Source organism: Mustela putorius, unplaced genomic scaffold (genome assembly GCF_011764305.1).
Source record: "Mustela putorius furo isolate JIRA1106 unplaced genomic scaffold, ASM1176430v1.1 tig00003836_pilon_pilon_pilon, whole genome shotgun sequence".
In the NCBI taxonomy this organism is placed as follows: Eukaryota; Metazoa; Chordata; class Mammalia; order Carnivora; family Mustelidae; genus Mustela; species Mustela putorius.
Window position 1 is genome coordinate 1,449,074 of NW_025421989.1, and position 288,358 is coordinate 1,737,431.

General features: G+C 45.0%; 6 protein-coding genes and 2 long non-coding RNA genes across 24 annotated transcripts; 5 read left to right on the forward strand and 3 right to left on the reverse strand.

Annotated features, from left to right (window-relative positions):
* Nucleotides 1–1,472: 1,472 nt before the first annotated feature.
* On the forward strand, nt 1,473–34,113 carry XG (Xg glycoprotein (Xg blood group)). 2 transcript variants are annotated; one of them, XM_045089260.1, is made up of 12 exons: nt 1,481–1,809; nt 10,826–10,867; nt 12,409–12,432; nt 14,450–14,512; nt 18,759–18,821; nt 19,395–19,457; nt 22,573–22,635; nt 24,787–24,837; nt 27,509–27,550; nt 28,634–28,669; nt 30,336–30,452; nt 32,588–34,113. In XM_045089260.1, exons 1-12 carry the CDS (start codon nt 1,749–1,751, stop codon nt 32,602–32,604), a joined length of 642 nt encoding a protein of 213 aa, XP_044945195.1. In that variant the 5' UTR covers nt 1,481–1,748; the 3' UTR covers nt 32,605–34,113. The 2 variants fall into 2 exon arrangements, with proteins under 2 accessions (XP_044945196.1, XP_044945195.1); XM_045089261.1 differs by lacking the exon at nt 27,509–27,550 and having other exon boundaries at nt 1,473–1,809.
* Nucleotides 34,114–34,555: 442 nt separating this feature from the next.
* On the reverse strand, nt 34,556–42,164 carry LOC106007377. The gene is made up of 4 exons (XR_001182082.2): nt 40,721–42,164; nt 39,320–39,673; nt 35,668–35,973; nt 34,556–34,598 (listed from the first exon to the last, which is right to left on the reverse strand). It is a non-coding gene; the product is annotated as an uncharacterized LOC106007377 (long non-coding RNA).
* A 4,500-nt stretch (nt 42,165–46,664) lies between these two features.
* On the forward strand, nt 46,665–83,262 carry GYG2 (glycogenin 2). 8 transcript variants are annotated; one of them, XM_004768303.3, is made up of 11 exons: nt 46,665–46,794; nt 47,889–48,018; nt 52,971–53,112; nt 61,094–61,268; nt 62,519–62,681; nt 63,567–63,693; nt 64,945–65,167; nt 66,407–66,538; nt 77,549–77,653; nt 78,775–78,882; nt 81,405–83,262. In XM_004768303.3, the coding sequence occupies exons 2-11, from the start codon at nt 48,012–48,014 to the stop codon at nt 81,564–81,566; spliced, it is 1,344 nt and encodes a 447-aa protein (XP_004768360.2). In that variant the 5' UTR covers nt 46,665–46,794; nt 47,889–48,011; the 3' UTR covers nt 81,567–83,262. The 8 variants fall into 8 exon arrangements, with proteins under 8 accessions (XP_004768360.2, XP_004768365.2, XP_012919904.2 ...); XM_004768308.3 differs by having other exon boundaries at nt 78,778–78,882; XM_045089259.1 differs by lacking the exon at nt 46,665–46,794 and adding an exon at nt 46,972–47,071.
* A 4,169-nt stretch (nt 83,263–87,431) lies between these two features.
* ARSD (arylsulfatase D) lies at nt 87,432–106,836 on the reverse strand. Of its 3 annotated transcripts, none has more exons than XM_004768299.3 (10): nt 106,754–106,836; nt 105,040–105,189; nt 99,496–99,617; nt 96,763–96,885; nt 93,738–94,161; nt 93,463–93,599; nt 92,098–92,232; nt 90,957–91,119; nt 89,552–89,673; nt 87,432–88,268 (listed from the first exon to the last, which is right to left on the reverse strand). In XM_004768299.3, exons 1-10 carry the CDS (start codon nt 106,795–106,797, stop codon nt 87,910–87,912), a joined length of 1,779 nt encoding a protein of 592 aa, XP_004768356.2. In that variant the 5' UTR covers nt 106,798–106,836; the 3' UTR covers nt 87,432–87,909. The 3 variants fall into 3 exon arrangements, with proteins under 3 accessions (XP_004768356.2, XP_044945199.1, XP_004768357.2); XM_045089264.1 differs by lacking the exon at nt 106,754–106,836 and adding an exon at nt 105,314–105,449; XM_004768300.3 differs by lacking the exons at nt 99,496–99,617; nt 106,754–106,836 and having other exon boundaries at nt 105,040–105,188.
* LOC106007376 lies at nt 105,361–129,036 on the forward strand. 7 transcript variants are annotated; one of them, XR_006609444.1, is made up of 9 exons: nt 105,361–105,447; nt 115,539–115,620; nt 116,708–116,827; nt 118,426–118,485; nt 118,597–118,708; nt 118,804–118,973; nt 123,023–123,129; nt 124,565–124,705; nt 128,907–129,036. It is a non-coding gene; the product is annotated as an uncharacterized LOC106007376 (long non-coding RNA). The 7 variants fall into 7 exon arrangements; XR_006609443.1 differs by lacking the exon at nt 105,361–105,447 and adding an exon at nt 108,571–109,279; XR_006609442.1 differs by lacking the exon at nt 105,361–105,447 and having other exon boundaries at nt 114,949–115,620; nt 124,565–124,742.
* On the reverse strand, nt 108,147–129,149 carry ARSL (arylsulfatase L). Its single transcript, XM_045089263.1, has 11 exons — nt 129,031–129,149; nt 125,735–125,779; nt 124,544–124,693; nt 123,053–123,174; nt 121,428–121,550; nt 118,505–118,928; nt 117,256–117,392; nt 114,849–114,983; nt 113,974–114,136; nt 111,834–111,955; nt 108,147–108,589 (listed from the first exon to the last, which is right to left on the reverse strand). Exons 2-11 carry the CDS (start codon nt 125,755–125,757, stop codon nt 108,207–108,209), a joined length of 1,782 nt encoding a protein of 593 aa, XP_044945198.1. The 5' UTR covers nt 125,758–125,779; nt 129,031–129,149; the 3' UTR covers nt 108,147–108,206.
* A 10,650-nt stretch (nt 129,150–139,799) lies between these two features.
* On the forward strand, nt 139,800–155,629 carry ARSH (arylsulfatase family member H). The gene is made up of 9 exons (XM_013064399.2): nt 139,800–139,960; nt 141,839–141,960; nt 143,901–144,026; nt 144,624–145,047; nt 146,249–146,385; nt 150,219–150,353; nt 153,034–153,196; nt 153,455–153,576; nt 155,262–155,629. Exons 1-9 carry the CDS (start codon nt 139,800–139,802, stop codon nt 155,627–155,629), a joined length of 1,758 nt encoding a protein of 585 aa, XP_012919853.2.
* A 39,437-nt stretch (nt 155,630–195,066) lies between these two features.
* Nucleotides 195,067–218,802, forward strand: ARSF (arylsulfatase F). Its single transcript, XM_004768298.2, has 11 exons — nt 195,067–195,222; nt 196,100–196,160; nt 197,499–197,648; nt 198,955–199,076; nt 201,572–201,694; nt 204,304–204,727; nt 207,736–207,872; nt 212,897–213,031; nt 214,730–214,892; nt 217,625–217,746; nt 218,108–218,802. Exons 2-11 carry the CDS (start codon nt 196,150–196,152, stop codon nt 218,473–218,475), a joined length of 1,755 nt encoding a protein of 584 aa, XP_004768355.2. The 5' UTR covers nt 195,067–195,222; nt 196,100–196,149; the 3' UTR covers nt 218,476–218,802.
* Nucleotides 218,803–288,358: the final 69,556 nt, after the last annotated feature.

Here is a 288,358-nt window from a genome sequence, read left to right on the forward strand (position 1 = left end):
ACATGGTCATTAGCTGCGTTTTCTACAGGACAAAAGGAGGCACAAAATACAATGGACCTTGGGCCTCTTTCAACGTTGGCTGTGATACATTTCAATTTGAAATATGGACTATCTGTAAACGTAGAGTCAGACAAAGTCCATAAATATCAGGGCAAAGTCTCTATTCTCTGTTCTGATGGCCCACAAAGCAATGAATGGGCCCCAGTATCAACGGTGCAACCCCACTGACCTCCACAGGCCTCACCCCCATCCCTACAGGACAAGGAATGGTTTAGCAGACAAATTATCCCCCCCAGATGTACAGAATATCATGGGTGCTCTATCAGATGCTGTCACATGACATGAGCTAAGTCACACTCTACGTCGAAGAGGAACGAGGCAAATTATGGCTACTCTTCGCCTCGGGGGCACTTGTCCTACTTGGCACAGTTGTCCATTTGGACTGGTATGACAAGATCCCAAGAACTGGGCGGCTCAAACAATAGACACTTATTTCTCACTGTCCTGGAGGCTGAGAGTCTGAGATCCAGGCGGGGCTCAAGCTGGGAGTCTGAGATCCAGGCGGGGCCAAGGCTGGTTCCTCCTGAGGCTGCTCTCCGTGGGACATAGAACCCAAGTCTTCCCGTGTCCTCATGTGGTGAACTGAGAGGTCTCTGGTGCCTCTTCTTCTTCTCATCAGGACACAATCTCATCATGGTGCCCAGCTTCAGGACCTAATCTCAGTGTAGTCATTTCCAAGGGGGCTATGTCCAATGCCATCCCATTGCACGATGGGGCTGCGATATATGAATCTTGGGGGGACGCAGACCTCCAGTCGATAACCATTGGCGGTGGGCATGGCGCCCCCTAGAGTTGTCCCACATGGCGGCCCTGGGCTTCTTGTTTTGTACTGAGGGCTTCAGCCTACAACTTCTTGGCCCAAACGCTCTGTCCGTCCCATCTTGTGTCCTTCCTTCTCAGCTTTTACAGTCCTTTTGAGGCCACTGCCCTCCCCAGAAGAGTTTTCCGACACCCAGCAGAGTCCAGCACCTGCCAGTCCTCCCCACCCCGCCCCCAAGGCCTCGATGTGTGTCCCTGCCTGATGCAATGCCCCCCGGCCACCATCGGGCTGAACCTTCGATGTCTCCTCCTCTTTGTCCACAACGATGCCTTCCTCACCGCCGCAAACCCGGTACCCAATGTGGGCCTGGCTCAGAAGATGTTTGTGTCCCCCGTGTTTGTGGGAGGAATGCATGAGCTCGTCCTGAAATCCCCCTGTGGGGAAGCGGGGAGCTTGGAATGCACAGATCTGTGGACAGGGAGCGTCCTCGCCAGGCTCGGGGATGGCAACGCTTTGATCTCAGGGGCGCCTCCCACGCAGGCAGGGAGCAGAGCTGCCGAGCAGGTGTGCCGGCTTCCCCAAGCGAGGAAGGCCGCTTGCTGTCGGGTGGTGCCTGTTTCCCTGCCGTGCAGAGCCTCGGCCAGCCAGCCCTGCTCTGGGGAGGCCCAGGGCGACCTCCGGCGTGCACACACGGGCCTCACCCGCCCAGGCTGTAGGGTTTTTCATCTGAGCACGGGCCCCATTAGCTTTTGGCAAAGGGATTGCAAGTGGGTTCAGACTTTCCGCTTGGAACTTGCCCTCCCTTCCTTCCAAGCTGGGAGACAGGAAGTCAACACACACACGGAGGGTGGGGTTCGGAGGCCGGATCTCACGCGCGCCGCCGCTGGGCTGCGGCCGTCCAGGAGGCTCCTTCCTGCTGCCGCCAAGGATGGAGAGCCGCTGGGGCCTCCTCTGGGTCTCGGTGCTGGGCTTCCTGGCGCACGTGCAAGGTAAGAGCCGACTCGGCCCCGAGGGAGAGCGGCCGTGGGTGCTGTCTGGTTCCTTCTCAAAACTCCTTCCTGAGCTGCTTCTGCTGAAAAACCGGGAGAAGCTGCCAGACGCGATTAGAGGATACGGGACTGGTGGATTTTGAGAGAGCCGAGGGGACAGCGGGTCACTCTGGAGTCAGGAACCCGGACCCAGAACAGCAGAACACGGGCCCACAGTGCTGGGAAGCAAGCGGCGCTCTCGGCCGTTCCGCTCTGCCTTTCCAACACGGCCCCCTCCTCCTCCGTGATTTGAGCTCAATGCGGGGGGCAAAGGGTCTTTTCAAGTCCTGGGTCCCGATGGAAAAGATCAGTTCAGCCGATTTTCATCGGGTAAACCCAGAGCTGGCACGCGGGTTTGGATTCTGCGGCTTCTTGGAAAAAGGAGAGCTTTCTTGGTTGCAAAAGAAAAGCCGTGGGAGTTGTTTACGCCCGGAGCTGCCACTGGAGATCGCGGCTGCTGCGTCCCAGATGCAGGGAGGGGTGGGGAGGGGGTGTTTGTTTGTAGGAGGGTGTGGCAGGAGGCTCTTTGGGAACGGTTGGGAACCCAGGAGCTACGGGACTGAAACAGCCCCTCTGGTCATTTTCGTGGTGTCCTTGCAAGCAAAGGGACGGGGGACGAGGGTGGGTTGGCACATGCTGTAGGTTAGGAAGGCAGAATGATGTTCCCACGTCCCCGTCGTGGTGCGTCCTGTTTTTCCTGTTCGGGGTGTGTTCAGGGACGGGGGCGTAGGTTGTCTGGGGGCCGGTGGGAAGGTGAGGGTCAGCTGGCGATCTCCGCCGGGATGCGACACATTCCGGAGCTCCTGGGTGCAGGGACAGGCCCCCCACATTCATCCTAGCAGGGGCTGGAGGGCAGATGCTGGTTTTAACACGGAGCTGCCCAGCGGCAGACCCAGCCTGACCTCCAGGAAAGCACGTCCCAGGGTTGATGTCGTCACCGTGCGGGGACAGCGGGAGGCTCAGCAAACCCCTTGGGACAGTGAGACCTGCACGGTGCCGTGCATCTGATACTTCAGGGACGAGAGGGCCAAATTCCTTCAGGAGCCACTCAGTTCCTCAGGCATTGGTGGGAACGTTCGCTGGGTTAGGCTGTGGCCCATGAGCACCAAATTCCTTCCGTGACGGCCTCGTGTCCTGTACCCCAGGCACGCATCAGCCTCCCAGCCCCATGATGGGGCCCTGCTTGCCGCCGCCTTAGAGACGGCTACACTGAGGCACGGGGTGGGGTTCGACCACGGGCCCGAGGTTCTGCCGTCGGGAAGCAGAAGCAGAAATGAAACTTGCCAAGGCCAGCTTGCGGTTTGTTTCTCTTCTGTCGAGAAAGAAGGAAGGTCCTATCTTTATGCATGTTTCCCCCCTGAACGTACCGTGTCTTGTACATATGTTACTATAACGTCTTATTATCTTACGGTGCTGCATCCAGCTCTGTGGGGCGTTGTGGTTGGCTGATACGTGGAGAGTGGGATCCGTGCCCGAGGCAACAGGCCAGGCCACGCTGGGCTACGGGACTGTAGCCCACGCTGACCGCACCCCAGAACCAACCAACCAAGAGTCTCCCTTAATTCTGTCTCGTTCCTCGTGGACCCTCAATGACATGTGATCTAGCTGATCTCTGGGTGTGAAGGCCAAGCCCTAGATGAGGTGTTTAAGCCTGTCTCCTTTCAGCCAAACCTGCCCAGCTATGTAGGGCAGTGGTTCTCCGCCGTGTTGTGCAGAGTCATCTGGGAGGGAGCTGGATTAAAGATGCCATGTAAGGTGCTGCCCCCTTGATAGGCTTCTTTGGTATGTGGGTGGGGCTTGGGACCTGTAGGTTCAGAAGCACCCAGAGTCATGCTGTGCAGAGTCAGGGCTCCCTGGGACGGATGATGAGTAAGCACCAGGCTATCTGGTTTACCCTTGGGTGGAGACCCATGGATCCGTGGCACAAGGGGCCAGCTGCTCTGGGGTTCCCCGTTCAACCGTGCATCCACAGCCAGCAAAGCCAGGCCGGAAGGGACATCCCCCAGGCAGACACGCTGCAGCCCGCCATTCTCAATGGGGGCTGCTTTGTCCCCAGGGGACACTGGATAATATCTAGAGTCGTGTTTGGTGGTCACACCTGTGAGTGGGTCAGGTGGTGTCCTCAAACGGGTGGAAGCCAAGGAGGCCACCCCATGTCTGCTGCATATGTCAGAAAGGGATCCAGCCCCAAATGTTGCTGGAGCCCAGGTTGGGAAATCTTATGTTAGCAGGAGAGTCTCCATCAGCCTGAGTCTGACCTATGGATCTAGGTATTATCCACCTGATGTCTGTCCACCAATACATATGTACATCTATCTGTCCATCCATCCATCCATCCATGATTTATGTATCCATCCATCCATTGACCTATCCATCCATCCATCATTTATGTTTCTATCCATCCGTCCATCCATCCATCCATCATCCATCATCCATCCATCCAATCATCATCCATCCATCCATAGTCCATCCATTCATCCATCCATCCATCATCCATCCATCTATCCAACCATCCATCCATCCATCCATCTACCCATTGCACCATTTATCTAACTATCCATCCATCCACCTATCTATCTACGATCATTGTCCTTATCATCATCATAAATCTATAGACTCCAATCTATTTTAAGGAATTGCCTCACAGGACTGTGGAGCTGGCAAGTACAAAACCTTCAGGGCAGTCTAGCAACTCAGCTAGGATATAACACTGCCGTGTGGAGTTTGACTCCCTTCTTCTCCAGGAAACCTCAATCATTGCATTTAAGGCCTTCAACAGATGGAGGAGACCCACACATTACCGACGGTGATGGGCTTTCCCAGTATGTGCTTGCAGATGTCAGTCCTATTGACATCATACCAGTGCAGTGACATCTACACTAGTGTTTGACCCAATATCCGGGCACTGAAGCCTGTCCACATTGACACAAAATATGAAACTCTGGGATGTTTTCATGTTTCTACTTCCACTGCTTGAGACACCAAGTCTGCAGGTTTTCTGGAGGGTTCCAATGTGGCTGTCCTCAGCCCCCTGGGTCTTCTGCAGCTCTGTCGTCAGAAGTAACTCCTGTGTTTGTTTCTGGTGCTAGAGTGGAGCGGAGCCAGGTCTGTTAAATCTTGTAGCATCCCCACTTTCCCTATGACCTTGAGCTACACCCTTGAAGAAAGTGTCCCTCTGGTGAGGACAGCTGCTGTAGAAATTGCTACATTCTTGAGAATGGAGGTGGCAAAGCTCGCAAAGCCTTGTGCCTTCTGCTGTGAGTGTTTCGGACGGGTTTCCCAGGCGACCCTGGAGCAAACCATTCTCAAGAGTTCTCCCAAAACTTTTTCTACTGGTAGTTGGTTTTTATCCTTGTGGATCCCAATAAAATATGGTTTGGACAGATGGTGATCCCCAGCGGAGGTAGTTGGAGAACTTTGCTTGGTGGTGGTCATCAGAATTGGAGGGGGTAGGGTCAAGACGCAGTCTCCCACCGCACCATCCATTCCTGGAGCCCCACTCTGGATGCATTCCTGGATTTGTAGGTGGTCTTCCTGTGTCGGGAATTCAGTGAGCTCCTGCCGCTTACCCAGGTCACGAGGAAAGCATCTAGTGTCCCCACCCCGATGACGTCTCTTGTTTTCAAGGCTCCCAAAGCTAACTTCCCTCCTACTCATGGGAAGAAACAGCCTAGGGCTCTTCTTTGGCTCTTCTTTTCTTGAAGAGGGTGACAATCTCTCAGATCCTGGGAGAGTCCGTGACCTGGACAGAGCTGAGAGGAAGGATGTCTGCAGAGTAGGGTCCCCAGGGCCAACAGCTCCAACACCCCCTGGGACCTAATGAGAAAGATAGTCTCAGCCTCACCCAGACCTGCTGAACCAGAATCTGTTCCTAAGAGGATTATGGGCTGATATGCATGCCCTTGAGGGGCTGAAAGGCGTGGAGACTGAAGTTCTGAGGCTGAGGAATGTACGTGGCCTGTCCTTGTGCAGCTCCGCTGAAAATCTCCTTTCTTTCCCTGCTAGGACTGGGGCCACGTGAGGGCCTCCCGTCCATCCTAGCAGAATGTCTGTGGTGATTCCATGGTTTAAGTCTGTTACAGGCTGAACTGTGTCCCCTCAAAATTCATAGGATGCAGCCTTAAGCCCAAGATCTCAGAATGGGGTTGTATTTGAAGGTGGGGGTTTTGAGAGATGGAATTACAGTAAAATGAGATCACTAGGGTGGCCCCCATCCCATAGGACTGGGGTCCCTCTAAGAAGAGGGGATGCAGACAGGCGCAGAGGGGTGGCCATGTGAGCACACAGGGTCTACACGCCCAGGAGGGAGGCCTCAGGAGGCATCAGCCTCCACCCGCCAGGACTGGGTGGGAAGCCCACAGCCCGCAGCCTCAGTCTCTCCGAGAAGCTGGAGAGAAATGCCTTTCTCAGGCACACCCAGAGCTGTGGTAGCACAGGCTGTGTGTTACCCACGTCCTCGGAGGTCTTTGTGCACATGTCCCTCTGGGAAGGTCTAGGACACAGCCTCCGATATTGCCTTGTCGGACAGTCTGCATTTCACGACGTATGTCTTGCCTTTCATCACCAATGACCATCCCTTAGTCTCTTGTGACCAAGTACTTTCCCTTCCTGGGACCGTGCATGTTGTTAGAGTGGTGGGGTTTCATCCAGAGGGCACCTGGGGATGTTAGGAACCAGGACAACTGGTTGACCTTGCACGAGATGTTCCACTGCCCTGAGCTGCAGGATCAGGAGGGTGGCATGGGGCTCCAGGGACCACCATCTCATCTCCATAGAGGGTCTTCACTGGTGTCCCTGGACAGAGAGTCCCTCCTGGTGTCCCTGCACGGGCACGCAGCTGTGCAGCCTGAGAACCAGCCCTCTTGCGTAACCCTTGCTGCTGCAAGAAAACAGAAACCTTGGAAGCACCCCAAAACTCTTACAGATTTAGGCACAGCTGTTCCAGAGGAAGCGGAGCCCGGAGCGGCGATGCACCCCCCACCCACCTGCGGACCGCACCCCGGGCTCCTTATCACTGTCCGTGCAAACCTAATACACGCGCTGTTAATTTTCCCTATCCTGGAGAAGAGCTCCGAAAATAAGCGTTCTGTACATTTATATATATATTTTTAAGAACAATGGAGCCGATTGAAAGGATTGACCCCGAAGTTTGCTTTTAGTTAGCCCCGCAACTCGGGGAAATCAGTCAAACCCTACGTGAAGAAGCAACGCATACATTCCCGGACCGGATGTGGATACAGTAGAGAGTCAGGATTTCCGTGGTTGCAGGGGGAGCTCGGGTGTGGGCTTGGGTGTGGCTCCTGGCTCCCGGGGAGGTCCGTCGTGGCCCGTGGGCAAGGGGGCATCGGGGTGCCATGATGATTCTTGCAAGTGCGGTCCTGCTGTTTGAGGATTCCGTGGGTTATATGGCCTCAAGGGTCCATGTCATAGCTGAGAAATTCAGGGCATGCAGACAGCACTAGGGAACAGCGGGAGTCTCAGGGTCGACGGGGGTTGGCGTTTCAACTTTGGTTCCTGGGTCCTGGAGACAACCATTCTTCTCCAATAGCTACTCAAAGACCCCAAATAGCTTTTTTTTTTTTTTTGGTGGAGGGAGGGGGCTGCTGCGTATAACGCTGACCATCAGCCTCCCGACCAGCGTGAGCCACCGTAAGCCCACATCCCCGGGATCCCAGCGGGATCGCCAGCATCACAACCCCAGGACACATGATGCTGCTCCCCCCCAACCCCAGCTCCCGGATCCAGCACATGTGGGTTTGATTAAAAGTCCCCGAGCTCGCTCAGCAAAAGGAGAAAACAGATGAGAAACAGGTCTTGGGACATGAGCCGCGTCATGTGCTCCGAGTGGAAAATAATGCCGACGGCCTCGTGAGCACCGTCCCTCCCTCCCTGGGTGTCTCCCCAGGAGTGGCCTCGTCAGCCCGAGTGAGCTCCCAGCCCAGCTAGGATCTGAACTGCATGGGGACCCTTGCCACGCCTTGGCCACAGCCCCTCCGGAGAGCGCTGGGTGCCTGGCCAGTTCCCCCTGCCTCGCAGGAGTGGACGGTCCCTCCATGGGCGCCTGATGCTGGCCAGAGTCCACAGCTGATGCAAGAGGTCCCTGGGGACCCTCCCCTGCATGCATGCATGAGTTCTGTTTTCACATCAGCCTTGGCAGGGCAATGCCCACATTTGCAGATGTAGCTGCCTCATGCCCCTTTCCACCCGCCAGAGCTCGGGATGCACATGCATCTGGGCCAAGGCGTTGCTAAGAAGGGAGGAGGCACAGAGCTGGGGAGGTTTGCAAAGGCATCGAGGGGGCTCGCTGGCCATTAATGCATGCAGAGGTGGCTGTCAGGGATCCTACATCCCACGCATGGGGTTCCCACCCTCTGGGCTCAGGCATTCAGAGAGGCGGGTCCGCGGTTGGGCTGGGCAATCCGGGCAGATAACACAGAGGCCTTTGCTTATCTGGGACAACAGGCGTGGTCGAGGCCTTGGGAGCAGCTTGCTGGGTGTGCGGTCATGGTGGGGGTGCCTGAAACTTTGGGGACGAGGCCCCGGTACAGCAGCGCCATGGTCGTTCCTGAACAGCAGTGCCTGCCCCAGGGATTTGCGCACGGGAGCCGCACGGAAGGGGGTGTACGTCCCCAGCCGCCCTGCAAAGGGGTTGATGCGCAGCCCTGTGCGTCCACCCTGGATGAAGGCGGCCAGAGCGAGCCCCGGAGGCAGCAGACAGGGCCAGGCTGTTCCTGCGCGAGCAACAGGCAGCGACTGCTGCGAAGCGGACCCTGGTCAGGAGGACGAAAGCGTGGAGGCACCTGCACCTCCCACAGTGGGAAGCGGCTCCGTGCGATTGGCTCTGCCAGGGGGGCGGGGCACGTCCCCCCCCCCCGGGCCTCCTGTGTGGACCCCGGGGGCCTGCTGCTGGGTGCACCCCGGCCTGCAGGCCCCTCAGAGGCATATGCTTGGCCAGCAAAGCTTGCTGCACAGGGAGGCCACCCAGCGTGCAGGGGTCACCCTGTCCCCGATGCCTGGTCTCCTTTGTGGAGCACGCGGCTGCGGCGGAGGCTGCCCGAGGGTCCAGCGTGATTCCGATCTACCCATTAGGCCCCTGGAAACCAGCTCCTGGTCTGTGGTCACCCGGGGTCTGGGGACGGGGCTGCAGAGCGGCTGCCGGTGGGTCTCCTGTGCAGACAGTGCAATGTTCTGGACCTGGAGGCAGGTGGTCACTCCTTCCCCGCACCCTGGAGGAACGCGCTCTGTGCCGCCCAAGTGTGCGCGTTTAATGGGCAAATTCTCTCCCTGTAGCTGTTTGCTTGCCAAAAAAAAAAAAAAAAAAAAAAAAAAAAAATCGTTGCCCAAAAAGGGGACTCAAATGGGCCCCAAGTGGGAACATCCTCTGATCACCTTCTTATAATTTTGGGAGCAGCAAAAGGGGCAAAGCCAAGCGAGAAGGAGAGTCTCCGTGAGCAGGAGAGGAGTTTGGGGCAGCCTGGGGGCCACCCTCTGTGGATTTGAAAGATCTGGGGTTTTCTTTAGAGAAAATGCACATGGATAAGGGTCGCCGGGTGAAGGAACACACACGGTGAATTCCAGAGAGTTTTGCCTGACGTGGTGCCCAGCACCAGTACTCCTCCCGCAGGGACCTAGTAAGTCCCCACACCTGGAGACCCCACACTCCCTGCCTGTCCTGTGCACAATGATGCACCCAGAGCGTCTCCAAGGTGAACCAGCGAAAAAGCAGAAATAGGGTCTTAGCTCCTGCCCAGATCCCAGATTTCCTTCCCCGTTTCCCCCGCAAACCAGAAAGCCTCAGAACTGTCTGAGCTCCAGGAGGAGGAGGGCCCGGTTCAGAGAGCTTTGCAAAGGGAAGGTCCTGGAGAGCGAGGGGTTGCTTTGTGGCCGGGCCGGGTGTGCACACCCGTGTGTCGGAGCACAGAAAGGAAAAGACCCCAGAAATCTGCCCATGCGTGTCCCGGGAACCCAGAAATGGGGCTCGGGACCAGCTCCTGGGGACGGTGTCTCGCCAAATGCCGGCAGCGCCTCCCGGCAGAGGTCAGGGAAGGCTTTGTTGTCAGGCCCGGTTTGCAAAGTGAAAGTAACACCCGAGCTGTCTCGCTCGGCAGGGGGAGGCTTGAGCTCGGGGTTCAATAGCAGAAAACAGCTGGTTTTTGTGTCCCTTTCACAGTTGGAGGCAGGGACGTGTCCCAAACGGTGGCTTCGGGAGCAGAGGGACGAGCACGGTGAAGCTGGCTAGTCCCGGTGGCGGCCGTTTTGGGCTGTTGTAAAGCTCTTTGTGCGGCTCTGACGGCCTTGTGTGGGGGCTGGGCTAACTGCTTTTGTTCTCTGCCTGGAGGGGAGGTTACTTAACTTTGCCTCATATGTGCTGCTGTCTGACTACGGGGGTGTTTCATTCTCCTACGGCTCCTACGTCAACGGCACCTTTGAAACAGCTCCCCCACCCCCTCCTCCGGGAAGACCTCCAGGTATGCTCACCTAAGAAGTGCATGGCCCGCTGCCTCTCTTTTTCTCCCTTTCAGGGTGCTCACGCACCTTGTCCTCCTGAAACAGCGGGGAGGCAGGGCTGATCGGGTTCACTGGCGCCTGCCCAGCGCCCAGCGGTGTTTGCAGAGTGCACGGGAGCTCGGCGTGTTGGAAACACTCCCGAGGTCCACTCGGGAGCTGGAAGGAATTGAGATCCTGGGACGATGCTGTCCTCCTTAAAGACAGAGACAGCGTCAGGGTCTCCCAGAAGATGCATCTTGGGTGAAGGGCCTCGGCTGCTGGGAAAGACAAGATACTCCTTGGACAACCCCACGGGGAGGTGGAGACGCTCCGACCGTCCGCTGAGCTCTCGCCGTGGGCTGACCTCTGCGCCGAGGCTCCTGTCTGATTAGCGTGGACGCACGGGGCAAAGGGACCCGCCAGCAGCCAGGAGCCCGGGCCCCTGCCGCCTCCCGTCTGTGCCACTCAACGCCCTCTGTGTCCCCCACAGGTCAGCGTGACTTCGATTTGGCCGATGCTCTCGACGACCCTGGTGAGTGACCATAGTTCTTGGGGGCTTTACTTCTGCAGCAGCTTGGCGGTTGCTTGGGGGTCTGGGGGTCGTTCCCCAGCAGGTTTTGCATCTGCCTCCATCGTTGGGGCTGCTTGCTTTCCCCGGAAAGGGGGCATGGGGTTGCAGAGACCCCCACGCCCTGTCTTCACCACCTTTGAGCCCACCTGCCCGTTCTTGCTGCCAGAAAGCTGACTATTTGGCTCCTGGACCATGTAGGAGGGTCTGGATTCGGGTGTAGCTGGGCAGCAGGGGTGTGCCAAGGTGGGGACTCTGTTTCCCCCATGAGGCTGCACTGGGGTCCTCAGGCTTTAGTGCCTCCGGTCTGCACTGCTGGGAGGTCAGGGTAGCCCTCAGGGTGGATGGTTGCCGCCCCCGGTGAGGGCATCGGGTGGCATCTTCCAAAGGTCAGCCTGAGCGGCAGATACGAGGGGAAGGAAAACTCGGAGAAGGGGCACGTGGCTGTGGGAAGGGGCCAGGCTGCGGGTCACTGGAAGCAGCGCTGGCAGAGGACCCTGCCATTCTCGTCCTGGGGAGATGCTTATGACAGGGACACGCAGGGACTCAAATGTCCACACGTGCGTGCTCGTGGACAGCCGTGCACGGGGGCAGCAGAGCCATTCACAGTGGCTGGAAGGTGTGCGACCACGGTCCGTGCACGGAGGGAGTCTGGTGCAGCCCTGGCAAGGGAGGACCGCTGGCTCCTGCCTGCTGGTGGGTGGACCGTGAGGACATGGGATGCAAACTGCAGGGGGCAGTTCGAGCACGTGGCCTCGTCTGCTTGAAAGCAGCCCGGCCACTGTGCACCGCAGCGGTCCCTCCGTGCTTGCTCAGCCCTGTCCTGCCTCCTCTGAGCTCCTGTCCCCGCCGTCTGCACATGCAGACCTCACACCCCCAGTCTGCTCACCCAGGCTGTGCTTTGCACCGCTGAGCACTGCTCGCCCGATGTCCAGGTCCCCAAAGGCTGGCCTCGAGGTCATGCAATCGCCTGGGGGAGCTGTACGCATCCCCGTTCCACTCTCCCGGACACGTGGGCACTCGGCGTTTGTTGAATGAATAAACACGCACGTGAAAGGAAGAGACAGAAGCAGGGTTGTGGGAGCAGAAGGCGTCTCCGTCTGCCTGTCTTTGCATCCCCTGCCTCTGCCCACCATAGACGTGGCCACGTTCCTGGTGGAAGGCGGCCACGGGCCCTGGAGGCTCTCGGCTCAGTCGGCCTTTGTGCAAAGCGTCTGTCCCTCACCTCCGGAAAGGCTTTGCTCTAAGTTGTGTGCTTAAGAGCCGAGCGGACCCCCTTAGATTTCCTCCCACGATGCCAGCCTGGCACAGCCCCCGGGGAAGACGGGGAGGTACGGACCCTGAGCGGCATTCTGTCTGTACCCCCTTCCCCTAATGCACGTGTTCCAACACGTCCTGTTCCCTGCCTTCCAGTTTTCACCTCTTGGGAGGGTGTGCACGGTTCCTTGTGGGGACTCGGGCCCATCCTCCGGGCTCACCGGTTTGCTTCCCCTCTGTGTCCGCAGAGCCCACCAAGAAGCCGAACTCAGGTGAGTCGGAACCCACGGCGTCCAGGTGTCTCCGACGAGGCGGGCCGGCCAGCAGGAGCAGCGCGGCTCATCGTGCCGACCCGCGTGTCCGATGGCTGCTGGGGCGCCGGTCTGGAACGTTCTCCCCAGAAGAAAGAAAGAACGTCTGGTAGCCGGGACCTTGGGGGTTGGGGGCTAACTAGATTCCGACGTGGGCACAGGGACCCGGTCGGGTGTGTCGATTATGCCTCCGTAATACACACGGATGTGTTTCAGAACATTTTAATAATGTGATATATAATTAGATAGCACATAAGGAGGTCACGTGCGATATCCGTTCTTAAATTATATATAAGATAAATAATGTGAAATAAATAATAATAAATTATATATAACATAAATGATATAAAAATGGTATAAGATAAATAATGATAAATTCTATATAAAATAAGTGATATATAAAAATGATATAAAATAATGATAAATTATACATAAAATAAATGATATATATAAATGATACAAAATAAATAATGATAAATTATATATAAAATAAATAATATATATAAATGATACAAAATAAATAATGATAAATTATAATAAATAAATAATAATAATGATAAATATAATAAATAATAATGATAAATAAATAATGATAAATTATACATAAATGATATGAAATAATGATAAATTATACATAAAATAAATGATATATATAAATGATACAAAATAAATAATGATAAATTATATATAAAATAAGTGATATATATAATATATATAAAATGATAAATGGTATATGAAATAAGTGATAAATGCTATATAAAATAAATGATACATCATATAGTAAAATAAAATACAGAATTATAACTAGTCTGTAGCACACGTACCATAAATGATAGATAGCACATAGATTATGAAATTATATATGATGGGCTCCTGGGAGCCTGAGTCGGTTAACCTTCGACTCTTTGTTTCGGCTCAGGTCATGATCTCAAGGTCATGGGGTCGAGCCCCACATTGGGCTGGATGCTCAGGGTGGAGACTGCTTCAGATTCTTTTCTGTCCCCCGTCTTCACCCTCCCCTGCCCCCTCTGTCTCTCTCTCTCTAAGATAAATAAAGTGCTTTAAAACACAAATAAATAAATTGTACATAAAATAACTAATATGTTTATGTACCATATAATGAAATATAATAAATAATTATGCATATTATGTAGCACGTAATGCAGCATATATGACATACATGCAAATTAACGTATTTATATAATATATATGTAATTATACATAATATATGGTTATATATCATATAGCATATATCCTATATGTAAAGCAAACAGTATATTTAAATTTATATAGCATGTGATTGTATATTATATACTATATATACGACACACAATATATATGTATCATATACACTATTAAATCATGCATAGAGTAAGTAATATATTTAGTATATTTATATAACAAAAATTTAACATACATCTGTATATAATATAGCACATATTATAATTTCATATTTATTACCTATAAGTAATTACTATAGTTAAAATTAAAGAAAAATAGAGAGAGATAACCAACAACCAGGAGAAGACCATGTTTAATAAGAAGCATTGACATCAATTTAAAAATAAGGAGAATTTCTCTGCCTTTTTTTGGCTTTTTTTTTTTGCTGCACACTGATCCTTACCATTAAGCCTGCACCTGTCGGCAACCTAGAACTCTGGTACCATCTTCACCATGGAAGCTAGCTTCTAGGAACAGCGTGTGTCCGTGCGCGTGCATGTGTGTGTGTGTGTGTGCACGTGTGTGTGTGTGTGTGTGTACACGCACCCTCGTGTGGTTTTCCCTTTAAGTTGCAGTTTTCAGATTTTACGTCTGTCGACTCAGTCATGTCCAGGGGTCCGTGGCCATCTGTGACACCGTGAGCCGCAAACGTGAATAAGACAGAAAATCGGGACTTGCACGACGTCCGTGTTGTATAGGCCGCTGGTGACAGGAGGCTGTTTCTCTGCGCTGAAAATGCAATGTCGTTTCCCCGCAGATCTCTACCCAAAGCCGAAACCGCCGTATCACCCACAGCCTGGGATGCCGGACGACAGTGGAAGTAAGTGTTCTCAGCCCTCAGGCTCCCTTGCAGCCTGCTTCCGTGACGCCTGCCTTGTCTTAACGGCGACGGGGGTCATCAGGCTGGTTTTGGAATAAGGAGCAGCTCAGTTTGCAGAAAACGGAGTTGAATTCCTAATCGGGAGGGGGCCGGAAGGTTAAATAATTTTATTTCCCCTTGCTCTGAGCTCTGGAAAATACCGCATGCTCAGATGGTCTTGTATGTTCTCAGGATGCATTTTTTTGATGCTGAGGACAAGTTCCTTTCCCACGTGTTTGCGGGGCTGCAAATTATGTCCTGTTCAACCCCCCCCCCCCCGAGTGTGTCGTGCATCACAAGTCATTTTTACCCTCCCTGTCTCCTTGGCTTTCAAAACCTGACAGACCCAGTTCCTGCAGATTTCCTAAAAATAAATAAGTAGATAAAATTAAGGGAAACATTGTCAGTAAAGTCCTTAATAATTGCGTAATGCCAAAAACCTAAAACCTGCCCAGAGTTTGAAAGAATTGTGATCCTTCTTTTATGTCCCTTTGTCGTCTTTGTCTGAGGAGAGCCTTGTTGTATTTTAAGTAATTTCATGATGAATTCAAGAGCTCGGACTTGGCAATAAGCTCTCTCTACCTGTGAGCTCCCTTCGTCTCTCCCCATCTCCCCATCAGAGCTAAACATAATACTGAATTTTATATAGAGTATTTCCTTCACTTTGCATCATTTTGGTTTCTGCCGGATGTGTACACCTAAACGACCTATTTTGGGGGGATGATTTCCCTTTGATCACCTTCAGACATTCTGGCCTCCCTGACTTCCCATCTCTGCAGCGACCAGTCTGTTTTCTGTGTCTACGACCTTCTCATTGCTTTGTTTTTCTTTGTGTTTAAATTCCACATATAGTGAGATGTATGGTCTTTGTCTTGCTCTGTCTGACTTAGGTCACTCAGCATAATGCGCTCAGGTTCTAGCCATATGGTCACAGGTGGCAGGCTTTCCTTCTTTTCATGGCCAAGTAATATTTCATTATATCCATATCTGTTGTGATACATACATTACTTTGTGAAATATATATTACATACGGATACCGTAGTTCTGTATCTGTATATATTACAATATATATTACATTGCAATGTACGTATTACATATAGATACAATATATCTCTATCTGTATATATGGTAATAGATACATTACATTGCAATATACATATTACACATAGATACAATATATCTCTATTTGTATATGTGGTAATAGATACATTATATTGTAGTAGGCATATTACATATAGATACAATGTATCTCTATCTGTATATGTGATAATATATACATTACATTGTACTATTCATATTACACATAGATATAATGTATGTTTATCTGTATATATAGTAATAGATACATTACATTGGAATATCTATATTACATATGGATACAATGTATCTCTATCTATATATGGTAATATACATATTACATTGCAATATGCACATTACATATAGATACAATGTATCTCTATATATGGTAATAGATATGTTACATTGCAATATACATAGTACAAATAGACACAATATATCTCTATCTGTATATGTGGTAATGATACATCACATTGCAATATACATGTTACATATAGATACAATATATCTCTGTATATGTGGTGACAGATACATTACATTGCAATATACATGTTACATTGTTTGCAACATATAAAAATTCTCTTTCAAACATACTACATATAGATACAATATATCTCTCTGTATATATTACATTGTAACATATACTACATTCTCTTTATCTGCTCGTCTATCAGTGGACATTGGAGGGTGCTTCCTTCTGTTGACTGTTGTGAATAATGCTTCAGGGAACATGGGGGTGCAGATATCTTTTCAACACAGTAATTGTTTCCTGTAGATAAACAATCAGTACTGGAATTACTGGATCTCGGGGTATTTCTACTTTTAATATTTCGGAGGAACCTCCGTGCCGTTTTCCAGAGTGGCTGTACCAGCTTGCATTCCCACCATCAGTGCAGGAGGGTTCCCCTTTCTCCACGTCCTCGCCAACAGCTGTCGTTTCTTGTTTTTTGCATAGTAGCCAACAGGTGTTATATAATCTCCAGTTTTTATTACGTTTGCACAGTCTGGATCAGAAGTAGACACTTGCATAGCACGGGATGATTTAGGAAAAAGGGCTGTCTGTGACTGCTGCAGGGATGGGCACATTTTTGACCAGGGGTCTGGACAAGAAACCCCAGACACAGACCCCGGGGAGGGTGGGAAGCTGAGGTTTGACCAGGGTTAGGTTGGAGCTCAGGGACCAAATTATGTCTCAGTACCTGAGAGAGGTCAGAGCCAGAGAACAGAGGGAAGGGAGCACACCACACAAGCAGGCCCGGGCGACCGGCTGTTCTCCTGGATAATAGCTAGTTCACTCTCAGCGTCCTGCAGTATTTATAAAAATAAGGTCCAAGTGTGCAAAGAAACACTTTACAAGTGTTGGGAAAATAGATGGATGTGGCTTATGAGCTCAGGGTGCAAAGGATCCTTAGTTGAGCTACAAAACAACACCTACGCGTCCATCAGTGACATGGTGTGGGAGGCGGACCACGGAGCCCAGCGTCTCAACGCACAGCGTCCACGTGCATCACCATGAAGATGGCTCGCCAACGTGAGCAGAGTGGTGAAAAATGCTGAAGTGCATGTTGGAAGGTTGCTCAGATTGTAGATCCGAGATGTTCTCCCCACAAGAAAAAAGGTTCTGTAGCTGGTGTCTGTGGTGATGGGTGTTAACCAGATTCTGAAATGCGGAGAAATACCCGTCGTCATGTTGTTCCCCTGAAACTGGTATAGTCTTGTACGTCGATTAAACCTCAGTAATACAAGTATGATTTATAGGACATATGTGTTATAATATAATATAATATAATATAATATAATATAATATATAATTATAGAGCATATAGGTAGCTCACATGCAATATACATTCTTAAATTATATGAAATCAGTAACATATTTATATACCATATAACAAAAGACAATGTATATTATATACATTGGAGAGCATATATAATATGGCATATGTAATAAACATGTAAAGTAAATAATATATAATTTATATATTTATATATAAGATATATAATCTATATATAATATAACTATTTATATATATTTATATAATACAATTTATATAAGATATAGTATATATAATTTATATTCATAATTTTATATAAATAATGTATATAATGTTTATATAATGTATATGTTATAATGCATATGTATATATACATATATACATGAATATGTATATATAATGTATAACATATAATGTATATGTTTATATAATGTATATGTTATATATAAAAATTTATATATTATATAATAGGCAATTATATATAATATTAATATAATATAATTACTAACAAATATAATATACATAATTATAATATAATGGAAATATATAATAGCATATAATATATTATGTAGCATAGATGCTACCTATAAAATAAATGATACATGCTGTATATTTATATATCATAGTACATATATAACACATAATATATATTATATGTATCATATACATTACTAAATTATATATAAAATAAATGTTATATTACATAATAAAATTTAGTACATGTTATTCAATAACACATATGTATTGTATTATATGGTATTTTATATATTATTTGATATGTCATATATATGAGATGTATATGTGATATGATATATATGATGCACGATATGTGATATATAAATAAATATTATAGTTAAAATTAAAGAAAAAGAGAGAGAGATAACCAACAACCAGGAGAGGACTGTATTTAGTAAGAAAGCATTGAGGTCAATTTAAAAATAAACCAGGAGAATTTCTCTGCCTTTTTTGACTTTTTTTTTTTTGGCTGCACACTGATTCTTACCATAAAGCCAGCCCCTCTCGGCAACCTGGAGCTCTGGCACCGTCTTTGCCATGGAAGCTAGCTTCTAGGAACAGCGTGTGTGTGTGTGTGTGTGTGTGTGCACGTGTGTGTGTGTGTGTGTATGTGTGTGTGTACACGCACCCTTGTGTGGTTTTCCCTTTAAGTTGCAGTTTTCAGATTTTACGTCTGTCGACTCAGTCATGTCCAGCGGGTCCATGGCCATCTGTGACACCGTGAGCCGCAAACATGAATAAGACAGAAAATCGGGACTTGCACGACATCCGTGTTGTATAGGCCGCTGGTGACAGGAGGCTGTTTCTCTGTGCTGAAATGCAATGTCGTTTCCCCGCAGATCTCTACCCAAGGCCCAAACCGCCGTATCACCCGCAGCCCGGGATGCCGGACGACAGTGGAAGTAAGTGTTCTCAGCCCTCGGGCTCCCTTCCAGTCTGGTTCCGTGACACCTGCCTTGTCTTTACGGGGATGGGGGTCATCAGGCTGCTTTCGGAATAATGAGCAGCTCAGTCTGCAGGAAACAGAGTCGCACTCCTTAGCGGGAGGGGGCCGAAAGGTCGAACCGACATCACTCATTTTATTTCCCCTTGCTCTGAGCTCTGGAAAATACCGTGTGCTCAGTCTTGTACGTTCTCATGATGGTTTTTAGTGATGCTGAGGACGGGTTCCTTTTCCGCTCGTTTGCAGGGCTCCAAATTATCTCCTGCTCATAAATGCCCCCTGTGTGCACCGTGCATTACAACTCATTGACTCTCTGTGTCTCCTTGGCCTCAAAAACCTGGTAGACCCAGTTCCCATAGATTTCCTAAAAATAAATAAGCAGATAAAATAGAAGGAAACATTGTCAGTAAAGTCCAGGGGTGATCCAATAGCACCCAAAACCTAAAACCCAACCACGTAGAACCACGTGAGCCTGGGCTACGTCAAGGGCTTCCAGAAGCGTTCCTCACGTCCCCGTGCTTCTTTCCGACAGATATCTACCCAAGGCCGAGGCCACACCCTCGCCCCCAGCCCGGCGGTTCTGATGGTGGCGGAGGTAAGTGTATTAATCCTGAATTCAGAAACGTTGGGAATGGATACACTTGAAATTCTGTCCACGATGAAGTGACAATGGTTTTCGAATGCCCAGCAGCTGCCTTACTAGCAGCCCGCTCCCATGTTGGGGACAGAAGACCCAGCCCCCTAAATCTCCCCATCAGAGTGCACATGCTCAACTCTGTTGGCTGGAGTGGTCTACGCAGTCCCCCGTACCCTCCCCAAATCCCTGGCCATGGCATTCTGTCTCCTCCATGATGTTCATGAGGGGTCATGGTGGACACTGGTCTCAGCTCATGGATGTTTCTGGAGATGCCCACTGGAAGCAAAATTAATAGGAAATCATGAGCTCTCCAGAGCCTCATGACAGCCTCTTAAAGATGCCGCCATGTCTTTGGTGGCTGGCCCTTATTGGATGGCAGGACAGGTTTCTGGAAGCTTCTTTCCCGGCGGTCCCCACAGCTCTGGGCAGGTGTCCCTGATGGAGCAACTCTTGTTGAGAGAAATTGGACAATTTTATCCAACCCCAGGATGGACAGCCGGGCTTCTCTATGGGAGTTTCTAAGAGACAAGACAGAGACCAACTATGGTCTCATTAATACAGGGAAGGAGAAAGAGATACAGGGTGACTACAGATGGTTTCCCAAACCCTGAGTAGATCCCCTTGGAGGTCATCTGGGCTCCAAGTAGCTCAGTCCAGTATGCACGCCTTGGGAGGGCAGGGGGCATTGGAACTCTGTTGGGGAGAGAAGGTTGTTTGGAGAGATGGGGGGGTTCGTGCAGACAGATTTTGCTAAAGGATGCTTAGGGCATCCCAAACCCCTTTAGGTGCATCTCAGGGGCCATGTCTTGGCTCTTGGGGACAAAACATGCAGGATTCAGCCACTTGGGTGCAGTGAACAGGCGTACGCCTTCTGTGAGGGTTTCCAAGCAGGCGAACGCCTTCTGTAGGGTTCTCCAAGCAGGTAGATGCCTTCCGTGCTGTTTTCCAAGCAGGTGGATGCCTTCTGTAGAGTTTTTCAAGAAGGTGGATGCCTTCTTTTGGGCTTTCCAAGCAGGCAGATGCCTTCTGTGGGGTTTGCCAAGCAGGCAGACTCCTGTAGGGCTTTCCAAGCAGGTAGATGCCTTCTGTTGGGTTTTCCAAGCAGATAGATGCCTTCTGTTGGGTTTTCCAATCAGGTGGATTCCTTCTGTGGGGTTTTCCAAGCAGGTGGATGCCTTCTGTAGAGTTTTCCAAGTAGGTGGATGCCTTCTGTTGAGTTTTCCGAGCAGGTGGACACCTTCTGTGGGGTTTTCTGAGCAGATGAACTCCTTCTTTAGGGTTTTCCAAGCAGGTAGATGCCTTCTGTGTTGTTTTTCAAGAAGGTGGATGCCTTCTGTAGGGTTTTCCAAGCAGGCGGACACTTTCTGTAGGATTTTCCAGCATTGAACTTAGCAGTGCATGTTTTCATGGCATTAGCAACTGGCCAGCTCAGATGTGAGGTCTGGGGTCTCCACTGGGACCTGCGTCCCTGTGGGTGCACAGGAGGCAGCTGGAAGGTGGGCAGGCTGTGGCTTGTGGCCAGAGCCGTTAGACAAGATACACAGTTTCCTATCTGGATGGTGATCACTGGCCATGGGAACTGCTGCTGCCTCCTGACACCCCCTTAGCACCGCGCCACCCTAGGGCAACCCCTATCCTGCAGGTGGGCTCTGCAGATAGGTTGGCCCCCATCTCTCAGGGCCCTGAGGTTTCTTCTGATCGCAAACACAGACGTCCCCGCAATGGCCCCAGTGGACAGGTCAGGCCCCCTCACCAGCCTTTATGTATCAGCATCCCCAGAAAAGGGTCGGGACTTTTGGTGCCTGGAAAATGTTAACAAAGGGAATCACTGAACACAAGAGGGACCTTTGGAGACCCCAGTGCACATTAAATTTCTTTCTATTTTGACCAAAAAATTCCTTAAAAATGCTGGCTCTGGATATAAACAAGTTTATTCAGAAGAGGGCAGGGAAATTCTGGGGAGCACACATCACCATGCTCCTGTTTCCCCAAAATAGCACCATATCCCACAGGGTAAGGACTCAGTCCAAGGACACTGTCCCCAGTTGAGACGATGCTTGGCAAATGCAGGTTGAGCTTCTGAACATCTGGCTGTAGATGGAGGTTCCCAGGACCCTCTCTCTGGGTTCCGTTAATTTGCTAGAGCGGTTTAGACAGGTGTTGGCTTACCTTATGGGATTTGATGAAAGATATGCACAAGCTTTTGGGTTAACAGGTTCATGGAGTGAGGTCTGGAGGGGTCCAGACAGGAGTTTGTGTCCCCATGGAGTGACGGTGCATTCCTCACTTCAGCACGACCTCGACTCCCACTGAACCCAGTCCTTTTGGGTGTTAGGCAGGCTTCAATCACGTGAGCACGATTGATGATGGATTAAATCATGGGTCATTGGGATTAACTCATCCTGTGGTGTCTTTCCCATCCCCATCAAGCCACGTGTGACCCGCTCATCATGGGGGCACTTGGTTCCCCTGGCAACCAGCACCCATCTTTAGGGGATTTTCAGAAACACCTTCATTGACGTCAGCTCAGGTGTGTTTGGAAATTCCAAGTTTTTCAGTAGCTTCCGCTTGCAAGGAGGAGTTCCATAGTGTTTACGTGAGCACATGCCGTGTGCGGAGGCTGGTTCTGCAGCAGTCACCCAGCAGCACGGTGGAGGGGCAGGAATGAATGGATGGGACCGTGTGGAAGCTCCGGGGTACCAGCCAGGGTCAAGGTGGTCTTAGCACGGGGGCTGAGACTGGAACGGAAACCTAAATTCAACACAGAGGGCATGTGCAAAGGCCCTGGGGTCACGGTCTTCCTCTGCATTCTGCACCTCCCTTCGGCTCTCAGATCATAAGGGGCCCATCCATGCACTTACCCTCCCCAGGCTGCTGGACCACCCATACGCTGTTCCCACAGGAAGGATGTCATCCCACCTGGATGGCACTGGGGACACCTGTACTTTGGTCCCAGTGTCCTGGCTTCATGGAAGGGGATGGCCACGCTCTCCATAAGCTGCCGGTGGGCTGGGGTTGACTGAGCGCGCTGTCTGCACGGGGTCTGAGGGTTGGTCTGTGTTCCACTCCACAGGTTACTTCGGCAACACCGACCGGGATGATGGCCGCTACCCGCCCAGACCCAAGCCGCCCGCAGGTATGCCCATGACTTCTCTCACTAGACTGGGGCATGGCACAGAGGCCTGGGGGCAGAGCTGGCCCCGAGCGGAGGACAGGGTGCACGGGGCGTCCACATCCCGTGCCTTATTGGATGGCGTGCTCCGTGCACCTGTCCCTTCTGGAGGTTGGTGCTGTGGGCGACACTGGCCGCGGGGCCGATTGCACTTCCAAGTGGTGGTCGTATCTGTGTACACCTGTGTGCGTGCGTACGTCTGTGTGTACCCACGTGTGCATTCCTTTATAGTCTGCACACACCTGTGCACGTGCCTTTCTGCCGACACGTCTGTCCATATGGGTACCCTGCAAGGCGTAGGGGTTTACAGACACGTAGCTTTGTAAGGATCTCCACATTCACGCACGATCTCTTTATAGACATTTACAAGTGCATCTGTCTGTATGCATGTCTCTGTGCAAATTTACTTATGTTGTATCTTTTATATACATTTATAGAAACATCTTTGCATGTGTATGGCTCTGTATATCTTCACTTAGGTATATATCCCTTATATGTGCGTGCACATATCTACGTCTCTCCCTATTCGCGTACGATACCCTTATCAACATTTGCACATGCACTTGTCTATATACAGGTCTCTCTCTAGATTTACTTACCCACGTATCCATTATATACACGTACAGAAACATCTCTGCATACAATGTTTCTGTATATCTTATATACAGATGCCTCTATATACAATTATATAAAGACGTTTGTATACATACGTCTGTATATATCCGAATGCACATATCCGTTGTATATGCGAGTGCGTATTTATGTCTTTAGATTCATGTACAGATCCCTTTATAGACATTTCCAAATCGCCTGTCTGTACATGTCTCTGCACATCGTGGCTTATGCACGTATCCCTTAGTCACATGCATAGAAACATCTTTGTATGCACCTGTCTCTCTCTGTCTTGTCGTAGGAATATATCCCTTATATATGCATGTACATATTCATGTACAGATTGCTTTATAGACATTACACATGGTCCTTTATATACGCATATCTCTATATATCTTTTTAAAAAGATTTTATTTATTTATTTGATAGAGAGAGATCACAAGCAGGCAGAGAGGCAGGCAGAGAGAGAGGGGGAAGCAGGCTCCCTGCAGAGCAGAGAGCCCGATGCGGGGCTCGATCCCAGGACCCTGAGATCATGACCTGAGCCGAAGGCAGAGGTTTAACCCACGGAGCCACCCAGGTGCGCCTGTTCTCCTTCTGCATCTGTATGCGGGTATATACATCTTCATGTGTATTCATATACTTGGATAGGCACGTGTGTATATTTTTATGAGTGTTTCTATGATTATTGCTGTACTTTTATGTACTTAAATACACATTCATGGTGCACATGTGTGTATAGAGTCACGTTTCCAGCTTTATGCTGATGCACACGTTCACAGGTGTATGTAAAGGTTTAGTGGGGCGGATGTTCTCTCTATCACGGGACTGGGAATGCCTGCAGAGAATTTTTCATACGTAAACCAAAGCGCAGATAGTCAGGACGGAGCCCTCTGCAGGCCTAGGCTCCAGGCTGGACTGCGTGAGGCTCTGTGTCAGGTACACGGGGTTTCTCCTCTGTTCTGTCACGCGTGACGTGTTTCAGAAGAGGTGAGGACTTGGCCCCGATACTTGGCCAAGGGGCACCCATGTGGTCTGGACATGCGGGGTATGTGTTCCCCTTCTCTCTGCCATGTTCAGCACTGGGAACAAACAGCTTTGCCTTCGAGGTTGTGACCAGCCAACGGTAAAAATGTCTGGTTCCTAAGAAAGGACGTATGTAATAGGGTTTGCCTGCCCAGTGTGCCCGTGTCATACACGTACTTCTGTGTCAAGTTGACTGGTCCTGCTTGGATCTCTGTGCAGGAGAAGGACACACCTGCATTCCCATAAGGCTCTCAGCGTTCACGTGTGCCCTCACCGAGCTTGCCATACGGGTCTGTCTTGGCATGCATTGTCCTTCCAGAAAGCTGTGACTTGAGGGAGGCAGCCTTGGTGGCACCCACTCTTTGCCACCCTGTGGGGCTCTCTTTGGGCTGAGTCGTGGGCATGGCTTTGGGGCCATCACCAGGAACCCCGTGGTTCCCAGCAGAGTGTCCCTGACGCGAACCTTCTCTCCTGCAGGAGGCGGTGGGAGCTACTACCCCAGCAACGACGGGTCCGGAAACACGCACGGTACGCCCGGCCCCCAGCCCCCCGGTGCATGGTGGGGTGGGGGTCGTCTCTGCAGGGCTCCCCCTTCCATAACCATCTCAGCCTCTTCCTGGGGTCTCAGGCATTGGCGCTCTGTCTGCTGGCGTCCACCTCTCCGAGCTGACCCTCTGACTTGGCCGCGTCCTGCTGTCCAGGGGCACCAGCGTCCGGGTAGTGGGAAACAGAGTGACAGGCAGCGGCAGTCGCTGGGGGAACAACATTCAACACATCAGGGACTTTTTGTAGGCGGCTGACTTAACCCACAACGGGAAACACTTCACGAGGGCCGACTGTGCCCAAAAGGAAAAGCCTACAGGAGTGATTCTTGGGTTTTTACTGCATTGAGTTCTTTGCCATCATAACGGCAAATCTCGAAGCCCTCGGACGCTCCCTGCTTCCGTCAGGGACGACTGAGAACCAAACGTCATCGCTGGGAAAATGAAAAGCCATGGATTGATTTCTTTTTTAATTGAGATACAACAGACAGGAAACATTGTATCCAAGTCTAGGTGTACACCGTAGCGATTCAACATTAATTCTATGCCACGGCTCTAAGTCTGGGGAGCCTCTGTCTGCACACATAGTTACAAGTTTTATGTTTTGTGTCTATCGCTACACATGGTTACAAATTTTATTATTTGTGGGTCCGTGGGCACACACAGTTACAAATTTTATTGTTGTTTAATTTTTAACATATTTATTTATTTGAGAGAAAACAAGAGAGCACAAGCAGGGGAAGCAGCAGAGGGGGAAGCAGGCTCCCGGCTGAGCAAGGAGCCCGATGCGGGACTCGATCCCGGGACCCCGAGATCATGACCTGAGCTGAAGGCAAAGGCTTCACCCGCTGAGCCGGCCAGGTGCTCTGCACATTTTATTTTTTTACTGTAAAAGGAGAATCTTAAAGATTGACTCCCTTAGCAACTTCTAAATACAGGATACGGGATGGTTAACCCATAACCGAGGTCCCCAGGCTCTCCGTGATGTCCCAGACGTCATTCATCCTAAAACCACACATTCATCCTCTAACACTCCTCTTGGCCCAACAGTCAATTTATGGATTAATTTCAAAGCATGAGGTTTTTTTTTTCTGTTTGGCATCAGCTAAGGGTTTTGAGAATCGTATGTGAATGGAGTGATTTTATCTTTTCCATTGATACTAATATCTGTATGGGACATTGGCCTTTGGAGATGTGGTCCCATGAACCTTCCTAATTTCTGAAGGACACGTATCTATGTGACATCCTATGTTCCAGAGTGAAGGTGAAGCACGTTGCTCCAACAGTCTGCTTTAAGGGGCAGATCCCTGTCACCCTATGGATGGCCCCATCCCCATAAGGCTGTCCCTACAATGTGCACACGCTTGTATGGGACAGGGGATGTGTGAAGGGTCCTAGTTGCATGGGGTCAAGAGGTGTCTGTTTTAAACTCAGTGTGCCAACGTGATGCCCCCATCATCCTCTTTCCATGCAAATGCTGGGACTAAAGCTTATCCAGTATTTTGATAAGCAGGCATGGGGAACACTGTAGGGTCAGAGGATGCCCCACATCCCTCCAGGGCAGGGAGGTGTCCTGATCCGGGAATGTGTTTACCCCATGCACGCATCTCTGGAGTTTCTCCCTCCTGGAGGGTCCTTTCTAGAGCCTGCTGTTTTGTTCTTTGCTGGATTCATAAGCAGGAAACCTAGGACTTGTCTAGCAGTGTTCCTGGGAGCCCTAAGGATACGTACATTTCCCCCCTAGGAAATGAGTCAGGACTCTGATCCCATGTCAGTATTTCTTGGGGAACTATCTCTCCCCAAGTGCAGAAAAACCATGCAGCCCTGTCTGTGCCTGGACCCCTGTCCTGGGGGCGCTGAGATGCACCAGGCTGAGTCAGCTCTCAGATGAGTACCGAGGACTAGGTTCATGGAGCAGGTGACCACGTCCACCAGCGTCTCCCTGGAGGTGGCGGAATGCACTGGGCACACCCCTTTCTCTTGCACAAAGGAAACCAAGGCTAACAGACTCGTGACCTCATCCTAGTGACCTCGTTTTACCTTAAAGACCCCACCTCCAAGCACAGTCCCCCCCTGAGGTCCCGGAGAGCTAGGCGTTCAACATATGAATTTTGGGGAGGGAGACACGGCTTAACCTGTTACCCGTATCATCCATTCGGAAGAGGCAGTCCCTCGGCACCTGCAAAAACACTCCCGCTTCCAAGTTAACAAAATTGGCATCATGCATTTCGTTTGTCCTCTGATACCTTGGTTGAGAAATGGGTCTCCAGACGTGAGAAGAAGGTGCTAGAAATCTTTCTGTTTCAGTGGCCGGATGGCTATGGTCTGTCCCCACGGCACGCCCCGGGCTGGCCTCCTGGAAAGCGTGTTTGCACGGGAGCTCAGGCCAGCCCCCGGTCGTGGGGCGCGAGCATGGTGTGTGCCCTTGGCCACAGGCTCCAGAGGGTGTCCGGGGAAGCCATGGCGTCCCGCAGGTCTTGTAGGCTGACCTCAGCTCCTGCTCCCTGGGTGTCAGTGGCCACCTCGTGGTGACTGCGCTCCTTCCCTCTGCACGGGGAGGCTGGCCTGGAAGTTCCGCTTGTGCTGGTTTTCTGAGCCGTGTCGCCCAATGTTCTGGAGGGTTCTCTTCTGTTTCACGTGCTCTTTCTGTCCTGCAGGAGGAGGGCGCTCTAGACCCAAATCTTACGGAAATAATTATGGTAAAGGAATTATTTCTTATGAGCTGTGTGCGGAGAAACTGTCCTTGGGGAGAACTAACACCCCGTCTGGGCGCTGGCAGGAAGCTTCTGCTATTGTCTCCGGCGTGGAAACGAACGGCCCCGCAGGGTCTGATTCGCGTCCACACCTTTGCATGCCGTGACACCTTACTTTCTTGCCAGGAAGTAAGTAAACCCTGCTTGCAACTGAAATATGTGTGTGTGTGCACGCGTGCATTCGTGCTCCCCTGTGCGCAAACGTGTGTGCCAATGTGTGTGTGTGCGTGCAAATAGGTGCGTGCCAGGCAGGGCAGACGTTCATGGACGAATGTGTGCATACATCTGTCCATGCGTGTGTGTACCTTCCTGTGCATGTGGCTGCGCACACGTGTCTACTTGCTAATGCACACGGGCATGTGTCCTCGTGTGCACATGTGTGCGTCTGTGTGCGTCTGTGCATAAGGATTTGCACGTAGATGTTTGTGTGTCTCTCTGTGTGCACCGTGTGTGTGCGTGCAGGTGGATGTGCGCATGTGTGTATATGTGGGGCTTGGATGTGCCTGCAGGTGTGTTCGCATGTGATCTGCCTGCGTGGAGGTGTGCACGCCCCCGGGGGTGGAGGTGTCCATGCGGGTAGTGCCGTGTGCATGAGTGATGGTGTGCGTACACGTGATTCCATGTGTGCACAAGCATGAATGCTCATGCGTGCTCGTGCGCGTGGGTGGAGGGGCGCGCATGGATGTACCCGTTCGCAACGTGCACGAGCATGAGTGTGGCTGCGCGCACGTGCGCCCGCAAACGTGTGCGCAGATCCAGTGCCCCCACCAGGAGTGAAAAATGCATTGCCTCGTCCCTCCCTTGCCCCCTGGCACTGCTCACCATGTATGTAGCCCCTCGGACAACCCTTCCTGTGGCTGTGTCCGCCCCCTCCTCCGGGAGAAGGTAAGCTCCCCGCAGGCACTCGGAGATCCGCGTCCGTCCGCGGCGCTTCCCGCTGCTTCTAGCTGCCTGCCCAGCGTCCCCGCGGCTCCTGGCGGTGGAAACGCTGCTGGGCAAACCCATGACCGTGTGCCTTCCCCTTTACAGGCGGAGACGGATACTCGACCTACGGGAACCCACAGGGTAATGGCTCCGTGCAGTCCCGTCTTTAATAAAAACATGCTTTGGGCGGGCCCGCGAGGGTTTTCATGGACCAGTGGCTCTTCGGTTGGGAAGTCCTGAGCAACGCGGTCTGCCTCTCTGGGCGGCTCAGTTCCCTGGGGGCTTGGAGCAGGAGCGAGGAGGGAGGGTTCCGGGCTGGAGGATGCCTCAAGGTTCTGAGCGCAGCGTGGAATTCGTGGACCTTGTCCAAGTGCTACCCAGGGCTTCCTGGACTTTGAGAAAGCGCACAGGCAGGAAGCCAAGAAGGGGAATGGGCCGTTGGTGTGGACATTCCGACCTCAGGAAGCGCCCTAGAAATGCACCGCCCGCCCCAGAGCAGGTCAGACAAGGCACGGGTGGAGGCCAGAAGGCCCACGCTGGTCACCCCTTGCTTGCAGAATGTAGCCTCTGAGCCATCCAGTGTTCCCGTTGAAGCTGAATGCGCTTCCCCCTGCCCCACGCGGGGATTCTGTGCGTCACGGATCCTCGGGGAGAAGTACGCGTGGACGCGCTTTCCAGCCCCCAAGCCCCGGTGCGCGTGCACGGCCTCGGGGTAGCTTCTTGCTGCCTGGCTGTGTTGGTGTTGGGAGGACATCCCGCCCTTCTGTTCTCCTCTGGCACCCAAGCTGGGGCTCTGGAGGGACAGATCCCAAGACAGAAATCAAGGCGGCGCACAGACTGTTGCATGGAACGTGTAGGGTCCTGCGTCCAGACAGACGGACCGATGCCAGCCTGGGGTGGGGAGGGGGCAAGCTGTCCCTCCTGCAGGCGGCAGTGTCCAAGCCGAGGTCCGATGGCGGCCCCATATGCAGCCCAACAGCACACCCGCTGCTTGACCCACTCTGATACACAACACAGGTCACTCTCGCCAAGGGAAGCCGTGATTTCCTCTTTCTCAGAAGCGTGGGCTTTTGTCAGGCCAGGTCCCGGGGCAGAAACAGCAAAGTGTAGGCTGTAAGCCTGTCTCAGGGGTGTCAGGTTTGGTGCGTGCCTCTGTGGAGAGCTTGGAAGGCCCCTCTATCAGGCCACGTGTGTGTTGAATATTTATTTTTTTATTTTTTATTTTATTTTTTTTGCAAAAATATAAGCATTGTACTTCCAAAAAGGTTCAACTGCACCCCATTCAACAAATCCACAAAAAAAGCAATCGCATGACTCTTAGTTCCAATGCTCTGGCTTGAACGTCCGGAAGGGGTAAAAGACGCCGTCCATAATCTCCACATGGGGTAAAAGCAGATTCCTTTCCTCGGGACTTCTTGTTCCTTTTTGTCTTTATTTTTATTTTTTATTATTTTTTTAAGATTTTACTTTTCTATTTGACAGACAGAGATCACACGTAGGCAGAGAGGCAGGCAGAGACAGAGGAGGAAGCAGGCTCCCCGCTGAGCAGAGAGCCCGATGCGGGACTCGATCCCAGGACCCTGAGATCATGACCTGAGCCAAAGGCGTAGGCTTTAACTCCCTGAGCCACCCAAGTACCCCTCTTTTTCTTTATTTTTATACTTATATTCCCCTCTCCCTACCCCCCACTCCGTGCATTTAAGGTTGGGAAGTCCCCGAGCGGAGATGGTGGGATAATTTGCAACACTCGCCGCCCTCGCGGGCCGTGCTGTTTCCTGAGCCCCTCTTTGGTGTCTCCATCCCGCAGGTAACACGGTAGCGAAGATTGTGTCTCCGGTCGTGTCCGTGCTGGTGGTCACGCTGGTGGGTGCCGCGGCCGGCTACTGCCAACGCAACCGCATGAGGAACTGTTTGAGGACGAACGGCAAGTTGGGGGCTCTGTGCAGACACCTCCTGGAGCCTGTCGCTGGGCTGGGTTCTTTCTGGGTTCGCCCCATAGAGGAGCGTCGCCTCAGGATGTGGTGTTAAGTTGGGTCTTCAAGGGGGGAATGCTTTTTCTTTTATTATTATTTAAGCAGCTTTGGGATCGGCAAGAGTGGGTGTTTCTGCCAGTCAGTCACGTAGACTGAAATGCTATTGGGGTTGCCATCAGGTGGGCTGACACCGTTTCTGTGGATCCTAAGGGACTTGGGAACTGGTTCGGTGGAACCTGCCGTGTTTGTTTTTCTCTCCAAAAACAAAAGTAAGGACGGACAGACTTGGAAGGTTTTCTGTTGAATTCCTGCAAATTTTCCCCCCTGGGAAATGGGTGGCAGACCACTGTGGCTTCCTAGTTCAGGATTTTTTTTTTTAGGGGTGGGGAATCCAGGATCCTAGGTTTGGAGAATCACACCTCCTTAGGGGGCGAAGGTGGCAGGTGTTGGGCTGAGGACGTGTTTGCAGGGAGGGTCCAGGGACAGAGAGGGCTGTAGGGGACAGAGGTGAGCTGAGGGAGTGTTGACATGTGGTCCCGACAGCAGACAGCCTGGAAGGACTCCATCTGGGGTGTGTGGGGTGCACTCACCCGGTCTCCTTTGTGTCCCTACGGAAGGGTGTTTCAGGGAGGCTTGCAAAAATCCCAAAACCTGCCCGGGGCCTCCCTCTGCTGGCGGACGGGCAGTACTGACCAAATCCAGACCCTGGGGAGCTCGGGTCTACACCACACCCGCCCCTCCTACTCCTCACCCTACTCCCAACCCCCCAAAAAGCCTGGGGGGAAACTGAGCCTCTGGAAAACCCCTCAGATGTCTGGGCATTCGTGGATCATCACAGACACATGGCGTGACTTTGGGTTCCTCCTTCCACATGGATACGCGGGCGTTTCGGAACCCATCAGTGTAGACCTGAATTGGGTTTTTATCGTTTTTGTTTTTAGTTTTTTATTTTTTTTTTTTTTTTTACAGCTAAAGGGTTTTTTGTTTTGTTTTTGTTTTGTTTTGTTTTCATTTTTTTGTTTGTTTGTTTGGTTTGCTTTGCGTTGTTTTTCAGTATGGATCACGGTCTCCCTGTGTATCGGAGATGGTGGCCTTTTTTGTTTGATTTTTCTTGTTGTTTTGTTTCTTCCCATCTGGACGCTCTCTTTGCTTCTTTGGAGACTAGAGAAACATCCCGACTAGTTTTTCAGTGACTCTTTTATTTATTTATTTATTTTAAGAGTTTACTTATTTATTTGAGAGAGGACAAGAGAGGGCCAGCAGGAGCCGGGGGACGTGCAGGGGGAGAGGGAGAAGCAGTTTCCCCGCCGAGCAAGGAGCCCTGTGCGATGTGGGACTCAGTCCCCGGACCTTGAGACAGTGGCCTGAGGGTTCACCGACTGAGCCCTCAGACGTCCCCTCCACTACCTCTTCTTCAGGGATGACGTCCCTGGGTCCCATGGACACCATGTTTGTCTGCCCGTCTATAAAACTAGGGTCCTGAGACCCCAGTCAGGCACACCTCCTGTCACGGGACGAGGAGACCCTCTGAAGATGGGCAGGACTCATGTAGGGGCAACCTGGTCTTGCTGGCTGCCAAACTTGCAAACCGTCTAGCACGTATGACCACGGTGGTTCCATCTAGGCTTTCGTCCGAGACGTGGCTGTGGGGGAGGGTCTCAGCATTACAGAGAGCTTGGCTCCAACCCCTCACAGCGACTTTGCCCAGCTGTAAGGTTGGGTCCGGGAGGTCCCCGGTCGGCAGAAGGACTTGTGACATTCTGTCTTGGCAAGTTGGAGGGGGATGTGTTGCAGTGCACAACCTGTGGAACTGGACGTGTGCAACAGCCCCCCCTTTGAAGTTGCCACACCTTCTGGGGACACACTTCTGGGGCCACATACAGGACAGCAGGTGGACTGTTTGAGCGTGACGCTTTGGCTTTATTTGATCGACTGCAAGTAATAAAAGCTCCCGTTTCTGAGGTTCTGAAGGTTAATGGAGCCACATCCATAAAGGGGGTTGTGCCAAAATTAGCTGTGACCCCAAAAGACATAGTGGGTCAGTTCACCCTCGGTGTGACATGCTGTTCCCTGTCTTCCCTTCCAGAACCAGCACACGTGTGAGGGTTGGGAGATCCAGCGGTCGCTTGGGGAGACGCTCGGTGTAGACGGGAATGCCGTTGGCCGCTCCTGGGACGCTTCCTTTCATCGTCGACGTCACCCGCCGCCCTGACGTGGCTTCAGTTTGGCCCAGAAAGCATCCCCAGTCCGCGGGACACAGTGCATTCCTGAGCTTGACTGGGTTCCTCTTCGGGTTGAACAACGATTCTTCCTTCCTCTGATGGTTCGATCGCGCACGTGGACAGATGCCGACTCTGGATTGGGTTCCCAGCGCTACCTCGGCCTGCAGGATGTGCATGTGGGTGACCCCTGCGTGTCCCCCCAAAGCACAGTGCAGGGTCCCAGGACATGGGTGCTGTCTTCTTCAGGGGTATCGGGAACACCACTGGGGGTGGGGGATGGTTTCCAGGAAGCTCTGGGGGGAAGTTTGGTGCAGGATGAATCTCCATCCAAGGGCCAGTGCCCTCCAGTGCCCGCTGGTTTGGCTCTTGTGGGATGCGGGATTGTTACCCCTGGGGACGGCTTGGATCAGCCCTCTCTGCCCTGCCCGTGACCTGCACGTGCCGAGGCTGGCTTTCGGGATTGTACATGCACAGTTGCTCGAGTGCAAGCCATCTCGGGGGCGGGAGGCGGGGGGCAGGGGTGGGGGAAGCGGCCTTAGGATGCTTTTCCTTTTCCTGTGAAATCTTAAGGTTTCGGGATTTCTGGGAAAACAGGGGACAGCGATCGCGATGTGTGTCTCTTGACGGTCCTCTCGTATCAGTTTCCATGTGATGCCCTGTAGGTGTCTGTCCTTTGTGCGAGGCCATCATTTTTCTTAGTGTATGCTTTTTTTTTTTTTTTAAGACCCGTAATAGGAAACCTTAAATGTCCAAGCATCTGAAATGCAGACTATCTGTTTGTTTCTATTTTACTAACATTTGGGGGGAAAGGAAAAAGGCCAGGTGGGGCTTATGGGTATAGGTTCCTTCGACTTAGGTACATGCTTAGAGCACTTTTGGGCTTTGCCCTAAATATCAGAATAAAAACAATTAATGCCCTCTGCATCTCGTGGAGAGGACCCAGAAAAATCCCAAATATGCAGGCTTACAGACCTAGTCCACAGGAGGGGTGCCGATTGCAGAAAGCCCTAAAGAGAGCGTTCCAGAAACCCAAAGGGATTTGCAGCCCAGAATCTCGATGTGGGGTCTCGCGTCCGGGATGCATGGGTGACTAGAGTCGTTTCAAGACGGCCGCCCGACATTCCTCCCAGGACGGGAATGTCCTCGCGCGCGAGGTTTCCTGGATGTGAGTTTCGGTGCTGGGTTTCTCGTGACGGGGGTTGAAGGCGTGTGTGAATGCGTGTGGGCGTGCACGGACACACGCGTTTGCACCTTTGCAATCAGACCGACATGCTATGGACGCATTTATAAGGACGTACATCCATCTAGTTTGTATTTTTTTCCTGTACCTCTCATACATAAATTTTCATCACTCTAAATAAACGTAAAAGAAAAAAAGAAAAAAAAAAAACCCGGTTGGCTTGCCGTGTCCTTGCTCTCTGTAACCCCCAGCACAGGGGACAGCACAGGGCAGGTCCAGACTCACAAAGCTGTCTACGCAGCTTAGCAGGCATCGCATCAGTGGGATCCTGAGCGGGGTTGGGTGTCCGTTATGGGGTGTGTTTGCGTCCGCTGCGGTGTCTGCTCTGTTCCGAGGGTCACGGCAGGTGTTTGGGCCCCTGTGGCCTTCCCGAGGAGGACGCGCTGTCGTCAGCGCCATTTGGAATAGGACGGATGGTAGACACGTGAATGTAGTTACGGGTTTGGGGGATGAAAATCACCCAGGTGTAGGGCATCTGGGTGGCTCCGTGGGTGAAGCGTCTGCCTTGGGCTCGGGTCATGTTCCCAGGGTCCCGGAATGGAGTCCGTGCTCAGTGGGAAGCCTGCTGCTTTGTCTCCCACAGCCTGCTTCTCCCCTTGCTTCTGCTCTCTCGGTCTCCAATAAACAAATGAAATCTTTAAAGAAAGAAAAGAAAATCACCCAAGTGAGAAGCGGAAATGGGTTAATGTTCAACCCAGTTAGAATAAGCATGTTGGAATCATCCGCCCTTGGAGGCCTGTCTTTTGCAGGGGGAAGGGTAGGTCTGATAGAGCAGAAGCATTTGATGGATGGACTGATTGATGACTGAGGTATGACTGACCCAGAGTGTCAGATTAGTTCCAAGCGGGGAGCATATGCCCTTAAGGAACCCCCCAGGCCACCAGGAAGGCATGCTTCCCTGCTAGAAAGAAGAGACAAATGACCCTACGGTCCAGTCTACGTGCCTGTGAAGCGTGGAACAGATAGTCCGGACCCTGTTTTAACAAGCAACACGCCCCTGCTCCTCCTGGGCACTCGAGTGTGCCTCGGGGGGCCAGGCTGGAACGGAGCAAAGCCTGGAATCAGATTTCAGGCAGGGCAAGAGGACGGTGACCACTACGGGATGTGTGCTTTTATTTCCATGTTCCGGCAAGCACTTAGAAAGCACTTCTGCTCCCTCCTCCCCAGCCGAGTATCCGTGACCCCATGCACGGCTTTCCAGGGGCGGAGGGGGGGAGGCGTGGTCCCAGCCGCTGCTATGTGGCCTGTAAAGCGGGAAGACCAAATCACACACACACACATGTATGCACGTCCGAGTTAACATGTTGGAGTGGTAGCCTGCAGCGGCTCAGAATGCGACCTTATTTGGAAGGAGAGTCTGCAGAAATCACCAGCTGAGGTCGTCTCGGACGACGGTGGGCCCTCGCCCTGTGGGGCTGGTGTGTCTGAAGGGAGATTTGGACGCAGACATGCACGCGGGGAGAATATGCTGCAGAGCTCACAGCGGAGCTGCCACCAGCCGATGACCGGCCGGAAGCTGGGCAGGGGACTGGAGGAGACCATCCCCTACCATCTTCTGCCGGAGTGCATCCCTGCTCTGCCCGCACCCCGGGCTTCTTGTCTCCAGGACTGAGAGACAGAGAGACTCCGAGTCTGTGGTCACCGCCACTGCGTTTGCAGAACTTGTCACAGCCGCCCAAAGACATTCGTGAGCCCGTGACTTACATGCCGGGTACGTGGGTCCCCAGTTTACAGGAAAGGGACGGGGGACTCGTGGAGCTTCCCAAGGGACGTAGCCTTGAGACGGGTCGGCATTGGTTTCCGGACGCTGAGGCTCCGTTCACCAGTTCACAGGCTGCCGCCTGCATTCCGAGCTGTGCAACCTGAAGCAGGTTCCACGACCTCTCTGGGCGTCCAGTTGCGCCACCTGGAGAACGGGCATCCTGGTGGGCTCCGCGTCCCCCAAGCGGTGCAGGTCCGTGAGCTGATGCGTGACAAGCATTCCCGGTCGGGCCTGGTGCATAGTGAGGGCTGCAGGGGCCATGAGAGGGAAAAGATACAAATAAGCCTTTTTGGTTAATATTAGTACAATCAGGCTTATTGCAACATTTAGGATCTCTCTTAGACTCAGGTGAAAAGTTGACATCAGGAAGTCAAAACTGCCGATACTACCTCAAAACACAGAGTATTCGAGAATGCAGGTTCCCCCCCAAAAATACCCTGTTCTGTTTTCAGAATCCACAGGGCTGTAGCTACGCACAAGCCTTCCCAGATGAACTACATTTCCCAACAACCTTTGCAAGCCCTCATGGTCATGTGTCAGCTCTGGGCCAGTGGCGTCTCCCCTCGGTTTCTGGGGCAGCAGGACCGTCCTGTGTCCCCAAGCTCAGTATTAGTTAGCAGGACCAGCATCAGGAGGGGATGTGGGTTTGGGGAAGGAGCTGCTGCGTCACCACCGGGTTGTCCTGATGGAGGGACCCTTCTCTGGAGGGTCCTCATACCCTACCCATAAAAGGGCACCAGCTTCCAGGATGAAGGCCACAGGGTCCTTGAGAACCAGCGTGGTGCGTTAGTTCCCTGGTCTGCACCATGCTGGCCAAGGTCCCCGAAACACGGCACCTTCACTGTCCTCGCCATCAGGAAAGAAAGAGTTAACTGTGTGCAGGGGAGGGAGGTGTTCGCTACCGTGATGGTGGACCTCTAGCTGCAATGTCAGCCTGTCACATCGTCATAGTGCACACCTGACCCTCCCATCACGGTGCACACCTGGCCCTTAACAGAAGGCTCTACGTCGTTGAGGCTCTGAAACCCTCAAGCTGGAAAACAAAAACAAAGAAACCAAAAAATCCATTTTCTGATTTCCCTGCAAGCATTTTGCTTGGAGCGTGGGGGCATCTCGTGCACAGACGATGTTGGCGTTGTCTTTGCAAGGACGCTCCTGTTTCTTTCCGTGATGCATTCACTAAAAGTGCAACATCCTGCGATAATTCATTACAAGTAAGAATTACATATACGCAGTATACAATATATATACAATGTATCTCTATACAGACACATGAAATACTGTAGGAATAAAAAGACAGAAAACCCCTCTACAAACACAGGCACATTATCTATAATTGTATATACATATGGATGTGGTTTGCTGATGGCTTTACGTGCGCCCTGAGCTTTTGAGATGCGTGATAGTGATATGGAATCTGACGTTCAAATCGCGTTTTTTTTTTTTTGTTTTTTTTTTTTTTTTTTCCTGATTGCAGTGAAGCTGGTCCGTTTTGGAGACCTCTTAACAGGGGACGTCTGGGCAGCATGATTGTGTTTTCTATCTGATAATGCAGTGTAGATCGGGTGGCTTGTTGTTCCCGAGAATCCAAGCGTGTATGTGACCACATTCATCATTTTCTTGAATTTCTTCCTTGTGAGTCGTCACCGGGTCTCATGCATTGGTCCCCAGTTTCAAGGACTCAGCGTCCGTAGCCGCGGGACGTCTATCTGGAGCAGGGATTTACAGACATTGTGTTTGCTTATCGAATTTACTCATTTCTTATTGGCATCTGTGGGGTTCTTAAAAAAGCAGCTTTAGGAACCATTGAAGATGGGAATTTTCACTCACACCATTAATTTTCTGGTACATGTGAATCTCCGCTCAGTTGGGCCTTGATTTTTTGTTGTTGTTGTTGTTTGTTTGTATAAATCCTAGTCAGGTACTCAGAATCATAGCAAATAATAATAATAATAATAATAATAATAATAAACTTTTAAAAATACCCAGAAACATCATCAAACAAATCATTGGAAGGGATTAATAACCTGTGAAAATTGGGGGCTTTAGTATTATTAAAAAAAAATTCAGTTCTTTTTGCTTAGGAGCTAGCAGTGGCACCCTAGTTTTGGAAAGGTTTAGGAAAAACATACATCTATATTCTGACCCCGGTTCCTCCTGTGACATTTTCAAGGACAGGAGTGCAGACCCAAGGCGAACTTTTCACGGGAGACCTGCTTTCTCTGTTAAACACAGTTTTTCCGGAGTGTCTGGGCTTCGGGGCACACTCTCTTATACACAACGCTTCCACACCCCATAGCCTTCCCCTTGGCACCGAATGTAGGTGGTTCTTTGAAAATACCTGAATCCCTTTGGTGGGTTTCGCGGCCGCGATCCCCAGCATCTTCCAATCCCAATGCATGATTTTCCATGTCCTTTCTGCTCTTTTATAGGGGGCCAAGGGCAGGTCACCCCAACATGCACCACTTTGACATATAGATTATTTATCTTTCTAAATTTCTTTTTTCTTAATTCCAGCACAATGACCATACAGGCTTGCATTTGTTTCAGGTGTACAATATAGTGAGCTGACAATTCCATACATCATCCAATGTTCCGCACAACAGGTGTTCTCCTTAAGGCCTATCTCCGGTTTCATTCACCCCCTCCCCACGGTAACCGTAGCTGTGTTCTGAGATTTAAGCGGGTTCCTGTGTTTGTATGTTTTTCTCGTTGTTCATAGATAAAGAAGATGTGAGGGGACACCTGGGTGGCTCAGTGGGTTAAAGCCTCTGCTTTTGGCTCAGGTCATGATCCCAGGGTCCTGGAATCGAGCCCCGCATTGGGCTCTCTGCTCAGCGGGGAGCCTGCTTCCCCCTCTATCTCTGCCTGCCTCTCTGCCTACTTGTGATCTCTCTCTGTCAAATAAACATGAAATATATTTAAAAAAATAAAGAAGATGTGATGTATATATTTAAAACACATTATTTAAATAGAAGTTACTAAAGACACAGCCAAGACAAGGACACTCAGACCCTCCTCTGTGCCCTTGAGAACAGGAAATAGATCTCCCGTATACAGAATACCCTCCCTGTACTAAGACGTAAAAAGACATCCTGATCACCAGAAACTGAGGTTTTAAAGATGAGAAAGTTGTGCAAATAAATAATTTTTTTTCTCCTCTGCCTCAGCCCAAATTCTGCTCAGAATTCCTGACTCCTTCCAGCTCCCAAAAGCTTGTTTTGTTTTCATGCTGTCCACATATTGTCTCTTCATGGAAAATGCAGAAAAACTGCCTCCCTTGGTCTCAAATTTCAATGTTGGGCCTCTGTGCACACATAATAATGCTCTGTGGGATTTTTGGTTGTTGCTCTCTTGCGAATCTGTCTCATGTTGATTTAATTCCTAAGCCAGCTGGAGGACCCTGAGAGGTAGAGGAAGAATTTTCTCCTCCCGACCCCGTGAAGGACTTTTCTTTGGGGATTGTGACGGGGACCAGGGACCGTCCTTGAATGCAAGTGTGTTGATGCTGACGCTGAAGACCCCCCATGTGTGGGTTCTGTCTCAGGGTGTGCCCGACATACACCTATCAAGAACACTGTGCAAACGTGATACCTGTCCCATGTCCTCGGCCTCACTGGTACAAAGCATAGTGTGGACAGCTTCTCTGCGGACGGCGAAGTGAGAGATTCGACAGCTGTGTGAGGCATTTGGGTGCAGGTGGTCATTGGTTTTCCGTCCCCAGCCTGCTCGGAGGGTGGTGTATTAATTACGCTGCTCCCTCAGACTCGTGAAAGAGTGCGGAGCTCTGTCATGGGTGGAAGGCATATGGCGGGTTGCAGGGCCGCGCACTTCATGTCTGGCTTGTACTTCCCTTGCACACGCGACCTTGGGGCTGAGGGCAGAAGTTGGGGTGCAGAATTTCAAATGGACATCGGGCAGGTTAGCTGACGACGGCTGCTGTGTTGTCTTGTGAGTGGAATGCATTTGGGTAAAGGGAAAAAGACATACATTGTGTATCAAGATGATTATAAACGTCTTATAAGTTACCTATTTTCATTTAATAATTAATATTAAATAAATATAATAATATTCATTAAATATCATTTAATAATATATGAAAATAAAATTAAAATAAATAATAAATTAAATATACAATTAATTATATATTTTATACATATTATATACTTTTTATATGTTATATATAAATATATATAATACCTGTAAATATATAAATATATATATTTATAGAAATATATTTATAAATAAAAATATATAAATATACCTACATTTTACATATTTATCTATTTGTGTATATATCTTATTTACAAATTTTATTTACAAATTATATGTACAATTGTATATGTACATTTGTATAATTATATTAATTATAAATTATATTTGTAAATGTATATTATCTATATATTTATATATAAATACAATAAAATATATATCTGTATTACGATAGATACCTATATATTTATAGAGATTTTACATAGATAAATATATTGACTTATATTGATCTACATGTTGATTTATATAGAAATATATATAGATATTGATTTATATAGATATCTATATATTTATATATGTTAAAAGATTCATATAGATACATTTATAGGCCATAAACTGATATTTATATATGTTACATCTATGTATTTAGTTTTGTATCTATGTATCTATGTATCTAGTTTAGTATCTATGTATTTATAATAAGTTTGTATTATATATTTATATATACATATATTATTTATTTACTATATAATAATATCACTGTGATATGTATTTACATACATATAGTCTACATAAATTATACATTTATATGTAACTATATATTATAAATAAATAACATCTACTGTTTAAAAATCAATTAATATGATATACAGGATATGTAATATGTAGACAACAATATATTATGCAATATATTATTATATACTGTTATATTATGTAATGTATTGTTATTATATTATATAGATAAATACAGAATGCATATAATACATGAACCCCAGTACTTACATGATAATAGCAGCAGTAACATGCATATACATGTTCTATTTTACTTGGATCTGTGTGAAAAATAAACTGTTAAATTAGATTTTGCACAAGTGCACACGATAGTGGGTGTCCTTGGTAGCAAATGGGCAGTAGCGATCTGATGAAGAGGGGCGGGGGACGGGGAAGGTGTGCGGTCTTACAGAACCCACCACACGCCCTGTGGGGTTCATGTGCCAAGCCCAGAATTCGGCAGGTGTGTTTAAAGGTGTATTAAAGTGCTTGGTTATCCGCTGAGCCTCGTGAGTTTGTGGGTGGCTTGAACGTTCGGGGTCCACATGTGCCAGCCTCCACAGCCCGTCGAAGAGCACAGCCCCCGTGCCCCACCCAACGTGCGAGGCATCCCCTGGGAATCTCGGAATTATTTGGATAAGCACCATTGCCTTTTTTAAACACAAAAGTTAGTTTTGGTGTCTCTTCTCCGTGATGTCCTTCCCTACGCCCTGCTCAGGCGTTGTGCACAAAACACACAGACAAGAGCCTGTGTTTGTTGATGGACCTGTTGTGAGATCTTGTGATGAAGACCCAGAAGATGCCTGGGGTTGAGGGGGGGATTGAGAGAGGGGAGTCCGTCCTCTTGCATGAACACTCATCTGAAGGTCAGACACAGAAGGATGGATTTGCTTGACCTGCTTGTCCCGTGTCACATGGGCTGCTATTCTGGTTCCTAAGGTTAACGCTCTTGGGGGGGGGGTCCGAGTTGACTTCCCCCATCCCTGTCCACACCATGGACCTTGACCCAAATCCATATGCATCAGAGTCCTGCTCTATGGATAGCTCAGGATGCAGAAAGAGTCCACCGAAGGACAGACGGTGTCTGGACATTCCTTCGACTGAAAGCACCCGACAAAGCACGAGACATTTACCCACAGAGGGCAGTGAAATGGGCTGGTCGGGGGCTGCAGGCAAAACCCAGCACTGTCACCTTTAACTGGAGAGCAAAGAGGAAGCAGGGATGGGACCATTGCAATCCCAGCCACTTCCTCCAGCGTGGGCACACCGTCTCCCTCGCTCCGGCTCAAACCTTGGGTTGACAGCTCATATCCACATCCAGCATGCTGAGAAGATGCTTTTACCCTGTCTTGTCTGGCTTTCCCCCCATAGTGGAAGGTAAAGCCTGCAAAGATAAGGGGTGTGTCCCCAGTGCTTGCAACAGTGACACATACGAGGAAGTCAGTAGGTATTTCTTAGTTGCACACATGCTAAAATGAATGAATGTATGTGTTTGGTTCTGCCCAAACTGCCTGCCCACACCCTAGCAGGGGGCATGGGCTTAAACACATAAACAGTTGTAGGTTTTTAAAAATATCCATGATAGGGATGCTTAAGTAGCTCCGTCAGTTAGGCGTCTGCCTTCAACTCCGGTCATGATCTCAGGGTTCTGGGATCGAGTCCCGCGTTGGGCTCCCTGCACAGTGGAGAGTCTGCTTCTCCCTCTCCATCTGCTGTTCCCCCGCCTGTGCTCTCTCTCACTCTGTCAAATAAATGCATAAAATCTTTTTTAAAAAATTAAGAATATACATGATATACTGAAATATTAGAAATTGTAATGTGCCCATATTTGGAAGACCTTGGTGCAACAACGTGTAAGCAAAAACGAGAAAGCCATCTTCTTAATTTAGGAAGCCAGGTATTGTAGAGTTATGCAAATGTGGAAAATAAGGCCATTCTTCCCCGCCCCCCAATTTTTGTTCAGGAACATATATTTATTTCCACTAAAAATGTGCGATTTGGGTAAAGCATAATGGGCTTTTTGTAATTATCTTCAACGTATTATTAAGTAAAGAAACATCTAAAAATTTTCAGTTACTATTTCTAAGATGGAAAATACAGACGTCGATAACCCATGTAAACAAATGTCTTGGGGTTCCTCGATCATTTTTAGGAGTCTTGAGGAGTCTTATGGCCAGAACGTTTGAGAACTTCTCCTAGGTTGTATGAGTCAGGATGTTGAAGTCACTGAAAGCCCATCTCAAAATGGGTCAGTCCATAAAGAAAAGATCACCTAACAAGACCGACTGAGGTTTGAGCCTCTGTGGTGTAGTGATTAGAGAGTTCCATAATTTCCTCCAAGTGTCCGGCTTCGCTGGTTTTGGACCTCACTGTTGCAAAGCATTAGCTAGTTTTACTCCTGGCCACAGATGGCTGCTGTAGCACCAGCCATCACAGCCTTGTCCATTAATATTCAGGGCCCTAATTAAGAGCATTTCCTTTCGCTTCCTTCTTTTAAGGATAGAGATTTCCTTGCAGAAGCCACCAGCCAACTTCTGAGTCCTGAGAGACCCACGATGTTCCACAGCATCCCTCACCCAAATCGATCAGATCAGCTTGCGTGAATTCTGGAGGAGAATCCCAGCTCTGTCTCTCCCAGTTATCACAATGCTACAAAGAAAAAAAAAAATGCACGGCTTCATCTTAGGTATTTAGCTCATTCTAAGTAATTTCCGCACCTAGCGTGAGACTCGAACTCCCCACCCTGAGATTAAGAGCCATGAGCTCCCCCAGCTGAGCCAGCCAGGTGTCCCTCCACGGGTTCATCTTCAACTTCAGCAGGTCTTTCTTCCATGTATGATGTTGAGTCGCGGCAAAGGAGGGACTGGAAGTAAACCAGTAGCCTAAGGGACAAACATTTTGTCTATGTCTTGTATCAAGTGGTTTGCAACTGTAGCTCTTCATACATCACGTTTACAAGTGGGTACAATGTGGATACATTGTTGCAATCAGGATATCCTGTTTATAATGGCAAATACTCTCTCTCCATCTCCTGCTTGTCCTTTTCAGATGAATTCATCAGGCTTTGATCACACACACACACAAAAAATTGTGTTGCGCAATCAAATCAGTTGGTGTCTTTTTTGTAGGTTCTGGGTTTGAAATCTATCCCAACAGATGGCTATTATCGTTTAAAAAAAAAAAAAAGAAAAGAAAAGAAAAGAAAGTTGTATCCTGGACCAAGGCTGTGGCCGGGGACTGGGAAGGCTTGCCTGCGGCTTACTGCCTTCTGCCCTGGTTTCGGAGCACAAATTCTGAGTAGTAAGGGTCCCACGGGGCAGGCGGGTGTGTGGGGCAGGGGTGGGGTCACGATGGAAGTGTGTGTTGGGACACAAGGCAGCCTGAAACCTCCTGTTTGAACATCTCTGCAGTTTCCCCGATTCCCTCCGGCTGCTATGCATCTTTCTCCACCTTCTCCTGCCACACCCCTACCTCGTCCGTCAATCAGAACAAAGTGTGCTGCTTGAGCGTGCATCACGGAGCCCCAGCCCTCGCCGCGCACCCCCCGCCCCCGCCCGCCACACCGGTCTCCAGACTCCGTTTTCTGATCCCAGGGTGCCCATAGGGAAGCCAGAGGATGTGTGTCCCTCAGAGTTTCCCCAGAGGGCTGCTAATATTGCCTGCTCGGGGCTGACCCAGGTCTGGTGAGTGGGTGGGAGGCTCGGAGGCTGAGTCCTGGGCAATGTTTCCTTCTGTCAACTCCACCATGCACCTGCCATTGTTTCCTGTTCTGCCGAGAGCTGCTAGAACCTACGCCTTCTGGAGACCATACGGGGGTAACAGGATACAGAGGGTTGTTGGAGGGACAGTAGAGCCATGGGGTTTCTTCCCCAAGCCAGCAGGGAAGAGCCATTCACCCCAACCTTCCTATGCTCTCATGGAAAGGGCATCCACTTCTGCTCTCAGGTCCTGTCTTTGTTTTTGGAGGCTGGGGAGGAAGTGCTCCCAGCAGCTGGGGGTGGAGACCAGGGAAGCAGTCTGGACCCTATGGTGAACAGGATGGCCCACCCCAGCTAGGCTGAGAGGCAGAGCCCTGCAGGGAGCTGGGGTAACCTGACTTTTGCTCCTGATAATTCGCCCAGATGCCCAGGATGTGAATGTGTCCAAGAGCCGGAGCCTTGTGCTCTACTTGGAGAGAGATGTGCCCACTCCGTGGAGAGGAGGGAGGCTGCCCTCTGCACAGTCCATCAGCTAGCAGGAACTCCCATCGGCATGCAGACCCCAGATGGTGCCCCCTGCCTTTTGTCTTGATTGTCCCACACAGACCCCCGAGACATATGTCAAGGAACCTGTGGGGGAGACCAGGGAAGGGAAAACACCCCCATTTCTTCCCTCAGGGCAGAGGGTTCTGCTTGGCTCAACCCCCAGCTGGCTTCCACCCAGAAGGTTCTCTTGCTAAAGGACAGAGTTTCTCAATGAGGCTCAATGTCAGGAAACATTTTCAGTTGTTACAAGTGGGGGTTTCGGTGTTCCCGGCACTTGAATGTGGAGACCAGGGGTGATGCTCAGAATCCTACAAGATGCACAGGACGTCCCACCTCAAAGAATGGTGCAACCTCAGATGCCAGTCCTGCTGATGCCAAGAAACAATGCTTTAAAACAAGGGACTCTATCCAGTCACCCAACCATCCATCCATCCATCTGTCCATCCAACCACACATCTGTCCATCCATTCATCCATCTACACATCCATCCATCCAACCATCCATCTGTCCATCCAACCACACATCTGTCCATCCATCCATCGGTCCATCCATCCAACCACACACCCGTCAATCTGTCCATCCATCCATCCATCCATCCATCCATCCGAGTGGTTAGCACCCCAGGGATGATTCTGCTTCTCAGGGGATCATTGACAATGTCTGGAGTTGTTTCTGGGTGTCACAACTGATGGGGGAAACAGCATGCTTCTGGCACCTGGTGGGTGGAAATCAGGGACACTGCTCCATACCCTACAGTGCATGGGATGCCCCACATCATAAAGTGACCTACACCACATATCACTAGACCTACACCACTAGTCACTAGGTGGAAGTCCTGCTGCTGGGTAACTTCTAAGCCGTAAAAAGGGAACAGTTTGGGAATCCACGTAGTAAAGGAGTCAGGAGCTGCCTGGGACATTTGGAAACAGATCTCTGATTGTTGGAGGTCTGTCCAGGAGCCATTCCTCACCAGAGGGCCTTTGCACACAGTACTCCACAGTTTGCTCACTTGAGGCCAGAATGAGCCATGCCATGGATGTCGGGGGACACTTGGCAAATATTGGAGCCAACAGCGAGACCAGCACAGAGCCCAGGAAACCTCCACCTTCCCCTGGAAGCAAGAGGCCTGTTGGGGGCTGAGCAGGACTCATGTGGGACCTGACTCTTCCCCTGTATGTCCAGCTTCATGAGAATGTTTCTCCTCTTCCAGCCTGGTGGGTCAGGGATAGACAACAGGGGTACTGACACCAGCGGGGGCTTGCCCCAGATATTTCTCAGTTCCCGATCCTCCCACCGACCATCCAGGGGCTGCAGGGAGTTCGAGGAACCTTCTAGAGGCTCCATAGCCCTGCAGATACCTGTCCAGACCCCAGAAGGAATGAAGCATGCGCACACAGCCCATGGTGGGGACAGAGAGCTCCATGCGTCTTCTCCGTTTGGACAGACCAGCAATACCTTAATGGTACAGCAGATGTGCATCCCGGAGTCCCCTAGGGTAGAAATGGTCAGCGTGATGAGGTGAGTCCTACACTCTTGGTTTCCAGGTGGCTCTACCCAGTGCTTGACCTGCTTTCAATTTCTTAACAGCTCTGGTCCTATCTGTGATGTGCGGTGAAACCCCCGACCCGTGCCTATCCCCTGAGGCTGGCGGTTATAGATCGAGATGCCGTCTTTATGGACGGTGGCTTCTAGAACTAGGGGACCTTCCTTTCTCTGTCTCTGCCCCTTCTTTTCCGAGGCCAGGGAACCTCCTTGACTTTGGAGCATGCCAAGTTCCTGGTCCCTGTGGGGTCGCGAGTGGGTGCGCACGGACGCATCCACCCGCTCGCGGCGACCTGCGGGCCCGCACAGCCGCCCTCCTGCACGCGCACGCGCGCCCTTGCTCACGCACACACTCACTGGAGCCTCCGCCCATGCGCGCACGGATTCAACTGCTGAGGCGCCAAGGCTTCATTTATCTTGCGATCCTCTCCCGCGTCCGGGCGTGCGCCGCCGGTGCCTGACTCTTTCCTTCGCCCACCCCGGGAGGCTGTACGATCCAGTGCGCCGCGGTCCCTGCGGGTAGGTTTCCCAGCGTGGCCTCTCCAGCGCAGCCGGCTGGCCTTGGGCCCAGACTACGGGGCCACTGCAAACATTTACTCTGGAACGGGCTGGGTAAAGGTTAAATGTCCCAACCTCGACACCTCGGGCTCTCGGATTCCGCGGGGAGGGGGCCGCGGGGGGCAGGGGCGGGGCGCGGGATCGGAAGGCGGCCGCGGGCCCAGTACGGCTCTCTCCCGGCCGCGGGACCCGCGGCAGGCGGCGCGCGGGGGAGGCCGGCTGGGGCTGCGGCTCCTCGGTGGGGGACCCGCGCCCGGGAGACTGAGCGGGGGTGGGGCCGGGCTTCCGGCGAGCGGCCAATCGCGGGGCGCGGGCCGCGGAGCCCTCCCAGCGCCGACCGGGCCAGAGGCCGCGGGAGCGCGCAGGAGGTGTGGGGGGCGAGGGGTTGCGGGGGGCTCGGGAGCAATTTGGGGAGGGCGCCCCGGGAGGTGCGGGAGCGCTAGGGAGGCGCGGGACGGTGGGCGTGGCGAGGGCGGGGGCTGCGGGAGCGCGCAGGGGGTGCGGGGGCGTGGAGGCCTCTTGGTGGTGCTGGGGGCCCCGGGGGCGCAGGGCTGCCCGAGCGCCCACGGCCGAGGTGTGCTGGGTGGGGAGCGCACTGGGGTCCTCGCGAGAAAGGAGGTGACGGGGCCGCGGGGCCGGGGGAGCTCGGGACCCCAGGAGCGCGGAGGAGGGGCGGGTCGCAGGTGACTCCGTAGCAGTCGGGAAGTCGAGGCTCGCGGAGCTGGAGCCCAGGACGAACCAGAGCCGGGAGAAAGTCGGGGGCGCAGCGGGGACGCTTCTGAAACCCGGGCAGGCAAGGGCCTGAGGGTGTCCCAGGGCAGAGAGGACAAGCGGGGCGCAGACGGTTGCAGGGGACTCTGGGGCAAGGACCGGGCGTCGCGGGGAGCCTGGCTGTAAGGCAGAGGCTGCCCAGGAGCACGGAGGGCGAGGTGCAGGGCGTGGGGGTCGTGGCTGTGGCTTCCGTTCAGTGGCGCACAGCTGACCCGGGGCGGATAAGGGGGCTGTGGGTTGGGGTACAGCTATGGGTGTCTGGAATGCTGAGCTGTCGCCTGCAGGCCTGGAAATCTGCGAGGGTCCCCTGGAGACCACGCCTCCGCTGGGCCCTGCCTCAGGCGGCAGAGTTCACCCACCACGCCCAAGAGAGCCCAGGCGCACGGCGGCCCCACTGTGCCTAAACCATGCCGGGTGAGTCTGCAAACGCCTTCTGTCCAGCCTCCCTGTTCCGACTGGTCCCTGTGAGATACATCTGCTCTGGGGAGAACCCCCCCCCCCCCCCCGCCGCCTTTGCCTGCACAATCACCCCCAAGCCCCTCGTCTCCCCAGGGCCTCCCCAGCGTGTCCCTGGGTTTGCAGAGACTGGCCCTGCCAGGCGCAGATGGAGAAGGGCTGAGTCTCACCCGCCTGGAGGGGTCCATTTATAGCCTGGTCGGGGGGGGGCCTCCAGATTCCTGAATTTCCCTTCTGTAAAACGCAGCCCTAGGACTTTAAATGGGCTTGTTTCTGGAGCACAAAATTTCACTGAGTGCTTTTCTGACCTACTGGTAGACAGATAGGAAGCTCATGTCCCTAAAAGTTTAGGAACACAGTGCCTTTGGGGTTTCCCAAGTTCAGACCACAGGCACACTTCGTTATTCCAGTAAAATGGAGATAACTCCTCTCACCCCACCCCGCCAGCAGGGCAGCGGGCTAGGGCTGGCCACACGGCTGGGGCTTACGGCAAGGGCAGGCCCCCACCAAGGATCAGATTTACTCCTACGTACCTGCCTTTCCAGGGGGCTTGTGGACATCCGATGTGGACAGTTCAGAGGGTTAGAAATTACATAATGGGATTGTGGCCTTAACCCGTAAGAGAGAGACATCTTCTGTTTTTATCAAGACCTCCACCTTGCCCCAGACCACACATGACCATCCATGAGCCCCCTCACACACACACTTTTTTCTTAAACAACAGGTAACTTTGTCTCAGAGGAGCAATCTGGTAAAATCACAGAGCAGTTTCCAGACTGCCCTCTCCCTGTCTGGCCTCAGAGAGGAAAATGGTTGTGGCGGGCCCCGAGGCATGGTTTCCTGTGGTTCCCGCTGTAGGAATCTAGCCGGAGGAGAAGCAGAACGGGTTTCTCTGTTCCCGGGAGCCGTTTGCAGGTCCCCAGAACGAAAACCACTTTCCCCCCCCCAAACCCGCGAGGGTCTGTATAATGGCAGCATTCAATGAGCAACCTTTGGACGCATCTCCATCAGCCTTGGAATGTGCTCGAAGACCTGACGTGGGTATTTGGGGAACAAAAACCACCTTTGAGTAAAAGGTCAGGGACGGAGGGGGAAGCTGGCCGTGTTATTTTGGGGAGGGGGGAGGGTGGATAGAAAATGGAGCGAGTGGAAGATGCACAAGGACCAGAAATGGATAAAAATGAACCTTTCTCCCAGATTTGTTTGAAACTCTCAGTCACCACATTCTTTGGGTGGAACTTCATGTTGAGAGAATATTAATTTTTTTTTTTCTTAAATCATTGCTTGGCGTACAGCCACTCGTGTTTTGTGTTTCCCCGAGTCCCCACCCTGGCGCCATGTTGGGGGACAGCGGACTCTAATTACGTCTTGGGACAGTCACGGAGGTTCTTTGATGCCACCATGAGACTTGGTCATTGGTAACTTCTTAAAAGCAAGACCGTGTGGCCCCTGGAGACCTGTTAATGAATTTCCATCCTGTTACCTTAAAATCCACTGGTCTGTCTTTGTGCCTCTAATGGTGGCTCTTCTCCTTGAGGGATCTCACAACATCAGGCGTGGGGCCCTGGTGGCCAGCCTTCAGATGGGCACGTCTTCCTTGCAGAGCGTGATTTTGTGTGTTGGGGTCGCTGAAGAGAGGGGGTCTGCTCTCCCAGGGTGCTCTGGTGTCACCCTGTTGACAGGACCATGAATCCTTCTATCCTAAGGACAGAGTTTATGCCTTCTGTAGACCCAGCACTATCTCTGTCCATCCTGCAAATCACGGGGCCCACAGGAGATATGTCTGAAGGATTCTCATTGAATCAGGAAGCTGCAGGACAAATACCAGTCCTCCGTGTGTCACTTGGGGTCCCCAAAGCCCTCCCAGATGATGTGCTCCCCTCCATGAACCATGGAGCAGCTCTGCTCCCAGGACCTCCCAGCTTCCCCCTGCCTCACACGTGACTCTTTCTCATGTGGAAGCAGCTGATGTGTTCAAACAAAGTAGGTCTGAAACTTGAGATGGTTGGAAATCTAATTGTTCTGGTGTCTGGTTTGATAACTCTCCCGGGAAGGAGGCCCATATTTATCAACCATGGTTGAGTCAAAACAGACCCCGACAATTGGATTGCGGTTTCCTTAGTGATCCTTGAGAGGATTAAGGAGGAGGAATAATCTAGTTGGGTACTTTTCATGTCTTCCTATTACCTTCCATTCAGAAGGACCTCGATGTTCTCTTTAGAAATATCCAACCAAGATGGGTTGTGAATTTTATTTTTCTTTGAGGAGGATCCAGTTTGAATTGCTGACATAAGAAATATGTAGCAAGTTACAGTGATAGAAATGGAGCCCGAGAGGGTAACCAGGTGATTGCTCTGCTATTTTCTCTAGTGTGGGTGTGGCATTACCGGGTCTGCTTCCCGAGTTTAATGCCCCAATTTATTAGGGTCTTAGGGCTGCCGTAACAAATCCCCCAGATAGGATGCCTTAAAGAGTATATATTTTTTTCCTCCCAGTCCTAGAAGCTGGGAATCTGAGATCCATGTGGGGCTGAGGTTGGGAGTCCTAGATCCAGGTGGGGCTGAGGCGGGTTCCCCCTGAGGTCTTTCTGCTTCGTGTGTAGAAACCACGTTCTCCCCATGTCCTCACGTGGTCATCCCTTTGTGTGTATGTCTGTGTTCCTAAGGACCCCAATCTTGGCAGATCAGGACTCACGCCAGTGACCTCAGTTTACCTCTTTCAAGACCCCATCTCCAAATATACCCATATTTCTGATTACAGCAGTTACATTTATGTCCTTACCAAAATGCAGCAAAACCAGTGTATGCATTAACCAATTTTGGTGACTTTGCTCTTTGTGTTATATTTTGTCTAGTACTTTCCCTTGAGCTAGTGCAGCTGCACCTTCCTCTTGTCTGGTCAATCATCCCGACATAGCGTGGTCTGTTCTGGACATGGGACTCTGTTGTCACCCTGAGGTCTCTAGAGGACCCCAGTCTTTGTTCCCATGTCTCAGATATGTCCATAGGGGGTGTCTCCTGCCCCTCGAACATCTCATCGATACAGGTGGATAGATATATGATAGATAAGATGGATAGATGGATGGATGGATGGATAGATAGCTGTGATAGATGGATAGATTGATGACAGATAGATATGATGAACGGATGGGTAGATAGATGGATGGATGTATAGATGGATAGATAGACATATGGATGGATGGATGGATAGATGGATGATGGATGGATAGATGGAAAGATGGATGGATGGATGGATGGTTGGATGGATGGGTGGTTGGATGGATGGTTGGATGGACGGATGGTTGGATGGACGGATGGTTGGATGATAGATACATAGACAGACATAGGAATGGATGGATAGATGGATGGATACTTGGATAGATAGACATGATGGATGGATGGATGGTTGGATGGATGGATGGATGGATGGATAGATGGATAGATATATGGATGATGGATAGATAGACACAGGGATGGATGGATAGATGGGAAGATGGATGGATGGATGGATGGATGATAGATACATAGAAGGACACAGGGATGGATGGATGGATGGATGGATGGATGGATACGTGGATGGATAGATAGACATGATGGATGGATAGATGGATGATAAATTGTAGATAGATGAATGGATGGATGGACTGATGGATGGATGAATGGTAAATAGGCAGACATAAGAATGGATAGATGGATGGATAAATGGTTGGATAGATAATAGATATGATGGGTGGATAGATGGGTAGACAGGCAGATACATATATACATACATACTCTGGGGAGCTGCAAAGTTGAGTTTGGAACTTTACTCTCTGAGAATAACCCACAACTCACGGTGGAGAGGCCAGGAGTTCACAGACCCTTCTTAATTTGGGAAAGCAGCAGCAGCAGGAGCAGCAAGAACAGGGAGACAGGAGCCTGTTGTAACAGGCACATTTTGGGATTTACCCCCGTGGAATGTAGAAGGTCAAGGAGGTGGCCCCCCCATTCTGGAAAGGGGGCCTCAGAAGTTTGCATTTGTCACGTTATATTTAGTGAGAACGCCAGTCCTCTGGGCCCCGCTTGGGGAGCTGCTGGCCCGGAGAGGGGAGTACTCTCTGCTCTTTGAGAAGTGAGGTCTGTGTGTTCTCACCCCGCGGTGCGTGCTGCGAATTTTAATTTCTGCACACAGCACGGGAGCCTGCACCGGATTTCTTTAAACTGCTGTCTCTCTCCCGGCAACACGCTCCCGGAGGAGCAGGAATTAAGCCGGTTGGAAGTCCCCATGAAAGCTACCACCACCGCAAGGATGCGCTTAGACTGGAAATTGCGGTCAATTGGATCCTCTGTTTGCATTTTGTCCCCTCTGAGTGAGACCCTGTGAAACTGGGCATCGTTTTGTGTTGCTGTTTCGTTTTGTTCTGAGTTGGGCAGGCGTCTGGATCCTACTTCAGATACTTGGGCAGTTGCTTACAGGTTTTGATTTGTTTGTGTCTCAGATGCAGGTGTTTGGGGTGAGTTTTTTTTTTTTTTTTTTTTTTTTTTTTTTTTTACACTCGAATGCAGAGAAAAATAAGGCATCACTCGCAGGCTCCTTACGCCGTCGGTGTGTTTCTGTGTGTGTTTGTGTGTTTTCAAAGTGAAAGATGTGGGGGGTGCCTGGGTGGCTCAGAGTCTTGATCTCAGAGTCATGAGTTCAAGCCCTATGTTGGGCAGAGAGATTACTAAAAATGGAAGGAAGAAAGGAAGGGAAGAAGGGAGGGAGAGGGACAGGGGGGTAGGGAGGGGGCAGGAAGGACATCAGTAAAGTGTTCCCAGAAACACTGGTAAACTATAGAGCAGTTACTTGATTCAGCTGGTGAAGCTTCAGAACCTGCCACCTCCCGATTTCCACCAGGCTCGTGACTGTGGTGTCTTTGTCCACATCTGCAGTGTCTGACCAGGCGTTCGTGACTCTGGCCACCAATGACGTCTACTCCCAGGGCGCGCTGGTCCTGGGACAGTCCCTGAGGAACCAGCGTGCGACCAGGAAACTGGTGGTGCTCATCACCCCACAGGTGTCCAGTCTGCTCAGGTAAGTCGGGGAGATGCTCCGGTGCCTGACTGGTTCCTGTGGCTCTCGGAGGTCCCCAGAAGCGTCGGTGGGTCTGGAATTCCCGCTGACTCAGTGGGCATTTGATGCTAAGTCCACTCAGTTCATCACCAAAGGAAGCAAGTGTTGTAGAGGAGGTGAGAGTTTTAAGGTTGAAAGTTGGAGCAGGTCACGTGGGGTTCTGCAGAATCTTGCATGTGCAGAATGGGTTTCTGTGTCCTTGTGCATCTCCGTCCCCGTGTGCAGTGTTCCCTGGGAAGATGAGTGGATGTTCCTGCACGGGGCTGTGCCATGTGCAAAGCTGTTCTGTGGTGGGGAGCACATGCCCTGAGTTTCTCACAATGGCTGAATGCCATGTCTTGAGATGGCCATGCAGGGCTTGAGATGGGAGGTCACGGATGAGTCCACGGTTAGGTTGACAGGGTGGATGCCTATAGGTCCTTGAGCGCGTGCTTGCAAGTGTGGACACCTGATCCTGTTGGCACCCTAGTTCTGTAGAGTGGGTTGTGCATTCCAGCCCGAGTGTGGGTTTGTTCCCATCTGTAGACACATGGATGGTGGTGTCCCCACAGTATCCTAAGTGGCACTACTTCACTAGGGAGACCATTTGTTCCTTCTGGATGCTCCTAGGTGACGGACATCATCTGGATGGAGCATGTGCATGGAGACTTCTTTTGAAGGGAGCTGCTGTAGGAACAGAGTTTCATGAATTTGGGGCATGGTCCGGATGCCTGCAATATGGAAGAACTTGCTCTTGGCCAAGGGCAAACGTAAAGAATGATGAAAGTGTTTAGTGATAGACGCGTGGGCATGAGGTTCTTCCAGTTTGTCTTGGCTGTGGGCGGTGTGCACAGGGCCGCGGTTTTCATGGGTGGGGTGAGTCTTGAAGGCAGGAGAGGAAGGTTAGAGGACACCTTCGTGAAGTTGGGTTGGCAGATGAGTCAGGCTCTGCATGAGCAGCATTTGAGGGCATGGGGAGGCCCAGAGTTTGCAGAAGCCTGGAAAAGTGTGCATGGGCTCATCTCTGGTATGAGCTCATCGCTGGCATGGCCCGCTCTGGGAAGGGGTTGTCCCACTTAGCAGGGGACACCAGGAAAGGGAGCTGGGGCCGGTGCTGGAATTCAGTCTGGTTGTAGTAGTCACAGAGGATTCATTCCTCAGTGCAAGGACATGGGCCGTGGAGGGGTTTCCTGCTCTGTCCCTCCCTACATCATTAAATAAGTGATGTCAGGTTTGCTTGTCCAGCACTCAGGGCTGAGATCTGAAAGGCCAGTTCTGATTCGGATTAGGTAGTCTGAAGCAATGAGAACCCACCCGCTCCTTGACGAAGCATCAGCCCACTTTTTGTCAAGGTGAAGGCGGAGAAGAATTTAAATCAAGGCCGAGCAGACAAAATGTTTCTCCAGGTGAAGGCGGGGACATCATACTCCAGTTAACAGCAAATAAAAATTGCTAAAAATCTAGACTTTTTAGAGACCCCATTCCATGCCACCTTCCCTGCAGACTGTGAGAGTCATTGATTTGGAAAATGTCAGAGGCTTCCCACTATTTGAGCAGAAGTGTGTAGAGTAGGAAGCCTTAAAACAGAGGGGAGTCTGCTCCCAAGCTGAGAGCAAATGAAACTGGCTTGGAAACAAGGACCTATATGAAAAAAATTCCCCATGGTGAAGAAACACCAGAAAAAAAAATGGGTATCACCAGAGGGGAACAAAGCAAATAAAGACCGTAAATGTAGATGTGTGTGTACTGACGACTTTCTAAGGTTGCGGTGATAAGGATTTCTGGATACATCCAATAAGCCATCTGGGCAAGTTTATCTGTTATTAGCAGTTGATCAGAAGTGATTCTCAAGCATGTAGGTGTTTACGGATTTTGCTACTAAAAGAAAAAAAAAATTGTCGTCTGCTGGGTGAACATTGTATCCAAAACCACAACTTAATGAGAAAGATCTTTCTGAAAGGACAGGAGGCGAGTAAGAAAACCTGGTATTGAGGGTAAATAATCATCCTAAATATATTTACTAAACTATGCACATTTAACAAGGACCCATGTTATCTGATGTATGTATTTTCGATCAAGTTTTTTTTATATTTCTTTTAAATTTATTTATTTGACAGAGATCACAAGTAGGCAGAGAGGCAGGCAGAGAGAGCGGAGGAAGCAGGCTCCCTGCTGAACAGAGACCTCAATGCGGGCCTCGATCCCAGGACCCTGAGATCATGACCTGAGCCGAAGGCAGAGGCTTAACCCACTGAGTCACCCAGGCACCCCTTAAGTTTTGATTTAAATTCCAGTTAGTTAACTTACAGTCCAATATTGGTTTCAAGCGCACAATATAGTGATTCAGGATTTCGAAACATCACCCGGTGTTCATCATGACAAGTGACCCACCCCCACCTTATCCTCATCACTTCCTTAACCCATCCCCCACCCATGGCCTCTATCTGGTATAGTTCTCCAATAAACGATGGACAGAGTTATCAGGTCACACGTAGAAGAAAGGAAAAGCAGAAACAGTCATACAGTTTTCTAAGCGTAACAACCCAGACAAGGAACCCTACATAATAAAGAGTAGAATTCACATTTCGGATACACTGCTCAAGATCCTTGGTGCGCCGACAATCATCAAATAAAGCATATTTAAAAATGCTATTTGATAACAAGCAAACACAAAGAACGGAAGAGGGAGAGTATTTTTATAGTTTTCCTAGTGTTTAACTCACAAATGAGGCAGACACGTGAGTAAATTGATCTAATGAATAATGCATGAGGTATCTCTTAAATATTATGCATTATGTAAGTGGTAATCTTTGTTCTCACCAGCATGGACCACTTAGAAAAATTGATTTTCTACTCTCAGTACGAGGAGGCATTTAATGTGTCACTTGGAGGAGGGATTGAATGTTATAGTCTTTGACTTTACTGTAATAAAACTAGACATTAATGGCAAGCTGAATTTAAAACCAGCATTACCGTTGGACATTTTAAATCAGAAATTGCTAACACTTCATAAGTGAACAAATCAAACCTTGAATTCTATGGTGCTTTAAAAAAAAAAAAAATTCGCAATATGAATGCTACCTCTAGAAACCAAAGGGGAAAACTAGAAGCATTCCAGAGAGAAACTTTAAAATCAGTGAAGAAATAAATTATCGAGGTCAAAAAAATCTTACACTAAAACAAACAAAAAATACAGAAGGCAAACAATACAAAAATTAAAATCAGTAAAGAAATTATCCAGTCGGAAAAAAAATTAAATTAAACAAAAAATACGTAAGTCAAGAGAGAAGAGATTCATAAAAACTGAAAACGGGGAACAGGAAACAAGTCCAAATGTTGGATTATCTAAGAGTAAATTAAGATGACAGAAACACAAGTATCCAGAGTTAAAGTGGAAAAGTAGTAATTTGCAAGCAACTTCGATTTTAAAAGCAAATAGGACACAGAGCACTTTGCTGGTGAGATTGATGAAATACTCGATTCTTGTAGGGAAACTCAGATGACCCTGCATTGATACTAGAAGGCATAGAAAAGACTGCTCACCAGTACCCCAGGGTAGAAAGCAGAGAATGCTATCAAAGGCTTATCTAGTAGAAGGTTCTGAGCCGGGGCAAGTTATAAAGAACGTTCTGTTACATTGGGTCCAATGAATGGATTTCCATGAGATAGGAGCTATCTCAGAGCCAAGGGGGGGGGGGGAGAATGTGTTCATTTATTTTAAGAAACCATCCTAATCTTGATACCCAAACTTGATTTACAGGTTTGGTTGTGTTTTACATGTAGATGAGAAAAGCCTTGACATACATAAGAGTAGGACGACCATGCGAAGTATATCATAGAAAAATAAATGGTGCCCGAAGGAAGACAGTTCATGACCTCTGTATAATTCAGCACATCCATGTGTACCAAGATGAATTCAGGTAGATGATGAGCGTAAAGGTAAAAATTTTTTAAGGATAGAAAAATCTTAGAAGTCAGTAAATCAGGGTGAATCAGCCTGGGCAGTATTGACATGTGGGTTTGGATGGCTCTCTGAGTTGGGACATCCTGGGCACTGGAGGGTGTGGAGGAGTGTCCCTGGTCTCCACCCATCTTATATTGGTAGGATCACCATCCACAACCAGTGTCTCCAGACCTTGCCATAGATGGGTCATTCATCTCAATGATGGATTCATTCATCTGAATGTGGGGAAACTGTCTTAAATGAAAGCAGAAGAGGCCACCAGGACCTCTATAGGTCAGAAATACTATGTGTAAAAGTAAAAGATCAAACAAATCAACTAAGGGACACATTTACAAAATCTATCATGGGGAGGAGGCTTGTTCGTCTATGTAATAGCCAAAGAAGTCTTAAAACCAAGTGTCACAAATGGACGATGGATCTCACAATGGTGGAGGGTATGAACCTCTATGGGGGATATGTATGACCAGCTAGGTTGTCAGCTGTCTTTGTAAATGTTGGTGTTTTGGAGGACAGACCTTTGTCTTTGACATCGAATGACTTCATTAGACTAGAGGCAAATTGGCTAAAACCCATTCTCTCCAAAGTGTTTCAACTTAATCAATCTGTACAGTATATTTCCTCTTGCCAAAGATGAGCTCTTTGGTCCCTAGAGAGAAACGCATCCCTTTGTCCAGATGCCTGACCTTCAGAATCAGACCGGAGGCTCCAGCAGACGCAGAGCAGGGGATGCTGTCCTGAGGGACCAAGATGGGAAACACGGGGTCTTTCTTGGTTGCCTGCTGGCCCGTCAGTCCCCCTGGTGATTGGAAGAAGTCATACTTTTTTCATAGAACGGTCCTGATAAAACCAAAAGGACTCCAGAAGAACACACGACTGTCCTCCATTCCTGTCTCCTCAGGGTCCATGAAAGCTCTCCACACCGACTTTCTTCAGTCTCCTGGTCCACTCAAGATGAACTGTAAAATATTCAGAAACACCCAGGAATCTTGGGAAGGTTCAGGATTACAGAACGAGTTAGCATTTATAGGACCCATTACATACTTTGTAATCACTGGGAGAGCTGAGGAACAGTGCTCTATGGTCCAGTGACAAATAGCGACTGGTGACCGAAAGTGACCAAGGGTGTGGGTATGAGGACCACCACTCTGCTTTTCCAGGCTGTGTGGCCCAAGGGCAGAGTGGGGTAATCTTTCTGAAAAAAGCTTCAAATTATAGTCTTGAGATTTCATTCCCAGCCCAGGCACTTATTTTGAGAAAATGGGCAGAGCTGAACAAAGGGATTTGGGGACATACATCACAGTCTATTTGTAGCAACATGGAGTGATATTTTTTTGCCTTCCACCCTCCCCGCCCCTGCTCCAGGATCTTTATACAACCCTAAGGATGCCATAAATTCCATAAATAACTGGGTTAAAAGCAAGGGAACCTTGGCGATGAGATAGTGCTTTCTCAGAGATGTAGGTACTTTTAATAGCATTTGATGAAAAAGCATCAAAAAAAATATAAGATACAAGCTGGTACAGGATATAACAGATAGATCCCGGAAGCACCAACATCTGCTTCCTAATGGAAGTTTCAAAAGGAGTGAAAGAGAGAGAACAAATTGTAGGAATTAACTCCTCTCCTATTTCGGCTCTGAGAATGCTGTCCCTTGAGTGTCGAGCAGAATGAGTGGACACACATGTCGATACCCAGAGGTGGTGTTAACAGAGCACCAAGAGCAGAGGAAAGTGCTAAAAGCATTTCAGCGTTGGTCAGGTTGAGAGAGTGGATGTCTCGCATTTTCTGGGCAAAGGAATTTCATGTGTCTGTCTACAGAAGTATAGTTGATGTAGCGTAGTACATTAGTTTCCAGTGTGTGGCACAGTGATTTGATGTTCTGTGCATTATAGAATGCTCACCAAAATAAGTAGGGTCACTGTACAGAATTTTGACGGTATTATTTCTACATCCCCTGGGCTGTACTCTTCACCTCTGTGACTTACTCCCTTTACACTGGGAAGTTTGTACCTCTTAATCCCTCTCACCTGTTTTACACCCCCCCCCACCCTCCCAGGCGGCAAAATAATTTTGCAATGAGTTTTCCATATCTAGCCAAATCTGTGCAATTCAAAAGCAAATTAAATATGTTCCACATACATAAAAGCTTGATTTTACCCCTGGATGTTGTTTGGGAGCAGAATTACTTGAGGATATCCTCAAGCACACTGAATTGTAAATCGAAGGAAGAAAAACTTACAATAAAGACCTAACACTAAGCCAATCATATGAGTCAAACTCAAAGTTAATTCTAACTGTGTTGAGGCACAGTTATGAAAATAATCTGGAATTTGCTCTCCATGCAGAGGTGAATGAGGGGGGCCGAGGGGCAGACGTGAACATAGGCTGATGTTCCTGTCTCATCTGGAATGAGGATAGAGATGCTTTCTTGGCATTCAGTAGAGAATATAAGCTCTAAATAATGTGTGTCGAAATACGAGGGTGGTAACCATTAGAAGACTAGAAAGGATATGTACAACTTCCCAAGCATTCATGGAAAATGCATGGAATGTGGGAAAAAATGTTATCCCTGCAGTGGATGGTGGGAAAGGATTAGAAAGAAGAAGAGACTCTGATACACATTTAAAAAAAAAGGAGGGGACTCCGCTCGAATATATCAATGATCATACTAAAGGTAAACGGGTTTAAAACCCCATTTAAAGGAGAGAGAAGTAGACATAAAATCCAGTCGTATCCTAGACATGTACAGGAGGCAACTTCAATCACAACACAAAATGTTGAAAATAAAGGATGCCTTTGAGAGTATATGATTCTGTTCCTAACCAGGACTTAGTTAGTATACCTGCCCTTGTGATTTTCCATCTATGACTTTTTCTCCTTCTTTCCTCATGTGTCACGACCTTGACATTTTCAAGGAGTACTAGTCATTTGTTTTACAGAATTTGGGGGGCTTGCATTTGTCCATTATTTTTTCAGTAGTACACTGAGGTTATGGGATGTTTTTGTGTTCTGTTACTGGCGATTTAAACCTTGATCATAGCATTAAGGTATTATCGGTGGGGTTATGATTTTTGTCTTCATAATGGATGGACACCTTGGAGGAGATACTTTCAACATATGAAAATATGCTGTTTCTTTCAAAACCTTTAGCCATTCATTTTAGCATCCATTGGTGAACCTTGTCAGCAATCATTATTACGGTGGTGTTAGCCTCATGGTGATTTTCTGTTTCCCTCATTTCTAATTCATTTTGTATTTGGAATTTTTCTTTAAAAAATTGCTGCTCCTTCTTTTCCATTTACTTATTAATTCAATTATGTTATTATTATGGACCCATGAATATCCATTTTATATTATGTTTGTTTGTTTTTTGTTTTGTTATTCAAATTCCCGATTGACTCCCTGTATCCTTTTGACATGCCCTCATCTTTTTTTGGCTCCTTCTTAATTTTTCGGCATCACAAGACATTCCAATCTATAATGAAGTAGAATTTAAGTCAAAAAAAAAAAAAGAGAGAGAGAGAAAGGAAAAAGGAATAGAGGAAAGTTTCATTTTGATAAAAAGTACAGTCTTTCAAAAAACTTGAGTCTTGAACTTGTATGCAACTAACAATGTAGGTTTTAAATACATAAAGTAAAAACTGGTGGAGATTGTAGTGGCCATCTGTCAGTTTCTGCCTGCTCAGCATTCATTCCCATGTCCCATGCCGTTTTCAAAGAGAATTATCTTCCTAAGGGATGACTGGAGTCAGTCTACCTAAGACAGTTGGGTACAGTTGTCAAGATGTTCAAGTGTGCGTAACGTTTAAGTATGAGTGAAAAGTATGCAAACTCCATGGGAAAAATAAAGCCTGAACGTGAAGACTGCGGTGATTTTGATGGGGTTTGGGATCCATGCTTCATGTGTGTGAGTATCAAAGGGATGTCATCTTGAAGGGATAGGATGTCCTGTGTTGAATGCTCCCTTGCTCTCCTAGTACCTAGTGTGTGTCTTTCCAGGGTTATCCTCTCGAAGGTGTTTGATGAGGTAATTGAGGTGAACCTGATCGACAGTGCAGACTACATCCACCTGGCCTTTCTGAAGAGGCCTGAGCTTGGGGTCACCCTCACCAAGCTTCACTGTTGGACCCTCACCCATTATAGCAAGTGTGTCTTCCTGGATGCAGATACTCTGGTGAGTACATGGGTATGATGAGGACGAGATGCTCCACTTGATAAGAAACCCCTCAGAGATAATGCCTTTTCCTTTTTAAGGAGGCTGTTAGTGTTTACGTGTGGATTCCCAGCAAATAACATGCACTGGTGTCACCAGCCTTGACATTCAGTGCATCAAAATCAGCTATAACGCAATGCTAGCCCGGCTCTGACCCTGCCCAGGACACCAACGGATTTGAAGGCATGCTCCTTCCCTAGGAGGGCTTTATAATCCCATGGTCTTATCTACACAAAATAGAACAATTAGAAAAAATATTTGGCCTTGATTGCATCTTGACTTACATAGTTTGGATTGGACTGGGACACCGGGCTTCTGAGGCTGAGGTATCCTCCTCTAGTCGGTTGGGGTAGTGGCCTGCAGTGTAGGAGCTTGGGATGGCTGCTTTCCAAAACAGCCATTGGAACGTTGAAATGTAACATGGAGTCAGGGTGTTGGCATGCATTCTGGTTGGGTTTGGTTGTGCCAAAGGAGCTCTGTAGGAAGATGGACAGGTGCAGAGGAAAATATGACCAGTAACACAATTGGAGTCATGTTTCCTTTTTTCCAAACAGCACAGTTTGGAAAGTCAGTGGGTGCTGGAGGGGTCTGTAATCAGTAGGCAAGTTCTAGAAGGCAGCCGATGTATTACATTGACTTGCGAACCTCTCCCTTCATGTGTTTTCCGAGCTTCGTTGGTCACATTTGGTAGACTAAAGAGCATACGCAGTCAGGCGAGTTCCGTGGAGAATTTTAAGAACCTTGAGAAAATAATTTACTTTCAGAAGTTGTGTTCCATCAATCACTTGAAATAAGCCAGAGAGCCGTCTTACACACCCTTCTCTTTCGAATGTAAGCGGAAAAGGAGAGTCAGTCCAAAAACTGGGGCACCTGGGTAGCACAGTCTGTTAAGCATCTGCTTTTGGCTCACGTCGTGATCTCAGGGTCCTGGGATCAAGGCCCACATTGGGATCCTTGCTCAGCGGGGAGCCTGCTTCTCCCTCTCCCACTCCTCTCTGTCAAATAAATACATAAAATTGAAAAACAGAAAGAAAGAAAGAGAGAAAGAGAGAAAGAAAGAAAGAAAGAAAAAAAGAAAGAAAGAAAGAAAAGTGGGCACAGGTTTCCAATCACTAGACGTTGACCATCCTCAAGTTTCTGCTGCATTTGTTACCTGCATCCTGGAGGTAAGAGAAGGGTGCTACAGGTTCCTCCATGCTCTGCTTTGCCAGGTGCTAGCCAATATCGATGAGCTGTTTGATAGGACAGAGTTCTCTGCAGCCCCCGATCCCGGATGGCCGGACTGCTTCAACAGTGGTGTTTTTGTCTTCCAACCGTCTCTGGAGACGCATGGCCTCTTGCTGCAACATGCCACAGACCACGGCAGCTTTGATGGTGAGTGATGGGAAGCTGGAAATGGGTGGAAGAGGATGGGGCTGTTTCTGGTCCCATACCCCTTTCCTACCCTCACTTCCCCCAGATACAACAGCATAAGTCAGTCAAGGGTATGGTTGAAAAATGTGGCCAGACAGGGTAACAGGAATAAGTGAAGTTAGTGAGCAAATACACAGCAGAGGAAAACCACAGAAGAAAATATCTTCAGTGAGTAGGAAGCACGGTTCCCCAATCCTGATCAAACAGAAAAGGGTAGGCAAACCTCTCTCTGAAGACCAGATAATAGATTTTTTTTTTCCCCAGCATCATGGATCCTCTGAAATCTGCTGCAAATATTTAACCGTGCAGGTGTAGAGTGAAAGTGGCCATTGACAATACGTACATGAGCATGGCTGTGTTCCAATAAAACTTTATTTACAAAAGTGGATGCAAGGCTCAGTTGGGCAGAGCCCTGGTAGAGAATAAAGGTAACAACTCTGGGAAGCAAAGATAGATGGGGACAATGCTAGGATTGTCGTCCCGTAGAAGAAAATAGAGGACTGATGAAGAATTATCTGTGGGCAAGGACCAGGATTTGCCCATACAGCACTGTGGCCCCTGGATAGAATTCATTGCGAGAGTTGAGAATTCGAGGGACACTACGAGGGTTCATTATCCATGGCTTGGGTTATGGGTGGAAAGTTTTGGAGAGAATATGCATGTTAAAATGAATGGTTTGGGTGATCCATCCTTTTTGAGAAAAACGGTCATATTGTAGCAGACAGAGAGAAGAAATAAAATGGGACCCCACGTGCAGGTGGGTTAAGCCCTTCAAACACATCTTGAATTCTTTGAAGCGCTCTACCATCTGTGATGGGCCTCCTTGGGTGTGTGTTCGCCATTTAGGGGCAGATCAAGGCTTACTGAACAGCTTCTTCAGTAGCTGGTCAACGGCAGACATCAACAAGCACTTGCCGTTCATCTATAACTTGAGCAGTAACACGGCGTACACCTACAGCCCTGCTTTCAAACGGTAAGTTCTCCACTTTCTATAACCGTCCAGGCCTGCTGCCTTCAAGCAGCCCTGTCTCTAGACTCTTTACAAGTGTTTGGAATTGGGGTTGGAAAATACTAGATCATCCCTCTGCTTGCTTATTGCTTTAAATTGTAGGTAGTCAAGACCGTAAATCTTAATGGGAGTGGTTCCCAAAGGGTGGTCTCAGGAACCTCCATGGTTCTTTCGAATCTCTGCCATCAAAATGACTTAAAAAATAAGTCTTCTAAGATGTTATGTTTTCTTCCCTCTTTTTTAAAATAAGCGTACAGCAGGATTTTACAGAAACTCCATGATATGACTAAACAAGGCGCTAAAAAAAAATAAAATGAAACAATGCACTGAATGGAGACCCAGAGAGGAGAAAGCAGCTGTCTCCTCTCAAGATGGTCAAACTCATTCTTTTGACAACTGTATTTTAAAAATACAGTTATTTATCATGAAAAAGTGTCACAAGAACATCTGCATCTCATGGGTCGATTGATTGCTAATGAATTGATTAAATCGGTTTTCAGATTTCTCAGTTTTGTTGTCCATTGTGGTAAATACAGACAGGTAGGATGCATATGGACAAAGTGAAAGTCTTGGTCCTCTGTGTGTTTTAAGACCATCAAGGTGTCCCAGGACCAAAATGTTTGAGATTCGCTGCTGTAAGAATGATGTTGTTGTAAACAAAAGTGAAAAATCTGAGCACAATATAGGAAAAGATAATTGGAGAGCACTTATACATACAGAACATGGATATTTGGTGTGAATGTAGTGTTAAAATTTCATGGGAAGATGATTATACGGAAAAATATTTAGGAAGGTTGAGAGGAGAAAATTCAGAATCTTGTAAGAGAAGTCAGTTTTCTTGTTTGCAGCTTGGGTCATCTACTATAAAAGTGATTTTTTTTGGGGGGGGGTCCCTATTGTTTTAAGGAGATGAGGTTTTGGGCTATCTACCATATTGTCCATCTTTATAAGACTCTTGGTTTATTCTTCTAGTGTGAGGGAATTCCCCACTGGGTGATGATTATGTGTCTCTGTAGGTAGAAAACGAAATACTTGCAGTGTTGATTGTTTAAAAAAAAATTATCTCTAAGCAAAAAAGTGCAGGTCTACATAGTAGGGTTGAGAAAAGCATTCATGGGCTGCTGTCTTTGACATGCTTTGGGGTTTGGGGGCAATTTCCGTGTGTGTAGAATCACTTCCAAGTGGAAAGTAGAATGTTTTGTGTTTCTTCCTTAGATTTGGTTCAAGCGTGAAGGTAGTCCACTTTTTGGGGCCCACAAAGCCATGGAACTACAAGTATAACCCCCAGACGGGGTCGGTGTTGGAGGAGGGCTCCGGGTTGGCCAACCAGCACCAGACGTCCTTCCTTAACCTCTGGTGGAAAATCTACCAGCACAGCATCCTGCCTCTTTACGGAAGCTTCCGGGTTGAGGAAGAACATGCATCTCCAGGACACTCCGTAAGTGGGTGACACCCTCTAAAAGCCGCGGTTGAGAAAGGGCATACACTCTGCATGATCAAATCGATACCTGGTGTACTTTCTTGAAGTGCTCCCTCCTGTTTCTACGTGCTGTATTTCATAAAGGATGACAAATACCCTGGTTTGTTGTTTTTCTGGCTCAAAATCATGAATGTTTAATGAGCCAAAATGTGGCTGTGATTGAGAGGGTTGGTGCATAAATAGATTATTTCAGTTAGCCGCCTTCATCAGGGAAAGAGCCACTTGTAGCTAAGTGCCTGCGGATGATTGATTACTATGTTGTTCGAGGAGACACTTGCCAATGTTCATCATCAATTCAAGTAGCTGTTGGAGGGCATTGCTGAAGAGGATTTTGGAAACTCTTGATTGATACCAATTTGATTTTTTAAGAAATGAAATGGTAACCCTTCCTGCCCTACATAGGCGTGTTTGTGTAGCTAGTATACTGTGGATAAACCTGTCGTGCAAAAGACCTCTTGAAGTTTGTTTCTAGGAAACTTTATTACCTAATCATTGCTATGATCAGGATGTGTATTAGTACCACACAGTTAACCACCCGCCATCGCACTGATGGGAAAAGGAAGAGAATCCATACTTCAGTCCTGTTTTTGTTGGGTGGAACTAGGTGCTGCTTCTCTTTGGAAGGACTCTGTTTCTTCCAACGTTTCATGCAAGGGAATAGGAGTTTATCTGTGTTTGTGTTGCCTCTTATTTTCTGCTGGGTGGTTTGCTCGACATCAGGTTGTATGGACAGGAAATTAAGACGTGGAGTCAGGCAGTTCTGGGAAATATGGCCAGTTGAGAACAGTTCTAGGAGCTGTGTGCTGTGTGGTTGTTCTCGCCAGGACAGTGGCAGCTTCCTGAAGGAGCACCTGTCACCTGTTTTATCACAGCCCACCTTGTGAGTTGTCACATGGCTGGGAACCCCATGGGCTTGGGGGATCTCTGTGTCCACCCAGGGGTGTGCGAGCGCTTGCTTTTGCTTCCAGAGAATTAGGCTCTGTGCATGGCCCGCTCAGAACATGGATAGGTTGTTTATATGCCCAGCTTCCTAAGTCTGTGTCCATTCCTTGGGCAAGCTTATGTTTACTGACTGCAGATGATTAGGTAGGAGAGCACTGGCCACAAAGAGGATGGGACAGGTCTTAGGGTCCCCAGGGCAGCCCAAGAGTTAAAAGATGTAAGGAGAACTTACCAAGTGCATCCCTCTTTGTCTAGGCTGGCATCAGGGAGCTGTGTACAAAACCAGCAGCAGGGTCCAGCCAGCCTTGGCCTGCTGAGGGTCCTTCAGAACAGACTGTGGTCACGGATGACACCCCACCCTCACCCAAGGGATGCCATTCAGAAGACGTAAGTAAACCCAACCTCCACACAGGTGTGCCTGGAGAATCAGAGAATCAGATGCTGGCTCCCCAAGGAGACAGAGCTGAGAGCCTGCTCCTGGGGCTCCCAGGGAGGGAGGGAACATGGCCCCATCTGCAGACTGCTCTAGATTTGAGGGGCTCCTGTGTTCGTGTAGATTATTGCACCGTGACCCGGGGGGTACATTGAATAATGCTCCCCCATGGACATGTGCGCGTCCTAATCTTGGGAACTTAAACATGCTACTTATCAGGAAGAGGGTCTTGGCAGGTGTGGTCCGGTTGAGGACCTCCAGAGAATGATTCTGGGTTTTCCAGGTGGGCCCTGTATCATCATGAGGGTCCTCATACAGGGAGGCAGAGGGAGATTCACAGATAGAACATGTTATAGAAGAAGCAGAGGCCATAGAGAAATGAGAAGACACTTTTCTGCTGGCATTAGGGGAACACAGCCTGCAGGGCTGCAGGGGCCTTGAGGAATGGGAAAAAGCCAGGAGATGGGCAGTCTGCAGGAGCCACCAGAAGGATCTCACTTTGGCCCACACGTTGACATCAGCCCTGTGACACCCATGTTAGACTTCTGAGCTCCAGAACTGCAAGGTGGTCAGTCTGCATTGCTTTATGCCTCCCAAATAGGCAACAAATGTGGACATTTTGTTACAGGAGCCACAGGAAGCTAATACGCACCCTGGCGATAGGTGTTGGGTCTCATCCCGATATTGTGGGGTCCCCAAGTTTTCAGGTTCGAAAGGCACTGCTTGTATCTCCCTTGAACCCAGCTGCCAGGCCACATGGTTCTACATCTGGAGAGCTTTTACCAAACCACCAATGCAAATATGGAGATTAATGTTGACCTATGTGCTCATTTCTACTGTGGCTGGGTTTGCTGAATGCCTGTCCTCGGATGGATCTGGGGCATGATGTCAAGGGACATCATATTTTTCTATGCGCTTCACGTAGGTTTGGGAAAACTGTGTCTCATTGATTTGGAATAATCACTATATAAATTTTAGCAAATGTGTCTGTAGATGTCACTCTATTCTTGATTATAAAATGGAACAAATTGCATTGTCAAGTTGTTGATAGCCTTTGAGTTTGGATTTTACATCAACCCAGACAAATTGAGAAGACCCTCAGCTTTGTACAGTAAAGAGAGAAATAGGAGAAAAGGAGTGTTTTCTGGTTTCTCATTCCTCCTGATGGTACAGGAAGCCCCCTCACAGTCCAGATGTGGCCCCAGGATGTGTCACATGTGAGTTCAAGACAAGGCGTCTGCTTGTTGTAGGAATGTGAAGAATCGATCTGTTAAGCTCTTATAGTATGTGTACAACTCCTTGTTCTGTAATGGGATCAATAAGAAAATTCAGCATTCCCACGAAATGTTTAGTGGACATGTGGACTCAATTAAGTATTGCTCAGAAAACCCTTTTGCACCTTGATGGTTGATTTTATCCATCAGCTTCACTGGGCTAAGGGACGCCTAGATGGATGGTAGCATGTCATTTCTGGGGGTTTCCTTGAGGGTGTTTCTGGAAGACATGAGCTATTGAATGCGTACGTGGAATAAAGAAGACCACCCCACACCAACTCTCAAGGTGGTTGGACCTCATCCCAACCCACGGAGGGCTTGAATCGAACAAAAAGCAGAGGAAGGGCAGACTTGCTATGTGGCAGCTGGGATTTGCATGTTCTCCTGCCCTCAAGCATTAGTGCTCCCGATTTTTGGGTCTTTGGACCCAACGGAGTATCACCACTGGCTTTCCTCAGCTTCCATCTTACAGAAGGCAGATTGGGACCCTGCCAGCCTCCATCACTGTATGAGCCAGTCTCTCAGAATACCTCCCTGTAAATCTGTAAGTCTTATCACTTCTGTTTCTCTAGAGACCACTGACTCATTCATCAACCCTCTTTCTAATTCCCAATGATCCCGTTTTCATCACGTTCTATCATTTGGTCTTATGTATTAGCTGTTTTCTAACTTTGTCTAGAAGCTTTGTCTGAATAAGAATCACTTGAAACAATGATCTCTACGTGATTGATAAAACCTGTTCTTGATCACATGGATGCCACCCCAATTCCTAAGGACCGCCACCCTGTTTCAGAAGCAAGAGTGGGTTCTGGATCTTTTGGCCGCTTGTGGGACCCCGTGGGTTGTCACCAGTCCTGAAAATCAAGGAAGCCCAGTGTAGACAGAGATTTTGCAGAAACTCTAGGAGACTTGAATCCCATGGCCCATGCTGTACCCATCTCAGAAGAACCAGAAACATACTCACAGTGCGAACAGACCTTTGGTTCCACTAAAACCGCCTTCTCCACATTTGGTTCTTTAAGTTTGATTTCCTTGATTGCTGTGGCTTTTCTTGGTGTTTGCTTCATACCTTAATTCTGGCTTCATAATTGTTGGTGAACCTTTGACGTCCACAACAGATGTCCTTGTGTCTGTGTGTTTACAAGCAGCATTTCGACCCAAGCCGGCTGATCCAGGCCAAGGAGAGATTTTCCTGCAAAAGGGAACAGGGCTTCAGGGCAAAGTCAACAGAAAGAATCTCCATCTCAGCACGGGGTTCCCTCTATGCTTGCTGAGCTGGACCGTGGCAATCCAAGCACACAAGTCCACCACAGCTGCCCAGACATGGGGTCAGCTGATTCTATCCATAGCAGAAGATTGCAGTGCCCCTTGGACAAGTTTGCTGTGGTCCTGAACCCAACCCCATCCTTACGGAGGGTGATGAGAAAAGATCCTAAGAAGTGAAGAAAAGTGGGTTCAGAACAATCCTCATACAAGAGAACGAATGGCATTGAAAATGAAAACCCTTCTGTGTCTCTGCAGGAAGTGGGGTCTGTAGATGGGACCTGGGGCTGCCATCCTGCTCTGCTCAGGGCAGTCTGAGCCCAAGGCCAGCGGTGGGTACAGGAGAGATGACGCCCTGGGTGGGTTGAGTGTGCTCAGTTCAGGATAATCAACTAGTCTTCACAGGTAACTGTGGAACTCCAGTCTCTCGTCTTGGCAGCCCTAGTGGACTGGCCCTGCTGCAGCTCAGGAGCTCCACTCCCACACCCCAGGCCTTGCAAACATTTCCAGACAGCAGGCCCCTGCAGTGAAGGACCTGTGTCTGCAGATTGCAGCGGAAGCAGCCGGAGGAAGGAGTATAGGATGACCCACCTGGATGCGTAACTTTGATTTGTATTAAAGAGCTCAGAGGAAGAAGCGATCCTCCAAGCATGAAGAGGCAGAAGAGGAAGGCATTCTTGTCTGTTGAAATGTGTAATTATGACCAGAGGGGTGCTGTCTTTGATGATCCAAGGGTAAAAAGGCGGTTGTGGGGGCAGGTACTCAGGTGTCTGAGACTCTGTCAAGTTCACTTCTCCATGTCCTGGACACTCAGAGGGGAAGAGGCTCTGGGCAGAGTACTCTGAGCACCCCTCATGTGAGTCCTATTTCCCAGGGAGGAGGACACAGATCCAGAAAAGAGCTCAGGAATGGGCAGCTGCTGGAGAAAGGGCTGGAGATGGAAACAAAACCACTTGGATATGTAAATACAGACTCAACCCTAAACAGCTGTGGGGGTTACGCTGGCCGTCCACAGCACATTGCACACTTTGCTGGAATAAAAGGAATATACACAGGAAGAGTGTTTCGGGGTATCTGGTTCATCCTTCGATCTCCTATTCCTGCACCATCTGTTTCCGCCTTTCGTTCCTACCACCTGTGAATGATGCGTTGTGGTGATGGACTCTTGAAGACATCCCAGGGCTTGACTGATGAGAAGCATGTGTCTCTAAAAGCAATAAAGGGCTCACGCTTTTAAAAGGAAGGGATGGGGCACCTGGGTGGCTCAATGAATTAAGCCTCTGCCTTCAGCTCAGGTCATGATGTCAGGGTCCTGGGATCGAGCCCCGCATCGGGCTCTCTGCTCAGCAAGGAGCCTGCTTCCCTCCCTTTCTCTGCCTGTCTCTCTGCCTCCTTGTGATCTCTCTCTGTCAAATAAATAAATAAAATCTTTAGAAAAAAATAAATAAGTCAAAGGAAGGGATGCGGCCCTAAATTCAACTCCAGAAACCGATATTACACTATATGTTAACTAACTAGAATTTAAATTAAAACTTCAAACAAAAAAGAAAAAACAAATATAAATAAAAAGGAAGGGATGCTTTCACAGTCTCTGGGGTGAGTACCCCTGGGCAGAGGGCCTTATTTGGTATTAATTATGAAACGTCACTGCCACCTACCGGTCTTATTGATTATTGACTAATTGATTCTGGATCTTTAATTTGGAGACCTGGAACCCAGTCTAAAAAAAAAAAAAAAAAAGATTATTTTCATAAATGCCTATCAATATACAGAGCTAGGTCCTGAATTGGGGATCCTTATTGAAGACAGCAGCCTTCGAATCATGGCAACAGCGTTGACAAGATAGTCTCGGTTTTTAAAATGAAAGCTGAATGTCTAATTTCCTTCCCATATATAAATGAATGTATCAGAGAAAAAAATATTTGCCATTTACTGTCTTCATAGTCAAGTGTTATGTGCTCCAGTCTCGTGAGTGAGGAAATGAAGTTAATGAAAACGCCCTTTAGTTTTTTGAAGTTTGAAAGGAATTTAAAAGTTAATTAAAAGTTTTTGAAGTTTTAAAGGAACTTTAAAACTTTTTTTGTTTTTTGAAGTTCTCGGTTGTTTTTACTGTGGATTCTTAGAACATCTTTGTGTTTTCATAAAACTTTTTGTTGAGGGATGACATACATGAAAGAAAGGGGGTGCCTGTGATACGTGATAAGTATACATCTTGATGCATTTTAGGAGTGAAAAAAAAAAATCCTAAATCCTAATCCAGATCCAGAAACTCACCCCCCAAAGACCTCTCATACCCGCCCAGTCACTAGGAAAGGCTATCCTGACCTTGACCCACACCACTCACTTGTGAGGGCTTTTGAGGTCCTTATGAACGGGATCCAACACTATGTACTTTTAGGTCTGGTGTCTTTGACTTGACATCTTTAGGAGATCCATTCATCTTATTGAGGGATTTGACAGTTCATTGATTCCATAGGCTGCATATTATCAAAGTGTAGGAAGGTATAATGTATTGTTTAATTCTAGAGGACACATTGCCATATTGGGTAACACGGATAGCCCTGCTAGGAAGCCCTTATACATGCATCTTGTTGCGCTTGCTAAGCATTTTTGGAGAGGTTCTCCTTAATGGTGGGGTTGTTCGATCAGAGGGCACGCATGTGTATGCTTTTGCATTAATAGATTCAGCCAACGATTTTGCAAATGGTTGCTCCCCTAGTGGAGTCGGGGAGTCCTGATGGCTTGAGGTCTTCAGCTCTCTTCCAAAGTGCCAATGAGCACATGGGGCATCTCCTCATGGTTTTACTTGGCATGTATGAGATGGCGTTGAGTTGACTTAAGCCAATTCTTAGGTAGGTGCTTATCAAGATTTGACTCTTTGGGAAATGCTTGTTCAAATATTTTGAACGTTGTCTTTCTGCGGCGTTTCCTTTTTTTTTTTTTTTTAAGTTTGTCTTCACAATTTATATATATTTCAGATACAAGCTCTTCTCAGTAGTACAGTATAAATACGTTCTCCTACTCTGTTCCCTTCGGAATCCTCACACGGCATCCTTCAATGAATAGAAGTTCATAGTTTAGCCAGGATTTCATATTTCCTTGATGAGGACTATGTATTGTTTCCTCTTTAGGAAATCTGTCCCTAAACGAAGGTCCTGGAGATAATCACTTTGGTTGTCTCACAGAATTTTTATTGTTTCTCTCTTTTATAGGTAAGTGTATAATCCGTGGGAATGGATGTTAGGGAGTGAATGAGTTCGGGGTCAACATTCACAACTGTTACGTGGGGGTCTGTCATTAACAGATTACCCCATTAACAGCATGGGGTAATCAGCAACACCATTATTCCTCCGACACCCCTGCTTTGTCATGTTTCCTTTTCCATATGTGGATGGATCCATTTCCAGATTTTCGATTCTTTCATTTTTGTTCCCTTTCTTGCACCAGTCACATACTGCCACAATTACCGAGGCTTTAAAGTCTCACTATATCATACAAGCCCTTCAACGTTTTTCTTTTTTCCCTACGTCTTCTACATTTCCTTTAAATTTCTGTACGAATATTAGGATCAGCTTTGCAGTGTCTTGGAAAACAAACAATCTTCTGGAATTTCGACTGGGATTGCGTTGAATCTATAGATGGGTTTTAGAAAGACTAATATCACTAAAGTTTTTAAGTTTTACACTCAGTGGACTTCATGTATTTCTACTTTTGGATAATTATTAATTTCTCCCAATATGTTAATTTTTTAAGTAAAGTCCTTTGGTGCATTTTGCTAGACTTATTCCTGGTTTTTGGTGGGCTGTGAGGCTATGATATGATATGTTATGATCTGTCATTGTGAACACTAAGCTTCCATCTGGATTCTTCTGGTGATTCTATACATACCATTAGATCAACTGCAAGTCAGACACTGCCCAGTAATTTCTTAAAATGTTCATCACGCATGTAGTGTGTGATCTGGCCATTCCACGCCTACGTATTTTCTCAAGAGAAGTGAACGCTGATGTTCATATGAAAATAGCAGATTGATTTGCTTTTGGTTTTGTTTTTAAAGATTTTATTTATTTGAGAGAAAGAAAGCACGCACAAGCAGGGTGAGTGGCAGGCAGAGGGAGAAGCAGGCTCCCGCACTGAGGAGGGAGCCTAACCCAGGGCTCGATCGTGGGACCCTGGGATCACAACCTGAGCCGAAGGCAGATGCTCAACTCACTGATCCCCCCAGGTGCCCTACAGATTGATTGATCTGTAATAGCTCAAAATGGGACATAACTCAACTGTCCATCCAGAGGTCAAAGTATGAACAAAGTGTGGTCCATCCATACACTGGAAAACTACTCAGTAATGAAGATGAAAGAGCTTTTTAAAAAATTTTTTAAATTACTTTTCAGTGTACTAGAATTCATTGTTTATGCAGCACACCCAGTGCTCCATGCAATATGTGCCTTCCATAATAGCCACCACCAGGCTCACCCAACCTCCCACCCCCCCACCCCTTCAAAACCCTCAGATTGTTTTTCAGAGTCCACAGTCTCTCATGGTTCATCTCCCCTTCCAATTTCCCCCAACTCCCTTCTCTCTATCTCCCCATGTCCTCCATGCTATTTGTTATGCTCCACAAGTAAGTGAAACCATGTGATAATGGACTCTCTCTGCTTGACTTAGTTCACTCAGCATCATCTCTTCCAGTCCCGTCCATGTTGCTACAAAAGTTGGGGATTCATCCTTTCTGATGGAGGCATCATACTCCATAGTGTATATGGACCACATCTTCCTTATCCATTCGTCCGTTGAAGGGCATCTTGGTTCTTTCCACAGTTTGGCGATCGTGGCCATTGCTGCTATAAACACTGGAGTACAGACGGCCTTTCTTTTCACGACATCTGTATCCTTGGGGTAAATACCCAGGAGTGCAATGGCAGGGTCATAGGGAAGCTCTATTTTTAATTTCTTGAGGAATCTCCACATTGTTCTCCAAAGTGGCTGCACCAACTTGCATTCCCACCAACAGTGTAAGAGGGTTCCCCCTTCTCCACATCCCCTCCAACACACGTTGTTTCCTGTCTTGCTAATTTTGGCCATTCTAACTGGTGTAAGGTGGTATCTCAGTGTGGTTTTAATTTGAATCTTCCTGACGGCTAGTGATGACGAACATTTTCTCATGTGTCTGATAGCCATTTGTATGTCTTCATTGGAGATGTGTCTGTTCATGTCTTCTGCCCATTTTTTGATATGATTATGTGTTTTGTGTGTGTTGAGTTTGAGAAGTTCTTTATAGATCCTGGATATCAGCCTTTGGTCTGTCCTGTCATTTGCAAATATCTTCTCCCATTTGGTGGGTTGACTCTTTGATAAAAGAACTTTTGATCCAGGCAGCAAAGTTGCAAAGGATAACTATACCGAGTTGAAGAAGCCAGACAAAAGATAAAACATACCATGTGGTTCCATTCTGTAAAATTCTAAAAAATGTAAAATAATGTACAGGGACCATTCTCTGGGGATGGTGGAGGAAGGAGAGAGAGATTATTGTGGAAACTTTTGGGGATGATAGGTGTTTACTCTCTTTGATTGTGTCAAAAATTTGCCAACAGGTACAGGTTAGTCCAATTGATAGTGTGGGAATGACACTGCAAAAAAGCTGTGAACAAAGCAAAACATTTAAAGTTACTATATATTCTTGGCCTCTCTTCCTGTTGTTATGAGATATTTCTACGTAAATTTATTGACTTAAAGCTTTGTTTTGGTTACTACTGACATGGTATGTCTTCTGCATGTTTCCCGCCCCCCTTTCTGTGTTCTTATGTTTAAAATGTAACTCTTCAAGATGTTCAGAATGAGGTTTTTGTCTTCTTTTTATCTGAATACTTTTTTGCCTTTTACCTGGGGGTAGTTTGTTGACATTTAATGTAATTACTAGTACATTTCTGTTTAAATCTGTTCCTTGGTTTGCTTTTCATGATCACCAATTTGAAAGATATTTCTCTTGCTTTTTAATCTTTCTTTGGATTGGTTAGTGTGTATTTACTTTTCCATTGTAACCTCTATTTCCATGTCAGTTTTGCATTATTTTGATTATTTTTTAAGTGATTACTTGGAGATTTCAAATTTCATTCCTAACTTGGACATAATGTAATATACTTAGGACTTTTCTGCTTTGGGGAATAGAAGAACCCCAGAAGGCTTTCAAACTGTCCATTTCCCTCCACATTTTGTTCTCTTGTTGTCTATTTTCATTGTATACCTATTTTATAAAGTTCAAGTTCCCTTAGCTATATCATTTTATTTTCATTCCCTATTTCATTCTATCAGTAATCACTGTCTTCTCCCCAAAGAACTTCCTTTATCATTTATTTTAACTCAAGTTTCCTGCTGAAAATCTCCCTCCTCCATTTGTATATCCAACAATTCCTTTATTTAACCTTCATGTGGGGCCATATTTTCCTGGAGGTAGAATTCTCACTTGGTAGTACTTTTTAAGAGGGCACTCGGATGATGTTTCTTAATCTTCTGACTGCCATTATTGCTCTGCAAATTAATCTTCCAGGCTCATGTGAATGTGTTTGAGGGTCATTTGTCTCTTTTCTCTGGCTGCTCTTAAGATTTCTGTCTTGGGCTTTGGTCATCTGTTTTATAATTATGGCTCTGGGTTTTTGATTCTTTATATTCTTTCTACGGGGAGTTTGTAGCTTGACCCTGTTTTCCTTCTGCCTGTTCTCTCTCTCTCTCTCTCTCTCTCTCCCTCTTTCTCTCCTTCCCTCTCCACACTCTCCTACCCTCTGTAATCCCAATTACATCTTCAGTATGACTTGTTACCACGTTTGCTCTATCCATGACTCCCTTCTCTATAGTCTCCTCCTACCTGTCTTTCCATGCTTCTTTCTACTGGCCTACTTTCCAGTTAACCGACCTTCTCTTTAATGGCGTTTAATCAGTTGTTAAACACACATCCTGAACACTTAATTTCATTTATTGAGTTTTTGACCCCAATAAACATCAAATACTTAATAGGGCAGTTTCCATACTTCATTGAAATTCTCCAACTTGTCCCTTTAAAGTGTTTCTTGTACTTGGTGATAGTCCATGTCTGATCAATCTTATATCTGGATTTCATGTGGATCTGTTCTTATGGTTTGATTTTGTTTTTCCTCGATCTTCATTCATTTGGTCTCGTGTGGCTCTGTGCTAGTTGATTTTTAATACCACACAACACACTGCATATGGAAAAATTACAGAGATCACGGGGAGTTCTGTCATATTACCATCATCATCCAGAAAGCATTGCTTTTTTCCCCTGTTTTCTTTTTTCTTTTCTTCCCACTCCTCCCGGCAGGAAGTTTTCATAGAGGTGGTTTGCCCACACCCGGTCAGAAGTTGAGCTGGTGTGAAATTGGGCTTCTGTGTCTGTAAGAGCTGCACTATTTCCAGTCTTCCTTTTTAAGTGCATTCCGTCCTGAAAGCCTGTGGTGTTCCGAGGGTCCCTCCTGAATCCCTCATCATTTATGGGTTCCTCAGCTTCATTGTGTGGCTAAACTGTCTGCTCATAATCTTCCTACAGCTTCTTGGTTGCCTCAAAGAGGACTGGGCTGCCAGATGCATTTACTATTTTCCTATCACACGTGCAACCCACCCCGCCCACATGATTTTGCAGTGTGTTTGCAGGGACAGCTGGGAAGTGTCTCAGTATTTTCTAGCCTCTGTGACAGACAGTCTTGCAGAAGCCTTTGGACCATTTATGGCCCCCAGCTGTGGGCACAAACTTGCTTCCTGACCATGAATTGCTTAGGCTTGCTGTATAACAAATAGCCGCAAATAGGTAAAAGTCTATGTCTGGGTCCCAATAAGCTGTGGTGCCAAAGGCATGTTGGGCTCCAGGCAGTCACCAGGGGGTCCAGGATCCTCCTGGAGTTCTGGTCCAGCTTCTTCTAGGGAATTCCTTGTCCACTGTGGCTCCCTGAAAGAAAGTTAGGCCTTCCTGCTGAAGCCAGTCATTGCACACCATGCATTATATTGTCTCCTTTGCTCCTGGCATGATCTTAGCTGTGGACCATCCTTAGAGGCACTGGGAAAACAGTCAGTCGAGTTGCTTTCTGGAAGGGTTTGTTTTCTTGTGGAAGCCCAGTTGAAAGAGGTTGGATGGAACTTGTTCTTCACCTGACCTGTGAGTAAAGAAGGTAATAAAAGTATCCTGCGTCAGTGGACGTGACTCACATGGCATCCCAGTGGTGTGGGTGAGAAGTCATCGTGTGGCTCCACTTTGGTACAAGGAAGATGGGGACAGAAGAGCAGACGCAGGAATTGGTGAACCTGGCATCACTGGTTCCTTGTCACGCTGCTTTGTATCGCGGAGGCAAACAAAATAGATTGGGTGTTTTCAGATATTTGCAAGACGTTTGTCCTAATTTCCTTTTCTTTCTTTCTTTATGACAGACGATAGGGTGGCCTGAACTTGAGACATCCGCTGGAGTGAGGTGTGACCCATTGTCGCCACCCTCCCCCCAATGTGCAGACTCCTCAGAGACCCAGACCTCCTCGGTACACCTCATTTACACTCCTTACACACATCTGTGTCTCCTCCTGTTGTTCTCTTGGTGTGTCTTTGTCCATCGAATACCAAAGAAGACACACCATGTTTTTTCTTCTTCATCCTTGATCTTTCTGAATGGTTTTCTGAACCTTAAACACATTTTGTGATTAATCAGTCTATATAGGACCTGGGTATCTGTTTCAATTTCTGTTGGTCATTTGGTTAGTCCATTTTCCTTTAGGAAGAGTTAGAAATGACAAAGGTGTAACATCACCAGGACATATATTCTTCCTTAAAAATAATTTTTTTTTTTTGGTAGGATTTTGGACCCATGTTTAATAGTAGTGTTGAAGGATTATGAGTCCTACCCCTGTTTTTGCTAAATTTTCCCTCAGGATTCTGGACTTTTCTTACTGTGCCTCATAAGAAGATTGAACTCAGACTCTGCTGTGCTCATTGAGACACGAGCTTAGTAAAATGCTTCCATGGACCTTTGGTATAAATGATATAGTTTATAACCCTTGAGCAACACAGGGTTGAACTGCATGGGTCCACTTATACACCCATTTTTTTCAATAAATACAGTACGGTCCTATAAATGTGTTTTCACATCTTATGATTGACTCGATCACATTTTCTTTTCTCTAGCTTACGTTATTATAAGAATACAGGCTATAATATATAGATTATGAAAATATATAGAATATGCAAAATATCTGTTGACTGACTTTTTAATGTTATTGGTAAGGCTTTTGGTCAACACTAGGCTATTTATGGTTTAGTTTCGGGAGAGTCAACAATTATATGTGGATTTTCGACCGTGTGTGGGTCAATACACTTAACCCCACATTATTCAGGGGTGAATTGCCATTGAATCCTTGGCTGAAAAATTACCTTTGGTGCATCCCATAAAAACTTCCAGCCTCTCATCTTGTGTGAGAAATGGTGGGTGTGAGGGGAGAAGGTGGGAGGGGGGAGCTCCCCTTTCTAGTCTTTGTGGAAAGGGCCATTCGACAAGACACGTTCCTTTGATCTCATTTCTCCCCTGTGGAATTCTCAGTCCTTGTGGTTAAAACTGTAGTCGCCTGAAGCCGTCTGCAGACTAACGAAGGAATGGTTATGTTTCTAGCAGCCCGTGGATAAAGCAGAAGGTGGCCCATCTGTGGAAATCTTGGAACCAAGCCAGGAGCCCCCTGTGGATGTCACCGGGGACCCCATTCCTCAGGATTCTTTGGAGGTGGTACCCTAATTATCTTGCCAGGCCCTCCTGCTGGATGCTGCCCACCATCACTGGGGCCGGCAGTCCTCACGCACCAACTGCTACCTCAAGGCCCAGCCTGACGTTGTCGAACTAAGCCTGCCTGCTTCTCTCATTGCCTCTGATTCATCTGTTTCTCCTTTCCAGCATTTGCCTGGGGTGCTTGGTCACTTTCTTTGCCGTCCTGAATCATCACGGCCTTTGTCTCTTTAAACACTGTTCTGCAACAGTTAATTGACGGTCTGGGGCTTTGCTGTTCTTCCGTATGGTGGGCGAGCATTGGAATGATTGCTTAGTGAGCCAATGTCTCAAATGAAGAGGATAATGATGAAAAATCTGAGGGCGAACATTTGGACTCAAATGGTGCATGCCATGCTTTCCCACCTCTTACAGATGTCCCCGTCTTAAGTTTTCTTCTTTCCATGCATACATTGAATGAAAGCAATTGAAAAAAAACAAATCCTTTTCGAACAGTGATTGAATGACACCTTTTGGTCTTTACGCAATAGTTAATATGGCTCTAGAGCTGGGCATTGGGTTCTGATGAAAGCTAGTATTGAACATGGGTCTGTTTGAGTGGCTATTAGCTGACTACTATAGCCTGAGGTGTTTATGCTCATGGTACATTTATGTCTCACAGTTCTGGGGGCCTGAAGTCCAAGGTCAAGCTGAGACCTGCTTCGTGGTTCACAGACCTCCATCTTGTTGCTGTGTCCTCACACAGAGCAAGGGTCGAGGGAGCTCTCTGGGGTCCCTTTTATAAGGACACTAATCCCATTCATGGGGTCTCTACCCTACCCTCATGACCCAAAGGCTCCTCTCCTCATACCATCTTGTTGGGGATCGGTATGAATTTTGGGGGGATACAGATATTTAGTTTATAGCAATATTTGCAAGATGGCCCACTATATAATACATATTTTAGTTTGCACGACACCTTGACTAGAAGGTACTGCCGGAGAAAAGCAGTACTTCTGGTATTGCTAGAAAGTGGAGAAAATACTTTGTCTCCCTTTTCTTTTGTCCATGTAGTAAAGGCCAAATGCAGTATTTTGAACTTATCTCAGAGGTGTCCATGATAGGGTTTCCTCTGAAATGCTGCTGGTGGCATGGTGAACATATCCAGCTCCTACGGTAGGACTTTGAGACTCTGTGGTTAGAGGGTAACATGGTATGGATGTGCTACTGGGCAGATGTCATTTAACAGCTCAGCCATGTGGTGTGGTGGCTTTGGGATGGTTGGTGAGCTCATTACCTTCCCTAATCCATGAGGTGGAGATGGGGATGCCTACCTGGGAAGGCAGGAAGTGAGGGTAGGGTTAGACCCAGCACTGGTTTGGAAGAATCCATGATTGTGCCTGGCTTGTATAGGTTAGTGCCAGCCCTACTGTCAGGGCGTCTCCCAGCAAAATGGCACCGGTAACACTCCCACCTTCTGGGGTGATGAGTCTGCAGGGGATGCCTCCTGGTGAGGGGACCTTGTAAGCACCCAGGAGGCTGGCACTCCGTGACTTGTACATGTAACGGGGGCGAGTTGATGTTTCCTCTGTTGCGTGTCTCCACTCTACCGTGGATGACCCTCGCTATTTTGTATAATATCGTGTGTCAAAACATCAAAGGAGTTTATGGGTCCTGTTGATTCCAGAAAGTTTTAGTTCCTAGACGTACCCTGAGCCTGAATCCAAGGGCTCTTAAAGGAAAGAAGGACTAAGGTCTAATGGAAGACATTTTTTTTAAACTCTTTTCTTTTAAACTCAATGTTTTTTAAACATTTTTTTTTTTAACTCTAATTTTTTTTTTTTAAACTCTTGCTATTTCCTTGGCCAATGGGACGGCTGTGTTTGAACACAACGTAATGGGAACAAGGGTAGAAAATTACTCGTACAGACTCTTCAAACACACTGTTGCAAATAATCAGAGTAGAAAGTCCCATATTCCCAGTGGCATCGAAATTCCGATGTAACCATCAGGCACGTGGTATCATCCCACCAACACACACAGCATCTGGGGAACACCGAGAGTGTCACCTGTAGCATCTGTGTGTGTGTGTGTGTGTGTATTTGCACATGTGTGTGTTTATATATGCTCTCATATTTTGGCTTTAAGAAGATTAAAATCTCTGCCATTCATAACCAGAAAACCACGGGTTATTATTTAAATGGCTTGGGCAGGCTGTCCAAACTACTGTAGGTTTTATTCTTATATGGCGAACGTTTTCCTGATGTCATGTAATTTGATTGTATATGGTGATACAGAACATTGAGATTTCAGGCATGTCAAAGCATTAAATGGGTACAGGTGTGTGTGTAAAATGGATACACTGGTATTTTATAAGATTTCACAAAACGTGGCCGGGGAAAGCATCTTCTAAGAGTATGAATCTCAGTATGTATTGTGTTCCAAAGAACTGGGATTCCTTTGTAGAACCGCTTGCTAAGCCGGATGTTCTGTTATCCTGTGATGGCCCCAGAAACCATCTTCTGTCTGCTTGTCCTCCCTAGGTTGACCTGGCCATGTCTGTTTTCGAGATTTCCATCGAAGAGAAGGTCAAGGAGCTGAGTCCCGAGGAAGAAAGGAGAAAATGGGAGGAGGGACGCATCGATTACATGGGGAAGGATGCGTTCGCCCGCATCCAGGAGAAGTTGGACCGGTTTCTGCAGTAACTCCAGGGGTCATGTTGTGCTGTGTGTGGTTAGGCAGTGTTCTGTTGCATGGTCCCGCGAGCACAGACACCTCCAGGCCCTTTGGAGGGAACAGGTGTTCAACCATGTGCCTCTATTTATGGCTGACCAACTTGAGTGCCTCACAAAATAATGTAGACCATAAAAATCCCAGCTTAAAGCCCCCCCTACCCTCCTGCTCTGCTGATCCAAGCTATCCATGCCTTCTTGGCTTCCCTGAGATGTCATTCCTTCTCTGAAAATGGGATAAACTTCTGGTAGACCCTTATTCATGCTCTCTGGTCTTGCTTCAAGGAGTTCCAAGATGGTGCCTTGGGCAGTGCTACCATCTCTATCCCACATAAGGTTGGACATCCCTGCAGATTCTCTTCTGCCCCTCAGCTAGTGACACCAGTATATGTATTCAGGACCTCAGGAAGCCTTGATGATGGAAAGTCCTTTCCCTGGGGACTAGGTAGACATTCAGACATCTTGAGGGTGACTCTCGTGTAGACTTTGTGGAGCATGTCTGAGCAACACACAGCTGTTGTTTCTCTTCTGCAAAACCTGGTGTGACTGCCAAGTGCTGTTAGCGGATGCCCAACTTGAGAAATGCTGGTTGGAACATGGAAGGGAGATTCTGGCCACCATGGCAGATGGGATGCCTTCTTGGTTGGAGAGAACCAATGGCTTACTCTGGGTGGTTCCAATGACCCCTCACTCACATGACCAGGATCTGGAGAGGGTATTTGTGTAGAGGCGGATCTGTTTGCCGTCCATCACAATTGACTGTGCTCTGCTGGATATCACTACCTCAGTCCTAAATAACGAGTCAAGTCACCGTGTTCCTCAGACCATTTCAACGCTGCTGTTTGGGAGAGAATTCTCAGTTTTATGAGACTGGATGCTTTATTCTACAGGAAATCCTCATCTTCAGAAGTATCCTAATTTTGTGAATTTATGCAGTATGTTGGAACAGTTCTCAGTGTCACAGCTCGTGGCCACCTCCTAAAAGTGGGAACCACCATGCTGAAGAAAGGGAAATGTGATTTTTGTTTTTTCAAGTTAGAATGGTTTGTCTATCATGCACATACTGTGGAACATCAAAGGGTTTCCTACAGACAGGTTGGGACCACCTTGTGGTGGCTATGCTCTAACGTGGTGGGTGTGTTTGACTACTTTGACATCATGTCAAGCAGGTGAGCCCTTGGGTAGGGGAATCTGGAGGAGTGCATGATGGTAGTTGTGGTGTGAGCTTTTTTGTAAGACGGGAGTTACAGAGGGGTTGTTTCCTTTATGTCTGGGTGGCTAATGGTCTGCTGTCATGGTTGGGATCACACATATGATACTTCTGGGGCTAAGTGAAGATACAGCCTTTATAGGGATTGAGTTGGGATAGTAGTCAACCATTAGAGTAACACTATGAACTTGTTCTGGGGAAAGACCAGGGGTGCTGGGTGCTGTGGTGTTGGGTTACGAAAAGCGGGAGCCCGAGTCTGACATACTTGAGGAGGAGGAGTCCAGGTAATGAATATTTGAGTCTGGTTCAGCTTCTGTGGGGGAAGAGAACTCCTGTTTCTGGACAGTAGTTCAAAGGCTTAAGGTGTCTGTTCAACACAGACTTCTGTTATGCATTCTGGTCTATATCTTCTGATTTCAATGGATGCTAATGCACTTCAATTAAAATTATAAAACAGCAGCATGGTGTCCCTTCTGGTGTGTGTTTGCATGCATTCTGAGCCATCAGAATAATATTTTATATGTAGCAGAGGAAAGGGACATGGGTGTTTGTCCTATGGTAAATTAAAATCACCAGCCCTTTTTTCAGAATTGCTAGTAGCTGTAAAATATGTAGAACTGTTTACTTCTCACTGTGTGAAATTCTCTAAGGTCTCTCCAGGGAAGCTACCCATTTCCTAGTATTGTTTTACAATGCTTCATATTCATTCATTCCATCCATCCGTCCATCCATCAGCCCATCCTTTCATCCAAGCACTCACCCACCCATCCTTCATCCACTTCTTCACCTATCATACCACTTTTCATCCATCTATCCAGCTGTCCACTCTTACATCCATCCATCCATCCATCATCCACACATCCATCCATCTGTCCATCTACACATCTATCCATCCATCCTCCATCCATCCATATATCCATCCATCCACACATCCATCCATCCATCCATCCATCCATCCATCCACACATCCATCCGTCCATCCGTCCATCTGTCCATCCATCCATCCATCCATCTGTCCATCCATCCACACATCCATCCATCCTCCATCCATCCATATATCCATCTGTCTATCCATCTGTCCATACACACATCCATCCATCCGTCCATCCATCCATCCACACATCTGTCCATCCATCCATCCATCCATCCATCCATCCGTCCATCCATCCACACATCCATCCATCTGTCCATCTACACGTCTATCCATCCATCCTCCATCCATCCATATATCCATCCATCTGTCCATCCACATATCCATCCATCCATCCATCTGTCCATACACACATCCATCCATCCGCCCATCCATCCTTCCATCCACACATCTGTCCATCTACACGTCTATCCATCCATCCTCCATCCATCCATATATCCATCTATCTGTCCCTCCACACATCCATCCATCCATCCATCCATCCATCCATCTATCCCACAGTATTGAGTTCTCTGTAGGGCAGGCCCTGTGACATGTCCTTATGCAATGAGAGTTAAAACATTCTGCGAGTTTCTAAGTAACATCTGCCTAAGAGTAATAATAAGATGTTGTTCCCTAAACAGAGGCCAGTGCCAGAAACTGTGCTATGTAAGATCAGGACTACACAGTTGTATAACTTGAGACCCCAAGAGATGTGATTTGAGGTGTACTATCACTAATATTTTGGTACATAAAAGGTGGTGTGTGTGTGTGTGTGTTTACATTTTATTGCTCTGGAAATATTTACCAATTATTTTGGGGCAGGAGGAAAGAAGCACCTGTAGAAGTAGTGACTGTTCTGAGTGGGTGCCGTGTGTAGATGCAGAGGGACGCAGTATAGTAGTATCACTTGATCCTAACTTGCTGAGGCCATTGTGCAGTATGGATGCACTTGAACAGCGGGGTGCTGATAAGCTTTCCGTGGGATTGCAAACAAGTTGAAGCAGAACCGGGCTCCTTCCCCAGGGCCACTCCTGAGTAAAGAAACGCAGACCAATTATCCTTATACGCGCTTATTAGTGGTTCATATCTGCTTTAGTAAAATGACTGTACATCTTTTGCGCACTTCTTAGATGGCTTCTCTCCTTATTATGGAGTGGTAGTCATTTGGAAATACTTTTCTCCAGATCTGTGGCTTCTCTTTTCCTTTTCTTTAAGGTCCTCTTTGAAGCACACAAGTTTTGCATTTTGATAAACTCTCACTTACCGAGTTTCATAAAGTAGGTCAGGCTTTGACTGTCTTATCTTTAAAAATGTCTTCCTAACCCAAGAGGACAAAGATTTGGCAGAGTTGGTTTTTTTTTGTTGTTGTTGTTTTACATTTTACTTTTCTTTCTCTTCTTTTCTTTTTTGCTTTTCTTTTCTTTCTTTTTTAACATTTACATCTCTGGTGGATGTGGCATTCCATTTAAGTCCTGGTCGATTTAGCATTCATTCTTTAGCATGGTGTGAGAGGTTAAGGGTCTCACTGTGTGCTTTTCCTGTGAACAGCCCACTGTGCCCATGAATGCCCCGTCCGATCCCGTCCGATGTTCAACTGGCTGATCTATGGGGCCAGCCAAAGCTGACCGTTTTCTTCAAAAATTTCCCTAGTTTGGATATTCAGGCGGACCTCTACGCCCCTCAAAGCCTGGTCACGCTCACGCAGAGCATGCAGTAAAGACATAGGAGAGGACGGCAGCCAGACACGGGAGCTGGCAGGCAGCCCTGGGGGTTCCGCGGTTGCCCCAAGCTCCCCATTTGGTGTGTCTGCCCACCCAGCACCAACCTCTTGTGGGAGGAAACTCCTGTTTCCAGCTGGCTTGGAGCAGACACTGAAGGGGAGAGGTCTGTCTTGCCTCCGGGCACTTAGTTAAGCTACGGTGGGTCTAACTGGTTAGACCAGTTGTCAAGGTTTCACACAAGTAAAGACAAAGAGCCCTGGAGATTAAGTAAGACTTGTTCAGTCTGGTTGTAAATCAGCCGGGCCATGCCCCAACCCCTGGAATGCATTCCGTTTATCATCGTCCTGGGGCTCTGTGCAGCTGCCTCCCACAGTGTTATCTGCAGGCAGCACCCACGCTGGCCCGGCGTCTCCCCACTCCCTGCTGCAGGTCTGATTTTCTGACTCAGTTTTGCATTGAAATGTGTATATGTAGAGTCGCATGTTTGCAGTGTCTTGTGAGCTGGGAAAAAAAAGTTTCACTCAAAAAGACTCTGACTCGGAGAAGCAGACAAGAGAGTCATAATGGATGAAAGAACAAAGAGGAAGAAAGTTAAAAAAAAAAAAGAAAAGAAAAGAAAAAAAAGCGCCCAAGAGGTTTCTTGCAGAAATTCCAGAGCCTTATAAGCCAGCTGGAACCTTTCCGTTTGCTAAAGAAGCAATTTAGTTTGGCAATGGTGTATCATTTAATTTGGCAACAATGTATCATTTAATTTGGCAATGATGTATCCTTTAATTTGGAAATTATGTATCATTTAATTTGGCAATGATGGTTCATTTAATTTGGAAATGATGTATCAAAAACCTTAGACAAGTCATTATAAAGGCCCGTCTCACCTTTAGGGTAATGGGACCAACCCTGCCCCCTGAGGTGTATGCTCACTTCAAAGAGTCCATTTCTCCATTCCCAGGTGTTTCTATGGATGGAAACAGGAGTCCTGAGGTAAGGACATCTGCAGAATCCCCTTAATAGGGGCTGACTCAGCTGGGAAGAAGGCCCTTCTTCCCACAGCCTGGAGCTGCTGCAGCCATCCTGAGGCCATGAGGCAAAGGACGGTAGAACTTGGAGTTGCTAGGAGGCTGCCAGCCTAGGGTCCCTCCGACAGAGAACACCCCCTTCCCCTGTTTATGGGATTAATTCCCAATGTCTGCTACTGGAAGCCCAAAGTAATTTCCAAGTAACAAGATGAGGACACAGGAACAGTGAATGTCATGTGTGGGGTTGAATTAGCCACTTGGGATCAGTGAATGCTCAAGACCAGCACAGAAATGTTTATCCCCATATGTCTGTCTGCCCTTTTGTAAGGCTGTTCACAGACCCAGTGAAACCCCAAGTAGGCTTCGAGATGAATGGGTACAAAAACTGGACCTTGGCACTGTGATAACCCCGAGCTTTAGAAGATCAGGACCGTGGGCATTATTGGGTGTCCATTGGGATGGTCTTATGTTATGGATGAGAAAGTTGAGACGCACTCCCCGCCCAGGACATGCTTCTGGAGAAAGGGAAACACAACCTTACCTTCTCCGTGTGCTCGCTCTCCTGGGTACCCCATCGTAGTCCCGGCATTTGGGGGAGCTGTGCCTCTCCCCCTTAAAGATCCATTTCCCAGCTTTGTGGGGGTATAATAGACAAATACAATTGTATGTATTTATGGTTTACAGCGTGATGATTTGATGTAGATACACATCATGAAACGACCACCCCAGTGAAGTGAACTAACACGCCCATCACCTTCGGTAGCGATCGGTTTTGGTGTGCACCGTGAAAACACCTAACATCTACTCTCTCCACAGATGTGAAGGGTATGAGACAGTATTAGGAACTAGAATACTAGAATCACCGAGCTGAGACGTGTCCACAACACAGTCCTCTCCTAACCGGAAGCTCATGCCCTCTGGGCACCCTCTCCCCATCTCCCCCAACGCCACGGTACCCACTCTTCCAAACTCTGCTGGTACCAGTTTTAATTTTTTTATTGTTAAGATTCCACGAATCGGTGAGATCGTGCGGTCTTTTTCAATCTATGTCTGGCTGATTGCTCTTGGCATAACGTCCTCCAGGTCTGTCTGCGTTGTCACAAGGGGAAGGATCTCCTTGCTCCTCATGGCCAAGTCATGTTGCATTGTGTGGATGGGTCACCTGTTCTTTCTCCCTCCGTCCATCGATGGGCGCCTGGGCTGTTTGCATGTCTTGGCCGCTGAAACAACTGCTGCTATGAACATCGTGTGGAGGTTTCTTTGAGATCCTGTGTTCATTTGCTGTGGGAAAACACCCAGGAGTGGAATCCCTAGGTCCTAGGGTAGGTCTGTTTTTCATTTTTTTGAGGAGCCTGCCTACGGTTTTCCAGAGTGCTACGACAGTGCAAGAGGGTTCCCCTTTCTCCACATCCTTGTCAACGTGTTTCACCCCACCTGCCCCGTGTGAGGTCCCATCTCACTGGGGATCTCTGTCCTGCCCGCACATGCACAGGGGGAAGGTTCCACAGCACGGCTGCAGCCACGGCTTCCAGATGATGTTGCTCAGGGAAAACTGGGGAGGCACCGGACTCAGGGTTCTCCTGTGCTGCTCCACGGCCTCACCCACCCGTGCGACCACTGCGTGGTACCGGGGTTCGGAGCTGGGGGCCAGGGGCCATGCCTCGGAAGGGTCCCTGGAGAGGTCGAAGAGCAGAGGTGGGCTGTGCTGGGTCACGCCGTCCCCGGAGCAGGGGCACACACCTTGGCCGTAGCAGGCCCCCGTCCCCTTGGGGTGGAACTGTGGCGTCATGTAGTGGACCTTCCAGAGTCTTCCACCTGAAGACAAACAGAGTGGTGAACACCTGACCTAAGTACCAGCCCTGGGGAAAATCATCAACATCCCATCCAAATAAAGAGAGAGGAGAGGAGAAAACCAGGTGGTTCTTGCCAAGTGTGTCTATATGGTGTGCTCCAGGCACGCAGAGGCAAAGGGACTCGTCCCAAAGTGCTCAGTGAGGCTGCCTGCAGGGATGATGGCCACAAGTGCCGTGCTTTCTTCATTCTTACCCTTCCTGCTATTTTGCAATTGTTCCACATCCCCGTCCTAGTTTGGGTAACAGAAGCAAATAGGACCCACCAACACGGTGATTGGCAAAGAGCTTGCTGTGTACTCAGGGGGTGCATTTGGGTACAGGCCAGATAAAAAAGCCAGTCAGAGGGGGACATGGGCTGCAGCCTTCAGATTCCCTTCCCCTGGACATGTGCCCACCACCAGCTATCATTCTCCATGAGATATGGATTCTTCTCAACTTCTCAGAAAGAGATTTGCTCTGTGATGCTGCATTTCATTCATAATCACGGCCAGACTATGGTGCCAGATGCTCAGTTGAAGACTCATCTGCATGTCGCCATGGCAGGTTTTTTTCCCCCCCAGTGAAATCAACATTTACATGAGTAGACTGCCCTCCATACCATGGGTGGGCCTTACCCAATCAGTTGAAGATGTAAGAGAGCACAGAATGAGGTCCTCTCAAGAGGAAGGAATTCTGCTTGCAGAGCACAACCCGTGTGTTCTGCCTGACTTTCTACCCTTCGGACTCCAGATGGCAGCATCCACTCCTGCATGACTGTGGGCCAGCCCTGAAGATTTCAGACGTGACCGTCCCCACAGCCACACACGACACAATTCTTGAAAATCGCTCTCTCTGTTTCTGTCCACCCGTTTGTCTACATCTGTCTTTACCTTCCATCTCTATTATCCATTATCTGCCAAGCGACCTCTCTGTCAACTCTGTCATCATCTCTTAATCAGCCTATTCTATGATCCATCCATCCATCCTTGATCTGTCATCTGTTTATCCATACGTCCATCTATCCATCCATCTCTCCATCCATCCATCCATCCATCCATCCATATCCCCACTCATCCATCCATCCATCCATCCATCATCTATCCATCCATCTGTCCATCCATCCATCAATGCATCCATCCATATCTCCACTCATCCATCCATCCATCCATCCATCCATCCATCCATCATCTATCCAGCCATTCCACTCGTGGTTCTGTTTCTTGGGGGCGACCCGTCCCCCCGCAACAGGAAAAGACATGTACTCACTGTCCTTCTCGTGCCAGCGTGCTGCGTGGAGGTACTTCCCACAGTAATGAAAGAGGAACTCGTGTGCTGAGTGCTCAGCAGTCCCTTGAAGCAAGGGCACCAGGCTATGGCCATCGATCACCCTGATTCGGTGAAGAGACAGAAGGATGAGTCAGACCAAGGCCACTCAGCCTACTGGCACCTGAAAGTGAAACTCCAAGCTCATAAGGGTCTTGCTCATAAGGGCCTTGCTCGTAAGGGCCTTCATAAGGGCAAGAGGAACAGAGATGAGTTGTCTCCCCAACTCTGTCCAGACTGCAAGTTGCTAAGCAAGAGACATGTCGCTCTTTCTAAAGAAAAAGTCACTAAGTTGTGGGGTCATTTGTTACACAGAATGGCATACACAGTGTGCACACAGACATACACACACCATTCCAGCCTTGCCCGTCATGGCCACAGGACCATATTTTTAAAAAGTCCTCAATCTGAACTTAATGTACGAAAGTTACACTTTTCCTTACACTTGTAAAGCACTTCTATTTTAATTATACCCTAATTATGACGGTTCCATATCCTGTGTCTACTTGGCTGGGTCACGGGTGCTCAGGGATGTGGTGAAACGCCAGACTGAGGATTGCTATGAAGGCATTTTTTAGACACAGTTAACATCCACGGTCAGTGGACTCTGAGCAAAGCAGCGCACCCTTCACAAGGAAGGTGGGCCTCGCAGAATCAGTTGATGGCTGCCAGAGCAAAGACTGAGGTTTCCCAGAGAAGACAGAATTCTGCCTCAAGAGCATAACAGGGAAATTCTGCCTGAGTTTGCAGCCTGCTGGCCTGGCATAAGGATTTCAACTTCTTAGCCTCCACAATCAGGAGCCAATGCCTTAAATGCCTTATTTTATAAACACACAGACACCCGAACATACACTGTTGGTTTTGTCTCTCTCATACAGGACTATTTATTTGTCCCCTTAAGTGGAGGAATATCAGACGATTATCAAAATACTTACTGCTTTGTTTTATCTTGGATTAGGAATAGTCTTTGGTCCTGCCCTAATATCGAAGTGATAAGTCATTTTTAAAGCATGCTGTGATAGCCCCATCAACCCATGGGCAAGAGTGCACCTTGGGAAATCAGGGGAAGGTGTTTCAACGGAACGACTTCTAATGCTTTCATCCCGCCATTGTTGTGCTGAGTTATAAAATCTTACCAAAACGGCAAAATGGGTAGATGGACCCGATACTTCCTTTAATCATGTTTTACTGAGCATGATTAGTTTGCAGTAGGCTGTCCCTTCCCTTTGAGAATGTGAGAACTTTCTAAATGTCCCCATATCATGGTAGGATTTCTCCCCTACGTGTGAAATAGTCAAAGGACAACTTTCAGCAACTGGGGAGGGAGGGAGTCTCATGACACGTGTACCTGTCCTGGGGCACATGGCCGCCCCCCAGCTGGACCACGGTGGGGAAGACATCCATCAGGCTGGTGGGCTCGTGGATCACTCGGCCGGCCGGCAGCACCCCAGGCCACCGGAAGATCCCCGGCACGCGGATGCCGCCTTCCCAGCCCCCCATCCCTTTGCCTCCTGTAAGGAAGTGTCGTTAGAATTCTCCAGGAGATGGTCCCATCCACATGCACACCTGGGCACACCTGTCTGTCTCTGTACGTGCCTGGTTACCCCACACATAAACAGACACGATGGCAGCCTGCATTTCCCAAAAATGTTTGCAACAATAAATTCCAGAACCTCGTCACTGCCCTATGGGCAGGTGGAGTCTACATGCTCTTCTTTTAAGATCTGGCAGGTCTCTGTGACCACGGGAACACACAGGGTGTGCAATGCATGGCTTCAGAATTATAATGGGGGCTTAAATTTTACACCATGTACGGCTGGTGGCTCCTGTCTTCCTCCATCCTTTTTCCTTCTGGAAGAACCAGGAATTGGTCTGGCAGCCCATGAAAAGGACCCATATCTATGTCTGAGAGATGAAATGTAGGCACAGGGTTACCGCACCCAACCATGGTTGAGAACATGCATGGCGGGCGACTGATATTCTTATTGCTGTTCAAACGAGTGCAAAGGCATCACAAGTATTGATTTTGGGGTTGCAGATAAATTTTAGCAAGTAGCTGACATCATAAATATGGAATCCATGAATCATGGAGAAAATGACTGTATCAGACTTTTAAAAATACGGCAATATAAAGGTGCCATGCCCTAAATCTCACAAGATAGAGTGGAATACAGAGACACATGTAACTAAGGTTATAGTTACAGTGCGATGTTTGATTTACGATGGCATTTCTTTTAATTTTATCTCGATTATTTATTTGCAGATCTCCCTCTCCTACTAAAATATAAGCCCTTTAAGGGAAGGGCATGTGTCTTTTTTTTTCTCTCTTGGCACGCGTATAGGATTTGGTGTAGAGCGGTTGTTCAAGAAATCCCCCTTTGAACGTGCACACTCTTTCCCCCTTCTGCTTGCTCTCCAGGCTGTAACACTGAGAATCATTTGGTGGTTCCCGCATCTGCCTCTTAACCGCCAATATCCAATGGTCTCACCTCGGAATATCCCATTCCATCCCCCCAGCTGGCTGTGTCCGTCTCTTGCCTCCAAATGTCCTCCGTGATCAGAGGTGAAATACGTGAATGTCATGTTTTTCAAACCGTGGACTTCGAGTGCTTTAAGGATCTCACCTATAAGAGAAACAGAACAATTCAGGGCAGAGTGAATGAATCACCACCAGCAAATTCAACTCAAATTTGCCCTTTCTTGCTAGAAAGTCCCATAAGGGGACTGTGTAGTCACCGTCATTACGAATGTGGTCACACAGTGTGAACCCTTTCTGATGTTCCCAATTCCACAGGATTCAGAATCTTGTTTACAAAGGTATCACTAATACTGAAAACAAAATAAATGGCTTAAAGCCAATATGTTGTTGGCATATGTGTCCATAATGACTGCATGGGGTTGGAGTGTGGTAAGAAAGAGTCCTGATGGGAAAATCCCATCAAGATAGGAGGAAGCCAGAGCTGTGAGCCTCCATCTGCATGTGGAGGGGGGCAAGGCTCAGGAGAGCAGCACGGTCTACCAGCCATGCACTCGCTTTATCCATGGAGACCAAGTGCACACATCTACAGCCCTGAAGGAAAGGTTTTACACCACATGGGGACTGTGCAGCACTGGAAATGCATGTTTCTAGAGCACGATGTAATCCACTCTCCCGTTTTGGGGTTGTCTGCCTCTTTACTTGATGCATCGTAGCACTACAGCTTTTCCAGGATAAGCCCTTGCACCCTGCAAGGATTTAGATGTCTGCATTCTCTTAACAATCTCTATACACTTGAAGGGAAGGTAACAGTGTATCAACTATGCGTCAAAGTAAAAACAAACAGAATGTACCATCTCATCGGCTCTCTCTGGGCTTTCTCAAGGCCACGGGAGGAATGCATTGTTGGTCTGTTGCCCTGAATGATAGAGCATCCTTGCTTCACATTCTGTAATATCTCACGATGGCTTTATTATTTTTTTTTTTAAGATTTCATGTATTTATTTGAGAAAGAGCATAAAGATGGCGGAGAAGTAGACAGAGAGGGAGAAGCGGACTCCCCGCTGAGCAGGGAGCTCTGACATAGGGCTTGATCCCAGGACCTAGGGACCATGACCTCAACTGAAGGTAGACACTTAGCCTACTGAGGCACCCAGGTGCTCCTCATGATGGCTTTAAATAATGCGCTTTGTAAAAGGATGATTTTGTGCAGAAGTAGGTTGAAGGAGCACGTGAATGATATGGGGAACTTTCTCCCAATTCTTTGCCTTTTCTCTTCTTCTTTATTGCAACTTGGTTCATACTGAGGTGGCCCATCTGTTACCAGAGTGGAGCGGTGAGGCCAAGCCGAATGATGCATGGCCGTGCCTTGACTCACCTACAAGCCAGTCCATCTCCTCCACATTGTCGCCATATAAGCCGTGCTGGCTTTTCCCGAGAAAGCGTTTTGTGGTCACCAGGGGAATGTGAACATGTAGCAAAGACACGAAGAGGAGGAATGGCCGGTGCTTATTCCTGAAAGAAGAAAAACATGCTTCAGACACGATGGCACCTGTTTCAACACTATCTGAGCCACCTGGGTCCCTGAAACCCATCTCCCCATCAGGACTCAGGTACTATGAGAACTCATCTCCTCTTTAAAAACGGGATTACCTTTCAATATAGGAAACGGCTTCGCGCAGCATGTGACCTGCCATACTTTCCAAAACCATGGGCTGCTCTATGACGTCATGGTCTCTCATCAGGATACAGTTCCAACGACGCACAAACCCAAAGCTGGCATACCAGGAGACGAAGAAGAGGAAGACGAGGCTGGCTGCCCCCAGGACTCCCTTCCAGGACACAGAGATGAACCCGCAAGTCTTGCCAACCGCAATGGTCAGGACCCCTAGAGCCGCCATCTGGGTGTACTGCCACAGTCTGGATCTAGTCATGGCGTCCACTTCTGGGGGCCTGCCTGGCTGACAGTCATTCACAAGCGTGAAAGGCATGCCGTAAAAATAGTCAAATCCGTGGTTCAGTGGATGGTGGCAGTGGTCATTGCGGGATTCACAATTGACACCCTGGTGCCATTTTCCTGAAGATAAGAGCAAGAAGTTAGACAAGAACACACATGGAGCTGCTCTGTTTGACCCCAGTCATCTTCTCAAAAATTTGGATTATATAGTTACCCTGCCGTTTGCAAATACCGAACAAACGTATGGCGGTCATGAGATTAAAGGTTCAAGATATTCTGGGCTGTTAGGAATTAAAATTTGCAACCCTAGACTGCTATTAAATAACTATTAAAAATTTGCAATTTTTAATTAAAATTATTAAATTATTAATTATATAGTATATATAGTATATATACTATATATATAGTATATATAAAATACTATATATAGTATTTTAAATATTAATAAGTTATTTTAAAATTATTTAAAATATTAAATTATTTTAAAATTTAATAAATTAAATAACTACTAAAAATTTGCAATTTAAATAACTATTAAAAATTTGCAACCCTAGACTGCTATTAAATAACTATTCTGCTATTAAATAACTCAGAAAATATCATTTATGGATATTTCTTACTTAAAAGACAGCCCCTTGATAAAAGGAGTTGGTTCTAGCATAATCTTACCACAGAGTAGAAGTAACCAAGTAAGCAAGAAATGCTTCTAAGAGATTTTTTTCCCAAAGGCTGTAATTTTATAATACCATTGAGATGGAACATGAGAAAGCCCATATATCAGATTCTAGAAGGATACACAAGAATTGGGTTCTCTCCAGATCCTTAGCCAGCTTACATTTAGCTACAAAATAGGACAGAAAAGGGTCCAATGTACCAGTCACCATAATTTCCAAGTACAGAGGTTAAACGCGGTCCCCACCCTGTTCTTCCCTCCCATGGTTCACACAGGGTCTTCAGAACCTGTAGGATCGGTTCTAGTTCCAAGCCTGGAGACCTCCCTTTCTATCCCTGCTTACATTTAAGGAGGTGAGAAGGTCGGGATGGGGTGGAACAGGTGGAGAAGGAATGTATACAGGATGGTCTCCATCTTGTCCACTGTCTACCACTTGGAAGGTGGAGAACACCCTTGTCTAAGTCCAGATGGGGTGTGTGCACCAGAAGAATAAAGATTCACAGAAGGAACCGAAACGCAGGTCTGCAAGTCCAGTAAACACAAAATGAATCCACTTACCTAGTTTTAAACATAATTCCCCACCCCCAAAGAGTATGAGATACCTGGTGGCAGTGGGCTCAAGGACATTGGGTCGTTGACCCAACGGTGGTGAGTTGGTAATGGAAAGTTCCAGTCAATTTGGGTGAGTAAGAAACTTTACTCTACTTCTCAGGATTGAGAAGAGAAATACAGGTGACAGAGCAGATGCATACAAAGTCCTTGAAAATGCCCTTGAAAATGGGTTATGCGATATGCTGAGTATCTGTGTCTCCCTAAAATTCCTATGTTGAGACCTGACCATAAGGGTGATGGTATTTGGAGTTGGGACCTTGGATAGGAAATTAGGTCCTCAGGATGGAGCCCCCATGAATGGGATTAGTGCCCCCAAAGAGACCTTCATGCCTTCTTACATGTGAGGGCACGGAGAGAAGACGGTCATCTCTGAAGCAGGGTGAGGTCCTCACCAGACGTGGAGTCTGGATCTTGGATGTCTCAGCCTCCAGAACTCTGCTAAAGTAGCAGGACATTTTAAAAGGGAGGGTGGAAGAGGTGACTACCCCATGTCCAACCCAATCACCACGTTGAACTCAACAGTGACTCTGAGTGTGGAAGAGCTGGTGAGGAATTGAATGGGACCCCCTGCATGCAGACTGGATTGAATCTTCCCTTGATCCCCCTGCACACAGAGCTGATCGAGTCTTCCCTTGACCAAGGGTTTGGGGAAGACGACCTCATCATCTGGCCTCGGAGATTCCTGTTAAGACACTACTTCTAGGAGCGCTTGGGTGGCTCATGGGTTAAGCCGCTGCCTTCGGCTCAGGTCATGATCTCAGGGTCCTGGGATCGAGTCCCGTGTCGGGCTCTCTGCTCAGCAGGGAGCCGGCTTCCTCCTCTCTCTCTCTGCCTGCCTCTCTGCCTACTTGTGATCTCTCTCTGTCAAATAAATAAATAAAATCTTTTTTTTTTTAAAAAAAAGACACTACTTCTAAACACACAGGCTGAGCAAGGAATGAAAGTGTTCCCAAGCATCTGGTCCATGACAGGTGGGTGCCCATCTGTAAGGAAGCCACCTAGCAGGTGTCGGAGTGCCGTTCTCAGACAGGGGGTCTTATGAGGTTGGCCCTGCCTAACGATGTGCGAGCAATAGGCTCTCCAGAGGATTTCCATCATTCCCTAAATAATAAGTGTGGCTCTGTGTCTAAAATGTTTGCAAGACGTGGTTTTGCTGAACGTCTGCTTTCCTTCTGGAGGCTGGGGTTTTGGGGCGGGTGCCAGGCAGCAGGTGTCTAGGAGACCAGCCCCTAATACAAAGCCTGGGAATGGAAAGAAAGAGGCAAATCCCCCAAGAGGTTGAATTCAAACGGCTTGTCAATGACAGAAGTTCCAATGGTGTGACCGATCCAAGAGAGGTCATATAGGGCCAGCACCCAGTTTTGGTTCTGACATGTAACTTTTTCCCCTGGTAGGGAAACAGGCTGATCCTCCTGCTCCCTGAATGCTATGAGTACCTATAAGGCCGGTTGCATAACCTTGCTGCTGCAGGACTCTTGCAAACGTGGTTTCGTTCGTGGGGAGTCCGCCCGATCCCGCGTTCCACTGGAGGGCACGGTACCCATCATCGGCTTCCATGCCTGCGGAGCAGAGCAGAGAGCAAGGACTCACTCTCCCTTGACTACAGCAAGGGTTCCTGCCTGGGGAGGAAGCTGACCCTTCAACCTGTCTGGCATTGGTCTGGGTTTCACAATTGCAGGAGGGGCGCTGCTGGCCTCAGCTGGGGGAAACACCCTACAGTGCCCAGGTTGCCCCCACCATAGAGACTCATCCAGCCCAAATGTCAGCAGTGCTGAGGGTGAGAAACCCTGCCTTGGCATGAGAGAGTCTGTCTGTTTCTCTCTATCATCTAACTCTATCCATCCATCCATCATCTCTTCACCCATCTATTCATGTATCATCTATCAATCGTCAACTGCTTACCTACTTACCTATTCATCCATCCCTATCTTTCTCTCTCTCTATCATCTATCTGTCTATCGTCTAACTCTATCCATCCATCCATATATCCACCCACCCATCCACTCACCCGCCCATCTAGCCATCTATTCACCTACCCATCCATCAATCTACTAATTATCACCTATCAATCTATTATCTATCTATCATCTAACTCTATTCGTCCATCTATCAATCTACTCATCATCTATCTATCTATCATCTAACTCTATCCATCCATCCATATATCCACTCACCCATCCACTCATACACCCATCTAGTCATCTATGCACCTATCCATCCATCAATCTGTTACGTACCTATTATCTATAATCTATCTATCTATCTAATCTATCTATCTATCATCTAACTCTATCCATCCATCCATCATCTCTTCACCCATTTATTCATGTATCATCTATCAATCATCAACTGCTTACCTACTTACCTATTCATCCATCCCTATCTCTCTCTCTCTATCATCTATCTGTCTATCGTCTAACTCTATCCATCCATCCATATATCCACCCACCCATCCACTCACCCGCCCATCTAGCCATCTATTCACCTACCCATCCATCAATCTACTAATTATCACCTATCAATCTATTATCTATCTATCATCTAACTCTGTTCGTCCATCTATCAATCTACTCATCTATCATCTATCATCTATCATCTAACTCTATCCATCCATCCATATATCCACTCACCCATCCACTCATACAGCCATCTGGTCATCTATGCACCTAGCCATCCATCAATCTGTTATGTACCTATTATCTATAATCTATCTATCTAATCTATCATCTATCTATCTATCATCTATCTATCATCTAACTCTATCCATCCATCCATATATCCACTCACCCATCCACTCATACACCCATCTAGTCATCTATGCACCTAGCCATCCATCAATCTGTTATGTACCTATTATCTATAATCTATCTATCTATCTAATCTAGCTATCATCTATTTATCTATCATCTATCTATCTCTATCTTCTATCTCTGTATCTTCTGTACATTATCTATCTATGGCAATGGTTCCCAACCGAAGGTAATTCTGCCCCCCAGGGAACACGTGGCAAATGCCCAGTGACACTTTTGGTTGTCACAACTTGGTGGGGAGAGTTGGCTCTCCCCAGTAGTAGTGGCTGCTACTAACATCTTGCACATAGAGACCTGACCCCCAGCATCTCAGAATGTGACCGTGTTTGAAGATAAGAGATCAGGTCTTTTAAAGAGGTAAAAAAAAAAAAAAAGAAGTCGTTGGAGTAGGCTCTGTTCCCATAGGAATGGGGTCTTTATAAGAAGAGGAGCTACAGACAGATGGCCACGTGAGGACAGGGAGAGAAGGCAGAGTCTATACGCCAAGGAGAGAGGCCTCAGGGGAACTAGCCCTACCCTGGATCTCAGACTCCCAGCCTCCAAGATGGTCAAAAAAGTAATCTGTGTTGTTTAGGCTGGTCCTTCTGTGGTATTCCGTACAGCAGCTCGGACAAACGAAACCTCAATATTCCAATATGTAAATGTACTCGCTTATTAACCCCCTCTTCCACTGATGAACTGTGTCTGTGTTTGCAACGTACAGATGTACAGACAACGTTCAGTGCTGCTGTGAAGTTCTCATTCCATCTTTTGTAGAACTTGCATGCGTGCACATGTTGGGCTCCTCCTTAGGAATTCCTGGGTCATGGGAGTGCCTGCTTTCAGCTTAAGCAGACAGACAACCTTGAGGATCTCACCAACCTTGTCCCTTTCTGACTCTGACCCTCCTACTTTTCCCTTAGAAGGACGTTGGTGATGACACTGGGCCACCTGCATAATCTAGGGTAATGTTCCCATCTGAAGATCCTTCACCTAACCCCAGCTTCAAAGTCCCTTTTGCCATATAAGGATTTAGGATGTGGGATCTTTGAGAACCATCCTTTAGTTTCCTATATGCTCACCCAAAGCCTATCTGAAATCATGACTACACACCCAGATGGACTAAAATATTTAAACAAATAAACACAATGTCAACCATAACCAGCTACCCTTGCAGAGTTTCTGTCTCTGAATTCCCAATCAACCCAATCATCGCATGACTACCTAAAACACACCAGTCTTCATGTCATTTGAGGGGATACCATTGCCCATTAAATGTGCACCGTTCTACCTGGATCTTGACCATCGCTGATCACATTGAGGACAAGTAATGAGTAGACGCAGGCTTGCCCCCTTCTCAGTCGTCCCGGCAACACTGACCTGATCTGAAGGAGTGCCTCCCCGTGAGGAAGGAAGATCTGCTGGGGGTGCAGAGGGGGGCGGCCGCCAGGTGCTGGGTGAGCCTCACGCCTTCCTCTGCAAGCTGGTCAATATTGGGCGTCCTGAGTAAACCACACACAAACATCCCTGTCAAGACAGCCCTTACAGGGATCCCTGCACCAAAGGGCATGGCATGGAGTACATCAGTGTTTCCTGAGGGTTTTATGATTAGTTGCATATGGTGTCTTGCAAAGGCAGATGGACCCATCCCCAAAACAACCAGCATGAGCACATGGATTGAGGACCTCTCGCTGCAAAAGGGGCTGAGCCCTTGTCCCGGGGTCTGGGGCTGCAGCCCAGCCCACTGCATGCATAGCCACCGTCTGAGCCCATCGCATCACCCGGAGGAGGTCTTGTGGGCCAGGAACAAGCTTCTCTGGATGCTGTTGCTGTGTGTAGGGATAAGAGTTGCACAACGTCTTGGTCTTACGGTCTACTCCTGTCTGCCAGGAGGTTGTGACCACACTAACCTACTGGCTTGCAAAGGTGGGTCCCTTACAGCTCGCTACCCTTTGCTCCTCTGTGAGCACGCTCTAGTTCACAAATGGGAAACGGTCTTCCCAATCCAATGGGGGGAAGGAACACCATGCCTTTCCTGTTTGTACCACCAAGTTTCCATGTGGATGGGTTAAATGGCAGAGGGCAAGTGGATTAAAGAGACACGGGAAGACATGAAGAGTGAAGCCACTGGCCAGAATAAAATCTGTGAGAGATGATACCTAAAATTTCCTTACTGGGCAAGTGTTCTAATGGCCCAAGTTCAAAGGCATCTTTGGAGACGAATTGAGGCATGGCTGGAGGCCTTTCTTGTTGAGTATGAGTGTTGGCGGAGGGTGCTGAGGGAGTTGACAATGGTCCACAACCATTATTTATGGGGAGGAGCCTCAGGGTCCCTGTTCTCCCAGTGCCCTGGGAGAAGCATGCAGACGTGACCATGGCTTTTCTGAAGGTCTGGGCAGGCTCAGGCTGAGTCCTATACTAGTAGATGCTGTTTTCTTGGACACAAGTCTCTTCCAAAGCCTTGTGACCCAGAGGATCCCCGTCCATAAGTTTTGTAGATAGAGGACAGAAATATGATGACTCCTGAAGGACTTTGGGATGCCTACCGGCTCCCAAAGGACTTCTGGGAGCCGGTGGGCCTCCCAAAGTCCTAATGTGGGTTTTTGGATTCAAGAACTTCAGACGCATCAAAACCATCGCCAAGACCATCCTCCAAATGTTGAGGTAAATACCTTTCTTACTAACTCAGATGGGTGTTGCCAGTTTTGAAGAACACATTTTTCGTTTTAATTGTTGCTTTTGTTTGGGGGTGAACACAGTACTTGTGGTCTAAAAAATATGAAAAATTACAACTGTATCCTTCAAAATCCTCAAAGGTGGAGAAGCACAGAGGTGAGGGGCAGAAGGACAGTGTTCAAAGGATGTTTGGTGTAAATGCATAGGAGGCCAGTAAATAACTTCTAAGTTAGTGTAGTAATACAATAGCGTAACATCTTTGGAGATTATTAAAGTGAAAAGCTGCATTTCTGGAATCCCTGTGTTATCTTTAGACCCAACGACTTCTTAGTCAGCAGAGTGATCTCCCCGTTTGCAAGGAGACAAGCAAAGTTGGGAGCCTGAGTCACTCGTCCCTGGTCACGGAGCTAGAGAGTGCCAAGGAGGGTTTAACACCTCCATTGAATTACACCTTATCTGCGTGACTTAAAAAATCCACCGAGGGTAGCGTTCTGGAGGTTGTGGGACAAGTATGTCCATCCTCAGGCTCATATCTTCCATTAAGCATGGATTTTATGATAGTTCACAACCACCCGTCCACTTTGGGACCACTAAAGCTTTTTTCCCTGTCTTTGTTTCTATTTAAAGACAGTCCCCCTTGCCCTCTTGTGTGCAAGCTGTTGTCTGTACTCATTCAGCTGTGGCTTCCAGGCTCGTCCTGCATGCCCAGAAACCACAGCTGAGGTCAGTATTTCAGACACCTGCTGCTCTGGGCAGCTGCTGGGGCCCTGCCATGCCTCTGTTTTCAGGGAACAGCTGTGTCAGTCAAGACCGTTCTGGCCACTTTGCTCATCTTGAACTTTTTAAAAAATTGCAACCAACCCAAATATAAATGCTGTTATTAAAAAAAAAAATCACCCATTCTGTACTCATGCTGGTTGTTTTCAATAATCCAACTGTAAAAATTTATTTTTAACTAAACTATGAACACGAATTACAAGGGCTTATAGGATTCTACCAATTAAGTATAGTTATATTAGCTTTGACCTATTTTCTCAGGCTACAAAAGTTCTATCTCTAGCTTGATATCTAATCTATTATGTACCAGTAAATAACCATCTGTCTACCCATCCTTCCACCCCTTTCCATCCAACCATCCATCATCCATCTTTCCATCCATCCAACCATCCAACCATCCATCCATCCATCCAACCATCCATCCATCCAACCATCCATCCATCCAACCATCCATCCATGCATCCATCCAACCATCCATCCATCCAACCATCCAACCAACCATCCATCCATCCATCCATCCATCCATCCATCCATCCATCCAATCATCCAACCATCCATCCAACCAACCATCCATCCATCCATCCATCCATCCAACCATCCAACCATCCATCCATCCATCCAACCATCCATCCATCATCCATCCATCCATCCATCCAACCATCCATCCATCCATCCATCCAACCATCCATCCATCCATCCATCCAACTGTTGTCTGTCTAGCTATCTCTCTTCTATCAAGTATTTATGTCCAACACATGTCTTCATGATTATCTACACTGGGGAACAGAATGAAAAATACCACAGGTTTCAACCTCGCACAGAAATCTTCTGCAGAATCTCATTCCTCCACTTGTGAAAAGATACCCTAAGACAGGAAAAATGCTCCTGATTTTTAAATTATGTGCTTCTCAATCAATTTATGTCATCTCCTTCTTTCCCTAACCAAGCTGACTGGCAAAGATAATCCTAAAATATTACTCTCAAGTGCCTTTCATTTTTTTATGCATTCTTTCTCTTTTAAATAACCCTCTGGCCTGTGGGATCAGATATTTTTATTCTAAAAACAGAGGGAAAGTATGGGAGTGTCTGAAAGTGATACCAATATGCTGAGAAACCACCCAGTGACTCTCAAAAAAGGAATGGATGGGCAGGGCATGTATGACATTTTCCTGAAAGAAGACATATCTTTTCTTCCTATTATGCTAATAAAACAAGCAGGTTACACATGTATTTGCAGATTGGTTTCTGTCATTAACACATGTCTGGGGCGGGGGTTCACTTCCACGTTTTGCATCATGGTCCCAGAAGGAAAGGTGGAGATTATCCAAAGGCCTATGTGAACAGGGGAAACTGAGGCTGGACGTATGACTGATGGCACAGATACAGAGAAGCAGGATTAGGGCCACAGAGCCAGTCCTAGGGCTCCCTCTTCTGTCCTGACCTCCTGTTCCCCCAAACCTTGGTGACTACACATTCATTACACACCTCGTGGGTTCTCGACTTCCCTTTCTTACAAGGCAAGATATGAAACACAGACCCGGTGTGTCCCACATGAGCCAGTGGAGTGACTGTAAACAAGGGTGTCTTGACATTTTCTAGGATATCTAGGCACAGCAGATCCCCTGATTCCTGGAGAGAATTCTATGGGACGTACTTACTAGTGAAGAACGGTTTATGTGCTGGAGGAGTCGGAATGATTTCACAGCAGATCTCCAAAGGATGAAGGCACAGATGCGTTAGAGCATGTGCAGTCAATTCCCCCTCGAAAGCCAAGACAGGGTGTAGCTTTCCCTAAACTGGGTGGTTTTTACATCTTCTACCTGTCAGCCTTGATGGCTTGCTTGGGCAAAACTGTTAAAAGGATGTGCCCTGCTCGTGTTGGGGTGGCTGGATGTGCTGTGGAGACAACAATATGAAGACCATGGAAGCGCAGTAGGTTTGGGCAGAAAGCCCACATTCCTCATAGGCTGACTGCAAGGGGCATGGGCTCGACATGGGTAAGGGTCGCGCTGCAACCCATGGGGCCAGCTGGCTCAATGTCTTCATCAGTGAGTCAATGCACTAAATTAAGAGAACATTTTCGCCGCCTTTAGGATGTCCCCAAACACCGTCCTTGCGCTCGGCCTATATTTTAGTTGGAAGGAGAAACACTGGACATGAACAACACCACCATCACCACCCCCCCACACATATATCATGGGTGCTGCCCCCTAGCGTTGGTATTGGGTATGCAATCCCAGTTTCTCCATTAATTTCTTGGCTTAAGTTTTCTTAACACACACCGGCAGGCTGCAGGAGGTCCTGAAGGGTTAGGAATTCGTCCTAGGAATCCTGGGGTACACAGGATCCAGTCCATTACATAGAGTGATGGCTGAGAGAGGGCAAGGCGTGCTCTTGGGCTGTGAAAATGTTCTAAAATGCATCGTGGTGACTTTTCGGAAGCTACCAGAAGCCAGTGGATTGTCCAGTTTTGTTGGGGGAATGGTCTGTCCCAGCAGGTATAACTGGGCAGGCTCAGCGTTGGGGGGAGGAAGGTCCCTGCATACACAGGGCAGTGTCTGCCGCTGTTGGAAAGGTCGTGACCAAAGGGGGTGGGCCTGGGTCTATCCTGGGCAGTCCCAACATGGGCTGCTAAGGCTAAGACAGATCGTGTGATGCTGCCCTGGTGGTCTTTCTAAAAGAAATGGAATGAGGGGCTTCTTGTCTCCTGTTGCACAGATTATGCAAACACCATCGTGCACATATTTGCCAGGAGGGAAGACGCAGGAGCCTGCGTATTGTGAATATGGAGGTCCACCGAGGTCCGCTGAGGTCCCCTCAGCGAGTGAGTAGCAGCCTCAGGGGCACAGCTGTCCTGTCCTAATCCCCAGTATTTGTGAATGGGACCTGACTTGTAAACGGGTCTTTATAGGTGTCATTAGTTAAGGATCAAGGAATGAGCTCATCCTGGATCAGGGTGGCCCTAAAGTCAATGACAGGTGTCCTTGTAAGAGACAAAAGACAAGATACAGACACAGAGGAGAAGCCACGGGAAGACGGAAGGCAGAGATGGGAGGGATGTGGCCACCAGCGTAGGGACGCCTGGAGCTCCAGAAGCTGGAAGAGTCAGGAAGGACCCTGTCCTGGTGCCTCTGGAGGGGGCTCGGCCATGCCCCGCCTGGATCTCAGGTTTCTGGTCTCCAGGACTGGGAAGAGAAGAAATTCCTGCGTCTCAAATTACTCCATTTGTTCTCTTTTGTTCCAGCAACACTAAGAAAGGAATACACCCAACCACCCGAGTGCCATGGTGTTTGAACATTTCAGTTTCAGACCCAGCTTCCCGGTCAAAAAGTAATTTCTTGGGGGTTCACGTCGGATGACCTGAGGGCTTTCCCACTACGGGCAGCTTTCAAAGACATCATAACCCACATGTGTTCTCCCACACAGACACCCACGACCCCTAGGACCACCAGCATCACCAGCCCGTTATACCTGAGCGTACGGTTCCCATAGCAACCAAGATCCCCAATGCCAAGATCGTCTGCCATTATCAGTAGAATATTGGGTTGAAGGGCATTTGCGGCTTTTAACTCGGACGTCCTCAGGAGCAAACACAGAAGGAGCGGACCCCACAAAAAGTCCCTGGAGAGACAACCAACAAGGCCCAAATTAACGTCCAGGATTTGTCATGTTCAGTGGGCATTTCCCAAGCGGCTTGCCGGGAAGGCACGTGCGTTCGCCCTGCATCAGGATTTAACCTCCTCACCCCGTTGGTCCTTAATTCTGCTACTTCGGCGGGGGCGCTCCTTAAAGGGCTGAGCGCTTGTCTTCCAGGGGCCCCTTTCCTGGTGCAAAGGCGGCCGGAGCACACCTTCGGTCCCTGGAGCCACCCGACAGGAGGTAGGCGGACCCAGAGGGTCGGAGCAGCGGGACACAGGCATTTTAAAAGGAAGAATGTGGGATTCAGGGCACCCCGGCCACGACAGGGAGACAAGGCACTGCTGGTGCGACCCAGTAGAGACAACACGGTCTTGGAGCCGCGTGGCCACCAAGGCCCCCGCGGGGCGCGCTAGGGACCGCGCGGGAAAGGGATTTGGGGCGTCCCGGACGCGGATCTCCAACCCTGCCCGCCCCCTAACCCGGCTGAACGCAGGGCCTGGGGCGCCCAGGTCCTCCTGCCTGGCTGGCAGCTCGAGCGTGCCTCGGGGCCGGCCTGCAGAGCCCCCAGTGCCGTCCTGTGCCCTGATTGCGCCCCCGTGCGCCAGCCGTCCGGAGCAGGGGGGCAGGGAAGGTCCCGGCGGCACAGGGCGGAGGCGGAGCGTCCAGAGGGTTGTGGAGAGGGGGAGGAGGGGGCACGGCCGCGCTCCCGCGACGGGGTCTTCGGGAACTGGGCAAGTCTTAGCGCTGGGGGCCAGGGCTCCGCTCCGGATGTGGGGGTGGGCAAGGCTCCGCTTGGGCTAGGGGAGGCCGGGCCGGGGGCCGGAGGCCGGAGCGGGGCGGGGCGGTGCCAGAAGGAGGAAGCCGCGCGCTTTGGGAGGCGGGGAAGCGGGTGCTGGACCGGACGTGTCTCAGAGTGGGGGAGGGTGCGGCCGTGCTGGGATGGGGGGGGGCGGAACAAAGCGGGGATGCCCCCACTTTGGAGCAAGGGTGGGGTTGAGGGGACGTCGCGGTGCTGTCAGGGTGCGGAACCAAGGGGGGGGACGGGCGTGTCCTAGAGAGTGGGGATTGGGGACACGGCCGCACTCCGGGGGTTAGGCGCCAGGGAGCGGGAGGGGGCGTGTGCTGGACGAGGGGGCACGCGGCAGCGCTCGGGGGGGGGGGGGAAGAGGGTGTTTTGGGGGCCTGGTGCTGGCGCTGCTGGAGGAGAGGGTACTCGGGATCAAGGGAGCGCGTCCTACGTAGTGGGGGATGGGGACCAGGCCTCGCTCTGCCGGGGCGTGGCCTCTGCGCACCAGCCCGGCGGTTCCCCTTCCTGCCGGGGGCCCTCCCTCCCTCTCCTGGGTCCAGCCGCCCCTCTCCTCCCGTCCGGCTCCAGCTCCCCGGCTCCGCGTCCCTGCGACTGCGGGGCGGACGTCGAGCTGCGTTTTGGTGACTCCAAGGCGCACACACCGCCCGCCCGTCCCGGGGGCCACTGTCGCCCAGTGTGCGCCTCCCCCAGCCCTCATGCCCGCCCCGAGTAGGGGCCGCGTCCTCCGGCCCCGCGCACCTGGCAGCGGGCGCGGCGCGTCCCCTCGGAGCCCTGAGAGCCATGGCAGCGCGCGGGCCGGGCGCGCAGGACCTTGCCCCCAGCGCGCGGACCCGGACCCGCCCACGCAGCGGAGTCCTCCGGGCGGTAGGGCCCCGTCCCGCCCCAATCCGTTTAATCTCCTGTCGCCCAGGGCTTTCCGGGAATTGATCTTGGAAACCGGTTTTCCCGAGTCTCGGTGGCCTCCGGGCGCACACTCCTGGGAGACAATGAGATACCCGGGCTGGATCTGGGCTCGGGTAACCCCCGCAGTTTCCAGAAAGTTCTGGGGACTGCCCCCGTGCGGTCAGGCAGCCTGGATGTGAATTCTGTTTCACTGGGGTCCGTGAGGCAATCCCCCTTCTCTATGGCCAAGGTGGGGGGCAGGGGTCAGGCGTGAGCTAGGCTAGATAGACCCTCACCCACAGGACTTGACACCAGGGGGTCTACCTGGTGGTCACCTCCCCGTCCTGGTCCCCATTAGCTGCCCGGGAGTTCTCTTTGTCCCTTTCCAACTCCGTTCTGCGTTTTGCAGAGATAGTCATTGGGAATTAAGACTTGCCAAAAGCTTGAGGGTGGGGGCAGTTTGCTGAGGGATCTCTTCGGAGAAAAGATGATTTTGCCTTAGAACTGGCGGCCCTAGTTAGCTCATATTTCCTGAGAGGTCTCTGGAGAAGCCCACCCTGTCCACACCTTGACCTCAGGACTTCCCAGCTCTGCAGCTTGGAGAGGATGAAGTTAGGGGGTTAAAGCTGCGGTCTTGCAAAGTGATGGTGGTGGGGCGCGGGGCGTGCCTGTGTGTGCAGGGAGAGGGGCTTGGGTGTAGGGTCCGGAACAAAGTCCCCATCCTGCTGGTGTCCGGTCCTGGGCATGTCCAGTGCAAAGGCTGCGGGCCCGGGGGCTTTGTGGTAGTTCAGGGACCTCCCACAAGCCCCCCACCAAGTTCTGGGTTTCCCTAAATTTCTAGGGCATCTGTTTGTGGAGAATAATTGCTTGAAAAGTGTTAATAAACCCAGACTCTTTAAACTCTTTAAAGGTTAAATAAACCCAAACTTTAAACTCTTTAAAGTCACGCCTTTTCTGGGCTATGTTTGGTGCTCCGCTGGCCTTGGTCGGCAAACCCATCTAGTACGGAAGTATCTTCCACTGGGACTGTGAGTCTGGATGGGGTCAGAGCAGCCTCCTCTGGGTGGGGCTGGGGTTGGGGAATGGAAATCCCCATGGCAGGAGGGGCTTTGCTCCTCACTCTTTGGGGGTCCAAGGGGGCTTAACAAGCCCAATGTGGTTCGGTTGACTTAAGGGTGATGGTACACTGCTGTGTCTTCCTTATACCTTTTGGGTTTCGGGGTGCAGAACTGTTCCAGCCACATAAAAGGATGACATAATCACAGGGGAGTTGTATTTGGACCAAGAAGTACCGGGACGAGGGAGAGAGCTAGCTCTCTCCGACAGGGGACAGTGATTCAGGGTCATCTTCCCGATCACACCAGCAGAGGGGGAACCGGCCACAACAGGGCTGGAGCCAGGGTTTCCAGGTGTTGCCCTGCGTGTCCAGCTGCAGAGGAACCGGGCTGAGGGTCCGGCGATGCTCCTCCACGGCCCGTGCGACAGTGTCCATCACCTGATGGAACAAGGGCTCCGTGTCCGGGGTGAGGGCGTGGGCTTCGGAGGGGTCTCTGGACAGGTCGAAGAGCAAAGGTGGGTCGTGATGGGCCACTCGGTCTCCAGAGCACGGGCAGACCCCTCTCCCGTAGCAGGCACCGGCGCCCTCTGGGTGGAACACTGGGGTTGTGTAGTGGACTTTCCATAGTCTTCCTCCTGAGGGAAAGACGAGAATCTCAGGGGGTTGACGTGGAGAAGCAGAACGATGGCTGGAGAGACGCTGAAGTGAATGGTTGAGCAGATGGGGACCATCCATGCCATGGGATGGAATCAGCCATAAAAATAAATGAAGCTCTGAGATCTGTTACCTTGTGCATAAACTCGAAAACACGCTGCTCCGTGAGAGAAGCCAGATACCCAAGGACACAGAGTGTGGGATCTCCTTGGTAGGAGACGTCCGAAACAGGGAAAGAACAGTAGATGCCCAAGGCTGGGGAGGAGAATGGAGAGTGAGTGCTAACAGGGACGGGGTGTCTTCAGGGGAATGGAATGTTCTGGTACGAGACACAGGTGCTGTTTGCACAACACGGTCAATGTATCAAATGCCCCTGAGTTGTACCGTTTAAAAGAGTGAATTTTTCAGCGTCATGGGCTGAAATCGTGTCCCTCCAAAATTCATATATTGCAGCCCAGACCCCCAAAAGGATGGAATCAGGAAGTGGAGGCTCTGGGGGATTAACAGATGACAAGGACAGAGCCCTCAAGAACGGGATGAGTGCCCTGACAAGGGCCAGGACAGAGCTTGTGTCCCTTGTCTCTCCACCACATGAGGACACAGCGAGAAGGTGGCAGTCTACCGGCCAGCAGAAGCCTGTCTCGGTTGTCCAGCCCCTAGAACTGGGAGAAGTAAGTCTGTGGTTTGTAGGCCACCAGTCCGTGGCCTTCTGCTGAGACTGAACTACAGCTCGGTAAAGCTGTTTGCAAAGGAGTGAATAACTCGTGCGTGGTTCCAGGCAAGATGCTCAGAGGCTTAAAATGGCAACAGCTGTTCTCTTGAAGCTTGCTCCCAGGCTCTCCCCACCCCCACAGCTAGGCAGGCCCCGACAGGAAAAGGAAGGGAGTGAGGAGGAAAGGACAGAGATAGGGAGGACAAGCTACAGCAAACCACCTCCAGCCTCTGGGAGGGCACCAGACCGAACTCCGCCTCAGGAAGAGACTTTGAAAGAATGGAAGGGAGGTCCATCAGGGCTCCTGCACCAGCCTCCTGCCAGGAGGTGGGTCATACCAACATCACTGCCTGTCCTCCCCGGCTTCCTGCTTTTGGGAGGGAGGCCCCCACAACCATGCTTTGTATCCCCCACAGGGCAGTGAGTCTGGGGGAGTCACGTGGGTAACCAGAGTGTAGAGAGCAGGGTTTTGGTGGGTCTGCCTCCTCCAGGAGCAGCTCCAGGGGCAGAAAGACCAGGAAGCAGGGACAGATAAGGGTCAGGATCAGGGCTCCTCCTGGGCTCTGGGAAGGAAGTCACAGAGTTTGGCCCTATGGGCCCAGCAAGGTCACTCACGGCTGTGATAATTCAGCAAACGTGTTGAGCACAAGGAGAAGATGGGCAAGTCTTAGGGAGGCAAAAAAGGCCAGACAATGGTAAACTCACAAAAATAAAATTATAAAGGGTGGAAAACAATGGTGGATGTGTGAGTGTGGGGGGGGAGGGGGGAGGATGGGTGCACCATGGCAGCATTCTTTGGGTCAAGAAACCCTCGCTGAAAAGTTAATATGGCATTTAAACATCGAGAATGAGCCAGTCACGTGGAGATCCAGCCCTCTTTGAGGGGGATTCTCAGAGATGGGGAGGGGATAGGTCATCGTACAAGGAGGAATTTGTTCTGATGTGTGTGCCGTGGGTGGTCTTGGGATGGCTTTCAGCAGGGGGGCTAAGTGCATTATTCATGTAGGATGAACGGTGGATCTCTGAAAGCCAGTTCGGGTGCCCTTGAAGAGGCTTGGGCACTGGGAATACACTCCCCATCTGCTGTCTTTGAAAAAATATAGACGCATTTGCCCAATGACTGAGAGATGAGAGGTCCGTAGTGGGGTAGCCAGAGTGTCCAAGAACAGATCGGATCACGGGACGCACTCATTTGTGGTCTCAGGCATGCATAGATGTAGACTGCGATGTAAAATGGAATGACGGTTTTTTAGGAAACCCTCAAAAATGGAAGGAGATGGGCAATACATCCTTTTTAAGAAATGAAATGTAGCACTAAAAGCCATTCTAGATTATAATAATATTGAAGAGAATGGGTGAAAAGGGAGGGACATTTAAGGAAAAAATAAAAAAATCTATGGTAATTTCCTCAAATAAGGGAAATCCAAAGGGGTGTTCCTTGTCTCCGGATTCAGACAGTTAGAGACTTGTAGAGAATGGTTTTGAGGCATGGAAAGATGAGTTAAAGCACTAGGAGCATAGAGCCCTTCCCAAACACTGATGAGAAAAAAAAAAAAAAAAAAAAAAAAAGAATCAGAAAACCTATGCAATCACAAAGTCCCGAATCTGATCAATTCATAGGGCAAATCCAACCGAGGAGAAAATGTCAGGAAACGTCAGAGTAATAGGGAAATAAAAATGAAGAAAAGTCACTCAAATAGGTGAAACTCTGTTATTAGAAGACAAAGGTAGCAGCAGAAATTAACTGTGTCTAAAATTAAAAAATAATAGTTCTCCAGTCAATGCAAGAACTGAGTTTTTGAAAGAAACATGATCCCTAAAACCAGAAAACTTCTGGGAATGCCAGTTAGGTGAGGATGAACAGTAGATCCTTCTACACATGAAGGCAATTAAAATGCAATGACATCACATGGGACAGGAATAATAGGTTTGATGAAATGCATACTTTTTAAGTAAGAAGAGTAAGGGGAGGGACAGAACAGGTTTCAGTTGCGAAAATCTGATACTGGAAAGATAACCAAACGTCTCCCTGAGTTAATGGACGCATGGGATGCCAAGACAATTCAGATTCCCAAGGGATTAAAAAAAAAATAATCTTGCAAATGATCTTAGAGTTCTTTGAAAAGGCCAGTTGGGCCAAAATAGCCCAGGAAATTTCGAAATGCAAAAATTGTTCGGTATGGACACGGCGGCTTCTATCACAAAGTTATGGTTATTACAAGGGTGAAACCGTGATGTTGAGTTAAGGTGGTTGAGACAGGTGGAAACTGATGTAGACTAAGAGTAGGGGCTTCGAGGGCGAGAGGCAGACCGCAACACTTGTGGGCAGGAAAGCCATATGAAAACCCCATAAACAATGATAATATGGTGATACGGTAAATGACTGCTTGCATCAGGAAGGATGTTGCTGTGTCTGGGGAAAATACTGCCCAGAAAGCAAGAAAAGGGCCAGTTGTGAAGCAAAGCCATGGGAACAGAAGCCAAGATGGGACTTGATCACCCAGAGTACTCACCGTGCCGTTGGTGCCAACGGACTGCGTGCAGGAAATTCTCACAGTAATGCATCAGGAACTCGTGGTCCGACTGCTGTGCTGTCCCCAGCAGCAAGGGCAGCAGGTCCCGGCCATCGATCACCCTGCGGACAGGAGCACAGGGACTCAGGGGGGCACGGAAGGCATTCTTGAGCCTTCCCAAGCTTAGGGAAACATTGCAAGAGACACCTCCATTATTCGTCTACAAACATCACCTTTGGCTAAAAGATCACCCAGGATCCCACATGCTCAACTGAACTTACTATTTGCCCAACCTTATTGCGAATGGAAGAATAAGTGGAAAATTCAGGGAAATGCCTTTTTGGTTTTATACTTTATTGGGCTCTAAGCCATGGCAGCATATGCTGTCTTCTTAAACCAACATGGTGCCATTTCCTTGTCTGCAGAGTGCCCTGCCTCTCCTCCCCTCCGCCAGCCCTGCCTTCCTCATCTTCCTCCCCCTCCCCTTCCCTGTCTTCTTCAGTTTCCAAGATGGAGCTCCATTCCCATTCAGGATGGAGGTTCTTGGGATTCCACTTCCCTTTCCTCCACACTTCTTAGGAGAAAACCTATATCGAGCAATGTGATGTGCAAGGGTGCTGCCTCGGGCATTTTTATGTCCCAGGGACCTGGTCAATTTTCAGAAACCTTTGTGTCCAGATGAAAACCATCAATACCAAGGATAGATTTTTACAGATACCATGAACTTTGAAAAGCCGTAAAAAGGGGATCTTTTTCTCTAATTTGACGAGTGTTCTTCGTCAAGGTAGAGAATTCAAAACCCCAAGGAGATTTTACTTAGAGTTACTAATTACCATGAAAAATGAAACAAAAGAACCTATCTACACAACATATATGTGTGTATGTGTAAATATAATAACACCTCCAAAAATATATTCATTTACACATAGACACATGTATACGATTCTGTGTCTGTGTGTATACCTATATCAGACACTACATGGCTATATTTATTTTACCTTCTCATGCAGCAACACATTCTCAATATACGTGTCAGACAAATTTAATTTTTCAAGCAAGTGATATAAATTAATTTAAAAATTAGCACCCAATTAGGAAAAATAATCAACTAGAGATATGATATTCACTGCAAGAAAAGAGACAACAAGGTGTGAAATATTCAGCCTCTAAGGATAAAACAGTGAAAATTATAACACACACATTGATGTATACTTGTATAGACACATATGCGTAATTTATATATATAAACGACATGTACAGAATTGACATCGATTTTAGTTCTGTTATGTTTTAAAATGGCTATGTCACATATGACTGCTAGTGATTCCTGATGAAAAGTTTGACAAAATATATCAAGAGATTTACCTATAAACGGTCCTACTCTTTGACTCAGGAATTCACTTTCTAAAGGATTCTTACTTAGGAGGCAATTATGACTGGCAATAACGTGACCGGACAGTATTTTTTTTTTTTTTTAAAGCAAGGCTAACGTCCACATATAAGGCGATGGTTGAAAGAAAATAACATGAAGTCATTAAATTTTGTTGTCTATGAACAAAAATTTCTAGAAATGTATATATTTCTATAAATTATATATATATATATAAAACATGGAAAATATATCTAAATGATATATCTTAATCTACGTATCTAGACAGATCTAGATAGATCTAGATAGATGATATACATCATACAATTATAACTATGAGAATCCTTTATTATCCTATGATTGGACAATTATGATTATATGATTGTATACATAATTCACTATCCGATTCTGAAATAATTTTATTTTCTATTTCCCCCCCAAGTTTTCTGTAATTTTTGAGATGAAGGAAAATTGAAATCTATGCAAAATCTCTACCACGGAAAGGAATTTCCTGTGACAAACTGTTAGATTGTTCAGTGACCACCATGATAAAATGCCTTCACTCAGGAGAAGGAAAGTGGGCGTTCTCTGTATAAAATGAAGCAGGTAGCTGATCCTGGTGGCTGAAAGTAGGGAGCCTCGAGAGAGTGTTTTCCCAGAGACTCATTTCATGGACATGTTACGCAATTCAAAAGTGACAATGACATTTCACATACATGTTTGTCTGTATGGAAAACTGACTAGCTTGGGTTTCCTGGAGCTGTTCTGTACCTGTCCTGGGGCACCTCACCGCCCCCCAGCTGGACCACGGTGGGGAAAACATCCATCAGGCTGGTGGGCTCGTGGATCACTCGGCCGGCCGGCAGCACCCCAGGCCACCGGAAGATCCCTGGGACGCGGATCCCACCTTCCCAGCCCCCCATACCTTTGCCACCTGTGTGTAAACATGAACAGAAAAGAATGTGATTGTTCCATGTTTTTTTGGCAGTGTGTTTTGTCGTCTTTGGGAGGATGGCATCTTTGGGGGTTACACCCAATAAGGATGTGTCCGTAGTTGGTAAAATTCCAGTTTGAATATGATGTGGCCACCACGGTCCTTGGATGCATTGTGTAAATCCTGAGTCCATCACTTGAATGGATGACCAAAGTGTGGTCCCTCCCAACAATGGAAGATGACTCAGCCATGAAAAGGAGTGAAACACTAACACTTGGCATAATGTGAATGAGTCTAGAAAACTTCACGCTCGGTGAATGCAAGCCAGTGGCCAAAGACCACATAACTGCATGATTCCATGGAACGGTTACACTAGGGAAATACACAGAGATTGAACTCAACTGGTGGTTGTCAGGGGCTGGGCACAGAGAGAATCAGGGAATGATTGCAAATACATGCTGAGGTTCTTTCTGAGGGGATGACCATGTTCTGCCATTAAGTGATGGTGATGGTTGCACAATTCTGTGAATAGACCAAAAACCATGGCATTGGGCAAAAGAAAAAAAAAATCCAGATTATAATTTCCACCTCAAACAGAAAAACAGTATTCCGTGGTGACTCTCTTGAGGTGGGTGGCCCCATTCCATGGGAAGGGTTGGGAACTGTAGGGTAGGGATAGAGACCATGAACAAGAAGCCCATCGTCTCTCTACCTTTGTAGATTCCATTCCAGCCGCCATATTGGTTGTTTCTGAGTTGAGCCTCTAAAGATCCCCCGTGATCCGACGTAAAATAAACAAGAGTGCTATTGGTCAAACCTTCCATATCCAAAGTATCAAGGATCTGCCCTGTGAAGAATATGTGCATTTGAGCAGGTCAAAATGGAGCCTATCTTAAACCAAGATGTTCAGTTGTATGGCTCAGCATTTTGGAGATCTCCATGAGGAGGAGCCTTGAGTATTCACATATAATGGGAGTGGGTAGCAATAAAATCATGAATCCCGAATATCACTGACTCAAGATGCATATACACCCTTAGATATACCCCATTCTGTTTCTAAAAAGTTTTAGGCAAGCTACAGAGTATAGAGTACATAGGAAAAAATAGCAAAAGCTTAGAAAGGAGGCAAAAAAGAAAAAAGAGTATAGAGTCAATTATATTTCAACTAAACAAAGGGAAGGAGTGGGAAAAAGGAGAGATCAACAGGGTCTAGGAACAAGGCTGACAATGGCATTGGCAATGTATGTCCATCTGTGAAGAATGGTTTACAACGGTGGCTCCAAGTCTCTTATAATCACCTCAAAGGGAAATCTTATGGTTGATGCAATTCACTGTGTCTATGAGATTTTATTTTATTTTTTTTATTTGGATGGGAAGAACCATATTATTTTATTTCCCACAGGAGACAGAACTACAATCTACTTTTTCATGAGGACCTGGTGTTGTGAAAGTTGACTATGGTCTCAAGTAGATCCTGTTACTGGGTAGGTTTTACTTCTACCTTATCTGTGTCTTTATATTTAAACAGTATATCTTTTGAGCTGGGTCTTGCTTTTTTCTCCAGTCTGGTGACACTGCATTTTCATGGGTTTAACTGAGCACAGTGAAGACCATTTTCCATCCCTTTAGCTTGAAATTAGCCATGTCCCTATTATTTTTCTCTTTCATTGTTCCATCTGTAGTTAAGACATTTCTTTGTCTTCAATTGCTGAAGACTTAAAATCTGTGGTTCTAGGAAATCCCCCTCCTTCAATTAATAGATTTCATTTTTTTAAAACAGCTTTCAGTTTTAGAGATAAGCTGAGTCATAATGTCATCTATGAGCCAATACCAATAAACTATTATTAACTAAAGTCTGTAGTTTCTATGGTGGTTCGCTCTTGGTGGTGTACATTCTAAGGGTTTTGATAAATGCATAATACCATGTACCTAGTGTTCTTGTACCAGACAAAATAGTTTCTCTTTCCTAAAAATCCCCTGTCCTCCACCTATTTACACTTGGACCATGATTTTCATTAAAAAAGTTGTCAGTATTGTGGCTGGACTGAGTTTGAAACTCAATCAAGAGCCATCAATCTGGGATGCCTGGGTGGCTCAGTTGGTTGGACGACTGCCTTCGGCTCAGGTCATGATCCCGGAGTCCTGGGATCGAGTTCCGCATCAGGCTCCCAGCTCCGTGGGGAGTCTGCTTCTCCCTCTGACCTTCTCCTCGCTCATGCTCTCTCTCACTGTCTCTCTCTCAAATAAATAAATAAAATCTTTAAAAAAAAAAAAAAAAGAGCCATCAATCTCAATCAAGGAGCACAGAGACACTGAAGCCATAGAGAAGATTCTTGACCTAAGTCTTAAGAATTCCTTATCTTGATGGACTTAGGAGTTCTTAACTACGCACTGGAGAATTTCATAGTTTATCATTCGATATGTATTGGATTACATATATCTGTGCGTCTTTCATTTAAAGGATTATCCCTCAAGTTGTGGCATGGTGAATTCTATTTTAAACACGCAGTATTTGGCATCATATAAAAATAGCGTGTATTTTCCACTGATCCTTAATCTTTTCCACACAAGGACCATAGTGGCAGTGATGAGTCAGTCTGTCCTGAAGCTGCACTGGGGATGTGATGTGACATCGATCGTTGCCTACCTATCTCCCAACCACCAGCATTTTTGCCAACAATTTCCTCCAAGGTAATGTTTTCAATGGATTATATAAATCATGTTTTCTCCTAAAATCTCTAATTCCCATTATGTTGCAGCTCCTAGCCCTCTATGTCCACCAGCATGTCAACCCTAGGTCATCCAAGTCCTTGCTTGAGCCTCACGGGAGTCACTGTGTTTATATCCGATGTACCCACTGAAGAAATGTGCACTCTGTGTCATACCAGGGATTATTCCAAACCCAGGGGATACACAGGGAGAACAAAGCAAGACAATCCTACCCATGGGGATTTTAATCTCTGTTCTCCTGGGGAAAAATAATAAATCAATCCACCTAAAACAGTGTGATGAGCAGAAAGAAAGCAAACACAGTTAATCTAATCTCATTCTGTATGTCCTTTCCTCCTGCTGCTTTGGGAGGGACACGTGTCCTATTTTCACCAGGAAAAGGCACTTACCCACCATCCAGTCCATCTCTTCTGTGTTATCCCCATACAGCCCATGCACGCTCTTCCCACGGAACATCTCCGTAGTGATCAGAGGGGTGTGCACATGTAGAAAGGAGACAAAGAGGAGGAAAGGTCTGTGCTTGTTCCTGAAAATAAATAACGGCGACTGGAGTTATTTCTACTTAAGGATAGATTGAGGTCCTAGAGACACAAGATAGAGATCTAGTTTGTCACTTCCTTCAACAAGTATATCTGCTACTCTTTAATGGGATGACTTTACTCTTCTAAAGTCTGTTGAAAAATTCACACTGATACCATACACGTTTTTCCCCCTGAATTTTATCAATTTATAACTCTACATACTTCTGGCAAATGAACGTAAGATGGAACCCCAGGCAACTGTCTGATCTGATGTTTATTTCGATTAGTTCAGTATATGTTCCCATTTAGAACCTTAGCATACAGAATAAAGCGATTATTTTACATTTGGTTTTCTTTTTAATTGCTCTCAAGCAATAAAGTTTAGGATATAAACTTTATTGCTTATTTTAAAATACACTTGAAAAATGGCAAGTATTAGGTTATTAATTTCAATTTCATTGTCCCCCATCTTGGTGGTGCCTCATCTGTTCCTCTCTCTGTCTTTGACAGTAATTATCAGTATCATTTCTCACCCATGTTAGGCAAGCCCACAAAAAGAATGTTCTGGAACATGATCACAACCTCATCTCCACCAGGTGAATTGGGGTTCTATGCTGTCCCCCTCTTTACAGAAACACTTGGGGAGCATGGAACTGGCTCTGTGTGATGTAGCTTTATATCTTGCCCCTCTTAACTGTGACATAGTAAGTGCCTTTGTTATTCAAATTTACATTTAAGATAGAGTTAACAACAGGACAACTTAGTTCCAATGATAGAGCTTTAAAAATATTTATATTTATTGTAAATCTTCAGGTAATTCAGTTTGTTGTGTGAGTTAAATATGGCCTGTGGTGATCAGTGGGTGCTTACACAATGGTACTAGCTCCAAGGATTGGGGGACAACAGCAAATTTCATGTGCCCTGTCACCTGTTTCAATTGTCACCATCAACTTGGGCTCAACAGAGCATTTCTGACACATTTTATCAAAAATATCTTCCTGGGCCAGAATGAGTTCACCATTCCTATCTCCATTACAGAAAGAAAGTGGAAGATTTTTCAAGATTCATTTTCATCATGGACCAGAGACTAGGATAAAGGTAACTCTTTGATGCTCACCTTTGGACAAAGGATGAGACCTCTTTGAGAACAAGAGGTGTCGTCCTTTGAAAGTGCATGGGCTGCTCCGTGATGGTGTGGTTTCTCATCAGAAAGCAGTCTGCATGAACAATCAAGACCCCTATGAAACAGGAGGTCACAGAGAGCAAGATGGCGGCAATGGTCAACCAGATGACTGGCGTCCATGAGCCCGATGTCAGGTGGGTGAGTTTCCCAGCGGTGAGTGTGAGGGCAGCAAAGACCATGATTTGGAAGCAGACGTGGAGTTTGTACTCCATGCCTGCACGCTTCTCCGACAGTTCCCAGTGGATGCAATCTCCCATCATGGAAAATGGCATTCCGTAGAAATGGTCAAATCCGTGGCTGATGGGATGGTGGCAGTGATCATCGGAAGAGTCACAGTTGAGGCCCAGATGCCATTTTCCTGAAAGGCAAAGAGGATTCCCATGTCACCACCGGCTGATCATTGGTTAGTAGGTATTGCAGGCTGGCCCTCTTCTAGCTGTTCTGCCGCATGCACGAACGGGGTGGGGAGGTACAAAGATGTGGGTGGTGTTCACGGCTATTTCAACCACAACCTGGCTTAGCACTGTTACAGAGCAATGAGACACCTGTGTGGCAGCATTATGTGGCACGTTGTTTCCCGTGCTACTGAAACAAATTACTATTAATTTGTGATTGCTTGAAACAATAGGAATTTATGTTCCCACAGTTCTGAAGCTCGAACCCCAGGATCAAGGTTTGACAGAACCGTGCTCCCTCTGCAGGCTTCGGGGGAGGATCTTTCCTGCCTCTTCTACTTCTGGGGGCTCCAAGAGTTCCTTGACTCATGGTCATATCCCTCCCACTCTGCTTCTGTGGCCACACTGCCTTCTTCCCTTCCGTGTCATATATCCCTCTGTCTTTGTTTTTTTAATTTAATTTAATTTTCAGTGTTCCAAAATTTATTGTTTATGCACCACACCCAGTGATCCATGCAATACGTGCCATCCATAAAACCCACCACCAGGCTCACCTAAACCCTCACCCCCCGCTCCAAAATCCTCAGTTTGTTTCTCAGAGTCCACAGTCTCTCATGGTTCATCTCCGCCTTTTATTCCCCCATCTCTCTTCTCCTCTCCATCTCCCCATGTCCTCCATGCTATTTGTTATGCTCCACAAATAAGTGAAACCATATGATAATTATCTCTCTCTGCTTGACTTATTTCACTCAGCAGAATCTCTTCCAGTCCCATCCATGTTGCTACAAAAGTTGGGTATTCGTCCTTTCTGATGGAGGTATAATACTCCATTGTGTATATGGACCGCATCTTCCTTATCCATTCGTCCGTTGAAGGGCATCTTGGTTCTTTCCACAGTTTGGCGACCTTGGCCATTGCTGCTATAAACATTGGGGTACAGATGGACCTTCTTTTCACTCCATCTGTATCTTTGGAGTAAATACCCAGTCATGCAATTGCAAGGTCATAGGGAAGTTCTATTTTTAATTTCTTGAGGAATCTCCACACTGTTCTCCAAAGAGGCTGCACCAACTTGCATTCCCACCAACAGTGTAAGAGGGTTCCCCTTTCTCCACATCCTCTCCAACACATGTTGTTTACTGTCTCATTGATTTTGGCCATTCTAACTGGTGTAAGGTGATATCTCAATGTGGTTTTGATATGAATCTCCCTGATGGCTAGTGATGGTGAACATTTTGTCATGTGTCTGTTGGCCATTTGTATGTCTTCTTTGGAGACGTGTCTGTTCATGTCTTCTGCCCATTTTTTGACGTCTATGTCTGTCATAAAAGGAGTCTTGACCTTGCATATAAAGTTCCCCTGGGTAATCCAGGAAAATCTCCTCATCTCAAGGTCCTTCATTTAACCACATCTATAAAGACCATTTCCCCATATAAGGTAATTTTTTTTTTTTAGCTTCTGGCATGTAGGGTGTGATATCTTTGGTGATTGTTATTCAGTCTACTGTAGCTAAATTTGCAAAGGTCTGTGTCAGAGCAATAAGGAAGGCACAGAGGGCTCACATTGTTCTAGAAAACGATCTGCTGTTCTCAGTGTTGGTAAACAATTTCCTGACTTTGGAACTGTCCCTTTCCTTGTTAAACCACTGTAATGGTAGTCAGGGTCATGGTAGGTTAGAGGTTCTACAGAGCACAGCTTTCAAGTTCAATCAATCGCAGATGCAGATGCTTATCTTCTCCCCGTCACTATTAAAGCGTTGATAGAAACCTTCGTGTCTTCCCACGACCCCAAATGGCCATCTCTCATCCAGAAAACCTCATGAGATTTTCCAAGGAGTATTCCGTGAGAATAGACTTCTATCTCAAAAAAATTATAATAAGTCTATTGGATTGAATATTCAGTGTATCAGCTAGTCTTGCTGTTTACGATGAGTAAGTGGCACAGTTTAATAAAAATTACACTATAGCATGATGGCAACAATGACAGCGTGGTCCCCTCTCAAGAAACTACTATGCTTCATTGTGTTTCAGTTTGTACATGACACGGTTTATTGACATCTAGAAAGATAAGCACGCTATTTATGGAAGCAGAGAAGTACTAAGCCCTACAGTCCCATTTCTGTGCAGAATTTAAGGAATTTCTGGAAATTTAAGGAAAACATTATGGAAATTGTTAATAGCTCGTTGATATTAGGAAAAAATGTCCCCCCCCACTTTTTTTTTTTTTTTTATCATGGTGCATCAGCAAATACTATGAAATGCCAGGTATTTCATTAAACTTATATATCTTCAGCATCTACTTCACACAACGCAGTCTGGGTACTCAGGTCATTCCTGCACTCGTGGAGCTTTCTGCCTGGTGGACAATCCCACTACATCAAAACCATTTCATTCCCCAGGTTTTTGGTTGACTACACTCTCCATATAAAGGAAATGTACTTAATGCTTTCAAAATATACATACCTATTAGCCCAGTGGCATATCCTCTGTCTTTTAATATTTTTGCAAAAGTTGTCTCATTGGTTGGGAGCCCTCCAGATGCTCCGGTCCACTGAACAACACGATAACCGTTGCTGGAAACCATACCTTTGGGAACCATTTTCAAAGAAACGTTACCATCCGACAACGACACGTTAATAATAATGATACTGACAATAATAATGTTGATTTTTTTTTCATTTAAAATATGCTGTGAAACATTAATTGGAAAATTAGCAAGAAGAACTGTTGTCCTGTTATGTGAAGGTTATAAACACATAGAGGATTAAGTGAAAAAGGAAAGAGAATTTAAAAAGGTTTTATAATTGCACCAGACTGTTGATATGATCCAGAGGTTTTCAAACTTGTCTGGACTTTGGAATCATTTGGGGAGCTTGAAAATATTCTGAAACCTGGTTGTCAATCCATAGCTTGTGATTTTATTTTAAGGTTTTAATCAATCAATCAATTAATTAATTACTTTAGGGAGAGAGAGTGCAAGCTGGGAGAGAGGCAGAGGGTTGATGGAGAAAGAGAGACTGTCATGCAGACTCCAGACAGAAAGTGGGGCCCAAGGCGGAGCTCAATCACACGACCCTGAGATTGTGACCTGAGCTGAAACCAAGAGTCAGATCCTTGGCCAACTGAGCCAATCAGAGATTGTGCCTCCCCAGAGATTGTGATTCTAATTGGTTGGGGGTGGAATTTGGGATTTGGAATGGTTACAAGATGCCCCAGATGATCCATGTATGCTAACAAAGTAGGGAGGCATGGATATAATTCGCACTGACCCTGATAACTTATTCAACTCAATTCACTCAATTATTCAAGTGTTTAAAAAACATAGGTTAAATATTTTTCTAAAGCTCTGCAGTATACAGTCAAGAACCACTAACTTGAAAGACGTTCTGTACCTCCTAGACTGATTTTATGAATGCAGCTCAGTCTTCACTAGGAAGATCTGAGAAGATCTACTTGGCTCCAAGACTGATCATATCTCAACCATCATCATTTGGGAACTTGGAGAATTCATTCTGAGATTTTCCAAAGCTTTGAGCATACATCTGGTTGAGCGAAGAGTAATGGAACATAAATTTACATTAGCCAGAATTCTGTCTTCCCTGGAGGCGTGAGAAGAAACCAGGGACCCATATATGGGAGAGTCTGTGAGAGTCACATGGCCAGGCCAGTCCTCAGTTATTCAAACACTAGTCCCCGGTTATTCAGACGCTAGTCCACTAGTTTAGGTGTTTCTGTGAAGGTTTTTAAAGAAATGGTTAACATCTACAATCAGTTGGCTTTACTAAAGGAGATAACCCTTGATAGGCAGGTTCCTTATCTTTAGGGTCAAAGGGCAGAAGGATGCAAAGACATCACACAGACTTCAAACTTTTGGTCCACTCCCTACTCAAATCCCTCTGCCTGGGTCACCTCATTACCTACAGGGCTCTATGGCTCTTACCGGGTCTAATCTGGTAAAAATATGAAGGGGTTACATTATTTTCTCCCCATGCTTTAGTATCTCTAGCAGTGGACCCATGCTTTAGTATCTCTAATATAGGGATCATGTTCTTTTCCAGAGCCACGGTTAGACGTGAAAGAGGACAAACCTGATCTGAGAGGGTATCTGCCCGTTAGGAAAGCAGCCCTGCTTGGGGTGCACACTGATGCAGCTGCCACATGCTGGGTAAGCATCACACCGTCCTCTGCAAGGCGGTCAATATTTGGAGTCCTACAGAGGGAAACATCAACAGTGTTATTTCTTAACAAACAAACACATACGGTTTCCTACAAGCATATCAACCTATTTAACAGAAATTCATCTCATCAATGTCCACAATAGCCAAGCTATGGAAAGAGCCCAGATGTTCACTAACAGACGAATGGATAAAGAAGATATCGTCTATACACAGTGGAATATTACTCAGCCATCAAAAAGAATGAAATCTTGCCATTTGCAATGACGTGGATGGAACTAGAGTGTATTATGCTAAGCCAGATAAGCCAATGAGAGAAAGACAACTATTATATGATCTCTCTCATATATGCAACTTAAGAAATAAAACAAAGGATCAGAGGAAAAGGAAGGAAAAGATAAAACAAGATGAAATAAGAACAGAAGACAAACCATTAGAGACACTTAAGTATACGAAACAGACTGAGGGTTGCTGGGGAGGTGGTGGGAAGATGGGGTAACTGGGTGATGGGCGTTAAGGAGGGAACGTGATGTGATGAGCACTGGGTATTAGATAAGACTGATGAATCACTGAGATCTGCCTCAGAAACCAATAAGGCATTATATGTTAATTAACTGAATTTAAATTTCTAAAAAGAAAGAAAATCAGCCCATCATCCTTTTACCCATCCAGGTGTTCTTGGGAATGACCAAAAGGCAGTGGCAAGAACTTCAAATGTCATCTGTACCACTGAAGTAACATAACATCAGTTCAGTATTGTTTACTAAGTTTCTGCAACATGCTAATGGTACAGAGAGGCACGTAATGGGAAATCCAGAACTGAGAATCTGGGGTGCCTTCTTTAATGGGACTCATGAAAATTGTACTTCTCAGCCCCAACATATTGTAGTGAGGGTGCAATTCAGGGGCAGGTTCATGGTGTTGCCTAAGCTGGGTCTCCAAGGTCAATTAGTGATTGAGGCGATGGGATGAGCTCCTTCTTAGAGAGATGGGCCAGCAATGGCAGATAAGCATGTCATATCTGGTGATGATAGGGGACATGGATTTGTCAGAAGCAGAGCTTTTCAGCAGGGAGCACTGAAGTCATGCATGAATAGATGGAGTTGGGCTGATGGGTGGAAGAGGAGCATGAGGAGACTTGGGTCATTGACTCTGATGCAACACCAACGATTTTTAAACACTGTCCGTCTTGGACTCTGCTGGTGAAAACACATCTAAAAGTCACAGATAGGAAGAATCTGAGCTGGGGTTAGCACTGGGGTGGGAAGAAGGAAGGGTTAGGGGCCATGAAAGGAAGTGTGTGGAGAATCCCATCGAAGTTCGTATAGCACATATGGAGAGTTAGATCCATTGTCAGTGGGGTCTTCACTGGGGTCCCAGATGAACGACTCTCAGAATCCTTGCCTGATGGTCTTGTTCCCATAGCAGCCAATGTCGCCAATGCCAAAATCATCTGCCATCAGAAGAAGGATGTTTGGACGCCCACCAGATAAATCCCTGCAAGCTGAGGGCCTCACACCTAGAAGCATGCCGACCGTCACAGCCAGCCAGCTCCTGAAAGACAAGGTGCCGATGGACGCTTAACTCTGCTATCCCATGTCTTGTACGTGACTTCCATAGGTGGGACTTTTTTAGGCAAGTTCACATTTTAGGGGACTTTGATATTAGCATCACATTGTAGAATAGTTAAGTACATTCTTGGGCATTTGACTTTTTCTTAGTTGAACACAACTCAAGCTCTTGATGGTTTTATTTCAACCGTCAACATTTTTTGCCATTTTAAGCCCTAGAGACTGTTGTTAGGTCATCACACCCATGATTAAGAAAAAACCTTATTTGGTTTCTTATTAGGCATGGATCAGGTCCCTAGAATGCCTACAGCTCCTTCCCCTTTGCCTTTTAATTTTTCCTTAAATAAGTCAACCATGTTGAACTTGGGTATCTGTGGTGCTTGGTAGGCAGTTGGACCACTGACCAGAGCAAGACAGAGAAGAAAAGTCAGGGCAAGGGCTTACCAATACCAGCTGTTGATTCTGAGTCTACTAAAAGTCTCCATATATTCTAGCACAAATGTGACTGACTTTTTTCATGATGGGAAGTGGGTCTTTTTGAGGTTCCAGCCCAGAGCAGAGACACTTGGTGGTGGCACATCAGGAGAAGAATTGCCATGGAGCTTGGGGGCTTTCCCACCATCATCACTATCATAACCCCATAACCATGGCGTCCATGGAGCCCCTCCTCTCTCTTTATATGGAAGCCACCTTGGGCTCATGCATACACAGCAGGACAAGAGTGCTGTCGTCCCCAGTGCCATGGACTAATGGCGAGATCTGAGTCGCCAAAGATCTGCAATATGGACTCCCTGGAAAACCAGACAACTGGGTTTGGGAATAGGGAAGCAGACTTCCTTCAGAAGATCCCAGATGGGGGGTGTGGATCATTGATAGGAATCCCGAGTCCCACGATCACTGCCGCAGATGCACCATCAGTGACTAGGTGAACAAGACCACTTTGTCCATGCACCCTGACAAAGGGACAAAAAGAAATGTAGAAGCAGAAACAGAAGATTAAGCATTGCATGTAATCCTGTCTTACCAAGAGTGGTCCCGAGGTAACATGTTCTCTCCTGACTTTTATTGCCTGGAAGAAATAAAGGAGGTCTATCATAACAAAGGCAGCAGACACGCACTAATTCCATCCATAAAATACTAAGTATTTAGCAAAAGGGAGACTTTGATTCTCTCGGATGATATCAACAAAACCTTAAAACAATGACCAAAAACTCATAAAAAGAATGGCCTTCCCCCATTAAAAAGGCTTTTAAGATGCTGAACACCATGTTAAGAATGTAGAATGTATGACTTCCGAGGGCCGGATGATATGGATTTGGGTTTTTTTGTTTTGTTTTGTTTTGTTTTTTGCCCAGGTGATCTGATCTGTCCCAACTGAAACTCTGTCCCCTTTAAATATGAACTCACCATCCCACTCCCCAACCCCTGGCTCAGACATTAGGGGAAAGCCAACTTTGGATTTCTGTGGATGAATGACCTTGATCAGCTCAGCCCTTGCAGTGACCTTGAAGACCTACTCACGAGTTGTTTGAAGTGATGTTGGCTTCCACGGTGGGGGATGCTTCTGAGCCTGGGAGGCATCCAGCCCTCCCATGAGCACCACCTTACCCCATGTAAGCTGTTCCCGAGAGAGGCCAGTGGGCTCTGTGTCCTTCAAGTGCAGCCTGAACTTTATGCCTCCTTCACATTCTGTGGACCTCAGTCTTTGGCCACAGGTGGTACGGGCATCTTTCCAAACTTCCTAGCCATCTCAGGTGACTTCTCACACTTTTGCACACAGTATTTGCTTCACCTCAAGGACAAGGCAATGAGCCTCTGGTCAACCAGATGGCTGTTATGTGCAGCAGGGATAGGGCAAAGCTTGTGCAGAAATAGACCTCATGGGATAGGTTCCTTTGTGGGCTGTGTGTAAACAGCACATCCAGCATAGGGAAGTTTCCACGTGTGATAAAACCTGATGGGTTCCACCACTGGGCCATGTCTAGCACCAAGCCATCGCTGTTTATTTGCTTCACTTCCTGTCGGGGGCAGGCCCCTGGCCAGGGCGGCCTCCGCCATTAAAAGATGGCGCCTGGCTAGTTGCCAGGTGAGGATTGCCTCGTGAGACTAAGCCGAACGCCCAAAGAGGAAGTAAACAGCATTGGTTGCTAGCGAAGTTGTTCGTTTAGGTGCACCGCCTGATTCGCTCCCTCCTGTACCCTGTTCGCTGATTGGTCATGTAAGCGTATATAAGTGTGCAGACTTGCAGAAAGAGAGAGAAGATGCATCCGAACCAGGGTTCTTGTCATCCTTGCGGGGCGAGGGCGATAACTTCCAGGAAGGATTTTCCTGAGGTGTGAGCCACCAACTTCCCACCATCTTGGTTTGCTTCTGGAGGGTGAATGATGTCACCCTTTGGGATGGTAGCTACGTGCTTTCTCTAGCATCCAAAGTATTTAGCTTACGTTAGGGTTTCCTCTTGGTGGTTCCCATTCTATGGGTTTGGGCAAATGTATAATGATATGGACGCACCATTATAGTGTCCTACAGAGTGGTTTCATAGCCCTAAAACCCCCAGTGCTGCCCCTGTTCATCCCTCCTTGGCCCCAGACCCCAGCAACAACTGATCTTTCAGTGTCTCCATAAGTTTGCTTTTCCAGAAGGTCCTAGAGCTTGAAGCTCCTAGAGTGTGCATTGTTGGTAAAACCACTCCCCTCTTCTGACGCAGAACTAGGATGTTGGGAATTCTGTCTACCTGACTTGCTTTTACAGATAGATGGTTTTGAGCAACGTGTCTCAGAACGAGCAGAGGATGGGAGCTGGAAATGTTTTCTTTTCATACTGTCCTCGTGCAACCCACTCTTAGTTTGGTTCAGCTTATGGCTTTGGGCTACAGATCTTAAATCATGACGTCTTAGGGGGTCTGTATAAATATTTTTATTTACGTATACTTATAAACTAGATAACACATTATACATCATATGGTGATACACACATACAGAAAATATACATTATTCCATGGTAATATATAACGTATCTGTAGCATTTAAAAATATAAAATATACACTAGAGTATAAAGTAGACATGGTCGTTATGGGCAGCTGGGACAGGCATTTTATCTATTTATATGTAAAATTTTGGGGTTTTGCCAGAAAAAACCTATGAGGGGATACTTCTGACTTTTCTGGGGGAAGGAGGCTGGTTGTAGCCGTCATATGTGGTTATCGTTGACAGTCCATGTCTGAGAGCCAACGGTAACTGAAAACCCATATGAGGTTTCCTTAATGCCAAATATGGGTCTAGCTTCTAAATGATATGTTCTGTATATTTAGCTACATAAGGAAGTGTGTATCTATATATATTTGGAAATGAACTCCGCGGTTTATGGAATGCTGCCTACTTTTTTCTTCAGATTGGCATCCTGTTAGCAGAGAAAACTTTAAGAAAACACAGTGGAGTGAAAGCAGAGAGTAGCGCGGTGGCTTCCAGGGGTCCGAGTTGGAGGGGCTTGGAGAGGTGAGGTTTAAGGGACTACCCTGCAACCAGAAGAGGGGTACGTTCTGGCAATCCAATGCACAACATAGCGCTCATAGCCCACGGCGCTCAACGTGGCCCCTAGACCAGATCTTAATCTTTCTCAAAGCAAAAAAAAAAAAAAAAAAAAAAAAAAAAAAAGGAATGGTAAATATGTGACATCCTGGAGAAATTCGCTAGGACCTGTGTCATAATTGCAAAGCAATTTCGGCATGTCTCAAACGCACAAGCTGTATCTGTCAAACTAATACAAGGTTTTCGGTCTGTGAGATGCCAGTTTTTAAAAAAAAAAAAAAAAAAGGGAAAACAGGATGCAAGGCGTAATGTAGGCTTTGACCGACTTCCAGGCGAGGACCAGACAGCACTCCAGCTTCCTGGCTGTCCTCGAGCCTCAGGGCAACACGCCTGCCGTTGCCACTCGGCATGAGCCCCCTTCCGGGATCTAGCTCAGTTTCCCATCTCCAGGATTCCTCCCACATCCTGTCCCCACGTCTGAGACCTGTAGGAATCTAGGATCGTTCCATTTCCCCGGGCTCTGGATTCTGTGTCTAGTTCATTCTGATCTGCATTGATTTTTGAAATCACCCCAGGGAAGAGGGGGTTGGAAATATGTCCTGATGTTTTTTCTTTTCTTTTCTTTCTTTCTTTTTTCGTTCTTTTTTTTGCAAAATCGCTTCTGCAAGATTGCCAGAGACTGCCTCCGAGGACATGGTGTGCCCTGCAACACGGCGTGCTTCTGGGACAGCTGCCCAGCATCCCTGGATAGGCATGGACCACCCTGCCAAGAGCCCCAGGAGAGCCGCTTACCTGAATGGCTGGAGGTTGGAGGTTGGAGTTTGGAAGTGAACGGCTGGTTGTGCACATCAGGGAGCGGCCTCTCCTTACCGGCCGGCGGCACTCACAGTCTGTGAGTCCCCAGGCCTGCTGGATCACTGCACGCACGTACGTCCGGAACTGATTCACTCTTCAAAGCCACAGTCCGGAGGTGGCAGAAGCAAGTTCGGTTGTCCAGAGAGAACAGACGGGTCAGTCGCTGGCGTCCCGGGGCGACGGTCGTCCCCAGTTTCTACAGAACTTCTGTTCTTCATTATACAATGGAACCGTGCCAGAAGGAGCCTGGAAGACTCACGCTGTGAACACTGACTCATTCATGCCCGGGGAGGTGGAAACCTTTCCGACCTTTGTTCGACTCAGAGGGGTATTGGCTGGCTGTGCTCCAAAATACGAGAGCCGTTGCCTTCAAAAATGCCTCTTGGACAGTCCTTAAATTTTGTGGCTTTCCTACCTCCCCATCATTGGCCTCTGCCTCTGACATTTAAAAAAAAGGGGGAACAGAGCACACCTCTGCTTGTATCAGCAAGCACTGTCCTATGTAAATAGCTTGGCTCCTCCCTAGCCCTATATCTCTATTTGGGAACTTCTGGATTTTAGGCCATATTTGTTTGTTTTCTATTCACAAGGGAGCACCTTCCTTCCTCAGGGGGCAAGACCCACGTTTCAGGCAGCATAAGATGCAAACCTGATCCTTTCCAAAGACTTTCTTGAATTAGAGTTTTCTGAACACTCCCCAGGGGCAAAATCCTATCTAAGGATCCATCTTCGAAGCCCCTATTGCATTTGGTTTTTTGTTTGTTTGTTTGTTTTTCTCTCTCCGTGGTCCGTGCATGTCCGAATTGGGATTTGAGGCTCGTGCTTGGCAGATAACCATCTTACGAGTTCACGGCTTCAAAAATTCTTTGCAAATTCAGAAATTAAAGGAAGGTGGGTAGACGCTGTTTCGGTGGGGATTCCCTGTTGCTTCAAGGCAGGTCTGTGGAAGGACGCTGGTGACGAAGGAAGGCAGCTGGCCTCCTGTTGTTTTTTCCCCAGTGTCAGCTAAGAGAAGCCACGTCCTGAAGGCTCGGTGGCACATGGAGGTTCTGGACCCAGACATACAGCTTCTCACTCCTTCTCGTGGGAGCTGGTGGTTCTTTTTGTAGCTGAAGGAACAAATCCGTCAAGTGATTTGTACACCGCCCGGGTTTAGCGCCTCTCAAGAAACCTACTTTTCAGCTGCCCTGAAACCAGGTCACTGTGTTTTTGGGTTTTGAGTTATTTGGGCACTCTGATGGAACATGGAACTGTGTGTCTATGGTGCGTTCGTGAATTCCTGGAGTCGTATTTTACGGTCTTCAAGCAGCAGCCCAGATATCACATGGAGACTGCAGAATTGCCTTAAAGGCAAAATACGATCCCCACAGAGAAGGGTCTGTTTGCAGAGATTGCTCTGCAGGGGGAGGGCTTGGAAGATCCCAGGATTAGAATGTCCTTGAAGGATGACCTCCTTTGCAAGGCTGAGCTCCTTGCTTGTAGCTCCAGGAATTATGGAGCCCTGGGTGAAGCTGTATTGTTGGGTGATGACACGCCTGTCTTTTTCACAGTAATTCTCATGTGAATGTTCCTCCTTGTCCTTGCACACCTGCCCCCATTTTCATACACAAAATAGGACTGTAATAAAGGATACAAGTACATGAGAAAGAGTCCTATGATAGAGGCAATGCTTATATCCATCCATCTATCTATCATGTATCCATCCATACATTCATCCATCATCCATCCATCCATCCACCTATCATGTCTACCATTTATATCCATCGATCTATCTCTCCATCCATTCATCCATGTATCATCTATCTATCCATCCATCCATCTACCCACCCATCCATCTATCTATCATCTCTCCATCCACCCATCCACCATCTATCTATCCCTCTATCATATATCTATCCAACCATCCATCCAATCCATCCATCCATCCAACCAACCATCCATCCAACCAACCATCCATCCATCCATCCATCCATCCATCCATCCATCTATCCATCCATCCATCAATCCATCCATCCATCCATCCATCCATCCATCCATCCATCCATCTATCCAACCATCCAACCATCCATCCATCCATCCATCCATCCATCCATCTATCTATCCAACCATCCAACCATCCATCCATCCATCCATCCATCCATCCATCCATCCATCCATCCTACCATCCATCCATCCATCCATCCACCTATCATATCTACCATCTATATCTATAAATCTATCTCTCCATCCATTCACCCATGTATCATTTATCTACCCATCCATCCATCCATCCATCCACCCATCATCTATCTGTCCATCCATCCATCCATCCAACCATCCAACTATCCAACCATCCAAATATCCATCCATCCATCCATCCGTCCACCTGTCCACCTATCCATTTATCTATTATCTATCTATCCAACCATCCATCATCTCTCTATCCACCATCTATTGATGTATACATCTATCATCTATCAATCTTTTCATCCATCTACCTATCCTATCCACCCATCTGTCATCTTCAATCAATCCATCCATCCATCCATCCATCTGTTGTATCTACCATCTATGTCTATCTATCCAACCATCCATCCATCTGTCCACCCATCTACTATCTATCTGTCTCCTCATCTACCTTCTAAGCACTTCTTCTATCATGTACTGTTCTAGGAGTGTGACACTGAATCTTGCATACAGGCTGTCTCCGTGCCATGATATCTCCACCTACAAATGCAGCTAGTGATGGTCACCCTCCTCAGAGATGTGCATTGAGGCCTAAAGGTGCAGTATTTATAAGACACGTTTAGACCAGAATACAGAAGCTACTTTTGAAAGTTGTGATAGGGGACACCTTGGTGGCTCAGTGGGTTAAATAAAGCCTCTGCCTCTGGCTCAGGTCATGATCCCAGGGTCCTGGGACTGAGCCCTGCATCGGGCTCTCTGCTCAGTGGGGAGCCTGCTTCCTCCTCTCTCTCTCTCTGCCTGCCTCTCTGCCTACTAGTGATCTGTCTGTCAAATAAATAAATAAATAAATAAATAATTTTTAAAAAGGAATAAAAAAAAAAAGAAAGTTTGTGATAGAATCTAAGATGCGAAAACGCACCATGATGTATCCCTACTCTCCCTTTGCTGTTTTGAAAACCTAACTGGAGTCAGTGGAGAATTTTTTTAACCTTTTAATTTTTAAATTATCCAGGTAGAAAAAATATTTGACTTAATTAAGTCCCCTTAATTATATATGTATGTTTGGTGGCAGTTGAGCTCTGGTGAAATATCCTTTTGCTAAATAAGTATGTGCCAGCTGCCCTGGTAGGTTATGCTTACCTATAAAGATAATTGACAGACTTGAGCAGTGCCCCCACCATGGTACTTAATAAATGTTTAATTATAATAATGAGTGCAGTCACTAGGAACTGTGACAGGAGCCTGGACGCACAGGACGACTGTCCCTAAATGCTGGAGCTGGAGAGACAACTTGTTTCCAGTAAGTAAAATACGTTAAGTTCATGTAATTCAATAGAAAATATGGGGAGTTAATGTAATTCCAGTTCGGTGTGCTTGAATTTTTAATGCTTAGCAAGGTGGAGAATGAAGGGTTGAGGGTAGTTTACTTGTAATCTATCTCCCTTGTACTTTCTAGGATTTTATATAAATGGGATCAGGAGGTATCCTATACTGTTTTGTGTGGCTTTTCTCACTCAGCATACTCAATTTGGAGATGCCTCAAGGTTGTTGACTGTATTATCCATAGTGAAATCCTTATGATTGCTGGGTGGTATTCTCTTGGATTTGGGACGTCCAGACTTGATTTATCCCTTCACTTGTGAGCAGACACTTGCAAAATGTGGATTTTATGTGTTTAAGGGTATTTATGTTATTCCTAGGAAGACAAGTAAGTGGGCTCATCAAAGGTCATGGAGGTGGGTGACCTTTGCTTGGTAGTAAAATGACATAAAGTCTATACAAGTAAGTTTACTCTAAAATCTATCTTCCTTCCTTTCTTCCTTCTTTCTTTCCTTCCTTCCTTCCTTTCTCTCTCCCTTTCTCTCTTCCTTCCTCCCTTCCTTTCTCTCTTCTGCTCCTTCCTTCCTTCCTTCCTTCCTCTGTTTCTTTCATTCTGCTATCTGTTATAATCGCTGAATGGGAGAATGCAGCGCGCACCATTACAGTGACTCAGTGAATACCAAAATATTGAAAATCACAAGCTGACACAGGGCATAACAGTTGCGGATTTAGAAACCGGGTTTCTGGGGGCGCCTGGGTGGCTCAGTGGGTTAAAGCCTCTCTGGGTCCTGGGATGGAGCCCCGCATCAGGCTCTCTGCTCAGCGGGGAGCCTGCTTCCTCCTCTCTCTCTGCCTGCCTCTCTGCCTACTTGTGATCTCTCTCTGTCAAATAAATAAATAAAATCTTAAAAAAAAAAGAAACCAGGTTTCTGGTCTCTGAATTTACTTCATAATGGTTGCCATTTAATGTTTTACTAGTGGACTTTTCCTTAGTGGAAAGCATATAATGGAGAGATGGGTTTATCTCATCCAGCAGAAAATGTGGGTTTATATGAACTGTTAGGAGGAAAAAAGAGTATGTTTCTAATAACAGATATTTAAATTTTTTTCATGCTGTTGAGTATTCTCTTTTATATTTTATAATAATGATGTTGCAAGAGTCATTGAATAGGGGCGCCTGGGTGGCTCAGTCAGTTAAGCATCTGCCTTCAACTCAGGACACAATCTCAGGGTCTGGGATTGAGCCCTATGTCCAGCTTCCTGCTCAACAGGGAGTCTCCTTCTCCCTCTGCCTCTACCCCTCATCTTTGCTCATGCTCTCTCTTGAGGTCTCTAATAAATAAATAAATATTAAAATAATAATACATAAGTAATATTTAATAAATATTGAATATTTAATAGTCAATTTAAGTGATTTAATTTAATATTACTTAAATTTAATATTAAATTAAATCACTTAAATTTAATATTAAATTTAAGTAATATTTAATAAATATTAAATATTGAATCTCAGTCAATTTGGAGGAAGTTTGGGGAAATATGTGGATCTTTTAAGAAGTCTCTTAAGTGAAGAACCACAAGTCAACATATTAAATTCTTTTCAGCAGAAATTATTAAAATAAAGCAAGGAGAAAATTGTTACATTCAATTTTTATTCATATATTTAAATTAGGGGGAGGGAAGAAAATCACAGAGATTCTATTCTAAATTAAAAACCTGGATGAAAAAATCAGAATCTTGCATGACGAGTAAACACATTTGAAATCATCCAAGAATGAGTTCCTACTGGCTCAGCGGAGCTGAGTGGAGCTCCACTCCACTCGGCGGAGCTCACCATGGAGACAGGATGATTTCATGCCCCAGGGGACACTTGGCGATGTGTAGAAATAATTGGGGTTGTTGTATCTGGGGAGGGGGTGCTCCTGGCACATGGTCCGTGGAGACCAGAGATGCTGCTCCTCACCTGACAGTGTCCAAGATGTCCCACCCCAGAGAACCATTCAGCTCCAGACACCCACAGTGCCGCAACTGAGAGAACCCGACCTGGATTTGACCGATTTCCCAACTCTGCCTCTTCTCTGCTCTTGTTAAAGACACACATGGGAATTTCTGTCTTTAGGCATCTCCCCTGCTTTAGCTGTGTTGACTGGCCCAGCTGCAGATGTTGGTTCTGAACACACAGCAAAGAAAGGAAGGAGATGCTCAGTTGAAAATTATGATGAACTATTTGCTCCATTTCAAGTATGGTAGGCTGAATTTTGTCCAGTTCTTCCTGGGTCGCAATCATGTCTTTGAGTTGCTCACCTACCTATGGATTACCCCCACAAAGATAACATGCCGGTGCTTCGCAGGGCATCAAGCCACCATCATGGGTCCACTCTGTAAGTCGACTGTGGCTTTGGTTATATAATTTCGTGATTTTCCAGGTGTGTAAGGGAAAGAAGGAACTTTTTGGAAGAACATATGGGCACTTCTGAGACTGGTCTCTGTGGCTAGAAGATTTTTGTTAGTGAATATTAATAGGGAGAATGTTTTAATTAGTGGAGAGGCTGCATTTGGCTTTATTAGTTGGCCCTAAGCTATACCTTAACCCCTAGAGCCCCCTGGATCCACAGAAGAGTGGGAGTAATCATAGTATTACTGTCCTTCCTCCAAAGCTTGAGGAGATAACATCCAGGTAGCATCACGGTGTCCTTGGATGAAAGGTCCCATAAAAGTAATTACTGTTTTGATTTCAGCTGTGGTTGAGGAATGCCTCCCCGAATTATACAGCTTTACCATCAAAGAACCCCAAAAGATCAGTGAGTGCATCTTCCTTACTTTAAAGGAGATAGCATAGATTTCTGCACCGTGAGTATATTTATCCCTTCCTCTTCAGCCTGATTTCAGATGGCTTCCTCCTGATTCTGTGGAAAAGCAAGGTTGCAATCAACAACCTTACCCCTGCCTTTTGCCTGCTGCCTCTGGAGTGAGAAGAATGGCACACCATGGTGTGCCATTGCTTATGATTTCTCAAAAATTTAATATTGAGTGGCAGCATCCCCTCACAAAACTTCCACTGGCTAAGCATGCAGGTAATTTTCTTGGAATCTTTCTTAAAAGTGTATTTGTTTCCTGGGGCTGCTGTAACAAATGACCACAGACTGAGGGCTTTCAGCAACATAAGTGTAACCTCCCCCAGTTCTGGAGACCAGAGTTTGAGATCTAGGTGGGGAAGGGCTGCTGAGATCCAGGTGGGGCAGGGCTGTGCGCTCTCCTGAACCTCCATGGGAGGGTCCTTCCTGCCTCCTCCAGCTTCTGGGGCTCCAGGCGTCCCTGGGTTTATGGCCACACCCTTCCCATCTCTGGCTTTGTCCTCACATGGCTTCTTCTCTATGTTTATTTCTCCTCTTCTGTCTCTTACAAGGACACCTTACTTGGATTTAGGGCCACCCTCATCCTCAATGGTGTCATCTCCAGATCCTTTACTTCATCACATCTGGAAATACCCTATTTGCACATAATACCCTTATATTTGCATATAAGGCACCATCTCCACTTTCTTCCATGTAACTACCTGATAAACTCTCTCTCACTAAAGTGTCCATGACTGATATGTTTTGCTATTTCTGGGTCATTGGGAGGTAACCTCTAAAGGTGAAAACATGAAAATCAGGAATTTTAAAGGCTTTTTTTTTCAGGTTTGTTGAGATGGAATTGACACAGAACATGGTAAATTTAAGACCTACAATGTGATGATTTGCTGTCAGTATGTATTACAAAGTGATTACCAAAAATCGGCTAACTAACACATCAGTCACTCACATAGCTGCATTTTTCCCCCCATCATTTTGGAAGGTACATACCACCAACCAAGAGCACTGGTTTTGGGGTTTTGCTTCATTTGGGTTTGGTTTTGGACTCTCATTCTCCCTATGAAAGAATATAGACCGCACACATCTGCATTTGCATTTTTATCCATTTGAGGATGTAATTCTTTTGTTGGCCTATGTATTTCCTGCCTTTTCAGTTAATAACATGACCTTATAGAATAGGATTTTGAGCAGTGCTTCTTGATTAGGTCCATAACTTCGAACATCTCTTCAAAGATAGCTGGGAAATAAAACCAATTTGGAAAACCACATTGATCTATGATACCAGTCTCTTGTATTTGTCCATCTCCAGAAGCCCAAATATGCATCACTGGTTTGCCCACCTTGAAAAAACTCCTCTGTTAAAATCTGGGTGTGGGGAGGAAGGGGAGAAATGGGTTGTGCAGAACGGTGTAGAGGAGCTTCCTGGGTAGACACGTTCTCCTTGATTTGATATGTATAATTCTTTGAGACAGTAGGAGCTCTGTTGTAACTCTGATTTCCATCTACTTTATAAATAGCTTTTATTTTTTGCTGGTTAGAAAGATCTTTGCACGTGACTAGGACCATCCATGGTGAGTTTACCAATCTTGGGTTGGAGAGATACATTCTTTAAAAAATGAGATGGATGTGGCTACTGGTGGTAAATTAAAAACAACAACAGCAACAACAACAACAACAACATTCTTGCATCTTTCATGCAACCCTTGGGAAATACTCGATGTCTTTGGTGAGCATGAACTAGAAATGCATTTTAGAAATTTCTGGAAATTTACAGGAATGCCATGTAATGTGTGAGGCAATGGGGCTGGAGAGAGGAAACATTAGAGTATGGCTTCTTGGGAGGTCACCATGGAAATCAGTTGGGTACACAAGTATTGATGGAGGTTTCTGTGGGGCAGAGGCAAAGGGAGGGTCAGCTTCACCAAGTGGCCCAGGAAAATCATCCCACCCAAGAGTCTTCCTGGAGGTCTAAGATGACAAGGGAGCCCTGGGAATTGGGACACACACACACACACATGATTATAGGGAAGAGACCTTCTGAATGCCACACTTGCAATTTACCAGCCTCTGTGAAAGTGTTCTAGGCTGTATGACCCCAGCTCCCTCTCCCATAAAACAAAAGAAGTGTCATAAAGCCTTCCAGGCAAGCAGGGTGAGGTATTTTAAGGATCCAAAAGGAACATTGGAGATGCCTTGGGGATGAAAAAGCCCTATAAACTCTAGGGTGGTGTCATTAATCGTTATTACATACCATTTGCCTTGTGGGGAGGTTCCTCAGCCTACCAAGTATCACCAACTTGGAGCCATTTGGGGATCTTCTGTGGGGAGAAGACAGGACTCTATCACTCTTTGGACTCTTATAAAAGGATCATAATTATAGCTGCTAACATGCCTTCTTACACTCAAAGAGTTGGGGCAACATCGCCATATGTCCATATTGTTCATCACTGTGTTTTTTTAAGGTAGACATTGCTTATCAACCTTGGGGAGGAAAATGTTCCTTGTAGCTGTGTACCATACATACCATATGCCTGGTACACATAGTTATGGAATGCCTGCCCACTCGTCAGCGACTTATGTATTTCAGTGACTCTGCCATGAAGGGTTTTTGTTGTCAGATCCACATCATGTGTTGGAAATCTGCCATGACATCTACCCAGAAATGACTGGGTCGTGTTCTTTGTTAGATTCTCCCTGGGCAAACATGACTGGTTTGCAAATGAGCTGTGAAGGATTGAGACAGTGACCATATGAACAGTTTCCTTTGGATTAGACCGCCTGGCAATGAGACAAAGGTCGGCTCTACAGTTCTTTTTTTTTTTTTCTTTTTCTTCCCTAGGGGAGCAGCACACGCAGTCATGAAGCAGCCATTCTCTAACTGGTGAGTAGGTGACCTTGTAAACCATCCTTTTTCTCTGTATCCCGGACAGAAGGGTTCTCTGTCCTGTGTTCCTTACCCTGGCTGATGTTTGGTCTACTGCATCAGCCCTAAACCTGCTACAGATAATGAGGGGTGTGCCAGGGGCTGTGGGTTGCTGACGTCCCACAGGATGCTTTTCTGAGGAAGCGACGCTTACCTTACGAGTGACGGCATGTATGCAAATTCATCAGGTTGCCCAAGGTCCAAAGTCATAGGTCGTTGTAGGGATTTTAAGGATGCCCATGGATGAGCCAAGGCTGGGGGTGGGTAGTGAGAGGAAAGCATGACGGAACAGCGTAGAACATCACTTGGTGCAGCTTGCCAATCATGGCGCAATGGGAAGCCATTGGACTTGGTTGGGGAGCGTTGCAACCAGATTGATAGGATAAGGTTGCTCAGGTTAGCTGCATTTTGGAGGGCACTCAAGTGGCCAAAATGGGATGGGCCAGGCCATTTGGGAAAGTTTTGAGGAATCCAACTGAGACACGCTTTGAGTTAGTTGGCTTGCCATGACGGTCCTGTAGGTGGATGCATGCAAATGGTTTTAAGATGCATTTTTTTGATGTAGAGTGAGCAGGGCTTGGAGGGGAATGGATCAGTTGGAATTTGGGGTTTTGGAACCACTTTTCTGCATGAGAAAATGATCCTCAACTGGGAACGATTTTGTTCAAAATCTTTTTGGAGCATATGATAGCATTTAATAGTTACAAATGCATGAGTCTACAGCCTAACACTTAGGAGCATATGCAAGTATGCCAATTTTCCTTTTTCAGATGTTAAAAGAATTCTCAATGTTATTTTAAATGCATATTTTTATGTATTAAGAAGTACAACTGAGCATCAAAAGAAAAAAAAAAGCCAGGCTCACTAACAATTTGCTCCTGATTTTCTACTTTATTTACATTTTTATTCAAATAAATACAATTACTAGGCCTCCCACTCAGGTTTAAACAGTATTTAAGGGTCTCATATCATGAAACAGTTGGGAAAGTTATAAGCATTTAAATATCACCAGGCATAGAAAATTAATGTGTATGTTATACCATGTTAACACGGAATAGGACTTTAAATAAACATTCTGGGGGCGCCTGGGTGGCTCAGTCAGTTTAGTGTCTGCTTTCGGCTCAGGTCATGATCTTGGGGTCCTGGGATCGAATCCTGCATGGAGCTCCCTGCTCCCCAGGGAATCTGCTTCTCCCTCTCCCTCTGCTTCTCTTCCTTGCTGTGTTCCCTCTCTCTTTCTCTGCCTCAAATAAATAAATAAAATCTTTAAAAATAAATAAAGAATAAACACGTAAAATAAAATAACTTCTGGTTTCCGAGGAAGGTAGGCCAGGGGTCCTGTGTGGCGGGCGTTGGTAAGAAATAGCACGACGGTGCCTTCTCAGCTGTCCGCAAGGCAGGCCCAGATTGACCGTGTGTGTTGCTTTTTTTCACATCCCCAAATGCTTCCAGGACCAGCCGGCTGTCGGTGTGCCTGTGCTGCTGGCTGGGGGGTCCTGAGTGCGGCCTTTACCACGAGGAACTCCAGGCCCAACATCGTGCTGCTAATGGCTGATGACCTTGGGGTGGGGGACATTTGCTGCTACGGTAATAACACAGTGAGGTAAGGAAGCTGTCCCTGCCCCACTGTGGAGGGAGGGGTGTGCCCCGGGCCTTCGGGAGCAGCTGGACCCTAGCACGGGGCTGGCCAGCATTGACCATTCGCAGGCCCTCGGAAAAGCAGAGCTCAGCTTTTGCATCCTGCTTTCCCAGGTCTGGTGGCTGCTGTCCTGATTTTGAGGTGAGATTCCCCTAACACGGCAGCTCCTCTGTAACCCACGGAAAGGTCACCGTTCCGGGGGCAGAGCCCATGCACAGGGTGGTACAGCCGTGCCTTCCATCCTCTTCCAGAACTTCTGTGTGCCCCCAAAAGGCAACCCCATACCTAGTACCAGTTGCCTCTGCTCCTCAGCCCTCAGCCCTCAGCTCCTAGCAATCACCAATGTGCTCTGTCGCTTGGGATTGGCTCATTCCAGAAATGCTACATCCTGAGCTGCTTCAGCAACACACATGGATTCCCTCCTGGTCCTGGAGCTGGGAGTGTGAGATCCAGGGAGGGCCGAGGCTGGGAGTGTGAGATCCAGGCAGAGCTGAGGCTGGGGGTCTGATATCTAGGCAGGGCTGAAGCCAATTCCTCCTGAACCCCTCTCCCTGGTGTGTAGAACCCATCTTCCCCTGTGCCCTTATGTGGCCATCGCTCTGTGTGTCCTCATCTCCTGTTATAAGGACCCACCTCTGACTTCAGTTTTAACTCCTTTTCCCATTAGCGACCCCCAGCTCCAGAAACGGTCCCATTCTGAGGTCCCGAGGGATAGGACTCCTACTTATGAATTTTGGGGACCACCACTCAGCCCATAATACACATGATGTGCCCTTTGGTGTGTGGTTTCTTTCACCGAACATCGTGTTTTCAATGACGTGGTAGCGGGTGTCATTCCTTCCTTTCTGTCTGTATTGGATAATGTCCCATGGCAGAGACGAATGGCATGAAATTTTTTCAGGGTCTTCCCTGAATTATTTCCGAAGCCTTCAGTGACCATGATCCATCTGCTGAATGCCCCTTGGTCCCCAGCCCCAGACAAATCTTATTCATGTGCAAATACACTGTGCCTCTTAGTCTGAGTTTAAATACTGCCCTTCCTGCTTGGAATGTGGTTCACGGAATAGTCCTGTATTTTAAGTATATTTTTGGACTTGGAAAGGAGCCAGTCTTCTTGGAGGCACTGAAGGTCTGCATGAGCCCACGTGTTTCCTTGTTTAATTTCCACGAGCAAGTGATGGGTAAGGCGGGAGACATCGCTTGAGACTCTGGTACTGTCACTCTCAACCACACACTGAGTGTACCTGCACCCGACATCAGGCTGCACAGGTCTCCTTGACACAGATAGTGAGAATGTTGTGGGCGGATGTACAAATCTGTCCCCTATCGCACTGCTGGGGGCTTATGAGACTAGGATGTCATTCACATGCTGTTAAGATCACGATACCTTAGCCAACGAACAACGTGGGCAGTAAACGAAACCCCCAAAATGTCCCCATTTGGTTATTAAAAAGAAAGACACATTTTTACTACCAGAAATACAGTAAAATTTTATGTAACCCAAGTCACCCGTTCACTTCAGGAATATATTATGAGCAAACGGACTAACGTTAGCATTGAAACGCCTATGAGCTCAGACTGACTAGGGTTTAATTATACCTGCGGACCTCGATTAGTCTGCAATTGTTTTGCCTGAAGATACATCGTTTTAAAGTCTACTTTCCATCTCCTTGGGGCCGTCGGGCAGGCATGCGAACAGGTCAACAGACTGACGTTTAAGAGGCATGTATTTCAGGTCTACTGGAAAGACAGTCCACTGGACTCGAAGCAGGATGGCTTTCAATGTTCTTTCTCTCATTGAGCAGTAGAGACCCACGTGCTGACTCCTCTCTCTGTCCGCAGCACACCCAATATTGACCGCCTGGCAAGCGAGGGCGTGAGGCTCACCCAGCACCTGGCAGCTGCCTCCGTATGCACCCCGAGTCGGGCTGCCTTCCTGACCGGCCGGTACCCCATCCGAACAGGTGGGGCAGGGCTATGTGAGGATGATGATGTCTTTATGCCATGCTTTCTTCTCCTAGGTCTTGGGAGGAACAAGGAAAAGAAGGAGCCTCATACATATTCTCTGTCTCACACACACGCACAACATGACGTTGTAGCATCAACACTACAAATATCAATTTTTATACTCAGCTGCAGCATTTTGAACTTTTTATGATGTAGAAGTTACCAATATTCCCAATCTGTAAGTGTCTAAGTTTCTACCCAAGCATAGTGATGCCTACATCAAGTATAGAGATATATAGAGAGTATACATCAAGTATAGAGATGCAACATTTTCAACATTTTATGATGTAGAAGTTATCAATATTCCCAATCCCTAAGTTTCTACCCAAGTATAGAGATGCCTACAGAGGACCTCAAACTCAGAGAAGGGTCTGGAGGAGACATAGGTTTCTCCTCATGCAAGAAGATGAGATCAAAGTTCTGCTCCATCAAATTTGTATACACACACTAACATCTATACATATATTTATAATTAATTAAAAGATGTAACCACTTTTCTTGAAAATGATAAAAAGGCTTTTGTCTTTTAGGATTTGGCAAAAGGCATCTTTTTAATGTACTTATTTATGCTGAGAACAGAAAAACGAGAAGCAGATAGGATCACAATGCTATTTTAACATATTTTGATTTTTTTATTGATTGTGCATGTTTGTGTGATTCCTTTCATGTATAGGTTTATTCTTTTTTTTTTAAACACTTTATTTATTTATTTGGCAGACATCACAAGTAGGCAGAGAAATAGGCAGAGAGAGAGGAGGAAGCAGGCTCCCTGCTGAGCAGATAGCCCGATACAGGGCTCGATCCCACAATGCAAGGACTAGTTCAGTGAGCACAGGAAGCTCACAGGGGCCTCTCCAGAATTCCAGGAAAGTCCTCCAGAATGATGTTGCTTGAAATGTGAAGAGTTAGGAGGGAGGGTGTGCTCAGCAGAGGAAGGGGCATGCACAGACAATGCAGTCAGGCATGAATGCAAAAGGTCAATGAGGCAGCCACAGCAATAATCAGTTGTCTCAGATTAGCAAACATAGTGTAAGCTCTACCCCAGATTTAGATTTAAATAGAAGGTGAGGGACGGGCAGTAATGAGGTTTGACTATGGGACAGAAATAGGTTGGAAGGGTTCTTCAGAAGGTCGTGGGATGGTGGACAGCATTTGGCTGGTGGACATCCAAGCACAGACCAGCTGAATCTCTGCTCAAAAGCTATGGCATGGGAGATAACTATTCAAAGTCTTTACTGGGGTAGAGTTATCAGGACTTGACATGGGACTGGACAGAAGAAGCTGAGTGAGAGGGAGGATCCCAAAGGAATTCATGCATTGGATGGCCAGGGGTATCATGACCTCCTTTGTTGAAGCACATTTAAAGTACGAAGACCACAACTCTCTGTTGGTCATGTTGTGATTTGGGTTCCTAAGTATAGCAACGTCTAGATAGGACCTCAGCTTCAAAGGAGGGTCTGGAGGAGATGTGGGTTTCTCACCAGGTAGAGACATGGTATCAAAGTTCATAACTGAGGTTCAAAGATATCATCCAGAGTCACATACACAGTTACATTTGAATTTTAAATCATCAATGACTAGATTTTTAGTATAAGTATGCCCCACGCAACATGTGGTGCTTATACTAAGACACCATTCATTGTTCATATGAAATGCCAGCGTGACCTGGTTATCGTGTGTGAGCTGGTGACCCTGATCCGCAGAGCATGTGCCTTTGACAGATGTGAGAACAAGCTAAGTAGAAACAAAAAAGTGAGGGAACATTCTCAAAAGAACAGAATGGTGGAGGCTCAGTAGAAGACATTTCAAGGAGAGCAGGATGAATCCTGGCGTTTATCGTGAGGGTCACAAAAGAGGGACGGTGAGACTCACAGGGTGCCCCCTTCTCTGACTTCAGGAATGGCATCTTCCTTCAACCTGAACCGAGGGCTCACCTGGCTTGGAGGCTCGGGTGGTCTGCCCACCAATGAGACGACATTTGCCAAGTTGCTGCAGCATCGCGGCTACCGCACGGGACTCATAGGTATGGCCCGCAGGACTCTGAACTCGGAAGCATGTTCATGCACTTCCCTTTTTTGTGTGATTTAATCTTCCTGGGATGTCAGCTGGACCCATGCCAGCTTCCCTCTTGTTGAAAGGAGACACGTGGGGTAGGGATTCAATGCATGATTTTCCGGGACCTTTGGTATATTGAGCAGAGTATGGGAAGAATCATGGGAACCAAAAGCAAATGGGCTTGTCCATCGCTATCACCAAAATGGAATATTCTGTAGGGGGGCAGGCCAGGGGGTTTACTGTTTTCGTAACATCATTACCAGCAGAAAAGTGAGTGCATTTTTATTTATTTTTATATTTCTAAAGATTTATTTATTTTAGAGTGAGAGAGAGCAACGAACAAAGGGGTTTCTACTGCCCTCTTTGAGTTGGAAAGATGCAGGGTGTAGAGAAAGCAGTGTTGGTGAGTTATGATAACCTTCTGAGCATCCTCAGGGCCGTGACTGGGGTACCAAGAAGATGCCCCCACAGCAAGACAGTGCAAGTCATACTTCGCTTTTGCTAAGCAAAGCCCACGTTCTAGAAACAGGTGGACGTATAGGCTGCCATTTTGTTTTTCCCACAGGCAAGTGGCACCTGGGTTTGAGCTGCGCCTCTCGGGACGATCACTGCTACCACCCTCTCAACCATGGGTTCGACTACTTCTACGGGTTGCCCTTCGGCCTCCTCAATGACTGTCAGACGTCCAAGACCGCAGAGCTTCACCGCTGGCTACGGATCAAACTCTGGATCTCCACGGCGGTGCTCGGTCTGGTGCCCCTCCTGCTGCTCATCCCCAAGTTCGCCCACTGGTTCTCCGTTCCGTGGAAGGTCATCATCGCCTTTGCTCTTCTTGCCTTTGTGTTTTTCATTGTCTGGTACTCCAGTTATGGGTTTACTCGACGTTGGAACTGCATTCTTATGAGAAACCATGAAATCATCCAGCAGCCAATGAGGGAAGACAGAGTGGGTTCACTCATGCTCAAGGAGGCTCTTGCCTTTATCGACAGGTATGGAGCCCTTTGTGGTCCGATTCCATGCATGGGAATCTTGCTTGTATTTCAGAGAAGTTGGTTCATCTTGGGGTTACAGACCTTCATGTGTCTGTGTGTAATATTTTCATATACTAGAATCTCTCCTGCGGATAAAACTGAGCATTGCATTTCCTGCAAATTATAAACACTGAAAGGGTAAAGAAATATATCTTGCTCACTCTTTTTTATCAACACTGGAATCCCTATACTTTGGTCCATATCACTTCAATATGGATTGGGATCTAAATGGATTCAACCTTTGGGATTGATGTTGATTTAGTGTGCTTTAGCAGCAGCTGGAAAATCCTTTTGTGTGCATGAATGATGAGGGAGTCATTTTATGTATAGATACTTAATTTAAAGTTTTATATGTTCAACACAAACCATGTGGGCATGAAGGTAATTGTCTCCCAATTTGCATGCTGGCTCCCTTCTAGGTTCCTAGCCAGAAGCAGATTGAGTTGTGGGTGTGGATGCTCTTTGAGATGGTGTGTATGGGTTTCAGGGGAGTGGATGGAAGAGGAAAATGTATAATGCTGTGGGGTTAATGTGTCCAACAGTGGGATCCCATCTACTCATACACTTTCAGTCTTTGTTCTAACACAGTGGTCACAACGTAGTCACTCAGCTGTGGTTGTCACTCCCGTGGCTGTCTGTGACAGAACACATCCAATCTCTATGCCCTTCCCCCTTTATAATGCCCAGTTCTAAAAGTGTGTGTGGAGGAGTCTTAAGTGACCCCATTGGATACTGATGTGCAGAACACAACAGACAAGATGTATGAGCACCTTAGACCCTTCTATCTGGCTACCTGTGATTCTGCGTAAGCAGCCTCATAGCCCAAAGTTAATGCCAAAGCTCCAGCCATCACATTTATGTCCCAGACAGCATAGAAGAAGAGGAGGAGAAAGGAATGAAGAAGTCTTTCTTCAGAAGACAGATTGCACTCACTATTTTGTTGCTAATGCAAACGTCCCAATATTCTTTATTCCTACTCATGGCCTCTCCGCGGACATTCTGCTGTGCTATTTGTTAATCTTGTCAGGGGTATCGGTCACGTAGGGACATAGACAACCTCTGTCAACTGTTGTGAGATCTTTCAGCTGATGTGGAATCCTAGTCCTGGAGAAAACGCCTTTGTGGGTGACGATAACTCAGTTCCCGTTCCATCCCTTAGGTACAAACGCAGTCCCTTCCTCCTGTTTGTGTCCTTCCTCCATGTCCACACTCCACTGATCACCAAGGAGAAGTTTGTGGGGCACAGTAAATACGGACTCTATGGGGATAATGTCGAAGAAATGGATTGGATGGTGGGTAAGTGTCCAGAAACACGATCTTAGGCATCTGATGCCTGGGCTAGAGAAATTGAATGCATACCGATTGCCTCAAACAACGGACAGCCCCTTGTGGATCTTGGGCACTCGGTGAATATCTGTTCCCAGGAACGGAATCAAAGTCTGGCTGTCGGTGCAGCAAAATCAGTGAGTATTTCCTGCCTGAAAACAGTTGCTACTATAAATATGGGATTTTCCTATCTTTAAAATAAAGACTGTTCAACACGGTAATAAAAGACTGCCTTTCCCCATCATTCTGATAGATAGGGAAGGAAATGTGTTTTTCTCCTTAGCTCATTTTTACGGGAAAGGCTTAGAAATGTGGAGGGGATTTACCTTAACTGAAGTCATTGGTTTCAAAGTCATAAGGGTCAATGTGGAAACAAACACAACGGGTCATAAATGAGGAGGAAACACCATATGCGTATCAGTAAAACAACGAATCGTGCTTTCCAAATAGCCTTTCCCATCAATTGCGCAGGACGGAGTATTTCTTCATCTCAAAAAGTGTAAGAAAGTATTTTTTTTTGCTACTTTCTGGAAAGTGATCTCTGCAGAACCACCTAGACTAATAGTCACAGAATTGAAAATTTTTAAAGTTTTTCAAATATAAAAATGTCACTTTTATATATCCTAGGTATATATAAACATGCATTTCATATCTATTAATATTAAATCAATTAAGTATATGATTAATTTAAATTAATATTTAAAATGTATCCATGCACGTTAAATATTAATGCTCATATACATATACATATATATACTGTTTATATGTGTGTGTGTGCATGCTACAATATATATATATTTTTTAAATTCCCTGGCAGATACATTGAAACCTGCTACAGTAAAAACATTTCTAACATTGTAACTTCAGTGAAGTTGGAAGATTTTGATTTCTTTTCCTGGATGTTTGTTACGGTCCAGGATAATCTGCTTTGGAAACAAGGCATTCTGGTCCATTCGTATCTAGAGTCACAGAGCTGTTTGATGCAAATAGACTTTTTGTCCCTTTTTAAATGCAGAATTTGCCACAAACAGCTAATTACATTTATTCTGTACTCTGTGTAAATACACAGGTGCTCTGTAAGTACTATTAATTGCATTTAGTAATATTTTTAATTGCATTCCCGGGCTAATCCTGTTTATATGGAAGAAATGAAAAATAGATATTTCTCTGCATGACGTCTTCTCAAAACACTGCATTTTTCCCCTTGCATGGCTTATGAAAATTCTATTAAAATCAGATGCAGATCAAAAATCAGAGAGACGTCTTGTGTGTGTGTGTGTGTGTGTGTGTTTCTAGTTGGTAATATGATGATTACACTTAAATCATTTCCTAAATTAATAACTTTCTCAAGAAGAAGCCGTAACTGTGGTGTCCTCAGAATGACACACAAAGCAGATCTTCTGAAAGCTCCAAGTGTCCAGGAATATTTTAAATCCTCTATTGGAGAGAACCTGTACTTTACAAACATATTTTAGCAGGTTTTTATTCTTGCTTTCTTTTCTTGTATTTTTGTCTTGTAAAAGATTTTATGGCTATTCTGTTGCCGTATGCACATACGTGTACACGCACACTTCTATATGTTTTACACATTGCATACACAGAAGTTTACATGTATGTATTTACAAGAAATGAAAGGATTCACGTGTATTTTATTTACTTGGTATAAGTTACAGATAACCTTTATGCTAAAGACGATAGCCAACTCGAATGAATGAGAACTGATACTTTACATGTAAATTATTCTCTTACCAAAAAGCCATTATAATCTTTTTCTTAGGAAATCTGGGCTTTAAAGTAGGTTAATTTCTGGCTGCAACGTTTCTAAAAAATGGCCAGTGTGGCTTCCAAAACAAGTCACTTTTAAACAAGGAAATAGAAAATATGAGGAGTTGATGCTTAAACCCGTTTTCTTTGCAGCCGGCCGCGTTGTCTTTCCATGTTTGAATGGGGCAAGATTGTGGGTGGGGGGGAGTCACACTGGATAGTAGGACTGTGGTGTGACCATACAGAGCCCAGGGTGGATGTCCAGCGGGAACTGGAAATTAAGTCAGCATAGTTTGGGATGTGGCTAGATCAGCTTTCTACTTGTTTTGTTCAAAGGCCGTTTGTTCCCAGGATGCCCGAGTGGCTCCATATGTTAAGCATCTGCCTTTGGCTCAGGTAGTGTTTCCAGGGTTCCGGGATTGGAGCCCCGTGTCCTGCTCAGGGGGGAGCCTGCTTCTCCCTTCCCTGTGGCTCCCCCTGCTTCTGCTGTCTCTCTCTCTCTCTCTCTGACAAATAAATAAGTGTAATATTTAGAGGGAAAAATAAATACATAAATATTTAAAGGGAAAAACAAAAAGCCCTTTGTCCCCTTCAGAGATTATTCACATATCACCATGACGCTGGCGGACTGTAGTGAAGGACTCATTATGGTCCCATGCGTAAGGAGAATAACCTGCAGGTCAGGAGCAACCCTCAGAGAGGGTGTGGGGTTACTGCCTCCTTTACGAGGCGGGGCTCATGCTCTCCAGGGCAAGGGTATGAACCTGGGGCTTTATTCCTGGACATGTCAGTTTTTAAAGTGTCTTCTCTGTTTTATTAGTGTTTGTGAGTTTCTTTGAACCAACAGGCCTAAGACATGATGGTTACTTGGATTTTGAGTGATGATCTTGTTGTATACTTCATACTAGTTCATAGTTTCTCATATATTGTATGTGTATACATAGGGATGCATATAATATATAATATGTATATGTTTTCCTATGTAATTCAAAAAATAAATATATTTTCTTATATATTATATAATATATATTTCTTATGTGTAGTATATATTTTATTTTATATTCATATATTTATATATATTTTATATATATTATATTTCTTAAGTATTATGTAAGAAAATATTAAAACTAAAACTAAAATGGTGTATTAAATGTTATATAATAAAATTACATATTACATAATAAAATATTATTGGTGTTATATAATAAGTAACCATTATATAATACTATTAGATAACATATAATCATCAAATATTATACAATATTTTAGTAGATTATTTATATTATGTAATAGATTATATTTATTTATGTATGTATATCTCTATATATTTATATATAATATATTTATACATTGAATATACTATTTTAAGGTATTATTAATTATAACTTTTATGGTTATAAATATTTCATTATATCTACATATCATATATTACATATTTGCACATCATATATTACATATTACCATATAATATTCATAATATAGGAAGATATAGGATTATAATACATAAATTATATGTTTACATACAAATAATATACTTATCATATATTATAGTATAGATTATGCATTATAATTTATTATTTAAAATATAATATCTAAACATCTTATATATTTTTATATTTTAAATATAATTGTGTTTATTATTATATTATTAGACATAATTTATATCACGTATTTTCTATTTATTATGTATTTATACTGAATATATGCTTTAACCTACATATATAAATTATATAATGTAAAATATATAACAAATAATTTTACCCATCTAAAGCTCAATTGTATATTGTACACTCTGTAGTATATGCATTCTATGGCATATAGTATATATATATTTATGTGTCTCTACTATATAGTATACTTAAATATATTACATATATATTAGACTACAGCATCAAAATTTATTGTCTATTATGATAGCCTATACCATAAAATAACCCTTAATTATACTGTTAATGCTAACCCATGCCTAATAATGACATCATGCACTGACAGTGGCCCATGGTGAAAGGTGAGAGTTTCTTGTTCCCCCCCACCACCAGGTAGGATCCTGGAGACCCTGGACCGGGAGCTCCTGACCAACCACACGCTGGTGTACTTCACCTCTGATAACGGGGGTCGTCTGGAGGTACAGGAAGGCGAGGCCCAACTGGGGGGCTACAACGGCGTCTACAAAGGTGATGTGCAGAGACCCCATGTGTCTGAGTTTCATCCCTCCAGTGGCGTGTACTTTTCTGTGCCTGCACGTGCATTCATTTGCAGACTCGGTTTGGAGAATTTTGTGGGAGTTGTCCCCTCTTATGAAACCAGACGGAAAAAAGGTGCAAGTTTGGGGTGCTTCCTGAGAATTTAAGACCAAAGTGCCTGAAGTAATGAGAGCCTCCTGAGTGAAAATGCAGAGGGTCTCAATGACCATCTAAAGCAGGTCTCTGAGGCTTGGCACCCTGAGTGTTTGGGGCTGGATGACTCTTTGATGTGGGGTGTTCTGAGCTCTGTAAGTGTGTTGAGTTTGTTCCTGGTCATCACCCTAGAGTTGCCAGGAGCACCTACCTCTTCCCTTAAAATATGACAACCAAAACTGTTTCCAGACATTGCCGAGTGTCTCCCAGGCCCAAAGTCCTTTCTAGCTGAGAACCACTTCCACTAGAATAATACTGACCAGAGAACCCAAATCCAGGCTTTTAATGGAATGAAATCAATTATATTATCACTGCTTCAAACATGGTGAAATGATCAGGAAAGGAGGTGTTCATTTTGAGAGGGTGCCTTCCTCCTCACTGCGAGTGGATTCTTCTGACTTACTTGATGTACACCTGCTGGGTTATTCAGTAGCCCCACTGAGTTTGCCCTTGTGGATCAGCAAAGTAGATTAAACAGATGAGTTTAAAAATGAATTTGGTGTTTGCTCCCTCCCTCTGACCGCCCCAACCCCAATCAAAAAAAGTAAAATGGTGTCAAACTTGTCATCATTACAAAAGTCAGAACTTTAGGGGTTCCTTGTACTTTATGAAACAATTTAGGATAGATAAGTAGATGAGGGATGGATGGATGGATGGATGGATAGAATAAAGAGATGATGAAATAGATAGATGCACAGATAGACTAAGGGATGGATGGATGGATGGATGGTTGGATGGATGATGGATGGTTGGATGGATGATGGATGGATGAATGGTTGGATGGTTGGATGGATGGTTGGATGGATGGATGGACGTGTGGATGGATGGTTGGATGGATGATGGATGGTTGGATGGATATATGGCTGTATGGTTGCAAAGATGTGATAGGTAAAATTAATAGGTAGCTAGATGATAGGTACATTGGTTGATCCATGGATAGATAGATAGATAGATAATTGATAGATAGATTGTAGGTAGATAGATACAATAGAAACATTGTATATTTTGATTGACAGCAACTGACTTCCTACATGTATTCATTCACCTTTTCTGGTGGGTCACGCCAGCTTGCTATAGACCTACTGTCAATTAGCGTAGACTAAATTGTTGACCAGCCTAGCAGCAAAGGTGTGTAATAAAATTAATATATGCCGTTATATTTGTATTGATTTTAGTAGTGACATTGACTCTGTGTGTGTGTGTGTGTGTGTGTGTGTGGTGGGAGGTTGTGTGTGCATAAAACCATCACTCTAAAAAGTGCCTTTGCAGACCTCTCAAAGAGGTACAGCAAAATTGTTGTGAGCCATTTTTATCTTTGGAACTGACCCCCAGCTCACCAGAAGGAGCTGAGTCCATTTAAAACACAAATGTTGGTGTCTGCATAGACGATTAGATTTGTTGTAGGTCCTAACACAGTTGCTGGCTATTAAATATGACTATGAAAATGTCAAGGTGGGTTTATGTTTGTTTTTTTTGTTTGTTGGTTTTTGGTATACAAACATAAATTCAGTGCAGGGACCTTGTTAAGTTTTCCAGGTAGAAGGGTGCTGCTGCTGAGCTAGGACAGCTTTGGACGCTGGCTAGCCTGCAGTCTTTGTCCTTAAATGTTTTCCCCCTTCATGTCTCCGCATTTCTGCATGCAGATACCCCATCTTGTCTTTCCGTTGTAATTCATACTGCCGGAGTAACCACCATGTAAAAGTTGTTCCATGAACATTTCATGTTTGTCCTACTTTGCAAGAGTTTCTTCCCACCCCACCCAGAGAATCTCATTGTCTGTATGTCTGTATGAACTTGACTATGTCATTTGGCTAAAGACTGTATATCTATTTTGCAAAGAACATCTTGGCCTCAGCATAGGGCCTAAAGCAAGGGTTCACCTATTTTGTGCTCTGAAACACCGGAAACATCCTTTATCTGAGATAGGATCTCAACACTTTCTCCACCTCTGGACCATTCACGTTTCTATGATGTCTCCATCTTCGTCACTGAATAAAGTTCAAATTCCTTATTTTCTCTCAAGGATCAGCATGATCCGGGTAGAACCTGTTTCCCCGGTCTTGCTTGGAGCCTCATTTACTTATCCATCTTTTAGAGCCCAATGTGATTCCAACGAAGACTGAAGATTTGCTAGCTTATGGAAAGTTCTCTTTTCTCACAATAGGGAAACTGTGTGGTCCTCATTGGCACCAAATAATGCACCATATTAGGACATCACTTGTTTTTATTTATGACAGCTGGGTTTGTCACCTGATGGCCACTTTCACAAGTTGAGGTTCAGCTTCTGGAATGCAAGAAATATACCTGAGGTACTCTGTATCTCTCTCCATGTGTGAATATAGCACATTAGCATGAATTTGGCAAATGGCAGAAAACGTTCCCTCTAGATGTAGTTCCCAACTGACTGGAGAAATACAGTTGACTTGGCTTCATCACTGACGTTCATCTTTGGTTTCAGGTGGCCAGGGGATGGGCGGCTGGGAAGGGGGCATTCGTGTCCCAGGAATATTCCGGTGGCCGACAGTCCTGGAGGCTGGGAAAGTGATTGATGAGCCAACGAGCCTAATGGACATTTACCCGACCCTGTCTTATATAGGTGGAGGGATCTTGCCCCAGGACAGGTATGGAAGCAGCTCCAGCCACTCACCTCTCCAATTGTCTTAGAGGTTGTGTAAGATTCACCTCTTTTTTTGTTTGTTTTTTGTTATAAAATGAGGGAAGATATGTAATAAGTTTTTAAGTTTTTTTAGAGTCCTTTCTTCTTCTCCCCTTCCTTCCCCTCCTCCTCCTATTTTTCCTCTTCCTCTCCCCCTTCCTGTCATAAAATGTATGACCAAATCATGCCTCTCTCACCACTTTATCTCTCCCTCTCTCCTAAGAATCATTGACGGCCGCAACCTAATGCCCCTTCTGGAAGGCAGGGTGTCTCACTCGGAGCACGAGTTCCTCTTCCACTACTGTGGGGTCTACCTGCACACAGCCAGGTGGCATCAGAAGGACTGTGAGTATGAAGATGGCAGACATGTGGGAACACGATAAAGACATACCCCGTTTCCTTTGCCTCTTGGGGGAAGTTGGGCCATGCACCCCGCACCCAGCCATGATGATTCTTTTTCCTTAAAGAAGTTAGTTAAGTAGCCATTGCCACGTGGTAGATTTTAGAGGTGTGTGTAAGCTCGTGTGCATGAATACATCAGAGTGAGAAAGAGACAGAAAGAGAGAATATAAATATCCAGAACCAAGGGCATGGAAATAATTAGCAACAAGGAATAAAGTCTGCAGTGTAACTCCCACAGCAGTGGCTGTCCCCTTCCAGTTAATCATCTCCTCCTTACCTTCAAATAACAATTAACAAGGAATATTCATTTCCTTACATCTGTAGACACTAGAATTCTTACTTCATGGGAGTTAGCTTAATTTGCAGAAAATATATGGATTTTTCTTCCATGTGACCCATCACTTGTGGTGTAATCCATTCTTTAGGTTAGTGTGGGTCAATCTCCCCATAAAACTAGAAGAAACCCACAAACCCACAAACCCACTGTGGTGTGATCCATTCCTTAGGTTAGTGTGGGTCAATCTCCCCATAAAACTAGAAGAAACCCACAAACCCACTGTGGTATGATCCATTCTTTAGGTTACTGTGGATCAATCTCCCACATAAAACTAGAACAAACCCACAAAACCTCTTCCTTCTAGATTCTGTCACAGTTAGGGGCATGATCAATGGTAAGTAACAAAACAAAACAGCTCCCCTCAACAACAAAAATTTCCCAAATTTAACTATAAAACATCAAGCAAATAGAATTTTACTTATATTTTCATAATAAGGATTTCAGAAGTTGGAAGTGCTCAACACCGTGACCAGGATCTGGGTTCTTTCTCTATTTCTAGTTGGCCCTCTCTGGCATGCCCGTTTTCATTCTTATGCTCCTTCTAATGGTCTAATGGCAAAGTGGTTGCTGTTTCTCCAGCCATCACCTCTGCTCTCCATAGAGGAGAAAGACAGAAGAGCAAAGCGGGTAAAGGACTCAGTTAGGGGATTTAGCCTAATTTTATCAGAAAATCATAGCCTTTCTGCAAAACCCCTCTCACAGAATTCTGTGTAAGCCTCATGGATCAGAGGCTGGGAAACACTTATGATGTTTTCCATCTAAAACTGATTTCTGGAAATAGAACTATTAACCATTTATTCAGGAAGAAAGAACAGAAACAAGAAAGGAAGAGAGAAAGAGGGGCAGAGGGAGGAAGAAAAGAACAAAAAATGATGCATCCTGACAAATCACCTTGGTCAGTATCAGACCTGAAATTGGTATTTAGCCTTAGAAAATTTTCCACTTTGCCTATGCCAGCAGTTGGAGTTAGAATCTCCAGGATCAGGGCCACCAGGATGGTTCAGTTGGTTAAGCATCTGCCTTTGGCTTGGGTCATGATTTCAGGGTCCTTGGATCGAGCCCCACATTGGGCTCCCTGCTGAGCAGGGAGTCTGCTTCTCCTTCAGCCTCTCCCCCCTGCTCAGGCTTCCTCTCTCTCTCTCTCTCTCTCTCTCTAAATAAATAAATTAAATCTTAGAAAAATCAACTCAAAAAAGCTTATCAATTGTTGGCAAAAGTATTTGAGAAATATATTAATGGAAAGACTCCTAAAATGATTAATATAGCATTCCAACGGACTTCTGTTTTCCAGGTGCAACGGTGTGGAAGGTCCATTATGTGACTCCCAACTTCTCCCCAGATGGGGCTGGTGCCTGTTATGGAAGTGGCATCTGTTCATGCTCTGGAGATGTCACCTACCATGACCCTCCACTGCTCTTTGACATCTCCAGAGACCCTTCTGAGGCCCGGCCTCTTAACCCTGATAATGAAGTGTTATTTGACTCGGTGGTCAAGAAAGTTGAGGCAGCCATCAAAGAGCATCGCAGGACACTCACACCTGTCCCACAGCAGTTCTCAGTGTTCAACACCCTTTGGAAACCATGGTTGCAGCCCTGTTGTGGGACTTTCCCCTTTTGTGGATGTGACAAAGAATATGACATCCTCTCCACTGCTTGGTGAGCAGAAAGGGGACACTTGTTCCCCACCACCCACACACTGTTACAGAGGTCATGGGAACAACTCTCAGCTGACTCATTCATTCCATATGGGACAAATAATTATGCTTTCCACCATTTTTTTAAACCCTGAGATTTCAGTTCTTTCTTCAAGTCCTGTCCAGGAGCTCAATGTAGTGAAAGTGGACCTGGACACCAGTGTACCTGGAGTAAAGCATTTGTGGCTTCATGTTTTTATAAAGTTGTGTCATTGTTCAAGCAAGAAGATAGACCAAGGTGACCTTCTGGAGATTCTTATGGGTCTCTGGTTCTTAGAAGATGATTAGAAGTGGTAGGTCTGATAGTATTGTATTTATGTAGTTACGGTAGAAACTTCTACTTGCATATCCTCAACCCAGACATCTTATTTTTATCATCAGTGATGATAAATATTTTGTTTCAACCTGAAGCAGATGATGTACAGAACACTGGAAGTGATGTCCTACTCATTTCCACTCCTTGATTTCCTGCCTTTTCTTCTTTTCCTTCTCTTTCTGTCTTACAAAATTCCCACCTACAGGCCTTGGTTCTTCTTCTTAGTAACCTTTGATTGGGGAGGACTTGCTGTGTCTTGGTGTTTTCATGTGTAAAATGGGGGAAGCCAGAGTATTGGGTGGAGTAGCTGTGAACACTACATGCATTAATTCGCCTGAAATCACTATCTGTACAGTGAATACTCAATCAATGTTACTATAATGGATGTTGTAATTGTCTTCAATTGTAATTCATCATATTCCATGAAGTACAGAGTAGGAAGCATAGAGATGAGGCCGTATTTAAAATAGAGAAATATGGATGAAAATGTTTTTGATTGATGAAAGGCATTCAGGAAGCACACTTAGAAAACAATTCTAAACAGCATAAAAAAGAATAAATCCATTCCTTGGACAATCATGGGAAAACTGCAGATTACAAAAGACCAACAAAAGAACTTTAAATCAATCAGAGGGAAACATCAGATTTCCCATGAAGTAAAAAGAATTAAAACAAGAGGGCCCCAAGGAAGCCACAAGACAACAGAGTATTATCTCCTCCAACTGAGAAAAAAATTGTCAACCCAGAACTACCTACTCAAGTTCTTTGATAATGATGGTGAAAGTTTAAAAACATACATAGCTATTATTTTAGAGTTCTTTTTTTAAAAGATTTTATTTATTTATTTGACAGACAGAGATCACAAGTGCGCAGAGAGGCAGGCAGAGAGAGAGGGGGAAGCAGGCCTCCTGCTGAGCAGAGAGCCTGATGCGGGGCTCGATGCCAGGACCCTGAGATCATGAACTGAGCCAAAGGCAGAGGCTTTCTTTAACCCACTGAGCCACCCAGGTGCCCCTATTATTTTAGAGTTCTTATCCTTCCAAGTGTGCTTTCACGTATTTTGAAGTTCTCTGGAATTACAAGTTTTTAAACAATTGTTTCCCTGACGAATTAAACCTTTGATCCTTACATAATTTATCTCTTTGCATGTGTTAATGTTCTTTATCTTTGAGTCCAGTTAAGCTAAGATAAACATAGCCTTAGAGTTAAAACTTAATTAAATCAAAATTTCCTTAAAAATTTAAATTTTGTGTAGTATTTAAATGGTGTATATTTTCTCATCACTTTAACCAATGTGTGGCTTTATATTTAAACTGTTTCTCATTGTGTGTCCACTATTATCAAATAAAAAAAAGGCTAATTTAAAAAACAGAGTGCCTCTTTTCTAGACATCATATAATTGGGTGTTGCTTTTTTTTTTTTAATCCCTTCTGATCACCTCTGGTATTAATTGGAATGTTTTGTCCATTAACATTTAATGTAATTATTATGATTGACCTTGGGTCTTCCAATCCTGTTTGCCACAACAATAGCTATGTTTCTGTCTTCTTTGTGTTACCTGTTTTTTTTTTCTTTTCTTTCAGTATTGTCTTTTATCTTTGGTCTTTTTTGCTATTCCTCTACATTTTTTAGTTATGGATCTAGAAATTATATATGTGTAGCTTATTGTGGTCTAATTACAGTTAATATCCTATCACTTTCCATAAAATGGAAAACTTTGCTAGTCTCTACATTTATTTGTCAGCACTCCATCATTATGCTGTAGGAGTTGTATGTATTAAAACTTCATGTGGTATATAGCCCCAGATAGTGTGATTATTTTGCTTTAAACTGGGTGTATATATATATTTTTAATTTTTATTTATTTTTTAAATTTCTTTTCAGTGTTCCCGAATTCATTGTTTGCACCACACCCAGTGCTCCAAGCAATCTGTGCCCTCCATAATACCCACCACCAGGCTCACCCAACCTCCCGCCCTGCCCCTCCAAAACCCTCAGATTGTTTTTCAGGATCCATAGTCTCTCATGGTTCATCTCCCCTTCCAATTTCCCCCAACTCCCTTCTCCTCTCCATCTCCCTATGTCCTCCGTCTTATTCCTTATGCTCCACAAGTAAGTGAAACCATATGATAACTGACTCTCTCTGCTTGACTTATTTCACTCAGCATAATCTTTTCCAGTCCTGTCCATGTTGATGCAAAAGTTGGGTATTCGTCCTTTCTGATGGAGGCATCATACTCCATCGTGTATATGGACCACATCTTCTTTATCCATTTGTCCATTGAAGGGCATCTTGGTTCTTTCCACAGTTTGGCGACCGTGGCCATTGCTGCTATGAACATTGGGGTACAGATGGCCCTTCTTTTCACTCCATCTGTATCTTTGGGGTAAATACCCAGTAGTGCAATTGCAGGGTCATGGGAAGCTCTATTTTTAATTTCTTCAGGAATCTCCACACTTAAACCAGGCATACATCTTAAAGAAGTCAAGAGGAAAAAGTTGTCTTTTATGTTTAGCTCACTGTTGCCTATTGCTTCTGTTCTTTGTGTCTGGGGACTTGTGTCTTCATTGGTCATCATTACCTTTCAGACTAAGGATATTACATTAGTATTTTTTTTTTTAACAATGCAGGTCTTTAGATGATGACTTCTCTTACCTTTTATATATTCCTTAACATCGATCTGAAAACATTATTCCATCTTCATTCCTGACGGGTACTTTTACAGGTTGCAGATTCACATGTTGTTTTCTCTTTGATTTTATCACTTTAAATATGTCAGTCCTTCAGTCTCCCTATTCTTCACAAGTATTTGTCAGTCATTGGAACTGATGTTCCCTTGGATCTCTTGTATTATTTTTCTTGGACTGCTTTCAAAATTTTCCTTCTGCATTTGGTTTTTAGCATTTTGTTTACGATGTGCATGAGATATATTTTTTTTTTTCATACTTCTCCTACTTGGCTTTTGCTGAGCTTCCTGAATCTGTAAATTTATGGATTTCAGAAAATTTTGGAAATTTTCTATTTATTCAATACTGTTTCTCTTGTATTCTTGCTACCTTCTCCTATGTGAGTCTAATTTAGACTTTTAAAGATTTTATTTATTTATTTATTTGACAGAGAGAGATCACAAGTAAGCAGAGAGGAAGGCAAGTTGGCAAGGAAAAGCAGGGTCCCTGCTGAGCAGAGAGCCCGATGCGGAGCTTGATCCCAGGATTCTGAGATCATGACCTGAGCTGAAGGCAGAGGCTTTAACCCGCTGAGCCACCCAGGCACCCCTAATTTAGACTTTCTGATATTGTTTTGTAAGACAAAAAAATTTTTTTCTCCCTGATCTGAAAATTGGATAATTTCTGCTCATCTGTTTTCAAGTCATTGAGTCTCTTCCCTTTGTGCCCTATTTAGTTCTGAAGCATTTACAGTGAATTTTTGTTTAACTTCTACATTTTGATTGTAGAACTTACATTTCACTCATATTTCATTGTTACTATGTCTTTGCTGAGATTTATTATTTGTTAGGAGCATATTTTCCTTTATCTCATTGAACATAAAGATTTCAGTTGGTTTCAAGTCCTTATCTAGGCCATCTTGGGGTTAGTTTATGTTAATATTTTTATTGTTGGTTTTATTTTTGAGAGTGGGTCACATGCTCCTGAGTCTCTACATGGAGTGATTTTGGACTCTGTCTTGAACATTTTGAATGTGATGCATGGGGATTCTGATTTCTTTTATATTTACAAAAAGTGCTGATGTTTTTTTATTTATCAGGGAATTAACTTGGTTGTACTCAAATTGAAAGCCTTGGCTAGTAGGTAGCAGCTCAGAATCCCTGTTCTACCTGAATTTTCATGTCCAAGAGACCACCAAGGAGCCAACACTGATACAATCACATGAGGGTTTATTTAACAAGCTTAAGCTTGGGCCCAATTACACCTGGCACATTGGAGTAGGGACTTGGACCCCGAACTAGATTATGTCAGAGTTCTTACAGGCAGAGTAGGGGTGGACTCGGCAGTGGGTGAGGACAAAGGGGATTAAAGATGATGTAAGTCTCTAAGGATTTTTGGAAGCAAGGTCTCCAGGACCTTGAGGGGCTAGCTATTGTTGGGAGAAAGGTTATTTATTACCAGTAGTAAAAATCTTCTCCTGAGACCCTTTAGATGTGTATCAGTGGGCCATATGCTTGGAAATGATTCTCCACGCTATCTTGGAGGTTGAGAGATAAAGTTTCCTAAAGGAATTGTTAAAGTAGACTTACAGGATCCTGGTCGGACCTGTTGGGGTAGGGGGTCGATTAGGCTAGGATTGTCCTTAGCAAAACCTCAAGGTGAGGGCAGTTGAGTCCTCAGGGGAGAGCCACTCTGTCTGTTTCAAGGACTTGTCAGTAGGTAAGGAATTTTAATGATTTTCTTCTGCCTCTGTTTCCCACATCACTCCCCCCTGAACAATTTTTACCCTTAAATCTTTAAGGTTGTTGAAGGTGGAAGGTCTCATCTTCTGTAACTTCTTCCTGCTGAATAGGGGTGTAGAGTTGTCCCTACCTACTCGGGTCAACATTGATCAGTTGAGCAATGTGTAGGGGAGTTACAAAAGGCAGAGGCAGCTGAATCCAGAGCTGACAGTGAAGAAGTGGCTCTGCAAGTGGTAAGATCATCTGTCGTCGTGAACTCATTGCAGTAATGGAGTATTGGCACCAAGTAGAGAAACACTGAACAAGGCAACACATTAAGATTAATAAGCATATAAGAATGAGAAGTCCAAAAGGGAGATTTTTGGCAATCACTGAGAGAGAGAGAGAGAGAGAAGGATCCTGTAGAGCCTCAATCTGGGTATTCATATCTGTAAATGTAGCCCAGTATTTAATCAGTTGGCCTCCATCATCCATTGGTAGCCTTTGTTTTCTAAGACAAATCTGGATCTGACATGAAGTCATTACAGTCAGGGAATGTCCCATAGTGAGCTTTGAGGCTCTTTTTACGAGGAGGGCTCTTCTCTGCTTCGCTAAAGCATTTGTTTGCAATTGTACCTCAACAGAGGTGGCTTCTAGGATAAATATGACTAAGGGATGAAACCATTAAGAAGCCCTTTGAGTGGTCCAGCCTTAACAATATCCTGATTACAGAGGATTACTGGCAAATGGGAGAAAACTTGTCAAGAGAGAAGGGAAGTCCCACATGCATCATCCAATTCAATCATAAAGAAAGTGGGGTCATCCATTATCTCCACAAGTCCATAGTTAATCCTATGGAGTGGGTTATGCTGGCTTTTAGGCAGTTTCATGATCCCTGCCACACACAAGGTGATAGTTAAGTTATACAATTGTTGGGGAATCTATCCCATTTTTACCAGTTGTTTAAATATTTAAGTTATGTGCACAATGGGTTCTATTATTATCCCTTCAGAATTTTAGACAAGATCCTCTAAACGAGGTATTGTGCAACTTCTCTGAAGTTTACCTCAAGTTGTCTAGCTTAGGCAAACAAACATTTAAATACAATCAAATTTAGAATTTAACACCCATAAAGGTGTGATATTAAAACATAATTTTTCTCTCTAAAAATACTCTCATTTCCAGAGATAGCGAAATCAGGACTAATTCATTTGAAAAACAAGTTTTAACAAACTTGGCCTAATTATTTACATTAGCTCAGCAAGAACAGTGTGTGAACATATAGATCTTTTAGAATCTGCTTTGCTGGAACTTTTAATAAGGAATTTCTAGGTTGAACTTTTAGTAGCCTTTGCGGGCCAGAAGCCAAGCCACATACTTGCCATCAGACATGCCTGCAATACCTGTCAGATTTGCGTGAATTCCTCTTCATGTGGTTCCTGCACTTACCAGGGAGTGACATTCTTTACTCATCTGGTGAGGCTGCTGGGAACACTGTAAGCACGGTATCAGGCCAACAGTTCCAAAGGGCTTTACAGCTCCAGGTTTTATAAAGTCAACCTTAGTTCCTGTAAGCTGTCTGGTCATATCTGAGTCTATGCATGTCTTTCTCAAATATGACATTCCAGTCAAAGCCTTGGTAAAATAACCAGAGTTTTCCTTGGTTATTTTCCTTGGTTATTTCCTTGGTTATTTTACCAAGGAAAACTTGATAAAATAACCAGAGTTTTAGCAAAGCATAGAATAGCCCTCCTTGTAAAAACAGCCTCAAAGCTCACTTTGGGACATTCCCTGACTGTAATGACTTCGCATCAGGTCTAGATTTGTCTTAGAAACCAAACCAACCATGGTGTCCTGTTGCAAGGAGAACAGATTCTTATTGAACTTATGCAAATGACTGATTGCCATAGAAGAAAGAATACCTCTGAGACCTTTTGAGCTTCAGAGGGTTCAGATAGAGAGAAAAGTTGAATGCTTTGATTTGTTTGCAAATAAATATTTTTGCATTTCCGTAAGTCACAGACATCTTAAGAAAAAAGTATCCCCAGTCTGGAAAAGCAAACATTAGAGAAACAGCATTTTCTAAAACAAGAGACATAACACTATAATCTTTTAGTTCATTTAGTCCCATGTTACTAATTCTGGTTTAGTTTGAATGCAGCTTTAGTTAGTTCTGGAAATTCTTATCCATTTTAGTTTAATATATTGAATACCTGTATTTGTCCTAAAAGTCCTTTATATGAATCTCCTTGAAGATAAAACATGTTTTACAAGAGAATCAAGACTTAGTTCGAGATTTAAATCTTGGGGAAGTTTGTTAAAACCTTTTAAAGCACCTGCTTAGGTAGGATTAGTGATGTTAAAGATCTGATAAAACAAAACACAGAAACTGGTTTTTCTGGGCAGGCAAAGGGAAAGCCATTTACATTATCTTAACAGCATATCAATTAATCTAACTTTGTCCTTTTGAACAGAGAGAATTTCAGTCTTACACCAATGTACCATTAAAACCCATTCATTTCAATCTTTGTCCGTCCTGACCATCCTAAATTCCATTCCAAAGATTTCCCTTCATAAACCTTCTACAACTTTCCTTTGCATTTAGGTTTTGTCCCAAGTAATTTCCTTCCAAACAACCATCTCCTTTAGGACAAAATTACCTTCTTTTGCCTTCAACAAAATGTACTCCCATTCCTTAACTCTTTCTTACATATCTTCTACTTTCCTACATACAGAGTTGCTTTCTTTATTTCCATCAGTCTTACAGTTAGCAGAATTTTGTACTCTTAGAAACACCTTTAGTTATTAACAATTATCAGCTATTAACCAATTGTGAATGGTTATAATAAAATTCTTTAAATGGCAAATTATGAATCAGTTAAGCACAAAACATGCTTACCAACAGATCTAAATACTCTTATTTTCTTTGCTGTAAGAAGTCAAAAGCACAAATCTACATCCAGTACTCAATGATTTAGCACTTTATCCTATTTGGAAAAAGGCCTAGATGTCCAAAAAATTTAATTTTATTTGTTATCCAAGCAAAACTGTAAACTTTCAGGTTACCAAAGACTTTGAAAGCTATCTCAGCAATTACCCATTAAAATTTTTGACAGACAATTAACCATTAGTTTAGTCGTCTCTTTGCTAACAAATTTTAATAAATAACACGAGCTTATTTGACCTTCAGTAAATTTTGATTGAAGTTTCATATTTATCGCTAATAGCTTAAAAAACATGTCTATCTTAATGAAACCAACAAACTTAACTTAGTTCAAATACTGATTTATGTTCCACCTGGGCCCACCCCACTTTGCATGTTTACCTGAGACACGGGTGGGAAGATCCAGAGTGGGGGATATTAGGTCCAGGGGGCGCTCTTCTTGCTCCTTGTCAGTAAAGAGGGCAGGAGCCTTGGTGCATGGTCTAGAGGCCAGTCATGTAGGCTGCACGCACGTTGGTGCAGAAATAGAAGGGGGGGAGACAGAAGAACAAAGTGCTGCCAGAAGGCAGAGAAAGGATCCCCGGTATTAGAGCTCATCAATTCCAGCAGAGGAGCAGACGCCATGCTTTCCCGCCAGCAAGGGGGAAGGAGTTAGGCAGTCTATGTCCGGCCAGAAAAAGCAGGGAACTTTCCTGAAACAAAGCAGTTTCATCAGCTGCTTGGGAATATTCCTTAAAGTCTCTGTCTCAAGTTAGACCAACCCCAGTTGGCTCCAGTTATAGCCATTAACACGGGAAATGAGTGAGGGAGAAGCCCTACATCTATTAGGAGGAACATAGAGAGAGAAAGTCAGAGTCCCCTTTACTAGGGATGGCCCAGCAACCTGGGTTTACTAGAAGGCTTATTCTGCAAAAGGCCCTTAGATCGGGGTCCTGGTGTAGAGCAATGAAGGTATAGCTTTAAGGAGTTAGTAGAAGACACTGACAAGAAACAGTAAAGACTGAAACCCATCATGGTCTATGCAACATTCCAACACATGTGGTCCTTATAGCCAACTTCCCTAGGAAAAGGTCCACGGTTGCATTTTAATTCAATCGGGTACTGGTTTCGGCTGGCTCCCAGTGGAGGTCTCGTGGCCAGAAGTGGCTAGACCAGGGATGTGGAGGGGATCACATTAGATCAATCAAGAGGAAACCTCACATGGGAGTCTTAAGATTGGCAGCCATCCTAGTGACTTAGGTGGCCATCCCGTGCCCAGAGACAACTTTATATAAGAATAGGAACAGAGAGAGGGCATCAAGTTTCTGGGTTTTATTACCATTCTCGGCCCCCTAAAGACACTCGCCAGTGGGGATTTCCTCAGTCCCCAAGAGACGAGTGACACAACAAGCAGCAAAAAGACAAGACAAAGACAACCAATGACAATTAACAAGAACACACTCACACAGACAAATGATCCATTGTGGCCGCGAAGACAGAACTGAAAGGAAGTTAAGGGAGAATCTGACTGCAATGGCAGCTGGCTCTCCTCACAGATGAGGACCTCGTCCTCCAGGCAGGGGCAAGGGATTTCTCTTCCAAAAATCCCCATAAACTTAACAAAAAGCACAATAGACGAAATTCCCATACATTTAACAAACAGCACATCTGACAACAAAAACAAGATGCCTGGCTGCCTTGGGGGACCATGAACCCCCTGGTGACTGCTTAGGGGGACTCCAACCCCCTGAAACGTGGGGACCTCAAATCCCCTGGTGACCGCTTATGGGGACTCTAATTCCCTGAAATGGCAGGGGACTCGAACCCACAGGTTACCGCTTAGGGGGACTCTAACATCCTGAAACAGCGGGGGACTCGAACCCGCTGCGGGGACAAGGGACATCTCCCAAGACCCCTGGTCGATGGCCCGCCATGCGTCCAGTTGAGCCAATGTCGACCCAGATACAAGTTGGAATTCCTACGGGTAAAAATGCAGATTGCAGCTCCCAAAGTACGCACGCAAATAGATAAAAAGGAGTGCACTCACCAGCCAGTCAAGACTCTCTGGGTTGGGCTCCTGGAAGTCTTCCAGATCTCAGTGGGACCTCCAAATGTTGTACCCGAGTTTTCGCATCTAAGAGACACCAAGCAGCCAACACTGATGCAATCACATGAGGGTTTATTTAACAAGCTTAAGCTTGGGCCCAAGTATAACCAGCACAGTGGAGTAGGGACTTGGACCCCAAATTAGATTACAGTCAGAGTAGGGGTGGACTCAGCAGTGGGTGAGGACAAAGGGGATTAGGAATGGTGTAAGTCTCCAAGTATTTTTGGAAGCAAGGTCTTCAGGGCATTGAGGACCTTGGGAGAAAGGTTATTTATTACCAGTAGTAAAAATCTTCTCGTGAGATCCCTTAGATGTATATCAGAGGGCCATATGCTTGGGAATGATTCTTGACACTCTCTTGGAGGTTGAGAGATAAAGTTTCCTAAAGGAATTGTTGAAGTAGACTTACAGGATCCTGGTTGGACCTGTCGGGGTAGGGGGTCAGTCAGGCTAGGATTGTTCTTAGCAAAACCTCAAGGTGAGGGCAGTTGAGTCCCCAGGGGAGAGCCACTCTGTCTGTTTCAAGGGCTGGTCAGTAGGTGAGGAATTTTAATGATTTTCTTCTGCCTCTGTTTCCCACATCAATCCCCTTCCAATCTTTTCTCTTTAACTGGTTGTTTTCTATTTGTCTGGCCTGTGCATGGTTCTGGCATCAGATACAGATCTGGGTGAAGATTTTGTGCAGTGTTACAACAATCTCACTCGGGCTCTTTCTTTTCTTTCTGTGATGTTCACCTTCCTTTACATCCATTTTGGATGTTTTGACGTCTATGCTTGAACCCTTTCTGAGGTTTAACTGCCCCTTGTGGTATCATCTGTAGAACACTTGTGGATTCAGAGCCTTAAAAAGTAGAATAAATTCAGCTCTGGATATCTCCTTCTTCCCAATGTCGACTTTTTCCCCCAGAATCTGCCCTTTTCCCCCTCCCCATCCACTCTACAGAGCTTTCACTACTTTATTTTTGTATTTTGTGTAGAGGTCATAGCTATGATCTCTGGGAAGATGGGTCTGTCAGGATCTTGCCTATTCATTCTTAAAGCAGAAATCAGGACAACCGTTTTGAGCCAATGGTTCTGGGGACAAGACTTTGAAATAATTCACTTCAACCATCCTCAATGACACTCCTGGGAAGCAATCCTACATTTTCAGCCCTCTTAGAGAAAGTAGGATATAGGACTGGAAGGATCACTGAGAAGGGGTAAGTAGAATCTATTCATGGTCATAAGGCTTTTAAAAAGGTAAGAAGAGAGGAAGAATGTCGGGAGCCAGTACAGGAGGCCTACTCTAAGAGCTGTAAGGGACTGAATATGATTGGCTGTTCATTTAGGTCCACTCTCGCGGGAGGTGCATGAGCACTGCATTTTGATTGGTTAACACTGCCTGTATAAAAACGCATGCGCGGAGGGTAAAGGGGGAGAAGAAGAAAAAAGCGATTAAAGAAGAAGGTTCGCCGCTACGTGAGTCTCCCAGTCGTTCTTGCGGGCTGAGAGCGACAGAAGAAACTTTTGGCTGAATGAGTGATTTGACATAACAAAACTATATCACCTCATCAAAGAATTTCAAAGTCACACCCTATTGTTTTGTCTTATAAAACCTACCACTTATAAATCATGGTCCTGGTCATATGGCACAGCTGAGTATGCTTATAGTTTCCTCATTGATATATGAAGAAGTTTGTGACCAGATATCACATACTATTTTGGGGGATTTTTTTTTTTTTCCAGATGGGAGGGTGTTTGATTTTAAGATTCACTTGTATAAAACAGATACTGAATTTAGGCTCACAAGCTTGCTTCTAGTAGCAAAGGAGACTGTTGGGGTGCCTGGGTGGCTCAGTGGGTTAAAGCCTCTGCCTTCACCTCAGGTCATGATCTCAAGGTGTTGGGATTGAGCCCTGCATTGGGCTTTTTGGTCAGCAGGGAGACGGCTTCCTCCTCTCTCTCTGCCTGCCTCTCTGCCTACTTGTGATCTCTGTCTGTCAAATAAATAAAATCTTAAAAAAAAAAATAAAAGAGGAAGAAGAAGAAGAACACTGTTTTCTCCTGCAGGAAGCTTGTCCATGGTTTACAAGACTCATTCATAGGGTTCACACTACCTCCACATGGCCATGTCTTGCCTTACTTTCTGCTCCTTTGAGGCTGATGTTAGCTGTCTTCTGGCTTCTAGCCCCTTCTCTCTTCAGTTCAATGCTTCCCTAAAAGATCAGGAGTATCAGGATGAAATACAGAGTCAGTGTGTAGTGTATCACTGCATAAAGGAATTAATCCACCATGACTTCCCTGTGTGAATAAACTGAGTCAGTGACATGGCATAAAAACACTACTGAAAACATGCTTATGAAGTCATGCATTCCAAGGCTATTCACCCGAGAGGAGTGAGACACGGGGTCATGAAAAGCACCACTCAGGGATGTTTATAGAACACAGTGGTTTCCAAACAAACTAGTTAAGAATTGGTTTGTTTGAAGGGCCATCTGTACCCCAATGGCCACGGTCGCCAAACTCTGGAAAGAACCAAGATGCCCTTCAATGGACGAATGGATAAGGAAGATGTGGTCCATATACACTATGGAGTATTATGCCTCCATCAGAAAGGATGAATACCCAACTTTTGTAGCAACATGGACGAGACTGGAGGAGATTATGCTGAGTGAAATAAGTCAAGCAGAGAGAGTCCATTATCATATGGTTTCACTTACTTGTGGAGCATAACAAATAGCATGGAGGACATGGGGAGATGGAGAGGAGAAGGGAGTTGGGGGAAATTGGAAGGGGAGGTGAACCATGAGAGACTATGGACTCTGAAAAACAATCTGACGGGTTTGAAGTGGTGGGGTTGGGAGGTTGGGGTACCAGCTGGTGGGTATTAGAGAGGGCACGGATTGCATGGAGCACTGAGTGTGGTGCAAAAATAATGAATACTGTTATGCTGAAAATAAATAAAAAATAAATTAGAAAAAAAGAATTGGTTTGTTTGTCTTTTTATGGAACTGAGTTTTTTGCCATATCTTTATCAGATTTTTTTCTCCTTTCTCCTAAACTTCAGTTTTTGGGCTTTTCTATGAACATTGTATTCATAATAGCCATTAATTTCTTCCAGTCCATTGATAGAATAACTGGAGTTCTGTCTTTCATTGATAGAATAACAGATAAACAAATTGCATAGCATGGAGTATTATGCAACAGTGAACAAGAAGACACCACAGATGTACATGACACCCATGGAAGAACTTCAAAGCCACGATCCTGAAATTAAGAAATAAGGCACCAAAAAGAGTACATATGGTGTTATAGTACTATTCTATTTATATGAAATTCTTGAAAAAGACAATAGACTCAAGAGTTGGAGAAAGCAAATCCGTGGTTGCCCAGGGCTTGGGTTTGAGGGGGACAGAGATTTTCAGGTGGATACATTAGTATAACATTCATTTTTTTTTCTTTGTCAAATGTCGTTGGTCTTGACACCTAACAGATACTATTTTGTTGTATGTAAATTATTAGTCGATAAAATGGACAATTTAAAAACTGTACCTTCTCACCTATTTACGCATTGACCTATAAATTTTTCATTGAGGGCACACAGGCTGGGGGGACATTGCTTTTGTACACATTGCTATCTAAAAATAAAACTGATCTATCTGGAAAATACACTTAATTCAGCTGAAATTCAGTTAGGTTTTGACACTCATACTTGTCCATGTAACAAATACCTGAACGAGCTCCTTTTTAAGACACTAAGATGTATTGTTCTTTGTTTCCTTCAGATCTGTTTTTTGTCCTCATTTGAAACATAGAATTTTGTTCTGTTGAGAAATGCATTTCTTCTTGTAACTGCTATGGAGATTGCCTACGGAGGGAGAGAGGGAGAGACAGAGGGAGAGAGAGAGAAAGCAAAATGAGAATTTCAGAAGAAACAAAACTCAAAATCCTACAAATTCTAAAAGAAAAAGGGAAAAGCTAATATGAAATACTTGGTAAATGAGATGCTCTGGAGGCTGGTGACCCTTGGGTTCACTTGGTGGAAATGTCCCAAGCCACACACTTGCAATTGTACTTCTTCTGTGTATATTTCAGTGACAAAATTCCATAAAAACAGCCTTTTGACGTGTTGTTCTTATATGCTCATACATGCATTTTTCCATTAAAAAAAAAAAAAACTTGCAAAACATGTTAACATCAAGATAATTCTCAAGGACTCAAAAGAAGTTTAGGGCTGCAAAGGAGAGATGTGTGAGATTAGGCTGGTTTTCTGGTTGTTCGGTTTCTTGGGAACAAAACAGACAAAGGAGAAGGGGTGTTCCCCGAACGAGGAGGGAAGCCACCAGACCACAAGGGCTCAGCTCCTGCAGCTCAGATAAATGTGTTTTTTAAACACACCATGCAACTCCTGTGAGGCAAGTATTATGACCTCCGTTTTCACAAGGGGAAAATGAATTTCAGAGGGTTTAAGTAATTACCCCAGCTGACACAGATGTGTTAAAGCGCACTGCTACCTCTGGGGGGGGGGGTAAGGTGGCAAGGGGGTGGTTGTGTTTTCCAGACCTTTGCTTGGCTTTGTCCCTGTTCCTGTGGGAGTGTTGGTGGCCTTCCCAGAGCCTTGGAAATACCAGCGTTTAAAAATAGCACTGCAACCCTGTGTTGTAGTTAGTTTCAAGTGCCACTGATCACTGGCCTTTGAAGATCTAATCCTGCAGGTGTTGAAAAAAAAAAAAAAAAAAGATACAAATGTGAAAATGGTTCTCTTTACCAGTCAGAAAGCTTAAATATCCCTCTCTGTGAAATTTTGTTCACTTTTCCCATTCTCATACTCCTCTGCTGTACAAAACAGTAACAAATGATTTCTACTTTTTAAGATTTCTTTTATTATTTTTTATTATGTTAGTCACCATACAGTACAGCATTCATTTTTGATGAAGAGTTCCATGATTCAACTCCCAGTGCTCCATGCAATCTGTGCCCCCCTTAATACCCACCGCCAGGCTCACCCAATCCCCCAATCCCCGCCCCTCCAAAACCCTCGTTTTGTTTCACAGAGTCCACAGTCTCTCATGGTTCATCTCCTCCTCCAATTTACCTCAACTCCCTTCTCCTCTCCATCTCCCCATGTCCTCCATGCTATTTGTTATGTTCCAGAAATAAGTGAAACCATATGATAATTGACTCTTTCTACTTGACTTATTTCACTCAGTATAATCTCTTCCAGTCCCCGCCATATTGATACAAAAGTTGGGTATTCATCCTTTCTGATGGAGGCATAATACTCCATAGTGTATATGGACCACATCTTCCTTATCCATTCGTCCGTTGAAGGGCATCTTGGTTCTTTCCACAGTTTGGCGACTGTGACCATTGCTGCTGTGATCATTGGGGTACAGATGGCCCTTATTTTCACTACATCTGTATCTTTGGGGTAAATACCCAGGTGTGCAATAGCAGGGTCATAGGGAAGCTCTATTTTTAATTTCTTGAGGAATCTCCACACTGTTTTCCACAGTGGCTGCACCAACTTGCATTCCTATCAACAGTGTAAGATGATTCCCCGTTCTCCACAACCTCTCCAACACACGTTGTTTACTGTCTCGTTGATTTTGGCCATTCTAACTGGTGTAAGGTGGTATCTCAATGTGGTTTTAATTTGAATCTCCCTGGTGGCTAGTGATGATGAACACTTTTTCATGTGTCTGATAGCCATTTGTATGTCTTCTTTGGAGAAGTGTCTGTTCATGTATTCTGCCCATTTTTTGATGTCTATGTCTGTCATAAAAGGAGTCTTGACCTTGCATATAAAGTTCCCCTGGGTAATCCAGGAAAATCTCATCTTAAGGTCCTTCATTTAACCACATCTATAAAGACCATTTCTCCATATAAGGTAATTTTTTTTTTTTTTTAGCTTTTGGCATGTAGGGTGTGATATCTGTGGTGATTGTTATTCAGTCTACTGTAGCTAAATTTACAAAAGTCTGTGTCACAACAATAAGGAAGGCACAGAGGGCTCACATTGTTCTAGAAAACGATCTGCTGTTCTCAGTGTTGGTAAACAATTTCCTGACTTTGGAACTGTCCCTTTCCTTGTTAAACCACTGTAATGGTAGTCAGGGTCATGGTAGGTCAGAGGTGCTACAGAGCACAGCTTTCAAGTTCAATCAATCGCAGATGCAGATGCTTATCTTCTCTCATCACTATTAAAGCATTGATAGAAACCTTTGTGTCTTCCCGCCACCCCAAATGGCCGTCTCTCATCCAGAAAACCTCATGAGAGTTTCCAAGGAGTGTTCCATGAGAATAGACTTCTATCTCAAAAAAATTATAATAAGTCTATTGGATTGAATACTCAGTGTATCAGCTAGTCTTGCTGTTTATGATGAGTAAGTGGCACAGTTTAATAAAAATAACACTATAATATGATGGCAACAATGACAGCGTGGTCCCCTCTCAAGAAACTACTATGCTTCATTGTGTTTCAGTTTGTACATGACATGGTTTATTGACATCTAGAAAGATAAGCACGCTATTTATGGAAGCAGAGAAGTACTAAGCCCTACAGTCCCATTTCTGTGCAGAATATAAGGAATTTCTGGAAATTTAAGGAAAACATTATGGAAATTGTTAATAGCTCATTGATATTAGGAAAAAATGTCCCCCCCACTTTGTTTTTTTTTTTTTTTTTTTTTTTTTTTTATCATGGTGCATCAGCAAATACTATGAAATGCCAGGTATCTCATTAAACTTATATATCTTCAGCATCTACTTCACACAACGCAGTCCGGGTACTCAGGTCATTCCTGCACTCGTGGAGCTTTCTGCCTGGTGGACAATCCCACTGCATCAAAACCATTTCATTCCCCAGGTTTTTAGTTGACTACAGTCTCCATATAAAGGAAATGTACTTAATGCTTTCAAAATATACATACCTATTAGCCCAGTGGCATATCCTCTGTCTTTTAATATTTTTGCAAAAGTTGTCTCATTGGTTGGGAGCCCTCCAGATGCTCTGGTCCACTGAACAACACGATAACCATTGCTGGAAACCATACCTTTGGGGAACCATTTTCAAAGAAACGTTACCATCCGACAATAACACGTTAATAATAATGATACTGACAATAATAATGTTGATTTTTTTTTCATTTAAAATATGCTGTGAAACATTAATTGGAAACTTAGCAAGAAAAACTGTTGTCCTGTTATGTGAAGGTTATAAACACATAGAGAATTAAGTGAAAAAGGAAAGAGAATTTAAAAAGGTTTTATAATTGCACCAGACTCTTGATATAATCCAAAGATTTTCAAACTCGTCTGGACTTTGGAATCATTTGGGGAGCTTGAAAATATTCTGAAACCTGGTTGTCGATTCATAGCTTGTGATTTTATTTTAAGCTTTTAAGTAATCAATCAATTAATTAATTACTTTAGGGAGAGAGAGTGCAAGCTGGGAGAGAGGCAGAGGGTTGACGGAGAAAGAGAGACTGTCATGCAGACTCCAGACAGAAAGTGGGGCCCAAGGTGAGCTCAATCTTATGACCCTGAGATTGTGACCTGAGCTGAAACCAAGAGTCAGATGCTTGGCCAACTGAGCCAATCAGAGATTGTGCCTCCCCAGAGATTGTGATTCTAATTGGTTGGGGGTGGAATTTGGGATTTGGAATGGTTACAAGATGCCCCAGATGATCCATGTATGCTAACAAAGTAGGGAGGCATGGATATAATTCACACTGACCCTGATAACTTATTCAACTCAATTCACTCAATTATTCAAGTGTTTAAAAAACATAGGTTAAATATTTTTCTAAAGCTCTGCAGTATACAGTCAAGAACCACTAACTTGAAAGATGTTCTGTACCTCCTAGACTGATTTTATGAATGCAGCTCAGTCTTCACTAGGAAGATCTGAGAAGATCTACTTGGCTCCAAGACTGATCATATCTCAACCACCATCGTTTGGGAACTTGGAGAATTCATTCTGAGATTTTCCAAGGCTTTGAGCATACATCTGGTTGAGCGGAAGAGTAGTGGAACATAAATTTACATTAGCCAGAATTCTGTCTTCCCTGGAGGCGTGAGAAGAAGCCAGGGACCCATATATGGGAGAGTCTGTGAGAGTCGCATGGCCAGGCCAGTCCTCAGTTATTCAAACACTAGTCCCCGGTTATTCAGACGCTAGTCCACTAGTTTAGGTGTTTCTGTGCAGGTTTTTAAAGAAATGGTTAACATCTACAATCAGTTGGCTTTAACTAAAGGAGATAACCCTTGATATGCAGGTTCCTTATCTTTAGAACCAAACCGCAGAAGGATGCAAAGACATCACACAGACTTCAAACTTTTGGTCCACTCCCTACTCAATCGTTCTGCCTGGGTCACCTCATTACCTACAGGGCTCTATGGCTCTTACCGGGTCTAATCTGGTAAAAACATGGAGGGGTTACATTATTTTCTCCCCATGCTTTAGTATCTCTAGCAGTGGACCCAGGCTTTAGTATCTCTAATATAGGGATCATGTTCTTTTCCAGAGTCACGGTTAGACGTGAAAGAGGACAAACCTGATCTGAGAGCGTATCTGCCCATTAGGAAAGCAGCCCTGCTTGGGGTGCACACTGATGCAGCTGCCACGTGCTGGGTAAGCATCACACCGTCCTCTGCAAGGCGGTCAATATTTGGAGTCCTACAGAGGGAAACATGAACAGTCTTATTTCTTAACAAACAACACACATACGGTTTCCTACAAGCAGATCAACCTATTTAATAGAAATTCATTTCATCAATGCCATAATTTTTAAATTATCCTGTCAGAAAACATATTTGAGTTAAGTCCCCTTAATTATATAAGTATATTAGGTAGCAGTTGAGCTCCGATGAAATATCCTTTTGCTAAATAAGTATGTGTCAGCTGCCCTGGTAGGTTATGCTTACCTATAACGATAATTGACAGACTTGAGCAGTGCCCCACCATGGTACTTAATAAACGTTTAATTATAATAATGAGTGCAGTCACTAGGAACTGTCACAGGAGCCTGGACGCACAGGACGACTGTCCCTAAATGCTGGAGCTGGAGAGACAACTTGTTTCCAGTAAGTAAAATACGTTAAGTTCATGTAATTCAATAGAAAATATGGGGAGTTAATGTAATTCCAGTTCGGTGTGCTTGAATTTTTAATGCTTAGCAAGGTGGAGAATGAAGCGTCAAGGGTAGATTACTTGTAATGTATCTTCCATGCACTTTCTAGGATTTTTTATAAATGGGATCAGGAGGTAGGTATCCTATACTGTTTTGTGTGGCTTTTCTCACTCAGCATACTCAATTTCGAGATGCCTCAAGGTTGTTGACTGTATTATCCATAGTGAAATCCTTATGATTGCTGGGTGGTATTCTCTTGGATTTGGGATGTCCAGACTTCATTTATCCCTTCACCTGTGAGCAGACACTTGCAAAATGTGGATTTTATGTGTTTAAGGGTATTTATGTTATTCCTAGGAAGACAAGTAAGTGGGCTCATCAAAGGTCATGGAGGTGGGTGACCTTTACTTGGTAGTAAAATGACATAAAGTCTATACAAGTAAGTTTACTCCAAAATCTATCTTCCTTCCTTCCTTCCTCTGTTTCTTTCATTCTGCTATCTGTTATAATCCCTGGATGGCAGAATGCATTGCGCACTACTACAGTGACTCAGTGAATACCAAAATATTGAAAATCACAAGCTGACACATGGCATAACAGATTTGCTGATTTAGAACCAGGTTTCTGGGGGCACCTGGGTGGCTCAGTGGGTTAAAGCCTCTACCTTTGGCTCAGGTCATGGTCTCAAGGTCCTGGGATCGAGTCCCACATCAGGCTCTCTGCTCAACAGGGAGCCTGCTTCTGTCTCTCTCTCTCTGCCTGCCTCTCTGCCTACTTGTGATCTCTCTCTGTCAAATAAATAAAATCTTAAAAAAAAAAAAAGAAACCAGGTCTCTGGTCTCTGAATTTACTTCATAATGGTTGCCATTTAATGTTTTACTAGTGGACTTTTCCTTAGTGGAAAGCATATAATGGAGAGATGGGTTTATCTCATCCAGCAGAAAATGTGGGTTTATATGAACTGTTAGGAGGAAAAAAGAGTATGTTTTTAATAACAGATATTTAAATTTTTTTCATGCTGTTGAGTATTCTCTTTTATATTTTATAATAATGATGTTGCAACAGTCATTGAACAGGGGCACCTGGGTGGCTCAGTCAGTTAAGCATCTGCCTTCAACTCAGGACACAATCTCAGGGTCTGGGATTGAGCCCTATGTCCAGCTTCCTGCTCAACAGGGAGTCTCCTTCTCCCTCTGCCTCAACCACTGCTTCTTGCTCATGCTCTCTCTGAAGCTCATAAATAAATATTAAATAAATCTTTAAAAAAAAAAGAGTCATTGAATATCAGTCAATTTGGAGGAAGTTGGAGATATATGTGTATCTTTTTAGAAGTCTCTTAAGTGAAGACCACAACTCAACATATTAAATTATTTCCAGCAGAAATTATTAAAATAAAGCAAGGAGAAAATTGCTACATTCAATTTTTATTCATATACTTAAATGGGGGGGGGAGAATATCACAGAGAGTCTATTCTAAATCAACAACCTGGATGAGAAAATCAGAATCTTGCATGATGAGTAAACAACATTTGAAATAATCTAAGAATGAGTTCCTACTGGTTCAGCAGAGCTGAGTGGAGCTCCACTCCACTCGGCGGAGCTCACAATGGAGACGGGATGATTTCATGCCCCAGGGGACACTTGAAAATGAGTAGAAATAATTGGGGTTGTTGTATCTGGGGAGGGGGTGCTCCTGGCACATGGTCCATGGAGACCAGAGATGCTGCTCCTCATCTGACCGTGTCCAAGATATTCAGCTCCAGACGCCCACAGTGCTGCAACTGAGAGAACCCAACCTGGATTTGACCGATTTCCCAACTCTGTCTCTTCTCTGCTCTTGTTAAAGACACACATGGGAATTTCTGTTTTTAGGCATCTCCCCTGCTTTAGCTGTGTTGACTGGCCCAGCTGCAGATGCTGGTTCTGAACACACAGCAAAGAAAGGAAGGAGATGCTCAGTTGAAAATTATAATGAACTATTTGCTCCATTTCAAGTATGGTAGGCTGAATTTTGTCCAGTTCTTCCTGGGTTTCAATCATGTCTTTGAGTTGCTCACCTACCTATGGATTACCGCCACGAAGATAACATGCCGGTGCTTCGCAGGGCATCAAGCCACCATCATGGGTCCACTCTGTAAGTCGACTGTGGCTTTGGTTCTATAATTTCGTGATTTTCCAGGTGTGTAAGGGAAAGAAGGAACTTTTTGGAAGAACATACGGGCACTTCCAAGACTGGTCTCTGTGGCTAGAAGATTTTTGTTAGTGAATATTAATAGGGAGAATGTTTTAATTAGTGGAGAGGTTGCATTTGGCTTTATTAGTTGGCCCTAAGCTATACCCTATCCCCTACAGCCCCCTGGATCCACAGAAGAGTGGGAGTAATCATAGTATTACTGTCCTTCCTCCAAAGCTTGAGGAGATAACATCCAGGTAGCATCGCGGTGTCCTTGGATGAAAGGTACCATAAAAGTAATTACTGTTTTGATTTCAGCTGTGGTGAGGAATGCCTCCCCAAATTATGCAGCTTTACCATCAAAGAACCCCAAAAGATCAGTGAGTGCATCTTCCTTACTTTAAAGGAGATAGCATAGATTTCTGCACCGTGAGTATATTTATCCCTTCCTCTTCAGCTTGATTTCAGATGGCTTCCTCCTGATTCTGTGGAAAAGCAAGGTTGCAATCAACAACCTTACCCCTGCCTTTTGCCTGCTGCCTCTGGAGTGAGAAGAATGGCACACCATGGTGTGCCATTGCTTATGATTTCTCAAAAATTTAATATTGAGTGGCAGCATCCCCTCACAAAACTTCCACTAGCTAAGCATGCAGGTAATTTTCTTGGAATCTTTCTTAAAAGTGTATTTGTTTCCTGGGGCTGCTGTAACAAATGACCACAGACTGAGGGCTTACGGCAACATAAGTGTAACCTCCCCCAGTTCTGGAGACCAGAGTCTGAGATCTAGGTGGGGACGGGCTGCTGAGATCCAGGTGGGGCAGGGCTGTGCGCTCTCCTGAACCTCCATGGGAGGGTCCTTCCTGCCTCCTCCAGCTTCTGGGGCTCCAGGCGTCCCTGGGTTTATGGCCACACCCTTCCATCTCTGACTTTGTCCTCACATGGCTTCTTCTCTGTTTGTTTCTCCTCTTCTGTCTCTTACAAGGACACCTTACTTGGATTTAGGGCCACCTTCATCCTCAATGGTGTCATCTCCAGATCCTTTACTTCATCACATCTGGAAATACCCTATTTGCACATAATACCCTTATATTTGCATATAAGGCACCATCTCCAGTTTCTTCCATGTAAATAATGATAAACTCTCTCTCACTAAAGTGTCCATGACTGATATGTTTTGCTATTTCTGAGTCATTGGGAGGTAACCTCTAAAGGTGAAAACATGAAAATCAGGAATTTTAAAGGCTTTTTTTTTTTCAGGTTTGTTGAGATGGAATTGACACAGACCATGGTAAATTTAAGACCTACAATGTGATGATTTGCTGTCAGTATGTATTACAAAGTGATTACCAAAAATCGGCTAACTAACACATCAGTCACTCACATAGCTGCATTTTCACCCCCATCATTTTGGAAGGTCCATACCACCAACCAAGAGCACTGGTTTTGGGGTTTTGCTTCATTTGGGTTTGGTTTTGGACTCTCATTCTCCCTATGAAAGAATATAGACCACACACATCTGCATTTGCATTTTTATCCATTTGAGGATGTAATTCTTTTGTTGGCCTATGTATTTCCTGCCTTTTCAGTTAATAACATGACCTTATAGAATACGATTTTGAGCAGTGCTTCTTGATTAGGTCCATAACTTCGAACATCTCTTCAAAGATAGCTGGGAAATAAAATCAATTTGGAAAACCACATTGATCTATGATACCAGTCTCTTGTATTTGTCCATCTCCAGAAGCCCAAATATGCATCACTGGTTTGCCCACCTTGAAAAAACTCCTCTGTTAAAATCTGGGTGTGGGGAGGAAGGGGAGAAATGGGTTGTGCAGAACGGTGTAGAGGAGCTTCCTGGGTAGACACGTTCTCCTTGATTTGATATGTATAATTCTTTGAGACAGTAGGAGCTCTGTTGTAACTCTGATTTCCATCTACTTTATAAATAGCTTTTATTTCTTGCTGGTTAGAAAGATCTTTGCACGTGACTAGGACCATCCATGGTGAGTTTACCAATCTTGGGTTGGAGAGATACATTCTTAGAAAATTGAGATGGATGTGGCTACAGGTGGTAAATTAAAGACAACAACAGCAACAACAACAACAACAACAACAACACCATTCTTGCATCTTTCATGCAACCCTTGGGAAATACTCGATATCTTTTGTGAGCAATCTGTGCCCTCCTTAATACCCACCACCGGGCTCACCCAACCTCCTGCTCTTGTCCCCTCCAAAACCTTCAGACTGTTTCTCAGAGTCCACAGTCTCTCATGGTTCACCTCCCCTTCCGATTTCCCCCAACTCCCTTCTCCTCTCTATCTCCCCATATCCTCCATGCTATTTGTTATGCTCCACAAATAAGTGAAACCATATGATACTTGACTCTCTCTGCTTGACTTATTTCACTCAGCATAATCTCCTCCAGTCCCGTCCATGTTGCTACAAAAGTTGGGTATTCGTCCTTTCTGATGGAAGCATAATACTCCATAGTGTATATGGACCACATCTTCCTTATCCATTCGTCCGTTGAAGGACATCTTGGTTCTTTCCATAGTTTGACGACCGTGGCCATTGCTGTTATGAACATTGGGGCACAGATGGGCCTTCTTTTCACGACATCTGTATCTTTGGGGTAAATACCCAGGAGTGCAATTGCACGGTCATAGCAAAGCTCTATTTTTAATTTTCCATTTGTTTTACTTTATTTAATTTTTTAAAAATTTAAGAACATTATTAGGGTTTTTGAGGGCTTTTTTTGTTTGTTTTTTGTTTTTGTTTTTGCTTCATGTGATTATAGATGTTAAAAATCATTTCTGCTTAACTCGGTTATCAATACAATTGTTAGTGGTCTAGAACGCATCAAAATGCATATCCACATATTGTCTGTTCTGACAATTTGTACAAGCGAAAGCTGATATTTTATACAGGCATATTCACTAACGAGAACGAGTTGGATTTTTATTCAGTGAATTCCTCTATCTGTGCGTGAATATTACTGATTCCAGAGTGAGATGGTGTACAGAATCACTTTTCTTCGTGGTTTCTTTCTTTCTTTCTTTCTTTCTTTCTTTCTTTCTTTCTTTTTCTTTCTTTCTCTTTCTTTTTTTTTTTTAACGTTTTAAGAAAACCTTTTAACAAAAGAAACGGATGGAGTTGAAGGAGGAAATTTGTCATTCTACAGAGGGTCATGGAATGACTATTCAGAGCAGCAGGTTAGCTATATTGGGATCTGATGGGTCTAAAGGAACGAGATTAAGGGGTTGCAGATGGGAACAGGGAGGGGGGAGATGACAGTAGGAGAAGCAGGCAGCAGATTTCCAAAGAGGCAGACAGAGTAGTCTGTTTGGCGGATGGGAGGGAGGCCGTGTCCCACTGGAGGTCAGTGTGCAAGAGCCTTTGTTTCCCTACTAGCAGGCTGCGGCCCCCAAGCATGACGTGGGTTTCTCTCCAGTTCTGTCAGCAGTCAAGTCAAAGGAGATCTGGAGGGACCTCTGGATCCTTGGGACCCAGATGTTTCCAGATGGTACCCATTGCAAACCAGGAGCTGCCATCCATGGCTCGGGCACAAACTCACCCAAAATGGTGGGCACTGAGCTGTCTCCAAAAAGATTTTTAATTCAACTCTCATGGCAGTCAGGCATTGCCTGCTTCTGTTTCAGTGAAATCAAACAATCCCAAACTCACCTCCATTGGCATAGGACGCGATCTCAGAGCTGACCGTTTTTTTTTTTTTTTTTTTTTTTTTAGGACATTTTCTTCAGGATTACTAGGATGCTTTATTGAGGATTGTGGAATGATTATGGTTTGGAGGGAACAACAGCATAAAGCTAGGTGTCAGCTAAGGTCTTTACTGGTACAGCACCCGGGACATTCTTCCAACACTTTGAGCATCAGAGAAATGGGCCCATGAGCCTTTCTAGCTATCGGACTACTAGATGACATACATGGAGTCTTTTCCTTAAAGCACCCCCATGGTTTTTGGACTACCTAGCACACAAGCACAACATCTGAGACACAACAGAGCTCTGCATCTTCTCCTTGAGGAGGGTTTTTTTGGGTTGGTTTTTATGTTGATAAAGGATGGTCTTATCATGCCTTTCACCACCTGTACTTAATTAGGAAAGAGGACTCCACCAAAAATCCAGTGGGAAGTTTGGCCCCGGACATGGGAGCTGTCAGTTATCAGATCTAAGCCTCTGGATCGACCTTCTGTTCTGGCTCCAGAAAGATTAAGTGGACTGAAAAAACAAGTGCAGGTCTGAATAATTATCTCCGAAGTAAGACACACCAAGGGTTGAGTATTTGAGACACACAAAAACAGTGAGAACATTTAGGAGTCCAAAGACAAGGAGTGGCAATAATATTTAAAAGAATTTTGGGGGTGCCCAGGAGGCTCAGTCAGTGAAGTGTCTGCCTTCAGCTCAGGTCATGATCCCGGGGTCCTGGGATTGAGTCCCACATGGGGCTCCCTGCTCAATGGGGACTTGGCTTCTCCTTCTCTCTCTGCTTGCCCCCCTGCTCATGCTCTCCCTCAAATAAATAAATAAAATCTTAAAATACAAAACAAAGAAACAAACAGAAAAAAACAAAAACAATGGAACAAGCCTATATCTATCATTTCTGCTTATTGGCAAAATTAATATATATAATACATAAACATTAATGCCATCTATTTTTTAAAGATTTATTTATTTATTTATTTATTTGACAGACAGAGATCACAAGTAGGCAGAGAGGCAGACAGAGAGAGAAGGAGGAAGCAGGCTCCCCGCTGAGCAGACAGCTCGATGTGGGGCTCGATCCCAGGACCCTGATATCATGACCTGAGCTGAGGGCAGAAGCTTAATCCACTAAGCCACCCAGGTCCCCCTAATTTCATGTATTTTTATATAAATATATGTAAATTTATCTATGAAATAGAAATATTTATTTTATATATTTTGTATCTAAAAATATCAGTATATATTATCTATGGAAAATGATAGCATCCCCTAGGTTTACAGGGGTCACTTATACATTTCACCCTTTTTGTCCTTTTAAGCAACATTTCGGGTCTTGGGTGGAGCCCCGTGTTGGCTTCCTCCTCATGGAGAGTCTGCTTCTCCCACTCTGCCTCTGCATCTTCCTGCCGCTCCCTCTACTTGTTCTCAATCTCTCTCTCTCTCTGCCAAATACATACTTAAAATCTGCAAAAAAACCACAAATTAATCACAATATTGGGACAGCGATATTGGCAACAAAGTTTGGCCTCCTCCTCACCCCAAGAACAAAAGTCAGGGGCTCTCCCAGACAAAGTGGAACGCCTGTGAATGCTATTTTAGAAGGCATCTAGATAGGTGTTGGTGGCGGAACACGGATCTTGGCTGAGACCGACTGCTTACTCAGATTTTCTCTAAGCCAAGTGACCTAATGTAGCAGGTGGCAGGTATGTGGGCTTGGAGGATGTGTGGTTTGGCTCTGATCTTGAGTTCATGGTTTTGCCAGCCAGGACACACCAGACATCCACCTCCTGAATGGCCTCCTGGGTCCATCCTTCTTTTCACAGAAGGGACCCGGATCACCCGCTGGCTCCAGTCTACAGAGTTTATCTATTGTGTGTCTATAGGTACATGGGGTGTATATGTTGTATCTACATGTGGAGTGTGCACATGCACGGAGTATATCTACTGTGTGTTTATAGGTATATGGGGTGTACATGTTGTATCTACATGTGGAGAGTATACATGGACAGAGTGTATCTACCATGTGTCTATAGGTACATGGGGTGTACATGTTGTATCTACATGTGGAATGTACACATGTACAGAGTATATCTACAGTGTGTCTATATGTACATAGAGTATCTATATCATATCTGTATGTGGTATAAAAATAGAGTATATATATATGTGATGTGTATATATAATATACATGATATGTACATATATGTGGTATCTATACATGGTATGTAAATGTTATATATGTATATGGCTTATGTAAGTATAAATATGTATATGTACATATATTTTATAGATATATATCATATATAAAGACGAGTCGCTTGTCCTGAGGGCTTTGTAAGCAAATTTATTTCATTCTTTACAGGAACCCTGTGGGGTAGGAGTGGTTATTATCCTCATGTTATAGTTAGCTGAATTTCCCGGATCACTCAGGTATAAGTGGTGAAACTAAGAAATATCCCAGACTCCAAGGTCTTCATACAACATGCTTGTAAACTCTATAAACACCATGATCAAAATGTAGCAATCAAGGGATTTGTCTGCAAGGAAGATGGAATTCTTGAGAAAATACATAAAGATATTTAAAATATCATGCTGTGTGTTAATCATCTTTCAATAAAATTAAATGAATTAAGTAACAAATTAAACACTTTATTAATTTATTTGACAGAGGGAAGATAAGCAGAGAGGAAGGGCAGAGGGAGAGGGAGAAGCAAGACACCCCACTGAGAGGGAGCTCCACTGGGGTCTGAACTTGAGACTTGGTCGAAGAGCATCACCTGAGCTGAACCAGATGCTTAACTGACTGAGCCACTCATGTGTCCCAAGTAAAGAAATTGAAGAAATTAAATAAATTACTAAAGTAACATAAAGTAAATAAAAAAAATAAGATGACATAAATGAAATAAATTAAATTTAATGATGATTAAATTTAAGATGACATTAATGAAATAAATTAAATTTAAAAATAGGAAACATAAAGTAAATTAATTAAATGAAACAAACTAAATTGAATAAAAGAAACAAAATAAAAGACAAAATGAATACAATAAATAAAAGATAAAATGAAATAAAACGACAATTAACTAAGTAAAATCAAATAAGGGAATTAAAGTAAAATTAATCCATTAAATAAAATGAATTAATTAGATAAAACAAGTAACATCTATAAAATAAATCACAATGAATTAAAATGAATAAATAACAAAATAGATAATAAATTAAATACACAACTTAATTGAATAGATAAAATAAATGGCCTAGCATAAATCAGTAAAATAAGGTCAATAAAATAAATTAGATTCATAAATTCAATAGAACAAGCGCAGCCGAGCCCCCGCTGTGCCCCATGCCCCGTTCCATCTCTCACGCTCACACCAGTGACATGGCTACAACATTTCCTGGGTTATGCAACGAAGGACACAGGTGCTGGTAGACAAGGAGGAGCCTGTCTAGGGACAGAGACTTATCTGCCCGCAGAGAGAGACTGGATGGCCTGCCTGCCTTGGTTTCTGGTGGCCATCCCCCAAAATGGCCCCTGATCCATGGGACTCTTTCTGGGCAGGATGCAGGCACTGCCCACCTCACGGGTCCCACCTTCCCAGATCCTGCGGGGCCACCATTTCTATTTCTGCTAGCCACGAAAGCCTGGCCGACAAAAGTGTTCCTTTCCTGCTCCATTCAAGATTCCAAGATGCCCTGTGTTCTGTCATCACCTGGAACATTCCGTGTGGACTCCTTATGTCCTAACCCTTTACTACCTTAACCTGAGGGACCCTCATGAGAATTCTCACTCCTGGTGTGTTGGGAGAACCAAGCCTTCCCTTCCACCGGGCTTGCTGCTCCCCACCAAAATGCCCCCATGGAAGACAAAGGTTCAACTTTCAAAATCTCCCACATTCTCCAGCAGGTTCTATGTCTAGATGTACATAGGAGATCACTCTCCTCTTAGCAACTTAGCAAATGTCTTCACCAACATGTCGGAGAGGGCTTCCTTTGGATTCTTTCCTTCCTGTTCCTGTTTCAGGAGTTCACTTTGCCTACTGATCATTAAAAATATATTTTTAAATATATGTATATATTTATTTGTTATATATTAGTAGAATATATGCTTATATATCACTAGAATATATAGTATACATATTACTAGAATATATACTTATTATAAGTTACTAAAATATATACTTATTATGTTATTAGAATATATATTTATTATACATATTACTAGATTATTATTTATTATATATTACTACAATATAGATTTATTGTATATTACTGTAATATATCTTTGTAGACTATTACTATAGTATATATATTCATTATATATATATTACTCCATTATACATTTATTATATATTACTATAATATATATTCTTGTTTTATTATTTTATTTTCTAAAAGATTTTTATTTATTTGACAGAGAGAGAGATCACAAGTAGGCAGAGAGGCAGGTGGACAGAGAGGGGGAAGCAGGCTCCCCGTTGAGCAGAGAGCCCAACGCAGGGCTCTCGTGTGTATTAGGTTATCTAACCAATATGGATGGACACGATAGACACCTGTTGTAAGAAATGTCCCTGCATTCCCAAAACAGAAACTGCACATATAAGCTCCCCCCACACCCCATGGTTTGCAGACAGAGGCTTCCTACAGAAAATTCTGGAGACCCCTCTGGACTCAGCGCCTCTATCCCCAGTGCCTTGGAGCCATAGTTTCGAGCTACGGGAAGGGGTATTGGCCTTGGTTGCATAGGAATCTGGACATGCCAGAGTGTCTTTGGGGCCTTGGACAAGCCCCTGGTTCAGGCTCTGAAGAAGCAGTGACGTGTTGCAGTAAAAATATGAACACGTTTTAAGAGAAAAGAAGAGGTTCTTGAATATGCGCTCCTTCATGTCTAATGGTGTGTGGTCATATTCATCCCCAAAGGAGATGGTATTGGGTGTGAGATGTTATCATCTGCCTTGCTCACAGAGGGTTTTGTCAAGCAATGATGCATGACAGTCATGGGGTCTCCCTTGTGTGACTGTGACCATGAACGATCCTTACTTTTCAGAGAACACACACCTTGTATTTCAGGTCACGTTCCGCCTGGGGGACACAGGTCTGGGCAGTGATAAAGCTGCTGGGCACCCACTGAGAGGTGGACGCTGGTCTTCATCATGACGTCAAATGTGGCCATGGAGGTGGTGTCAAGACGCCACAAGGTACAATTGTACATGAAGTGTATGAGTTACAAGGTACAATTGTAGAAGTGTAGGTACAAGGTCCATATGCAGGAGTATATGAGTTACAAGTAACTAATTAAACAACAAGTGCCCTGGAATGAGATGACTGATACCGTGACAGCAAACAGAGCAAACCAAAACCAGCAAATGGACTCGAACCGGAGGAAACCAAATTTGGAGAAGAACCAAGCACAAACAGCAGTCCAGCTTGGCTTTCCCAAAAGCCATAGAGTTGACCCAAAGACAGCCATGCTGCACCTTTCCTGTGAAAGCCTTTCCCAAGCTCCTGTCCATACAGAGCTCTGGACCACATTAGGTTTGCTGACGCTCACTGCAGACAGATCCTTGTTTGCTCAAATGAGCTGCAACCCTTGAATGGGTCTTTGCTGGTCTTCTTTTAAGTACAAAAGGGGACTTGGTGGACTCATGGTGAGAGGTCATAGACTAGGACCCAGCTTCGTGGTTCTGTCTTGAAGTGACAAGCTGGGAACCTGGGTTTGTATATGGAGGATTTTAGGGGTACTGGGAATGCAGCTGGTGGGGGAGTGCAGCAAAATCTGTCCTTATTCTCATGCACCTGACGTCTGAATGCAACACAATGGTTCATGAGAAGAGCCTCCATGATATTGAGTTCACCAGGCAGGGAACCGTGTATTAAGCCAATGAGGGAGGGGTAGTTAGGGACGGACCTTCTGGTGGTAACATGATGGTAGAGAAGAGCCCAGGGATCCAGAAGGGGGCCGGCCCCTGGACAGCCTTGGAGAGGAGCTAGGTGAATTTTGTGTGTGTGTCTGTGTTGGGGGTAGGTAACAGGCCAGGGTTGAGGGCATGTTGTGGGTCGAATGGGATCCCCCACCCCTAAACCACATGCTGAAACCCTAATTCCCCAGAATGTCATTGTATTTGGACATAGTGTAATCAGCTGTGTTAAGGTCAGGTCATCCTGGAGTCATGTTGGGACATGACCTCGTGTCCCTATAAAAAGGGGGGGGTGGAGATTTGGACACACACATGTGGAGAGAAAGCCATGTAGACATGAAGGCAAAGATAGGACCAGTCAAGGGACACCCAAGACTGCCGGCAGCCTCTGGAAGCTGGGGTGAAGACATAGAACAACCTGTCCCATGAAGCCTCCAGGAGGAACCAGCCCTGCCCCACCTGGATCTCAGTGGCCCTGACCCACTGGGATCTGGAACTCTGTTCTCCAGAGCTGGGCCAGGGCTGTTGTTTTAAGCCACCAAGATTGTGGGCATTTGTAGCAGAAGCTCCAGGAAACTTGTGCACGGTCCATCCCTACATCTGTAAGCTTCCAAAATTCTGTGTCTACTTCTCCCAAATAGAGACAAACTCTATTTTATTTTTGTAGACAGACTACATTTTAATTAAATATATACTTGCTTTGTTTTTCTTTCCCGATCTCTATAACCCTGGGTTTATTCTTTGCACTTGAAGCTGAAAACAAGAAAACCAACAAATTACCAGGATGTGCCCATTCTTACCGTTCTGTTGGATTCTGAAGCAATCGGTGTTTTACTCTGTTGTTTGGACTCATGAAGAGAGTCTTGTAGATTTTTCTGGATTGTCTTGTGTGTATCTTCTTGTCTTTCTGGAATTGTTTTCATCATAGAACTTGTGCATCTTTAAACGTTTATCTTCCACACGCTTCTCTCTTTCTCGTTGACTTGTCATAGATTTCCATCCCACGTTTTGTGGGTTTTCTCTATGGTATTAAGACTGTTGCTGGTTTTAATTCAGTGATGATTTCTCATTATGAAGTATCATTCCTGCTTCTTTGTGGTGCTTCCCTTTGCAGGTGACAAAGTTCCACTGATGACATACATCAGTGGTTTTAGCATGGCTTCTCTGTTTTATGGAGAAATTCCGTCTTGTGGTGTATTCTGAATTTTTAGAAGAACGTCTTTGGTCTGTGTGTTGGATTATAGAGTCTTTCCCAGGGTCGAGGTATTTTCCTTGTATCTGAACTTTGGGCACTGCTTTTCCTGTGCGATCATGTAGCACAAGGCAAGGGGAAAGGTTTCCTTGACTTTGGGGTATGGTGGAGCAGATGGGGTCCATCTTGAAGGAGGTGCTGACCAGGGTTGGGTTCTTGGAAAGTGGGGACTCTGGGCTGTTCCCCAGAGTGGCTCAGATATTGTCTGAGCATGTGGTCCCTCCCCTGCCCCAACGTAGACGCGTCCTGTGGGTGAGTGGCACACGAGCTAATGGGAACTCGACATCCCAACCCGTGACTATGGCACCCATGTTCTTTGGTACCAATGATGCTTTACTTTCCTCTTTGCCATGATGATCCAACATCCCAGGAAGCCCTGTACCCTTGCTTTGTCCATCTTTGTCCCCTGGCCCTGGGGACCATCACGACCTGTGCTTCATGCCATGTAGTTGGTTATGACACCGCAACCCATCCCTTTGTTGTACATTCCTAAGGCTTTTGGTTAGTTAGTTTTATCAGACTTTCTGTTGACTGTTGGTTTTCTGAGCTGAACATTTCTTTTTTAAATGATAGCAAGAACCCGTTCTTTCTTTCTTGTGCTTATTTTGTTCATTGGGCAGAGCCTCCAATATTGAATTTTAATATTAGTGGAGATTTGGGTCAAAGCCACATTCCTGCCTAGATTTTCATGCATTTGTCTTGGCTATTGGTATCATTAGCTGGCTCATGTTGGCCATTCACAGGAGTGCACACACACATGTATACACAGAGAGAGGATCACAGAAACATGGCATGCATGTGAACACACGGAGAGACTAACACATGTGTACACAGACACACAACACACAGGCACAAATACATACCCATATAAAGACACACGCAGAAGCATACACAGAGATAGCACATGTGTGCACACAGAGAGACACAGAGGCACACATCTACACACATCCATGCAAAGACGCATATGCACACACATGGACACACACATACATACACCCTTACAAACACACATAAATTATCCCTCTGTAAAGAAGAATGAAACATTCTATCATCAGTTTGGTGAGGTTCTTTTTTTTTTTTTTTTTAATGGTTGATAGTTATGAATTGTACCGAGTGGTCTAGGCCATCCCTGGCAATGTGACTTTGTCTACTTCCACCTGGCGAAGTCATGTGTCATGTTAATCAGTGTCGTAAATGCTGCCAACTGCTCTGTTATCTCTGCCGTAGCTCACAGGCTGTGGGCTGGGCCTGGCATGACACTAAAGGCCCCCGTTGGATTTGGATTCTGGATAAGCAACAAATGCTTTTCCCCGGCATCAGATCCCCATGCAGTATTTGGGACATATTTGTGCTAAAATGAATACGGGACGTGTTGCTGAAAGTCAAAGTGAGCTGGGGGCATTTATCTGCTACATCTTGAAACCCCACAACAGTGGAATTCAGCCTGTGTGCTAGAGAACCATCTCTACAGTGGCCCTGGTAAGCCTGCATGGACGGGGCTGATGTGCTGGGCAGTGGCTGCAGGAGACATGCCTTTGTGTGGTCTCCAAAGACAGGCATGGCGTTCTCCACCCGATCCGGTTCTGAAAGCCAGGATGGTGGCTGCGGCGACATCATGTGGGGCAATATTTTGAGGTACTAGACTTCTTGCCCAGGCAGTTGTGTGTGGGAGCCAGGACGCAGACTTGTGGGGTTCAGCCTGCTCACCTCTTGTGCCTTTGGGGAGGAATCAAATGCACTTGTCCAGAACCATGATACAGGCAATGCCATCCTACAGGATAGCCTTGAAGGAACTATGCGATCTAAATCATCACATTGTCTTTGCAGTCAATATTTTCCTTTTTTATAATGTAATTGTTGCAAACTCACCAGTCAGCTATAAATCATGGAGCAGCTCTCCTTCCTTGTCAGCTAGAATCCAAGCTTCAGGTGACAAAGTCATGTCCCCAGCATTTCATGATTTACTTCCTCCTATGTTGCAAGAACTTCACCTGGAAAACCTGCATTTTCCGACCTACCTTAGATGCACCTTGTCAGGACTTCAGTCCAAGAGTTACCTTTTCCAAGACGCCCCTTGGAGGATATGAACAGACTTTTCTGCAAAGAAGACATCCAGATGGCCAACAGACACATGAAAACGTGCTCCACATCACTCGGCATCAGGGAAATACAAATCAAATCCACAGTGAGATACCACCTCACACCAGTCAGAATGGCTAAAATTAACAAGTCAGGAAATGACAGATGCTGGCGAGGATGCGGAGAAAGGGGAACCCTCCTACACTGTTGGTGGGAATGCAAGCTGGTGCAACCACTCTGGAAAACAGCATGGATGTTCCTCAAAATGTTGAAAATAGAGCTACCCCATGACCCAGCAATTGCACTACTGGGTATTTACCCTAAAGATACAAACGTAGTGATCTGAAGGGGCATGTGCACCTGAATGTTTATCACAGCAATGTCCACAATAGCCAAACTATGGAAAGAACCTAGATGTCCATCCACAGATGAATGGATCAAGAAGATGTGGTATATATACACAATGGAATACTACGCAGCCATCAAAAGAAATGAAATCTTGCCATTTGCGACGACATGGATGGAACTAGAGCGTATCATGCTTAGCGAAATAAGTTAAGTGGAGAAAGACAACTATCATATGATCTCCCTAATATGAGGAAGTGGAGATGCAACATGGGGGGTTTGGGAGTTAGGCAAAGAATAAATGAAACAAGATGGGATCGGAGGGAGACAAACCATAAGTGACTCTTAATCTCACAAAACAAACTGAGGGTTGCTGGGGGGAGGGGGGTAAGGAGAGGGTGGTGGGGTTATGGACATTGGGGAGGGTATGTGCTATCGTGAGTGCTGTGAAGTGTGTAAACCTGACGATTCACGGACCTGTACCCCTGGAACTAATAATACACTGTATGTTTATAAAAAATTTTTTAAAAATATTTTTAAAAAAGATGCCCCCCTGAGTATCCCAGGTAGAATTCTTTCCATGTTCTCATTGGCATCCTTGTTTCAACTGAGGATGTGTTCAGGGGTTCCTCAGTGATCTTTTATTCTACTTGGTTATTTTCACATTTCTCTCCTATCCAGGAATTGAAAGCTCTCTCTTGATGAACAAGGCATTCTGACTTAGCCTTGTAATCTGATGTCTACAGCAGATATCAAATTCTTCCCTGGCATTGCTAAAACATCATTGAACATCTCCCATTCTGTGGGTTGTCTCATTTGTTGACTGTTTCTATTGCTGTGCAGAAGCTCTTTATCTTGGTGAAGTCCCAAAAGTTCATTTTTTGCTTGCCTTTGGAGATGAGTTTTGAAAGAAGTTGCTGTGGCCAATGGTGAAGAGGTTGCTGCCTATGTTCTCCTCTAGGATTTTGATGGATTCCTGCCTCACACTGAGGTCTTTCATCCATTTTAAGTTTACCTTTGTGTGTGGTGTAAGACAGTGGTCGAGTTTCATTCTTCTACTCATAGCTGATCAGTTTTCTCAGAACTATTTATTGAAGACACTGTCTTTTCTTCATTGTATATTTTTTCCTGTTTTGTAAACATTAGTTGACCATAGAGTTGAGGGTCCATTTCTGGGTTCTCATTCTGTTGCATTGATCTATGGGTCAGTTTTTGTGGCAGTACCGTACTGTCTTGGTGATCATAGCTTTGTAATATAGCTTTAAATCAGGCAGCAGAATGGAGAAGATATTTGCAAATAATGCTACAGAGGAAGGGCTGGCATTCAAGATCTATAAAGAACTCCTCAAACTCCACATAAAAAAAAAATCAAGTCAAAAAATGGGCAGAAGACATGAACAGGCACTTCTCCAAAGAAGACATACAAATGGCTATCAGACACATGAAAAAATGTTCATTATCCTTAGCCCTCAGGGAGATTCAAATCAAAACCACATTGAAGGGATGCCTGGGTGGCTCAGTTGGTTAAGCAGCTGACTTTGGCTCAGGTCACAATCCCAGCATCCTGGCATCGAGTCCCACATTGGGCTCCTTGCTTGGCAGGGAGCCTGCTTCTCCCTCTGTCTCTGCCTGCCACTCTGTCTTCCTGTGCTCACTCTCTCTGACAAATAAATAAATAAAATATTAAACACACACACACACACACACACACACACACACACACATTGAGATACAACCTTACACCAGTTAGAATGGCCAAAATTAATAAGACAGGAAACAACGTGTGTTGGAGAGGATGTGGAGAAAGGGGAACCCTCTTCCACTGTTGGTGGGAATGCAAGTTGGTGCAGTCACTTTGGAAAACAGTGTGGAGATTCCTTAAGAAATTAAAAATAGAGCTTCCCTATAACCCTGCAATTGCACTACTGGGTATTTACTCCAAAGACACGGAGGTAGTGAAAAGATGGGGCACATGCACCCCAGTGTTCATAGGAGAAGGAGACAAGATGCCCCTCAAAAGGTGAATGAATAAAGAAGATGTGGTCTATAGATACAATGGAATATTACTCAGCCATCAGAAAGGACAAATACCCAACATTTGCATCAACATGAATGGGACTGGAGGAGATTATGCTGAGTGAAACAAGTCAAGCAGAGAAAGACAATTATCATATGGTTTCACTTATTTGTGGAGCATAAGGAATAGCATGGAGGACATTAGGAGAAGGAAGGGGAAAATTAAAGGGGGCAGAAACCAGAGTGGGAGACAAACCATGGAAGACAATGGACTTTGGGAATCAAACTGAGGATTTTGGGAGGGGGAATGGGTGAACCTGGTGGTGGGTATTAAGGAGGGCATGTATTGCATGGAGCACTAGGTGTTATATGCAAACAATGAATCATGGAACACTTAACATCCAAAACTAATGATGTACTGTATGGGGGCTAATATAACAGAATTCTTAAAAATATAAAGTTTAAAATTATAAAAAAGTAAATTATAAAGTTAAAAAAATTATAAAGTTAAAAAACACTTCATTGAACAAACACAATTTTGCTTGTAGGCGGAAGAGTTAGCAGCATCTGGTGGGAGTCTGGCCATTTCCTTCCTCTCTCTCTTCCTTCCTTCCTTCCTTCCTTCCTTCCTTCCTTCCTTCCTTTCAAGGCTCCATCCTAGGACCCTGAGATGATGACCCAAGCTGAAGGCAGATGCTTAACCGCCTGAGCCACCCAAGTGCCCCTGGCCATTTTTGCACAAGGGATATTCTCAACATGTTCCTCATTGCAAAAATGATGCATCTGTTACATCTTCCCTGAAACTGGGTTATTAGAAAGCAATGCTTTTTTTTTTTAAAGATTCTATTTATTTATTTGACAGAGAAAGATCACAAGTAGGCAGAGAGAGAGAGAGAGAGGGAAGCAGGCTCCCCGCTGAGCAGAGAGCCTGATGCGGGACTCAATCCCAGGACCCCAAGATCATGACCTGAGCCGAAGGCAGAGGCCTAACCCACTGAGCCACCCAGGCGCCCCTAGAAAGCAATGTTTTTATGTCAGAAGGGCAGGATGGAATTTATTCTTATCTGGCTAACCCAGCTTTCACCTCTAGGGAGGGCAGGAGAACCTGATTCCATGTCACTTGGTAGGGTCTGTGCAGTCCTCAGCATCTGGTCATTTTGAAAGATGAAGATGATGACCCCCTTTTTGGGGGGCACCTGAAATTATCCATGGACATGGTCAGGGAGAGTCATTGAGATGGTTACCTTGTAACAGTGCGTATGTACATGTGAAAGCATGACCGTGACTTCACCCATTAAGAAAGCAAACTTGGGAGTCTAAGGAGTTTAGCAAAGGTCTCCACCATCTGTGGTAAGCAGAAGACTGTTTATCATCTAACTCTACCTCCTATTGGAGGCAACACGCTGTTCCATAAGCACAATCTACCCTCTCAAAAAAAAAATGCCAATGATGACAAGGGAGACATCCTATCAGTTTCTCTTGGAAGATGTGCATCTTCACCAGGACACCAAACCCAACATGACCATGCATGTTTACATGTACTCAAAGTCCTGTTCAAGTGTCCATTAGGGTTTATATCTTAAGATACATGCATGTCTTTCAAGGAGAGTAGCCAAGCACCAAATCATACTTATTTAGGTAAAATCAAGGTTTTCCAACTTATTCCCACAAGCCCTCAATCTGAGGACAGGCTTGATTTCCAGTCATTGTCACTAACGGGATCATTTCTGATGAATACAACTCAGAAAACATGCCCCCAGTCTGGCCAACATCTTGAATCTCATCTTCCAATGGTTTTGTTTTTGGACTTAAAGATGGCTGCTTAAGATAGCGGTGTTGCATTACTAACGATGACTGAGTAAATAGCATTAATCACGACCTGAAACCTCACAGACAATTGCACTTAGTTGCACTTATTAACATAAAGTGCAGTCAGCAAGTACCAAACATATCAACGTGTGCAGATCATAGGGAAACAAATTACTAGCAGGAAGGCAAGTGTACGTGAGTGAAAAACCTTTCATGGTATGATAACTAAGGGCCCTGAGCAACTCCCAAGAAATTCACCCCATAACACAAAGAAAGATGGGGTGCATAATGAGGGCCCCAGAATCTGGAAGGAGAAGAACCATTGAATGGACACACCAATGAGATATGGAACCAGTTAATGATGGAGCTGACATAGGAATCTGGATTTGGAAACACTTTTATGCCTTATATTTTATTGTTCAGGATGAAAACTTGGTAGACCCTTCGTGGTGCTCATTTGGGAGAATGGGCTCAGAACTTTTCTTTTCTTTTCTTTTCTTTTTTTTTTTTTGGTTATTTTTATACAATTCCCATGGAAACAAAAATGACCTGGGGATCCTCTGTATGTTGGGTCTGATGGTCCAGGATCTGGTATCTAGAGTTGATGGAACCTGGAATAAGACATTCCATTTAAAAAAAAAAAAAAACACAAAAACTATGTTTTGGAGGAAGAGGGCTTTATTATGAGAATCTATGCGGCTAATCCCTAAGCAAACTTCTCTGGTTCGTGTAACTGAGCATTCAGGAGCTTTTCTTTGTCTGTAGGATGACAATTCCTTGGTTCTTCTACACCCAGATTCTTTCATCATGTGGGAGAGTGGCTGTCTCTCTCTGTGCTTCACAGTGGCAACCCGTTTGGGGCATGGTGTTGACAAATACCATGTCGATGAGCCCCTACATGATTTCCCATAGTTGGTCTTATTGAGCAGAATGGAGAAATCATCCTGGGGGTTGGGGAGAGGTTGTATGTTCCCTCCTTTAGTTGGGTGTACAGATCACCCTGGGGCAATGCTAGAGTTCCTTAAGTCATCGGAACCCGGCGTTCCTTCATAGAACAGCTTGATGAATCATTTTGGTGGCAGTCACAGATAGGAATACTCCGTAACTACAGGGAAGGTGCCAAGGGCTTTGCTGACTATGACATTTTCCCATGGGTTTGTGTAAGGAGATGCAAATCAGGGAGGCAAATCAGGTTGCCACATTTTTGTCTCGCAAACCTGAACCATCTGGGTGGGCAGAGTGTTGACCAGCCTCCACATCACAGAGAGAGGTGGTACCAGCAGGGTGATATTTAGCTGATGAGTCCAGGTGGCTTTTGAGCAGAAGCAAGAGGTCTTCAAGACAGCCTTCTGGTTTTGTCTTGGACAGAAAGGTAGACCAAAGCACAGCAGACAGGTGAGTTGAGGAAGCCTTATGAGGATGGATGTTCTTGACTCTTGCTTCTTGTTTAGTTTCTGTTGTCATGGGCAGACTTGGGATTTTGGAAGCCCCTTTGGCTGCCTATTTTCTAGAACCCAGTGGGTCAGCGTAGGCATTGAGAGGTTGATTCCAAACCAGTGTTTGTCTGAATAAGCTTCTCTTCTTTCTCCTTCCTTAGCCAATAGCTCTTCCTCTGCGGTCTCTATCATCTTGCTTTTGACAAACAGATCGATGAAGGAGGGGGTCTGTGTTATGGTCCTAATATTATCTTAAGTACAAACATGAGGGATGGTTTGTAGGCAAAAGATGAGTGCGTGTATGTTTTCTTTCATTGCAATGGATTTTGCTATAGTATCATGAGCTCATCATAGCTCCACCCTGATGTATGATAACGAACTATCCTAAGATCACTGTATGGTGTTGTAGTATTTGTGCTAATCCAAAACCAAAGTACTGGTCCATTCAAGTAACAACCTTTTTTTTTTTTTGGATGACCCAGATTTATCCCATGTAGACCTTCTGAGTATAAGCCTTCAGGTTTAGCAGCTCCTCGAGACTGTGTAGTCATCCAGATGTGTTTTAAGGTAGGTTTAGGGACAGAGCCAGTTAACTCAAGAGGCAGAGAGAGGTAGGGGGACCCAGGACTGGGCAAAGTAAGAGCTCCTTAAAAACAAAGTAAGAGCAGCAGAGACTTTGATGACGGGAGGTTCGTGTCTTGGCAGATTCTGAAAAAACCAGTTTTAAATGTCAGAAATGGAAATTTGGCTTTGTCATCTCTTGTTACCATGGGGACTAGTGGCGTGAACAAGAAGATAATACCAGTCTGTGTTTTTTTTTTTTTTTTTTTTCCCAGCACATTTTATCTCTGGCCAAGGGAAAAAGGAAGGCTCCCAGCGGTGTGCGATGAAACTCGGGTGAGAGAAACAGTGAGCTATTTTGCAAATGCAGTGGACACTCTAGGGACACCTGGGAATTCAGCTTTATACATAACAGGGATTCAACGTCATGTTTTCTAGCCATAGTTGGTTGTAGATCCACACTGACATTCTGGATTTGGTTAAGTCGATGATAAAAATAGGAGATACATTGGCAACTGATACAAATATGAACTGCAGATTTCCAACATAGTCGTGTTATTTTCAGATGCTGCAGGTTATTTAGTAGCATTGCATGGTGATGCGTGGTAGGTCCATTTGTGGCGGTCACAGCATAACACAGAGTCTCAGCCCATCCCTGTGCTGTGCCCAGTGTGTAACACTGCATGCCCGCTACACTTTAATGACAGAAATAAAAATAAGTGAAATATGGTCAAAATAGGATGTGAGAAAGGCAGTTCAACCCATGTTGGGTAGATGAAAACACACGTGTAATAATCATGATTTGACAACGGGGAAATGTCCTGGGCATATGGGTCTTGCCTTTGAGAAGTTCATAGTCTTGGGGGGGGATATGTTTGGGTACAAGCAAAGAGTTGCTACTCATGTGGCCAACGTTGTTTTCTGAGCATTCACAACGGGTTCTGAGAGCAGACGAAGGTCAGGGACCATTTCTCTTCTTTCCGGAGGACATATTTGAGGTGGGTTTTGAAATACGGATAAAGACAACATGGAAATGTTAGCAGCTAATAGTTCAAGTGTCCAATATTCATTACCCGGCAATGGAGTAGGGATCCAGTAGGAAGGGAATTACCTATTTCTTTGAGAGAATGGGACTCGAGTTGGGACTGACCAGCATCCTGAAGGGGGTCTCTGGATTCCAGAGACCAGAATTCAGTTCTTCACCAAAGTTCTCCCTTCTCCTTTACCCCGGGGTTGCTTTTTCTTTGTTTTGTTTACCATTTGCTGCTGTTGGTGTTTGCTGCTCCAACCAAATGTCCCCTTAGCAAACCTCTACAGCTGCCCACGTGTGAGCTTCATCGGGTGTGAAGGAAAGTCAGCAGGCTCCTTCTTCCAAGGATATGAACTCAGGAGTCTCATTGCTTCTGGCCTAAGAAATGCTTTGTCTCTGAGTAAACGATTTCAGACTTCACCTCCTAGAAAAGAATTTAGTGTATGTGAGTGGGGAACCCAGGAGAAGATCACTTTGAGCCTCATGGACCCCATGCGATAGCAGCAGCCAGTGCTTGGGGAGAGAAATTTGAGAGGCTCTCCTGTTTCTCAGGGAGATGTGCCTGGTTGTTTTCATGAGAAGGGCACATTGCAAAGGGACGTAGCTCCCAACATCATTGAACAAAATCCATGCTTGTTTTTCAGGAGGCTCTTCATTGCTCTGTCTTGGATATGTGTACTCTTAAATCCATGCTGGTCCCAAGAGGTGCCTGACGATAAGCCTAATGTAGTCCTGATTATGGTAGATGACCTTGGGATTGGGGACCTGGGCTGCTTTGGCAATGACACCATGAGGTAAGGTTTCAGACTGAGTTGTGTGATTTCATCTGTTGTCTGGGCTTGGGGGGTTGATGAACGTTTATGATGATATCGTGTGGAAAACCAAACTCATGGGTGGGAAATTGTCTTTACAAGGAGAAAATCATGCTAAAATCAGGCCTGATTGGAGTTGAATCTTGGGTCTGCATTTATCGCTGGTGAAATCTCGAGGGAGTTACTTAACCTCTGTGTCTTGGTTTTCTTTCCTGTCGGTTGAGCGCACAGGTGGGTAGTATACAGGTGGGAGTTCATACGTGCAGAGCATTTGGAGTCAATACCTGACACATAGCGAGCCCTCTGTGATATGCAGTATTATGACACAAGTGACGGTTTTTAAAAAAGATTTATTTATTTTAGAAAGGGGGGGGGTGCGGGGACAAAGAGAGAATCTCAAGCAGACTTTCCACTGAGCATGGAGTCCAACGAGAGCTTGATCCCATGCCCATGAGATCATGACCTGAGCCAAAACCAAGAGTCTCCTGCTCAACCAAGCCCCCCAGGTGACCCCAATAAGTGATGATTTTTATGCATACTTTTACTTGGTGGAACTGGTCATTTTGTGCTTCCTAATTTTTGAAGCCTTTTAAGGTGATATCCTTCCATTTTAAGAGTGGGTCCTCCGAAAGAATCAAAAACCATAGGGCCAACAGAGTCAGAGCTCTGTGGTAGGTGGCAGAGGCCATTGACGTGTGTCACCGTCACACTTGACGCGTGAACCCTGTACTTGAACAATTCCATTTTGTTCGATCACTTCTGTCACGACGAAAGCTAGGTCTTTATTTGCATCCAGGCAAGGGATTGTGCTGTAGAAATCTATCTGATGGTCTCCAACCTCCAGGCGTCTTTACAGGGAATGACAAGGCAGGGGTTGCGAACTTGGTCTAGGACATCTCTCTACGGAACACGTGCATCGAACTTTTCCTTGTGTCTGTAAGTAGGTAGGCATAACTAAAGTCCGTAAGTCATTCGCCTTAATGAATCAGTCCACAGGCACTAAGTTTTTTAAATATATATTTTAGAAGCCAGGGCCATATATTCATTAGACACCATATCGCAGCAGCAAATTATATCAACCTTCCAAGAGACAGCCACAGTCTAAAACCTCAGCTGTATTTTTTTCCATGACGTGAGGAGAAAAAGGAAATAGGGCTCTGCGTGCGGTGACTTATTCGGCTGTTCCGAGCTCTGGGAATCATCATCAACAGCCATGTTGGTTTCTGCCTTTGTCTGTCTCTTTCTTCCTCCTCCTCCACTCTGCAATCCCCTTTCTGTCTCTTTCCAGGACACCAAACATTGACCGCCTAGCCCGGGAAGGTGTGAAGCTGAATCAACACATCTCTGCAGCCCCCATGTGCACCCCAAGCCGGGCTGCCTTCCTCACGGGAAGATACCCCATCCGATCAGGTGCGTAGATGGACATGCTTGTTTTATGGTCTGTGGGCACATCAGGATTCAAGGAAATGAAAATGTGGCTAGTCGATTTTTTTAAAAAATTGCCCCCCAAACGTGCACACGCGCACACACACACACACACACACACACACACACACACACACACTGGTCCTTGTATTCACAACTGCAGATGTCTGCATGGAAACCACTGTTACCCTCGTTGGCCCAAGCCATCCCTGGAGATGCCTCTGTCCATTCATCTCACCCTGATGGTTTATCCTGACTGTTCCATGATCGGGAGTAGGCAGGACTTTCCCTCCCAGGGCAAGAATGGCAAGCTGTTTTGGAAGGAACTAATTAACAGGATGCATCTGCACTAATTGGGGGTATCAAGACGAGGACCTGCCAAAAGGTCTCCAACGGTTATCACACACCTAAGGATTATATGGTTGTAATATGTTTTGTTTATTCATCTCTTGATTAACCAACCGTTGGGTTGTTTCTGGCTTTAGGCTCTTATGAATAGTTCTGCTGTGTCGCTGCCAGTACACGTTTTTGACTCAACACTTTTCGGTTCTTTTGGATTCAATACAATACAATACAATACTGGAATGGGTGGGCCATGCAGTTATATATTCAAAGGTGGTCAGGCCGGCCGTGATTTATGGACACATAGTCTATAGTTTAAGAGGAAGCAGAGCATATAATTCCTAGGTGAATGATGTCCAGTGCTTACGTCCAATTCTTAGTCAAGCTTGAGAAGCCCGTTGTTGAGCTTGTTTTACGTTGTCGCATAATGTTTTACATCCCATGAGGTTGACAATATCTTGCTTAGCTTGTGTTAAGATGAATCAGGTCCAGTTTTTTTTTTTTTTTTCTTATGATAAACTTATAGGTGATTTGACTCTTCTTTTTTTCTTCTGTGCTACTCACTTTATGTAAAACTAGCTTCCCTAACATTATGAAGGAGATGGTTTCATGCAGAGGACATGGTTGCCAAATCCAACTTGGAAGACTTTTTCTCTTGCCTTCTTGTATATGGTATTTAAACAATGGGAGCTCCCTCTTTGAAAGTCTCCTACTGAATTGCCTTTCTTAGTTTCATATGGAATTTCTCATTCTTTTCACCCACTCTGTCCTGTCTTATTCAATTTCCTCTACACTCCTGGGTATTGCTTCAAGGTTGGGCCGCCATTTTGGAAGGACGCCAGGATAGGTCGGTTTACAGAGTTCTTCAGGCTGGATTGCTCCAATATTTTCCATACACCCAGAAATCTTCGGTTACTAGCAGTGAGACTGGGAAAAGTGCCTCTTTTTTTGCTTTTCTCCAGAGAACAGCCCGAGGCTATTCTGGGCTTCTTCAGTTAATGGATCCTTCAGAAACTGGTTTGCATTCTTCTGCTTCTTCTCTGTAAAATGTAGATCTTGGACTTGTTTGACATGTCCTCATCTACCTGCCACCTAGATTTGTCACTAGTGATGTTCATGAGTGAGCGGTTTTCTTATTGCTCTATTTTTGGTAAGGAATGGAGAGGTTCAAAAACTAGGTGCCTGGTCTTGCCAAAGGCCCCAGTGTCAGGTTTTTGACAGACATTTGGCTTATCTACCTTTTGTACAAATACAACTAAAATCTATTGTCAGAAAAAAGAATCCATTGTAGAAACAATAGGCTTTGAAGTTTTCACAAGGTTTCATTTTTTGGCTCCTTTTCTAATACGGTGATTTCCCAACCAAGGGCAGCTTGTGTTTGTTGTTCAATCACCAGTATCTATTGAACAGATATCTTGTGTCATCGTAAACATGCTGGAGTCTATGTGTAGACTGTTATTTGAATGATGTGTTTGTGCATGTCTGATAATGTTGTGTGCATGCAAATGTGTAAAGAGGTCTGTAGTGGAGACCAGTGTGCGTTCTGTTTGGGAAACACAATTTTCCTCCCCTGTGTGATGATTTTCTGTTCCTCACATGTTACATCTGTACCTTCCAGCTCCTGAACCCTCTATAACTCACTTCCCCTTCATGGTGGATGGATCTTAAAAATGTATCTTAAAAAAAAAAAAGTCTTTTGAAAAATGTCTATACCCTGCATCTGTCACCCAACTCAAGATAAGGAACATTTCGGTTGCCTCAGAAAGTTTCCTTTGACCCCTTCCAGGATGTCCCCCTGGGTTAGCTCCTTCTTTCACCACTCCCACAGCTCAAAGAAGAGTCAATTCAGATTTTAAAAACTGTGCTGCTCCCTTTGGTAATGATTAAGTCCACATTTAGTCTCCCGATGGCGTTGCAGTGGAATGGTAACGAACGGTTTCCAATTGCATTGCACATTGATGGAATCATTGATGATTTACAGGCAGAAGGGATGTCTGAGAGGATCCCATCTCCCTAATTTGTCCCTAAGAGAAGAACAGTTCCACCCTAAGTAGATGATGATGGGCATTTACTCACTGTATATGTGTGTTCTGTTGTTTTTTGTTTGTTTGTTTGTTTTGTTTTTCCATCCCACTTAGGAATGGTCTCTAACACAAAGAACCGTGTCATCATCACACTTGGAGCCCCTGCCGGACTCCCTCGGAACGAGACGACGTTTGCAGCCTTACTGAAGAAGCAAGGGTATAGCACTGCAATAATAGGTAAGAAGTGGCCTAAGGCGTGACTTATTTATTATAAAAACAATAATATGTGTTGTTCTATCCTTTTTTTCAAGATTTATTTATTTATTTGAGAGAGCACGAGTGGGAGGGGCAGAGAGAAAGGGAGAAGTAATCCAAAGTGGGCTGCACTGAGCGCAGAACCGATTTGGGCTCCTTCTCACGACCCTGAGATTGTAACCTGAGCAGAAATGAAGACTCTGATGTTTAGCCGACTGCACCATCCCCACACCGTATGTTCTCTACTTGGCATGGTTTCCTTGGAATCCCTTTATTTCAAAATAAGCATGCATCTTGGCTATGGCAGAGAAGACCTTCTGAGTGAGGTAGGCTCTACAGCTGCCATTTCATTAACTACCTCTGACCTTTCTCTTTCCAACACTAATCTGTTTAATATATTATATGGTCTTTTTCAAGTAAACATGTCCCCCATGTCCTACAGAACCCTCTTTCATTGTTGTGTTTTGTTCACCTGGGACCCTCTATTATAATGACCCTCTCCACTGAACACACACACACACACACACACACACACACACACACACACACACATGCTCACTCCTTCCTAAATGGTGCATGTTTATCCTTTTCATACATACTTCAGGCACCACAGAAGATCCTTTCCCACCTCAACACCAGGCCTTGCCCGATGGCCACCCCATGTTTTTCTATACAGACCTCTACTATTCAATGATGGTCTTGCTCTATTATCCTCTGCAAACTCTGAAATCCTTCACCTCATTGACCATGTATGATTTTAAGAAATGTGATGAGCTCTCTAAAGAGCACACAAATAGCTTGATGCATCATTAACTTCTTATGGGGTCAACTTTGGACTCCATCTAAATGTCTACACCCCATAGCCATCATCCAAATAGAATAAAATGCATCTGAAAAAAAAATGTCTTTTGAAAAATGTCTACACCCTGTATCTGTCACCTAAATCAAGATAAGGAGCACTTTGTGTTGCCTCAGAAAGTTTCTATTGACCCCTTCCAGGATGTCCCCATGGGTTAGCTCCTTTTTTCACCACTTCCACAGCTCAAGAGAGTCAATGAAGAGGAAAAAACCGGGCTGCTCCCTTGGGCAATGATTAAGTCCGCATTTAGTCTCCCGGTAATGGTATGGTAATGATCAGGATTCTTAGTTAATTGCATTGCACATTGATGGAATCATTGGAAACTTGCAGGCAGAAGGGGCGTCTGAGAATAACCCAGTTCCCTAATTTCAAAGATGAGGAAATTGCTTCTTCCCAACACTGAGAGACACATGAGACATTTGAATGCAAATGTTGCACAATAAGATCAAATTTGTCAGCCTCTCTGTGCTTGTGTATTTTCTCAAGATAAGTTGTCTGGTCCACCTAATTATTTCATTAAAATGGAACCATGGATATGGTACAGATGTCTTTTTTTTTCTCACTGCCAAAGATGACAGATGTCAACCAATGATGACCCATTGGAACCTAAACCTACTGTCCCCATTTGAGAGTCTGGGTTTCAACTGGCATGAAATAAGGTGCTGTTTGAAATCAAGCTTTATAACCAATTTGACATTGACAAGAGAAGACAATCTTAGTGGAGGTGCAGGATGGAAAAACCTGGGTCATAGCCTTGCCTCTCTTCTGTTTACCCCCTCAGTTACTCAGAGATGTGAGTACTTGTAGTCCTAACTCCACACAGGGAACTATTAATGTTTCAGTGGATACACGTGATCATTGTCTCTTAGAGTCCACATGTCAACAGGATGCCCATGCCCATGGGTGTTTTTGTTACTGTTCAAGGTGTGGCAAGTTGTATCAAATAAAGTTTAGTGAACTTTAGTGGGAGACCTAAGATTTCCATCCAGTGAGCTATCCAACTATCCTTCATCCATGCTTGGTTCATCTATCATTCACCCATCTCTAACTTCTATCTATCTATCATCTATCTATCTATTTATCTATCTGCTATCATCTGTCTTTATTATCTATATAGCCATCTATCCATCCATGCACACATCCTCTCATTCATCTATGTATCTGTCTATCCACCTGTGTATACATATATGCATGCCCCATCTATATTCCATTGCTTATTTGTATCAGTCTATCTATCTAGTTATCATCTGTCTATCTACCTACCTACGTACCTCTCTACCTACCTATCTATCCACCATCCCTGTTGTCCATCCATCTTATCCATACATATCTCATTATCTAATATCATGTACCGACCTACCTACTCACCTATCTATCCACACCTGTAATCTGCCCTGATCTGTCATGCATTTATCTTAGTTGCTATGATGTATTTCCTTCTGTGAATGAGAAGCGGCCCAGTTCACATCCTGGCTACAAACTCACAGTTGTATTTTTCCTTCCTTTATCTTCCATTCTTTCTGGTCACTCACAACCCGATCTCAACACATATTTCTGTGAGCTAACGAAGAGCAAAAGAGGGGTCGGGTGCTGACCTCGGATGCTTAGGCAGAAGGAAACTATTTGCTGTTCTATTTTTGTGCACAAGTCACTTGTTCTGAATGAAGAGTGCTCATGGGATCTTCATGCTGTGCCGGTGTACTATGCTTAATTTGTCTCTTTGTCATTTCAGGCAAATGGCATCAAGGCTTAAACTGTCAGTCCCGACATGACCAGTGCCATCATCCAAACCATTATGGCTTTGATTACTTCTATGGCATGCCTTTCACTCTCACTGACCCCTGCTGGCCAGATCCCTCCCGTGACACAGAATTAGCCATCGAAAGCAAAATCTGGTTTTGTGTGCAGCTGGTCGCCATTGCTGCCCTCACTCTTATCTTGGCGAAACTGTGTCACTTGATCGCTCTTCCCTGGTTCTTCATCCTCTCTTTGATTCTTTTTATTTTTCTGCTGGGCTACTTTTGGTTCTCCAGTTACACGTCTCCTCTGTACTGGGATTGCCTCCTCATACGACAGCACGACATCACTGAGCAGCCCATGAAGGCAGAGCGAACTGGTTCCATCATGGTGAAGGAGGCAATTTCGTTTATGGAAAGGTAAAAGTGATTTACAATTGACAAAAGAAAAAAAAATCCATGAATCTTAATGGATTTAAGATAATATTTTCAAGAGAGGAGTGTTTTAAAAACATAACACAGTGAAAACTTTTTCAAAAATGAGAGAGGATTGGAAAAATGCTGAATTAAGAAATGGACTACTAGTATCTAGGTCTAGACAGTACAATACAGGATATTTTGGAGGCAAGCTGGACTCTTCAAGCAGTAGCTAAGGAAGGCTACCTCGTTCGAGTTCTTATTATTAAAATCACAATTTCTCCATTAGCCTTGAAATTCATATTTGGTCAGACCGAGCAGGTAGACTCACACAAAGCTCAAGATTACAAATCTGGCTTGTTAATTTATAATACATGTACATGTATACGTATTGATATACGTACTGTCTGCATAAAAATGTGCAATGGGAAATGTATTTGCCAGGAAACCAGATAGTAGAATAAGTTGGTCACGGCACTGTTTTCCTATTTGGAAAGAAAGTTCCTTGAGAAATTAAAACCAGGGGGCTTATCATTGATCATGAGCTATGTAAGGGATGTTATTCAGCTGAGATCAGTGGTGATCATTATAAAGCCCATTGCATCCAAAACATAATCCCTGGAAACTTTCTGAAGGAGTCACATTTATGGGTCTCTAGCTCTTGCATTTTTTTTTAAAGACTGTGAACACATTTTTTATTCACCATTTTAACATTGCCCAAGGCTTTACTGTGACTCATCCCCATCCTGGGGATTCCTCCTAGACTTCAAGGAGACATTCGCATTTAGGGATAACAACAGATGTACAAGCACATGATAAGAAATAAGCTAATGGTCCTAAATTCAGGTGCTATCAATCCGAATTGTAGGGACTTTCCAATATGTCAGAGAAGCCGTACTTGAGAACGTACATTAACTGAGTCTTCAAACGTGACCTAGAAGAAGATGAGAAGAGGTGCCAGGCTTACTGGCTCAAGCTCAAGCACAAGGAAAATAGGTCCTCAGCTAAGGACTGCATGCGATGCAAATGCCACTCTGAAAAATTTCTGCTCTGGTGAGATATCAAAATAAAAAGGACGGGGGAAAAACAAATTTAAAAAATGGTTATACCGTGGTGAGCTGGGTTGAGCAGTGTCCCTCCAATGTTGATGTCTACCTAGAGTCTCAGAATGTGATCTTATTTGGGAATAGGGTCTTTGGAGGTGTTGTTTGTGATATTGAGATCATCTTGGGGTAGGGGATCTGTAAGCCAGTGTGTGTTTGGGCGGCAGGTGGAGCAGTTTGGTGGTGTAAAGAATCTTGGGCAACCTGTAAGTAGCTTTGTCTTCACCTTGTACCACAGTAGGCACAATACAAATTTAGACTTAGAGAGATTAAACCGTCTTTGCATTGTGGTTTCTCTTAGGGCAAACTCCTCATCCCCTGGAAACATCCTTTATGTGCAGAGCTACAGATGCTTTGCAAGGGGACACATTAAGATGTTATGAGGTGACATCATTATGTCAAAAGATCTAGATGAGCGATCCTGTTACATTCTGTGAGCCAGTTCAAGTCTGAAGATGCCTGCACATGTTGCTTACTGTTTACATTAGTACATCAGGAACAAATACGGGGGTGTGACAAAGTGCTTCCATTGCCAAGAGCTATGTTGAGTTTCAGAAGGTCTCTATGGTCCACCATGGCACCATGTGGAAAGGGAATGGGGACTCTGAATATTCGGAAGCTACTCTGTGGATTATTGAAGTTGCCACGAGCAACATTCGCCTGCAGGTTCGTGGATGGTAGAAGTTGCTTTTATCGGGCTTCTCAGTGTGTGAGTTTCCTGTGGCTCCTGGGAGAGACTTCCGCAAGCAGGAGTGGCTTAGGGCAACACAGACTTACTATTTTATGGTGCTAGAGGTCAGGAATCTGAATCTCATCCTACATGACTACAACAGAGGCATTGAAAGGACTGGCTCATTATGAAGGTTTTAGGGAAGAGTCTGTTTCTTGTCCCAGGCTGGAGGGGCTGCAGGGTTTCCTTGACCTCCTGCCCACCCTGTTTTTTGCTCATATTGGGGACCCTATTACAAGGACACTTGTGATTGCATTGAATCCACAGCCAGATTTCAGGATTATCTTTCCATCTCCGGGTCTTGAACTTAATCCCATCTCCAGATTCCCTTTTGTGATGTAAAACAACATCTGTATCATCTCAATCCTCAGTATCCTATGCAAACCATCCTTTTTCTTGAAGGACACCATTTCTTAGATCCTGCCCGCCCCCCCCCCCCGCCCCTCCAAGATGACGTCTCCACTAATTACATCTCTAAAGACCCTATTCTCAAACGAGATCCCATTCTGAGCCTCTGGGTAGGCAGCAGTTTTGGTGGGATGCCATTCCCACCAGTTGGGATGACCCAACTTTTTTTTTTTTTTCATGTTTTCCCCATTCTTTATGCAGTCATATGTCATCAGAGCAGACATTTTCCAAGGAGTGTCATCTGTGGCATGTCCTACCCTGGTTAGCTGATAACCTATGTTCCCTATGGGTTGTCAGGGCTCGAAGTGGGTCATACGCATTTCCTTTGTCTTCCCAGGAGACCTGAAGGTGTGCAGGCAGCTTGCCAAGACATGTCTGTCCATGCTTGCTTGGGGGTTGTGAAAGACTCAGAGTTTTTAAGAAACCACTCCCAAGCCACCATCCCTTCGGTCTTTTGGGTGTGACTCTGGACTGAGACTTTATCAGTCGTGGGAATAGTGTTCTGGGCAAGGCTGGATGGGCTTGTGAGCTCCCTTGGGACAGGTGAGGTCACTCAGGAATTAAACCCTCCCACATAAGTCCTGGGGAGCAGTCCAGATGCTGGTATCTACCCCAGCCAGGATGCTTTCTCCAAGAGGCAGCCTTGTGCATGCATCCCCTGTCCTGGGTGTGTATAGCATGGATGGACACTGGGTCTGTGTGACCCAAATGATGTGGTTCCCCTTCGCAGCCTTTGCAGACTCATAGTAGACTGATTGTTGTCTCCCCAGAAACCGTGAAGGACCTTTCCTCCTTGTTTTCTCCTTTTTGCATGCGCACGTGCCTCTCCCCACGACGACCGAGTTCATCGGCACCAGCCAGCACGGCTTATATGGGGACAATGTACAGGAGATGGACTCCATGGTGGGTAAGTAGCAGGACCTATGGACCATGGAACTCTGTGCTTTGATAGTTCAGGACACACCAGGCACGGTCCCCCCCCAGGCAGCCCCAACGGTGTAGAAGGTGGAAGCCCACAACGAAGTCAGCACAAAACCACACTCAGTGCTTGTCCTATGCATGGGAGTCTCCGAGTTTCCAGGATATGTGTATGAGTGAGCAAATCAGACTCAAGTTTTCTGAGCAGGAAGACAGAAAAGCACATGCAGCTGGCCTCGTGCGTGGGCGGGACGGAAGCTTTGGGTTATAATCATCTTCCGATGGAGGATGTTGGCATGGAATAGACTTTAGCAAGCAGAAAGAGGCGTTAGCAATCAAACCTGAAAGGGGCACCTGGCTGGCTCAGTAGGCTTCAACACCTGATTCTTGGCTTTAACTCAGGTCATGATCTGGACATCCTGAGATCGAGCCCTGCCTTGGGCTGTGTGCCCAGCGTGAAATCTGTTTCTCCTTCTCCCTCTGCTCCTCCCCATGCTTTTTCAATCTCACTCTTTCCCTCCCTCTCTCTCTTGAATAAATAAATAAAATCTTCATAAAAAAAAAAAAAAAAGAATTCAAGCCCGACCAGAGGGAAGCCAATGAAATATCATGAATTCTCAGTCTTAGAGAAAACATTTTAAAAATATATATATATATTTTTATTTTTTTTAAGATTTTAATTATTTATTCAAGAAAGGGGAGAGACAGAGAGAAAGGGAGACAGAGAGAGAGACCAGGGGAAAGGAGAAACAGAACAGAGAGCTGAGCAGAGAGCCCAATCATAGGACCCCAAGATCATGACCAGCGCCGAAGGCCAACACTCAGCTGACTGAGCTACCCAGGTGCCTCTAAGAATTATTTTACATGTAAATAGTATTTAATGAAATATAGCACATAGGAAGGCATGTCCTTGGCTTAAGTGGGTGTAGGTGTGGGTTCCCTGGGTGTGGGGTGCGTGGGTGTGAGCACGAAAAACACGCAGACAAAGAACAAAACCAGAAGCTAAGATCTAGCCCCAAGTCTTGGGAATTGCTGTTGTCCTTGTTAGGAAGTTTTGTTAGAAAGTTGATTTGGTTCCTGGTTGGGGTATCAGATGGATGAATTTAACAGTTAAGCAGTGGGATCTGTTGATTGCATGAACCTTTTGATGCGTGGGGCATGCCCTCTTCCAAGTGTGTTCTGGAGGGATCCCCATGAGTGTTCTAGGAGTGGGAACCCTACTCAGCATTGTCATTCCCCTTGGCAGTCGAGGAAATAAAGGTGCAAGATACTAGGGTCTTGGTCAAGGTTCCAGGACAGCTCTGGGGGAGCCAAGATCAGAACCTACTCACTCCTATTTGCTAGCTCAACAGCTGCTGGTGTAGGGTCGGGCTTTACAGACAGAGATGAGGAAACCTGGCTGGGTCCTTCTGAACCAACCCATAACCCCTCGGACTCCTACAGGCTGACATTTCCCAGGTGTTGGGAAAGCTAGGGCAACTCCTTCCCCGCCACCCTCCACCTGGCTTCCTGCTTCTGCAAACCCAGGTAGAAGCTTCCAATGCAAATGGCATCCCTGACCCAACCCAGGGGAAATTCTCTGGTGCCTAACTAGGCATGCATCCAAAATGAGTCTCTGAGAATTCCCTTAGCTCAGAGCAGGTTCCTCCAGAACGGGACGAGAGAGTGAGCGCCCAGTGTGAGGCAGACGGATGAACCATGAGACCAGGAGGACAGGCTTGGCTGGACCCGTTCGTAGGAAAGTGATGATGGCTAAGATTAAATTTGGGACCAGGTGTGTAAGGGAAACAGGTGCCCTTGGCTGCTCCCCTGAGCAGGGCAGCAGAGACCCAGGAGAGGGCCAAAGTGTCTGAGAACTTTTGTGCACTCGCAAATACCAAGACACATGCATCTTGAAAATGTAAGTAGATGAGATGAATATGAGACATTGATTTCTAGGGTCACCGAAATCTCTAGGGTTTGCAACACAGACAATTACATTGTTTACTGGTGGCGAGTCACTTTGAGAGAGATTTAAAAATTAATTAGGTAGTGGCCATGGCAATGGTCAGCACCTGTCTAGCATCAACTGAAGCATGTGTATGTGTATGTCTGTTTTTATAGTATACAGTATCTAGAATATATCACATTTGTGTAGATGTTTGTATTATACAGTATCTAGAATATAATATATAACATTTGTGTAGATGTTTGTATTATACAGTAGCTAGAATATATAACAAATATATATTTGTGTAGATGTTTGTACTATACAGTATCTACAATATATAACAAATACATAATATATTTGTGTAGATGTTTATATTATACAGTACCTAGAATATAATACAGTATCTAGAATATATAATATTTGTATATATATTTGTATTATATAGCATCTACGAGATATTGTATATATATTTTATTATATGACATATATTATTATATGACATATAAGACAAATATTATTATATAATAAACACAATATATGTAATACAGAATAAATATAAAATCCTATATATAACACATAATAAATGTATAATATATAAAATATATAATAATATAATAAACAATATAAATTTATGTAATATATTATATATAATAGAAATTCAATGATTATAAATATATAACATTGATAAATGTTTATATAATCTATTTTAGTTGATGCTAGAAATATACATATTTGTAATAAAAATTTATTTTTATATAAAGGTATTAAACATTTCCATGCTCACCACATAATTTTTTTTAAATCTCTTGAAATACTAGGGATAGAAACATCTCAAACTAACTTGGTAACTGTAAAGGATGTGATTATCTAAACTGTACAGAGTCTAATAAAATAAATATGTATAGTTTTTGCATGTTATAATTACAATTATGATATATCATGCATAGTATATAATATAGTTACATTATTAGTTTATATTATTAATATATTATCAGTATATTACTATTAGTATATTCTCATGTATTATGTTATATAATTATGTGTTATATGCAATAGAATTAATTGTTCATATTACATATTACAGACATATAATAATAGTTTTATTATACTTTCTAGAGTTCTCAAGATAAACAACTATGTCCATTAACAGTATCAAATTAGGGTCTTCATCTAACTACATGTATATTTAGGTTTTCTGTTAATTTCTTTGATCAGGGAATCCTAAAAAATGAGTTATAATAATAATGAGAGAAAACCCCTTCTTTTGTAGCCAATGTTAGTGCAACAGTTCAGTATTTTACCCTTGAGCATAAGGTTGGTCAATGCTTTTAACTGGCTCTATTCTCAATGTTTTGAGAGATTTTTAAAACATTATTAATTGGGGGGCACCTGGGTGGCTCAGTGGGTTAAGGTCTGGCTCTTGGTTTCAGCTCAGGTCATGATCTCAGGGGTTGAGCCCTGCATTGGGTCCTGAGCTCAGTGTGGAGTCTAGTTGAGAGTCTCTCTCTCTTTCCCTCTGCCCCATATATAATATAATATATAATATAAAATATAATAATATACTCATATACATATATCATTAGTAATAGTATATCATGTTCTATATCATATATGTACATATATCATTAGCATATGATATTATTAATAGCATGCCATATTAATATATACTATAGCAATAATATACATAATAATATAGGGCCTGAGATAATACATCTGTTGACATAATTATGCAGTATAGTCCTAGGACAGAATTAGAGTAATATTATAATTAGTTTATTATGCATACACATACATATATATCCTACAAATTTCTCTGCTAGAAATATGCACCAAAAGTAATACATTTTCTTTATGTTAAAAATAACCCATTTCAACATACAGTAGGTGATAAGGTATCATTTATAGCAGCTCCAATATCAAAAATCAATATAGAGGGGCGGCTGGGTGGCTCAGTGGGTTAAGCCTCTGCCTTTGGCTCAGGACATGATCTCAGGGTCCTGGGATGGAGCCCCACATTGGGCTCCCTGCTCAGTGGGGAGCCTGCTTCTCTCTCTCCCTCTGCTTCCTGCTCCTCTTGTTCCCTCTGTGTCAAATAAATCAATAAAATATTTTTTAAAAATCAAACTTAAAACACTAAACTACATGCAGAAGATTTGACTTTCAGATCAGAGAAGCAGAAGCAGGTGGCCCTGGAGACAGTCCACGGAGGAGGAGAACGTAGAGGGGAGGAAATTAACTCAGAGTGACAGGGGTTGAATATCACAGGCCAGGTCGGTGTTGGGGGGTTGCATCATGCTCCCCCCAAAGAAAGGCCCACATCTTAACTCCTGGAATCTGTGGAAGTGACAGTATGTGGAAATAGGGCCTCTGTTGATGGGATCAAGTTACAGTGAAGTCTTTAGGGTCGGTCCTAATGCTGTGGGGCACGTGCGTTTGCAAGAAGTCAAGAAGCAGGAGCATAGATGTACGCAGACGACCTGCCTACATGGGAACACGGATGACCAGAGCACGGGAACGCAGAGCCACTAAGACGCATGGAAGTCATGACAGAGGCAGAGATCTCAACCCTTCCAGAAATACCAGAAGCGTGTTTCTTAAACACTCATCTGATGCTCCTTGAAAACGGAAGAACTGTTAGCAACAATATAACAAGCTTTCACCTTTTGATAAAGGAGTCTAAATCAAGAACAGAACAATGAAACCCCCACATGAAAAATCAGCAAACGCCCGATATAACTAATAAGTTAAAAGTATCAATGCTCGTGTCCATATAACACAGTAAAAGATAAATACGATTACCAGGCAGTAATAATGTAACAATGGAAATTAGTAAAATAGTAAAGAACGAATCCATTTTTCACTCCCCGTTTAGCATAATTACCTGTCCAACGCGAGACGCTGATGAGGAGTTCAGAAAACATGAGTCTTCTTGAGCTCACACACTACCCACGAGAAGCAGGGGACATCATGGATGAAAGGCAGTTTTGCAGTGAAATGGGTCACAAGTCGGACTGGCGTTATAGCCCGAAGCTCATGAAGACATTCATAACACGAGTCCCTTCTCCCCCTTTTTATGGTTTCAGGCAAGATTCTCGACGCCATCGACTTTTTTAGTCTGAGGAATCACACCCTTGTCTACTTTACATCAGACCACGGGGGACACTTGGAGGCTCGGGTGGGCCATTCCCAACGTGGAGGGTGGAACGGAATATACAAAGGTAAGGAGTGGGAATTGGGAGTGGGGTCCAGTTGTGAATAAGCTCTCCTGGGCTCACGATCTTGGGCATCCATGAAGGGAATGGATAAATGTGTGACAAAGCGGGCAAGTGTCTTTTATTTGACTCTGGGTAAAATGGAGTGTGTAACCGATGATACGTTTTGGGGGAGGCTGGCCCCTCAGGGCTGGCGTTTGGCTGAGGGCGTATCTAGAAAGCTACCTCCCTGGTGACCCCATGAGATGTTAAAGCATTAACGTACTCACGTGACTTTGAATCGAGTATCGACCTACTCACCGATTCCCTGTACAAGACTGTTGATAGAAGATTGAGTGTGGTAGATAGAGTACAGAGGACAAGGAAGCTGGGGGGCTCACTTGCGAGGATATGGCTGGGCACGCAAAGCAGCAAGCCTGTGTCTGGTTTTATAATTAAATGCCCAGATATCAGCCCCATGTCCTGGTGTGACTCTTAGTGCATGAATACATGTTCCATTGGCCACCATGTTGGACTGGTCGATGGTATGCATCCTAATGTGGAATTATTATCTGGAAAGTGTTCGGTGTGCGTAATTCTATCTATTGGAAGAGATATCATCTTTTTTTTTTCCAGAGAAAAATAAAATATTCATGCTTTCCCACTGAACGCAAAACAACTGAGCTTATTTTTACATGAATAATGAGAATACAGACTGAGTAGGAAATAATGATTTTTGCATGAATGGGTACTGTCTCCCTCAGTCTGACCACAGGGCATGAGGCATGAATGTCTGCTGTTGGGGGGCTTTTACAAGTAAAGTAAATTCTTAAGAAAACAAATAAATCCCATAAGGTAAAGTGTTCTTATTGAAACTCTATTTTTACCTAGTCAGACATCTTTTTAAAAAAAATCTTCATTTCTCCATGCGCTTGATTGAAATTCCACTTTAATTTAATGAGCCAATAAAACTCCATTAAGACCATAGGATGGCCATTCCTCCTGGTTCCCTCAAGGCAACACTGCTTTAGACCTGTCATGTTGGGGTCACTGTTGCCTTCTGGGTCCATGCTCTATAATGCTTTGGTTTGGGATAATAAATGAGCATATACCCATACTATTGTATTCAGTTTGTTTTCAGGGTGCTGGATTCAGTAGTGAACAAAATCGAAGAATCAGTGCTTTCAATACAGTTTAGTGGAGGGAAAAAGAGAATAAGTAAATTTAAGTAAATAAATAAATTAATAATAATAAGTAAATTTAAGAAAATTCAAATTTTCCACACCAGGATAAAAGAGAATAAGTAAATTCTATGATATTTTGAGGATAGTAAAAATCTAAAACAAAACAAAACACAAAAGCTTCTGGGAGGGGGGCATTGTCATTCTAAAGGACATCTATAAGCAGGGCTGACTGAGGAAATAGTGTGCAAACGTGTGAAGGTGGCGGGGGACATGGCAGGTGTATTTGTGAGGTTACAGCGTTGCAGGCAGACCAAAAAAAGCCTGTAGAAATGTCCCAAATAGAATACGATTAGCTACTTGATCAAAATTCTACCAGCAGCCCAGGACAAAGTAAATCCACGGACATGTACTGCTGACCCCCATCAGGACTCTTTAAGGGGTGGGCTCTGAGCACATGGTCTGGGTTGATACTCATTTACCTGTCTAAGCAGTCTTGCTACCGTGACCATTTTAACTGGTCCTCTGTTGCCTCGCCTCGTAGGTGGGAAAGGTATGGGCGGCTGGGAAGGTGGAATCCGTGTTCCGGGACTTATCCGCTGGCCGGGAAGACTGCCGGCTGGGAAAGTGATCGAGGAACCTACAAGTTTAATGGACATGTTCCCCACACTAGCGGCCGTCTCCGGAGGCATGGTCCCTCAGGACAGGTGATGTCACACCCCCTGTTCTCATCATCTTTGTTCTCAGAGCATTCAGGACCAAGGTAGTGAAGTCCGTCTTAATGGGTTGGACGTTGTCCCCAATACCTAGGGAAGTTTAGCTTTGTCTATGTCTACTGTAGAAGATCGGGAAGGTGGACGTGAAGGTAAGGCATTCCATGGGCCCTTGGAACACTGATGTGACTTTTTTGAATTCGAGCAAGAGGACACTCTTCAGATGGGGTGGCACCATTCCCTGGGAGTGACTGACCAAGGCAGGCTTCCAGGTGACTTCTTCACAGTTCATTCTAATGGCTTCTACCCCCTGACACGTGTCCCTTGTAAGCCCAAAGACTGATTCCCGTGTGTCCTTCTTATACGAGGGACCTTGTCTCTTTCAGAAGCAAACGAAATGGATCCCAAAGCAAATTACAAACAGCAGCAAAGAAAGATCTCAGTGTTTTTTTCTAACCTCCTTTTTAGCGAATCTTGGAATTTATTGAGAATTTACATAAAATAATAACAGAATGCAAGTCCCTTCTACTAAGAAGCGTATTTATCAATTTTGGCTTAATGGCCCATTTTAGAAAATAGTAATATTAGTGGAAATGTAGTTTTCTTTTAACTGAGCCAATCGTAGCCATAAAAATAACTTTCTACTCTATCACTGGGGTTCACTAACTCTGGGACATGGCCATCGTCTAAATATTAAACTCACAAAGGTTATGCAGAATTACAATCTAAAGAAATATTGTCTGCTAAGCTCTGATTAAGATTTTGCTTCATAGAACTGATCTGGTTTTCAGTTTTCTTTTCTTTTCTTCTTTTTTTTCTTTCTTTCCAGAATTAGCTCTAAAAATGTCCTATTTTTATTCCGTGTGCTTTTCTATTTTTCAATGGAAAACTGATGTGAGGGAATCCAGAAGATTCTAAACACACACTTGGTTCTATGATTGAAGCCACATTGGCCATTTGTGTAGAGGTCTTTGCGTAGACATCAATGGTTTATTTCTTTGTGATAAATGCCCAAGAGTGGGAAATCCGGGTCATATTATTCATATGTGCCAATATATTGCTAATATCTATTTATGAGAAACTTGTTGGATTGACTTTCAAAATGGCTGCCCCATCTGGCGTTCCCACCACCGACACGTAAGATTTCCAGTTGCTCTACATCTTTGGTCACACTTGGTATGGTCACTCTTTTCCATCTTAACCATTATAATAATTGTGTAGTTGAACGTCATGCTGGTGTTCATTTGTGCTTCCCTAATGACTAAGGATATTGGACATTCTCCTTTTACTGGCCACCCTTGTCATTTTTCATGAACTATCTATTCAAACTGTCTTCAAACCGTCTGCCCATTTTTATTTTTAAATTGGGGATTTCATTGTCTTATTGTTGAATGGTCAGAGCTCTTTATATATTGCGAACACAAGTTCAGTTCCTTATCAGATCTGTGTTTTGTCAATCATATTTTCCATTCTGCATCTCACCTTCATTCTCTTACATTATTATTTGAAAAGCAGAGGTTTTCAATTTTGATAAGGGTCAATTTGCCCGTTTTCTTTTATAGATTATGATTTTTGTAACCCATCTAAAAACTATTTTTCTATTCAAAGGTCACACGGATTTCCTATTTCTTCTGGTGGTTTCTTTACTTTCAGGTTTTACATTTAGACATATGGTCCATATTGAGTTAACTTTTTATATGGTGTGAGATAACGGTTCAGAATTATTATTATTATTTTTTTTTTTTTGCTATTTAGGTATTCAGTTATTCTAGTGCCTTTTAAGGAAAGACTGTCCTTCCTCAGCTGGATTACCTTGGACATTTGTTGAAAATCAACTGATTGATATATCCACTGGTCTGTTTCTTGGACTCTCTCATTTCACTGATTCATATGCCCACCCTTATGACCATACGATGCTGGCTTGAATACTCTTGCTTGATTTTGGAATTATTTAGTTGAACCTTCAAACTTCTTTCTTCTTTTTCAAAATTATTTAACCTATTCCAGATTGCTCTCACATGTCAATTTTAGAATACATTTCTCACTTTCTCCGAAAAAACCTTCTGGGGTTTTGGTTGAGATTGCATTAAATCTATGAACTGCTTGTTGAAAATCAAGATCTTAACCATGTGGAGTCTTCCAATCTATGAACATTGTTTATCTTCTTTATTAGTTCTGTTCTCAGATGTTTTATGGCTTCAGGACACAAAATATTAATATTAGAAAAAAGTATATCCCTTGAAATTTCATGTTTTGTGATGTAGTAAATGGTATTTTTTAAAAAATGTATGTCCTGGTTGTTCACTGCTAAGATTCAGAAATAAAATTCTATACTGGTGAACTTACCAAACTTAATTAGTTCCACTAGCTTTTTAAGGGGTTGTCAACACAGGTAGTCATTGTGTCTGAGAATAAAGACAATGTTATTTCTTTTACCATCATTTTTAGGATGGTATGACATCTATCATTGTATTTTTTATTATGAACCAGGTCTTATTTTTTCTAATGAGGGAGAAGATCTGTTTTCTAATATAACTTAAAAAGCATCAGATTTGTTTCCCATCTTTCCCATGAGAATGTAATGTACCTGACAGTGTGCACAGATTTCCAGAACAGTCAGCACGCTATTCTCTGGGCCCAGGAAATGTCATGGAATGCGCAGACCATCCCTCCAACAGCCCCCTGGCCAACCTCCCTCACCTGACATCCTTTGTGTGTGTCCACAGGGTGATCGATGGCCGGAACCTCATGCCTTTGCTTCAGGGTGAAGTGCAACGCTCAGCACACGAGTTCCTGTTCCACTACTGTGGAGCGTTCCTCCACGCTGTACGCTGGCACCCCAAGGATAGTGAGTACACCAGCCCCTATTTCCTGCAGATACCAAGGTCATGGTCACTCATGACCACTGAAAATACCTTCTTGAAAAACTTTCCAAGAACCATCATATTTAGAAAGGCAGGGGGAGGTCTTGAAGAAATAGGCATTTTTGAGAAGCAGAACGAATGGGTTCTTCCAAGAGTACTTAAAATTCTACTAGCAGATTCTGATTTCTTAGTATTGTTCTAAGGATTGCATGATATTTAGCTTTAACGTATGGGCAAAGAGAATGATCAGGTAGAAGAACACAAGATCTTCTTCTGAACTTCTTTTGAACACAAGGTCAGTTGGCACAGGAGTTGTATTTCTCTGACGTGTCTTTTCTGGTCTAGGTGAGGCAGTGTGGAAGGTACATTACGTGACACCCGTGTTTCAGCCGCCGGGAGCTCAGGCCTGCTATGAGACTCTCTATTGCCAATGCTCAGGCAACCTGGTCACCTACCACGACCCTCCTCTGGTCTTCGACATCACCAGGGACCCCTCCGAGTCCACACCTCTGACACGGGACACAGAGCCCTTGTTTGACGTCGTGATCCGAACAGTGGCCAATGCCGTGAAGGAACACAAAAGAAGCATCATTCCCGTCCAGCAGCAGTTGTCCGAATTGAATTATAACAACCCGTGGCTGAAGCCTTGCTGTGGTGTGTTCCCCTTCTGTCTGTGTGACAAGGAGCGGAACATCTCAGTTGTGGAACCGTAAGGAGAAGCAAGGATTGAGAGCAGGCAACCCACCTGAGCAGATGTCGACATCTGCGAAATTTCAAGGAAGGAGTTGAAGAGCCAATGGGTTTCTTTACAGCTCCAGATCACTATGTGCCCATTGGTTGTGACACTGTTAACTTCTTTTTCTTTTCTGCTCTTGGTGAGATGTGTGTGTCTAAACCTGTCTTCTGGGGTTAGGAGACAAGCATTCACATGGGCTCTGTTGCTCTCCAAAGCAAACTCTCCATGTCAGGTCCTCTGTGCATCTAACTCATTGGTTGGGAAAGGGAAAAGGCCTACCATTAAAGCATAATCATTGAAATTACAATGGTTTTGAATTGAATAACTGAAATCCTTTCCATCTGGAAAATTGAATAATGGACAAATAATAATGGATGAAATCATAGTACATTGAAAGGAAGTAGTCAAAAGTGGCCCTTAAGCCCACCAAAAGGATTTCTTTTCATTCACAGAAACTCAGTTGAGAATGGGATCTCAAAAACTTGGGTGGGATCCCCATGTGGATTTTTCCCATGAGGATGAGCTAGAGCTTTGATGGAGTCTCTTCCGTCCTCCGTCCTTCACAGCCATGATGTGGGTACAACTCCTTGTGTGAGTTTGCTAGGGCTGCTTTCGCAGATCGCCACGAGTGCGGTGGCTCCAAACACAGAGATTCATTCTCTCTCAGTGCTGGAACCTGGAAGTCCAAAATCAAAGCATCATCGAGACCATGCTCCCTCTGAAGCTCTGGGTAGAATCCTTCACTGCTTGGATCTGTCCCAACTTCTGGTGGTAGCCAGGAACCCATGGTGTCCCTTGGCTTGTAGATACACCACCCTAGTCCCTATGTCCATCTTCTTGGGACCTTCTTCCTTTCCTGTGTGCTCACCCCCATATTTCCCTCTCTTTATAAGGACACCTGTCATTGGATTAGTAGGACGTCATCCTAACATCTGCAAAGACCCTATTTCCAAATAAGGAAACATTCACAGGTAACAGGGTTTAGGACGTCAGCATATGCTTTTGGGGGTAGACCATTCAGTCCACAACACTCCTACACAAGCAATAACTATCTGTAAATTGTTCTGTAACTTGTTCAGCAGAACAGGGCTTGTGTTGTTGGGTTAATATCAGACCCCTGACCATCCTACTGCCAAGTATCCATGCTTAACTCTAGGACACAAATAGCCATTAATATTGGATACTGAGCAAGGATTTTGTTGTTCTCCTAAGTGATTCCGGGGAAACCATCTTGGACCTTATTCATCTATAAGAGGATTATTTATAAAAAGGCTGATTCATGTCTCCAACACTCATTTTCCTAGAGTTTCGAACCCATTCTTATTTTACGATACAGCTAATGAGAAGTTTCATTTTACGTTTAGGATGTCACGGAAGATCATTAGAGAATTTTAGCCCGAGAAAGGTCTTCTGAGACTTTCTCACCAAGCCCCTTAGTTTATGGGTGAAGGGGACAGAGTGTGCAATGAAGAAGGGGATTGACCAAGAAAGGCCACATCGGTGAGTGAGAAGGATGACCCACTCTAGACTGCAAGTTGATGACCCCTGGATTCAAGAGTCCTCTTATATCCCAGCTCTGTCCCTTCCATGTTCCCAAGTCACCTGTTGCCCTGAAGGCTCTAGGAAAAAGCAAGCCACGTCCAGCTGAAGATACACTTTCCATTCTGCGCCTTGGTGTCCTGGGAACAGCTGTGGTTCTCACCACCCCGGTATCTTTGGGCCACTTCCTGCTTTAGGGGGTCCATCTGCAAAATGCCAAAACAACTGGACCTCCATCACAGCACTTTTGTGAAGACTCATGGAGATGACTCCTACAAAAGGCTTAGCACATGGACTCCTACTGAGCACTAGATAGTATTTGCTTTTCCATGAGCTGTTTTGAAGATACTTTTAACATTTTTGGGTTAAAGTATGAGGTATGTCTGGGATGTCTGGGTGGCTCAGTGGGTTAAGCCTCTGCCTTTGTGTCAGGTCATGATCTCAGGGTCCTGGAATGGAGTCCCATGTTGGGCTCCCTGCTCAGCGGGGAGTCTTCTTTTCCCTCTCCCTCTGCCCCTCTCCCTGCTCGAGTACACACACTCTCTCTATCTCTGTCTGAAATAAGTAAATAAAATATTTTAAATGTGGGGTGCCTGGGTGGCTCAGTGGGTTAAGCCTCTGCTTTCGGCTCAGGTCATGATCTCAGGGTCCTGGGATAGAGTCCCGCATCGGGTTCTCTGCTCAATGGGAGCCTACTTCCTCCTCTCTCTCTGCCTGCCTCTCTGCCTCCTTGTGATCTCTCTCTTTCTCTCTGTCAAATAAATAAATAAAATCTAAAAAATATATATATATATTTTAAATGTAAGGTATGACAGATCAAAATGGCGCACTCCTTGACCATTGGTCAAAATGGCGATGGATTAACCATTGACCCAAAATGGAGTTATAAATCATAAAATTCTCTCTACAGGGGTGCCTGACTGGCTCAGTCAGTTGAGTGTCTGACTCCTCCTTTCGACTTAGGTCATGATCTCTGGGTCCTGGGATTGAGCCCCAGGTTGGGCTCCATGCTCAGCAGGGAGTCTGCTAGAGAGTCTCTCTCTCTCTCTACCTCTGCCCCCTCCCCAGCGTGTTTTCTCTTTTTCTCTCTCTAAAATAAATAAATAAATCTTTTAAAAAAGATAAAATAAAATTCTCTCCAGATAATATGACTTTTAAAGTGTGTGTGTGTGTTTTTTTTAAAGTTGGTTTTATGCAGGCGATGCTTCCTTTTCAATATTGCTGTAAAATGCTCTAAAAAATATTTTACATATAAAAAATTTCCTTCCTTCCCACCGCCCTTAATACCTAATAATCTAAGCTTTATTGAGCGTTTGATGGTTTTACTCATTAGATTAATTTAACCACTAGGGGGCACACGAATATAGCTTTGTGCATCCCAAGAAACAACTTTATAAATGTAAATGTAAAAAATAATAATAATAAATAAATAAAGGTAGCATATGTTTAAACTCCATTCCTGAAAAGGGAATTTTCAAAGGACACACTTTTCAATGTATCAGCTCCGACGGGATCAAGAAATTCACCCCCACTGTTCTGTGCATCTTAAGGGGCAATTATGTTACATACTCCCCTCAAATTGATGGGATTATAAGGCCATCACCTAAATTTTCTGGTAGGAATCACAGAAAGCATAAGTTAAAGCAAAACACACAATCACAGAGAAAGAAAATACTCCACGTGCATAAATTATCTGGGTTTTTCTAAGCGCAATAATATGTTGATTCCAAGTAGAGTCTGTGATGTGTTTTGCTGGTTCCTCCTGACTATGGTGATGCATTAATCAGACGCCTAGAAGAATCCAGAGAAACGTGGAGCCCAGATGCATCATTTCTCCCGTCTGGAGACTCTCTTACTCAAGAGATGGGGGAAAGCATGATAACTCAAGGGGGGATACGCACACGTATAGTCCCAATATGTTTTGCTGCACTCAGCGTCTACACTCCCGATCTGGGTAAAATGTGTCTAAACGTTTAAAACACTGTGTTTTACGATCCAGATCGCTCGTGAAATGTGACTCTGGATGCTGGTGGGTTTCAGACCCTTGGAGGTAGCGTTATGTAACCTCTGGTACTCAACGCCAGTGTCCTGCCAGAGCGAGTGTCCAGGACAGAGCGAGCTGCCCAGAAACAGCCTAAATATTCAAGAAGGACAATCAAGTGGGGCGTCTGGGTTCCTTAGGGAGGGGCTTCTGGTGTGAGGGACAGTTGGTCAACCACCTCTGGATGGTGTCAAGGTGACAATGGATATTTTCCAGGGGCGTTCTGTGGGATGGGCGTCAGGATAGAAAATATGGATTTCTGACTTGGAGAGCTTGCTGCCGCCTCCCTAGGCATGTTCTGTGCAATTTTCTATGGCATTTAAATAAAAGTCAAGTAAAACTTCCACTAGGGAAATGCAAATATCTCCCATACCTCCCTCCCCGGGATCCTTTCTTAACTGTAAGGAAATCCCTGCTTCCTTTTAGTAGAATATTAATAAGTGATCCAGACGCCCTATTACCCTGGAAAGCCAAATTGAAGTCTCTGCCTAAGGGACCCTTTCAGACAGTTAATTGTCAAAAAAAAGAAAAATGCACAATCTGCATGTTTGCAAAGACAGGCTTTGTGCATCTGAACCTACTGTTGTGGGTTCTCAGTCTGAGCCGTAACTACGTGCACAAGTTCAGTCTAGGGCGTCCTGTTTTGGGGTCAAGACGGGCTGTGTCATTTGAGGGGCACCATGTGGAATGAAAACCCTGGGTTCTGTCTTTCAAAATCCTTATGGGTGTGGGAATGACGACGGCAGAGTGTTAGGACATGTGTGGTCATCGCTGGGGAGAGGGGCTTCCCTGTGGGAGCATAGGTGACCATCAGGAAGCCCGCCCTGATTGCAGGTGATTTCCCCTGCAAGTCTTCTCCAGGACCTGCCCTGGCACTCTGGAACGAGCTTCGGTCCTTATCAAAAGCATCTCTGACATTTGAGGTGGGACCAGGTGTGTGCAACGCCGCCGTACCCAATGCTCTTGATGTTTAAGATAAGAACTATATTTAGGCTGACGCTCAAGGATGGGAAGGAGCTGACATTGCAAAGACCCAGGGTGGAGGAAAGGCATGCAGCTAGGGTTTATGACCCCAGATGGGTGGCTTCCAGCCGCTGCCTTCAGGCCTGCGTGAAATGGAGAAAACATGGTTGAGGTCCCTCACAGTAGTTTAAAGGAGCAGGGAAGGCCTGGTTGGATTTAAGGAGGGCGGGGCTTTATCTGGCCACCAGCCTGGCTGCTGTGGGGGCTGAGCCATGAGAGGTAGGAGATAAGACACAGGACACAGGCACAGGAGGGGAGATGGTGGAGACAGCAGGATATGTGGTCGATGACAGTGGTCTCACCCACAGGACTGGTATTAGAGATGGCAAAGGAGCCAGGGTTTCCAATGTAAACCACCAGTAGAAGGAACCCAACTTGCTGTTGGTTGGTTTGGGGGGAGGAATGCAAAGGAAAGAAAGATGCTTATTGCAAATGACTTCCTGCTGTCGCTGGAGGGATACTGGCGCCATTTGCAAAGATGGCGGCTAGAGGGACAGATGTACAAGGGGAAAGCCCCGAGTCTGAGGTGGGGCCACCAAATGTCCAGCACCAAAGAGACGGGACATGGTGAGGACTGGATGAGAGGCACCATTGGTCTGGGGATGAGAAGGGGAACTCCCTGGTTTTGTTCCCTCTCACAGTCAAAAGCCAAGGAAGAGAGAGACTCGTTCCCATTCTACATGGCATAGACTTGCCTGCTTTGTAGGTGAGCCCAAGAGAGACCATGTGGGGATCCCTCCCGAAGGGGGATTTGTAGAACACCGATGTTGTCCAGCAGGGACAGGAATAAAAGAACAAGCCTGCTAGTGTGAATGAAATCATTTCAAAGTCCCACTTGCCCCCAGATGAAGGGCCACTCTTTCCATGATCGTGATGACGGTGGTTTGAATCTGTAAATTCACAAACTCTACGCTCGCTTGGGAAAAGCTCTCACGTTGAAGAAGTCATATTGACCGCCTCTGAATTCCCTTTTCCCTATGGGTCTCTTTTTCCTTCTTTCTGGTAAAGGGAGGAGATTCTACCCTGACTGTTTAACTTTGCCCATGAAGCACCTCTGGTGGGTAGAAAGTGGGGTGTCCCATCCGTTCCCGTCTCTGTGCAATGCTATGGCTTTCCCTGGAGCCAGAGATGGCAAGACAGGCAGGATGTGGCAGAGACGGCAACAGCTCTGGGGAACAATTTTCTTAGGCCAGGAAACCAAGACTCAGCTGGACACCCACACACCTTTGAGAGGCCAGGCACTCACAGTTCCATTTCCAAACAGGTGCCCAGTCTTCCTTCACCCAGGAGGGATGCCTGCAAAAAAGAGAACAAGGAAATGGGTGTTGCTAAAAACTTAGAGACCAAGAGATCCAGCATATGTCCGTAGGAGTGTCCTGGGGCAGCTGTAGCAAATGACCCGAGACGAGGTGTCTTAAAACCACAGGAATGCATCCTCCTCCAGCTCTGGAGACCAGAAGTCTGAGATCCAGGCGGGGCAGGGCTCCTGAGATCCAGGCTGGCGCAGGGTAATGCTCCCTCTAGAGCCTCCAAGGACGGTCCTTCCTGTGTCTTCCAGCTTCTGGGGCTCCAGACATCCCTGGGCTGGTGGCCGCATCCGTCCCCTCTCTGCCTCCGTCCTCACGTGGCTTCTCCTCCCCGAATCTCCTCTTCTGTCTCTTATAAAGATAGTGTCATTGGATTTAGGGTCCACTGTAAACCAAAATGACCTCATTTCGAGATCCTTAACTTCATTCCATTTATAAAAGTCTTTTTTCTTTTTCTTTTTTTTCCAAATAAGGTCTGTTTGAAAAGTTCTGGGGTGACGACTTAAACATATATTTTAGGAGTCATCATTTAAACGATGAAAGTTTCCGTATTAGGTATCTGCCCAGTGGCCAGTTGGATTATACTGGGTTTCCAGGTGTTTCTGAGGGTCAAAAGGGCACAGATCACAAACTGCTATTCCTGAACCCACCATTTGGGTGTTTTAACAATATTTAAAAGTCTCTACCCTTCTTTAATGATTCTTTATCCTAAATAGCTGGGAATCGACGGTTACTGGTTTGACTTGAGTCTTGGATGAATTTGAGGAAAAGTCAGAAGTTGTGAAAACCTCACGACCTCCTGCCAACTCACCAGACACCTTTTATGCTTCAGAACCAGCAAGAGAAATATAATTTCCGAGGGAGCAGAATTCCATGTCCGTGTCGACGTCAATGGAAAAAGGAGCCGGTTGGAAACGGGTAGAAACAGGAAGGCAGAGAAAGTTTCAGGATTTTATTTCATTAAACACAAAGCTTGCTGATGCTGACCTAAAGGAAAGCACATTTCTTTGTCTTCTTTCTCCTTCTTCTTCTCCTCCTCCTCCTCTTCCTCTTCTTCTTCTTTTGTAAAGGAAATAATTTTACAACTTGGAGGAAATGGATTGATACTGACAATAGAAGAGTAGCTGAATGTATACAATGGCTATTTCTAGGGAAACTCTGAAATGGTTCTTTGGAATACCTCATCTTGGATGTTATGTTAACCTGAGTTGTACAGATGTGTAAGCCCAGAAGATACGTGAGGGCCCATGTTTCATGCAGATGCACAAAAGTTTGGGTACAAAGAAGCAGGCCTAGGGAACCCAGGGTAGTTCAGTTGGTTAAGCATCTGCCTTCAAGTCAGGTCCCCATCCCAGGGATCGAGTGCCACGTCAGGATCCTTGCTCAGCGGAGAGTCTGCTTCTCTCTCTGCCTCTGCCATTGCCCCTGCTTGTGCTCTCTCTCTGTTAAGTAAATAAATAAATAAAATCTTTAAAAAAACAAAACAAAAAACAATCAAACAAAAAACCACAATGAATCTAACCTATGTCTACCATTTCTTCTTATTGGCAAAATTAAATAAACACCCTTGGTTCTTGTGTCCGTCCAGGTTTGCCAATGCTTTGTATACAGCCAACTGCAATTCTAGGGGAAGCATTTTATCTTGCCCTTCATGGGTCATAGGTGCTTTTTAAGAGCCATGTGGAAATTCCACTCCCATGGAAAAAAAAAAATGTCTTCCACTATAAGCCCCACTAGTGCTTTTGAAATGGTGGGATCAGCCCAGAGTCTAAACTCTTTTTAGCTTTCTAAACATGACTCGTGGAGTTGAAATATTAACGGAAATTGTTAAAATGTTGGAAAAATTCTGAACAGATGGATATACCATAAACCATAAGGCATCACTGACCCTTAACAAAAGCAGAGAGCGTAATTTTTTAAATTGATGTTGAAACTATAATTGGGTCACACACGCACACACAAACCTATGGCAAATCTTATTTATACCCAACAAATGTTAAGTTCATCATTGCCTCTCTCTTGCTGATGCATATCCCAGATCTTGTTACCGTGCATGAAATCTAGACTCACTTGTTGTTTTTTTTTTTTTTGCAGAGTTACATGGAATCATTTATTAAATCCAAATGGAATCAGAGCTTAGCAGGCTTCATTGCCAAAGGGCTCTGATCACTTCCTGCCGAGAAAGGCATGTGGACTCCTTGCAAGTGCCTGCTACACAGCACCTGCTGCTGAAAACCTGGTGGCTGCTTGCGTTCACATTATGACATCCATACAATGCTGGGGACAGGGATGAAACCGTGGAGATGCATAGGTAGGTGATAGATGAAGGTAGGTAGATAGATAGATAATAGAAAGATGGATGGATAGATAGATACATAGAGAGATAGGATGGATGGATGGATGATGGATGAATGGCTAGGGATACCAGATGCATGGATGGATAGGTAGATGAGAGATAGAGAGATAGATCTGATGGATAGGTGGATGGACAGATAGATAGATAATAGGTCGATATGGATGGACAGATGGATGTATGGCGGATAGACAGATATGACAGATAGATATGACACATGATGGATAGATAGATATGATAGATGATAGATAGATGGATGGATAGGTGAACGGATGGATAGAGAGATGGGTAGACAGATGGAAGGAAGCATGGATGGATGGATGGACGGACAGATGGAGAGATGGATGGATGGATATGTAGATAGGATAGGACAGATGGATGGATGGATGGATAGATAGATATGAAGGATAGATAGATGATAGATAGATGATAAATAGATAGATACATGGAATGGATGGATACATAGATGATAGATAGAGGAATGGATAGTTGGATGGATGGATGGATGGATTGGTGGATGATGGATGCACAGATTGAAGGTTGATAGAAGAGAGATAGAGGTCATGGCTACATAATAGATAGTAAATTATACATACATTCATGTGCAGGTATTTTATGGCTTCATCATTCAGTTTTCTCACTTACTTGAATCCAAACTTACACAGACACGTCAGGTAGTATAAAAATGTCAGAGAACCATTTTTTTCTGGAGTGAGATCTCGTTCTATGGCGTATAAAAGACTGTTATCCAAGGGTGGTTTCTTAACTTGGTTAATAATTCTGAAAACAGGTCTCATTGATTTGTGGAGCCTTTCACCAAGAATTTTTGGATGTTGAGTCAGACTGTCAGTTGCTAAAATGGCCCGAATGAACTTTCTGAAAGTTGGCGACAATGTTCCGTCCGTGTGAGGCAGGGTAATGTGGGGGGACAGAAATATTTTATTGCCATTAAACAGTTTGGAGAGGTTCAAATATCAGCAAACCTCTCCATGTATCATCAGTCATTTTTAAGGTGACATTGTCCTGCTTGGGACCCATGCATGTGAACCTTGTATATGTTCCCAGCAAATCTTCCTCTATTTGTTTGCAGACTTGCTTCCTGTGTGAAACCGAGGACAGTTGGAAACTCAGATGATCTTTCAAGGTTCTTCTGCCTGGGCATGAGGGGAGCAGTGCTCCTTCTCCTGGATAGGGTTGCGTGATTGCTTGTTATGCAAAGTCCCAGGACACCCCATGCAAATGACGGGCAGGCTCCAATCATTTTGAAAACAACAAGAAGCAACCCCCCATTTCCAAATCCTCCTCAGAGGGGTGGTCCTTGACAGTGGAGCCTGGGGGGAGGAGAAGGAATTTCACAGAGAGCTTTTCTGACTCAGAATGTGCAAAAAACATCTCAAGAAAGATAAAAGGGCATAAAACAGAGCATCCAGCAGGCAGCTGGAACCTGAGAGTGAATGCCTGCTTCGGGAAGGGGCCCTCCCCTTAACACCAGTCCACTGGCACCCCCTGATGCCTCCCGCCAGCGTCCTCGTCCACCTCTCCCAGAAAATCATGGAGAAACACCCAAAGTTCCCTCGGGCCCTAAATTAGGACAGGCACGCCCATGATTGCCACAAAGTGAGAGGAATTTCCCTGATGAGTCAGGACGGAAAAAAATAATTTGGGGCTTTCCATCTGCTCTCCTGAGGAACAGGGAGAATCTAGTTATCGGACTATGGGGATTTATTTTCTGTCTAGTGTGAGGCCTGGGGTGTGTTGGATTTTTAAATGTAGCTGCCCATGGAGATGGACCTTCCTGCCTCCCCCTCTCTTTGTCTTGTTTCTTTGTCTCTTTGTGTATCTCATTGTCTATCAAATGTAGACATTTGGTCTCTGCAGCTCATCAGGGTGGCTCACACCTGGCTTTGGGGAGGGAGCTCCCCATGCATTTTGCAGATCTGAGCTCCCCTCCATGGGAACTCCATCTCCACCTCAGGAGGTGGAGGAATTGCATTTATTTATGCAAAGACCCTGGGGGTCTCCCAGGAGGGATGGAAACCAGCCAGCTGCAGCGGCAGGGAACACAAAGATCCCTGACCCAATCCCATTCCTCTTCAAGACCCCTTCCACAGGACCTTTCCTCCCAAGCATCCGGGAATTCAGTCTTGCTCCGCGTGGTGAGGGGGGCAGGCTGGTTTCTGTGCCGCCGTGCATCCACCAAGATGGCGCGATCAGGTGTGAGTTCTGCTGCGATTTTCCAAGAGTCGAGAATGGGTTGATCCGAGGGTTTTTGTTTTGCTGAGCATCAGGCTGAAGAGGACGCATGTCTTTTCTTGCTGTTGATGAAGTTCTAGAACCTAGGTGAGGTTTGGTGGGCTGAGGTCCAGAGCCGATGACCAAGAAAGAATTCTTGAGACATCTTTGGCGCAAAATGGTGGTTTATTAAAGCGCGGGACGGGACCCGTGGGCAGGAAGAGCTGCTGCTCCGGGTTGTGAGGGATGGCAGGTTCTGTACCCTGCTGTTGGGGGAAGGTGAGGGGAAGGGAGGTGTCAGTGGAGTTTCATATGCTAAAGAGGGCCTACAAGGTGCCAGGATGTCCCAGGCCTGCCGGAGGCCTTGCCCTTGCTGCTGGATCAATGTTGTCTTTAGACCAGCCATTAACATTAAGATCTTTGGGAGACTTGGTGGGGTGTCACAATCCTGCTATCAATCATCTTTGTTAGTAAGATTTAGGACATTTGTAAGCCAAGGGAGACTCCTGTCTAGCAGGATTGTGAGCTCTGCAAGTTAACTATTTGCTTATTGTTCATGGCAGTCAGGGCTGCCTGGGGATGCTACACTTATGGAGGGGAAAGGGTGAAGAGGGGGTGCAAGGCGCCAGCTCCTGCTTTGTCCTCAGCCAGCCTCCTGCTCCCTCATCACTGTGATGTTTGGAATAGTCTCACCGTTGCAAGGAGGGGCGTTCAGAGACTGTAGGACTGTCCAGCACCCACCATTGAAGTGTGCCGACAGTCTTTAGAATTATTTGTATAATTTTAGGGGACCCGGGACACCTGCCTTCTCCATCCCTTAGTATCCTACGTGGAGGTTCATGGTGTTCAGGCATTTTAAGCTCCAGTATTGCGTCTTCACTCTGGGTGAGGCTTGGCTGCCTGTTTTTCTCACTACAGTGAAAATGGCGGATAGGTCTAGCTTGTTGGCAAAGACGTTCGGCTTTTTATTTTCCTCAATCCAGGTCAGGAGGGAGGCTGCTGGGGTTCGGGGCTGGTCATCCCCAAATGTGCCAGCTCTGAATTAAAATTGGTTAGGTCACTGCCAGTGCACACGGGGATCCCATCTGTGGCCTGGATGCAGGAGAGAAGTGTGCGCTGGGGAAGGTGGCTGCCCAGCGCCTAGATGTGGGGAGGTGTCCTGATGTCTGGACACGAAAGAAAGCAGGGCCGACCGACCAGGCTACACACACAATGCTTGTGTTTTTTCTCCGGATTTGGTGTCCCAGCCCAATCTTGATTGCCCTGTGGATTCCTGACCAATGTGTTACTTCTTTGTATGAAGGGGACAGAAGTGGCTGCCTTCAGTCACCTCTGTCTGTGGGGCTCCTGTGTCTATAATCTCCATTCGTATAGGATTAACCTGAAGTCTCTCTTCCTCCTGTCTGTGTGTCTGCCGTCCATTTCCGTACAAGACCCCTCAAGGCTCCTGGCTTTCCACTTTATTTCTCTTAGATCTTCCAAACTGGGAACGCATAAGCCTTATCTGGAAGAACACAAAGTTTTTCTCAAAACCTGTGGTTTCAGGGAGTGACCTCTACTTTTCATTCTATGTTTTCATTTTGGAGAAGGGATGGAATCAGCCAGTGTTCTGTGCAGCAGGAGAGCTGGTGCTCCCCGGGCTGTGTTGCAGGGTCAGCGATGAGGGGAATTAGGAAGGTCGCTGGCATTCAGGGCAGCCCATAGACACCATTGAGTGGACCCAGCTTTCTAGCTCGGTTGAGGCTGTTTGGCCTGAAACTGTTTCACTAGGTCAGTGAAAGCCAAGTAGGGGGAACATAGATGATATGAAACACTTGTCTGCTGGGTGAGAAAATCCAATAGGGACTCTCGTTACCAGCAGACAGACTCTGCTCAGATTTATGTTTATTTAAACTTATCCCCGTACACAGTGCTTGCTGTGAACAATAAAATGGTCTAACACATGCAGAATGAGAAAAGTAAATTTTCAAATTCAAAGGCACACAGAAGAATTAAGTATCATGTATATCATGATCTAAAGGTGACTGCAAACCTGCAGAGACAGGGAAAGCTTTCCTTAAGTACCTAAAAACAGAGCATACAAGTTTTCCCTTTTGTAAAAAGAAATCTGCATTTGCAGAGATGTCTTTTACCAGAAAGACAGTTAATTCTGGAGACATTTCTTATTTCGAAAGGGAGTCCTACATGTATATCAAGACAATGTTATTTATCACACACTTTTTCCCCACCCTTCTCATAACTTGCCTCTTCCTACAGGAAGCCCAAACTCCTTTTCCTTTTTTTAGTCTAAGTTGCTACACAAACCCTAATCACCCGACCTCCTCCTTCAGCTCTATCTTTCTTTGTGAAGTCCCACAGGCACATAAGTATAGAATTAAAGCTAGTTGTTCTCTTATGAGTCTATTATCAGTTTAATTTGCGGGCCTCAGGTACAGAACTTAACAGGGTGGAGGAAAAATATTTTCCTTCCCGTATGGCTGGTTTGTAGAAGCATCACCCCATTCTCTGCCTCTGTCTTCATAAGCACCTCTCAAGATCTGTGTCTTCTCCTCTTCTTCGAAGGACACCAGCCATTGGATTCAGGGTATATGTTACTCCAGGATGGCCTCAATGTTAACCAGCAATGATCCTCTTTCCAGGGAAAGTCATGTTTGAAGAGGGGACACCGTTCAGCCCATAACAGCGCGCAAGGGCCCATCTCGTATCATGTTCTGCGAGAAGATGGGAAGGAGGTATGAGGAGGTCAGTGGGTCCAGAAGCAAGAACTGGGATGAATTCCCTGCTGATGGGTGTGGCCTTTCCTGGAAGTATGTGACCAAGGTTACCTATTACATGTGTTGGGAGAAGGTCGATGGTCAAAGAGTCTTGATGTTTTCAGAGAACAGAAGGTTGAAACCACAGTGGGAAGGTGGGGTAGTTTGAGGCCCTGGTTTGGGGTTAGGGCCCCCACTATGCTAATTGTGGTAGGGAAATGCTTCCCAGGCCCAGGGGAGTCTCTGGCACTTGGAATCCCCAAAGATGCCCATTTTCCTGTTAGGCATTTGGATAGACAATGGCTCATGGACTTAAAATTGGGGAGAATCCTTCAAATGCTGGGCCACGAGATTGACTCTGGAGGGGTAGGTCACAAGAAGAGAGTTCCTAATAAAGACAGATCCAGCAAGGGAGGCTAGGCTTTGGAGAGTGATCTTTTCAAATAGGAGCATGTTTCACTCCCTTTGGGCAGGGGCTGGTCACCTCACTGACTCGTAGGAGGAATGTCACTTCCTAGCACAAGGCGATAAGCAACGCGGCATGACCATGGCGTCCGCAAGTCAAATCATCCTACAAGGACAGATTTTGTGGCTCAGGCTGTTTCGTGTGCACGTTCCGACCAACCCATGGCATCTCACGTGTCTTCTCCGTGATACCCATCCTAATAGGTTTGGGGAGATCCTTCACTGGGGTTTCATGCACCTGTTGGACACGCGTGCACCTTGCTCATGTGAGCTGCACACGGGTGAGCGGTGTGGGGCAAGATCACCACACTGTCAGCTGACATGGGTTATAGGATCTGCTCCCAGACTGGCTTGCTTTTCCGGCCACCTGGAAGGGAGGATCTCGATGGACGAGATGTGTGGAAAACGAGCTACCTAGACTTTTCTTAACATTCAAGCATGTGTTCTGTTTCAAGAGTAATTTCCTCTTTACACTTTACAAAAATAAACATACATATCTATATTTTTCTACTTAAGGATCCATGTATACAAGCTTCAACATCTTTGTGGGAACAGGCTGTGTCTATGCAATGGTCGTGGTCCTCGTGGGTCCTCATGGGCCCTCATGTGGACAGCAAAGACTTTGTCAGAAATCAGAGGCAGGGGCGCATGCTTGGCCCTGTCCATGGAACGTGAGACCCTCGACCTCAGGGTTGTGAGTTCGAGTCTCATGCTGTGGGTAGAGATGACTTTAAAAAATCTATAAACACACACACACACACACACACACACACACACAAAGAAATCAGTGGGAAGCTGGGATGTGTGTGTCTTCTGTGAAAACCACAATCACATCCAATGACTCTGTCTTTTGTCGTGCTTTTGGAAGTGACTGATACTGGCACTCATGAAATATCAGCCGTCTGGGCCCTTGAAGAAATATTCACAGGTGTTCAAGCCGACTTGAGCTACGTGGCTCCCCATCCATCTCAAAGCCTCAGAAGCTTTGTTGGAGGCTCAGAGGTCCAGGAGGGAGACGTCTGGCTCATTGGCTTCTTGGACTTCCAGACGTGAATCTGTCTTGAAGCTGATGCCGTCCGTGGTGGCTCGCGTGAGGCTGGGAATCATCCCCCGGTAGAACCTGGCAGGTGTTCCTCTCAGCCTGTTCTCCCAATGTCTGTAAAAAACAAGGCCGTCTCAGGCGTCCCTAGCAGCATGATCTGGTTGATTCTACGGCGAAAAGCAACTTACGGAATGCACAGACCGTGGGGCGAAGCCAGTTCCTTGGGGACGTCAGGAAGTACGTTGAAATTGCAGATACGATCGTGTTTGCCATGACGAGGTGTGTTGCGTGGAACTCCAGGGGAGCGGTACGGAGGCCTGTCAAGGGGAGATTGGACAAATCAGAACAGAGATATTCAACACGCAAGCCCAGAGGCTTTGCTCGTGTGTGAATATGGAGGCTGACCGGGTCCTTCCAGCACATGCGTCAGGAGACGGGATTCGGATAGAAGTCTGCAGAGCTACTGCAGAGGACTTAGGTGACGGGGAACGGAGGCCAGAACACTGGGCGGGATCTGCCAGGTGTGTGACAGGTGACAGCTCTCCAGGAGGGAGAAAAGGGGAGTGGGTTCAGGCTGCTAGTAAGGGATGGCAAGTAACACAGCTTGGAAAGGCAAACATAGACCACTGAGAATAGGGACCAGGGGACACTTCGCGAAAGATGCATAGATACGCTGAGGGACTCTTGAAGATGAGCTTGTGGAGGAGTCGGCCGCCGTCTTCTGTGCTGTGCAGAGACTCCGAGGTGAAAGGGAGGAGGCAGGTGCGTCCTGGCTAGGGGCTGCTGGCTCAGGAGGAAAACTCCTAGCAGCTCATGCAAAGCAGGACATCCTTTGAGGTCAGTCAGGAGAGCATATTTTACAGGCTGGGGTTGATCCTAAGGAGGAAAAACCGGAGACACTTAAGGGACCTTGGTAGTCACTGATTCAAATCCTGGATATTTGGGGTTGATGGCTTCAGGGGCTGGGGGAGCTGTGTGGGGAGCTTGCTTGCCGGTCATGGGTCCGAGCTCTGTCTGTCCTTCTGATGTGGCCATGGCCCATTTGGATATTTGGGTCTCTCCACGGAAAGGATCTGGGAGCATTTGTTGGGAGTGTTGGTCATGGACGGGTCCGAGCTCAAGGAATTTTCTTTCTCTTCTGTTATCTGTCGAGTTCTTCCGTGTCCAGCATCCACTGGGATTTCTGTGCTGGGAAGAATCAGCTGTGTCTGTGCACAGTGGTCTGGCTGGCTCCGTGAGCAAACCTCCAAGCGAGCAGGTTCCTGGGGATTTGTGCGAGTCTGTCTTGGGGTGCACGCTCTCTGTTGCTGGCATCGGGCTGGGGTATCCCCCAGGAGGGTGCACGAGACAAACCTTGTCTCCCAGTTCAGTGACTATGTCTGGGCTCCCAAACACTGGAGTGGTATCTCACGAAACTCCAGCTGGAGACATCTCCCCGGAGGCTGAAAAATTCCCTTCGCCAGTATCATTTTTAATGCAAACCATCTGCTTGAACAGAAAAAAAAAAAAAAACAGAAGGGGGGAAAAAGAAAGGGAATCATGACCTCAGTTTGGTGCACAACAGACGATTCTCTGGTTTTTCAGCAAGAGGCAGAGCACTAATTAATTTTAAAAATGCTGACCTCTTTCGAATTATTTTAGTCCTTGAGATGAAAACCATCTGTCATGATCGTGTGTGTTTTTACCCTTCTATAGGCTTGAAACTCTGGGTGTTTTTGGAAGGCTTCTGTACCTCTCGAAGCCTCAAATACCTCATGGTGAGCGAGTGTTTTAGGTTACTTTGCCCAGGACCGACAGAACAAAGACATGCATTGTGAGTGGGAGAGAGGCAGGGGCGGGTTTTAGGGAGAAGAGGCCACAGACCGAGCAGGGCTGGGAGAAGTGAATAAAAGTGTATCCAGCGTGTAATTTCGTCCAGAGCCGGCCAACATAGGCAAATTATACGACCCGAGTCAGCCCGAGCTCAGACCCAGGAAATGGGGGAGGAGACCAGATGAACAGGAAGGTGTGCAAATATAGGGACTTCAGGGGTGTGTTTGTGTGCATCTGTGTGTCTGGGTCCATAAGCAACCATTCGCTGGTCCTCAAAGAGAATATTGACAAAAACACAATATTGATTTGGAACACTTGGGTAGATCAGTTCTTTGAGCGTCTGACTTGATCTCAGCTCAGGTCTGACTGCACGGGGCTCCACGCTGAAGGGGACAACCTACTGAAAAATAAAATAAAAACGGGAAGCCCAGGTGACTCAGTTCAGTTGAGCGTTGACTCTTGGGTTTGGTTCAGGTCATGATCTCAGGGTGGTGAGATCGAACCCCGTGTGGGGCTCTGTGCTCAGCGGGGAATCTCCTCGTCCGTTTCGCTCCCCCTCTGTCCTATCCCCCTGCTTTCTCTTCCTCTCTCTAACGATAAATTAAAGATAAAAAAATACATAAAATAAAAAATAAATTAAAACAAGGATATTGATTCAAAATACAATTAGGTTGGAATCAAGGTTGACTCAACCTTAGGTTTGCCCGTCAAATGTGTTCTGGGGGGGGGGGGGGGAAGGTGGAGAAATTTCAGCATCAGATGAAAAGATTAAAAACAGAGCTCCAACCGTGGGTCCATGCCCTTTGCTGGCCAGGTTCCTTTGGGTCAATGCCATCCCGTAGTCGCCGTATCTTTCTTACAAGTGGCTCAGAGACAAGAACGTCACAGAGTCCTTTGTGCCTATGCGTTATTCACCTCCCGTTTCTGCACCTTTTGTGGATTTTCTCAACAGCATCCGCAGACTTGGTGAGCGAGAAACATGCATGACCATGAAAGGTATAAGGAGGGAAAACGGGTCTTGATAACACGTGATAAGTTATGACTCAGTGTCTTCGACGCTGTCATAGTCAGGGGCTGAGCTCCGCAGGTCACATCACCAGGTCTGAAGAATTAGAAAGTCACCCACGTCTTGTCAGCAGCAGATAAAGCCCAGACACCGTGAGCTCAAGCCCGCTGTGACTAGTCAGCGTCTTTGCAGAACAAGGCACTCGGACACATAATGAGGTCATGGGTGGTTTTCCCAGAATCGGTTTTTGGATACATGGTGGGGGGAGGAAATGTGGCCGCAGGAATCCGTGAAAGATTTGAAAATGTCAACATCAAAGCCAAAAGCAGTCGGAGCTGTAAACATCCACTTCCATTACATGCCGCCTGGAAATGTGGGTCCTTCCAGAGTGGACGAGGAAGATAAATCACTTACAGCGAAGTTTAGCCGAGATTTGGGAAAAAAGCCACGCTCGGCCAAGATTGCAAAACGCGCTTTTATTCTATCGTAAAGAAATGCTGTCACAACTTAATGGTCGGAAAATCTCTAGGGTGATATCACATGGAGAAAGGACAAGAAATACGGATGTGAGGGTTGATGAATCACTTCGGCAACTTTAACTGAGTTTACCAGAGAATTTAAAAGAAAAAAAAAAAAATCACCACCTCACTTTGAGGATATAGATGCAGCCCATGCCCCTTCGGTGACATTGTTGCAACATGGAGAACACAGTCAAGGCGCATGGTATCATATATACGGTAGAGTCCACCTGACCAGACCGAGGGCGACTGCACATATACTACGGTGTGTACGGCAGAGTCCCACTCAACGGAGGGCTGGAGCTGGGCCTATGCTACCGTATATACGGTAGAGTCCACACCACCTGGAGACCTGGAGCTGGGCATATGCTACCGTATATTCGGTAGAGTCCACGCCTCCTGGAGTTCTGGAGCTGGGCATATGCTACCGTATATACGGTAGAGCCCATATTACCTGGAGTTCTGGGGCTGGGCATATACTACCGTATATACGGTAGAATCCACACCGTCTGGAGTTCTGGGGCTGGGCATATGCTACCGTATATACGGTAGAGCCCACAGCACCTGGAGACCTGGAGCTGGGCATATACTACCGTATATTCGGTAGAGTCCACACCTCCTGGAGTTCTGGAGCTGGGCATATGCTACCGTATATACGGTAGAGTCCATATTACCTGGAGTTCTGGGGCTGGGCATATGCTACCATATATACGGTAGAGTCCATATTCCCTGGAGGTTTGAGCTGGGCATATATTACCATATATACGGCACAGCCCCTTCCCCTGGAGGACTGGGACTGGACAGGTACTGTCATATACAGGGTAGAAATAGACCCTTGTGGGTAATGACACTGTGGACGCCATGCTTGCACCCGTCCACCAGAGATGTTACTGCCTTGTCCACACGGTCCCCCACCCCCACCCCCATGCAGTCGCATGGCAGACCCCACTTACTCACGGTGAAAACACGGCCCCAGAACAGTCCAGGCATCCAGTCTTGATCCCATAATTCTGAATGCACGGGGACTCCTATCCCCGCAACTTCCTTGGGCATGGCATTGAGTTGCATTTCTGCCCAGGGTACCTCTTCCTCACCTGGGGGAATGCCCTGGAACTAGGGGTGACGGCTGGTTGCCTCTGCTTACCTTTGCCTTGGTCACGGTTCTGCAGAGAAACCGAGCCAATAGGATACATAGGCATGTGCAGGCGTATCTTAAGGAATTGCCTCATGCAATCATTTGTGGGGCCAGCCACTGTGAAATCTGTAGGGTACGCCTGCCAGCCAGAGTAGGGGTTGGTGTTGCCATCTGGGGTCAGGATCTGCGAAGCGGCAGGCTGGGAGCTATGGTACAATCTCCTTTTCTTAAGAAGAGCCCAATTTGTTTTTTTTTCTTTTTCCTTTCCTTCCTCCTCTTTATTTTTTGCTTAAAGTCTTCAACTGATTGGACCAGGCCCACCCACCTTGTGGAGAATTATCTAGTTTATTAAAAGTCAGTTGATTGTAGCTGTTCATCCCTTTGGCAAGACACCAGCCCAACAACACTGCGACTAGCATTTGACCCAACAGCTGGGCTCCACAGCTTTCCCAAGTTGGGGTAATGCTAACCAGCACACCTTGCAGCGGTCAATTCCGTGCACTGAGATGGAGGACTGGAGCAGAGCAGGGGATGGGAAGGTGTGTAGACTGCACACACGTTTGGGGAGACATGGTTCTGTGTGTGTCTGCATGAGACTGGTTCAGGAAGAGACGAGGAGTAGAGCAGATGGCCTTCTCTGATGTGGGTGGGCCGTATCCAATCAGTTGAAGGAGGTCCAACTATGTCAAAAAGGCAGACCTCGACCAAATAGGACTTGCTCCTGCCAGGCTGCTTTTGAACCAGTTTTCCTGCCTCCGGCGTGTACGTGTGTTGAGCCTGCTGGCTTTGGGATGAGAACGGCACCTACGGGTAGCAATCGTGGGGCACCATCTTGCCAAAGTACCCTACAAATCTTGGGTCTTGTGAGCTTCCCAAACTGCATCAGCCAATTTCTTATAATCAGTCTCTCAGTCTGTAGATATGTGTGTGCTTATATATATGTGCATATATAGAACATTACACGTATAATTACATATTGTCCATGTATATATTCGTTATAAACATTAAGTATAATTAATAGGATGCACATGCATGTGTATTTATGTATAAAATTTACATGTTTCTATATAGTATGTATATATATAGTTATAAACATTAAATATAGCTGATAGGGTGTATGTGTATTTAGAATATGTACATATATAACGTAATGTTTATTATAGTATGTATGCATCTTAGTTATAAACGTTAAATTTAACTGATAGCATATATGTATCTGTACATAAATATGTAGAATCTGAAAATAAATATAAATACATAAGTATATTGATATCTATTTATATATGTATATATGTTTATATTTTATATATGTATATATGCTTATGAATATTTATATATGTGGATTTAAAACCCATAGAGTGTGTGCATGTGCATAATAGGAAGGTGTGTGTTTATATCTCATCTATTTCTCTGTATCTAAAAATAATGAATCATTACTTCCAGGGAAACGTTAGCATGCAAGAATCCTTCTGCTGAGCCGTTTACCAAAAAACAAAACAAAACAAAAAACCTCTCTGTCTAAAAATAATGAATTATTCCTTCTACTGATCCCTCCACAAAGAATCCTACTGGGAAGATTAGCCAACGTTCCTTGTGCTAGGGTCTGTAAAAAGAAACCCTATTCCGCCTTGCAGCTCCCATAGGTCCCACCATGGCTTGGGAAGCCGGATTTCCTTACTATTGTCCTCGTTTTGCAAGAGAAAAGGCTGAGGCCCTATTATCCAGCGAGGGGCTGGAGCCCGACAGAGCCTGCGCTCTGCCCCCGAAGGCAGGGGATCAGTCAACATTCACGTGCTCCCTGCAAGGTCTGTCTAGACTTGGTTCCCGTTTCCCACAAATCCTGCCCTTTTTGTTTTGCAAGCAAAGAGTTCAGGGGCGCTCGGCTTCGATGCTGGGGAACGGGAAGCAAAATAAGGGGCACGGCTTTTCTGGAGGCCTAAAATCGTGCTCTGGGAGGATCTCTGTGCATCCCCAAAAGTCAGCCAACCTGCAGGAAGGCACTCCTCCCCAGTGACATAGGGGATCACCCAGGAATGCATGTGCGAGAGAACCCCATTGGACTGGGTTCCTGCAGCACATGGGGACTGGTTTCTTGGAGCTGACCTCATGGGGACCTCCCAGGCAGCCCCCTCGAGGGGCAGGAAGAGAAGCATCCTGTCCTTGACCCCCTAGGAAATCCTATAGCCTGTCGCCTGCCTGGCCTGGGGGAAAGACATTTGTTATTTGCACATTGCGAGCAAAATAAGGTGTGTTTTAAAAGTCTATCCAAGCATTAGGCTGCACACTGGGCATGAAGCCTACTTAAAAAAAAAAAAAAAAGAAATATATATATATATATATATAATTTTTTTTTAATAAATTAAAGTATATCTAAGCAAAGAACACACATTTCCTAGCCACAGCGCATAAGGGAACTCAGCACCTCCACTTCCAAGGTGAGCTACATCTTTTGCAAAAATTTGAGCATGGCACACACACCCAGAAACCCAAATGCAAATATCCAAAGAAAAGAAAAAGCACTTTTTTAAAAAAATGATTTTCAGAGGGATTTTCAGCTTACAGGAAAATAAAATAAAATAAGCAGGAAGTCCAGAGGGTGTTCTATACCCCACCGCCTCCAGGGTTTGCAGGATTGTAAACAGCTTGAATTAATGGGACACATTTGTTACCACGATGGAGGCCAGGGTGATACATTATTGAATTAATGGGACACATTTGTTACCGCGAATGAGGCCGGGGTGATACGTTATTGTTACGGGGCATCCGCCCTTAGCAGGGTTGGTGGGATATGCTACGGAAGCTGTGGGTGGTGTGGATTTTGTTACTGTAACCACTTTGGCAAATGGAATGTTCTGGGTCCATTGTTACTGTAACCACTTTGGCAAAGTGTTCTAAGGTTCCTTGTTACTGTAACCACCGCAGATAGTCATTGATCTACAGGGAGGCAACCAGCATGGACTGATGATTCTGGACGGCATCACATCGCATGATCGACCGACCCCGTCTCATGCCCCACAGGGTCGGGTTTAGGAGACAAAACATCATGTAGCTCCTCATTCCTTCCCGCTCTGGCACTCACCCTGAAACAGAGAGCCACCTGATCTTTGTGAAATTAATTATTTTTGCAAAAATTATTATTATTTTTTTTGCAATAGAATTTATCTGGACATAGTTTGAGATGCGCCGGAAAGTGCCGAGATGCGTTTGCACCCATGTCCGCGAACTTGGGTGGGGTGCGTTTGTCAAAGCTACAAACCCGGCGTGGGTTTTACAACATTACTGGTAATTCAATCGCGGACTTCAGTCGGACGTTACCGGTTTTTCCACGGGTGTCCTCTCTCTGCTCCAGGATCCAGCTCAGGGTCCTGCAGCGGAGTGGGGCGGGGGGCGGGGGACAGGCTTTTTTCTGGACCCTCCAAAGTTCTGCAGCTGGGGCTCTCCGAAATGACAGATGACCTGGAGGGAATCAGACAGGGAGGGATCAGGGTGCCTCCCCCCCACACACAGAGGGGCAGAGCTTGGAGTGAGCTTAGAGCATCTCTAAGCTGAGGTGGGCACTTGGGTATGAGGCGTGGTAATAAAAGAGTTTGCAGAGACGCCCAAGACGGAGGCCGAGTTGCCAACTTCCAGGGCTGGTCAGGGGTAGAGCGGGAAACACGGGCAGTAAGGTGTGTGCTCGGGCAGCTCTATCTGGGGCACCCGCTTTCTGCCCTCTTTGGGGCCATAAAACCTTCTCCCGGAGAGGGATTCGCAGTCGAGCTCATTTTGCAAAAATGTCTGCTGTACCTTGGCCTAAGGGACCCTCCTTCCCAGGGGCGTCTTTCTGCCTCTGTCTCTGCTCAGTGGACTCCAGCTCACAGCCACACAGACGGCCAAGGCACCATTTGCAGTGAACTCTGGTCTCCTAATTCCACACATCCTTTATTTGCCTGTTGACCTCTCCTAGGATCTGCACTGCATGTGTGCAAATGCCTGGTATGATTTCTACGACCTGTGGCCTCCAAAGCCCTCCAGCCTTGGGTATGGTCGCCCTGGCACATGTTCCCTTTTCCTTTCCTTTCCTATGATTTCTCACAAGGTAGGGACGCCTGGGTGGCTCAGTCAGTTGAGCATCTGCCTTTACTTCAGGTCAGGATCTCAGGGTCCTGGGATCGAGTCCCGCATCAGGCTCCCCGGTCGACGGGGCGTCTGCCTCTCCCTCTCACTTCTGCTCTGCACTCGCTCTCTCGACCAAATAAACAGACAAAATCTTAACAAGAAAAAGTAAATGAAATTAAACTAAAAGGTATTTAGCAGGATGGTTATTTCCGTGGAAAGCTAAACCAAAAGAAAAGTCAATCAGTGTGTACAATAATGCCTGGTTTGTGTGCAACAGTGACCAGGACATGTGTCTACGCATACTTATCTGTGAGGTCGTAGGTGGATGTGAGGGTGTGTACACGGACATGAGGGTGTGATCCCGCGTGACCTCGGTGGGTTTATGATGGAAACGCCCTCGGGAAAGTAGGTGCGGAACGTCTTCCTCGGATATTTTCTCGGCTTTATCGAGTTCAGCGACAATTGTGCAGAAGGAAAACGCACCTGTGTAATACGGGAGCTCTGGAAAGTTCCATACCCGGAGCCGAAATTCATAAGTGTTTCCAAGTCGGCATGGACTTGGTTCCTGTCATCATTTTCCAAATGTGACGTTTCGTTTAAAAACCCGTAGCGCCCGTCCCTGTTTGACTTTCAAACACAAGCACACGTCCAAATAAACGAAGACGTAGTAAAAACGTGGTTCTCTGCGAACACCGTTTATCCTTGTCGGACAGACATGGCAGATGATTTTCCAGGTTGCGTTTCTATGAATCACTTTTGCGTTTGGTGCATGGAACTTGGGAATCCAGAGCGATCAACCGTACCCACTGCCAATTCGTCTTGTAATTGTATTATCATGGCTCCCACCTCTTAGGATTTCCTTCCTTCCTTCCTTGAATGGCTTCACTGAAAACATCTAATTTGTAGACCCTTATGGCGAGTGCAACCTTCTGCTCCAAGTCAAATGGAGAATGAGGATGCTGAAGAAGAGATCCAAAGACCCAATGAATTAATGGGGAGGGAGTTTTGTGAGTTATTCAGAAGGTCCCTGATCTATGATGGTTCCACTTAAGATGGTTCGAATGTATGATGGTGCGAAAGCAATCCGCATTTGGTAGAAAGTGCGCTTGGGATGTTGAATTGAGACATTTTCTGGGGTTAGGGACGTGGGGTACCATCTTCTCTCGTGACGCTGGACAGCGAGCCGCAGCTCCCAGCAGCCACACAATTGTAAGGCCCAACAACCCACACACTGGCGACCATTCTGCACCCACACAACCCCTCCGTGTTCCTTTCAGTACAGGATTCAGTGAGTTGCATGAGATCATCCACAAGTTAGTATCAAAGAGTCTTTGTGTCAGATGACTTTGCCCAATGGTAGCTACCATGAGTGTTGAGAACAGGGGTCAGGCAGGTTATGATGTCTGGGAGGTTCTGAGTTTTAAGTGCATTTTGACTTAGGATATTTTCAGTTCACAATGGGTTTATCAGGATGTCATCCCAATGGTCTGGTAAGTGGAGGAAGGTGTGTACTTCTGTAAAGAATATGTTTTCGTGGATGAAGCTCTATCCCATCCATGTCTTCCCAAGATCAATCATGTAGGGGTGCACCTGCAATCCTATGTCACCTATATCATCCCAGGAAGACGGGTGTGGCCGTCCCCTGAGGACTGGCTGCTAGGACACAGAGCAATAAACAGAAACCATGTGCCCATCCTTTGTCATGTGACACCGCACAGATCAACTCATCTCTTGCGATTTTAGCTTTTTGAGCTGCGAAACAAGATTGAACTGGTTCGTCTTGGCTTCCCTTGTGAAATTCTCTGAGTTTTACATAAGAAAGAGCAAGATAATCCATTTGATTTTAGTCATGCAGACAGATTTTCCTCCGTTGTATTCCTCGTGTCCAGCAAAAATTTGGGAATGCGATGTGGGACTTTCAAAGGTTATTCAAGGTGAATTTTGACTCCAGTGCCAGAAAGGATGATTCACTTTTCAGAAATGTTGGATGACTCAGTCGTCACTAGCTTTTAAGGAAGGAGTAAGAGTCTGTTTTTATACAGCAGAATGCCTGCTAAATGCCGTTTTTGAATGAGAAATGGCAGGTCATGGCAGATCTAAATTTCATGAAATAATACCCAGGTAGAAACAGGTGTAAATTTGAAAGGAGACAAGAAGAAGTAACCTTGAGGAATGCTATATCCAGTGAAACAGATCTGCTAATGAGAGAACGAAATCCAGCCTGAGAACTCAAGTGACCCTTTGGAACCATTGACTCAAATGCAAGACATCAACTCGTTAATGATCAGTAATGACTCACATGTGAAGGGCTACGAATTTTAAACATCTGTCATGTAACATGTTCTCATCCCCTGAATCGAGGCTTCTGGCCATGAATAAGCAAGTCGCAGTTATGGCTCAGCCACCGGCTTGACGTGATGCGTGTTAATGAATGAAAGGAATGAGAAATATTCTAGCATATTCCATATTTTATGATTTATTATTTTTTACTCTCATGACTTTATCTTGGCCCCAATTACCCTGTAGCCTGACCTCATTCTTGCCTTGAAATATGACAGTATGCTTTATCTTCTATAGCCGCTAATTGCTCCATTCCAAAGGCATTATTGAGGAAAGACAGGGAAAATATAAATAAGAATATTTCACATGCCTGCCAAGTATCTATCATTTTTCTTCCTCTTTTTCTTTCTTTTTTTTTTAACCAATCTGTCCTTGCCTGATGGAATCACTCTTCATGTCCCTAATCACAATGCCATTTCACCCAGAACATCAGTATAAGGACGCCCAAAGGCTCTTGGAGGAGGGACACTTTTAAGAGGTCCATTTTGGTAGTTGGGTTGTCTGAACATGTTCAGAAACTGAGTCACGGCATGAAATTGTCCCCTTGCCAGGGACCCTGCAGGTAATTCCAGCAACTGTCCCATCTTTGGCTTAACCAATGAACACAGGAGCAAGAGATAGTAGGAGTAGAGCTTGACTCTGTTTAAAAACAAAAAAATATGGTGCATGGCCTTGGAGACATAGACTTGACCTCAGCTGGGCAGGGTGTGCCCTCCTCTGGGCAGGGTTACGCATGAACTCCCAACCTGGTCTTGACAGATTTCTTCTTCTTTGTTCCATTTCACTAGATTCTTTGGATGACACATTCTCTCTTTCTGGATGTGTTCATACCTGCCTTCAGGTTTGGCTGTGCTTTTTGTGTCACACTGTCTCCTTGAGGTGAAGATCTCTATCCCCTTCTGTTCTGATTTATCACAGTTTACATGTTCTATCTTCCAACAGTTCCTTTCCAGGTACCACGTGTCCCTGGAGATTGCCCACATGACAATCTCCAAAAGAACAAATAAATACATGAATGTTCAGTTTGATTCTAAATGACAACCATAGGGGCCATGATTATATGTTTAGGGAAGACCATCTTTGAGTTGGTGGTGGTTGCGATTGTCTGTCCAGGAAGAAGAGGTTGTGATTGATTAAGGGTGGTCATGATCATCTGTGTTCAGTGAGGACAGTCTCGGAATGTTTGGTGGTGGTCATGACCATCTATGTCTAGGGAGTATAGTCTATGACAGATTGGTGGTAGTTATGGTCATCTGTGTGCAGGAAGAATGGTCTATGACTAATGGGTGGTGGTTGAGATTGTCCTTCCAGGGAGAAGAATCTATGACTGATTACTCACGGTTGAGATCACCTCTGACCAGGGAAAACAATTTATGATCATGATGGTGAGCCCTGATTGTCTCTGATTGTCTCTGTCCAGGGGTCCCCTTCAATGACCAAGATAGTGGGTGGTGATCATTTTATTCCTAGTTTTATTAGAACAGGAGTTTGAAATGTAACATTTTGTACATCAGTCTCTGGTCCAAAAATGTCTTGCTGTCTAAGAGACCCATTATTTCCTGGCAGAGTGGACTCCTGGGAAAAGCTAAACAGAGAGTAGGTCAAACTTCTTCTGGGAGTCCTGTACTCCCACCTCCTGCAAACTTGCTGCCACCAAAAGTCATCCTTCTGGCATCCCCTGCCCACGTGAGATGCTTACTGTGTCTATACTGCCAAGAAGATCTTCCATGTTCTAGAAATGCTTCCCTTCCTTCCCCGGGTCAAACGGTACATGTCCCACTGACTCTTTTCTTGAGAACCTTGACTCTTGAGCAATGACCGCATTGATGGCACAAATGGTCTTACTAATGGTCTTGGGGGCTTCTAAGTCATTATCTAAAGTTTACATGTATACTTGCCTTTAATATCGGAAATTTGATTGCCTTGGCCAGTTGACATACAAGGCTTAACAAAGGACCAGGGACCCATTTGAATTTCTCCTGGAATGCCTCCATGCTGATCCTGATAATCCCACCCCCGACACCCATGGTCCAGTCTGATTAGCTGGATTGAGGGGGGAGCTTCTTCTATGCATGTTTGGAAAGGTCTAAATTTTGTTGAAGACATTAGATTCATTCCTCTCTCTCTCTCTTTCCATCCCTTTATTGTTTTTAAAGTTTTATTTATCTATTTTTAGTGAAAGAGGTGGACACTCAGGAAATAGTCAAGAAGCCCAGGTGGGATAGTGGAGGAAATCTGGGTGACCAAGCAAGGCTCTTGGGCAGTAGGATCACTGGATGTGGTCATAAAGTTCTATCCATGAGTACTTGTAACACTGGTTTTGATGCTTAACATTCAGGTAGTAGAGGAAGATATGGTGGCCACCATGTATCGGGGAGCCAAGTTGGGCACAATGGGACCAGAGGAAGTCCTTTGGGGAACACCACAGGTGGTGGGTAAGGTTTTCCAAGAACCCCAGAGGTCCCATCTATGAGGGAAAGCAAACAATCATTCCATGTTGCTACTTTGACTAAATATTTGGACACGCAACCTGGAGGGAACTTGACATTTGAGCACATACCCATACCTATAATTCTGTTTCACATTTAAGTCAGTTTATGGGACGTGCTCTTAGCAGAGCAGATATTGTGAAGGTTTTCATGCCCATCTTTTGTTGCCGACAGAGAATGGAACCGAAAGAGAAAAGTAGTGAAAGATGTCAGACTAGTGTTTTTTAGAAAATTCATCTTAGAACCATTATTATTGTTCCACTTGAAATGAAGTATTATAGCAAAAAAGTAGAAAAAAGTAGAAAAAAGTCCATCTGTGGAAAGGTCCAGTCTTTGTTTTTGAACGAGGAAACTTCTATGTGAACTGTCTGGTGCTTTCTTTCATGAGTGCTCTTTGGACACATGGAGGATTGCGCATACACCATCTCATGGCGGGCTTTGGGCGGCCTTGTCCACACTGCCAGCTCGGATATGCCACTATGTGTTGCACTGTACAGCCACAGGGCTGGTGGTGAAGGTGATTCACGCAGGAGGAGAAAGATCATGCCCATTCCTGGAGGTCCTGCAGAAGGAATGCTTCCTTGATCTGACCCCACCTTCACCAACAGAAGAAGCCACTTCCTAACCCTTAGGGATTAGCCAAAGGAGAGGAGGCCAGGTGGAGGGGCTCCCCCTGGAGAAGTAAATCCATCCCCCCCCTCCCCACGTGGAAGCAAAGCTTCCCCTAGTACAGCCCCGGGGATCTGTTGGGAATGTCTTAACTTTTGAAGTTGGGCAACGGAGAGATCACCAGCCCCAAAGTGCTGATACGGTTGCCTGGAATTCACTTGCGTTCCATTTTGTTTACAATGGGAGTTTGCTGCCCAGGGCCTTCAAAGCCCACATGTGGGCCCGGCCCCCTAAGAGCCAGCAAGCCCGGATCTCTGAGGGCTGAGCAAATGGCCCTGTGGGGCACGCAGGGTGATGACAGCTGCTTTGTGTACTTGGCCAGAAACAAAAGGGGATACCAAGAGGATCACAAATGGTCAGAAGGAGGAGGAGGGGCAGGGGGATTTACACAGTGCTGTGGGGGCTTTGATGTGGGGACAGGCTCCTCTGGGTTCTGTCTGCCAGACACATTTATGGAGGAATTAGGAAGAAAGCAGAAAGTCCCCGTGGGGTTTCCATGGTACCTGGTCTATGGTGACACTTTGGTTGTAAGCTCTCTCCCTCTGTCCCAAGCCAGCACCAACGGGGCAGGCGGCAGAGAGATAGTCCGTGGTAAAAAGGCCACAGGGCTAAACGTGGTTCCTGACGTGCAGAGAGAGTTTGACAGAGAATGAAATTGCCATTTGGGGCTTGTCCTGAGACTGCTGCCGATGTCAGGGTACGGACCCTTTGCAGCAAACACAATGGGCTTATTTGGTGTGGTGTGGTGTGAAGGTACAGGGCAACATGTACGCAGCAAGCACCAGAAATGCATTGGATGCAGATGTGATGCCCTTCAGCAGGTCAATGTATAACAAAACTGGGGTACCCCCAGACGATAGACTATGACTCGGGGTTAAGAAAAACTGAATGATCCAACCACAAAAACACATGGAAGAAACCTACATGCACATCACTAAGGGCAGGAAGCTAATCTACAAAGGTTTTAGACCCCATGGTTTCAGCTCTAGGACCTTCTGGACGAGACAAAACTGTAGAGATAGTAAAAAGATGAGGGGGTCATCTGCGACCAGGGGAACGGAGGGATGAACAGGTGGGGCACAGAGGGTTTTCAGAGCAGTGAAACTACTCTGTATGACACCATAATGGTGCATACTTGTCATTGTACCTTTGCCCAAACCCATAGAATGGACACCCCCAAGGATAAACTTGAATTTACGCTAAGGTGTGCATCTGGGTGGTGATGACTTTGGATGTGGTCTCATCAGGGGTACCACGTGCACCCTCTGCTGTGGGTACAGGGGGACAGGGAGGGGTCCATAAGAATCTGCATGTGCTTCTCAATTCTGTTGTGAACCTAAACCTACTCTAACAACATCTTACTTTTGACCTTGCTTCCCTTGCCTTTGGAGACATGTCTAGCAAGAAGTGGCTGTGGCTGAGGTCAAAGAGGTTGCTGACTGTGGTCTCCTCAAGGATTTTGATGGATTCCTTTCTCACATTGAGATCTTTCATCCATTTTGAGTCTATTTTTCTGGGTGGTGTAAGGAGATGGTCCGGTTTCATTCTTCTGCATGTGGCTGTCCAGTGTTCCCAACACCATTTGTTGAAGAGACTGTCTTTTTTCCATTGGACATTCTTTCCCGCTTTGTGGAAGATTAGTTGACCATATAGTTGAGGGTTCATTTCTGAGGTCTCTATTCTGTTCCATTGATCTATGTGTCTGTTTTAAAGCCAGTATCATACTGTCTTGATGATGACAGCTTGAAGTCAGGCAATGCGATGCCCCCAGCTTTGGTTTTCTTTTTCAACTTTCCTCTGACTCTTCGGGGTCTTTTATGATTCCATACAAATTTTAGGATCATTTGTTCCAGTTCTGTGAAAAATGTTGGCGTAATCTCGAAAAGGATTGCACTGAATGTGTAGACTGCTTGGGGTAGCATAGACATTTTAACAATAGTTATCCTTTCAACCCAATGGAATATTACTCCCCCATCAGAAAGGATGAATACTTACCATTTACATTGATGTGGATGGAACTGGAGGGGATTATGTTGAATAAAATAAGTCAGTCATATGGTTTCACTCATATGTAGAATACAGGAAACAGGACAGAGGATCATAAGGGAAGGGAGGGAAAACAGAATGGGAATTCATCAGAGAAGGAGAACCATGGCAGACTCAACTCTGGGAAACAGACTGAGGGTTGTGGAAGGTAACTGGGTGATGGGCATTAAGGAGGGCATGCTTGGGACCAGAGAAGGTGGAAAGGGGTTAACTGTAAATGAACTCTTAGGGATTTATTATCGTGATGGAAATGTCATAAAATTGGCTAGTGATGACATCATAGAGCTTCGTAAAACTTACAAAAAAATCATTAACTCATACACTTAAGTGAATTTTGTGGTGGTTAAATGATACCTGCATCATGAAAGCCAGTGTTCTGCTGGGATTGCTTAAACGTCGTGTGGGAATAATATTGTCCCAGTGTGGAATGCTAAGCCTGATTACAGAGCCTGGGTTCTTGGATTTTGGGACTCAGCTCCGGACCTGGCTTTTTGTTGGCAGCTCCATTAAAGAGCTCCTCTGTAGTGTAGCCTGAGCCATGGTAAGAATCCATGAAGTCATTCGTTCAGAGCTGTCAAGTCCAGGGCTGCATTACAGTTTTGCATTGATGGCTGGCTGACTGTTGGAAAGAGTTTCGTTGTGTGGGAATGTGTGGAATAATACTCATATCTCAGGGCCAAGGAAAAGCATGGATAGATAAATGGGATGTGTGGATGGATGGATGGATGGATGGATGGATGGATGTGTGGAGGGATGGATTGATGTGTGGATGGATGGATGGATGGATGGATGGATGGATGTGTGGATGGATGGATGGATAATGGATGGGAAAATGGGGAGATAGATCAATACATCAGTTGATCGATAGAGAGATTGATAGATAGATAATACATAGGTAATAATAGATAGTAGATAGATAGATAGATAGATAGATAGATAGATAGATAATCTGTGGAATGATTTCCAAAATTAAAATTTTTAAGTGGCTCCTTGTTGGGACATAAGAAATTTCCGGCATCCTCCTGGCCATTGTTGAGCCATGTCTTCAGTTCTTGTACATCCAGTCAATTAAGGAAAAGCATCTGGACTATGGGATTAACTGCATGGAACTAGAGGAGAGAGGTCTTTGGCTCATGCCATACTGTGTGTATTTATAGTCCTTGCTCACCCTGAAGTGCCTCCCACACAGAATTGTAGTCTGGAATGAATGGCCTACCCATCTCACACAATACTTTCCCCCCAAGACATGCGTGACCGGCTTTGTCTGAAGCAGAACAAACATGGTTTGCACTCAAAGTCTTTGTTTTTTCCTACCAAACCTTGCTCAAGAGTAAGTTCTACCAGCACAGATCGATATGGTGGTTTGCTTCCGAGTTGTTTCTCTCCACACTGTGCTCTCTCTGTCCCACTACTGCCCATGTCTCCATGAGCTCTTGTCCCTACCCATACCATGGAGTGCCCTCTGCACCTCCCTGTGGGAGACTGCTTTCCACCAAGGATTGGGTGACCCTCATAGCATCATGGCTTTCATTGGACCTTGAGCCAGTGTGTTTCTAGCCCCAGGGTGATTTGCATCTGTTTTCTTTCTTTCTTTTTTTTTTTTAATTTTTATTTATTTTTTACAATTTCTTTTCAGTGCTCCAGAATTCATTGTTTAGAACCACATCTAGTGCTCCATGCAGTACGTGCCTTCCATAAAATCCACCACCGAGCTTACCCATCCTCCTACCCTCTCCCCTCCAAAACCCTCAGTTTGTTTCTCAGAGTCCAAAGTCTCTCATGGTTTGTCTCCCCCTCTGATTTCCCCCAACTCACTTCTCTCCATCTCCCCATGTCCTCCATGCTATTTGTTATGCTCCACAAATAAGTGAAACCATAGGATAATTGACTCTCTCTACTTGACTTATTTCACTCAGCATAATCTCTTTCAGTCCCATCCATGTTGCTACAAAAGTTGGGGATTCATCCTTTCTGATGGAGGCATCATACTCCATAGTGTCTATGGACCACATCTTCCTGATCCATTCGTCCGTTGAAGGGTGTCTTGGTTCTTTCCACAGTTTGGCGACCGTGGCCATTGCTGCTATAAACATTGGGGTACAGATGGCCCTTCTTTTCACGACATCTGTATCTTTGGGGTAAATCCCCAGTAGTGCAATGGCAGGGTCATAGGGAAGTTCTATTTTTAATTTCTTAAGGAATCTCCACACTGTTCTCCAAAGTGGCTGCACCAACTTACATTCCCACCAACAGTGGAAGAGGGTTCCTCTTTTGAATCTATTTTCAATTGTTGCTTACTCCATGCAAGAGGAAAGTTACAGTATCCAGCTGAGCGGGACCAGAGGGTGGTAAAGTGCCAGGAAAACCCATCCTCTGGTCCCACACAGCCCTAGTCACAGCTCCTTGAGTAAAATTATGCAAAAACTATGTAATCATATAAAGATTGAATCAGAAAATAACCAAGGTTGATTTCCGTTTTTACCAACACTGAGGTCATGACCTATGATAAGTCATTTTGGCTCTTTGAGCTTCAATGTCTTCTCTAGACAAGACGGAAATACCTGTCTCATGACCAGTCATGTCCACCCAGAGGAGTTAGGTGACAAACATCCCCCAAATATTATCCTGTAAGCCAGCAAAGGTTCATTTCCCTCAGGTCATCCTGTGCCCACGGAGCATCTCCACAAGGTTTTTACTCATGGAAGGTACTTGCCCTCTCGCCTATGGGTTTCATCCTCCTGGATCAAGTGGACAGGTCAGAATTCCCAGTAGGGTCGCCACTCAGCTCAGGAGGGACTCACACTGTATGTCCAGAAGCACAGAGCAGGAAATATTTGGTGCTCGGCACCTGAAATGTCAGGCATTGCTGTTTTATCCCTCTGTGTTTAGATAATTATTGGTGGTTCTTTGAGTCAAGTCCCTTCCTTGAGGACTGGAGCATACAGATCCATCCCTTCAGACCTCATGCTTATCTCTGGGGTTCATATGGATTCTTGATTCAAATTTTAAAACATATAAATGGGGGAAGGCTCCATAAACACTTGTCCATGGCTATTTTTACAGGGGTCCTGGTCTTGCCATGGACCAAAAGAAAAAAAAAAAAAAAAAAGAGATCAACATAAAAATTTACATATAGGCTGATTGAAATCAGATACCAATGTGGATCATTACCACCCTATGGAGTTCCATTTTGTTCTGTTTTCAAATATAAGGATACATGATTCAAAGTTCCACCCCTTTGTGTCCTAACAAAGGGAGCTGGGGTTACAAGGTAGGTATGGGCACTTACTGCTTCATTTTGGATCTCCCTGACTCAGTGGATACAAAGAGACTTCCGTGTCCCACGGATGTGGTTTTGGAGATGTGGGATGGTCCGTTGGCCGTGAACAGATGCCTAGAAAATCCTACTGCAAAAACCGTACGGATGACGAAGGATATGTCTCTGATTTCCTCCCCTGGGTACCATCTTGTCCTCCTGGGAGGTGGAGACCTTGGTTGTCCTGAAGAACAGCTCTTTCTAGAACTGCCTTGTCATGAACCAGGAGACTCACCCTTGTGGGCATAATCTGAGTTTTCTGAATCTAGGTGAACAAGGCAGTCAGTGACTCCGCCTTAAGAACAAAATCACTTAAGATCCAGAGACGAGCCATTATACGTGTTTAAAAATTACCTAAGAATCACTCCTGGGGATCATTAGGAGCTAAAGTTATGGAACAAACTCAAAGTGATGTATTGGATTTCTGTAAATATTGGCTTTTGGTTGATTTCTTTTCAAAAGACAAGGGGTTAACGGGATATCTTTACAAATGGCCTCTGTAATTACACATGACTGTTTAGAGTGTGTTAGGTTGTGGTTAGGGGAAAAAATTGGCTTTGTCATAGTTTATTAAATTAAAGAAACCACAAATAAGTAAATACATATTCTCAAAGAGAGTTCCCTTTGGCAGAGAGATTTCCATGTGGTTCTATTTGCCAACTGAAAAGCCCAGTAGGCTGAAAGAATTTACTGGAAAGGGTACTAGAGGATAGATACTCTGCTATGTTCTTTTTTTAGGATTCTTTTGGGGAATTAATACTTCAAACTCAGAGTTATTGCCAGGCACTTCACAGGAACCGAGAAATTGTTGTTTCTGTAAAGGAAGCAGAGCCTACAGTCATGGCATTGGCCATGTTGTGGAGTTAGACTTTTTGCACAGGTGTCCTTCTATTGCCCCATGAGCAAGGATGCTACCCATTGGGCTGCAGAAAATATGGGGTCAGCCCTCTCCATATAGGCCACCTGATAGCAGGACCCTACGTGAATTGCCTGGAGTGCCTTCCTTCTTCCTTTCCTCTTTCCCTGGTTTCCATGAAAATAGTCAATGGAGGGAGAGAAGGTACTGTGTGAATATGGGGTCTTCTCATGGTGCTCTTTTGGGGAGATTGCAAACATCTCATTATGGTCCGTGTCCTGCTGCATGTGAAAGGTCTCTGTGGTGGGTTCCTATCACAGGCCACGCTCAAGCATGTCATGCACTCCTAAGTAAATCTCGTGTACAAATGACGCATTTGCACACACACTGTGGACAGAGGGCATTGGTCTGTCTGAAATTTGTGATTGGCCAATCCCAGTTGGCCGAATTCTAACACAACATTTGACGAAACCGGCCAATGTTCTCCATGTTCTCAAGTTGCAAGGATTCCCAAGTGGCCATCTGCTTACTTCTGCTCTTCCCCCTCGCTTTAAAGTTACATGGTGCTTGTAGAAGCTTTCTGGGGAACGTGGCTGCCATTGGTCTTTCCTCTGGATTCCTTCATGAAGCTCCTGGAGAGAGACTATTTATGTCCAAGGCTCCTGATGGAAGATGCATGTTTCCCACTTTCTGATCCTATCTCTGCAAACTTGGCTCCCAAAGCACCATCCCTTCCTTGGTTGGTGTGACTCAACCAACTCTCATGAATTGCATGCTAGAAACATTCTGCAAAATGTCAACCCCAGAGAGTGGTCTTGGTGGTATGGGTCCAGTCCATGAACAGCCGTGGAAACTGGCCATTAATGCGGTCCATATCAATACCACCTTGTCCTGCTTTCTGTGCAGGTGGGCCCAACGGAAGCACGATTAAGTTCTCAGTGTGTCAATCCAAATCGGGTTTCCTTGTGCCCAACCCCAATGAGGACCTTGATGCAGTACAAGGGAAAGTATGCAGTTTCCCAGTATCGTGGGTGTTGATCCAGAATTGCCAATAGACATGAAAAGAATCTCTTTCACAGTAATGGGACATCTCTTTATGAAAAATTATCATTGTTCACCATGGATTTGGGGGGACATTTGTTTTATTATAATATTGCTTTCAATTGAAGGGTTTTGTGTCCCTTGAAATTTCATGGCTAGAGTGTTGATCCCACTTGTGTTAAGGTCTCCCTGCCTTGGGTGTCATGGTTCATTCGAAAGACTATGAACATATAGACTTTTGTGTATGTATTATTTTATGGAATTATATATGCATATATGTGTGAATACATATAAACGTGTATATGTGAGTGTGTAGGTATGCACACTTGTTTATGCATATATATCATTCTGGACATACAGAATTTTGTATGCTTAAAATATAATATATATGATATAAACCACGGCTTTCTCATTAGATCAAAATGCATTACATATGCATATAGATTCATATTTGTAATAATTTTTAAAAGCTATATCATATGCAGATGTGTATTTGCACACATATGTACAATTTTATATGCATAAAATTCTATACATATACAATATAGTATCTATGTATGTCCATGGATATAATTTTAACTACCTATATATACACACATATGCAAAGGTATACATAACTTTTAAATGTATAAAGATTGTATTCATGTAAGAAGATATATTTAAAATTTATTTATTTTTAAAATTTCTTTTCAGTGTTCCAGAATTCATCGTTTATGCACCACACCCAGTGCTTCATGCAGTACGTGCCCTCCACAATACCCACCACCAAGCTCACCCAACCTCCCACCCCCTGACCCTCCAAAACCTCAGGTTGTTTTTCAGAGAACAGTCTCTCATGGTTCACCTCCCCTTCCAATTTCCCCCAACTCCCTTCTCCTCTCCATCTCCCCATGTCCTCCATGCTATTTGTTATGCTCCACAAATAAGTGAAACCATATGATAATTGACTGCTTGACTGACTTCACTCAGCATAATCTCTTCCAGTCCTGTCCATGTTGCTACAAAAGTTGGGTATTCGTCCTTTCTGATGGAGGCATCATACTCCATAGTGTATATGGACCACATCTTCCTTATCCATTCGTCCGTTGAAGGGCATCTTGGTTCTTTCCACAGTTTGGCGACCGTGGCCATTGCTGCTATGAACATTGGGGTACAGATGTCCCTTTAAGAAGATATTTTTAAATGAGTTCAATCCATATATCTACATACATGTGTGTATATATTACTGTTATTTGCATAAAATATACTATATGTACCTATACAGATGTCCTTGCAATACATGAAAATATATGTATATATATATATATTTTTTAACCAGATACAGGGACCAGGGCTCAGCTAGGATAAGATGGGAGAAGTACAAAATTTCAGCAATAAATAAATCCAGTACCAAATTATGTAACAGCTTAATTACAAACATACACACACGGTGCTCATGGACCATAAGCTTTTCCCCATAAAGTGCAGGAATGGAGTGTTCAGTGAGCCGTGTTTTGCAAGTTAAGACTCTGACTTGTTTTCTAAGATGTCTGACCTCTCCCCTCAGCTCTTAGGGGGTGACCCCTAAGCCTATGCCATGTCGTGCCTCATAGGAGTCTCTTTTTTTTGGCTTGGGACATTGGAGCCCTGGATCTTCTAATGTGATTTTGGGTGGTATGTTGGCTGAGTGGTCATAACAGACAGTTTTAGGGGGGCTATCCACATTAGAGTTAGTGGTGTGACGGACGGGTCATGAAGTGTGAGCTCAGACCTCAGGAAGGGCTTGGAGGCGGAGGTCCACCACGTGGGCCGTTGGCCATGGAGCCCCCAGTAGAGACAGGTTGACCTGAGCTCCCCTGGTTGACATTGCTTTATGCACATGACCATGCACTGGTTCTGGGGAGCTCCTACTCTCCTCAGCAACACGGGGACGGGTCCACAGAAGCTCCGTCTTTGGGACTTTCCAAGACCTGGTCCATGGTCCTCTTCCTGGGGTGGATTCGACGTGCCTCCTTTGTCCTGGGCACACAGTATACACCCCAAACTGTGAGTGTGACCACTCTCAGGGAATTCTGGGGTCCTTCTCGTGAATGACCAAAACCGAGGGTGACGTCTACTGAAACCGTTTCCCCTAATGAGTAGCTGGTGACCTTTTACTACTAAGCTGTCTTAAAACCAATAAACTGTAGCTCTTGGAGGTTCCTTTCAATCTTGGGCTGTATCACAACAAAGTCTGTTCTATTCTTTTTCACGTGTATGTGTGTGTGTGTGAGAGAGAAAGAGAAACACAGGGTTTGGGTCTATCTAATGCAGTTCTGATAATAACGCTTCAGAATTACTGCCGTTCAAGCCTACAAGCAGAAAACCTCAAAGTGCCTGGGCCGTGCTTAACTGGCCTTTGCTTTCCATATTTTTCTGGTGATTTATCTTTTTTGCTTACTTGTATCCGCACATCTGTTTGCATTTAAATCCAGCGGAAGGAACCTGGGGAGGCTCCAATTTATTTTTCGGGGAGGGATTGGGAAAGGCTAGCCACCCCCCCTCGCCTCCCCACACACTGATCCCAGTTCATGATAAGGAGCATCTGCTTTTCCCCACACTGGCGACAGCCAGCAGGGACCAGATTTCCTTCCAGATACAGCTCCACGCCGGCCTGCCTGTGACTTTTAGGAAGACAAGTGACAGACTGCCGTAACCCAGAGTCTGCCACCAATGGCTTGCAACAGGGAGACCACTTGGAAACAAAGAAAGCTTTTTTTACTGAAAGAGGACAGACATCAGAATGGGCAAGATGAGACTTGCCTTCTCTCTGTGGTGTTGTTGGGTTTGCGTTGGATGGGATTGGAAGCTGGTTATCCAGGGAGGGGTGGAGGTCCAACTTTCCAGGATGAACAGCAAATGGATATGTTGTGTCTGGGGCACAACGGTCATGTTTCTGAAGAGCCCACGTTGACTTGGTATGACCTCCACGCGGTGCAAACACAATTTGTTTTCCCTAAGACTGGGGACCCAAGAGGCAAACGCCGGCTTGCTCCGCAGGAACCATACAAACCCGCAGTCCATGCCTGGAGATGATCTTGGGGGAATCGCAAAACTACGATGATGTGAGTGTTTCCGTGAGCTCAAAACCGTTTTACAAGACAAAAAATAACAGTCTCTTCTTTGGGTTCAGGGGGGTGGTGGACACGTTTCCGAGAAAGCATGCATGCATCTTGTCTTTTATTTTGTTCGTTTATTGGCTTCTGAGTTTCCTCTGCAAGAGAGACGTCTTTGGAGATTCTCAACCTATAAAAATATATTGTGTCCGTAAAGGCGCCCGTGGGAATGTTTGCAGCTGTATTACTAGATGATGAATTTATTACAGTTTCTGTGATTCTTCCAATCTCAACTAAAGCAGCCAAACACAGAGATTCCTCAAGAATAAACCAGTACATAGACATTGAGCTAACATGTGTGTAAGATGACTTTCTCTTCCACTTCGAGAGGACAGGAGGTAGATGTTGACCTTGTAGGTCACCGATGCTGCGTTTTGTCATGCAAAAGGGACCATGCATTTCTCCATGAACAGATGTGAAAGAGGAAGGTTTTTATGTTCCACTGAGCCCATCGAAAGCTAACGTTGGTTTAGAATAGAATCGATTGGCCACAAATACAATTGTGTTTTATTGCAAGTGGAGGGAATGAGAACAGTAATGTAGGTCATCTCCCAGAACAAGAGCACGGTTTGAAGGAAAACCCAAGCGCAACTGATTTTGTGAGTCTTCTGCGTTTTGACACGATTTCCTCAATGTTTCAATCCTTATCAGGTTTTTCGAGGGGCTGGCAAATGATGACCTTCGAATCACATCACACTTCCTGCCTGTACTTGTGTGACTACCAGCCAAGCATGGATTCTACCCTCTCACATACTTTGGAAAGTTCCAGGGATGGATGTTTTATGGGGACAGGGTCCTGCTAATTCACTTACAGATCACCTTCAGCGACTTTCTCTCAGGCATGGCAGAGCTGAGGTGTTGCAGAAACCCATATGGTCTACAAGGCTGAAAATATTTATTATCTGGCCATTTGGAAAGTTTGCCAGTGCCCAGTTTGGAGACTTCATTAGGCAAGCCCTGGTTTTGGAATTCTTCAGACTGAGGGACAGACATGTAGATAGGATGGCATCTATGCACTCAGGGTTCTTGCAAATAATGTGAGGAGACAGGACAGGAAAACAGGTAGTTGCACATTAGAAATCAGAGATCCTGAAAGCAAAAGGGTCCCATGGATGATGGAAAACTGAAGGAAGACACTCAACAGGGAGCAGGGTCTTTGGGAATTAGTAGGAACAAGACAAGGCTTTGGGAAGAAGGTGTGTCAGTATTGGAGGGAATCCGTCTCCAAGTTGGTTGAGATACAAATGGCCATCTTTCAAGCTGGGTGTGTTGCCCAGGAATGTCAAAAGCAATAGCTTTGGGATGGGACTCAACATTCCAATCTACTCTTCAGTTCCCCCTCACCACACCATATCCATAGCCTCAGAGCATCCCTCTTGTTGAAAACCATGACCCCTTTCCAGCCCCGTATCTGTAGACGGTGAGTCCCTAATCCCTGACTCAATGGATGGTGATGGGAAGAGAGACAGAGTACAGGAGTGTGTTACTCTGGATGGAAACTATTCTGTACGTTCTGATTCCCCACCTTTGGAAGAAATCCCATGAGACGTGTGAGAAGTCAGCTTCTCGAAAAGTTATTTCATGCAGTCACACGTTGGGCACTAGATCATAAATGAGTTAACTTCTGTGCAAAGTGCAATAGGGAATCCAGTAAGATTGCAGGGGAAAAAATTGTGAAATATCACATTTATGAAACCACAGTTCTCCTAGTTTTTTTTTTTTAATTTTTTAATTTTTTATAAACATATATTTTTATCCCCAGGGGTACAGGTCTGTGAATCGCCAGGTTTACACACTTCACAGCACTCACCAAAGCACATACCCTCCCCAATGTCCATAATCCCACCCCCTTCTCCCAAACCCCCTCCCCCCAGCAACCCTCAGTTTGTTTTGTGAGATTAAGAGTCACTTATGGTTTGTCTCCCTCCCAATCCCATCTTGTTTCATTGATTCTTCTCCTACCCACTTAAGCCCCCATGTTGCATCACCACTTCCTCATATCAGGGAGATCATATGATAGTTGTCTTTCTCTGCTTGACTTATTTCGCTAAGCATGATACGCTCTAGTTCCATCCATGTTGTCGCAAATGGCAAGATTTCATTCCTTTTGATGGCTGCATAGTATTCCATTGTGTATATATACCACATCTTCTTGATCCATTCATCTGTTGATGGACATCTAGGTTCTTTCCATAGTTTGGCTATTGTGGACATTGCTCCTATAAACATTGATGTCTTTTGAATATACTTTGACTTCCCCTACAGCTTAAAAGTACCTTCTTTGCTTGAAAACCAATATTTGTTCTCTAAGGTAAAAAGCAATGCCATAAAAGAGGTTCCACAGTTAGGGTATTTGTTATGGAAATATGTCCCCTGGTCAGCAGGCTCCAGTCTGGAATAATTTTAAGTGCTCTAAAACTCTTGTATTTGCTGTCATTTAACCTGTATGATCTTGTGGCAGGGGAATATGCTGAAATTATCATTTGACAAAGGGCTTTGTCTGTAGGAAAGAAGGAAGAAGGGAGTAAGGAAGGTGGGAAGGATAAAAAATGGGAAGAAATAAGGAGAGAAGGAAGGAATGATGGAAGGAAGGAATGAAAAGTCATGATATGAAAGAGGAAAGGAAAGATATCTTAAATATTACAAGGACCATGAACACAATTATTTTCCTTATTGTGGGAGGTGGCCACGGTGCCCACAGAGTCATCAGCAGTACCGCGAGGCCAATGGAACCACCATGTTGTCCGTTGACTTCAATTACTGGCAGAAGAGCTTTATGTGCTGTGTGAGACCATCTGACAAGCACAGGCCCTGGCAAGTTCCATCCATGTCCCAGCCTCTGCTTTGCTGGGCACAGAGCACTGCTCAAAAGATCACCAGGAAAATGGGTCAGAGGTGGGTAAGTGCAGAGAGGGGAAACAGACATCAGAATGGGGTCATATCATTGACAAAATGCTTATGCTACACACACATGGTCATTGCAGTCTTATTCTTATCCACAATGGCCAAAAGGTAGAAGCAACCCAAAGGTAGAAGCACCGCCCATGGATGGTGGATAGATAAATGGTATGTGCTCCATTGCATACAATGGAATATTACGCATTGAAAAGGAAGGGTGTTCTGCACCTGCTAGGAGGGGGATAGACCTTGAGGACATGGAACTGAGTAACATGAGTCAGACCTAGAAGGACAAATCTTGCCCTATTCCAAGTACACGGGGTCCCTAGAGGAATCCCACCCATAGAGACAGAGAGTAGATGGAGGATCCAAGGGCTAGGGCCGGGGCTGGGGAGATAGTGTTTCACGGGGACAGAGCTTCAGTTTGGGTAGGTGGAACGTTCTTGAGATGATGGTGGAGATGGTCATGCCACAAGTAAATGGGCTTCGTGCCACTGAGCTCTGAACTCAAGGTTCGAATGGTACATTCTGTGTCCCTGGCATTCTACCGTAATCTTAACAATTGAAAAAATAATCTTCAGGCTTCGTTATGGAGTCAACATTCATTCTTGGAAGAATATTCAGGATCTGAATAAAAACCACCAGTGTGGGTTCTGGAGGAAAAAAGCAATAGGTTAATTTTGTTTGTTTCTCAACAGCTGGGCCACTTGGCCTGTCCCTCGTGTTTGCAGAACGTTTGGCTGCTTACCGGGCTTCTGGCAAAACCCCCAAGAGCAGTTTGTAAACAGACCGCAAGCAGCGTGGGGAAGGGCTGTGTCACGGGAGCGAGACAGTGGGACGACAAGGGTCCACATGAATCTGGGTCAGCCCAGGGGGTGTGCCAGGTGAAGAAGGCCTGTGAGCTCCAGCCCATGCCCCAGACTGTGCCTCAGGAGGAATGCATCCCTATTTGGGCAGTTTTGGGTGTGGAACTGGCCAGCACCTCCCTAGGAGGGGATAAAATTTATCCCATTCCAAGTCTGATAAGCTCTGACCTGCTTGGAAACTGCTTGAATTCATCCTCTCCTCCACAGAGGGGTAGAACCTCATAGAATCACGGAAGGAGCTGAGATCTCTTGGGGGCTTCTAATCCACCTGGAAAAAATGCATTCCCAAATGCCAACAGACCTGCAGATATTTGGGGAATAAACAGCATAAGCAAGTGAGAAGATGAACACAGATGGACGAATCCTGTGAGGCACGTGGATCCTGAATGAGCCTTTTATTCATACCCTGGAGGGGGCGGGAGAGGGAACCGTTCCCCAAAACAGAAGCCGGCTGCAATGAGAAGGGACGATACAGATGGCGGTTGGATGTTTCCTGACGTCAGTGCTGTTCTGGAGATGGAAGAAAGTCGACACAGGGGCTGAATGGTCGTGCAGAGATGGCATACACCATAATGAATGACGCAGCAGAGAGACAAATTTGTGTGATGCGGAACAAGGTACAGATGTAGACAGATGAAGACAGCAGCCTTCAGAAAGCCGGAGTGGTGGTGTCTCCCTCGGGTGGCCATGCACGAGGTTGTCACCTCTGGAGCAGGTGCTGCTGGCATAGGGCTGGTGGAGACCAGAGATGTTGGTCAATGCCCCACGGCTCACAGGACATCCCATGTGGTCCAGTCCCAGATGCCAAGAGTACCAAGGCTGAGAGACTCTGGGTGAGATCCAACAGATCCAATCCACCTTAATAAAATGTTTCAAAAAACAGAGTAAAGAGAGACACAATGACTGGAGAAAACACAGAGAAATTATGTCTGCACGCATCTGTGTGCATAATATTGTACCCATATTTCATATATAAATATAAACTAAGTATATAAAATAAATACAATAAATATACAATAAATAGTAAAGTGTATCAAGTATATATTTATAAATACATACATAATTTCTTTTATTACATATATAATGTATACTCTATGTGTATATGTTTGCATATATAGTAAAATACATAAATGTTATATATAATGTAAATAAAATATGTATATATAAAATGTATGAACATTGTATATAATATAAACAAAATATGTGTATATAAAATGTATGAATATGGTATGTAAGTACAATGTTATAAAAATGTATTAATATTATATATATGTAAACTATGTATATATATATAAATGTATGAATGTTATATATAAGTAAATTATGTATATATAAAATGTATGAATGTTATATGTAAGATAAGTAAAATGTTTATATATCATAAAATACATGTGTTATAAAAATAAAAGATATACATATAATACCATGTATAAATATAGTGTATAAATATACATATATACTTATTGGCTGAGTAAAAAGAATCCACTTACCTTTTCAAGTTGAAAAATGTGATTAATAAAATATAAATAAATACAGCATGGATGGCTATGACAGGTTGCCAAAAAGTCCCTGGTTCTTGTGTGTCAACCCACCAAGAGGTGGATGGGGGTTGCCTTGTGACTCACTGTGACCATGTAATTCAGGGATAACTAAGTTATGGAAATTCCAACTCTTGTTGCAAGGGCTTGTGGTTTTCTTTCTTACAGCCCATAAAGAAGTGCAAGGCAGCCTACCATGTCATGGGACATAAAGAGACTTTTGTCCCCATGATGTCCCCCCGATAGTTTCCATGAGCCAGAGTCACTAGGAGCTGAGCACAGATGCATGAGTGACCCTGGCTGGCCACATCATCAACCTACAGAATGATGAGCTCAACAGCGATTGTTGCCTGAAGACACCAAAATTTAGGGTGATTTGTTACACAGCCAGAACTAGCTGATGCATTGGCACCAATGCAGACCCATATCCTCAAAGGAGAAATAGAAAGTGACATTGCCCAGGGGGAAACAATTGTCAGACACCATTAAATATCTCATCAGCAATACTGGACATGAAGAGACCATGGACCAAAGCTCTCCACTTCTGTGAGGACGATTTTTCCTTTCCCCTCATTGAATTCCAAACCTGGTCAAACTTGTGAGTCACTGGGAGGCGAGGAAAGAAAGAGGTGGACGTGGAAAGCATCAACAAGTTGACATAGTAGACCTCCCTTCTGCAAATCAAACCAAACAAAGCAAAGCAAAACAAAACAGAACAAAATTCAATGCATTCCAGACCAAGAAGGAAGAAACAGTAGGACCCAAGGAGTAGTAGGATTAATCCACAAGGATCACAGGAGACAGGACATCAACAGCTCCCAGAACAATGCTTTTGGGAAGACAGCCTATAATGGGATTGTAAGAGTTGGATCCAGAAGATCTTACTGAGGGGATGAAGGATGTTGCTTCTTCAACAGAAGGAAAACAATTAGAAAAAAACTACTTACTGTTCAAATTAGGTCTCAATGTGGAGCAAACAAAATGTGGAAGAACTTGTTTTGTTAATAGCTAATGAAATGTAAGAAATACTACTTTCAGGAAAAACAAAACAAAGACATTTCTCCATTGTTTGAGGCAATTCCAAAGGGACAAGGACAATAACAAGAACCCACTGTGAATTCATCAAAATCCTTTGAGTTAACAATGTTTCAATTAAAATAATTTCCTCATATTGGGTGTAATTCTGTTTTCCTCTTAAACTGACTTTCTACTTGAGAATGATTTTTCTTGGGGGGATAATGTCAGGACTGGTTTAAGCTTTAAATTGTTTTTTATTCATTTTAATTTTTTTAAAAAGAATTTATTTATTTGAGAGAGAGAGAATTAGAGCATGATCAGAGGGGAGGAGCAGGGAACCAGATGTGGAGCTACATCCTAGGACCCCAAGATCACAACCTGAGCCATAAAAAGACACATAACCTACTGAACCATCCAGGGACCCCTTTCATTTTAATTTTAAAGCAGTGCTTTTCTGAATGTTTATCAAATTAGCCTTATAATTGGTTTATCCAAGAAATAAACTACATTTTCCTCTTTGAGAAGCTGAACTAAGACCCATTATATGGTTTTTAAAAATTCAGTAGCTTCAGACCCTCTCACTTTTTACTTAGCAGCATTGTTTACAAAATAATAGCTTCTGGGGTTCCTGGGTGTCTCAGTCAGTTAAGTGTCTGCCTTCAGCTCAGATTGTGAATCTCAGGGTGTTGAGATTGAGCCCCTCTTGGGCTCCCTGCTCAGTGGGGACCCTGTTTCTCCCTCTCCCTGCTGCTCCCCCTGCATGTGCACTCTCTCTCTCTCTTTCTGTGTCAAATAAGTAGATAGAATCTTTAAAAAATAATATCTTTTTTTGTGTGTGTGACAGATGATATTCAGTTCAGGTGCCTTTTTTTCCAAAAATGAAATGAAGTTTCTTTTAAAGTGAAAACATGAGCTGTCTCTATCGCTGACAGATGCAATCAGAGACCATTTTAATTTTTTTTTCCTGATACATTTCAATTTCCTGAATTTTGTCTCTTATCCCATTATGTCCTAATGAGAAAGCAAGAATGATTAATCCCACCAAGGTTTACATGGTCTTAGAAGGAGTTACTTGTGTTGGCCTTCAAGTCAGACTCTACTTTCCATTTTGCAGAAACGATTGGATGAGTCTCTATCCCTTTTCCAAAAATTCTAAACTGGTAAATAAAATCTTGTAAAAGAAGGGGAGGGGGTCGGTCTTCTCATTCTGCATCACTTTTCAAGTAGAAGGGAACTTCTAGAAGCTCCCTGGATGATCTAAACTCATATCTCTGTAAAAGTTGTGTTGTAGGTCTATGCTTAACCCACACAGGATGGGGAAAATGGGACCAGCCATGGTTAGTTGGGTACAACCATCATTTCTCCAATAACCTTTCTCAGAATATGTAACCTCTTGAATGAGAAATGTGATCCCACCAAAATGTGGGCTTTGCCAGCAACAATTAAGCAGAGAGAGGATGAAGATTGGTGTCATGTTTTCGATAAGAGTCGGCTGAATTAATATAGTACCTGTGTCCCCAAAAGTATTCCCTTCTGCAATCACCATATCTAAGAGCTGTGAGTACCAGGATATTTTTTCTAGGAGTCATCTAGCTGACCATGGGGGGAAAAAAAAATAGCAGTTGTTTCTTCTTTTTTTCTATTTTTTTTTTGTTTTGTTTCTTAGAAAAATCTTTTGAAATATTTTAATTTCCTTTCTTACATAACTTGTTAAAATTAGCTGGAACATCTGTAAGAACACTTGCATTGGCTAATTTCAAACTAGCGTGCCTTCAATATCATGGAAATTGTGGTTCACGTTAGCTAGCATAACTGTGGTCCACATGTAGAAAGGGAGTGCTATCATTTTTCCCAAGTTATATTGCCAAAGTGCTTGGATGTGGAAATCCATTTGGTTTCACTGGTAGTGCCTATCCCTTGTGAGAACTGAAGTTTGGAGAGCCAGGGCAGGTCTGAGGTCAGGAAGGCAGAACTTCCTTATTTCCTATTTATGAAGCATTGTCTTCTTACAATGCCATTGGGCTTTCTATGTTGGCTTCTTAGTGGTTCCATACTTACACAGAGCATGGAGAATCTCTACATTTTTCTTTAATCAGTGTTATCTTTGGGTAAGAATGAAGAAGAGCTCACCTTGTCCAGGTTTGAAAGAAAACAATTTTCTATATGGAAATAAAAATGCCTGTTGAGAGAGAGAAAAGGCATAATCATGCACAATAAGCCATCGGCAAAATTCCACAGGATTAGAAACCCCCCACCTTTGGGGGTGGAACTCCACCTTTGAGTGTCCGCGTTTGAGATTAAATCACATAGTTATTTGAATATTTCGGGTATGAAAATTACTTGAAGGAAAAATTGGATTCTGTTGTTGCCAGTAGAGTTGGTCCATCTATGTTGCATAATATTATCAGCTACATATAGAAATCTGCATTTCACTTTTCGTCACTGGCCACATCGATATGCGTGAGACATCAGCCATAAAAACACAATCTGAGTGCTTTTGAAAGTTTCCTTGTAGCATCTTAATACTTTGAGGCTGTGAATTGTGGTTTATGAATCACCCAAATTAATTAGACTTCACATCACATTGGTACTTCTGGGTTAATTGATTACCTAGTATCTCCCTCTCAGATTAAACTTGAGATAAATACTGGATGTTATTTATAAATGTAGCAAAATAAGTAATGCCTGTGTCCTTGCGTCTTCTGAATGTTCTATTTTAAGTGCTCCTTGTCACTGTTAAACTTTGTTTTTTCTTGTCTCATTATTGTATAGAAATGCAACTGATTTCTGTGCATTGATTTTATATCCTGCCACATTGCTGAATTCCTGTATGAGATCTAGCAATTTTGGGAGGGGGGTCTTTTGGGCTTTCCACATAAAGTGTCACATCATCTGCTGGAGTCAAGACAGTATCATACTAGCACAAGATCAATGGATCAGAATGAGACCCCAGAACACAGAACCCTCAACTCTATGGCCAACTGATCTTCTACAAAGCAGGGAAGAATATTTAGTGAAAAAAAGACAGTCTCTTCAACAAATGGTGTTGATAAAATCGGACAGCAACATGCAGAAGAATGAAACTGGGCCATTTCCTTACACCACACACAAAGATAAACTCAAAATGGTTGAAAGACCTCAATGTGAGATGGGGATCCATCGAAATCCTAGAGGAGAACACAGGCAGCAACCTCTTTAACCTCAGTCACAGCAACTTTTTGTTAGACACGTCTCCAAAGGTGAGGGAAACAAAAGCAAAAATGAATTATTGGGACTTCATCAAGATAAAAACAAAAACAACAACAAACTTTTGCAAAGTAAAGGAAACAGTCAACAAAACCAAAAGACAACTGACAGAATGGGAGAAGATATTTGCAAATGTCTTATCAGATAAAGGGCTAGTGTCCAACATCTATAAAGAACTTCTCAAACTCAACACCCAAAAACAAATAATCTAACCAAGAAATGGGGAGAAGACACAAGCAGACATTTCTCCAAAGAAGACAGCCAAATGGCCAACAGACACATGAAAATATGCTCCACATCACTCATCGTCAGGGAAATACAAACCAAAACCACAATGAGATATCACCTCACACCAGTCAGAATGGCTAAAATTAACAAGTCAGGAAAGGACAGATGTTGGTGAGGATGCAGAGATAGGGGAATCCTTTGACACTGCTGGTGGGAATGCAAGCTGGTGCAGCCACTTTGGAAAGCAGCATGGAGGTTCCTCAGAAAGTTAAAAATGGAACTACCCTATGACCCAACAATTATACTACTAGGTATTTATGTAAAGGATACAAAAATAGTGATTCAAAGGGGCACATGCACCCCAAAGTTTATAGCAGCAATGTCCACAATAACCAAACTATGGAAAGAGCCCACATGTCCATCGAGAGTTGATGGACAAAGAAGTGAGATATATATATATATATATATATATATATATATATATATTCAATGGAATATTACTCAGCTGTACAAAGTGAAATCTTGCCATTTGCAACAACGTGGATGGAACTAGAGGGTATTATACCAAATAAAATAAGTCAATCAGAGAAAGACAACTATCTTATGATCTCATTCATATGTGGGATTTGAGGAACAAAATAGAGGAACATAGGGGAAGGGAGGGAAAAATAAAACAAGACAAAATCAGAGAGACAAATCATAAGAGACCATTAACTCTAGGAAACAAACCGAGGGTTGCTGGAGGGGAGGGGAATGGGGGTCTAGGGTAACTGGGAAATGGGCATTCAGGAGGACACGTGATGTAATGAGCATGGGGTATTGTATCCAACTGATGAATCACTGACCTCTACCTCTGAAATTAATGATATACTATATGTTAACTAATTGAATTTAAATAAAATACCTTTTAAAAAAACTTTGTTATTTTTCCATCCAAATTGGCAATATCTTAAAGTAGTTCTTTGTTCATTCCTAAAGTTTGAATTCTCCTTTTTCTTTATCATCTTTGAATAAAGTTCAGTATGTATATGTCAACATTAGCAACCTGTTTTCTTGCCAGTAACCCTCTGATCGTGGTGGTGGGGAGGGGAGTGATTTGATTACTGTATTTAAATCAATAGTCCAAGGTTTTCAATTTATTCCTAGCTTATTTGCAGCAAAAATAATTAAATATGGAATTAAAATTAAATGCATGAAAATGAGAGATTGTGAAATACTGGCATTCCTAGTGCTGTTACCATGGGTGAACTTTGATTTTTTTTTTTTTAAGATTTTATTTTTAAGTCATCTCTACACCTAACTTAGGGCTTGAACTTACAACTCTGAGACCAAGAGTTGTACACTCTACCAACAAAGCTATTCAGGTGCCCTTGACTTTTTTTTTCTTAATGTCTTCTCTTATTTTGGACAATTAATATTGCTGTGAATATGTTGGAATCAATGGTCCAACTTTTCTCTCCATCATCCACTCAGGCTGTCCCCTGAGACACATGTGGTATGACCAAGACCCAGCACCATCATGGAGATAGCACTGGTTGGTTGGTTATTTGTTGGCTTATTTCTCTGTGTCTTCTAAAGGAAATAATTACCTCAATTAGGGTAATTGAGGCTTTCCCCTTCTCTACTAAATATTCACTTAATGGTGCTTCTTTTTGAATTCCAAAAATATTGGGTTTATAGAGCCAAGACAGCTAAATTATAGGTTTCTCCTCTCCCTGAAAAAAAAAAAATTTTTTTTTGATCTGAAATGAAAGCATTGGGCATTTAAACTCAAGAGAAAGAAAAAATATATGTGGAATGATTCATGCTCCTTTGGTGTTGGTACAATTCATCCTTGATTTCTTTGCCAGCAATATGGTGGCCATATTTCCCAACCAAATGCAACCCACATGCTTGGGAGGGTGGAGGGCAGAGGAACAAAGACAGACATTGAAGCTAGGAACTAGAATGCATATTGGAGCTCTTGGCCCAGAATGGACCTTTTCTATGCCCTTGATTCTCTACTGATCCCATGAACGTGTCTCCTCTTCTACAGACTGAGGACCACTGATGCATTCTCGTTTTTGAGTAAGGCTGGCGTGAATTAGGTTTCAATCAACATGAGTTTCCATCCTTTCTTTTTCCTTCCTAAATGGGAAAGAGAATTTTGAATCGGGGCTGATCTCAGAAGTCCTGGCCACAAGGTCCCCAGATTTGTGACTGTTCTGCCATTTTCAGAGGAGTGACTCTGGAAGAAACCTAGAGGTTCATTGACCATGACCACCACCGCTACCTCTCTCCCTGGGGCTAGGAGATCTCTCATAATCTGGCTGCTGATAAACCTGGGTAGCTTGCCTCTCACGTTTGAGGGCAAAGCCATAACTCTAACTGGACCCAGAGAGTTCTGCAGTAACCAAATGCGCTTCAATGTGGAGAAAGCTCTAACTTGGGCAAGACATGCTCTCCATGTTCGGTCGCTAATAGTGATAAGAAATGGTCTCTCTGCCAGTTTGAAAGAGTGAAAGGGTTTGATAAAGATGAACAGCGATCATCATCACATAATCTGCTCTCAGTGGAGATAGAGACATTCGTGTATTAACTGTAAGAAATTTCTGTTTTAAATTTTCCTTATGAACTTCACTGTGGTCTGATAATACCTAGAAAACATTGAGATCCATAATATCTTTCCAAATTTTGAGGTGCTTATACTTCACACACGTGCATGTATACACCTAGGAAATCATTAATGGGGGGTCATGCTAGATCCAGTGTTTTAAAGGACTCATTTTACTCATTTTTTTCCCTGCTAGACCATATTATTTTTCCTTCTGGAACCATCACTGGTCACCACACTTATGATGCCATTAAGAACAATGCATCTAATTCATGCAAAATAAATTCAGAGAGCCATTGGTGAAACTTTGGTTGCTTTCATTTTTACTCTCTCCAGAGGCAGAAGAGAAGGCTGGGGTGTTGCCGCAGAGGTCTGCCCACTAATGGCTCCATTCTGTTCAGTACCACCCACCCGGTTCCCAGCCACTAGCCCACAATATTGTGGCCACACAGCCTCCTACCAAACCACAGTCTTTCCATCTGCTGCTGTTCTGACTTCCCTGGTGCCTCTTTGACTCCAGGGAACCCACCCTCTTTGTGAGCACATCCACCCCAGGGCTCCGTGCTGGTGACCAGGTCTCCCCAGTGGCCTCAGTGATACTTCCCCATGAACAGGGAAGATGACCTGCCAATGTGGACAGCAGTGACACTTGACTTTGCTGCCATTTCCTCAGCCCTCTCTGGGGAACTTGGTATGTAATCCAGAGCCTAGCTTCTTGGCCATCAGAAACCAACCTTCTCCCACGCGCAAAGTTTCTGATGAAGACATGAACATAACTAATAAGGGTGCGTTTCTTAGAAAGGAATTGGCACACAGACTAACAATTTCAAATGTCAGTAATGAGAGGGGGAGGGTCTTTGCAGGGAATTAATGGTGAAATTAGAGGTGCCTCTAGTTATACAATTTGGACTCAGGCTAGATTGTCTCCTGAACTCACAGCGATGTTTTTTCCCTTCTCCTGTGATTTTCCTTCTCCTGTGGAAGAAACCACAAGAGCATGCCTGACTCTACTGGGAATCAGGAGTTGCCCAACCTCTTGGCTAAGTATATGTATAAGATATATGTATATCTCTATCTATTTGTCTATCTATTATCTCTCTATCGTCTATCATCTATGTATCTATCTATCCATCATCTATTCAACTATCCATCTGTATGCCCATCCATCCATCCATCCATCCATCCATCCATCCATCCATCCATCCTTCTATCTACGTATATCTATCATCTATCTATCATCTATCTATCTATCTATCTATCTATCTATCTTCTATCTATTATCTATCATCATCTGTGTACAATCAACATGCCACTCCTGGAACTTTACAAAGAGGTTATTTGGAAAGTTGAAAGTCTTCTGTCCACTCACCAGATAATTCAGAATGGGATGGAAACTGTCTTTGTAACTACTATCAGGGAAGCCTGAGTTCTTGGAAGAAAAAGAAAGGATAAAATTTACTTTCTCCTGGATATAATGTGTGGGCCATCATTACTCGAGAAAGAGAAATCTCCCTTTCCATTCATGCCTTCATGTCAGATGCTAGCCTGCTTTTCAGTTGAGCCTGCCTGTGACTAAGAAACACCGTGTGGGCCAAACACCAACTGAGAATCCACTTGCGAGGGAACTGTGGCCCTCCCTGAGCTCCAGCTGTGCACCTGTCCCACGCAATCCTGCTGGCACAACATGGTTTTCTCCTGCCATGCACATGGTTGGAATCCTCCCTTGTTAGGTGTGTAGATCCTGATGTGTCCTAGGGAACATCAGAGTCTGGGTGACAAGTGCCTGCAGGAGTGCTATGTCCTTCCTAAGACCATTCTCAGCTTAAATCGGCCCTCCTCCCTCAGCCCCCTCTTACAACACCTTGTCTACACACAACTCTGAATCCAAGGTTGTGAACTCATTTGAAATGTAGGCACATCCTCCCTTTTGGCCTTCTGGAGGGTCTTCTTCTCTTTCCCTTCCAGAGCCGCAGACCTAGTTGAAACCTACCTCCTCTGATACACACCCAAGTGATCCATTCCATACACCTTCCCTATCTGAAACCATTTCCTCTGTGCTCACAGTGAACCGATACTTAAATCCTTCTTGTTCGCTCTCTGAAAATCTTTATATTTTATCTTGGTTTCGAATAACCTTCATAACTGGTTAAATAAAGACAATTTAACAACAAATCATTCTTTTGGTAAATAAAATTGAATTTCTAAGCAATTACTAGCATTTAATTTGAAATAATACAAACATAAAATTTTGTCATGAAATAAATGAAATGGACCTACTGTTTAGTTGAATAGAACAGAAATATAGAATACTGTCCCAAACAGATGAGGCTTGGGGAATTCTTAGAAGGGAGATACTGTGGGGTTACCATGAGGTGGAAATGTAGACCTTTGCCGGCTGTCCTGAATTCTCCCCCATGCCCCCCTTGTCTGATCCAATCAAGAATATAAGCTAGTTGTTTGTAGGATCATGGTAAGTGTTCTGCTCCAGACACACCAGGAAGATCCCTGGTGTTGTGCGATGCTAACAGACTGAAGATATTTTATCAGGTGTTCCTAAAAGGGATTTGATGTGATGCTTCATGACACATGAAAAAGCTTCCTGATGTCTTCTAGGGAGTCAAGACATCTCAACGGGTAGTGTTCCTCATTTTCTAGGTTTCGTGTTGTCTAGCTAGAGGAAGAAACGCCAAGGACCTTAATCTGTCTGCACATTATTTTAAAAGTATTTTAGGCAGAGAATTATTAATAAGAAAATGCGCTACTTTGCAAAAATATTCCATTAAGGTTCACACTGAGGAAGATCTGTATTCCCCCAAATACAGGGAATAGCAATAGAAGAACCATTCAGAGATACCATCTAATCGGGGCAGAATAGGCTTTCACATCTCTGAATTTCATTAGATATGTCAATGCAACACAGTAAGACCTCTCAGGGATCATAAGATCTACCCATCCTTGGAAAAATAATAACTTAAATGCAGCATTTGTCATGTAGAAAATGTCAACTATGTAAGGTAGAAGAATATAATAAAGAACAGAATACTCACGTCTTAACGTGAAAACTGGATTATTGGTGATACCTGGCAATGATCTATGTTCTGTGCATTCCATCTCTTGCTTTCACCTGGAATTAACTACTTTCTAAAATTTCTTTCTTTCTAAAATTTACATTATTTAATTTCCTTGATTTTAAAATTTCATTAACATGAATATGTTATATAAATCGTATATATGTGTGCATAGGTATAGGTTATTAAACTAGACCCAGCATACACATACATATGCATCACTAATGTATCATATATAGTTTGATTGACTTGGTCCTTGAATTTAATACTTTATTTTTTTATCATGTTATGTTAGTCACCATACAGCACATCATTAGTTTTTGGGTAGCGTTCCACGATTCCTTGTTCGTGTGTAACACCCAGGACTTTATATTAACTTTAGTGTTTAGTACTATTTTTAATGTTCTGTACTCTAGTAGTACTTAGTACTTTAGTACTAACTTTAGTGTTTAGTACTTAGACTTCTTTCTTCACTCAATATTCTGTAACTTCTATTTTCATGTTGTTGTCTATGTCTGTATTTCACTTTTTATGTTTTTCTTTCTTTTCCTTCCTTCCTTCTTTAGCTCCCTGCCTTCCCCTCTCTTTCTTTCCTTCCTTCCATTTCCAGCTTCACACTACCCTGTTGATGGAGTGGACCACAAGGTATGGCTACACTCTCTTGTTGATGGATACTTGGATTCCTTCCAGGGTTGGTTATCAGCCACAGGGTTGGTATAGCACTCAGGTATGTGTGTTTGGGTGCACACGTCAATGATTCTCCCCAGAACACACACCCAGGGAGGAGTTCTTGTGTCATGGTGGTGTGATTGGAAACGCTGGGTTCTGCAACGTCATTTTCCAAGGACGTTGTAGTATCTGCTTACCCAAGGTCATCGTCTACATGTCCTCCATCATTCCACATCCTCTCCCGTGCTCGACATTTTCAGAATGTGTCTATTTTGCTAACCAAATGGAAATAGTTTATCACGTTGTGGTCTTGATTTACGTTTTCCTGAAGGGATGGAGTGGATCATCATTTCAATGTGTTGGGGCCACATGTATATCCCTCTTGACTTCACCAAGTTTTCTAATGGCTTGTGCCTTCCCTATAAATGCAGGCTTTATATGTGTCCTAGATACGCATCGTTTGAATCCCTTGTTTAAAACGCTTCTATTTTCACTGTGTTTATGACACTTTTTGAAACACAGGAGTTCTTCATTGCAAGCTAGTTCACATCACACTTTCTTCAATGGTTAAGGTGTTTGTGTCTTAAAAGAATCCATCTGGGCTCCAAGGAGAGAAAGATATTTTTTCTCTGTGTGTGTTTTCTTGAAGAAATTTAATGTTAATCCATATGGAAGTGTGTGTGTGTGTGTGTGTTCATATGTTTTTCATTTTTTTCCACATGGAAAGCCAATCATTGCAACACTAGTTATTGGATAACTGCTCGTTTATGGACTGATCAGTCCTCTCTCCTGTGTTGTGTTTTATTGCACACACTGGCCTATTTCCAATCCCAGATCCTGTGGCTATTTGTCTGGGGCTTTTATCTGACCACTGGAGCTCGGTGGACCATGGATGTATCAGACGCAGGCCAGAGAGCTGGGAATTTAAGGCATCTGAGAAACAGCCCTCACATAAACAATGACAGGCATTGGTAGGTAGCAAAAGTTGCCTTAGCCCACGATGGGATAGCTCTGGGACACATTCAACACTTTCTCTTGACCTTTCAGTGGGTTTGAGTCCCAACTTTCCCTGGTGGTGACATGCCTGAGACATACCCTATTCATTGTCTTCCTCCCTTCCTTGTTTTTCATCTCCTCTTCCTGTCTATCTATCCACCCATCAGTCATCCATCCATCCACCCATTCATCCGTCCAACTACCATCTACCCATCCATCATATCTATCTACCAACCATCTATCAATCATCTATCTATCATGTATCTGTCTATCTATCATCGTCTATCTTTCTATCATCTAATCTATCTATCCATCCATCCATCCTATCTGTCTTTCTACCACCCATCGATCTATCATCTATCTTTCTATCATCTAATGTATCTATCCATCCATCCATGTATCCATCCTATCTATCTGTATTTCCATCCATCATATCTATCATCCATCTATTTATCATCTGTCTACCTATCATCTATCTATCTATCATCATCTATCTTTCTATCATCTAATGTATCTATCCATCCATCCATCCATCCATCTATTCATCCTATCTATCTTTCTATCATAACTATCTATCATCTATCTATCTATCTATCTATCTATCTATCTATGATCATCTATCTTTCTACAATTAGATTCACCTGGGATTCCTTTATCTACACCCAGAACTTCCTTTAACGACTGCAAGGTGTGATTAAAAAAAAAAATAATAATGTAAAATTTTTAGTTCTTTTCAGTGGGGCAGGTTATTCAGATTGCCTCCTCCTCCATCACCCAGCTCATAGGAATTTTGGAGCCATAGGTTCTATGAAGAACTTTATTTGTGATTTGTATTGAAATGCATTTAATCTATTGATTCAACATGGGGGAATTAACATCTTTATCTTCATGAGTATTCTTTTTAAAAAATTTTATTTATTTTCTAAATTTCCTTTCAGTGTTCCATGATTCATTATATATATGCACCACACCCAGTGGTCCATGCAATCTGTGCCCTCCTTAATACCCACCACCAGGCTCACTCAACCTCCCACCCCCTTCCCCTCCAAAACCCTCAGATTGTTTTTCAGCGTCCACAGTCTCTCATGGTTTGTCTCCCCCTCCAATTTCCCCCAACTCCCTCATGAGTATTCTTATCATGAACATGGCATATCCATGCATTTACTCAGATCTCATAAAACAGATTTCAATACATGTGTAATAGTTTTTGCATACAGGTTTTACACATTATTCAATGAATTTGTTCTCAAGTATCTTGAGGTTTTTTTTTTTCTGTTCTTGTAAGAAGACTTACTATTTCACATTCTAATTTTTTTTTGCTAATGCAGACATGAAATTGATTCTATATATTATATTCACAGCTAATCTATTATATTTATATATTTTAAAATCCTGTAGACCTGTTAGGGTTTTTATATAAATTGTTCACAAATGTATTTTTGTCTTTTTTCACTCCATGCCATGAATTTCTCCTTCCTTCTCTTTCTCCCCCTCTCTCCCTCCATCTCTATCTGGCTCTCCCTCCTCCCTAGAAATTCCAACACTGTGGAATTCCACAGCGGAATTTCTATGAACAGAAATAGTGATAACAGAAATTTTTGTCTTGTTACTGACTTAAAGGAGATAATTCAAACAGATTTCCGTTAAGAAGGACTTTTGCTTTCAGTATCTCCAGTAGCCTGAAGTTTTATTTCCTTAGTCTCATCTGGTCTAGTGTTTGGGCCACAGCTTACTTCGGCATCAAAGGATGAATAAGTGCGTAGTTATTTTTCTGTCTCTTGGATTTCTATGTATTTTAGAATAATTGGTATCTTGAACATTTGGTAGAACTTGTCTGTAAATAATCTGGATCTGATCTTATAGATGAAGACATTTTTAAGTGGCGATATACTTTTTTTTTTTATTAACTATAAACAGATCAAACTTCCGACTTCTTGAGATGAGTTTGGGTGTGTGTATTTTCATGATCAAAGCCAATTCAACCCTTTTCATTTTTCTTGGCACAAAAATTTTCTTTTCTGTGATTATGTTCTTGTGTGCATTCCTACTGCATTTCTGTCTCTGTTTTCATAAATGACAGCCATCTTCTTCCTCATATGTCCCTTTCACACCACAATGGTGGACATGAGGAACAACTCAAAGTTTTCTGATCTTCCTCATGTTCCTCATGTCTTTTATTGGTTTCTGGTCTTTTTTGGCATGTTCCTTTACTTTATATTTACTGTCTCGTTTTTATCTAATTCCTTATGAAGAATAGTCAATGCATTAATTTCCAATGTATACTACTATGAGCCCCCACTTCATACAGGAAGGATGCATTTCATTCCCCATACCATTTTGCTACTCCCTTCAGTTTTGTCGGGTAGCATTTTTATTGCAAATTAATTCCTACTGACATGCAGTTTCCATGATCATTTCATCTTTGGCCCAGGAGTGTCTCCCAAATTTAAGTTTAAAATTGGAGAATGTGCTTTCCTCCAGGAAAATGGACTCTGTTCCATGGACATCCTGAGGTTACCTGGGATCACATAATCCATCTCCTAAAACCTGGGCTCTGGGAGAGTCTGGGTGTCACTGCCTCAACCCCAAACACAGCTTCTATCCCATGGGTTTAGTAACCAGACAGAAGGGGTGCCATAGACAGCCACCCTCAAAGCAACCGACCTGCCTGGTCACCTCCTTGTAAAAATCCCAGTTCACATGCTTCTACTCTTAGTTGGAGAGAGAGCTTCTACTCTTAGTTGGAAATAGTTGGAGACACCTGCCACCCTTGTCATACCACGAATGGTGTGCAGAATGCCATTTTGAGGACCCAGTTTTGCAACAAGAGGGCTCTTCAAAGTACATAACCCACCATAAAACTGAAATAGAGGTGTGAATCTTTTTTTTTTTTTTTTTTTTTTTTTTTTTTTTTTTTTTTGTAGGGCCATGAATTGCATTTAGTGGGTCATTGGATATTGGACCTCTGGTTTTTTTGTGGTTGTGGCCCTGTTGACATTCCTCTTCCTCTGGATTTTTTCCCCCACCTTCATCTCTGGTGAATGTCTAGCTTAACATTCAGGACTTGTAATCTGGGATAAAACCTAAGGAAATCCATACCTCAGCAGGAAGTTTCTGTTCAATCGCCATAATTAAGAGAAGGTCACATGTGGAGTTTCCATGAAGTCACAGCTTGGATGTTAACAGACTCTGAGGGCTCTGTGTCCTCCAGCAGTTCATCAAGGTTTGGGTCAGATCTCCCAGCTGCCCAGATGCAGGCAACTTAGGTCTCTACCTGCCTAACCACTCCTGCTCTTGGTTTTATATCACACACTCTGTCCTTTCATTGCATTCTTTGGGAATGCTGTCTCACGTCCTTCTGTAACTGATGCATCTGTAAATCTGGTTTCCCTTCAAAGTTCAACCCAGTCTTGACAAAGGACAAATCCATGTGACCCTCACAGATCAATCTCACCTTGGCAACGAGTCTACCAAAGATGGGTGCCATGATCTCAAATAATGGCATGTTTAAAAAATGCTCCCTAAAGTGTTGTTATTTACACACTATTCACCTTATAACTTACACTGTAGGCATTTCAATTCGTGTTTATGTTCGAGATGAGTAAAAACATTAAAAAAATGTCTTGAGCACAGATAAAAGGTTGACTGCATTTCCCATTGTTTCTACTATGTGAGATCAACATTTCCTAAAATAAAGACAGTTTAATATTCAAAGGATAAGAAAGAAATAGTCTTAGTCTCTAAACAAAACAATAGTCTTTCTCCAAAGATCTATTAGCAATATGACCCTTGGAAATATGAGCAGATAGATTGATGACTAGTTGGGTAGACATATTTATTGTTCTTATTTTGCCTGAGATCAATGAAATATTTATCTCAGCCCACCACAATGCAAGGAGGAGTCCTTGTTTGATGTTCACCAGCCACAGTTGGAGAAGTTTGGGGCACGCAGGATATTTTCAGTCAATACTTTGATGTAATTAGGTAAAACTGGGTTGAGCTCAGTGATAGGGGCATATTGTATGTTTCCAGAGCTCTTATAACAAAGTAACACAGAAGGGCTTAAAACTGCAGAAACTGCTTGTCTTATGGCCGGAAGTCTAAAATTAGGGTGTCAGCAGGGTCACATGTCCTCTGAAATCTGATGGGAGGATGTTTTCTTGCCTCCTGCAGCTACCACTGATTGTCTAAAAAACATGGTATTCCATGGCTTGTGGCCACATGGCTTCCAACTCTTCCTTCATCAATACAGTGACTTTTCTCACCATGTATCTGTGTTTTCCTGTGGCATTCTCAGTTTCTTATAAGGCCACCAGTCACATTGGATTAGGACCCACCTTAATGACCTCATGTTGGCTTATTTATATCTGCAAAGACCGTATTTCCCAATAAGGTCCCATTCACAAACACTGGGGCTATGGGCTTGAGCATAGCTTTTTTTGGGAACACAATTCTCGCCACAAAGGGTATAAGAGACAAGGCAGCAGCAATAGTCACAAAGTCAATTTATAGACTCTGATGCTGGAGTCCATTGGGTTGACCTCCATGCCCAGAATGTGTTACCTAAGGTCAGTTATTAAATATTTAGAATATGGCCGAGCCCCAGATATAAAGGGAATGAGTCGATAGAGCTTCATAAAACTTTCCAGATCACAGTATTCCTATTATTGGAAGTAGTTGACTCATATAAGAAAACCAAGCCACGTACACACCTGAGTCCCATTGCAGGAGCTTTTCTGGATCTCTTGGTATCTCCAAGGTCCTCAGATCTTCATTCCAAGAGGGGCTGGCTTTCAGAGTCATAGCCGACAGCAAGCCAGAGCACATTGACCTGGAGAAGTTGGATGGGGTTCCAAGGACAAATGAAAAATGATGAAAGTCTTGGCAAACGGCTGGTAAAACATGTCTAAAGGAGAAGAAGAAAAAAAAAAAAACACTTGGAAGGAAAAAGAAAGGTTAAAGGGTTATATATAACTTGCCATATGGTTGCAAACTTAACAAATTCTCAGGCACTCAGGCAATGTCTCTTGGCAGCTGCCACACAGAAAACTGGGCAGGTTACTTATTAACTGAGTATTGACCAGTTATGCAGCCATCGCTGATGGTCTGGATAGCGATGGTGCAAACCAGGGGAAGGATGGTTAATGGAGGCTTCCACAGCAGTGTAGGAGTCCACTCGGGCTGCCATCACAAAGCACAGTTTGGGCAGCTTGACCAAAACATGCAGAGGCTGGATGTTCAAGGTCAAACTGTGGTTAGAGTTGTTTTTTTTTTTGTGAGAGTTCTCATCCTGGTTCATAGAAGGGCACCTTCTCACTGTGTCCTTGAACAGCTTTTTCTTTAAACATGGACAGAGAGACAACCAACATACAGAGAAGAGAGATCAGATCTCCAGTCCTAATGTCTACAAAGACATTAGATGGAATAGACAGGGCCATCAAGATGGGGACACATCTTATTATCCTTATGTGGGAGGGGGAGGGAAGCACATGGACATGGCGGCCGGGTGGCTACAAATACTCAAGAACACGTGTGAAGTTGGAGCTGAACGTGGAGGTCAGGGACACTGCAGACAGAAATTTCAGGGACGTTTGTGCAAATGAGCATTTTCCACAAACTCTTCTGCAAAATCTGGCTCTTTGAGATATTGGTGGGGGCTCTGAGAAATGAAGAAACAGAGACACACACAGACTCAGAGACATAGTGATATCAAGAGAGAGACACACAGACACACACAAACACACACACACACAAACACAGAGAGAGACAGATATTTTATGGTCAAATAAGATCAGGAAACATGCAGTGGGTCTTGTGACCACCTTTAAACAGTTGGTGTGCTTTGTGGCAAGACATAGGGCATGTGCAGCTGGGGGGGCTCATTTTCCTTCTCTTAGTCGCCACGTCTTCCCCTGCAGGAACACATTCTGAAGCCCCAAGAGAAAGCAGGAGGGCAGGATGGACTGGAGAAACCACGCCTGTAGAGCAGGGTCCAGACCTTCTTGGAGCCATCGGTCACACAGATGTCCCCCGGACTTTGAAGTCCAGCTCTGGCAGTGACACTAGGCCTTCTTCCCAAATTGCTCTATTTTGCTGACCTCGCTGCAGCCTGGGAGGTCAGTAAGCTGTCCCATCTGTCTTGGATGATGGAGCTCTCTGGGTTCATCATGTGGGTTGTAGGCCTCTCTGTCCCCCATGCCACATCCTAGGTCATCCAGGGTCACCTGCCCTCTGACAACTGTGCAAAGATGTAACCCCGGCATGGCAACCAGCCAGAGGGCTTCCACCCACGTGTCATTCACTCCAACTGCCCAGAGAGGCGCCGTGTTCACCCAGAGTTGAGGAGAACCCTCTGGAAAGAGAAGACATTCCTTACACCACACTGCAGTGCCTCCCATGTCCCTCACTGCACCCAGAATCCTGAACTTGCACTAATGCACAAAGGGAAACTTGCCACAGAATAGCAGTGTCGATTGTTGGCATCGTGTTAAGAATAGAGATTTGCTAGATCTCCTAAATGCACAACCTATATTACTGTGTGCATTTGCTTCTGAATGACCACAGACCAGGACTTGAAAGAATAAGAATCCATTCTTCCCCAGCTCTGGGGACCAGCAGTCTTGAGATCCAGGTGGGGCAGGGCTGCTGAGATCCAGGCGGGGCAGGAACAGGTTCCCTCCCAGAGGGTCCAGGGGAGGGTCCTTCCTGTCTCTTCTAGCTTCTGGGCTGGAGGCCTCGTCCCTCCCATCTCTGCTTCCATCCCCACGTGGCTTCTCCTCTGTGTCTGTGTCTCTTCTTCTGTCTCTTACAAGGACCCCTGTCCTTGCATTCAGGACCACCCTGACCCAGGATGAGCTCATCTCACAACCTTCCCCTCACCACCTCTGCAAAGACTCTATTTCCACATAAGGTAACGTTCTCAGGTTCCAGGAATTTGACCCAGATGTATCTTTTGCAACCTGATCCACTACAAAAAACCAGAAAGAGCCAATCCTAAAAAAAAAAAACTACAAATAAAGGTATGGTTTGCAGAAAGTGTCTTCTCCATGGAGAGCCTCTTCTGAAAAACTAAAGTCTTGCACACACAACGTGCAATCAGAGATACAAACTGGTAGAGATGGTAGATGGCTTCTCTGTAGGGCAGAAGGAGTTAGTTTTCACCAATGTGACTATCTATGTAGGGAAGAGGGCTTTTCTTGTTACCAGGTCAACAAACTCAGCGGTACAGAGGAACCACATAAATGGTAGCGGTACATTCTTTTATGTGTGAATTTGTCTTTCATTGATAATCTCGACTGCTTGAGGTTGTTACTGAACCCAGCAAGGAAGGGGACCCAGGAAGGCATATTTCCCTGAACTCTTGATCCTATAGGACACTCTGAAAACCGAACCTATACCCTTAGCCAGGGAGTTAGTGGTATCTGTATGAATAAAGTGACCATGTCACCAGGAACGTGACGTTATTTTTGGAAGGATGAATTGTAAAATCTTGTCTTGGCAGAAAAAGCTGCCTATGGAATCCACCTTTGATGCACAGAAAAATAATATTGGGATCATTGTTAAGCCTCATGAGACAGTTTTTATAAAAAACAAAAACAGAAATCTGGGAAAGTTTTTCTTAATTTAAAACAGGAAACAGAGAGCCAGGGGGAAAGTCAAAACAGTCTTGGAGGGTCAGCCTTTAGCGGGAAAGGCAGAAGGAGATCTTGGTTATCTGAGGTCGTCCATGAGTGGAGTTCGGGAAAAACAAGTCATTGAACTCCTACCAGGAAACTTGGTTTAACGAGGATTTTATTGCACATCTGGAAGGTGTTTTCAGGTGTCCAGAGCCTTTAGTGAGTCTGTGAGCCCAGAACGAGGGCGTGTGTTTGGGAAGCCAGGAACCTCGTCTCCGTAAGCCGCAGACATCAGGATGCTTGAGCTATTACGTGTGTAGTTAACGACGCTGGATGGGTTTTAGCGATTTGCTAAATCCGTGTAAATAGAAGGAGGTTCTCAGAACTGGGTTTAATCTGTGGACTTGGTTAGGAAAGGGCGGGCCGTGTTCTGAAACGTCTCCCATGAGATCCTTGAAAATTCCTGTGATACAATCGTCGGAGGCTGGACGTTATTCCCATGTCATATTCTGTGGACACATACCCTTGAGATGATGGTAGACCCACCTTGCGGCCCCAGAGCCAAGCATGCATGCCTGCCATATTTCTGATTCATGTAGTCCAGTGGGTTTTATTTCCACCACGGTATCCTTGGGGCATTTGGACGTGCCCAGGATATACAATCATTAGTAGAACAGAACATACAGACACCCCTTTGAAATGACTATGTGCCTCATCCCCATAAAAATCGGATTAAATATTTCTATTACCTTTAAATGTTGGACATCAAAGAACTGTAAACCAGTGTTATTCCAAAGTCTTCAACGCGACTCAAAGAAGAAAACTTGCCTCGTTCCTTCTCGGGGAACTCAGAGGCTCACGTTCTGCCAAATGTGCGATTCGGGCAGATAAAAATAAGTTGTACAAGTTTCAGACGTCTGTTCCCAGAGACGTTGTCCAATTCATGGGACGGCAGAGGGTCAAGCGTTTCTTTGCGAGGTTTGCCAAAGACCGGTTCTGAAATCCTTTGCTATTGGTGTCAAAAGGGGTCAGCAAAGAAATAGGACGAGCCAAGGGCAAGGGTCCCACGTGATGCTTTTTAAGGAAATCTGCACGTTTATTGTTATTTTTCTTTCCAGTGTCATATTAAGTTTAAGAGTCCAGGAATCTCCCTGAGTCCCTTAGATGTCCTCTCCAAATGGTGGTGAGGATGGGGGTAATGAGATTTCTACCGCCAAAGACGCACATGAGAAATGCTTGCCAACCCCCCAAGTTGGATCGTTACCCGTGTGTTTCTGCAAAGGGGCTGTTTTCCTGTTCTTTGACAACAGACTATGGAAAACGGTCTTGCACTATGTCCATGCGCTACAATGGTCATGTATAGGGGATGACTCAGTTTCCTCACGGAAGTATGATGCAGAAATGGTACAGTTACGAGAACATAGACACATGTGCATGCTGACTTCCATTTGATCATCACAGGTGGGTGGCAGCTCCCTTTCTTGGCTCTCCAGAACCCTCACTGGGGGTATTGGGCACACCATCCCGCCATTTTGTCTTTCTTTGGATTGCTCGCCAGGCTGCTTCCATCTCCTCCACCCAAGACTGTCTGGACCATCATCACAACCCCCTTGGCTACACTGAACCCTAGCAAGAGTCCCCATCTGGACTTGCAAGAGGCTCCCAGTACACCTTGGTGTCTGAGCAGAATGTGTACGGAGACAGACATCCTGATCCAGGAGCCCTACACAGTGCCACCTGTCTGGTTTCCCACTTGGGTCCTGGGCGTGATGGGGGTTCGGTCCCCACTAAGAGTGTCCTGGGTGTTTGAGACACGTGCCTCCCCTTAATCTGGTGACCCAGCTCTGCTTTTAAAGACTGTATCTTTAAAAGCTGGTTCTTCCCCAAAGATTTTCTTTGGCAAAGTTCAGTGTCCCAGCTGATGAGATCCGTAGCAAGCGTGCCTCAGACACATCTGAGGCATGCCGTGGCCATCGGGAGGCTGCCCTTCCTCCCCCGCCGGATCCTGGGGCGGGGGCACTTAGAAATCGAGCGCTAAGCAAATAAACGTCTGCTCTCTTCCTTCGCCTGAGGTTTTGAAGCCACGAGTTTAATTATTACTGTTGTTCTCATTATTATTCCATCGTCCCGTGATCTGCACACGATTCTCAGCCTCCCTCTGAGTCCCTTGACGGGCTCTACTGCAACAGTAGGAACAGGTCATCTTAGCTGATGAGGGGGAGCCGTAGCCTTGCATCCTAAGGCTCGATGAGCACATCCCGAGGGACTGACTCAACGTCTGTGATTTATTTTTTCAATGTGTTTTCTTGAAAGAAAAATAAGTGCAGGCAAACCGGCTTTCTTGAAAAGCGTGCGTGATCTGGTAAGCAAGGTTTTGTGTGCCGGGAGGACTGGGGGCTGCTTGTCCTCCCTGTATGCTCTGGGCTGGGAAGGGAAGATCTTGGGGGAATTTACGGAAAGTCCTGCAAGCTCTTGACTTGTCCTCGTGCACTCCTATAAAATGCCAGGGGGCTTTATGGGATCCGCGAAGAGGTCATTACAACGGGCTCCAAGCAAAGAACCTCATGCACAGGAAGCATTTCTTCTCTGCACCCGTGACTCCGTTCCTTCTGGTAGAGTCCTGTTTTTTTTTTTTTTTTTTTTTTTTTTTTTTTTTTTAATGTGTCCCTCACGCACGCACACACACACACACACGCGCATGCCTGGATGCACAATGGCCCCAGACCTCATGAGGAAACCCTGCTCTCTCTGCATGGCAGGTGAGACCGTGCCTTTTGCTTTCTTAATGATCGAAATTATTCTGTAGTTTAAATTGCAGACCCAACTTGTGCAACTTGAAATCTCCGTGGTGCCTGTACTTGGCAGGGAGAAAACATCCTTGGAAGTTTGTTTATGCAAACAAAAAAAAAAAAATGGGCCCCAAGAAGCTGGGCAGAGCCTCCCATACCACAAATGAGCTCTTTCTTCTTTGCGGAAAAGTCCCTTTCTTGACTGTGTCCCTCTAAGTGGACTTGAAAGTGCTGCTATCCACATTTTCAATAAAAAGCCTTGAATCCTCTGTGATGCTGAGTGTGCGGTCCCTGTAGATGGGCTGCCGCGCAATGCTGGGCAACCCACCTGTCCTGGCTCGGCTAACCTTCAACCAGATTCCCAGCTCCACACGCCAAGAGCACGACCGAATTGTCTGGAGACCTTCCGGTAACTTGTTGGGTTGATTCCTTAAGTGGCGTCTCCTCCTCTTCTTTTAACATCATTGGGAATTTGCAGGATCTAGGATGAGTGTGTTCCTGTGTCCCTTGCCAGTGAGGCTACAGGTCCTTTGAGGAAGACATCTCCTTGCAGTCTACATATTTTCTTCAGCGTTTTGCGTTTTTGTCATCGTTCATTAGAACCCCCGTTTCTTGAAAACGCATGTGTTGCTGCATCAGCACAGCCACAGCAGGTGAATATTCAAGGTGACCTCCTTCCCCAGGAGATGCAGGGAGGTGACGGTCCCCACACGTCCTTCACAGCTGGCTCTCTGCACCACTCCTTCTGCTGCGGTCCTCTCCATGGGTCTATAAAGATCAGCCCTTCCAAGCACTTTTAACTCGAAAGAACAACTTCGGTTTCCCCCAACCCCTGATTGCAAAAGGAAAGAAATTCTTACATTGTCAACTCACTGGCAATCTCACACACTCTGTTCTTTCCAAAGTTTTGATGAATGCATTGTTGCTTCTGGTAAAAAACCATTTTTCATTAAAAATATCCAAGCGTGGTTGGAAGGATCCATGTTACCATTTTGTCTGTCCTTCTGACTTAGCAAGTTTCTGTTGTCAAAAGGGGTTGGTGACCTCAGAATTGCCAGGAAGGGCACTGAGAAAGACGTGGACCCAAACCTAGGAATTCTAGTGATTATGTGAATTCTGTTTTTGAGATGAGCAATAATAAATAAAGATGGTACCTTTTGAAGTAGAAACAGTGCAAATCGGTATTACGTAGGTTGTCGCCTGAGAACAGGAATGCTAAACTCAGTATCGCTGAATTGGCTTTTTTTTTTTTTTGAGTATTTGTGGAATTGCACAATTTTAAAATATTCCTTCAAAAGATATATAGGATCCCATTTTCTATTGCTAATGTTTATGAATATTCTGGAAAGACCTGTGTTTCTGTAAGATGCGGAGTCTGTCTCTGATACACAAAAAATGGGCTATATCTAAAACCTTTTTTTTTTTAATATGAGTCCTACACATTCTTCTTTTTTTCTTTTTGAAGATTTTATTTATTTATTTGACAGACAGAGATCACAAGTAGGCAGAGAGGCAGGCAGAGAGGGGAGAAGCAGGCTTACCGCTGAGCAGAGAACCTGATGTGGGGCTCGATCCCAGGACCCTGAGACCATGACCTGAGCTGAAGGCAGTGGCTTTAACATATTGAGCCCCCCAGGCATCCCTAAAACCCTTTTCATATGATGCTTGTATCATATTATTGTATCTAGTCAAAAGACATAATTCCAACGCAAACCATTGTATTCAACTTACCATAGTACTAACGAGCTTTTTTAAAACTCTCACCAATTTTCGTCTTTCCTTGTGATCTACTAGTATCAGAAGACACCTGATATAAAAATATGAAAACAGATTTCAACTCTCAGAGATTAATTGCCAACTCATAGCCCAGTGTTTATTATTAATTTTTTTAAGAAAACATTTCTCTGGATTATGTGCAAGTGTCTTCTATGTTTTTTATTTTTTATTTTTTTTCTTGGAAAGTAAGATTAAGTAACCAGAGCAGTCAGGTCTGGTTTTTAAACATGAATCAAATATACTCAAGTGTTTCATTTTTGCCAAACATGAAGCAGATTTTTTCAAAGAAACGTTTTCTTCAAGTTCTCTTAAAATTTTAGACTGAGAGTATTTTGTCCATGTATGTTTACAAGATTGAGAGTTAATGCATGGTAACGCTGTTCCCAATGGAGGTTGGTCATGATGGTGTACGCGTTGAACTTGTACAGGGACGAGTGTTAATTATATCTCAAAAAAAAAAAAAAAACAAAACTGAAAGAAAGATGCTTTGGGGATGTCAAAACGTCTGTTTTAATAAAAAGAAATTATCCCATTTTCCAGAATTAACAAATTTGAATATGCTTGGCTTTCTTTGTCATCGTCTTCTCCTCCTCCTCCTCCTCTTCCTCCTCTTCCTCCTCCTCCTCCTCCTCCTCCTTCTCCTCTTCTTCTTCTTCTTCTTCTTCTTCTTCTTCTTCTTCTTCTTCTTCTTCTTATTCTTTTTAGAGAAACAGGACATGGATGGAAGGCGTTTCACTAAATTGGTTCTTGCTTTGATGACTTCTTGATTAGTCCTTCGTATGCCTCCCCTGTTAACAGAACTCTATGAACTTTCCATGAAAATTACAATGTCTGTGTGATATTTGGCTTGATATTTCCAAAATTCTTACCGTTAACATGGGCTTGACACCATGACACTGATTCCTTTCTTTGTCATTTCCCAGTGTCCATCAAAAGACAGATGCCCCAGTGTCAAATGTCGAGGTCACACACGTGTGTCTCTAAAGTCATTGTGTTGCTCTATGAAACCATTCAGTTCAATCTTTATGAATCAGTCTTCTTAAATCTTGGCTTAATCAGTTCTTGTTTTCAAATCCCCCACAATGGCTTCCCATCTCCTACAAGCTGGAGGGAGACATAGACCGTCAAGAGTGGAAGGTACCCTGCCGCCATGATTTTGACCATCCACACACACACGGAGGAAGAAATCCGGGGAAAACTCCCCTCCAATGATTGATAATGTGATTACATTTTGAGATTTCTTGGAGGTGATGGTAGTATCGTACATGTGTACTGTATATATGGGTTCTCTGTGTCCAATGTGTCCTTTCACATGCCAGTAAGGTCACCTGGACATAGGATGCAA

What these genes read in the sequence shown, in the direction of transcription:
- XG (XM_045089260.1), top strand. Translation starts at nt 1,749, where the DNA reads ATGGAGAGCCGCTGGGGCCTCCTCTGGGTCTCGGTGCTGGGCTTCCTG. An exon ending in CTTCCTGGCGCACGTGCAAG is followed by an intron (nt 1,810 to 10,825) that starts GTAAGAGCCGAC and finishes TGTCCCCCACAG; the next exon opens with GTCAGCGTGACTTCGATTTG. An exon ending in CGGTTCTGATGGTGGCGGAG is followed by an intron (nt 19,458 to 22,572) that starts GTAAGTGTATTA and finishes TCCACTCCACAG; the next exon opens with GTTACTTCGGCAACACCGAC.
- GYG2 (XM_004768303.3), top strand. An exon ending in CAGGTGTCCAGTCTGCTCAG is followed by an intron (nt 53,113 to 61,093) that starts GTAAGTCGGGGA and finishes GTGTCTTTCCAG; the next exon opens with GGTTATCCTCTCGAAGGTGT. An exon ending in TACAGCCCTGCTTTCAAACG is followed by an intron (nt 63,694 to 64,944) that starts GTAAGTTCTCCA and finishes TTTCTTCCTTAG; the next exon opens with ATTTGGTTCAAGCGTGAAGG.
- ARSD (XM_004768299.3), bottom strand. Translation starts at nt 106,797, where the DNA reads ATGGCTCTCAGGGCTCCGAGGGGACGCGCCGCGCCCGCTGCCAG. An exon ending in GAGGCACTCCTTCAGATCAG is followed by an intron (nt 96,886 to 99,495) that starts GTCAGTGTTGCC and finishes TCTGCTCCGCAG; the next exon opens with GCATGGAAGCCGATGATGGG. An exon ending in GGCCATGTGCCCCAGGACAG is followed by an intron (nt 89,674 to 90,956) that starts GTACACGTGTCA and finishes TCACCGAATCAG; the next exon opens with GGTGATCGATGGCCATAGCC.
- ARSL (XM_045089263.1), bottom strand. Translation starts at nt 125,757, where the DNA reads ATGTTACCTCGGGACCACTCTTG. An exon ending in ATATGCCACTGGGCTAATAG is followed by an intron (nt 118,929 to 121,427) that starts GTATGTATATTT and finishes TTTGCCTTTCAG; the next exon opens with GAAAATGGCATCTGGGCCTC. An exon ending in AGAGATGGACTGGATGGTGG is followed by an intron (nt 114,984 to 117,255) that starts GTAAGTGCCTTT and finishes TATTCTTCACAG; the next exon opens with GGCAGATCCTTGATACTTTG.
- ARSH (XM_013064399.2), top strand. Translation starts at nt 139,800, where the DNA reads ATGCTTCCAGGACCAGCCGGCTGTCGGTGTGCCTGTGCTGCTGGCTGG. An exon ending in AGAAATGGATTGGATGGTGG is followed by an intron (nt 146,386 to 150,218) that starts GTAAGTGTCCAG and finishes CCCCACCACCAG; the next exon opens with GTAGGATCCTGGAGACCCTG. An exon ending in CTACAACGGCGTCTACAAAG is followed by an intron (nt 150,354 to 153,033) that starts GTGATGTGCAGA and finishes CTTTGGTTTCAG; the next exon opens with GTGGCCAGGGGATGGGCGGC.
- ARSF (XM_004768298.2), top strand. An exon ending in TTTGGCAATGACACCATGAG is followed by an intron (nt 197,649 to 198,954) that starts GTAAGGTTTCAG and finishes GTCTCTTTCCAG; the next exon opens with GACACCAAACATTGACCGCC. An exon ending in GTGGAACGGAATATACAAAG is followed by an intron (nt 213,032 to 214,729) that starts GTAAGGAGTGGG and finishes CTCGCCTCGTAG; the next exon opens with GTGGGAAAGGTATGGGCGGC.